The following is a 248,324-nucleotide window of genomic DNA, read 5'->3' as shown; positions in this document are numbered from 1 at the left end:
CCTAACCCTAACCCTAACCCTAAACCCTAACACAACCACCCCTAACCCTAACCCTAACCCTAACCCTAACCAACCCGAACCCTAACACCTAACCCTAACCCTAACCCTAACCCTAAACCCTAACCCTAACCCTAACCCTAACCCTAACCCTACCCTACCCTAACCCTAACCCTAACCCTAACCCTAACCCTAACCCTAACCTAACCCTAACCCTAACCCTAACCCTAACCCTAACCCTAACCCTAACCCGAACCCTACCCTAACCCTAACCAACCCTAACCCTAACCCTAACCCTAACCCTAACCCTAACCCTAAACCCTAACCTAACCCTTCCCTAACCCTAACCCTAACCCTAACCCTAACCCTAACCCTACCCTAACCCTAACCCTAACCCTACCCTAACCCTAACCCTAACCCTAACCCACCTAACCCTAACCCTAACCCTAACCTAACCCTAACCCTAACCCTAACCCTACCCTAAACCCTAACCCTAACCCTAACCCTAACCCTAACCCTAACCCTAACCCTAACCTAACCCTAACCCTAACCCTAACCCTAACCCTAACCCTAACCCTAACCCTAACCCTTACCCTAACCCTAACCCTAACCCTAACCCAACCCTAACCTACCCTAACCCTACCCTAACCCTAACCCTACAACCCTACCCTAACCCTTACCCTAACCATAACCCTAACCCTACCTAACCCTAACCCTAACCCTAACCCTTACCCTAACCCGAACCCTAACACGAACCCTTAACCCAACCCGAACCCTAACCCTACCCTAACCCTAACCCTAACCCTAACCCTAACCCGAACCCTAACCCTAACCCTGAACCCTAACCCTAACCCTAACCCTAACCCTAACCCTAACCCTAACCCTAACCCTAACCCTAACCTAACCCTAACCCTAACCCTAACCCCTAACCCTAACCCTAACCCCTTACCCTTACCCTAACCCTTACCCTAACCCTAACCCTAACCCTACCCTAAACCCTAACCCTAACCCTAACCCTAACCCTAACCCCTAACCCTAACCCTAACCCTAACCCTTACCCTATGGAGGTCGAAAATCACCACCAGGGCCTCCTGAGCCTCGAGTCCCAGGACAGTGAGGTGCTGCGGATACGGCCGCCTGCGCATGTGTCCTGCCCTGGAAGTCCGAAATTTTTATTTTATCCCAGGATGATGGGAGTGATACAGGCGTGATCAGTGCATTATTCTGTGCTTATTGATCCTGGTTTCGGGCATCTATGAACCGGGGAAACCGCATTTGCGGACCGAACCTGCACTAACCCTACTTTGGGACCCATAAGTCTTTTACTTTTTCACTTACAGAGAGTGTACCACTGACTTTTCTGGTTTTCATCCTATATCCTAGTGTAACCCTAGCCCATTTTGCAAACTCCAACAAGCATGACATATCATAGCTTTTCTGACTCGGGGGGACCGGCTGAGCACGGGAAACACACTCCCAGCTCGATACCACCTTCCTGGCCAAACCTCAAAATGAATGGGAGTCTATGGCAGCTATAGGAAGGGAAGGGCCCAGGGACACCAAACTCGGTGGAGACCTGGACGGGGTCGTGACATGTTTACACACCAACTTTGGTTAGCTTGGGACTTACACTTTGGAAGTTATGGAGCTCGGGTCGTTTTTCTTTTGAATGGGTGTCAATGGCAGCTATGTGAAGGGAAGGGGCTACGGCCACCAAACTTTAATAGAATGTGGGTCCCTCCCATGGGTACCTGTGGGCCCAATATGGTCCCCCTCACTCTTATACTTTTTCACTTACAGAGCTCGGGTCGTCCACTTTTCTGGTTTTCATCCTATATCCTAACCCAAACCCAAAATTCTTGTAACCCAAACCCAAGTTTCTTCACTTACCTTAACCTCACCCAAGGTTCTTCACTTACCCTAACCAAACCCAAGATTCTTCACTTAACCTAACCTCACCCAAGGTTCTTCCCTTAACCTAACCTCACCAAAGGTTCTTCCCTTAACCTAACCAAGCCCAAAATTCTTCCCTTAACCTAACCAAACCCAAGATTCTTCACTTAACCTAACCTCACAGGGGTCAGAACGTCGCCCAAAATCCTCTCCCAGGACCACTCTCCAGGCACTCAGGACACTCCAAAACGCACTCTGGTAAGGTTCCCACAAGTACCCAAAAACACAACACTTAGAGCAATTTTTACCCTTTTTGCAAACTCCACCAACCGTGGCAAATGACATGTCTGCGGACTCAGGGGGATCGGCTGAGCACGGAAAACACAATCCCAGCTCGATCCGACGCTCCTAGCAAAAATTCAAAATCAATGGGAGTCTATGGCAGCTATGTCATAGGAAGGGGCCACAGCCACCAAACTCGGTGGAGACCTGGAGGGGGTCGACACATGTATACACACCACGTTTGGTCACATGTCATCCTATGGTTCGGAAGTTATGGAGCTTGATCACTTTTTTTTTTGTATGGGTGTCTATGGCAGCTATGTCAACGGAAGGACCCACAACCACCAAACTTACAGGCTACGTGGACATGTTCCCGAGGACTCTGGAGGCCAAGTATGGGCCCACTACCTCAAATACTTTTGGAGTTATTGAGCTTGATCACACTCATTTTCTGGTTTTCATCTATATCCTAAGTTTAAACCCTAAGTTTAAACCCTAAGTTTAAACCCTAAGTTTAATTTAAACCCTAAGTTTAAACCCTAAGTTTAAACCCTAAGTTTAAACCCTAAGTTTAAACCCTAAGTTTAAACCCTAAGTTTAAACCCTAAGTTTAAACCCTAAGTTTAAACCCTAAGTTTAAACCCTAAGTTTAAACCCTAAGTTTAAACCCTAAGTTTAAACCCTAAGTTTAAACCCTAAGTTTAAACCCTAAGTTTAAACCCTAAGTTTAACCCTAAGTTTAAACCCTAAGTTTAAACCCTAAGTTTAAACCCTAAGTTTAAACCCTAAGTTTAAACCCTAAGTTTAAACCCTAAGTTTAAACCCTAAGTTTAAACCCTAAGTTTAAACCCTAAGTTTAAACCCTAAGTTTAAACCCTAAGTTTAAACCCTAAGTTTAAACCCTAAGTTTAAACCCTAAGTTTAAACCCTAAGTTTAAACCCTAAGTTTAAACCCTAAGTTTAAACCCTAAGTTTAAACCCTAAGTTTAAACCCTAAGTTTAAACCCTAAGTTTAAACCCTAAGTTTAAACCCTAAGTTTAAACCTAAGTTTAAACCCTAAGTTTAAACCCTAAGTTTAAACCCTAAGTTTAAACCCTAAGTTTAAACCCTAAGTTTAAACCCTAAGTTAAACCCTAAGTTTAAACCCTAAGTTTAAACCCGAAGTTTAAACCCTAAGTTTAAACCCTAAGTTTAAACCCTAAGTTTAAAACCCTAAGTTTAAACCCTAAGTTTAAACCCTAAGTTTAAAACCCTAAGTTTAAAAACCCTAAGTTTAAACCCTAAGTTTAAACCCTAAGTTTAAACCCTAAGTTTAAACCCTAAGTTAAACCTAAGTTTAAACCCTAAGTTTAAACCCTAAGTTTAAACCTAAGTTTAAACCCTAAGTTTAAACCCTAAGTTTAAACCCTAAGTTTAAACCCTAAGTTTAAACCCTAAGTTTAAACCCTAAGTTTAAACCCTAAGTTTAAACCCTAAGTTTAAACCCTAAGTTTAAAACCCTAAGTTTAAACCCTAAGTTTAAACCCTAAGTTTAAACCCTAAGTTTAAACCCTAAGTTTAAACCCTAAGTTTAAACCCTAAGTTTAAACCCTAAGTTTAAACCCTAAGTTTAAACCCTAAGTTTAAACCCTAAGTTTAAACCCTAAGTTTAAACCCTAAGTTTAAACCCTAAGTTTAAACCCTAAGTTTAAACCCTAAGTTTAAACCCTAAGTTTAAACCCTAAGTTAAACCCTAAGTTTAAAACCTAAGTTTAAACCTAGTTTAAACCCTAAGTTTTAAACCCTAATTTTAAACCCTAAGTTTAAACCCTAAGTTTAAACCCTAAGTTTAAACCCTAGTTTAAACCCTAAGTTTAAACCCTAAGTTTAAACCCTAAGTTTAAACCCTAAGTTTAAACCCTAAGTTTAAACCCTAAGTTAAACCCTAAGTTTAAACCCTAAGTTTAAACCCTAAGTTAAACCCTAGTTTAACCTAAGTTTAAACCCTAAGTTTTAAACCCTAAGTTTAAACCCTAAGTTTAAACCCTAAGTTTAAACCCTAAGTTTAAACCCTAAGTTTAAACCCTAAGTTTAAACCCTAAGTTTAAACCCTAAGTTTAAACCCTAAGTTTTAAACCCTAAGTTTAAACCCTAAGTTTAAACCCTAGTTTAAAACCCTAAGTTTAAAACCCTAAGTTTAAACCCTAAGTTTAAACCCTAAGTTTAAACCCTAAGTTTTAAACCCTAAGTTTAAACCCTAAGTTTAAACCCTAAGTTTAAACCCTAAGTTTAAACCCTAAGTTTAAACCCTAAGTTTAAACCCTAAGTTTTAAACCCTAAGTTTAAAACCCTAAGTTTAAACCCTAAGTTTAAACCCTAAGTTTAAACCCTAAGTTTAAACCCTAAGTTTAAACCCTAAGTTTAAACCCTAAGTTTAAACCCTAAGTTTAAACCCTAAGTTTAAACCCTAAGTTTAAACCCTAAGTTTAAACCCTAAGTTAAACCCTAAGTTTAAACCCTAAGTTTAAACCCTAAGTTTAAACCCTAAGTTTAAACCCTAAGTTTAAACCCTAAGTTTAAACCCTAAGTTTAAACCCTAAGTTTAAACCCTAAGTTTAACCCTAAGTTTAAACCCTAAGTTTAAACCCTAAGTTTAAACCCTAAGTTTAAACCCTAAGTTTAAACCCTAAGTTTAAACCCTAAGTTTAAACCCTAAGTTTAAACCCTAAGTTTAAACCCTAAGTTTAAACCCTAAGTTTAAACCCTAAGTTTAAACCCTAAGTTTAAACCCTAAGTTTAAACCCTAAGTTTAAACCCTAAGTTTAAACCCTAAGTTTAAACCCTAAGTTTAAACCCTAAGTTTAAACCCTAAGTTTAAACCCTAAGTTAACCCTAATTTAAACCCTAAGTTTAAACCCTAAGTTTAAACCCTAAGTTTAAACCCTAAGTTTAAACCCTAAGTTAAACCCTAAGTTTAAACCCTAAGTTTAAACCTAAGTTTAAACCCTAAGTTTAAACCCTAAGTTTAAACCCTAAGTTTAAACCCTAAGTTTAACCCTAAGTTTAAACCCTAAGTTTAAACCCTAAGTTTAAACCCTAAGTTTAAACCCTAAGTTTAAACCCTAAGTTTAAACCCTAAGTTTAAACCCTAAGTTTAAACCCTAAGTTTAAACCCTAAGTTTAAACCCTAAGTTTTAACCAAGTAACCCTAAGTTTAAACCCTAAGTTTAAACCCTAAGTTTAAACCCTAAGTTTAAACCCTAAGTTTAAACCCTAAGTTTAAACCCTAAGTTTAAACCCTAAGTTTAAACCCTAAGTTTAAACCCTAAGTTTAAACCCTAAGTTTAAACCCTAAGTTTAAACCCTAAGTTTAAACCCTAAGTTTAAACCCTAAGTTTAAACCCTAAGTTTAAACCCTAAGTTTAAACCCTAAGTTTAAACCCTAAGTTTAAACCCTAAGTTTAAACCCTAAGTTTAAACCCTAAGTTTAAACCCTAAGTTTAAACCCTAAGTTTAAACCCTAAGTTTAAACCCTAAGTTTAAACCCTAAGTTTAAACCCTAAGTTTAAACCCTAAGTTTAAACCCTAAGTTAAACCCTAAGTTTAAACCCTAAGTTTAAACCCTAAGTTTAAACCCTAAGTTTAAACCCTAAGTTTAAACCCTAAGTTTAAACCCTAAGTTTAAACCCTAAGTTTAAACCCTAAGTTTAAACCCTAAGTTTAAACCCTAAGTTTAAACCCTAAGTTTAAACCCTAAGTTTAAACCCTAAGTTTAAACCCTAAGTTTAAACCCTAAGTTTAAACCCTAAGTTTAAACCCTAAGTTTAAACCCTAAGTTTAAACCCTAAGTTTAAACCCTAAGTTTAAACCCTAAGTTTAAACCCTAAGTTTAAACCCTAAGTTTAAACCCTAAGTTTAAACCCTAAGTTTAAACCCTAAGTTTAAACCCTAAGTTTAAACCCTAAGTTTAAACCCTAAGTTTAAACCCTAAGTTTAAAACCCTAAGTTTAACCCTAAGTTTAAACCCTAAGTTTAAACCCTAAGTTTAAAACCCTAAGTTTAAACCCTAAGTTTAAACCCTAAGTTTAACCAAGTTTAAACCCTAAGTTTTAAACCCTAAGTTTAAACCCTAGTTTAACCCTAATTTAAACCCTAAGTTTAAACCCTAAGTTTAAACCCTAAGTTTAAACCCTAAGTTTAACCTAAGTTTAAACCCTAAGTTTAAACCTAAGTTTAAACCCTAAGTTTAAACCCTAAGTTTAAACCCTAAGTTTAAACCCTAAGTTTAAACCCTAAGTTTAAACCCTAAGTTTAAACCCTAAGTTTAAACCCTAAGTTTTAAACCCTAAGTTTAAACCCTAAGTTTAAACCCTAAGTTTAAACCCTAAGTTTAAACCCTAAGTTTAAACCCTAAGTTTAAACCCTAAGTTTAAACCCTAAGTTTAAACCCTAGTAACCTAAGTTTAAACCCTAAGTTTTAAACCCTAAGTTTAAACCCTAAGTTTAAACCCTAAGTTTAAACCCTAAGTTTAAACCCTAAGTTTAAACCCTAAGTTTAAACCCTAAGTTTAAACCCTAAGTTTAAACCCTAAGTTTAAACCCTAAGTTTAAACCCTAAGTTTAAACCTAAGTTTAAACCCTACGTTTAACCCTAAGTTTAAACCCTAAGTTTAAACCCTAAGTTTAAACCCTAAGTTTAAACCCCTAAGTTTAAACCCTAAGTTTAAACCCTAAGTTTAAACCCTAAGTTTAAACCCTAAGTTTAAACCCTAAGTTTAAAACCCTAAGTTTAAACCCTAAGTTTAAACCCTAAGTTTAACCCTAAGTTAAACCCTAAGTTTAACCCTAAGTTAAACCCTAAGTTTAAACCCTAAGTTTAAACCTAAGTTTAAACCCTAAGTTTAAACCCTAAGTTTAAACCCTAAGTTTAAACCCTAAGTTTTAAACCCTAAGTTTAAACCCTAAGTTTAAACCCTACAGTTTAAACCCTAAGTTTAAACCTAAGTTAATAACCCTAGTTTAAAACCCTAAGTTTAAACCCTAAGTTTAAACCCTAAGTTTAAACCCTAAGTTTAAACCCTAAGTTTAAACCCTAAGTTTAAACCCTAAGTTTAAACCCTAAGTTTAACCCTAGTTTAAACCCTAAGTTTAAACCCTAAGTTTAAACCCTAAGGTTTAAACCTAAGTTTAAACCCTAAGTTTAAACCCTAAGTTTAAACCCTAAGTAAACCCTAAGTTAAACCCTAAGTTTAAACCCTAAGTTTAAACCCTAATAAGGTTTAAACCCTAAGTTTAAACCCTAAGTTTAACCTAAGTTTAAACCCTAAGTTAAACCCTAAGTTAAACCCTAAGTTTAAACCCTAAGTTTAACCCTAAGTTTAAACCTAAGTTTAAACCCTAAGTTTAAACCCTAAGTTTAAACCCTAAGTTTAAACCCTAAGTTTAAACCCTAAGTTTAAACCCTAAGTTTAAACCCTAAGTTTAAACCCTAAGTTTAAACCCTAAGTTTAAACCCTAAGTTTAAACCTAGTTTAAACCCTAAGTTTAAACCCTAAGTTTAAACCCTAAGTTTAAACCCTAAGTTTAAACCCTAAGTTTAAACCCTAAGTTTAAACCCTAAGTTTAAACCCTAAGTTTAAACCCTAAGTTTAAACCCTAAGTTTAAACCCTAAGTTTAAACCCTAAGTTTAAACCCTAAGTTTAAACCCTAAGTTTAAACCCTAAGTTTAAACCCTAAGTTTAAACCCTAAGTTTAAACCCTAAGTTTAAACCCTAAGTTTAAACCCTAAGTTTAAACCCTAAGTTTAAACCCTAAGTTTAAACCCTAAGTTTAAACCCTAAGTTTAAACCCTAAGTTTAAACCCTAAGTTTAAACCCTAAGTTTAAACCCTAAGTTTAAACCCTAAGTTTAAACCCTAAGTTTAAACCCTAAGTTTAAACCCTAAGTTTAAACCCTAAGTTTAAACCCTAAGTTTAAACCCTAAGTTTAAACCCTAAGTTTAAACCCTAAGTTTAAACCCTAAGTTTAAACCCTAAGTTTAAACCCTAAGTTTAAACCCTAAGTTTAAACCCTAAGTTTAAACCCTAAGTTTAAACCCTAAGTTTAAACCCTAAGTTTAACCCTAAGTTTAACCCTAAGTTTAAACCCTAAGTTAACCCTAAGTTTAAACCCTAAGTTTAAACCCTAAGTTTAAACCCTAAGTTTAAACCTAAGTTTAAACCCTAAGTTTAACCCTAAGTTTAAACCCTAAGTTTAAACCCTAAGTTTAAACCCTAAGTTTAACCCTAAGTTTAAACCCTAAGTTTAAACCCTAAGTTTAAACCCTAAGTTTAAACCCTAAGTTTAAACCCTAAGTTTAACCCTAAGTTTAACCCTAAGTTTAACCCTAAGTTTTAAACCCTAAGTTTAAACCCTAAGTTTAAACCCTAAGTTTAAACCCTAAGTTTAAACCTAAGTTTAAACCCTAAGTTTAAACCCTAAGTTTAAACCCTAAGTTTAAACCCTAAGTTTAAACCCTAAGTTTAAACCCTAAGTTTAAACCCTAAGTTTAAACCCTAAGTTTAAACCCTAAGTTTAAACCCTAAGTTTAAACCCTAAGTTTAAACCCTAAGTTTAAACCCTAAGTTTAAACCCTAAGTTTAAACCCTAAGTTTAAACCCTAAGTTTAAACCCTAAGTTTAAACCCTAAGTTTAAACCCTAAGTTTAAACCCTAAGTTTAAACCCTAAGTTTAAACCCTAGTTTAAACCCTAAGTTTAAACCCTAAGTTTAAACCCTAAGTTTAAACCCTAAGTTTAAACCCTAAGTTTAAACCCTAAGTTTAAACCCTAAGTTTAAACCCTAAGTTTAAACCCTAAGTTTAACCCCTAAGTTTAAACCCTAAGTTTAAACCCTAAGTTTAAACCCTAAGTTTAACCCTAAGTTTAAACCCTAAGTTTAAACCCTAAGTTTAAACCCTAAGTTTAAACCCTAAGTTTAAACCCTAAGTTTAAACCCTAAGTTTAAACCCTAAGTTTAAACCCTAAGTTTAAACCCTAAGTTTAAACCCTAAGTTTAAACCCTAAGTTAAACCCTAAGTTTAAACCCTAAGTTTAAACCCTAAGTTTAAACCCTAAGTTTAAACCCTAAGTTTAAACCCTAAGTTTAAACCCTAAGTTTAAACCCTAAGTTTAAACCCTAAGTTTAACCCTAAGTTTAAACCCTAAGTTTAAACCCTAAGTTTAAACCCTAAGTTTAAACCCTAAGTTTAAACCCTAAGTTTAACCTAACCCTAAGTTTAAACCCTAAGTTTAAACCCTAAGTTTAAACCCTAAGTTTAAACCCTAAGTTTAAACCCTAAGTTTAAACCCTAAGTTTAAACCCTAAGTTTAAACCCTAAGTTTAAACCCTAAGTTTAAACCCTAAGTTTAAACCCTAAGTTTAAACCCTAAGTTTAAACCCTAAGTTTAAACCCTAAGTTTAAACCCTAAGTTTAAACCCTAAGTTTAAACCCTAAGTTTAAACCCTAAGTTTAAACCCTAAGTTTAAACCCTAAGTTTAAACCCTAAGTTTAAACCCTAAGTTTAAACCCTAAGTTTAAACCCTAAGTTTAAACCCTAAGTTTAAACCCTAAGTTTAAACCCTAAGTTTAAACCCTAAGTTTAAACCCTAAGTTTAAACCCTAAGTTTAAACCCTAAGTTTAAACCCTAAGTTTAAACCCTAAGTTTAAACCCTAAGTTAGGTTTTGCACAGCAGTACTATTCCTTAAAAAATAGTAAATACATTCATTTTTTTCTGCATTGAAGAGTTTAAATGTGCACACGTTAAAACTACAAGATATTAACTTTAAGATAAGTTGTATGAACCATACTCCAATTGTCTTAAAACCATGAGCTCACATTTTAGAACTGTAAGTTAAGGGGCCATGTACAAATATATGTGGAACATAACCTCCTGTCACCTGGCATCCACATGAGGTCATTTTTACTGCCACGTGTTAGTTATAGACTAGAAAGCTTTAGAGGGGACAGCCAAAATGGATGATTGCAGAACCCAAAGTTCCCATGGAAGCATCTGTTCCAAACAGTATTCTGGTTAAAAAAAAAAAAAGTAGTGGCACAGGGTTAGCCTGCCACTACTTGTATAATTACCTAACCCTGCAAGAAGACACCTCACAAAGACCTGAAACTGAAATAAATGACCATCTGACAACCCAGTATTGTCCATATATACAACTCCAAGATGGGTGTAATTGACCTTATGAGTTGCTAACACACAAGTGGCAAAAAATGGAAATTGAGGGTACTAATTAAGCATCTTGCTATAGTCAATAGCTGGCTGTTTTACTGCAAAGACCAATGTGTGACACACAAAGAGCATCGTGCTTTTCTGCATGGAAGCTGCCAAAATGGTCTTGGTTTAGCTTGCCAACTGACTTTTCAGAGTGGGATTTGACCCAGACATTTTACTGCAATGGAAAAATAACCCAGACAAGGTATTGCGCCATGTCTCAGTCCATGAAAGGGCTAATAGCCATATGCCAAAGGCAGCAAACTTGAAGAATGCAATGTGGTGCTGAGTAAAAGCACCACATTGGAAGGTGCTCTGCTTACAGGCATATTGCAATTGTTACAAAGCTGTTTACACATAAGTGTAAGCATGATCCCATAAGGGGGAAAATAGTTTGAAGTAGATTAAACTAAACTAAATGTTTGAAATTAACTGTTTAGAACAGCAACAATGCAATTTACTTTGAGGGGTTTTACATTTTAGGGACATGTGTCTTCCCATACCCATTAGCAGTACATTGAATGGGCCACATGATGGAAACAGTCACAACTACTGTGTAGCATTTTGTTTTTGAACTCAGAAATAATGCTAAAGAAAGAGTTTTGGATTTCATCAATAAATTGTTCCTGTTTTTACATTTAAAATGAATGTCCTCATATGTGGACATAATTTGTTTCAGCAACTAAATCATGTAAAAAGAATTTTATATTTGGGCTGATTGGGACCTAATGATTGCAAAAATCAAAGAGGATTTAATAATACATGCCATGCAAGAGCTCAGGTCTTAGGAGGTTAAAGCTGTTTAGCAGACCTTTAGCTGAAGATTTCCTAACATTCATTCCTTTTGCAGTTAGAAGCAGTGGAGCTGTAGAATTGAAGACAGAATATGTCTTCAATTTCTGCTTCTGTCTATGTGTGTGAGAGGCTATTCCTCATAGAAGACTGGACTGCATTTAAGACTCCCGAGTCCTAGAGTCACCTTTCCCACGTGCTGTTCCTATAGGCGGAACCTGGGAAGGCTGATACGTACCGGGCCCCTGGTTTCAAAAACACGCTATCCGTTAACACCGCAAGGTGGAACTAGCATGCCCAGGAAGCAGAAGAGTTCTCCGTTGATTCTCTGGTCTGCATTGAATGCTTGCAGTCTGCAAATACACTGACTCACCTTAGCTATCCTGTGCAGAGTGAATTGCACACCAGTAGGTCTCAACCAGGTTGTTGCAGGCACCCATGCTCTAGTGTACCCCAGAAGGAAAAGCAAAATCTGCAATGCTCCCAACAAAGGAGAACCTGGACCAGCCACAGCCTTTCAGGTCTCCAGAAACTTGTTGAAATTGAAACCGTCATCCCTGAAATGAGAGCAAAGAGCAATTCTAGTGCCATCATACACCGCAAGACCTCTAGAAAGCTCAGTTTTAAGCAGGTTCATGACCACACTAATAAAGTGAGAAGACTTACCCAAAGCAGCCAGCAGGGGGTCTTCTGTGATAGAGCTTGAAGCAGGCAGCAGTTCAACAATGCACACCCCATTCTGACTCATGGTGCTAATTGTCTACATGTTTCCAAGCTCATTCTAAGCCATCTAGTTTGACAGAGGAGCTCATTCTGATGACAATTGTATAGAGTTTGTTAGGGGTTTCAGCAAAAACAGCTGCACTATGAGCTAAAATATGAAGCCCCACCATGTAATGCATTCTGGGTAATGCTGAAGGACATTTTAAAGTCTATTTCAGATGTTGAAAATGTTGTAATACAAATTTCTGGCTCCTAGAAGATGCTCAGCGATGAAATTAGAAGTTGAGCTATGATTTATGTCTTAAAAACAGAGTTCAAAGAAAAAATTAAATGAAGTAAAACATGGTTAAAATATCAGACATTGAAAACCAAATTACAGCCTTCAGAGCAGCACTAACAAATATTCTTTCATCCAACAGAGGCTCAGAGATGAGATTTTAAAGCTGAGCTGAGTTCATTCCAAAAAACTGAGTTTGAAAAGTAAAAGGAGAGAAAATCAGTTTAAAAACGGACTTTTAAAGCGAATTCCTAGTGAGCAGAGCAGCATCAAGGCAAAACTCCATCATCGAAAGAGGCTCAGAAACAAGATTTTAAAGCTGAGCTGTGATTTATTTACAAAAACAGAGCTAAAAAATAATTAAAAATTAAATAAAATCTGGTTAAGTTAAGGTAAGAGGGCACTGAGGTTAGGTTTAAGTCCCAGCTTGATAGCAAGCTCCTTGCCAGACTTAGACTAGGCTGAAAAATGAATGTATGTCTATGGCAGCTCTATGAAGGGAGTGGGCTAGGAACATGGTGGGCACCTGCAGAGGATTGGAGGGAGTATACACTGTAAGTTTGATAAAATGAGCACTTTTACTTTTTGAGTTATTTTGAGTGAGAAATTTTTCAAATGGGGGTAAATGGCAGCTATGTGAAGGGAATAGCCACACCCACCAAACTTGGAGGGTATGTGATCTGCTGGTTTCTGGGCGTTTAGATTCATCCAGACTGATCATCCTGGAGCTCTGAGCAGAACTTAAAGCAGGAGCCGAGCGGTACCGGTACTGGTGCAACCGCTTTGTGAATGTGCCTTTATGGACAGAAAGATGCATGAGTTGTAAATGTACAATTTATGCACATGATTCCTCTATTGACAAAAAATATCCATGTTCCCACTCAAAGGACTCTGTCTGTCTTTAAATCCTGTGACGTGCGGTGAGGTTCATAGCTGGTGAGGGTATGAACCAGCTACCTCATAATCATAATCATTATGATTATGATTATAATTAGGGTTAGGGTTATGATTAATCATAATCATATTTATAAATATAGACTCCCTGCATGTTTTTGTTTACATAAGGAAATTTCGCTCATGCGGACAAAGCTGGAGGGCAAAACACTACGTCATGCATAAAATCTGCCGCCGTAGAATAACTCCGTTAACTCAATGAAACTTGGAGATGTAGATATTATTAATTTTGTGCTCCGTAGCAGAGAAAAACCGTTAAAGTAAAACTCAAAACCACGTATTTCTCGCTCTCTGTATCAGCGTAGCGCAGACTCATTGGCATAGCAACTGACAACAATGACACAAAAAAAACAACACTGAAATATTTCACAAAGAGCAGAACATTCAATCTGTTGCAGTAGTATGGTTAGGCTTCATGTTTATTTTGTGATTATTAATAAGTGATTGATGTGGTACCGCTGCACTTTACTGTATGGCTAGCTCCATGGCTAGCTCGCTGTTTCTGTCTCTAACTCTGCAGTTGTAGAGTCACAATGTCTGGGATCATGAGCGCCCCCTGCCATGAGGCCAGAGAACTGCCTGCCTCACCTTGAATTTGTTCCCTGCCGTTTCTGATCGCGGCTCAGTACAGGAAACACATTACACACACCCATCACAAGACATGAAATATATTTTAGCAAGAATTTCACCTGTATTTCCTATATGCCAGATTAGAAGCCTCTCTTCTGCAGTAAACATTTCACTGGCAGGGCAAAATTATTCTTAAGATAGTTTATAGTTTATATACTGTAGTTTTTAATAGTTGATGCATTGAACACACCAATCAGACTGCCGGTGCCTCTGCATGTTGGACGCTTCGCGCGCTGTTGTGGCCTGATCTCTGAAGTTTTACCTAAGCACGAATCGCTCATATACTCTCACCTATATGAACCCCTTTTATCAAGGTAGGAGTCAAGTTTAAATCCATTGCGTTTGTTCTGCTCGCGCAGCTCAATCTGAACTGCAAATGTTCTCATTGAGCTGCACTGCGTGTTCACAGGAACACATTTAGACATGAGAGTGTGCGGTGAGAATATTTCTTTGTGAACAAAGCATTATGTGCAGTGTGTGTGTTTACGTCTCAACATGCTGACTGTCTGTGTTGTTAAAGTCTGAGTTCCTGGTTAGCCGGTGTGCTTCAGCCTATGGAGGAGCTCTTGCGCTTGCCTTATTTTTATTTTATTTAAATTTTTTGCGGCGACACAAATGCTTTGTCTACAGTCAAGTACAGTTGCTGTGAGGCCGCACGGAGATCAGAACAACTCGTCCCATGAGGTTCGGGCAACCAAAACAGTTTCTGTGGCGATTATTAAAAACTCAATAGAGACGAAATGGAAGAGCTACTAATGTGGCATAAATTAAATCTCCCGTTTGCCTCTCTGCATCCAGCAGAGATGCGCAGTGCAGCAGGTCTAGCTCATCATGCAGGGCCGGTCCAAGGTTGAACGAGGCCTTGAGCAGAATTTGAGTTAGGGGCCCCATCAGCACCACTAACAGCATTTCAACATAGATTCGGTGAAATCTGGGAGAGGGGTCCTAGTTTAATTGACCCGCATATGTAATTATAGTTTACTAAAATGCATTAATGCAACTAAAACTCAAAGATTAAACTGAGAGCATCAGATTGTTGCTATGGTAACAAATCAATCTAACTATGAAGATTGTTCTTTGAACTTTTACCAAGTAAACTTTCCAGCTTTGCAATTAAATGTTAAATAATTTAATTGATCTATGCTGAAACCATTAAATCAAATTTAACAGCTTTGATATTCTCTTAGTTCATTTATACCTTGGGCCGGCTCTAAATGTGATGAGCATTACATCATGTTTTAAGATCCACTAACTGATGATTTAATAGAAGTGCAAATAAATGATATTTATCTTAATTGTATTATTTTCATTTATTTTTAAGATTCTATAGTTGTGGGTTTACAAAACGCTGAGAAAGTTTTCTGCTGTTTAAACACTCATTTGCACTTGAATCTCTCTATTTTCTTTTTTTGATTTATCTTTTTTCCTGTAAAATTAATTATTTTTTATGGAGGGTAGGGTTACAGCTGGGGCAACCAGACCGCTTCCTTACATCATGGTTATGTTACCATGGTAACTGATGCCAGATGCCCAACCAGTCTCCATCACCATCATCACTGACCTGGGTCTGTGGTTTCTAAAGCCTGGCCCAGCTGGCACATATGGGTCCCTCTGATTTCACTCAATAAAGTCACTTTATTTACGTTGCTCATGTTTTCATCAACAGATTTATTATTGAAGAGTCAACATCACACTGAGGCTAAAACAGCTTCCACCGGTTCTGCTCGTTTCAAAGTCCAACATGAAGTCAGAACTTCCTCGGATTATTAAACCGACCAGAACCGAACAACATTTAATGATTCATTCAACAACTGCAGAGTGGACATTTTTCACCTAAAACAGATCGACACTTTCTAAAAAAAAAAAAAAACTAACAGAACCAAGACGGGAACTCCAACCATCCCTGGAGGAAACTACAGTCCGGTCCGGCAGGAGACGGACCAATCAGGCGTCAGAGTCCAGAGAATCGTTTCAGAACGAGTTTCAGCTCAAAAATAAAAAGCTGTGCATGCTAATAAAAAAACAAAAAAAACCCAGAAACTACATCATGTGACCTTTAGCCCCGCCCACCCACTTCCGCTGCCGTCTACTTGTGTCCCTTGTTGGTCTTGAAAGACACCTGCAGGACTTTGTCCCCCAGCTGGTAGCCGTTCAGGCTGTGGATGGCCATGGCGGCTTCCTCATAGTTCGCCATGGTAACGAACCCGAAGCCTTTGCACTTGTTGGTGTTGAAGTCTCGGATGACCTTGACGTTGACGACGGCGCCGAACGGCCCGAACATCTGCCACAGCATGCCCTCGTCGGCGTCCTGGCTCAGGTTGTAAATGAACAGACACCAGCCAGAGGAGGGGCTTCCCGAGGCTCCGCCCCCTGCGCCCATGTGGTCGGCCGACATCGGAGAAAACCTGGAGGCAAACAGGAAGTGGAGGAAATTTAAAACCCGACAGCCAATCAGAACACTGCATCACAGTTACTGTAATCTGATTACTCACCTGAACCTCTGCGCCTGGTGATGGACCGGGCCTCCGAAGCGTCGCGATTGGCCGTGGTAGGTCTGTGACATCACCATGGGGTTCCGGCCTTGGTTGGGGTTGGCGGCAAACTTGACTGTGATTGGCTCAGAGCCGCCAGGCGGGACGTGTCCGTTCAGGTGCTTCACCGCGTCCTCGGCCTCGCTGCGCTTATCGTAGCGGATGAAGGCCACGCCCCGAGACAGACCTGGCAGCCAATCAGAGGACAGACTGTTTAGCGAAGCGGGAAGGAGGTTCAACGACTCTGCAGTTGACACAAAGCAAGGCATTATGGGTGTTGGAGTGAAATGAAAGCACATATACAAGAGAGTGGATGAAAATACGATAAAAATGAGGTAAAATAGAGAAAGTTTTCAGGTTAAGGTCCAATGGAGACGATCGGTCCAACACGCCTAGCTCAGCTTAGCACCACCTGGTGTGAAACTTCAGAACTACACAACAGTTTGCCCTGATGTGCTTGTTTTGTTTTTCTTTTAAATGAAGTTTAAGGGCGATATTGTGACACAAACCGACTTATTCACTGGAGAAACAAAAACCGATAACAGAAGTTTTCTAAGAAGTTCTTTTTGAGCCCAGGTGAACTGTTGTTCAGGGTGACCAGAGATGGGAAAAGACTATCTTCTTTGCTATAAGGTGATGTGGTGGATATTAAAAAGCTAGGTATCTATTTGTTACTTTATTCTTGGATTTGCCGAGAATATGGTGAGTCTTTTCTTTGATCCTTGAATAATATTATGACAGAATGCATTCTGTTTCTTGATTCATTTTTGATTGGAACAGTGTCTCATATCAAAATAAGATTAATTAATAGATCTCCTTATCAGTGGATATTGATCTACATCTTCTGATGACTTAAATCCAGAAGCTTTTTCATATTAATCTATGTTAATATGAAATAATAACCAGCCAATCTGAACCGTTTCCATGACATTAACACATTTCAACAAGACAAAATGAAACATTCGGATTTAGTTGAGTGAATCAGAACTTCCCGGTTCTGCTGAGCGTTGCTCTGGGCCCGTATTTCCTCGATGGAGAGACGCTCCCATCAGGGCTAGAACCGGACCGAAGCCAGACCTTAACTGGCCTGAGTGAGTCTAGACCAGGGCTGCTCAAGTCCCGTCCTCCACAGCTGCCATCCTGCAACTTTCAGATGCATCCCTGCTCCAACACACCTCAAATGAACGGCTTGTTAGCAGGTCTGCTCAGAGCTGATCCTGGTCTGTTGCAGCAGGGATGCATCTAAAAGTAGCTCTGGAGGACGGGACTTGAGCACCCTGGTCTAGACGGAGCAGCAGCTGACAGGGTTGGTTTCTTTGTGAAAATGTTGGACCTGAATTTGAAGCCATTGGCTCCGTTTCTCTCTAGCACCGATGGAAACGGTGGGTCACATGAGCTCACCTGACGCCTGGTCCACCAGGACCCTGGAGTTGATGATGCGTCCGAAGGAGGAGAACATGTCTTCCAGGTCCTGCTGGCTCAGCGTTCTGGGCAGACCGCTGATGTACAGGTTGGCATCTTTGATGGTGTCCGAACTCGGGCGAGCAAACGACACCTGCAGGAAGGAGAGAGGAAGACGTCAGCTCCTCTTCCTCACAGGACAGAAATATTCAAATAAAATTACAGAAAAGTTTCAAAGTAAGAGTTACATTCAGTGTCCAAATAAAAAACAGGGTGTCTTAAATTTAAAACAGTAAAATAAAGTTTACATTTAACCATAATAGTTTAAAAAATAAAATAAAAGACATTAAATCATGTTGAGTTTTTCAAAATAAAAGCATCCGTTTTTAAAGTTAAGTCTTGGCACATCATCTCACTGAACTGAAGGAAGCGACAGATTCAGTGCTGACGTGTGTCAGAACAAAATACCTTCAATCTTCAGACGCTGCAGCTGAGAGCGCCCCCTACTGTCCAGAAAACATAACACATCTATCAGTGGAAAGAGGAAAATCAAAGAGCACCTGTGGCGCGTTACCTTGATAGTTTTAGACTGTAGCCTCAGGCCATTGAGGGTACTGATAGCCCTCTCTGCATCACTATGGTTAACAAAGTTAACAAAGCCGTAACCTAAACTGTGGCCTAGAGAAACACAAAGGAAAACAACAAAATAACAGCAAAACTCTCGGTTACAGCATCACATTGAGAAAGAAACACAGAGTTCAAAACGCAGCACAGAGTCTGATCAGATCCACAAAACAAACCCAAACGGTTCTGAACAAACTGAGAAAACGGGCCTCACAACAACAACAACAACAACAAGATGGCGGTTCAATAGGGAGGTCCGAACGGCTCAGTAAGGTCAACTGGACCCAGTTAGCTCCTGGTTAACTCATTTAGCATCTGGCTAGCTGCTAGCTAGTTCATTATTAGGTCCTTGCTAGCTCATGGTTAGCTTCTGGCTAGCTAGTGGTTAGCTCCTGCTAACTTACATCTAGCTTGTAGTTAACTATTGGCTAGCTACATGTTAGCTGCTTGTTAGCTAATGGTTATCAGCTTTAACTAGCATTGGTTCTGACCCAGTAGGAGGGTTCTGATTGGATGCTTCTGTCTGAGCAGGTCAGGTTCTGACAGCTGATTGGTCGGAAGGAGCTGCTTAGAACCTTTTTTATCTGATCTGAAAGTCCTCGGATCAGGAGGGTCTCAGTTACTATGCCAAAGGGAGAACCCATGGTAGCTATGGTTACGGGGACAGGCAAGCCCGTGGTTTCCATGGTGACAGAAGGGGAACCATATTCTGTATTCAAAAATCAAATAAAAACAAGAACATGCAGGAGAGCAAAGAGTTAACATCGACCTCCCAGAACTTTGAAGAAACTCTGGCTGCGTTCACACTGCAGCCTGAAGTGACACAATGCCGGGGCCGTTCACACTTCCAAAGAAATGTGACTTGTATGTATTCCAGTGTGAACAGGCCAACAACCTGAAAGTGTTGTTAGAGGGCGCAATAACATCAGCGTTCTCAGTGTTCTGCCAACTGCCATGAAAAGAAGTCTTCAGTGTTTGCTGAAGTAAACATGGATGCTAACGGTGGAGCATAGCTCACACACTTGAAGTTGTTGTCTGACCAAAGCAGAAAATTAACAACTTGATCCTCATTACAGTCAGTTATAGTTGTTGTTTTTATTCCTGCTTGTATGTGTTAGGACGCAGAATAGGGACATTTGTTGAATATCAGTGACGTTCAGGTGGAATTAATGCGACCTGGACGTTAGGTTGCATTTGAATCGGATACGTATCAGATATGGGTCGCATTCGAAAATAATCTGACCTGTGTTGTTCAGACTGTCATAAAAAGATCAATACAGGTCTCATTATGTCAAAAAAAATCAGAATTGGGTCACTTCAGGCTGCAGTGTGAAAGCAGCCTAAGAAAATATCTCAGACTAAAATCACAATAAACAGATTTTTTTAACCTGAGGGGGCGGCAGCAGTGCCTGGCAGGTAGACGGAGACTAATCAGCTGCAGGGCTGATCAGGACTGAGGTCAACCGACCCAATTGGGTAACTGGTTCCACAGAAACATTTCTCCATTGGTGGGCAGCTGTAAGGACTTTTGGTGTTTTTGCTTTGGCTATAACCGTGGCAACAAGGGTTTATTTTAAACTGGAAACACTGAACAAAGTCTGAAAATCAGAGACAATGTCTGAACAACAGAAGAACCGGTCCCAGTCCCCAGACTCTGAGGTGTGCTCGCCTCATGGAGGAGAAGCAGCGCCACCGACCCATCAGAACCCTGATGTGTGAATACTTTTTCCTGTGCCAACCAGAACCAGAACCGGGTTCAGCCATCAGAGCTTTGACCCGGTGACTATAGAAGCATCCGATCAGGTGAAGAACTTCCTGCTGGAGTTTGGACCTGAGCTGGGCTGGATTCTGACAGAACCTTTACTGCTCCGGTTTCTCAACTTGTTCAGAACAAAAACATTTTTTAAACATTTTTCTGATAATTTTACAACTCCTGAAAAAAAATAAAGACATCAAAACATTTTTACAAATATATATATATATATATATATATAAAAATAAAAAAAAAACAAAGTTCTGAATGTAAACAGAACTGGTTCCGCCCAATAGACTCCAGCAGAACCAGAAAACCGATAACCTGCCAGCGCCCCAGCAAAAACAACAAACATTACAAATTCAACAGCAAAAAAATCATCCAGGCAAAAAAAAATCCACAAAATTGTTTAGAAAAAAAAGAAAAAAAGAAACAATCACAAAGTCAATAAAAAAAACAAAACAGCTGAGAAAAATAACCGGAGACACAGAACCACTGGTTCTACTGATCAAACTGGGTTCAGAAGCAGAGCAGGATTAGCGCTTTCTATGGAGAGGCTGATGGGTCCCAGTACTGGTCCACATACTGGGAGAACTGCTGGATCAGAACATTTAACAAATCATCTGTTTTTTTTCTGAAATACTTATTATGTTATTTAGGGTTCGATCTTTACATTTCTAAGCTAATTTTGACATTTTTGTGTAAATTTGTTTAGTTCTGCAATATTTTGACTAAAACCATCACAGTGCTGCCCCCTTCAGGTGAAACAGTGCTTCTGCAGTTTGATTCTATTGGTTTAAAACGTTCAAGCTTCCATCACTCAGCCACTCCCCCTGGTGGCAAGCCAGGAGCCGACTATAGCTGATCGATAGCCCTGCTTTATCAATGTGTGATTGATCAGCAACACGCAGTGATCTGCTCTGCCTGCAGCGCTGAGGGAGGGAGGGGCCGAGGGCCTCCACATGGCAGCTGAGCATGTCGCAGTAAATTTCTCCAAACACAGAAAAACATTTCCAGATTTGTTATTTCTTGGTTTGGATAAAAAGTTAAAAATAGCGACAAACAGCAGCAACGAGCGGCTAAGGGCCTCCGCATTCTGATCTCAGCCCTCACACCTGGCCACGCCCCTCCATCTGGCCACGCCCCCTGTTTTCTTGCTGAATCCTAAATGTGTGAGGGGCGGGACTTAGTTTTCACACAGATCCAGTCCATTTAGACAGAACTGGGTCGATTTGAATCATGATCCGTAAGTTAAAATCATAAATCATGGTTCATAACCCTAGCGTTTGGCAGTGGTACTGCGGCCCTAGCCAGCGGCGCCAGCGTTACCTGCCACCTTGTCACGGATCAGCTTCGCCGACTCGACCTCGCCCACACTGCTGAACAGGCTGCGCAGCTCGTCCTGGCTCATGCTCTGCGGCAGGTAGTTAACTATGAGGTTGGTCCGCGAGTCGTCATCCTCCTCCATCATCGTCTCGGTGAAGCCGTTGTCGTATAGCTCCTGAGACACAGGTGGGGAAATGCATCAGGTGAACACATACTGGCCAATCAGAGAGCAGCCAGAGGGAGCCAATCAGAAAGCGGTGCGTACCTTCACAGCTGCTCCTTTAGAGGAAATCTGAGTGTCTCTGACTTCACCTTGAGTCGGCTGGACCTCACACACCTGAACACACACAAGTAGGGTCAAAGGTCATAATGCTAAGCTTGGTACAGCCTGGTGTCAGAACCAGGATAAAGCTAGAAGTTCTGGGACTGAATTGGTTCTGAGATTTAAATCAGCTGAAATAATGAGACTCTGAGGTAAAGGACCGGCCAATCAGGAGGCACGACTATAAAACAGTCCAAATAATAATGAGATCAGCTTAATCGGCTTAGATGGAACTGGTACAGATCGGTACCAGTCAGTTGATAAGTACCAGTACCGGTCCATTTCTCTGCAGGGCGCTAACAGAACCAGTTGATGGTGGATCAAACTCTGAATGTTCCCTAACATCCTGAAGCACCAGGTTTTAGGGAACCTGTCGCATCCTGGTTGCCATGGAAATGTTTGGCAGGTGTCATCAGTGGTGGGCTCACCTTCAGGTACCTGATGTGTCCTCGTCTCACTGCCATGGAAACAGGTCAGCTGGTTTTACTGTGTCTGGAAAAGGAAGCTAATTGGTCAGTTTCAGAACACTTTGATCACATGACTTCACCAACATGGCTGCCTCTCGACCAGTGGAGGTTCCCGCCCCTGATGTTCTACCTGATCATCCCCAACCACTTTAATCTAACCTTCAGCTGCAATCATTAAGTTCCTGACAACTGATCCGGATCCACCTGGAACCCTAACCCTTCCTCTGCCCGGGAACAATGTCACTGATCTCTGATTCTAACTAGGTTCGAACAGAGCCGCCATTTGACGGATTATGACGTCATCCATCTCTAAACATTACCAGTTTCGGTTCTAAAGACCGTAAACCCCTGCTGTACAAGGTTAACAATGACCGAACCGAGCCAAAACGGACCGAAACGGTTCTCACGTTAGCACTTGAGAGGACTCAAACTGAGCACGCGGAGCTAATAAAGTGCTAACAAGCTAACGGGAGCTAACAGGTTCACTGATACAACTCACCTGGACAGGAGGCACAGGTGAAGCAGAATAAGACCCAGTAGTATACAGGTTCGGTTCAGATTCGACCGATGGTTCGCTTAGTTTAGAAACGAAGTTTAAAGTCTGCAGCTTGACACGCTCCTCTCAACACAAAGAAACAGAGTCTCGCGAGAATACAGCTTCCTCTGTGTGTATATGGGAGCTGGCAGAAGCTGTTGCCCTCTGCTGGACAGGCCGAGAAACTACAGTTTTAAAAGATCTTATTTTAAAAGTTCTCTAAAAACGGATCTTTTCCTGGTGTTACTGTGGTCAGCGGCTGTTTATAAATGTGCTGTATAAAATAACTTGACATTAACATATAGCAGTTAATGAGCTAAAGTGACATGTTTAAACTTTTAAAACTAAAGATAGCATTTCAAACATTCAATTGAGTTGGAATTGATGTAAATCAAAGTTTATTAATCTCAGGGAGAAATTAAGTGTTATTGTAGCGCATAAATTTCATCAAAAATCTTTGTAGATTTTGATGTTTGTCGGCAGGAAGGCTCTCCTGTAGAGATCTATGTTGCAGCATACATGGAGAATTCTCTGACTGAAGACAGTCTGGTAGAGATAATGCTCAGGGCTGTTTATCCTTGACTGTACAATAATGTAAAGGGCTCCAGAAACAAACAGCTGACTTTATCAACTTGTTAAGTAACCATAAGGGCAGAGATTACAGAGAAGCAGCAAAGAGGTGGATTAGCAGAGCATGCTAATAGCTGATGGAGTTATCCGGGACGTGTTGCTGTGGATTATTGTCTCTGCTGCCCGGATGTTGAGCTGTCATGACACTGTCAGATGCCTCTTCCAATTAATTTCAACACTGACTGCTACAGGAGATCCACAACAACTGTTGGAAGATGCTGGGACGATATGAGTTACGACAACATTTAGTTTTTCTTTAGGATCAATAAAGTATTTTCTCATTTATTTGAATTATGAATTAGTTGTTGCCATGTGATCCTCAGCCTCCTGCTTTTCCATTCAGCTTGGATAAGCAACACCTGGTCTGGCATTCTGATTGGCTGTGGTCACTTCCTGGAGGCAAGCCATTGGCTGACATTATTTAGTCATTCTTCCTCTCCTAATATTAACTTTTTACTGTAACATAGAAAGTTCTCCTGGCTCAGATCTTATGTTCTGTCTGCTCTAAGCTCCAGACGACCGCTGGTACTGACCCGGTCCCTGCTCTGGTTCTGCTGGAGGTTCCGTAAGGGGTGGTTTTCTCTCCACCGTTGTCCCGTGACGGTCAGGAGGAGTAATGCTGTGGGTCAACAACTCGATGCAATCTGCAGATAGAAACTTTCTAAACTAATTTTAATAATTAACTTAGCTTGTTATTTATTTCTTACATTGTGTGTGAATTGTTAGACAGTTATTTTTTGTCTTTAAGCATATGCACTGACTGATGGCACTTTTTAAATTTCGTTGTTCTTGTGACAATGACAATAAAGATTTATCTATCTGAATTGTTTGATAGCCAGGGTCCAGTCAGAATGGATGGGTGATTGAATTGAAATTATTTTCTTGTAAAGTGCCTTGAGACGACATCACTTGTGAATTGGTGCTGAATAAATGAACTGAACTGAACGGCTTGTAGGTAGATTACTGCCCCCCTTTTGGATTGTGTGACATCACATTTTCTATTGATCTGCTATTTTCTCAAAAATCTAAGATGTTGTTTGTTCATGGATAAATCATTTTTAGGTATCTGCATCTCCTCCAGCGGAACCAGAGGGTTTGGATCAGAACCAGAGTGTCCCCTCAGTTCTGCTACTGAAACGGAAATGAATGAAACGTTTAACTTAAAATTAACTTGTTCAGGTTTTTCTTTCCTTCGCTGCCATCTCCAGTCCACCAGCAGGAGGACTTGATCAGTTCACTAGGAAGTGACGTCACTGCGTGGTTTCCGTTGCTACATGTAAACAAAGCGCAGTTAGCTGCGGCTACCCCGGTGACGAGAACTGGGCAGTAATCAGAACCAAGCCGAATCGGTGGATCCGGACCGGGACGTCTTAGGGATGGAGTGAACCAGAACCGGCACCATGTCCATGGAAGATCCGTTCTTCGTCGTTAAAGGGTCAGAACTTCCGCAGCCACAGCAGCTAGCGTCAAACCGAGCCCGAACCGATGCCGAACCCCTAGTTACCGGTTAAACTGGTCAGATTAGAACACAGACCGGCACCAGTCTGACCAGTTTAACCAGTTCCGCTGGCTGAGGAGCATCAGTTGCTAACCTGGTCACGTGATGAGACTGAATAGAAACAACAGAAATGCTGCGAGGTGTCATGGCGGCGCTCAGGTTCAGACGAAAAATCAAATATCTGAAACTGGACCTGATGTTTAGCACGCAACAGAGGGTCACGTGATGAGCACGTGACCTGAGCCCGCAGCTGGTTAGCCTGGTAATCTGCACTAACTGACCCTCCTTGACACACCTGAGCAGGTAACCCTACCTGCAAGTCCTACCGACACGCCAGAGGTCCAGTTGGACCGAATAGGTCCAGTTCACGAATACATTACTAATCCCAAAGGGAAATTAAACCCGGTTCTAGTTCTGGCTCTGACTGGGTTCTGGTTCCCTGTGTGCAGGGAAGTGGAGAAGGCGGTCCAGGCTGCCCAGAGTCTCCATCGCCGCTGGGTGGAGCTGCAGCCGGAAGTGGGCGGAGCCTCCAGGGAGGAAGCGGATTGGACGACCAATGAGCTGCGGAACGGCCTGCGGTCCATCGAGTGGGACCTGGAGGACCTGGACGAGACCATCAGTATCCTTGTCCCCCAGTCTGTCCTCCATTCTGTCCCCGAGGTCCCCGTCCCATGTCTCCGTTTTCCTTGACGTCCCTGAAGGCATCGTGGAGTCCAACCCCAGGAAGTTCCACCTGGATGCCGCCGAACTGACGAAGAGGAAGGCCTTCATCACCGGCACCCGCCGCACCGTCCAGGTAGGTCTGACCTTCCCCTACCGGGTCCTCGGAGCTGGTCCGACCTGGAACTCAGCTGGTTCTTTGTTTAACAGGACATGAAAGAACAGATGTTGGGTCCAGCAGCTGGTTCTGGTTCTGCTGACAGACATGGCAAACAGGTACAGGCCCTCAACAGCCAATCGGCTGCTGTGACTCATTTGGAGCTCTCTGATTGGTCGAGTCTCTTCCTGATCGCAATCTGAACGGGTTCTGGTTCTGGTCGGTTCTGCAGGTTCTGCTGGGAGGTGCCCGGGATCCCATCTGGCAGCCTGGTTCCGATCGGTTCGGCCCACCAGACCGCCGGCCGCAGAGCGCCAACTCTGAGTTCATCGGCGAGCAGCAGACACAGCAGCAGGTACCAGAACCTGCTGCTGTGGTTCTGGTTGCCGGTTCCAGAACCACAGCCTCTGGTTCCAGTTTTGACCCGCCACTCTGTGTTGCAGCTGATCGCGGAGCAGCAGGACGAGCAACTGGAGCGGGTTTCCGGAACCATTGGGGTTCTGAAGAACATGTCGGAGCGGATCGGCCTGGAGCTGGACGAGCAGGCCGGGTAAGAACCCAGTTCTGACTGTGGAACTACCAACTGGTCCAGTTGGGTTTACCTCTGGTTCCAGTACCATTCCGGTACCGGTCTTGGTACCAGTTTAGTGGACAACTTTGGACATGAGATGGACGGCACTCAGCCTGGTTGGGTTGGGTTGGGTTCTGGTTCTGGTTCCTCAAATGATTCGAGTTCCTGCTATTATTAAAATTCCTCGAGGAAATTTGATCTGCCTTCAGTAAACATGTTCTATTATTTAGTTCACCGTGTTCCGGCTAAGTGCCAATGCTAGCAGCATAATGTCCAGTTTTCAAGTTCGGTCTGGGAGGATTTTATTCATTTATGATAATGTCTGAGCTTTTATCATTTTGGGAGACCAATAAGTATCCTTACATTGACGGGCGTACGGCAGCTTCTCTCCTCCCGGAGCTGCTGCCTGCTGACGCTGCAGGAGTATTTATACAGGTGAGCGAATAGACTGGACACGGCCGGCGCCTGTTCTGTAGTTGATTCTTAACGTAAGTGTAGCTTTATGGATGAATTTCATATCATCCCAGTCTCAAAAAATGGGTGGCGGAGCGCATCATGGCGGCACGTAGCTGGGAGATGTTTCTGAGTGACCAATGCAGGAATCAAATCCCGCCGCTAACATGAACACAAAGCTATAAATGTCTGGGAAAGGTCAGAGTTCAACTATTAAACTTAATGAAGATGAATCAAAAACTAAAGACTGGAGTAAAAAAAAGATGCTAGCACTGTAGACATATTTTATAAGCGTATTTGTGAGCCTGCCTCTTCATTGAATTGAATCTAATTTCAGGTTTTTGTAGACAACGACCCTAGTTCTGGTCCCATTCTGGTCCAGTCTGGTTGCTAAGTCTTGTCTGTCCCTCAGGATGCTGGACGACTTTGGACATGAGATGGACAGCACTCAGTCCCGCCTGGACAACGTCATGAAGAAACTAGCTAAAGTCTCACACATGAACAGCGGTAATCTGTTCACATTACGCTTTCAGAAGCTCAGCCTGGGCTCTGATGGGCTCTTTGCACCTCAGCTTCTGCGTTCGGGGAAAAGCGGCTCGATCGTTTCCGATCTATTGAAAAAGGCTCTTTCCACTGGGTGTTTGCAGGGCTTGTCCAAGGTAACAATTCATAATGAACATCGATCCGAAGCCCCAGCAAGTAGCTGGAGAAAAGTTTTAAGATGTTCGCCTCGTTATAAATTCACAGATATGAAGGTGAGTTTTACTGTCTTTAAGCTTTGTGGCTAACATTAGCTTTAGCTTATGCTAGTAAGCAATATTCTCGGACATTTTCTTGTAAAAATGTGCTATTTAAGTATCTAAACATTTTTCATCCATTCTAACGGACAATGTTTTTAGCTTGTTTTCAAGTATATTACGTGGTTTATTGTCGTTAGTGTCAGAGACCAAGTAACGGGGATTTTACGGTTCAGGCTTTTTGCTTCTGCAGCCTGAGGAACAACAAGCCCATAGCTTAACAGTAGAGCAGCTCTGGTGTCGGAGTTCTAGTTCAGAAACAAACAAGAGATCATGCAGTTGTGACGTCAGCGCGGCAGGTGCAAAGAGCCCATTGGGTAGAATTCAGTGATTCTGAGCTCTGATTGGACAGAGCTGTGTGTGTTTTAGGGGCGTGTCCGTCTATCTGATCAGTGATTGGTTGGTTTCTCCTCAGATCGCCGCCAGTGGTGTGCGATTGGAGTGTTGCTGCTGATCCTGCTGATCGTCATCATCCTCTTCTTCATCCTCTGACTGAAGCATGACATCGACCCAAACCGCTGATCCCAGCCCTCTGGACCCGGTCCGGTCCAACATGTTCCTGCTGTGATTTTCACATGTTGAACTTTATTTCAGAGAAAAAAAAGTCTGTTCAGTTTGTTTTTGTTTTTTTATTTAATATTCTGAAAGTACCTAGCATAACTCTAAAACCAACTAGTTTAACCAGTCTAACCAGTTCTTGTCCAACACGGACTTGATGACTCAGCAGAACCTGGGTCCATTCTGTTCACTCAGAACCACTTTGACCCGTTTGAGCTTCAATCTGATTGGCTCCTGACTGCAGCAGGAGAAACATGGCCAGGTTCTGGAGGTTCTGGATAGGAGTGCGCCGATTGCAGTTTTCTGACCGATGGCCGATAATCGATCTTTAAAAAGCCTGAGCTGCCGATTCCGACTTTCTTTGTCTGAAATGTCGATAAATAAAATTAATTATTTATTTGGGTAACAGTAACTATTGTTACTGCAGAGATGCAGACAGGACTGGGTGGGCGGAGCTAGCCTGGTGGGCGGGGCTAACAGTCTAACCTCAGCAGAGGACAGTGGCTGATTTTTAGAGCTTTGTTGATGTAGATCAGATCGCCCGATCACTGATCTCCCAAAACGAAGGAAATCTGCACCAATGAATCGGCTGGCCGATAAATCAATGCACCCCTAGTTCTGGATGAGAAACCAAAACCAGAAGTCTGGTTGACCAGAACCCTGACCCAAACATCCGTTTTATTTTCTCCAGAACCGAAGCAAACCTCATTCTAAACTAGATCAGTTTAAACTGGTTCATTTTAACTGGTTTATTTGAGCTCTAACTGGTTAATTTGGTGGAATTCACTTAAAAACACTACATTTTGTTTGTGTTTGTTTTGTTTACTGAAAACCTTTAGTTTGTTAAACAGTTTTATTTAAGCGACATGTTGACGTTTGAATTCAGATTATTGAAATTGTTTACGATTTAGATTTGAGTCCTCAACCACACTTCCTGCTGCTCCTTCACAATAAAAGCCTCGCTCTATGGTAAACTGTCAGCTTAGAAGTAGCAGCAGCTTCTGACAAACTCTTATTCTGAAGTAGCAACAGGAAGTCTGATAAATGAGCTATCTTTATGAGAACAGCTGACCAAGAAGCAGTCAATCATGGCTTTACACATCATCAGGTGTGACAAGAGGCAGCAGTTTGGTCAGCTTTACCGCAATGAAACATTTCATTTCTGACTGATCAACTTTATTAAAGCATCTTGTTGGAAACTCCAGCTTTAATAAAGGAGCAGTTCGCTTTATTTCAGCTGAGTAAAGGTCCCAAAGTCACATGGTTTCGGTCAATCATTATTCACACACCTTTCATACAGCGCGTAGATCACTAGGGGTTGGGTGAGTGTGTGTGTATGTATGTCTGATGAGAATGCAGTTGCAAAAAAGTGAAAAAAGTAGAACAAATCTGCCAAAACACGTTGTTTGAGCTTTCACTGTGTCCATAGTTCCCTTGCAGCGCAAGCAAGGCGCACTAGATGAGATCGCTGAACAAGCTGCGAAAATGTTGCCACCTGGGCAGCGAGGAGACGCTGCCAACAGTATCTGATGGGGAAACGCGACTGGATGTAACTGGTTACATCATCAACCAGCTTTACCACAGTTAGCCGGCAGACTGCAGCTCTATATCTTCAGACAAGTTTCTAACATTTCTACTGTATACGTTTATATTGCACATTCCTAGAATGTAGTCTTCATAGCTTCATGTATACACTCAGTTCATGCAAAATAAGGATTCTTTAAAATTAGGCGGTGGCAAAAGTTGCGCTAACAGGGCTAGGCCTTAGTGTAGCATGCTAACAGGGCTAGGCATTAGCATAACTCTGCTAACAGGACTAGACCTTAGTGTAGCATGCTAACAGGACTAGGCGTTAGCATAACTCTACTAACAGGACTAGACCTTAGTGTTGCATGCTCACAGGGCTAGGCGTTAGCATAACTCCGCTAACAGGGCTAGGCCTTAGTGTAGCATGCTAACAGGGCTAGGTCTTAGCATAACCCTACTAACAGGACTAGACCTTAGTGTAGCATGCTAACAGGGCTAGGCATTAGCATAACTCTGCTAACAGGACTAGACCTTAGTGTAGCATGCTAACAGGGCCAGGCGTTAGCATAACTCCGCTAACAGGACTAGACCTTAGTGTAGCATGTTAACAGGGCTAGACGTTAGCATAACTCCACTAACAGGGTTAGACCTTAGTGTAGCATGTTAATAAGGCTAGGCGTTAGCATAGCATGCAAGTAGGGCTCGGTGTAAGCATGACTCCGCTAACAGGGCTAGGCGACTGAACCAGCTGGATCAGAACCTTCTTGCTGGTTTCTCTGACATCGGGACCATTGAACCGAAGCTGAAACGTGAATCTGGAAGCAGACGGAGTTTCTGCTTCCAGAAACTCCGAAACTCCGTTCCCGGAGGAACCAGGAATTAGACTCCATTCATTTCAACATTTTGAAAATTAGAAGCAGAAACTTAAGAGGTAAAAATATGTTTCATACTTTTAACTTTGTGTGAATATAGACATTTAAAACAGAGTTGTTGGTCCAACTCCAGTCCACTTCCTGTTGTATTATTCCACCAGTGAACAGCGGGGGTGACAAAATGTTTCTAAAGACTGATTAGCTTGTTTTTTGCCTGAGCTGCTCCACTGGCCTCCTTCACCGAGTTAAAGTGACACCTTCAAAGAACCGCTCTAGTTTATGGTCATGACCAGAAGACTCCAGTGTGGCAGGAAGCCGTCCTGGAACCGCCAAGCAGTCAGTTACCAGAGTACGGAGGCGGTTTTTGTCTGAGGATACGCACAGTGGTGGTCGGGTTCACCTCCAGGATCTCGTCTCCAACAGACGGAGGCCAGCGTACCGCTGCTAACTGCTGCCATCCGCGATTTCTTGCATGTACACACCTGGAACTTCAGGTTGTTGATGAAGGTTTCACTACTCAGATTATCCCAACCCTTCATCTCACTAAGGACCCATTTAACCCTAAAGCAGAATTTAAAGGGCCAGTATCATGTAAAATTGACTTTTTGATCTTTCAATCATGTTTTCATGTTTTTCTCTCATCAAAAACAAACCTGGAGTGTTGCTTTGAATCTTCCATGTCTGAGAAATCCTAAAGTCTCCATGGCACATAATTAGATGCAAAATGCCTGGGCGTACCTAGCCCCGCTTCAAGGCGCAGATCCTCCCCCACTCAGCTCCTTCAGACTATCCAGCAGCAATTAATAATAATCAATTTTATTTATAATGCCCTTTATATTGCAAAGGCGACTGACAAGCAAAGCTGCCATTTTATGCCAGCAGGTGGGTGAAGTGTCTTGTCCAAGGACACAAACAACGAGGGCCGGGAATCGATCCGGCGATCCACTGACTGCATGGCTAACTCCTGCCGCCGCCGCCGCCCCGTTAGCAGCTGGTGGATCCAATATGCATGTCAAAGGTTTGGAAGAAGCTAGGACTTTTGATAACTCAGAAAGCTGAGCTGGCTCAAAACTGTCCAAAACAAAAATCAGGGGCCAATAATTCCATTCGTTACATTCAGCGCTGCAGACTAAACTGGTTTCAGTGGTTTCCAGTTTGGACGCTCGCTCTGTCCTGTGGTTCGCCTGTTTCCAAAACTCTGATCTGATGGTGGACTAATTTCCAACAGAACCAGTCCATCAGAACAGACCTGAAGAACCCGACCGACCAATCTCCCTGAGCGGGGCTGGCCGATGACCTCTGACCTCAGACATGGATTTAGAAGCCTGTCGGAGGAAACTGAGCTCTGATTGGGTGGGACGGTGGTCAGCTAATGCAAGTGGCTGTTTTACTGCTCATCTGCAGGTCTGTAATCTACGCTGCAGTTCTTGCTCTCCTCAGAACCAAAACTCTGCACTGACGACTTCTTCATTTGGATTTCCAGCGCCCCCTGTAGGATAGACAGGAGAGCCACTCAGCAAAAGAACATGTCTAGTATTTAAAAATCAAGATCTAAAACAGAAAATCTTCCCACACAGAGAGACTGAGCAGAAGGAGATTTCTTCCACAGGCTGCAGGACTTCCTGCCGTCACTGGGAAGACGGTCAGGAACCGGGGGAACCAGTCGGTCAAGGCTGCCGGTTCGAGTTTTGCTCAGTTTGACCGAGGACAAAAGGTGATGCAGAGAGAGACGAGAGGGTCCATCTCTACTGAATCTGAAGAAAACAAAAGAGAACAGATTAGTTCATTTCTAAGAAAAACTGATCAGAGATCAGAACACTGGAATTGGATTCATCAGATAAATATATCTTTCACTACAAAAATAAATTTGGAAATTTGTTTTTACCTTTATCTGCAATATTGGCAATGATTGTTTTCTGTTTCCTTGTCGTCAGTTAATTTAATCTCAGATTTATTAAAGTTGCTCCTGATTGGTTGGCAGTTTAAAGGCCAGTTATGAAGAACAAGTTAGAACCGGCCTGAATCGGATTCCTCAACGTTAACCCTAAACCTCAGTTTCAGCTTTAGATTAAACCAATCGGAGTCCAAAACGTCAGCTGGTTTTGCAGAACCACCAGAGCAGCTGCAGGTTCTGGTGGCTCAGACTGAGTCCGGTCCCAAAACTCGCCCTGCGCCTTCTATGAGGTGTGGACTCAGTTGAAGTGCACATCAGGGTTCGAGGTTACAAGAAGTAAAAATGTGAGAATTGGGGTGTGCCGTGGTGGCGTAGCGGTTAGCGCGACCCGTATTTGGAGGCCTTGAGTCCTCGACGTGGCCGTCGTGGGTTCGACTCCCGGACCTGACGACATTTGCCGCATGTCTTCCCCCCTCTCCTTTCCTGTCAGCCCACTGTCATATAAGGGACACTAGAGCCCACAAAAGGCCCCCTGGAGGGGTAAAAAAAAATTTTTTCAGAATGTGAGAATTGGGACAATTCGCCTCCGCATCTAAAATGGCCGACCAGTCACCATTCAAGCATTTTCAAAAAAGTACAAGAAGCAATCGATTTTAGAGTAGACATTGTTTTTACAGGAGATATTTGGTCGTTCAGATGTGTTTTGTTATGAGTTGCTGAATACTGAACAAATTCAATGTAAATACTATCAGATACTATCAAATACTATGTAGAGTAAAACAACAATTATTCCAATCTTTACATTTGAATACCAATTTTTTTGTAACTATATTTCCACCTTTTAATTCAAAACAACACATGCAGCAAAGAATTGTGGGTAATATACTTCACGGAAGTCCGCCTGGATCTATGTTTAGCAGAAGTCTGGAAATAGAACCCGAAAGGGGGCGGGGCTAAAGCAGGAAGTGGAGAATTGGGAGAATTGCTGCTGCGCTCCTGGAGCTTTAGCTGGTTTCACTCTGCCTCTTGATTAGCAGAGTATCATGCTGGGTGGGAACTGATTCAGTGCCTCTTGGCCAACTGGGCAGCATGTGTGCTGCAGCGTTGTGCTGATTTGATGGTGGATTGTCTTTTGCTAGAAACCCTGGATTTTGTTGTTGCTCTCTGCTTTCTTTTCTCCTAGATTCTCACCTTCACACTTAAGATTATTTTAGATTATTTTTGAAGAATAAAACCAACTAAACCCTCCTGGTTTTGTCTCTTCATTCCCTGGTTATTTATTGTTCCAGCCCCAATACTCCTACACAGCCTTGGGGAGGCAACACTGAGTTTGATTTGATTTGATGATAATTTATTTCAGACAGACATTTCACCAACAAAACATAATAATATTAAATACTTTCATGTTTCTAAGTGAAAAAACAATACCTTTATATCAAACATACATACTCAAATACATGTAAATACACCACTTATTTGGTGACTGTGAGTCTGAAAAGGAGTATGATGAAGTTTAACTTATATAATCATATCCCTTTTCCATTCATTAATTCATAGCATAAATATATATATATATATATATTCCTTTATTTAACCAGGTAAACCCCGCTGAGATCTAGATCTCATTTTCAAGAGGGACCTGAGCAAAAATTTGCAATACATAGCAACCTGGTTACAAGATAAAAACAATGAATACATATGCACAAGTATAAAACAATAAAAACAATTTAAAAACAATGACACTGTTTCATAGAATCTTGTTGCCTATCTTTAAGAACTGATCGAAATAAGTCCAGTGAAATCTGGACTTATTTCCAAAACTAAATAAATAGTTTTCCTGTTTCCAGTATCCTTTCCAAAAAAACAATAATAATAACTATAACAATATGTCCTGAACCAGATGAAAGTAATACATACACCTATGTATATACATACGCATCTACCTGCATATATACATAAATAATATATACCTATTTACTGTACACACCCACATATATTTACACACACATAGACAAACATTTGCCCAAGTCATCCACAGTGCTGTAATTCATCACCCCTGTTCATCCTTATACTTTTGAATAGGAACCATTTTGAGTCTTTTCTTAAAATTCCTCGTGTTTGGACTTTGCTTCAGCTCTTTAGTGACTTTATTCCAGATCTTCACTCCAATGACAGAAATGCAGATTCTTTTTATTGTTGTTGGAACATTCAAAGTTCTGAAGTTGAGGTTTTCTCTGTAGTCATATCCTCCCACTCCATCAGTAAATAATTGTTGAATATTATGGGTCACATTGCAATGATGATGTCATCAGTCTGGTTTTAATGATGTCATCAGTCAGGGTTTAAACTCACCGCCCAGGAAGTGAAACAACACAGTGGAGCTCTTCTCTGATTGGATGTCTGCGGTGTCCCTCTGGGCTACCTGAGGTGGGCGGGGCTTTGTCTTCAGCTGTGGACCAGAAATGTGATGTCACCAATGAATGTTTATGTTTTTTATAAATATTGTAAAATGTGTTGAAATTTATTTTCTCTTATGAGTTTTTCAGTTTTCTCCACCTTCTGTCTCAGATTTTCAGCTCATTGTGTCCAAATAAATGCAAAGAATGGCTCATGCAGGTTTGGCCCGGTTCTGTTTTGAAACGGACCATCTGGTTCTGGTTTACCTTTCACCTGCCATCAAGTTTTCCCTGATTTTGACCCCTGGTCAGGAGAAACCTTCTGCCTTTTGACGACAGAGTTCACATTTTGTCATTAACTGAAAAGTAAAGATTTTAAGACACAAAAAGCAGCAACATTCTGTGTAAAAACAGCTTTTTACTTTAAAACTTCCTTAATAATTGATTCTTTAAGGTCAATTATGATTCTGTTCAGGTGTTGCTGATGAGGCAGAGCCAACAGATTTCAAAAAATTACCTGATTTCTTTGTTTTAAATGGAAAAAAGATTTAAAGCCCATTATAGTTCAGTTCAGTTCATTATAGTTCCTCTGATAAATCACTGTTTATAAGTGGAAACAAACACTGTTAGCCAGCAACAGTTAGCCACCAACAGTTAGCCAGCAACAGTTAGCCAGCAACTGTTAGCCACCAACAGTTAGCCAAAAACAGTTAGCCACCAACAGTTAGCCAGCAAGTTAGCCACCAAAAGTTAGCCACCAGTCAAAGAACAGCTATTCCTCCGATTACCTGCAGCTCGCTCTGCCTGACCACCTGGATGTTTGAGCAGGTGGGAAATCATCCTGGTTGAGGGTCCAGGTGATTCCACCTGGTCTACAGGTGAGCAACAGCAGCAAAAGGTCTGAGCTCATCGTGTCTACAGGTGAATCCTGTTCTCACCTGAGGATGAGCAGTCCTTCCTCTTCTTCAGTTCGGAGCCAGGTCGAGGATCAGAGGATTTCTTCTTCTCTTGCTGGTTTCCCATCATTGTGTTATGAAGCCCTCCATTCTGTGACATCGTCAGTGATGTCACAGCTACAGGGGCTAAAGGGGAAGGACGTTTATGGTCATGATGGTGGCAGGGAGGCGGCCGGGGTGACGGCGTGCCCACCGGGTAAAAGGCATAGGGGTTAGCAGGTGTTTCGGCAGTGGGCGGGGCTTGTGAAGCTGTCGCCTGGTTTGTACCTGTTTGATCAACTCTGCTGACAACCCCGCCCCCTCCCTCACCTGAGTCAGCAGGTGAGATGCAGCCGATATAAGAGTCTTTGAGCACTTCCGTCCGCACCTGGAGGAGGGATCTGTTCAGGCCCCGCCCCCTCACCTTGGCTACAGGTGGAACCAGAGTGAGGTGACGGTCCAGCTGGGCTCCAGACATCGCCACCGTCATCGCCGGTCTTCCTCTCACGTTGACCTGGTTCAGGTCCGGTTTGGACACCTGGACACCTGTCCCCTGCTGTCGCTCCAGGTAACGAGACTCCGCCTCCGTCTCCGTCTCATCCTCAAACCGTAGGCGGCGAGTTGGAGACGCCGACCGGCGCCACCTGGTGGACAGTTTGCTCGGGTGTCCTGGCAGCGAGGCCCAGCCCTCCGACCTGCAGCCAGAGGACAGGTAGAGAGTGAGAGGCCGGCGAGGGATAACCGGTTTGGTTCCAATAAGTGAAGTTTCTTTGTGTAACAAGGCAGTTCAGGTGCTTTACGTTATAAAAACACAGAAATACAGACGTAGAACGCAGTGAGTAACTAAAGCGTTACATTTTCACATATCGATTGATGGGTATCAATCGATTGATGGGTATCAATCGATACACTTCAGATTATTGATCAATGTTTCATTTATTATGTTTCAAAATCAGCTCCAACCAGCTGGTTTAGTCTTAAAGGAACTCAGTGTTTCAGCTGTTTTGCAGTTTTCTGGAAGTTTATTCCATATCTGTGGTGAATAGAAGCTGAATGCTAGTTCTGATACAGAGCAGAACCAGAACCAGAACCAGAAGGTTGATTCAGCAGCAGCAGGTCTTTAATCTTTCAGTGATTTATAAACTACCAGTAGAACTAGATGATGTAGAACTGGGTGGTGTCTAGATTATTCCTCTTCAGTAACTTCAGTTTCTGTTCAGATGGAGAACGTTTCTTCTCATCCACACATTGATCTGTTCTCAGCATCTGCTCGGTGATTGGATGGGGTCAAAGGTCACCTAGTGACATCATAATGTAGAGCCGTGTATCATCTGCGTTATCATGGTAACTGATCATCTTTCCTGTTGTAACCTGAGACAGTCGGAGCTCATAGATATTGAATAATAATCCCACATGTGACCTCTGACCTCTTCGATGGGAAGTTTTCTGTTGAAACAGAGAAATCCCAGTTCTTCATGTTGAACTGGAACCAGTTGAGTTCTGGACCGGAGAGTTCGACACATTTCTCCAGTCGGTTCAGTAACAAGAACAACACGGAGGTTTTTCAGTAACGTTGCTGATGAACCAGAGGTCAGAGGTCAGCCTGAGATTCTGCAGCAGAGGTTTGATATCTGCTGATTTAAAAACTCATGTGCAGCTTTCACCCTAAAACCTGGAGCACAAACAAATTCAGATGTTTAAAGCAATACATGCTCTCACACCCAGACACCTTTCCTTCATAAATCCCGAGGGGTGTAGGCGGTTCTGGACCAGAACCAGGCAGTTCTGATGAAGCACAGCCTTTTAGGTACTCAGAAGAGAAGTGCAAGACGTGTTTGTTCAGAATCTCAGAGAAATGAAGAAAATCTGCAGCGATTCTGACGAGCCATTTGGCTCCCAGTAGGTTTTACTGGAGGAGACTGGGACCAGCATCTCCGTCTGCAGCTGGTGTTGGGATCCAGCTGCTTATTGGTTGGTTTGGGGCCTTCAGGCCGTCCTGCCGCTGTCTTGGCGGGACGCTGGACTCATTGTCCTCATTGTCTTGTGGTTGGACAGAGAACTTCTTGTGTTGACAACGTGAAACAAGTTTGCAGGGAATATGTTTTGCCAGTTTGATTCAGGCTACAAACTCCATGTTGTTTGCAGAGATGATGATGTTCCCACATCCTGTGGACCTGGAGCAACTTCCTGTTCCAGACATTCATTAAGCACAGGCTCAACAGCTCAGCTCCACCATCACTTTAAACCCTGACCACACTGAGATGATGATTAAAGTCACATTTTTACTAATGCAGTGTGTGTGGGGGGTGTGTGCGTGTGTGTGTGTGTGCGTGTGTGTGTGTGTGTGTGTGTGTGTGTGAGACTCACCCAGAGTGTGTGTCAGGGGTCAGCAGGTTGTGGTCACCCCTCAAAGGAAAACAGAGACGCTTCATATGAGCTTCTTCCTCACACTGATGCTGCTACAAGAACAGAGCACACGCACACATACCCCCCAACCCCCCACACACAGCATGGTGGGGGAAGGGAGAGGATGACATCAGCAGCCCTGATTGGTCAGAGTGATAGGAAGCCGGATTAAACAAAGCAGCTATTCAGGATTAATTAACCTGATGAGACACAGTGTTTACCTCAGCGTCTGTGTGTGTGTGTGTGTGTGTGTTCTTGCAGAACTATTCTTCTTAGTTCTACAATTTACTGTCATATTTACTAACCTTCTGACCTTCTTGTTTTGGGTCAGAGATCAGGTTTAGAGGTCAAATACAAACCTGTGTGCTGATCATGGCACCGTTGGAACTTCCTGGTTCAACAGCTTCAGTTTCATTTAGAGCTCGGTTCCTGTAGACTAGCCGCCTCCAACCGGCTGCACACCAGGATTAGACCAACAGGCTGCGCAGGAAGTCGTGCAATCATTCGAGTCAGCCTGGCTGGAGCGGGAAATATCTGAAACCGGACCGGACCTTTCTGAGCCCATCACTGAGCTTCTGATGAGCCGAGGTTAGAGTAAAGGGTAAAGGTTGGGACTGTCCTGTCAATAGTCAGCCGGAGCAGAACCAGAACCAGCAGCAAGGCTCGGTTCTGGAGTGTTGGAGAAAGTCCAGCTGTTCAAACTGCTGCAGGTTCTGATCAGATCTCAAATTAAATCGTTTCCACATGTTGGAGCAAAACAGAGAACAAAAACTGGAGGGATAGAAATACCTCAACAAATTTTTACTCAAGCAAAAGGAAAAAAATATTCATCCACGAAATTAGTCAAGTAAGAGTAAAAAAGTATTTTGTAAAAAGTTTACTGAAGTACTGAGTAACTAATCAAATTATAAATCATTTCATATTTAAAAGTTACATAACCAGAAAGACCAAAGTATAAAATTAAGAGCAAATGTTGGTATTTTTAGGACAGAAATGGTCTGAATTCATATAACAAAAAATAACAAAATCAGATGAAAGAAAATGTTTCCAAATCAGATTTTCTTTTTCAATAAAATCTGCTGAAAGTTGAACAGAAACTGCAGGTGTGTGTCTGAATCTGCTGGGTTTTTGGTTAAAACTAGTTTGTTTTTCATTCAGTGGGTAGAAAATCCAGAAATTTCACTCAAGTACGAGTAGAACTACTTCAAAATAAAATTAATCAAGGAAAAGTCAAACGTAAATCATAATAAAAATACCTCAAAAAGTTTTGGTTTTTTACACATTTACTTAAGTAAATGTAGCTGGTTATTACCCAACTCTGGAATTAAACAGGAAGTTCTGTTGGGTCAGCGGTTCTGTCTGTGGTACATCTCGTATGCTGCTTCCTACATCTCCCAGAATGCACTGCGCCAGTGGGCAGAGCCTCCATAGACATATAAAGAACAGCCTATTGCCTATTGTCAGCAACTACTGATCAGTTATGTGGCATAATTGAATACTGTAAGCTTTTCTTTCTGCCTTAATAAAAGGTTATGTAAGATTTTTCCATGTAAGCTAATATCTCCTTGTGAAACATCTGACATTTTATATCTTTCTTTAGGTTAGAAAGGCACCACAAACCTATGATATAAACAGAAGCTTTCAGTAAGTAGGAAAGAAATAAAAATACATCCAAACTATTTGGACTCTTTCTGAGTTATTATCGCTGGTAATAAATCATCTGACAGTTTTGATTGTGTCTCTGTTGTTCTAGTCTGAATGGTTTAAAGAGCTGCTTTCAGCTCCATCTCAGCCTTAACAGACATAAACATGCAGGAAAAAATCGATTATCCATCAGTGTTTCGCACCAAACAGTTAATAATAATGAACACATTTTCACTGAGGCTCTGTAAGAGCCATATGAATTAAATAAGTAATTATTGATATGACAGGAGCAGGCGACTGGGTGGTGGGCGTGTCGATGTGGGCGTGACGTCACCAGGTATGAATGGGAAGGTCACTGACCTGCTGGCTTTGTGTGTATGAGGAAGCGGTGAGCGGGGCGGTCAGTCCTGGCAAAGTTTGGAGCCTGATCATCAAAATGGAATAAATCAATAATTGTGACGGAACAAAGAAAAGGTTTGGAATTGATTGATAAACGGACAGATGAGATTCCCCGAGTTAACCCAGTGCTGCCCTTTACCATCATTAGTTTGCCGTGTTTTATAATAATAAATTGTGTTTATTATTATTAAGTCTTTGGAGAAAAAAACTGATTGAAAATCAATTTATTCACTGCATGTTTATGTTTGTTGAGATGGAACTGAGCATAAAAATGGCCCTTTAAACCATTCAGACAACCAGAACCACAGAGACACAATCAAAACTGTCAGATGATTTATTACCCGTGATAATAACTCAGAAATAGTCCAAATTAGGATGTATTTTTATTTCTTTCCTACTTACGGGAGGTTTCTGTTTATATCATAGGTTTGTGGTGCATTTCTATCCTAAAGAAAGATATAAAACTTCAGATATTTCACAACGAGATATTAACATTCATGGAAAAATCTTACAAAACCTTTTATTAAGGCAGAAAGTATGGGAGCCACCGTAAGAAAGACTTACAGGATTCAGTTATGCCGCATGAACTGATCAGTACAGTATTGAGAGGGAACGCAAAAGAAAAAAATGTCCCATGTCCCCTGGAGGACTCCGTAAAAAATGACTAATAATGCACATCAAACATGTTTTATTCTCAGTAAGCAACCTATTGAGACATAAGACTAAAATTCAAATGTTGCTTAGTGTTAGGTTTGACACCTATTAAAACAGATTTAACAAACACAGAAAAGACAAGAGAGTTAGATTCTTTTTCTATTCGTGAGGAGAACAGACAGAGATGTGTTTTCAGTTACAATCTCCTAGCGCTCTGAAAACACATTTGTCTGCTCCTCTCTTTTTATTGCTTTTCTAACACTAGATTATTCTGATCCAGACACAGAGCTGAGCTGAGCAAGTTGGTTTTATAGCCAGCTAGCAGGTCAGGATGCAAAGGTTTCTGCTGAGCGATAACCTGTTGAAAACGGTTCTCTGCTCTTCCTCAGAGGCCTTCTGAGAAAGGAATCAAAGTAATTCAACAACACAGAAACTTTCTTTATGCCAAGATGAAACAAATAAAGGCATATAAGACAATAACATTATAAAGGTACATGAAACAGTAAATATTTGATAATAATATACACAATTTAGCTAACATTTAGGGTTAGGGTTTTGTTCAGTCTAATCTAATCTCTGCAACACCTTTACAAAAATGTAAGATTCTAAATAAAATAGCTTTAATGAGCTTTAATAAACAGCAGTTTAATACGGCTTTAAACTGCTGTTTATAAAATTCCTCATAAACTTTGATTTACTGAAATGGCTCCCAATACAAGTTATGGGCTATTTAAATTATGTTTTCTTAACTTGTTTTATTTTAAAGCATTTTTAGTTTTGCCATGTCCTGAGTGACGGAGAAAAACAGGTAGATAGAAATTAATATGGGGGTAAAATTATAACTTAAACAACATTTAAAGCACCAGTGTTTATATAGAAAAATATTCCGGTTTTATTTTGTGGTTTTAAAGGCTCTACATTGAAGACTGTGAGAAATAAAAGCATTACTTTCTGTTTTTCTATCTGTTCTGGGCCCCCACTCTGAGCTGGTCCACCTGCTCAGCCCCTCCCTCCAGTTTCAAACTCTAATTAACTAAAAGTTAAGGAGTTAAATATGAATGAGATGTTTGCTACCTTTGACAAAAAAGCTGAAGTCTATGAAAGCAAAGTATCAGTTTTGTTAATAAGGCAGCTCATCATGATTCAGCAAAAGTAATGAAATAACAAACTGCAGTCTGATTTTTATTGTTAATGTGTTTCTTCTTATTGAGCAGTGAAAGTAAATAAAAGGTGTTACATATTTTTTGCTTTAAGTATTTACTTACTGGAGGGTATTTTATTTGTGATACAGAGCTACAGCTAACAGCTAGCTCCTCACTTCAGCGGCTCTAACGAACCGGTACCGTTCAGCTGCTGTAGCTCCTCCCACACTTTGGACTGAACCATTGTTCTAAAAATGGTGGTGGGGGAGGGGGGTAAAATTTCATTCTTATTCTTTCCTGAGATAAATGACAGATTTATTTCATTCTTTGTTTCTTTTGCCTTTTCATATTGATATTATTTAAATGCAAATGTTTCCTCATTTTATTTTATTTTATTTTGGGGGGGATTCTAGACTTTTCCAAGATTGGGAGGGTCTGGACGCAGCTGACCATTTAGCTGTGTATACAGTGGAAATGTTTGCGGTAACATATATGTTCAGATTCATTATCGTCACTAATGTACATTTTAAATGTCTCATGTGAAAGTCGTATGGAGTTGATATATGAGATTTATTAAATTATATTTAGAATTACACAAGCTCAAATAAAGATACCCGCTCATAAAGATACAGAGGGGAACGATATGGCAGATCATTTAGCTAAGATGTCTTTAAAACAAGGTAGAATTATGGAAATAGTAGTGATGGTGAGATGAAGCCTCATGAGGCATTGAACCACTTGAGCCAACTGGTTCAGAAAGGGTTCATTTCTTGAAGCTTCATGTGCACACGAAACCACCTACTGGCCAGGTGTATAATCACAGCCAGCTGTATCTTAACACGTGTGATGCATTGAATTTTTGTCTATTATGGCTCTTGGGAATGACGTCACAAAAGGTGTAGGACGAAATCATTTGTCTACATAAATTATGTATACACATATGTGTATAATAAAATATTGTTTGAATGTATCCTCTGTGTGTAATTATTCCCAAAATAGTAGTGTGATGTGATATGGCATGTTGTGTAATAATGTTTTTCTGTGACTCTAGAAAAATGGCCTGGGCTTAATCAGGCAGAGGACAGTGAAAGTGCCTGTGGAACTAGGGAGGGGCAGTGAACAGGCTAATGCTTGTGTAACTTGGATGATTTCATGCATTTTTATTAAGAAACAACAATTTCTCCACAGTTTTTGGTTTCAAACGATTTCTCTTTTTGACACTACATGGATGAGGTGTTATTATTGTACCCCAACTCCTTGGAGCACAATAAACACCTCACCTTTACAGAAAATAAGAAACTGTGAAAAATACAGTTCCTCATAAGCAAACCTAATGCATCTGCAAATGTTCAGTTCACCTTACCTTGTTAGGGCTTATCAAATCGAAATGTTCCCACATAGGAGAAATCCTCCTCTTTCTCGCAGGCTCCATCCTACTCCTATCCTCGCGCTCCTAAATCTATCTGTCTGTCTGTCTGTCTGTCTGTCTGTCTGTCTGTCTCTCTCTCTCTCTTTCTCTCTCTCTCTCTCTCTCTCTTCTCTCTCTCTCTCTCTCTCTCTCTCTCTCTCTCTCTCTCTCTCTCTCTCTCTCTCTCTCTCTCTCTCTCCCCCCCTAAACTCTCCAAACACCAAACTAACTGTCTCAAACTAAATAACCATTATCCAAACTCTGCTATCCAAACTATCAAAACTCTATCCACTCTCTCAACTGACCCAACTCGCCTACAACAGCCCACATATTGAATGGAGCCTGTGGGGTTTCTAAAGCTGTCAAACCCCGCGCCAACATCTGAGCCACTTCCCGAAGCAGTCACGTGGTACAGCCGGGCAGCGAGGCTTCGGACGTCATCGTTTTCGGCTCCTCCCCTAAATGAAGCAATCCTCGATACGCGCTTTACGGAAACGCCCCCTCCATTACTCGACACACGCCTCGAAGCCTCGGCACATCACGTAACATCACTAGGAAATAGCATATTGTAAATCTGAAATAAAATCTATTATCAACAGCAAAGTTAAATATGAATGGCAATAACTGTGAGACTAAGGAACTAAACGTCGTCATTTATTTCATATACAGAAAAAGATGAAGAATGAATAAGATATTAGTTCAACATAATAAGATAAACAAAGCAGTTATAAAATTTGTGAAGGAAACAGGATTATATATGAGAATTTAGGCTGGGGGGAAATACTCTGGTCCATACTCCAGCACAGTAGATGGCGATAAGGCATCTTAACGTTAGATGTCACCCGCCATTAAAAATCAAAAAGAGGAAGAAGAAGAAGAGTCTTTCCTTCTTGTTGTCTCGCTAAAGCCAACATGGCGGCTCCTCTGGAGGTGGTAATCAGCAGTGATTCGGGCTCCCAGCTCTGGAACTGCACCGTCTTCGACCTCCACAGCGGCTCCAGCCTGCTCTCCTACCGGGGAGGCAACTCTGCGGCCCGGAGCCTCGCCGTCCTGCGGGGGGAGTTTCTGCTCAGCGCGCAGCTGGGGAAGAACTTCATCAATGTGTGGGAGATCCAGAGGAAGGTAAGGACCCGGCCGAGCAGAGCCGAACCGAGCCAAACAGTCCTGCTAAGCGTTCCCGGACCAGCACACCGAACATCGAGCCTCATGTAGCGCGAAAACTCAGAATCCCGACAGACATCGGAGAGTCCAACTCGGTACCAGATGAGCCGGATTTTAAAAATCCCGCTTGCTTCCAGAGAGGAATTCAGATAGAACCGAACCTGATGATTCTCTGATCCAGTTCAATAGGAACATATGAATCTGATCCATAAGTAACATGTGAATCTGATCTATAAGGAACATGTGAATCTGGTCCAATAGGAACATGTGAATCTGGTCCAATAGGAACATGTGAATCTTTTCCAGCAGGAACATATGAATCTGATCCAATAGGAACATGTGAATCTTTTCCAGCAGGAACATATGAATCTGATCCAATAGGAACATGTGAATCTGATCTATAGGGAACATGTGAATCTGAACCAATAGCAACACGTGAATCTGATCCATAAGGAGCATGTGAATTTGATCCAATAGGAACATGTGAATCTGGTCCAATAGGAACATGTGAATCTGAACCAATAGCAACACATGAATCTGATCCATAAGGAACATGTGAATCTGGTCCAATGGGAACACGTGAATCTGGTCCAATAGGAACATGTGAATCTGATCTATAGGGAACATGTGAATCTGAACCAATAGCAACACGTGAATCTGGTCCATAAGGAACATGTGAATTTGATCCAATAGGAACATGTGAATCTGAACCAATAGCAACACGTGAATCTGATCCATAAGGAGCATGTGAATTTGATCCAATAGGAACATGTGAATCTGGTCCAATGGGAACATGTGAATCTGATCTATAGGGAACATGTGAATCTGAACCAATAGCAACACATGAATCTGATCCATAAGGAACATGTGAATCAGGTCCAACGGGAACACGTGAATCTGCTCCAATGGGAACACGTGAATCTGCTCCAATGGGAACACGTGAATCTGCTCCAATAGGAACATGTGAATCTGATCCATAAGGAACATGTGAATTTGATCCAATAGGAACATGTGAATCTGGTCCAATAGGAACACGTGAATCTGGTCCAATAGGAACACGTGAATCTGGTCCAATAGGAACACGTGAATCTGGTCCAATAGGAACATGTGAATCTGATCCAATAGGAACATGTGAATCTGGTCCAATAGGAACATGTGAATCTGATCTATAGGGAACATGTGAATCTGAACCAATAGCAACACGTGAATCTGATCCATAAGGAGCATGTGAATTTGATCCAATAGGAACATGTGAATCTGGTCCAATAGGAACATGTGAATCTGGTCCAATAGGAACACGTGAATCTGGTCCAATGGGAACACGTGAATCTGGTCCAATGGGAACACGTGAATCTGATCCAATGGGAACATGTGAATCTTTTCCAGCAGGAACATGTGAATCTGGTCCAATAGGAACATGTGAATCTGATCTATAGGGAACATGTGAATCTGAACCAATAGCAACACGTGAATCTGATCCATAAGGAGCATGTGAATCTTTTCCAGCAGGAACATGTGAATCTGATCCAATAGGAACATGTGAATCTGGTCCAATAGGAACATGTGAATCTGGTCCAATAGGAACACGTGAATTTGATCCAATAGGAACATGTGAATCTTTTCCAGCAGGAACATGTGAATCTTTTCCAGCAGGAACATGTGAATCTGATCCAATAGGAACATGTGAATCTGGTCCAATAGGAACATGTGAATCTGATCTATAGGGAACATGTGAATCTGAACCAATAGCAACACGTGAATCTGATCCATAAGGAGCATGTGAATTTGATCCAATAGGAACATGTGAATCTGGTCCAATAGGAACATGTGAATCTGGTCCAATAGGAACACGTGAATCTGGTCCAATGGGAACACGTGAATCTGATCCAATGGGAACATGTGAATCTTTTCCAGCAGGAACATGTGAGTCTGGTCCAATAGGAACATGTGAATCTGATCCATAAGGTACATGTAAATCTGGTCCAGTAAGTCTTCCTGCTCTTGCTCCTCCCACCTGTTGGACTGAACCATTGTTCTAATAGAGGCGGGGGGAACCTTGAACTTCTTATTTTTTTTCTTAGATGAAAGGTGGGTTTATTTTGTTCTTTGTTTCTATTGCCTTTTCATATTGATATTATTTAAATGCAAACCTTTCTAGACTTTTTAAAGATTGGGGGTCCGGAACCCCCTGGGATTTCCGCCCATGTTTGACAGTGAGTTTATTTTATTTTTGATGATTGATTATTGAGATTCCAAAAGTGCACCATAAATTGATGAACTTGAAATATGACTGAGCCTTTATTTTTACTATATTTAAATTATGATTGATTTAACATGATTATTTAAATGTTTAATCATGTCAAAATGATTAGAAATCTAATAATTGCATTTGAATTTAATATGCAAAAATCAATGCCTGAATTTAATATTTATTTATACGATACAAAGACAATTGTTTGTTTTGGATATGATAGTTAATGTGTGTTTCTGAACTTTTTTTTGTTGTTGTTGGATCAGAATCGAAGATGGATGATGGACTTGATGGTTTTGGAATTTATTTATTCTGAGTCAATTATGTTTTTTCTTTTACTACAAATCATAAACATAAACCGTAACTGAAAGCACCGTCTCTTACCTGGTGCACAAGCAGAAATCTTGCAGCCTTCAGTAGATTCTGAGCAGATGTTGACCCTTGACCCCTCCTCTGCCCTGGACCTGTTTGTGGCGGACGGGTCCGCCGTGTTCCCAGGCGTTTCTGATGGCGGTGTAAAAATCACATGACCCTGCTGTGTTTGCAGGACCAGCTGCAGCAGAAGATCGTCTGCCCAGGTGTGGTCACCTGCCTCACCGCCTCACCTGACGGGGCTTTCCTCGCTGCAGGAGTCGCCGAGGCGGTCTACCTGTGGGAGGTGAGCCTACTGGTTTCCATGGCAGCAATGAGCTTCTGCTGACTGTTGAGTGTGTTTATAAACTATGTGCTCTGATTGGTCCAGGTGTGCACAGGTAAGCTGCTGGCAGTGCTCAGTCGACACTATCAGGACGTCACGTGTCTGAAGTTCACCGACGACAGCAGCCATTTTGTTTCTGCGGGCAAAGACAACCTGGCGCTGGTGTGGAACGTGTGCAGGTAACTCATCTGGTGGTTACCACCTGCCTGACAGGTCCTTTTCCTGTCTCACCTGTGTCTGTCCCTCAGTGTGGTCCAGATGGATTTAAGCCACTCCCCCGAACCACGCCACGTCCTGTCCCGCCATTCTCTGCCAATCACAGACCTGCACTGTGGTCACATGGGAGCTCAGGCCAGAGTTGCCACGTCGTCGCTCGACCAGACCGCAAAGGTGAGGCTGAGCGTAGCCCCGCCCCTAGGCAGGATTACATCTGGATTATTGGTGTTAAATTGAAATTATGTTGGTTTTGGGAGGACATGTTTTAGATTGGGATTACATTCAGATTATACACTAAAATACAGGATTATTCCAGGGAAACAGGACTGTCCTTTCTGCATCTGTCCAGGTGTGGGAGCTCTCCTCTGGTGAGCTGCTGCTGTCCGTCCTCTTTGACGTGGAGATCATGTCGGTAACCTTTGACCCCTCAGAGTACTTCCTCTTCTGTGGAGGACGTGACGGGAACATTTTTCAGGTGTCTCTCTGCAGCCAGGTGAGTGACCCTGAGGGCGGGAAGGGGACGGAGTCAGGCGGCCTGAAGGAAACCACGGCAACGCCTCTCGTTAGCCACCAGGAAGTAGCATTCACCTGTAGATGGGACTGATGGTGCAAAGGTCAGGAAGGGGTCACCTAGGGGTCAGCCAGACCCAATCAGGCAGAACCTTCCCTCGACCCGGTACCATTCTGATGGGACTTTAGCTTCCCACGCGTTCGTCACCGGGTCCGAGTGTCCGGCGTTCGGTTCTGGTGCCGGGTCCGATCGGCTAAAGTTGCTGGAAAAGCGCGTCCCGGATTATAAGGGGAACCGATTATTGCTGCAGTCGGTCCTTTGAAGCAAGAACGCGAGACGCATGGACGTTGCCATGACAACATTCAAGATGTCCGAGCCTGAATCGGGATTAACTGTCCCAGAACGATCCACTGGAACGTTCCCAGCCGGAACGTCGGCGCCCTCTGCTGGTCAGTTGGTCCATATGTGGCGACACTTTAGAACCAGTAGGTCCAGTTTGGTCTGGTCCAATAAAACTAGTTCGATCCAGTTTGGTCCGAGTGAGGCCGGGTTCTGCCTGACGGCGAGAATGGACCCGACTGGTTCTGGAAGTTCTGCTGGGTCTCACTGCGGTTTCTGTCTGCAGAGTCTGAACCGGGAGAAGTCGTTCCAGTCGGACAGCGAGGGAAACCAGGTGTTCAAGGGCCACAGGTGAGCCAGGCCAGTAACCATGGTTACAGCAGAGCCACTACCGGTTCTAGCCTGTGGGATGTTCTGACCGGGTTCTCCTCAGGAGCCTGGTCACCTGCCTCTCCGTGTCCATGGACGGAACTCTGCTGCTGTCCGGGTCGCAGGACGAGACGGCCCGCCTCTGGGACGTCCAGAGCCGGCAGAGCGTCCGCTGCCTCGCACACAAAGGTAAGCCCCGCCCACCTCTCTCATCTGGTTCTGGTTCTGACAGGATCAGGGCGGGTCGGATCTGGTCTTGGATTTTCTAATGAACTCCCATAATCCCTGGGGGCTGGACGGACCCAGCGTTGCTCCCTGGCCCAGTTCCGCTGCTGGCAGTGAGGATTCTGCTAGAGACGCTCCGATCGGGTTTTCACCTGCTGATTCCGATACCGATCACATGGCTGTTAATGTTTCTCTTTAGGTATAAATGCTACTATGTGATCTGGCAAAACAGAACCACAAATTCACCTAAATTAGACAAAAACATGCAAAATACCTGCAGGCCCAATGCAGCATCTATTCAGTCAAAAAGACAACATAAAAAATCTGCAATCAGTAAAACATTATTTCACTGGAAGGCTCTCAAAGCCTAAATTATACACAACACTTCCTGTATCAAATATTGTCAAGTAAAAAGGAAACATTCATTCAAAGTCAAATGCAGGTTGCATTAAAATAATCAACCCTTTGTTACTAGATCAACCTGCCTGATAGCGATAGCATGGCTAGCTGCTTTCTGCTGCTTCTGATTGGTTGTTTCTGGCCGTCCCCATTCACGCTGAGAGCATTATAGTTCCTCACGACTTTGCTGATTTGATGCTGCGCCGCTCTTCTGTCAGATTATACAGCGTCAGAATAGCCTACATGCAGTGAACGCCTCCCTGAGCATTAAGAAGGAGCTGTCAGTTCAGCGTACGCGACAAGTTGTGAAAATAAGTCATTAAATTGTCTTTAATAGTAACTAGATAGATATACATGCATTGTGGTGGTTTCAAAGTGTATTTAAAGCAGAGACTAGCTAAAGCTGCAGTCAACTACAACACACCCGTATAAAACTCATTAACTTACTAAACCGCTAAGTCAGGATGTCACACAGCTGTTAATAGCAAAGTGTCTGACGATCTACGTCATGATTCTATGTTGCTGATTAAATAAAATCATATGGTGATGACAGTGTATACTTGTCTGACAGATATAGCCATCAGTTTGTGCGGATGACGATCTGACAGAACACTGGCGCAGTGAGAAGGAAAGAGGAGAAACGCTGCACTGGCTGCGAAGTCTGAGATACAGGTGATCGGCGATCATACACTTTTTTACGGAAGTAGGCCGATTATGATCAGTGGACCCGCCTCTGGGACGTCCAGACTAGGGCTGAAACGATTCCTCCAATGATTCCAGGACATCGATTATTAAAATTCCTCGAGGAAAATGTACCTGCCTCGAAGCTTTGTTAATTTATGTTTTATTATTTAGCACACCGTGTTCCAGCTGGAACATTATTTGCGTTGCGCGGAGCTCTGACTTTCTCCTCTGAGTTGTTGACCAAATCTAAGTGTTAGTGGCATAAAGTCCAATTTTCAAGTTCGGCCCGTGGGGATTTTATTGATCCATAATAACGTCCGGGGTTTCGTTGTTTTCGGGGGACCAATAAGCATCTTTAAAATGACTGGCACCATGCCTGCAGTACGGCAGCCTTTCTCCTCCGGGAGCTGCTGGTTCAGAGCAAACGGCGGGAAGAGCTGCAGGTATTAATACAGGTGAGCTGATGGACTGAACACGGCGGGCGGCTGAGTAGCTGATGGTTACAGTGTAAGTGTAGCTTTATGGACGAACCGCACAATAAATTTCATATCATCCTGGTCTGAACAAACGGCTGGCGGAGCGTCGTGGCGGTTCATGGCTGTAGACGAGTTTCTGAGTGTGACGACGAAGGTGCCGTAAAAATCCCGTATTTCTCCCACCGTTCTTATGTTCGTCCCCTGGTCTATTTCCTCCCATCTTACTTCGTTCATTCGCCTGCCCCCCAAACTCCAGGCGATATTTCCCGTTTTCTCAAACCCAAAGCTCGACAGGTATGGGGCAAGGTGAGAGTTCATCTATTAAACTGACTGAAGATGAAGACATAAACTAAAAGCTGGAGAACAGTGATCCCTCGCTATAACGCAGTTCACTTTTCACTGCTTCGCGGATTTTTTTGTGCAGTTTTTTTTTCACAGTGCATTGTGTTCTGTGTCCTGATTGGCTAAACAGTCTCCGCACCTCTTCTCTGCCTGTGTGCCAATAACGTTACGGTATTTAAATATACAGCTTGGCAAATATTTTTGCCCAGCAGAAAAAAGAGCAACAACAACTATCGATAACTACAGTGCTGCTTGAAAGTTTGTGAACCACCTGAACATGGTCATTATTTTCTAAAGAAAAATTATAATAATCATGTGAAATGAACATCCAAATCTCAAATTGTAAAGCAAACCTTCCAAATAAGGGAAACAAAGAAAAAAGGATACATGTTTTCGTTATTTATTCAACAAAAGTATTTTATCTGTCAAAAAACTGAAAATCTGCCAAGTGCAAAAGTATGTGAACTCTTTCATTTAGTACCTTGTGGCTCCTCCTTTTGCAGCCATTACTTCAACTAAACGTCTTCTATAACCACAAACGAGTGTCTCACATCTGCTTTATGGGATTTTTGTCCACTCCTCCTTGCAGAACTCTGCCAGTTGAGTGAGGTTAGGGGGACATCTGGCATGTACTGCCCGTTTCAGATCTTGGCACAGCATTTCTATGGGATTGAGATCGGGACTTTGACTGGGCCAATCCAGAGTGTGAATCTCCTTTCTCTTAAGCCAATCTTTGGTACTTTTGCTTTAATGCTTTGGGTCGTTGTCTTGTTGCATAATCCATTTCCATCCCAGCATCAACTCCCTTACTGATGGCAGGAGATTCTGGTCAAGAATTTGTTGATAGTCCTGGGAATTGATGGTTCCCTGGATTATATGGAGTCGTCCAGGTCCGGAGGCAGAAAAGCAGGCCCAGACTTTCACATATCCACCACCATGTTTCACTATTGGGAGGACGTTCTTTTCTTTAAATGCAGTGTTTACTTTTCTCCAAACATGGCGCCTGTGATTGTGGCCAAATAATTCAATTTTGCACTCATCCTTCCAGAGAATGGACTTCCAGAAAGCCTCGGGTTTGTCCAAGTGCTCTCTGGCAAAGTTTAAATGGGCAGCTTTGTTCTTTCTTGAAAGCAGAGGCTTCCTTCTAGCAACTCTCCCATGAATGCCATGTCTATGGATATTTCGCCTGATTGTAGACGCATGTACATTTATCCCAGATGCTGACAGAGAGGTCTGCAACTCTCTGGAGGTGATGCGTGGGTTGGCCTTTACCTGCATTATTATTTTTCTGGTGCTTCTTTGTGTTCTGTTGTTGGACTTCTGTGCTCGTCATGGATTGTCCATATCGAACACCATGTTCAGGCATAAGGGTGTCCATATGTGCACTTGGCACCAGGACACCCTAGGCCGCAGTTCGATGATCGACTTTGTCGTCGTTTCATCGGATCTGCGGCCGTATGTCTTGGACACTCGGGTGAAGAGAGGTGCGGAGCTGTCCACTGACCACTACCTGGTGGTGAGTTGGCTCCGGTGGTGGGGGAGGAAGCCGGTCAGACCTGGCAGGCCCAAACGTGTTGTGAGGGTCTGCTGGGAACGTCTGGCGGAATCCCCTGTGAGACGGAGCTTTAACTCCCATCTCCGGCAAAACTTCGAACACGTCCCGGGGGAGGTGGGGGACATGGAGTCTGAGTGGACTGTGTTCCGTGCCTCCATTGTCGAGGCGGCCGGTCGGAGCTGTGGCCGCAAGGTTGTCGGTGCCTGTCGCGGCGGCAACCCTCGTACCCGTTGGTGGACACCTTCGGTGAGGGATGCCGTCAGGCTGAAGAAGGAGTCCTATTGGGCCTGTGGGACTCCGGAAGCAGCTGATGGGTACCGGCAGGCGAAGCGGCATGCGGCTCGGGTGGTTGCTGAGGCAAAAACTCGGGCGTGGGAGGAGTTTGGAGAGGCCATGGAGAAAGACTTCCGTACGGCTTCGAAGCGATTCTGGTCCACCATCCGGCGTCTCGGGAGGGGGGAAGCAGTACGGCACCAACACTGTTTATAGTGGGGATGGTGTGCTGCTGACCTCTACTCGGGACGTTGTGGGTCGGTGGGCAGAGTACTTCGAAGACCTCCTCAATCCCACCAACATGCCTTCTATTGAAGAAGCTGAGCCTGGGGACTCTGGGTTGGGCTCTCCAATCTCTGGGGACGAGGTCACCGAGGTGGTTGAGAAGCTCCTGGGTGGCAAGGCTCCGGGGGTGGATGAGATCCGCCCGGAGTTCCTTAAGGCTCTGGATGTTGTAGGGTTGTGTTGGCTGACGCGACTCTGCAGTATCGCATTGACATCGGGGGCAGTTCCCCTGGACTGGCAGACCGGGGTGGTGGTCCCCCTGTTCAAAAAGGGAGACCGGAGGGTGTGCTCCAATTATAGAGGGGTCACACTCTTAAGCCTCCCTGGCAAGGTCTATTCAGGGGTCCTGGAGAGGAGGGTCCGTCGGATAGTCGAACCTCGGATCCAGGAAGAGCAGTGTGGTTTTCGTCCTGGTCGTGGAACACTGGACCAGCTCTACACTCTCGGCAGGGTCCTGGAGGGTGCATGGGAGTTCGCCCAACCAGTCTACATGTGTTTTGTGGACTTGGAGAAGGCATTCGACCGTGTCCCTCGGGGAGCCCTGTGGGGGGTTCTCCGGGAGTATGGGGTACCGGGCCCTTTGATACGGGCTGTCAGGTCCCTGTATGACCGGTGTCAGAGTCTGGTCCGCATTGCCGGCAGTAAGTCGGGGTCGTTTCCGGTGAGAGTTGGACTCCGCCAGGGCTGCCCTTTGTCACCGATTCTGTTCATCACTTTCATGGACAGAATCTCTAGACCAGCCAAGGTGCTGAGGGGATCCAATTTGGTGGCCTTAGGATCTCGTCTCTGCTTTTTGCAGACGATGTGGTCCTACTGGCCTCATCAGGTCATGATCTGCAGCTCTCGCTGGAGCGGTTCGCAGCCGAGTGTGAAGCGGCCGGGATGGGGATCAGTGCCTCCAAATCCGAGGCCATGGTCTTGAGCCGGAAAAGGGTAGAGTGCCTTCTCCGGGTCAAGGGGGGTGTCCTGCCCCAGGTGGAGGAGTTCAAGTATCTCGGGATCTTGTTCACGAATGAGGGAAGAAGGGAGCGGGAGGTCGACAGGCGGATTGGCGCAGCGTCTGCTGTCAAGCGGGCGCTGTACCGGTCCGTCGTGGTGAAGAGAGAGCTGAGCCAAAAAGCGAAGCTCTCGATTTACCGGTCGATCTATGTTCCCACCCTCATCTATGGTCATGAGCTTTGGGTCATGACCGAAAGAACGAGATCGCGGATACAAGCGGCCGAAATGGGTTTTCTCCGTAGGGTGGCTGGGCTCTCCCTTAGAGATAGGGTGAGAAGCTCAGTCATCCGGGAGGGACTCAGAGTAGAGCCGCTGCTCCTTCACATCGAGAGGAGCCAGTTGAGGTGGCTCGGGCATCTGGTCAGGATGCCTCCTGGACGCCTCCCTGGTGAGGTGTTCCGGGCACGTCCCACCGGGAGGAGGCCCCGGGGAAGACCCAGGACACGCTGGAGGGACTATGTCTCTCGGCTGGCCTGGGAACGCCTCGGGATTCCCCCGGAGGAGCTAGAAGAAGTGGCTGGGGAGAGGGAAGTCTGGGCCTCCCTTCTGAAGCTGCTACCCCCGCGACCCAACCTCGGATAAGCGGAAGAAGATGGATGGATGGATGGATGGCTTCTTTGTGTGAGTTTTGACGGCCGTCCACTTCTGGGCAGAGTTGCGGTGATGCCAAGTGCCCTCCACTTGTAAATGATTTGTCTCACAGTGGATGGATGAAGCTGGAATCTTTTGGAGATGGTCTTATTGCTTTCCCCAGACTGATGGGCTGTCACCACCTTCTTTCTGATGTCCTCAGATGTCTCCTTTCCTCTCGGCATTGTTGATCTGGTCTTTATGCCTTGACACAACAGTGGTTTGGTTGGTTTCCTCTCCCATTTAACCTGTGCACCTCAAAACTTTTCCCAAGGATATCTCATTTGATTGGTCTGCTTAGTTGATTGCTTGAGCACTCACATGTGTTTCACCTGAGTCTTTTACCGGATTGTCTTTACCAGTGCAGCTGTGGTTCATTTACTTTTGCAGATGCTCTGATTCCATGTTTCATTTAGTCTGCTTGCAATTCATACATTTCCCTCAAAACAAGCAAATGGAATCGATGAACATAAACCTGACATTTCATATACAAAAACTGGTAATGAGAAAATAAGAAAATCATGGTTAAAAATAAGAAAAATCTAAACTACACAACTAGTTCACAAACTTTCAAGCAGCACTGTATGTTCTCGAAAAAACTCACCTGCACCTCAGGCTTCAGAAGAAAAGCCACCAAAGAGCGGAGTCACAGTAAGAGGATCAGAAAAATACAAGCCACAATTTGTCCTACTGTACTTCGTATTGATGATTAAATGATTATTTTAATGTAGTTATTTGTAAGAAAGCATTCTATTTGTTTAAAAAAATGCTTTGGCCTGAAAACAGGTTTTGCTCTTTGGTTTCAATGTAGAGTATTTAATTATGCTGTATAATAATTGTAAAAAATAAAGGTAACTACTTCATAGATTTCGCCTATCACTGGTTCTCTTCGGAACACAACCACGCGAAAAACGAGGGTTCACCATACAGACATTTTTTATAAGTGTATCTGTGAGCCTTCCTCTTTATTATTACATTGAATATAATTTCAGATTTTTGTATAACTTTTCTTCTTCTTAACTTAGAAAGTGAGCTGTTATTGTTACAGGTTAGTTTTCTTAACTACAGAAAAGTTATTGTTAGGGAAGCTCAAATGTGAAAAACTGTCCTGATGTTGATATCTGCTAGTATCACTGGTGTTATGGCAGATTTACCAATATCTTATTTTATAATTTTTTTTTATTATCGATTACTTGATTAATGGTAAGAATAATCGATAGATTACTCGATTACTAAAATATTTGTTTACAGCCCTAGTCCAGACGTCCTTACTCTGGACCGGCAGAGCACCATCCAGTGGTGTGATCAGCAGACCACTGGGGTCCAGCCCGGTCAGGTCCGGACCCCCAGCAGTCAGATGAACCGGATCGGAATCGAGGAGTTTCCTGCAGTCAGGCGGCAGGTCAGCCTGGTCATCTGGACCAGTACCGGAACCAGATGCGTCAGAGAGGCGGACCAGGGGTTCTGTTCCGGCCTGCTGGGACGTTCCTACTGGAGGTCGGGTTGATGGCTCTGGAGATCAAGTTGGGCGTCCCATAAGGACCAGTTTTCGTGGCATTCTGACCCAGAAACGCATGAGAACATTAGACCCTAACAGAACCAGGAGGATGGGAGACCTTTAGCCGGTTCACCTGGAATCTGCAGCCAATCAGCTGAGAGAACTCAGGAAGCTGCTTCAGGTCCAGGTGACGCTGCTGCAGCTTCGTCTCCATGGAAACGGACAATGAGATCAGCATGAAGATGAACTGGGCTCCAACCAGTCTGTCCAGTTCAGTTCACTCTGCTAATCTGACCATCAAACTGATCATTAATCTGACAATCAGCCAATCAGGATCAATCGACAGCCTGATAAATTAAACTGATCTTTAATTAAGCGATTTCATCTCCTGGCTCCTGATAGGCCAGGAGGTCTCTCTGTGACATCACTTCCTGTTATGTGTTCAGGTCCTGTGACCAACGCCGTCATCATGGCCGTCTCAGCTAACATGTTCCTGCCGGACAGTCGGCCCGCCGTCCCGCTGCCGCGCTTCAGCCGACACCTGCAGGCCCCCGAGGGCCCCGACGCCGAGGGGGGCGGGGCCTGGGTCCGCCCCGCCCTCCATGCACAGGTGAAGCTCCGCCTCCGCTGGAGTCAAATTTAATCCGTTCATCTTAATTCAGTGGATTCATTCGGACGAGAATGTTTTTCTGAGTTAAATTCAGTTTCATTTGACTTTAGCAACATTGTGTTTTTCATTATTATTATTATTATTATTATTATCATTATTACTACATGTTTGGCCCTTTTGGTGTGCTAGCTCTCTCTTAGGGAGTTTTTCAATACAGCTGAAAAACAAAATGTATCACAAACAGCAAGTGAAAAATGTAACCAAAGAGTTGGAGTGTGGGTTGATGCTACCCAGCTAGCTTAGCTTAGCTGAGCGTGAGACAATGAGCAGATAAAGTCTGTCATCTGCCTACGTCTCCCAGAATGCTGTGCGGTTCTGGCTCAGAGTTCAGTGAATATTCAGTTTGATGTACTATCTATTGAAATTGATCACGTCTCTTATCGCGATTTGTATTGTCATTGACTGATTATCCAGTCCTACTACTTCTGCATCCTTCAAGCAATTTCAACAGATTATTTATCAAAACCTTCAGCTGCTTCTGGAGAATTGCACTATGACTTGAATGATGAATTTCTCTGATACCTTTTGAAATAATTTAACTTTTACATGGATTGAAATGCATTGAAATTCTTCAGAATTCCACTAAATTTAGCAAAACCTTTGCTCTTTGACAGCTCACTACTTGTTCCTACATCAGCTTAAAACTCCATTCAACTTTTCAGCATCTGCAGATTTGAATTCTCGCAGATATTTTGCAAAGAAAAGCAATTTTTGTCATTAATATTGACATAACATTTTGAATCATATTCAGTTGAAAGGAGTTTTAGTTCAGTTTGTTGATTGAACCTGCCAGTAAATTTAGTTTTGCATCATTCATTTATTTTATTTATTGAATTTTCCACTGTGGGACAATAAAGAACACTTCTATTTATTCTAAGATTGAAATTCAAGTTTGATTTTCTGACCAACTCATTAAAACAATAAGACTGGGCGTGCCGTGGTGGCGTAGGGGATAGCGTGACTCACGTTTGGAGGCCTCGAGTCCTTGACGCAGCCGGTGCTGGTTCGATTCCCGGACCCGGCGACATTTGCCGCATGTCTTCCTCCCTCTCCTTCCCCGTTTCCTGTCAGCCTACTTTCATATCAGGGACACTAGAGGCACAAAGAATAGAATAGAATAGAATTCAAGACCCTGGAGGGGTAAAAAAAAAATAAGATTTTTGAAACAAGTTTCCTTTGTCATTTTTTTCTATTTTTTCTAAATATGATCTGAAATAAAATCAGCTACAACAAAATGAAGTTTTCATCATCATCTTCAGCCCCAGATAGAAATATGATCAACCAAAAATCGACCTTTTAGTCAGAATTTAACATTCAACTCCAGGTGACGTCTTAATTTGAAGGACATGTGGTCCTGCTGGACAAAAGTCTTTTATTCTGAGAATAAACTTGTTTCCTTTCCTTTGACATCTTATTTTGAAGTCAGGCCTGCTGCCATGGTTTTTGTGCTTTTATTTTGTCATGTTTCCTGTTTTCAGGAGGAGGAGGAGTCGTACCTGCAGAAGGCCGACAGGTTGTACTCCCTGATGCACGCCGTGAGCGACAAGGTGAGAGGCCGGGACTTCAGGTTCTGGTTCTGACCCGATGCACTTCAAGTCCCATTAATAAAACCATAGTGATGATGTTGAAGGTGACCTCTGACCCGCTCCCTTCCCAGGCGCTCTGCGGTGACGGTGAGAACTCGGCGCTGCGAGTTGCTGAGCTGGAGGAGGAAGTCCAGACGCTGAAGAAGGTCAACAAAGATTTGTTTGAGTTTTCATCTCAGCTGCTCACCAAGCCCACATGATCACTTCCCGTCCTACAAAATAAAAGCCCTGTTTTGTATCAGCTTCCTGTGTGTCTTTCCTTCAGACCAACCAGGACCAACTTCCCTTTTTGCTTTTCTTATCTGACAATATAAGAGAGGAAATGAAAGTTTCTACTAGAAGTTTGATGAAATGATCGGCTGCGTTTTTGTTTGTATCTTTCTTTCTGTGAGGGCGTCAGTCAGGAGAGCAGGTTGAGGGGGAAAGGTCACCGGGTCGGCACAGTGACGTGTGGCGTTCCGCGCCAAAGCTCCGCTCATTTTCTCTAAACAGCTTCTATGTGTCTTGATCTAGACCAGGGGTCTCAAACTCCAGACCTCCAGTCGCTGTCCTGCAGGTTTTAGATGAGCCACAGGTACAAAACGCTGGAATGAAACGGCTTCATCACCTTGTGTAGATCAGTTCTACAGAACCTTAATGACCTGATTATTCTATTCAGGTGGTGCAGCAGAGGCTCATCTAAAGGTTTCAGGACTGGAGTTTGACCCCTGCTCTAGACAGTTTGACCTCCAATAACTCAGCTTCTGTTACTTGTTCAGTTTATTTGACAAACTTGGCTTTGAATCACATTTAAGTTACTTGTTTGAACCAAACTAAACTTTTGTCTGTAATGTATTTAATATTATTTTATCTGAATAATTTCTAATTCACTGTTTAGGATGAATATCAAATCAGATATTGATTTTGCAGATGCACACAGGCTAATATCTGCGTTTATGGTTCATTTAGCATGTTTTAGTAAAATAGGTAGAGACAGAATCACCACTGATGATGATGAAGGTGATGAAGGTCAGCAGTGTTTCTAGAGGCGAGTTGGGGTCAGTGACCTCCGATGGGATTATTCTGCCTTTCTGCATGGTGCACCTGTTAAAGGGGCGGAGCTTCACCTTCCAGCAGGTCAACCACCTGAACAGGGTTATTATGGGATGCTTTGGGTCAGACAGACGCTGTCCAACATCTGGGCCTGACCTTGTCAACACACCTGCCTCAGGTGACTGACTGACCTCAGCAGTTCTGCTAACTAATAAAGGGACCCAGTTCATCTACAGCTGGTCATAAAATTACAACATCATGTGAAAATGATCTTCTAATCACTGATTTAAATCAGTGACTCCATTCAGAGTGAAACTTATAGAACATTCATTCTTGCAGACAGAATGTTCAAATGGTTTTTTCTTTTAATGTTGATAAATATAACACTAATGAAAACCCCAAATTCAGTATGTCAGAAAGTTAGAGTATCACTTAAGACCAAAACAAAAACACATTTTTAGAAATGTTGACCAACAGGAAGGTGTGATCATGTTCAGCTGTCAGGACTGAGTTATTCCCTCTGCTTGGTTTACTGCAGCGGCGCGGCGTCCGTCAGCCTCTGGCGTCCGTCAGCCTCTGGCGTCCGTCAGCCTACGGCGCGGCGTCCGTCAGCCTCTGGCGTCCGTCAGCCTGCGGCGCGGCGTCCGTCAGCCTCTGGCGTCCGTCAGCCTCTGGTGCGGTGACCACAGCAGCAGACGACATGGCACCAAACCATCACTGACTGTGGAAACTTTGACTAGACCTCAAGCAACATGGATTCTGCTGCTCTGCTCTTCCTCCAGACTCTGAGAGGAAATAAAAATTCACTTCAACCAGAGAACAGAGCAGTTTGTGTTCAGTCCAGGTGAGACGTTTGTGTCTGGTTCAGGTCTGACGTGAGGAATACCACAGCTGCAACCTGTCTGTCTGTGTGTGTTTGTGTGTGTCTGCGTGTGGGTGTGTGTGTGTGTGTGTGTGTGTGGCTCCTGACTCCAGCTGCAGGCCTCTCTCTGAATCTCCCTGATATTTTAAATGGTTTCTTTCCACCTCATGGTTTCCTTCCCTTCACCTCTATGAATGTCTCTGAACTCTGAACAGCTGTCAGGTCAGCAGTCATGTGACCTGCAGATCTGAACTGAGACAATTTAAAACTGTTTGCACTAAATTAATTATCTGATTAGTGTGGAGCATCAGGGGTCTTCAATACTAAATCTTTCCACAATATTCTAATTTTCTGAGATACGTAATTTGTAGTTTTCATTTGTTGTCAGTAATAAACACTAAAAGAAAAAAAACGTTTGAAATATATCAGTCTGTGTGTAATGAATGAATATAATATACACGTTTTATTTTATGAACCATGTAAATCAACTTTTTCATGATATTCTAATTTTATGACCAGCACCTGTAAGAGAATCGGTTCGTCTAAGTGAATCGGTTCGTCTAAGTGAATCGGTTCGTCTAAGTGAATCAGTTCGTCTAAGTGAATCGGTTCGTCTAAGTGAATCAGTTCATCTGAAGCCGTTTCCTCCTCAGAAATCGGATCCCGTCATTCTGGAACTTTCTGTTTGCTGCCAGATGTTCAAACCGTCCAGATGTGATCTATAAATAGACACTGCAACAGGAGAACGGCGACGCATTACAAATATTAAAAACAGGATTAAAACGATTCCTTTCATCTCGGAGCTGCAGCATCAGTGAGACAGGAAGCAAAGATCGCCTCACTTCCTGTGAACGCTCACAGGAGGATCTCTGCTTCGGTCAGGAGCACACGGCTTCTCGCTGCAAGTTGGAGCTGCATTGCTGATCTAAATGTCTTGCAGTTTAACATTCAGATCACAGCAGCTGGTCACATGACTCATCGGAGAGGCTGATCAATCATTGATCAGTGATCAGTTAGGATCAGGAGAACAGGAAGGATCCAGTGTTTCTGTCTCCAGGTGGGCAGGCGGTTCGGGTCCAGTTGGGTTTCTGTCCTAATGGCGGTTCTGTAGCATATTCTCCAAATTGAGGTGGAACCAGAACCAGAACCGGGTCAGAACCTGTAACCAGGTAACCAGGTGATCAGTTAGTCTCTGTCCTAGAGGAGAGCTTTGATCTCTGAGAGCAGCTTAGCCTTCCTCTTCCTCTCTCTCCTCTTCCTCCTCCTCCTCCTCCTCTTCCTCTTCCTCTCTCTCCTAGTTTCAGGATCCCCCGGTACCCCCCGCCCCTCGCCCCCTCCTCAGTCTGTTTCTGTTTTCCGCTGGAGCGGCAGCAGGAGCGGCGGGAGCGGCAGAGCGATGCTGACGGCGCGGCAGGATGTCTCTCACCTCTTCGTTGTCCTGGTTCCGGACTTTCCGAACTCTCCGAACCTTCCTGGTCGTGCAGCTTCTCCTGGGTCCGGGGTGCCAGCTCCACCCGCAGCCCTGCCACCTCCTGGCGCACATCGGACACGCAGTGCGCGTCGGTGCGCTCCTGCCTGCGCAACGGGAGGCTCGTCTCCAGGTCCAGGCGGCGCTGAGCCGCACGGCGGCCGCTCTGAGCCGGGACCGGAACCGGGACCAGGATCCGGACCCCGAGCGGGTGAACTTCCTGCCCTACAACCTGAGCGTGGAGCTGGTGTCCCGGCAGCTGGCCGCCGCGGACCCGGAGTCCCTCATCCGGTGCGCGTGCCAGCGCGTGCTGGAGCGCGGAGTTTCCGCCGCGCTCGCCTTCCCGCAGAGCCGCGAGGAGCTGCTGCAGGTGGATCTGCTGGCCGCCGCGCTGCGCGTGCCCGTCGTCAGCCTCATCGAGCACGCGGAGCCGCTGCGCACGCAGGTAAGCCGCGCATGTTTACCTGGGCGCGTGCACGCTCACTTGTTCCGTCCCTCCTCCGGTCGAGGTTCGGCTCTTCCGCTGTGACCTTGACCTGGTTCCGTCTGAGGGACGCGGGCTGCCGCGCACACGCGCGTGCTCTCTGTCTGTTGATTAAAGATTCTGAACCGAACCGAACCGAACTTTGAAGTTTCATTCTCAGCCTGAAAGAGTTTGAACACATTGATCTGTTCGGGTGGGTTCAAAGGTCACCTGGTGTCATCATAATGTAGAACTGAGTATCATCCGTGTCGTCATGGTAACCAATCTTATGGGGGAGCAGGGCCAGCCCCAGCCACCATGGGGCCCAGAACAGAGTCTGGTTTTGGGGCCCCTCTAGTTCTGACAATGTTTCCAACAGATGATCAAGAGATTCACACACCAATCAACTTCTGGAGGCCATTCAGCCAGGTTTCCATCAGATCCTTTACTCTGATTGGATAGAAGAGTAAAAACAAATCAACCTCCTCTTCACCTCCCTCTCCCTGCACTCCAGCCCTAAATGTTCGACCGAGCTGTGATGGACTAGCAGGTTGTTTGTTGTAAAACTGCAAAATAACACACTAACAAACAGTTATAAACCACATACAGTACAGACCAAAAGTTTGGACACACCTTCTAATTCAATGGGTTTTCTTTATTTTCATGACTATTTATAAGGCAATAAATCCCACTTATTAACCTGACAGGGCAGGTTGACCTATGAAGTGAAACCATTTCAGGTGACGACCTCTTGAAGCTCATCAAGAAAATGCAGAGTGTGTGCAAAGCAGTAATCACAGCAAAAGGTTGCTACTTTGAAGAAACTAGAATATAAGAGCTATTTTCAGTTGTTTTACACTTTTTTGTTTAGTGCATATTTCCACATGTTATTCATAGTTTTGATGCCTTCAGTGTGAATCTACAATGTCAATAGTCATGAAAATAAAGGAAACTTATTGAATTTAAAGGTGTGTCCGAACCTTTGGTCTGTACAGTATGTCAACATGAACAACATCCATACAGAAAAACAAACTTTCCTCTGACTTACCCACAGCTGAAAGCAGGAGGAGCTACCAGGGCTGGGATGAACTACGGAAGCCCAGGAGACACAACGAGGCAGAGTGCAGAAAGGCAAAAACAACAAATAAAAATAACGGAATAAGATAAAGTTCACAACTTCTCAATATAAAATGAATTAGAAATAATCATTTTAAAAAGCACATTTGTAACCTGCTTAACTTATTATGACATTAACACTGTTCCCTTTATGCACATGTATCAGTAGCCATCTTAACTTTGGGGGATCGGTGATCGGCCGATCTTTTCCCCTGGTCTGATCTTCCTCAGTCAGCCGCCGTTTGACCACCGGGTTAACAACATTCACTCCACTGTTACCAACTCACGGACTTTCTTTTAGCAACATTTCAGACAAAAGAAAATGGTGCCGGTCAAAATCAGAATCAGCAGGTCAGGCTTTTTAAAGATCGGTAACCAGGGATCGGTGCTTAAGATGGAACACACACATAATCATGAGATTCTTTGATTAAATTAATTTCTCTAAGGTGTAATTACAATAGTTAAAATGTAATTTATACCAGGTGAGTCTTTCTCATCTGTGGGCCGGTACCGGCCCACATTCTCAGACCGGTACCTCTGATATATTAACCCTAGCCCTATGTAGATATTGAATCAGAAGGATCCTAGGATGGAGCCTTGAGGAACCCCACATGTGACCTCTGACCTCTTCCATGAGAGGATCCCTATTGAAACAAAGAAATCCCAGTTCTTCATGTTGAACTGGAACCAGTCCAGAACTAGAACCAGTCCAGACTGGAACCAGTCCAGGCTGACCCCTGTCTTACTAGAACAGTAACTGACTGCCTCAGAACCCTTCAGTTAGCAGAACCATCAGTTATGGACCTGGAGCTTGGCCGGGTTCTGGAGGAGATGGAAACCCAGCAGCAGATCCTCCTCTGACTGGCTGGAAAAATGAAAAATCAGTTTTAAGAGTGGCCTAGTCAAAGTCTTGATTTAAATCTTACTGAGATGTTGCAGCCTGACCTTCACCAGGTTGTTCTCCCAGTTCAGAGAGGGTCAAAGGTCATCTACAGGATGATAGAGACAGGGCTTAGGGTGTGAATACTTTTTCACATGGAACCAGTTAAATGACCACTTCCTGTGGTTTTTCAAAATAAAAGCCTGAGCGTGGTGATGGGATTAACTCTGCAGGGATTTTCATTTCCACTCTGGAACAATCTCATTAAATCCCCGCAGGATTCCTCAGACGTTCCTCTGTCAGCGCACGGCAGAACCAGAACCGGGTCAGAGCCGGGTCCGGAAGACGACACACATTATTAATAATAATAATAATAATAATAATAATAGTTTACTAGAGAAGGCCGGCGGCGCAGAGACAAACATTCAGATCAAGTCAATAAATAAACAAACTCAATGAAACATCTTCAGTTCTGCGACTCGATCCAGATGGGATCTGATGGGATCTTCAGTTCTGAATTGAACCTCTGTCTGCTTCCTGTTCTGACAGGAAGTACACTTTAAAAAGTTAAACTCGGTTTGACCTCACCTGAGAGGGTCCAGTTCAATCCTTCAGTCAGTAATGGCGGAATGAGACTGTTCTCTGGTTTGGCCTCTGTCAGAGTGGAGCTCAGCGGGTCAGAACCAGAACTCTGGTACCGAACTATCCAGAGGACCAGTCGTGGCGGTTCCGACCCATTTTATTGAAACAGGCTCCAATCGGCTCTCTGCTCCCTCTCTGAGCCTCAGAACCAGAACCTCCAGTCGGCTCGGTTCTGTGGTTTCAGTGAGCAGAGCCGAGCTGAACCCGACTGAATCTGAAGTTTCTCCCCAGACTTTATTTGAGGCTTCTTGGACCTCCCTGGCTGCTGGTTTGGAAGGAAACCAGAACTCTGACCCAAACGGAACCGGGCCCAAATCTCGTTAGCAGACTTAACGAGTTCATAACGAGCCGAGGCTTCGGCTGAAAACACAGCTGATCAGACTGATCCCAGACCAGCTGGAGACAGATTAGTAAACACACACACACACACACACCCTCATTCACTCAGAGGGCTCCATGCAGTGATGATACAGTTTGTAATAAATTCAGTCCAATTCTGCGTCATTTGGAGATTATAGTTCACACAGAGTGAGCGTGCACGGTGAGCGTGCGCGGTGCTGCCTGCAGGCTCTCAGACGTCAGCAGCAGATGAAACGTATGAAAGCTTCAGAGTTCCGCCGAAGCGAAGCAGCAGAATCTGATTCCTACAGAAAGTCTGAATAACAAAGCGAATTTCATCTTCAGGTCCATTTGCTCCTGATTTCACCTGAACTCACCTGGTCCATGAAGACTGCTGTTACCATAGTTACTGTTGCTTTAACACCTTAACTGTCACCATCATGGAGCTGCAGCAGGAAAAACAACTGGTTCTCTCCGGTTGTCTGAGGAATCGTCTCTGACGCAACAAGACGAAACCGTTCCTGGAGTCTCTCACCAAAGAAAACATTCCTCAAGTACATCACATCAAGTATACTTTAGTGTACTATAGTACAGTTCCCCAAGTGTACTAGCAGTATGCTAGTAAATCTACTTTCTTGGGATTAAAATGTAACTTTAGTTGATAAAAGTATAATTTGAAGTGTATTTAAAATGTGTTTCCATGTATTCGGTACATTTACTTGCACTAAAACTTCAAGTTAACTTTTAATTTTAGAAAGTATTCAGAAGTATACTGAAGGTAACCTTTTAGGGTTGCTATAAAGTTAAGAATAATACGCTCATTAATGACATCAGACTTAAAGAACTTTTCAGGAAACTCAGAGATGATTTACAATGAAATCAGTCATTCAAATTTATTCATACTTTGACACATTGCTATGGAAACTGGATTAAAAGACATTTTTAAATATACAGAAAATCATTGTCTAAATGTCGTTCTACTCCACCTTTGATGCTAAGAAAAAAATGTTCATTATTTGTGACATATATTAAGGGCTTTCTGTGAGTAAACTGAACATTTCAAAAACATTTAAACATTAAGAGAACAGCAGGAGAGTCAGTGGGAAAATGGGACAAAAGTAAAACCCAGGAACAGAACACACACTTCATGTTAAACCAGAAACAGAACACACACTTTACGTTAAACCAGGAACAGAACACACACTTTACGTTAACCCAGGAACAGAACACACACTTCATGTTAAACCAGGAACAGAACACACACTTCATGTTAAACTAAGGACAGAACACACACTTCATGTTCCACCAGGAACAGAACACACACTTTACGTTAAACCAGGAACAGAACACACACTTTACGTTAACCCAGGAACAGAACACACACTTCATGTTAAACCAGGAACAGAACACACACTTCATGTTAAACTAAGGACAGAACACACACTTTACGTTAACCCAGGAACAGAACACACACTTCATGTTCCACCAGGAACAGAACACACACTTTACGTTAAACCAGGAACAGAACACACACTTTACGTTAAACCAGGAACAGAACACACACTTCATGTTCCACCAGGAACAGAACACACACTTTACGTTAAACCAGGAACAGAACACACACTTTACGTTAAACCAGGAACAGAACACACACTTTACGTTAAACCAGGAACAGAACACACACTTTACGTTAAACCACGAACAGAACACACACTTTACGTTAAACCAGGAACAGAACACACACTTCATGTTAAACCAGGAACAGAACACACACTTCATGTTAAACTAAGGACAGAACACACACTTTACGTTAACCCAGGAACAGAACACACACTTTACGTTAAACCAGGAACAGAACACACACTTTACGTTAAACCAGGAACAGAACACACACTTTACGTTAAACCAGGAACAGAACACACACTTTACGTTAAACCACGAACAGAACACACACTTTACGTTAAACCAGGAACAGAACACACACTTTACGTTAACCCAGGAACAGAACACACACTTTACGTTAAACCAGGAACAGAACACACACTTTACGTTAAACCAGGAACAGAACACACACTTTACGTTAAACCAGGGACAGAACACACACTTTACGTTAAACCAGGAACAGAACACACACTTTACGTTAAACCAGGAACAGAACACACACTTTACGTTAAACCAGGGACAGAACACACACTTTACGTTAAACCAGGAACAGAACACACACTTTACGTTAAACCAGGAACAGAACACACACTTCATGTTAAACCAGGAACAGAACACACACTTTACGTTAAACCAGGAACAGAACACACACTTTACGTTAAACCAGGAACAGAACACACACTTTACGTTAAACCAGGGACAGAACACACACTTCATGTTCCACCAAGGCCAGTCTCAGTTCTGTTAGAGCAAAAATACTATTGGGACGGTTAGGAGACCCTCTGACCTCAAATTACTTCATCAGAACTGGAACCGGACTATTCTACCTTTGGAGAACGCCATCTGTTCTCTATCCTGATTGGCTCATGGCTCCAGCTGTACAGAGGAAGGCGATTGGTTCTTCAGGTTGATGACGTTTCCTTTTCATCTCTGTCTGTATGGAGCTACAATGATGCCTTCAGTCACTCAGAGCTGTTAGCTGAATGTTTGTTTCTAAGAACAAACTTTTTGTTGGTTCAACGTCGATTGAAACAACAAAAGATAAAGAATGAATATATTCATCTACAGGTCCAGTCCAGCGTCTCTAGGTCCAGCATCTGTAGGTCCAGCATCTGTAGGTCCAGCGTCTGTAGGTCCAGCATCTGTAGGTCCAGCGTCTGTAGGTCCAGCATCTGTAGGTCCAGCGTCTCTAGGTCCAGCATCTGTAGGTCCAGCATCTGTAGGTCCAGCATCTGTAGGCTCAGTTTTCCTGGAGGATTTCCAGACGGGTCTGGTGTTGTAATGATTCTGAAGTGTTTGGGTTGAATGTGGGCCAGAGTCAGAACAGTTCTGTTATTAGTCATACTAAACACTGAGTTACATCTGGGATGGAATCCCAGCTGGGAATGTGTCCAGTTTCCATTACGGACCAATCGGGTTGGGTTTTAGTCAAACGAAGTCCTACAGACACAGACAGGAAGTGACATCACAAAGGAGCAACAATCAACCGAGCAACACAAAGACGGTCTGATCAGGTTCTGTGAACTCTGAGTTTATTCAGGTCAAAAGAAAAAATCTGAGATGGAGGAAGAGGAATAGGAGGTACAGTTTGACATCCATCTGTCAGAACGTTGTCACAGTGATGGAAGATCTGTCCTACGTCACCATGGCAACAGAGACAGGCAGATGTGTGATGTTTCCTATGTCAGAACCGGTCCTGCTGGAGTTCAGGTCGGGCTTGGGTAAGAATGTGCAGCTGTTGAACCCAGGTTCTGTCAGGTTGTGTCAGAACCACGAGTCTTTAAAGGTTCCTGTGATCAGAACCAGGTTCTGTCAGAACCTACTACTATTATTTGCCTGGATCCATGAAACAGAACCAAACCAAACATTGTCTTGTACAAGCCTTCATTCATTCTAAGCCGAAGTTCTGTGTTGTTCTTCTGGGTTTGGTTCTGATGAAGAGCTATGGAGTGAGTATGGTGGGTTCTGGCGCTCTGGGTCAGACATCAGGAACTTTCTGTCCAACATATGACTTAGGCTTAGACTGACTTTATTGTCATCTTGCATGCACAGGGTGAATACAGAACCAAATTTTGTTGCATACGGCTCAGGACAATGTTTAAGGTTCCAATGTTGTGAGGTTACTCCAGAATAAAATAAAATACAGTATAAAATATGAATATAAATCTAAATATAAAATATAAAGTGCAGGACTGACAGTAAAATAGAAGTTATTTAGCTCTGTACATGTGCAAGGTATGAAGTGGAGACCAGATTTTGAGTGCAGTCCAGTTAAGAGTTCAGCAGTCTGATGGCAAGTGGGAAAAAGCTGTTTCAGAACCAGGTGGACCTGCACCGGATGCTGCAGAACCTCTTTCCAGAGGGCAGCAGGGAGAACAGTCCATGGTGGGGGTGTGAGGGGTCACTGACGATGTTTCGGCCTCGGGACACGCAGCGCTGGGATGAAATGTCCTGAATGGAGGGAAGGGGGGCCCCGATGATCCTCTCTGCTGTCCGCACCACTCTCCTCACGTTCTTCCAGTCGGAGGCGCTGCAGCCTCCACACCATGATAATATGATTCCTCAACACAGGAAGGCTAATGAGTTCGTTCCTGCCATGTGGTGTCCAACAATGGGCACAAAATAATGGCTACAAGTTCAGTGAACTAATTTTAAAACCAGGCATTAATCAATGCTTTACTACAATCTACCTGCAATGCATGTGGCTAGTGTCAGCGTAAAGTCCTGACTGAATGAAATCATTATAATTATAATATTTACTTCACCTTACCGAAGAACAGCTGAAAAGTTACCGGGTTTATCAACTGCAGTAGCAATTTCGCTCCAACTCCTCCCCTTGTCATTTCTATATTATTTGCATGTTGAATAAAAATTTATGTTGTTTCCACATATCATCTCCAATCTTCGGGTTGCGCCGTGTCAGCTGTTTGAGATTCCTCTCCTAATTTCCCCTCAGAAAGCAGGGAGGGGAATCCGCGCTTTCTGATTGGCTACCTGTCACATTCAACAGGCTGCGTTAACGATCCCAGAAGGGGAAAACCCTGATTTGGATCGGAGCAAAGACGATCTACCGTAACACACCACACAATCTTAGAAAGACCAACGTTTTAAGATTGTTGTAAAGGGAAAAATAGGAGCAAAAAATCATGTAGTGTGAATTATTGCATCAGGTAGTCGATGTGCCCATTTTCTCTATTTAAATCTAATTATTACTGAAGGGCAACATAATATACAGACTTCATAATCTGCAGTCTTTTGGTTGAATGCAGTATTTATTTCCACTTTGGCTTTATGTTGTTTAGTTTTTATCAAGTACATTTTTTGTTAATGGAGACTGAGAATCCATTTTGTTTTTGGTTGTTTTGTTTATTTTGTTTATCAGTTCCAGTGTTAAATATTCTTTTGAAAATAAAGTGTATCTATCTTTGGCAGGAAATCACATGCATTATTACGTCATTTCCATTAAATCAGTGTAAAAAGGTCTTCGAACAATATTATCGTTTATCGCAATAATTTTTTGAGACAATTAATCGCTCAGCAAAATTTGCTATCGTGACAGGCCTAGGTCTCAGTGTTCGGGATTGGTCCAGATCTGAACAGAACAGCTGAAACAGTTTTGTGGATATAAACATTTTACTGACCCATTTCCAGATCCAATAAGGCCTGTCAAGTTCTAACTTTGTTCTCCTGCTGCTTCTGGTCTCCACAGAACCGGTTCCACCTGCAGATGGTGACAGGGGTTCCAGAATCTGTTCTGTCTGATCTGTTGCTGGCGGTTCTGCGGCGGTCCGGTTGGAGGGAGGGGACGGTGGTTCTGTGCCGAGGCTGGGAGGAGGCGGGTGGCCTCCTGCGGTTCCTGGACTCACAGACCTCTGGTCCTTGGGACGGATCGGGCGCAGTCACCTGGCATCTGCAGGCGCTGCTGAACCTGACCCAGTCGGCCCATGACGACACTCAGATCCACGACTTCCTGTCCCGACATTTCAGACGGAACCAGCCTCCGCCTGCGGCGGTGCTGCTGTTCGGAGCAGACCCCGAGTGCGCGGCGACAGTGCTGCGCAGCGCCCAGGACCTCGGGCTGACTCTACCCCTGGTCCACTGGGTTCTGGGCCAGCCGCTCAGTCCCGACGTGCTGCACACCTTCGGCCTGCCGCTCGGCCTGCTGGCCTACGGAGAGGTGGACCGGAAGCCGCTCGACTTCTACATCAGAGACGCCCTGCAGCTGATCACCAGAGCCATCGCCGCGGCGACCGTGGTGAGACCAGACCTGGTTCTGGTCCAGAACACGGTGAGCTGCCACGACACACCAGAGGCACCAACAGCAGGGCGGTACCTGTCCAGGTGAGACACCGTCCGTCAAGGGTCAGAGGTCAGAGGTCAGGGTTAGAGCAGAGGGACCCGGCTGGGTTTCCTAGCAGGTCCGGTTTCTCTGTAAATGCATCATCCAAACTTTTTCATTTGTTCATCTATCGATAAATGTTTGTATTTGTTTTCCTTAAAAAAAAAATCAATTTTCACAAAAAAACTTTTTTTCATCCCATAAAATGTAAACAAGGATTTTTACTCATAAAAATTTGAATCGTTTATAGAAATGCCACTTCCAGTTGACAGGGTTTGATCTTCTGGAGTCAAGGCAGAACCTTGCAGAACATCTGGAGAACGTATACTTTTTTATTATTACTGTTTCATAATAATCTAAAAAGCTGGAATCAGTACATTAGATGTTACATTTTAAAGGATCCAGGACTAGTGGAACATGTTGGCCTAAATATGTAGGAATTTTCCTATTACCAAAAACAAATTGCTGTTTGTGATTACTTAAAATACTTATTTCTTCCTTTATCTTTTTTGGTGTTCATATTTTGTTATATTTGTTACCGACGGAGGTCGACATTTTTTCACCGATGGGTTGATGACATCATCAGGTCCGTTCTGAACCGGAGTCTACAGAGGAAACACAGCAAGGCTAACTTTATCTTAGCAGTTGTTCATCATATTGAGTTTGACTGCTGTCATTTTAGATAATGCCACACTGTGTCACTATCAGCTGTAATTAAAAATATTAAATAAAATAAAACTTGAGACGAATCTGCATAATTTCCCACATGAAAGAAAGGAGAGCGCAGTGCGAGAGCCGGAGAGGAACAACAACGAAGGACCTGATCTGGACCCTGCACATTTCTATACAGCACTTTGAGCCATTCATTATACATGTATATAATGTAAACAGCACTGCCAGAGATGCAATAAGTTTATAGTAGGTGTGTGAATGACCTAATGATCAGACTGCTGACTGCAGCCGGTCCACAATGTTAGCAGAACTAGGGGGCCCCAAAACCACATTTTGCTTAGGGCCCCATGGAGGCTTGGGCCGGCCCTGATCCCCTGTTAGAGTTTTGTTGGTTCTGCTGGTAGGGTACTTTCATTGGCCAACTGATTTATCGAACAGTTGATTTCTGGGCGCCGATTTCCTTAATTTTGGGGGATCGTGATCAGCTGATTCTTACATGTTAAGCCCAGCTTATCCACTGATCTGATCTTCATCAGCAAAGGTTTAAAAATCATCTCTGTCCTCTTCTGCTCTGCAGTGAGGCGTTTGACTGACAGACCGACCCACCAGGTCTGACCGTTTACAGCTAACAATATTCACCCCACTGTTACCAACTCAGTGACTTTCTTGCTACATTTAGCAACATTTCAGAGAAAAAAAATTCATATCAGCCAAAATCAAAATCAGCAGGTCAGGCTTTTAAAGATCGGTAACCAGGGATCGGCCAGAAAACTGCAATCGGTGCAGCTCTACACATATTCATGACATTCTTTGATTAAATTAATTTCTCTTAAGCGTTACTCCAACAGCTAAAATGTAATTTACACCAGGTGAGTCTTTCTCCCCTGAGAATATGGACCGGTACTGGTACTGGTATCGGTACCAGACTGATTCTGAGCCTTCAAATGATTTTAACAGAAGTTTCTCATAACTTAGAAGTTGATGTAAAATTAATGTTTTTAGCCACTAAACGATTTTGCTCAGCAGCAAACAACATAGAGCAGCTCATCATGTAGCAGCTCGTAGCCTGACGGACAAACATTTAGCTAACAATGTCAAACACTGACAAGTTTTAATTATTCTTATTAAAGACGGTTTGAAGCCAAAATAGCTCAGAAATATCCAGAGCCACCATGAGAATCAACTCATTTAAAGTTTAAACTCTATAATAGAGACCCTAGCATAAATGCTTACTGCTGAACTGGACCGGTCCAGGTTGCTATCAAGCTAATGTTCTGTTAGCAGCTTTACTAATGTTTTACATTACATTAGCAAGACATATTAAAACAAACCTTTATCTTGGCTTTTTTCTATTCTTCCTCCCTCCATGAAGGATCAGTCCTTTTCTGAGACATAGTTTTGCTAACTTAACTTCTGACAGGAGCTTTGGACCTTAGGATGTTCTGCTCGGCAGCTCGTTACCGGCGAAGCGTGCGGTACCTACCGCGGCCACCAGGGGCCCCAAGAGAATTTATTTATTTTTTCTTTGTATCAATAAAATAATGATTTCTACATACATTATCAAATATATATTATTGTAAAAACAAATCATTCATAGTGAAATTGTGTGTTTTTGATATAATGTCATAGAAATTATTACTATATATATCAACTCCACTGAGGGGGCCCCTTAGTGGCCTTGGGGCCCTAAGCGGCTGCTTACTTTGCTTATGCCTTTGGCCGGCCCTGCAGGTGATCGTTACCTTAACGTGCTACAAATAAATGCTGTGCTGCCGCTGAGACAGGCAGAGCTGGACGTTCTTTGAGATACTAACAGGGTACTGATATCACCGATCCGGTTAGACCATGGAGGTCCGTTGTCGGTGGTAAAGTTCGGTGTGGCTGTTACCACCACACCAGACTCTACACAGAACAGCTGATGATGCCGAATCGGACACAGCAATAAAGACGCTGGGAGAAAAAGACAAGCAGCGCTAACGGAGCTATTACTACTGGAAATGCTAACGGAGTTATTACTGTTGGAAATGCTAACAGAGCTATTACTGTTGGAAATGCTAACGGAGCTATTGCTGCTGGAAATGCTAACGGAGCTATTACTGCTGGAAATGCTAACAGAGCTATTACTGCTAGAAATGCTAACAGAGCTATTACTGCTGGAAATGCTAACGGAGCTATTACTGCTGGAAATGCTAACGGAGCTATTACTGCTGGAAATGCTAACAGAGCTATTACTGCTGGACATGCTAACAGAGCTATTACTGCTAGAAATGCTAACAGAGCTATTACTGCTGGAAATGCTAACAGAGCTATTACTACTGGAAATGCTAACAGAGCTATTACTACTAGAAATGCTAACAGAGCTATTACTGCTGGAAATGCTAACAGAGCTAGCTCACCGGTACTGAATGTGAAACCACCACCAGTAACAGCTGTTGCCGAACCGGACACAGAGCTATAGTTCTTACCGGACCACACAGTGACCAGGTGAGTCTCATTCATTGATTCATTATGAACCTGAAGGCAGCAGCAGCAGCTACAGCCAACTCTTCCTCTGTTTGCTCCTCCTCTTCATCACCTCTTGTTATTTCTAGTTCTGATCGGTTTCAATTCGCTCCGGTTCAAATTAAAAAGACTTAACAATGTTACTCATCACTGTTTGGCTGGAGGAGCCAGGCAGTTGGACCGTTACACGTCATTTACCCAGAATGCATTGCAGCGTGAACAACATGGCGACATTCCTGTGAAAATATTTTATTATAATTTATAAAAACTAAATTACCTACAGTATTATATGTGTATTGTTTGTACATCTAAAATAAATATTTTTCAAATAATGTCTATCTTTATAACTAGTTGTGGATCCCTTTAACATCAGGCTTCATTAACCAAATGAAAAACAAGACTTCAGACACTGAGATGCTCCGTTGGGGCTCCACAGATTACCGTTAGGCTAACGCCGTTTGCTTAGCGTAGGCTGGAGTTTTAGCTTTAGAAGCTAACAGAAAATGGTTGGGCTGTTGATGGATTTTTTTATGTTTATTTCTTCCTTTATCTTTTTTAGTGTCGTTTTCTGTAAGTGTCCAACGTTGGAATGAACGCTGTTCTTATTAATATATGAGATTTTGGTTGGGATGTTTTATTCTGAAGTGAAAAGTTATCATCAATGGAGCCTGATTCCGATTCGCCGTGGCAACCACTGAAATAGGGATGCAACCCTTACAAAAAAATCCCATGAAAATCATATGTGACTGTCACATGTGATTTTCATGGGATTTTTTTGTAAGGGAAGGTTGGCTGCAGCACAAAGTTTTAAAGAAAACATCTGATTCAGCTGATAAAACCTCACTTGGTGTCCTAGCACAGAGCGGTGGGCTGATTCAAATGTTTTGTTCATATAAAGTTTGAAATTAGAAGTTAAGACTTGGTTTACTTCCTGTTTGCTCTGTTGGTACTGAGCCCGGTTCTGGTTCTAATGGAGGTTCCTTCCTTACAGCTGGTGCCCCCTGCTGGTCAGCAGGAAGAATCAGTTTGTTTTTAAAGTTGCTGTGAAACAATTGAAGCTCATGAAAATGTAAAGAGATTATTGTTTCTGCAGCCAGAGGTATTATTACACACTTCACTCTGGAGAGCCTCATGTCCTTGATGACTCTGTTAATGCCAACAAAATGTCAGGAAGTAGGGTTCAGAGTGTTCTGCAGAGTGTGTTACCCCGAGGTGTTCAGCAGCATTAATAATATAATTAATAACATATCCTGATAGAATAGAATAGAAGTACTTTATTCATCCCAGCAGGGAAATTACTTCGCAGTTACAGCATAGAGACAAGACACAATAACTACCACTGAGTAGTAGTTGTAGATAAAATAAAAATTAAAAATAAAATATAAATGCTATAAATTGTAAAAATATAAATGCTGTCTCTGTCGCCCCTGCAGGGGGAGGTCTTGGCTTTCTGTTCTCTCCTTGCCAGACGCTGCATTTTACTCTGCTGGAAATCTCCTATATCTCCATCTACTTCACAATGGCTTAATACTGTAAGATCATGCTTAAGGATAGAAAAGATTTTATTAACAGTGAAAGGTAGTTCAGCAAAATTTACTCACAAGTGGGCACCTTTTGTGACATACTTAAAATCTCTGCCTTTATAATGCATATCTTGATGTGACTGACCCATCATGTCATGGGACTAAAATTTACAGAACAATTGAGTAAAGTGCTGTTGCCTTTTAGGCTCTCAATGCCGTCCAACCCCCTCATCCCCCCCCCTTTTTTTATTTTATTTTTAATTTTTATGTAATTTTACTTATTTGGTCTCGTTTTTGTTATGTCAGTACGGGGATTTATGTTCGTTGTGTGTTAAAAAAAAAAAAATCGGAGAAGTCATGTAAGCTTTGCAAAATGTATGTAATATCAATGTATGTTCTCCTGATAAACAAATAAACAAAAAAATATATATATAAATGCTGTCAATATAAAAAGCAGCTTAGAGCAGTCATTGCAAAGATTCAAAAAATGCAGATATGTATATGTAAATATATGTACAGCAGTGTGCCACAGTGCAGTTGTGCAAAATCAGACTGATTAGTGCAGAACAATGATTTAGCTTTTATTGTACAGTGAGATGGCATGTGGCAGGAAGGATTTCCTGTATCTGTCCCTACGACAGCGGAGCTGGAGCAGTCTATGTGAGAAGGAGCTCCGCTGTCTGTCCACTATGTGGTGGAGAGGGGGCTGTTTATTGTCCATCATAGACAGAACCTTCTTCAGTGTCCTCCTCTCCACCACAGTTTCCAGGGACTCCAGCCTTAGTCCCAGTACAGAGCCAGCTTTCCTGATGATTTTGTCTAGTCTATTAGAGTCGCTGGCTCTGATGCTGCTTCCCCAACACACAGCAGCAAAGAAGATGGCGCCGGCAACAACACTGTGATAAAAGGTCTCCAACATCTTGCTGCACACATTGAAGGATCTCAGCTTCCTTAAAAAATAGAGTCTGCTCATCCCCTTCTTGCACACAGCGTCAGTGTTAGATGCCCAGTCCAGTCTGTTGCCGATTACAACTCCCAGGTATTTGTAATCCTCCACCTCCTCCACCACTTCCCCTTTGACCTTTAGTGGCCGTGAAGGTATCTTCTTCCTTCTGAAGTCAATCACCATCTCTCTGGTCTTACTAATGTTGAGCCTCAGGTGATTCTGGTCAGACCACTCCACAAAGCTGTCCACCAGTGTCCTGTACTCCCCCTCCCCTCCATCCCCTATACACCCGACAACCGCTGAGTCATCAGAAAACTTCTGTAGGTGACATGATTCAGAGTTGTACTGGAAATCAGTGGGTGTACAGGGTGAAGAGAAAGGGAGAAAGCACAGTTCCCTGTGGAGCTCCTACGTCACTGACCACCACATCAGACAGGACACTGCCCAGACCAGGGGTGGGCACTCCTGGTCCTCGAGGGCCGGTGTCCTGCAACTCTTAGATGTCTCCCTGGTCCAACACACCTGAATCCAACAGCTGAATCTCCTCCTAAGTGCAGTCAAGTTCTCCAGAGTCCTGTTAACGACCTCATTATTTGACTCAGGTGTGTTGAAGTAGAGATGCATCTAAAAGTTGCAGGACACCGGCCCTTGAGGACCAGGAGTGCCCACCCCTGGCCCAGACGGACAAACTGTGGCCTGCCTGTCAAGTAGTCAGTCACCCAGGAGATCACTGAGTCGTTGACACCCATCCTCCGCAGCTTCTCACCCAGCAGCAAAGGCTGGATGGTGTTGAAGGCACTGGAGAAATCAAAGAATGTGATTCTCACAGTGTCTCCTCCACCATCCAGGTGTGACAGCGCTCGTTTCAGCAGGAAGATGACGGCATCGTCAACTCCTAAGTGGGGCTGGTAGGCAAATTGCAGGGGGTCTAGAAACGTCCTCACCTGAGGCCTCAGCAGGGCCAGGACCAGTCTCTCCATGACCTTCATCACATGAGATGTGAGAGCGACTGGTCTGTAGTCCTCTGGGTCGGATGACCTTGGCTTCTTGGGAACAGGAACCACATGTGATGTCTTCCACCGCAGCGGGACTCTCTCCAGCCTCAAGCTCAGGTTGTACATGTGTGCCAGTCCAGGGGCCAGCTGGATGGAGCAGGTCTTCAGGATCCGTGGTGTAATGCCATCAGGTCCTGCAGCCTTCCCCTGGTGTAATCGCTCCAACTGTCTCTTAACCTGGCCTGTAGTCACCGTTAGCTGGGGGTAGGTGTTGTTGTCTGCAGTGGAGATGGGGGAGGAGGGGGCTGAAGGAGAGGTGGTGTGCTGGAGAATGCCGGTAGGTGGTTTGAACAACTTGGGGCAGTGTGGATGTGTGGGGGGCTGGTGGTGGTATGGGAGTAGCAGGAGGTGAGCTAAACCTGTTGAAAAACTGGTTGAACTGGTTTGCTCTATCCAGGCTCCCAGATGTCTGTATGTCCTTCCCCTTCAACCCAGTGATGTGTTCCATTCCTTTCCACACATCTTTCACACTGTTCTATGCTAACAAACTGCTTTAATCTGCTTTTTAAAGGAAGCGGTGGTGGCTGGGTCTTTCCTTGCTGCTGGTCTGAGTTTCTCAGCTGTTTTTCTCCTCCTGCAGGTTCCTGGCCAACACCTCCTTCTCTGGACTGACAGGTCTGGTTGGCGTTGACCAGAACCGCTCTCTGGTTCTGACCTCGCAGCGGTTCCACATCTGGAGCCTGCGGCGGGACGCGCTGGGCCAGCCGGCCTGGGTGACGGTGGGCAGCTGGGAGGACGGCCAGCTACAGGTGGAGGACCAGGAGGTGTGGCAGGGGCCCAAACCCCGGCGCCGGGCCGAGGGGTCGGACGGACGGAGGGGGGGCCGCTGGAGGCCCAGGATGCCCGTGGCGGGGACGCGGGTCCGGGTGGTGACCCTGGTGGAACATCCCTTTGTGTTCACGCGGGACGTGGACGATGATAGCAGCTGCCCCGCCGGCCAGTTCTGCCTGGACGCCGGCACCAACAGCTCAGAGACTCTGGAGCACTACTTCCGGGAGGTGGCGGCCGGGAACGGCAGCTCACTGCCTCTGGAGTACAGGAAGTGTTGCTATGGTTACTGCATCGACCTGTTGGAGAAGCTGGCTGAAGACCTGGGCTTCCACTTTGACCTCTACATCGTCGGAGACGGAAAGTACGGAGCGTGGAAGGGCGGCCGCTGGACGGGGCTGGTGGGCGACCTGCTGAGCGGCCTGGCCGACATGGCCGTCACCTCCTTCAGCATCAACTCCGCCCGCAGCCGTGTCATTGACTTCACCTCGCCCTTTTTCTCCACAAGCCTGGGCATCCTGGTGCGGAGCAAGGACACGGCGGCCCCTATCGGAGCCTTCATGTGGCCCCTGCACTGGTCCATGTGGGTGGGCATCTTCCTGGCGCTCCACATCACCGCGCTCTTCCTCACCCTGTACGAGTGGAAGAGTCCGTTTGGGATGACGCCTCACGGTCGCAACAGGGTCAGGGTGTTCTCCTACTCCTCGGCTCTGAATCTGTGCTACGCCATCCTGTTTGGGCGAACGGTGTCGTCCAAGACTCCAAAGTGCTGGACTGGTCGATTCCTGATGAACCTGTGGGCCATCTTCTGCCTACTGGTGCTGTCCAGCTACACCGCCAACCTGGCAGCCGTCATGGTGGGGGAGAAGACCTTTGAGGAGGTCTCTGGGATCCATGACGCCAAGGTGAGCGAGCAGCTTCATGCTGCAGTGAGTCTGGACAAGAGGAAAGGTGCAGGGCAGAATCAGAACCAGCAGAAGGACTGGACTGGGCTGATTACCACTGAGGAAGCTGATCTGATCATTTCAATCAGATCTGCAGACTTGTTATCTGTTCAGTGGAACAACAGCAGATTCAGTTTGCTCTGTGGATCACCTGCTCTGCTCTAATTACTTTTTAATTCAGCAGCTGACTGAAGCATGAAACACTCTGCTGGGTGTTTGTGCAGCCGGCGCTGCTGGGAGCTCAAAGGGCTTTAATTGGACGTCCATCTGTGTGAAATGAGCTTTTATCTTTTAATGTACAGAGGCTGAAGCTCTGCAGCTCAACATTCAAACCTTCCCATGTTTGGACAATTTCTGTCTTCATCAGACTGGTAGAAACAGACCTGAGAGAGAAACAGAAACTGGTTGTTTGACACTGACTCTTAGAGAAGTAGTGACTCAGGATGGGAACACGGCATTCCTTAGGAATAATGTCAAAATTAGAAACATCCCGTCCAGGAGTGATGATCCATGCATTTGTTACTTCAGGTCTTGACTACTGCAACTCTTCACTATCAGGAACTTCACAGTTAAACTGTTAACAGCTAAAAGCCTTCCGCTCCATTAGAGACCTGATGTTCCTAGCCTGGTACCGAAGGGGCAGTAGAATGGGAGGAAGATCCTGTAGACATCAGGCTCCTTCCTCTAAGGGAAGTTATGAATGAAACTGTATTGTAATTAAATGACCTAGAAGGGGGGACGACCTGAGAACATCTAACCTGCAGGATCGCTGCAGTCAACGACACAACGCTGGTGATTGTCTGCTGTCGCCCCCTTCTGGTCCATTAGGAGTGAATGGACCAGAAGGGATCCATTCACGACTCAGTTCTCTGCTGGGTTTACTTTGTCAAAAGTTTTTAAAGTCATTTAAATCATTAACTGAATTTGATGCATTGATTGATAACTTGGATCAACTGGAATAGCTGAAATCTGTCTGGATGACAGATCTAGAAACATCTAATCTGATGTTTCTAGATCTGATGGTTTAGGAGTAAAAGTTTCTGGGCGAGGTTGTAGATTCTCAGTCATTCTTGACATCACAATCTCAAGAGGTCAACTGGACTAGAGAAGAGGTTATTTCAGCCTCTCATCCAAAAAGTGAAATATCTTCAGGAAACAAGAGGGAAAGTCCAGCTAACTGCTTTGAAGCTAGCAGGAAGAAGGTCTTGGGTTAGAATCAGCACTTCGGTCCGTCTGCATGTTCTCCCTGTGGATGTACAGGCTCTGTCCAGGTACTCTGGTTCTGGTTATTTCTTAATGTTTTTCCTCCCCCTGGTACGTTGTGTAACTCAAAATTCCCAAAGGTTGATTCAAAGTCAGCAGACTTTAAACAGCAGATTTCTTCTCATTTCTTCTTCGTTGGTTTGTCCAGCTGCACCATCCATCGCAGGGCTTCCGCTTTGGGACGGTGAGAGAGAGCAGCGCTGAAGATTACATGAAGAAGAGCTTCCCAGAAATGCACGAGTACATGCGGCGCTTCAACGAACCGACAACGCCTGAAGGAGTCGCCACCCTAAAGTAAGAGTGCAGAGTCCAACAGGAAGTTCCACTCTGGTTCTGACAGATCTGAGGTTCTGTTGCACACGAGATGGAACCTCCTTCGTCTGCTTCTGGTGCTCAAACAAACTTCTAATGATCAGTCTCCACGGTAACCTGGACTAACCATGTCCCTCTGTCCTGAAGGACAGATCCTCCTCAGCTTGATGCCTTCATCATGGACAAGGCCCTACTGGACTACGAAGTTTCCATTGATGCCGAGTGTAAACTGGCAACGGTTGGGAAACCCTTTGCCATCGAAGGTCAGTGTCTCAGTTTCCTGGTCCTGTCTCTGTGGGAGACGATCCTGCGTCTTCTAGGCATGTCCCTTGTCCAAAATGCCTCAATCAAATGACTGAATGTCCCCCTCAGTGTCCAGGCAGGTTCTCCTGCTGATGGACAGACTTTTGGACTTGTTGTGTTGAAGCAGAGGCACAGGACAGTGGAGGACGGGAGCTGTCCACACGCGGTCCAGAACTCACGTCCAACAAGTTTCTTTTCCATTTATTTTATGGAATTTTATCTTTGCCAAGTTGCTGTCCTCAAATGAACCAATAAAACAAACTGAAGAATCTGTTTGTTCAATTCGTGTTCTAGAATCAGTTCATTCAAAGTCTCAAAATAACCACGGAAACAAACGTTTCCGTCTGTCTCCGACAGGTTATGGCATCGGACTCCCCCAGAACTCTCCGCTGAGCTCCAACCTGTCCGAGTTCATCAGCAGGTACAAGTCCGATGGCTACATGGACCTGCTGCACGACAAGTGGTACAAGGTGGTTCCCTGTGGGAACCGAGTGTTCGCCGTGACCGAGGTCAGTCTGAGCAGAACCCAGCAAAACCCAGTGTCTGGATGACATGTCTGTTTATGGTTACAACTGCTTTTGTAGTAAATTTTTATTTTAATGTGGATTTATGTATTTCTATAGAGGGACTATAGAATTGGGCTAAATGTTGTAAAAAAAATTAATTGTTTAAGTATTTGATGTATTGGTGCTGTGTGGGAGACTGAACTACAATTTCCCTGAGGATGAATCCATCTATCCGTCCGTCTATCTATCCATCTATCTTTAAGGAAGAGTAGCCGTTGTCATGGAGACAGCTAATGGGGATCCAAATGAACAAATTTTTATTTACCAGTGTAGGGATCAACATGTCTGTTCACCCTCCTGCTCAGTGCGTTCAGTGTCCTACTGCTTGGTGCGTTTGGTGTCCTACTGCGCGGTGCGTTCGGTGTCCTACTGCACGGTGCGTTTGGTGTCCTACTGCGCGGTGCGTTTGGTGTCCTACTGCGCGGTGCGTTTGATGTCCTACTGCGCGGTGCGGTCGGTGTCCTACTGCACGGTGCGTTCGGTGTCCTACTGCGCGGTGCGTTTGATGTCCTACTGCGCGGTGCGGTCGGTGTCCTACTGCGCGGTGCGTTGGGTGTCCTACTGCGCGGTGCGTTCGGTGTCCTACTGCGCGGTGCGTTCGGTGTCCTACTGCGCGGTGCGTTCGGTGTCCTACTGCGCGGTGCGTTCGGTGTCCTACTGCACGGTGCGTTCGGTGTCCTACTGCACGGTGCGTTCGGTGTCCTACTGCGCGGTGCGTTCGGTGTCCTACTGCGCGGTGCGTTCGGTGTCCTACTGCGCCGTACGTTCGGTGTCCTACTGCGCCGTACGTTCGGTGTCCTACTGCGCGGTGCGTTCGGTGTCCTACTGCGCCGTACGTTCGGTGTCCTACTGCGCGGTGCGTTCGGTGTCCTACTGCGCGGTGCATTTGATGTCCTACTGCGCCGTGCGGTCGGTGTCCTACTGCGCCGTACGTTCGGTGTCCTACTGCGCGTGCGTTCGGTGTCCTACTGCGTGGTGCGTTCGGTGTCCTACTGCGTGGTGCGTTCGGTGTCCTACTGCGCGGTGCGTTTGATGTCCTACTGCGCGGTGCGGTCGGTGTCCTACTGGCCGTGCGGTCGGTGTCCTACTGCGCCGTGCGTTCGGTGTCCTACTGCGTGGTGCGTTCGGTGTCCTACTGCACGGTGCGTTCGGTGTCCTACTGCGCGGTGCGTTCGGTGTCCTACTGCGCCGTACGTTCGGTGTCCTACTGCGCCGTACGTTCGGTGTCCTACTGCGCCGTACGTTCGGTGTCCTACTGCGCGGTGCGTTCGGTGTCCTACTGCGCGGTGCATTTGATGTCCTACTGCGCCGTGCGGTCGGTGTCCTACTGCGCCGTACGTTCGGTGTCCTACTGCGCGTGCGTTCGGTGTCCTACTGCGTGGTGCGTTCGGTGTCCTACTGCGTGGTGCGTTCGGTGTCCTACTGCGCGGTGCGTTTGATGTCCTACTGCGCGGTGCGGTCGGTGTCCTACTGGCCGTGCGGTCGGTGTCCTACTGCGCCGTGCGTTCGATGTCCTACTGCGTGGTGCGTTCGGTGTCCTACTGCGCGGTGCGTTCGGTGTCCTACTGCGCGGTGCGTTCGGTGTCCTACTGCGCGGTGCGTTTGATGTCCTACTGCGCGGTGCGGTCGGTGTCCTACTGCACGGTGCGTTCGGTGTCCTACTGCGCGGTGCGTTTGATGTCCTACTGCGCGGTGCGGTCGGTGTCCTACTGCACGGTGCGTTTGGTGTCCTACTGCGCGGTGCGTTCGGTGTCCTACTGCGCGGTGCGTTCGGTGTCCTACTGCGCGGTGCGTTCGGTGTCCTACTGCGCGGTGCGTTCGGTGTCCTACTGCACGGTGCGTTCGGTGTCCTACTGCACGGTGCGTTCGGTGTCCTACTGCGCGGTGCGTTCGGTGTCCTACTGCGCCGTACGTTCGGTGTCCTACTGCGCCGTACGTTCGGTGTCCTACTGCGCGGTGCGTTCGGTGTCCTACTGCGCCGTACGTTCGGTGTCCTACTGCGCGGTGCGTTCGGTGTCCTACTGCGCGGTGCATTTGATGTCCTACTGCGCCGTGCGGTCGGTGTCCTACTGCGCCGTACGTTCGGTGTCCTACTGCGCGTGCGTTCGGTGTCCTACTGCGTGGTGCGTTCGGTGTCCTACTGCGTGGTGCGTTCGGTGTCCTACTGCGCGGTGCGTTTGATGTCCTACTGCGCGGTGCGTTCGGTGTCCTACTGCGCGGTGCGTTCGGTGTCCTACTGCGTGGTGCGTTCGGTGTCCTACTGCGCCGTGCGTTCGGTGTCCTACTGCGTGGTGCGTTCGGTGTCCTACTGCGCGGTGCGTTCGGTGTCCTACTGCGCGGTGCGTTCGGTGTCCTACTGCGCCGTACGTTCGGTGTCCTACTGCGCCGTACGTTCGGTGTCCTACTGCGCGGTGCGTTCGGTGTCCTACTGCGCCGTACGTTCGGTGTCCTACTGCGCGGTGCGTTCGGTGTCCTACTGCGCGGTGCATTTGATTTCCTACTGCGCCGTACGTTCGGTGTCCTACTGCGCGGTGCATTTGATTTCCTACTGCGCCGTGCGGTCGGTGTCCTACTGCGCGTGCGTTCGGTGTCCTACTGCGTGGTGCGTTCGGTGTCCTACTGCGTGGTGCGTTCGGTGTCCTACTGCGCGGTGCGTTTGATGTCCTACTGCGCGGTGCGGTCGGTGTCCTACTGGCCGTGCGGTCGGTGTCCTACTGCGCCGTGTGTTCGATGTCCTACTGCGTGGTGCGTTCGGTGTCCTACTGCGCGGTGCGTTCGGTGTCCTACTGCGTGGTGCGTTCGATGTCCTACTGCGTGGTGTGTTTGATGTCCTACTGCGTGGTGCGTTCGGTGTCCTACTGCGCGGTGCGTTCGATGTCCTACTGCACGGTGCGTTCGGTGTCCTACTGCGCGGTGAGTGTTAAGGGTTACCGACTTGACGCCGCCCCCTGCAGGCTGACTGGGGAAATGCTTTCTGTGTCAGACTCTGCAGATGGGCATCAGTCATTTTTCTGGACTCTTCGTGTTGCTATGCGTCGGAGTGGGCGGAGCTCTGCTGACCCTCGCAGGTGAACATGGGTTTTACCGACTCGTCCTGCCGCACATCCGCCGCCGGCAGAACCTGAAGTACTGGCTGCACACGTCCCAGGTGAGTCATGATGTCACCTCAGAGAAGAACTTCATGTTCCTGAACAGAGAACTGAGTTCCTGATTTCTTTCCCGCAGAAGATCCACCGAGCGCTGAATCTGACGTACGACGACGTGAAGAGGCAGCGAGCCGAGAGGGAGAAAAGGTTCTGGCTCTGATGGGACAAAGAATAAAACCATAATAAACACTTTTAAATATGGAGATATCATATTTTATAATTTCTCTGCATTTTTTAAAGCCTGCTTAGGAAAAAAACACATATTAACTTATATTAATATTTTATCCTTTTATACTAATAACTGACTTTATCTTTTTGACTTTCTTATTTGGTTGAAGTTTATATTTAGTTTATTTTTAGTTTTTTCTTTTACTTTATCTCTATGTTTTTGTGTCAGTTTTAATCTGAACTGAGCAGAAAATGTTATAAATCAGTAAATGAAGAGAATAAAATCTGCCTGTTTCTGTTCAGCTGTAACCTGGAGAAGACCCAGGCAGGGCAGGGGCCCGCGGGTCCCCAGGTGCCCCCGGGGCCCTCAGTACCCGCTGCCGCTGCCAGGTGGAACAACGAGTCAAGGAAGGAAACTCCAGCTGCTGCAGATGCTCGAGACTTCAAGCGAGTTCACTTCAGTCTGGAGACCCTGAACACACGGCGCCTGCTGGCGCGTCTGGCGGTCTCAGAGGCGAAGGAGGGCGGGGCCAAGGGTGACAGGGCGGAGTCTATGAAACCAAGGGCGGGGCCAAGCAGCCGGCTGTGTGAAAATGGGGGACCTGCAGCTTCACTGGCCAGTCTGGTGCTCTCACTGCCCTCCTCTTCCTCTGTGAGGACCAATGCCCCGCACCTTCCGGGTGTGACTCCTCCCATTCCAGTAATAACTCAACCCCATCCTGATGCAACCCCGCCTGTCCCCGATACGGCCCCGCCCCTTCGGGTGGTGGTCCCGCCCCTTCCTGCAGAACTGGCGGAACTGCAGCAGCAGATCGATCAGATGCGGGAGAAGCTGAGGGCTGCGTTGGCTCGCCGGGCGGAGATCCAGACCTCACTAGCCAAGCCTGTTTCTATGGCAACCACCAGCCCACCTCCAGTTTTGGTGACTTCTACAGGGATCCCATCCCCCACCTTACCTGCCATCACCATGGCAACAACCCTTTCTCCAAACAGGAAGAGCGTAATGACCATGACAACCCCCCCTCACAGGGTGCTGTCCAAAGTCCCGCCCCTCCGCAGCAGGCTGTCCAATCAGCAGAGGTGATGACTTCGCTTGACTTCCTGTGGACAGACGTTTGGACTGAGAGACAACAGATTTTATTTTTAAAACCAGAAGAAACGTGAACGCAGCCTCCATCCTGACATTGCTCAGTGGAGCCCTCTGGTGGTCCACTGCAGCTGTTGACATTCCCATTGTGTTGAATTTAATACTTTATGAATATTTTCACTTTGTTCAGACCTGATGTGAAGCTGTTGCTGTAGGAACCTTTGTGTAAATGAGAACCAACCATTTCAGGCAGAATGAACTGGAAGAGTCGAGGCATCAGCCCTGAAGAACTCAGCATTGAAATTCTTTTTAGATTTGGTTGGTAAGTGTTTAAATATGCAAACATTTGTTACTGCAGGTCAGATTTTTATTGTTCTATCTTTTAGTTTCAATAAAATCTACATTAGATTCTGGTGGCTTTTATCTTCCACTGATTTGCCTACCTGTCTGACTTATCCTGATTACCTGGCAGGTGTTCCCAAACATCAGGAGAAGACTGCTGATAGGTTTATTTTAATTCCTAACTAGCAAAGATTCAACCGGAGACATAATTGTCTTTTCTGCAGAAAAGGAGGGAAGATCCGAGACGCGGAATACCGCAGTCAAACACTGTCTGGGATCAGCTCTGCCTGATCTTTCTCTGCATTTGGCTTTATTAGAAAAATACAAGGAAGGAGGTTGGGCTTTTATGTGGATCTGCGTTGCTACTCTGTTGAGTGCTAACAACGTTGTTAACTCGTCATTTCCCTGAAGCTAAGGCTTTCTACAGATGAAATACTGATAACACAGGAATGTGCAAAGTCTCTAGCCTCCAGGCAAACATCCTAAAAATGGTTAATAGTGTTTCACAGAAGAAAATGAGTCAAGTAAACTACACACAAAATAATAATATGAAAACATAACCTTTCAAATAAACTCACAAGTAAATGAACTTAGATAATTATTCTAACAACTGCCATCATAAACGTTGCAGGTTTTACTGAGACATTAAGTTTTCTAGTCTGGGGGAAAAAAAGAACAAAGGCAGAAACATGAAACAAACATTTAGGGAACGATTGGTCAAATAACCTGCAGAACAAACTATTGTTAGGAATCAGGCATCGCTACCATCTACTGCAGCATTTTACTCTTCCTGTATTCAGCTATGGGTCAGTCAGTTAGTTAGTAAGTTAACAGGAATCAGGGTCTGTAAATGTACACCAATCATCAGTGTCGACAAAATGCTAAGTTTTTCACCAAGATGTTTTTCACATCTAATTAAATATTAAATTGAGAAAATGTTTCATAACATACAGGAGACACAAAATATCAGGGATAGTTTCACATCCTACCCTGTTTCACCTTGGAAAACACAAATTGTAATATGAAGACTATAGCTGAAACATTTCCTGTCCAGGTGAGCTTTACTGACCTGGGAGCAGCTGGCAGTGAGGCAGCTGGAGTTTGGATAAGGTTCTAGTCAGCAGAGTGAAGCAGAAAAGGGGACCTTTACTGGAGAGGAAGTTAGGGCAACTGAGGGTGTTCACCCTGACGTCGAGACCTTCTTCAGCCCTGGAGGAAATGTCTCCCCTGTGTTTTTGGATTACGGTCAGAAGACAGAAGCAGGAACAGTTAACAATATGAACTGATTTTCCATAATTTAGCTTATGTATATAATGTACACCTCTCCATGGGCTGCCACCTTATCGTGGTGGAGGGGTTTAAGTGTCCCAGTGATCCCAGGAGCTATGCTGTCTGGGGCTTTATGCCCCTGGTAGGGTCACCCAAGGGAGACAGGTCCTACGTGAGAAACCAGACTAAGCGCAGCCTGAAGACCCCTTATGATGTGTTATACCAATGGACTTAGTGTTCCCTCGCCCGGACGCGGGTCACTGGGAAATGTTGCTAAATGTAGCAAGAAAGTCACTGAGTTGGTAACAGTGGGGTGAATATTGTTAGCTGTAAACGGTCAGACCTGGTGGGTCGGTCTGTCAGTCAAACGCCTCACTGCAGAGCAGAAGAGGACAGAGATGATTTTTAAACCTTTGCTGATGAAGATCAGATCAGTGGATAAGCTGGGCTTAACATGTAAGAATCAGCTGATCACGATCCCCCAAAATTAAGGAAATCGGCGCCCAGAAATCAACTGTTCGATAAATCAGTTGGCCAATGAAAGTATCCTATATCATACATGTATATAGGACTGAAATGATTCCTCGAGTGATTCGAGGTCCTTGATTATTAAAATTCCTCGAGGAAAATTTATCTGCCTTGAAGCAGATAAATTTCGTTAAATTATATTTTATTATTTAGCGCACTGCGTTCTGGTTGGTTTATTACTTGCGCTGCGCGCAGTGCTCTCACTTCTGCCTGAATTGTTGACAAAAGCTAACTGTTTGCAGCATAACGTCCTGTTTTCAAGTTCGGCCTGGGAAGATTTTATTCATTCGTGATAATGTCCGGGATTTTGTCATTTTCCTGGGGACCAATAAGCATCCTTAAAATGACTGGAGCAATGCCTGGAGTGCAGTAGCCTTTTCTCCTCCCGGAGCTGCTGCCTGGTGGCGGTTCAGAGCGCTGCAGGTGTATTTATAAAGGTGAGCAGATAGACTGAACGCTGCGGCCGGCTGCACATTAGATAATTAACATAAATGTAAGTTTACGACGAACCGGAAAATTTATTTTATATCATCCCAGTGGCAAATGGGTGGCGGAGAGCGTCGTGGCGGCACGTAGCTGGGAGATGTGTGTGACGATCGAAGGGGTCAAATCCCGTCGCTAACATGAACACAAAGCTAAAAATGTCTGGACAAGGTCAGAGTTCAACTATTAAAAATTGAATTCTATTCTATTCTAAATTGACTAAAGATGAATATATAAATGAAAAGCTGGAGCATAGACATTTTTTATAAGTGTATCTGTGAGCCTTCCTCTTCATTATTGAACTGAACCTAATTTCAGATTTTTGTATAACTTTTATTCAGGTTAACTTAGAAAGTGAGCTGTTATTGTTACAGGTTAGTTTTCTAAACTACAGAAAAGTTATTGTTAGGGAAGCTCAAATGTGAATAATTATCCTGATGTTGATATGCGATAGTAACTCTGCTGTTGTTTGATTTACCAATGTTTTATTTTAAATTTTGTTTATCCGATTACTAACATACTAACAGCCCTACATGTATATAATGTAAACAGCCAGAGATGCAATAAGTTTATAGCAGGTGTGTGAATGACCTAATGATCAGACTGCTGACTGCAGCCGGTAAACATTGTTAGCAGAACTAGAGGGCCCCGAAACCACATTTCGCTTAGGGCCCCATGGAGTGTTTGGGCCGGCCCTGCCCACATGTCCAAGTTTCATTGAGTTAACGAAATTATTTTACCGCGGCAGCGCAGCCATGCATGGCGTGTAAAAGAATAGTTTTTGCGTTCCGGTGTTGTCCGCATGCGTGAAATCTCGGTATGTAAACAATAACATGCAGGTTGTCTATATTTGTAAATCTGATTGCCTCACCAGCCATCAGCCACGCCGCACGTCACTGGAGCAACGGTATCTGATGGGGAAACGCGGATCACCCAGTCCAACCGGAAGTCCGTGACATTCATGGTTCCATTTATGAAGCCGAAGTTAGCAGCAGCAGCAAACACCAGCCGCTACGACCAACTCTGTCCAGCAGCGAACAACATGGTGACTTTCATGTGACAATATTTTATTAAAATGTATGAAGACAGCATTACGGTACTGTTTTTACATCCAAAATAAATATTTCTCAAATAGAGTTGATTGTTTCAACTAATCATGGATAATTTCAGCTACATTTGATGCAGCGTTTGTACAACAGGAAGCTGATTTTGCTCTACAATCACAGTGCTGGCCCTTTAAATGAACCCGAACCATTAAATTTTCCCTCACCCTCACCAACTTTCATCTCTGGGCTACCAGCAGAATCAGAAACAGACTGGCCTAGCAGGCCCGGCCCGGTCCAAACGGGTTCTGCCTCCCTCTAAGGGGTCTTAACCTGACCAAGATCTGGTTCCAGCTCGGTGAACCGGGTCATCTGTTTCTAGAGCTTTCAGCCGTTTCAAACTGGGTCACGGTTCTGACCCGGTTACCAGGTAAGATACAGACCACAGGAAGCCAGCTGGTTCCACAACTCTTTATTTTTGACCTTCAGGTGAGTCTGATCCGTCTGCAGGAGGCCTCACCTGTTCCACTGGTTCCACTGGTTCCTAACACTCCAGTCGACCAGCAGGAGCATCAAGAAGAAACCACCCAGGCCCCGCCCACCACGAGGCCCCGCCCACCACGAGGCCCCACCTTCAATGTCACAATCAGAACATGGAGGTGATGAGGTTCTGGTTCTGAACAGGTGAACTCATGCAGCCTGAATACGTAAACATAGGACACGCCCTCAAAGAGGCGGAGCTTAATCAGCAACAGCCAATCGGTGTTCTACAAAATAAAAGCAGAATTAGAGTTCCATCTGGGTTTCAGTCCAACAGAACGGGTCAGAACCAGAACCTGATGAGTCAATCATCCCTCAGCAGAACCGGATCAGAGCTGTGGGTGTCCAGAAGGGTCAGAACCTCAGTTCACCTATTGGTCACACCTCGAAGAAGGTCACCCTGCTGAGCGTCGACTGGGGGCGGGGCTACCCTCAGATCAGCTCATTCATTGGTTAATTGATGGATCAGTTAATTAATTAATTGATTAATTGGAGTAAAGTGCAGCCCAGTGATCAGCTGACGGTCCATAGCCTTCAGGTGGTGCCGTGATGTCATCAGCTCACCTGGACGCTCACGACGTGCCGAGGGGGGCGGAGCTCTGTTGCCCAGGTGACTCGCTGTCTGTACCTGAGCTCTGAGGAGCGGGGCAGTCTGTGTGAAGGGCAAGGCTTTCACAAGGCTCCGCCCCCTGGCGCCTACTATCACCAGGTGAGGCTTCAGCTCCGCCCCCTTGAGCTTTATCCTCCAATGAGCCATCAGGAGCTTCACCTGCTGCCCCACCCATCCAGAACTCAACATTGATCTCCGCCGATCCCTGACTTCCTCCCGAGTCAACGGAAGAGCCCAGCGCCTCTGTGATGACAGCGGCGGTCTGAGCGACCCAGTTAAGCTCCGCTCTGACCTCGCCGGTTCCGCCAACCGCCACATTGGATGATGGGAGCGGCTCGGCCGGCGGCGACTCAACGGTGCTGTCTGCTGACTGACCGGTCCCAGCGGGTTCCGGCCCGCCGGCGGCGGCGGCGTTGTTGTTGTTGAGGTTGTCCTGCAGAGCCGTCTGGTTCTGACCCGCCTGCTGGTTCTGGAGCAGCATCTCCTGGATCCGGATCTGCTGCAGGATTGCAGGAAGCTCGTAGTGGTGGAAGAAGTAGATCATCGAGTGCTGCGGGAAGACAGAGAACCGGCCAATCAGAGGCAACCTGGGCAGGAAGGGGCGGAGCCTCACGGCTGACAGGAAGAGGAGGGACCTCACCTGGATGAAGAGCCAGGAAGTGACTAGAGCCAGGCTGCTGTACTGACCGTTGAAGCGGTAGTGGTAGGCGTAGAAGGCGAAGTGGTACAGGTAGAAGAACCTGGACCCAACAGAACCAACAGAACCATCAGAACCAAACGGACCATCGGAACCAAACAGAACTTTCAGAACCATCAGTACCAACAAAACCATGAGGACCATAGGAACCTACCGGAACCCAGGAAAACCAAACGGAACCATCAGGAACAATCAGAACCATGGGACCAAACGGAACCAAACAGAACTAAACAGAACCAAACAAACCATCGGAACAAAATAATAATAATAATACATTTTATTTGTAACGCACCTTACATTTCAAAGAAATCTCAAGGTGCTAAAAGACAGGTCCATCAGTACCAAACAGAACCAACAAAACCATCAGGACCATAGGAACCAAACAAAATCATGGAAACCAAATGGAACCATCAGCAACAATCGGAACCGAACGGAACCATGGGAACCAAACGAACAAAAAAACCAACCATCAGAACCAAACAGAACTTTCAGAACCATCAGTACCAACAAAACCATCAGGACCATAGGAACCTACCGGAACCAAACAAACCATCGGAACCATGGGGAAAAATCGGAACTAAATAAAACCAAATGAACCATCAGAACCAAACAGAACTAAACGAAACCAAACGGAACCATCAGGAACAATCCGGACCATGGGACCAAACGGAACCAAACAGAACTAAACAGAACCAACAAAACCATCAGGACCATAGGAACCCACTGGGAACCATCGGAATCAAACAAACCATCGGAACCAAACGGAACCATTGGAACCAAATGAACCATGGGAACCAAACAGAACCATGGGAACCAAACAAACCATCGGAACCAAACAAAATCATGGAAACCAAACGGAACCATCAGGAACAATCGGAACCATGGGGAAAAAAAACAAACCATCAGAACGATGGGAACCAAACAAACAAAAAAACGAACCATCGGAACCAAACAGAACTGTGGGAACCAAACAGAACCATCGGAACCCAATGAACCAAACGGAACCAAACAGAACTTTCGGAACCATCAGAACCAAACAAACCATCAGAACCAAATGGAGCCATCAAAACTTTCTCTTTCAGGACGAAGAAATCGACAATTTTTGACATTTATCCGGACTGAATCAGAAACTTGTTTCCATGGTTACCAGCCACACCTGGAGGCATACCTAACCAACCAGAACTCTGGATCAGGACACACATATGTTTAAGGCAAGTATGCTAGGGGTGTGTCTTGACTGAGAGTTGACCAATCAGAGCAGGCTGTTCCTGTTTCCCGCTGCGTCCTGTTGCTTCCTGCCGCTTCCTGTTTTCTCCTGCTGTTTCCTGTTGCTTCCTGTCATTTCCTGTTTTCTCCTGCTGTTTCTTGTTTCCTGCTACTTCTTGTTTTCTCCTGCTGTTTCCTGTTTTCTCCTGCTGTTTCCTGTTGCTTCCTGTCATTTCCTGTTTTCTCCTGCCGTTTCCCCTTGCTTCCTGTCATTTCCTGTTTTCTCCTGCTGTTTCTTGTTTCCTGCTACTTCTTGTTTTCTCATGCTGTTTCCTGTTGTTTCCTGCTGCTTCCCGTTTCTCCTGTTTCCTGCTTGCGACTCACCGCAGCCAGTGGCGTTTGCTGGTGTTGGTGTGGCAGCAGATGGCATCGTATTGGTCGGCCAGCCAGACGATCAGGATGATGTAGAAAGCCGTGGTGGTGTCGTTGAAAAACTCGGACATTATGGCCTCCATGCCTGCCAACAAAAAGTGACATCACAGATACAAAACAACCAGAACGGTTTGTAAATCCGGACCGGATCAGAAGGAGAACCAATGCAGAACTCACCAACCAGGGCCAGGATGACGGTGAGCAGAGGGGCTGCTGGGAAAGCGATGGTCATGTTCATCTCCAGCATCTGCAGCAGATCCACTGAAACACACAGAGCAGGTTAGAACCGGACCGGGCCGTACCGGGTCGGAATGGACCAAGCAGCGTAAACGAACCGATGAAGACGAAGATCTGGTGGTGGGAGTATCTGAGCAGCATCGACACCGACAGCGTCTGAAAGGCAGAACCAAGACCCGGCTTTATTTTGTGAGCGGTTCTGAATCCAAATAGTTCTGCTGATCCGGGTTCTAAAAGAACTTTTTAAGCCGCCTGCAGCCGGTACAGTTTTTGTTGACTTAAGATGCCAGTGAATTTAGTCCAAAGTCTTTTAATCTTAAACAGAAATCTTTTCCTTCTTCTCACAGTATATTTATTTAGTGAAATCTGGGATGATAATTTCTGATCAGCTGATAAAATGAGCTTTTAGTTTTTGAATTTTTTTTCTATATCTTTTCCTAAATGAGATTTTAAAAATCAGTTAAAATCATTAAGTCCTGTCTGAACTGTAAAGGTTCTCCTTCAATCTGTAGATTTAATCTGAACATTTATCACTTCTCATCAGAAACAGGAAGTAGAAATATTTATCACTTCCTGTCAGGAACAGGAAGTGGAAACATGCCTGACGTCCTGTGCATTCTGTGGTCCAGGATGATCTGGGGTCGTGTTGCTGCTGCAGTCTCACATTAAGTTTCACATGCGGCTGAAGGATCCCAGCTGAAGCATCATGACCCACCGCTACCAAGAGGCGCCCAGTCCGGCCTACTTCCTGCTGTGTCTCTGGTACGTCGGCCTGACAGGGTGGAGCTCCAGCAGCAGATATCTACTACCATGACTCCACCTAACCCCCACCGCGCCCTGGATGCATCGTAGCCCAAGAACTGCTCAAGAGTCGAACTGGCAACCTGCGGGCCGCCTGTCGGGTCAGAGGCGTTTGACCCGACAGAACCGACCTCCACTGGACTCACATACAGTGTCTTGTGAAAGTATTCGGCCCCCTTGAACTTTTCAACCTTTTGCTGCTTTTCAGGCTTCAAACATAAAAATCTAAATTTTTATTATTTTGTGAAGAATCAACAACAATCGTGAGGTGGAACGAAATTTATTGGATATTTTAAAACTTTTTTAACAAATAAAACCTGCAAAGTGGGACGTGCCATATTATTGGGCCTTGCGTTAATACTCTATAGCGCCACCTTTTGCTGCGGTTGCAGCTGCAAGTGGCTTCGTTTCGACTCCATCAGTTTTGCTCATGGAGAGACTGAACTTCTGGCCCATTCTTCCTTAAACCAGCTGGAGCTCAGTGAGGTTGGATGGATGGAGAGCTTGTGAACAGTAGCTTTCAGCTCTTTCCACAGATTCTCCATTGGATTCAGGTCTGGACTTTGACTAGGCCATTCTAACACCTGGATACGTTTATTTGTGAACCATTCTATTGTAGGTTTTGCTTTCTGTTTGGGATCTTTGTCTTGTTGGAAGGTAAATCTCCGTCCCAGTCTCAGGTCTTTAAAGACTCCAACAGGTTTTCTTCCAGAACGGTTCTGTATTCGGTTCCATCCAGCTTCCCTGCCCTGCTGAAGAACAGCAGGCCCAGAACATGATGCTGCCACCACCATGTTTGACACTGGGGATGATGTGTTCAGGGTGATGAGTTGTGTTGCTTTTATGGAAACATGTCTGACCAGAGCAACTTCTTCCCTGTTGCTGTGTCTCCCAGGTGGATGGTGTCAAACTTTAAACCAGACTTTTATGGTTCTCTTTGAGAAATGTCTTTCTTCTTGCCACTCTTCCATAAAGGCCAGATTTGTGCAGTTTACCACTGACTGTTGTCCTATGGACAGACTCTCCCACCTCAGCTGTAGATCTCTGTAGATCCAGAGTGATCCAGAGTGATCATGGGCCTCTTGGCTGCATCTCTGATCTTCTCCTTGTTCCAGATGAACGTTTAGAGGACGGCCGGGTCTTGGTGGATTTGATCCGATACTCTTTCCGTTTCAATATGATCGCCTGCTCACTGCTGCTTGAGGTGTTTAAAGCTTGGGAAATCTTTTTCTTTCCAAATCCAGCTTTAAACTTCCCCAACAGTATCGGAGCTGCTGGTGTTCCTTGGTCTTCATGATGTGAGACCATCACAGAGCAGCTGCATTTATACTTTATTATAAAGAGGTGATTCTACTGACCATCATCAGTCACTTAGGACAACGTTGGATCATTCAGAGATCCAAACTGAACTTCTGCAGTGAGTTTGCTGACAGTAAAGGGGCCAATAAAATGGCACGTCCCACTTTGCAGTTTTTATTTGTTAAAAAAGTTTAAAATATCCAATAAATTTTGTTCCACATCACGATTGTGTCCCACTTGTTGATTCTTCACAACATAATAAAAGTTTTAGATTTTTATGTTTGAAGCCTGAAAAGCAGCAAAAGGTTGAAAAGTTCAAGGAGGCCAAATACTTTCACAAGACACTGTAGGAATGGACAAATAGTTTGATTTCTTTTTGATTAACAGGCCAAATGTTTCTAGTCATTTTAATTTTAGTAGTTTGTTTAATTTTTATTCAGTTGCAGTTTTAATTCAGCTTTACTTTTTATGGAGTTTTTATTTTCTCCTCTTCCAGGTTCTTGTTGGTAAAAAAAAAGTCAAAGACGAAATATTTCCAGCAGCATTTTAGCGAAAGAGAGTCAACTTACAAATATGACCATGATGACAAAGGCAGCCAGGTACGACGTTCTGGCCATCCACATGCTGACAAAGCGGTAATGTTCTCCAGACACCACGTTCCTCAGGAAGCCTGCGGAGGACAGCAGAGCTACTGACAGCTGCCTCTACCTGCTGCAGGTAGATTACACATGGGTGGTCAGAGTGGGCGGAGCCTGAGTACCTTTGTTCTCTTCGTTCTCAGCAAGCGCCTTGACGCTAGACATCAGGATGTCGTCGTAGCCCAGGAACTCATCCAGCAGGAAGCGACTGAAACCGTCTCCGAAGCACTCGTCCTTGGTGGGATCTGCACAGAACGCAGAGAGGTCAGTGGGGTCAGCAGGATCAGCGGGGTCACGTGACGTGGCAGCTGACCCAGAGTGACGACCATGACGGGGATGTTGAGCCTCTGCCTGGTGCTCTGCGACAGCCGCAGGAAGCCATACTCCAGGGAATACTCCACGATATACTCGTCCTGTGGCCACACTGTAACCATGACAACGAGAGCAGCAGGGTGTAAACAACAACCTGAAGTTCACAATCAGCCATAGAAAGAAGATCTCTCCATCAACTGAGGGGAAGGAGTCTAAGAGAAGGGGAGGACTGACAGAAGGTGAAGGTGGGTTTACCTGCTCTGGTCATCATCTCCAGCTCAGACACTGAGTCCTGCAGCGGCTGCATACCTTTAGAGGCGGGGCTAAACGACACGTCCTGGCTGTCATTGGCTCCTCCTCTAGAGCCTCCTCCAATCACAGACGGCTGGAGACGGGGCTCAATGTCCAGTTCAAACTGCAGACAGGCAGGTGAGGAGACAGACAGGTGAGGAGACAGACAAGTGAGGAGACAGACAAGTGAGGAGACAGACAGTAACTTACCTGCACTGAGCTGTTTTCAAACACCGTCATCTCGTCGTCCTCTTCCTCCTCCTCTCCCAGGCTGATCCCGGCCACTGCTGCGCCTCCTCCTGGTTCGGCCTGCAGCTCCTCGGCCTGCAGCTCCCCCTGGAGGCCGGCGGAGTCGTAGTGCTGCAGGAAGACGGCGGCGCGACTGGAGTTCCTCTGGATCTCCACCCTCAGGATGCCATCGCGCGGCCAGCGATCCCGTACCGCCTCCAGGCAGTTGATGGGGGAGCGGGAGAAAGCGATGTGGATGTAGGCGAGGATGAAGAGGACGAAGAGCGCCTGATGCAGAGGGAGGGACAAGAGGTTAGCCAATCAGGAGCTGCCTCCGGGTAAACCTCCAGCTGTTCTAACAAACAGATCCTCGTCATTGGTGAAGGGCTGTAAGGACTCTTCCGCCCACAATGCACTGCAGACCAACTTTCAGCTTCAACAGGAAGAGGAGGAGGAAGTCCAGGATCTGGTGAAGAAAATGAGCTGTGGCAGGAAGCAGCAGGACGCTCTGGACCCAAACACCCACGGTTCACCGTTCCTCCAGCCCCGTCAGGACGTCGGACACGGCTGGCGGACGTCAGGAAGACGTCAGGGATTCAAGAGTTAGGGTTCAGACATTCTTTTTTTTAACCCTTTATCTTGAATCCTTATTTTGTTCAGCTGCTTTTAACTCTTGCAGAAGAAAAAGACAAATTTAGGTACCCTCAATTCCCGTGTCCAAACCGAAACCCCAAAGTATGAACAGAAGGGCGGAGCGGATGAGCCGATCAAACAGAAAAAGTTCAGCAGCGGGCCGACCCGTTACCAGGCCCACAAAGCCCCTGCCAATACCAGACTAAAGCAAAAAGTCAAAAAAGAACCTACTGCCAAAGAAAGAAGCGAAAACAGGACAACCGGTCTCACCAGGCCAAAATCACAACACAAAACAAAGGCTAACAAAAGCTGCCACTTGGCCTGCACACGCTGGCTATGCGCGCGTCAGCAGGACGCCCCCCAGTGGTGGGAGGGGCGATCCACACGCTCCCGAAGGCCAGCCTCTTTACAGGTGGGCGAAGAACAGCGCCGTGCTCAAAGCCATCAGATGTTGATCAGAAAACACAGGAGATTATCTAAACTCCAGATTATATTAAAGGAACAGAGAAAATCATTTTACTAAAGTCTATAAAGGAAACGGCAGAAAAAATAAGCAAAAATAATTAGAATTTGTCCGAAGCTCATAACAGCTACAGAGACAAACGAACAGTTTCAGCTCAGACCAGCTCCTGTCTGACACCTACAAGTCAAACTGTGTAACTGCAGGATGCAGCTTTGGACAGCTGTCCTTCCTGACCAGAACCAGATCAGAACCAGGTGAGCAGCTGCAGGCAGCGGGAACCACCCAACCCGGTCCAGTTGGGACGTCTCACCTTCAGCAGGACGAAGAACTCAAAGACTCTCCTGAAGGAGGGCGGGAAGAGCCGGGCGTAGGTGACGGCCATCTTGAAGAAGAGGGCGTGGAAGAGGCGGTCGCGCACATTGATGAGCGGGTTCTGGTTGATGTTGGGGTTCCGGATCCGGTTGGGCCCCATGTTGTTGTTCAGAGGAACGTTGTTGTTGTTGGCCTGGTTCTCCGACATGGCGGCGGCCGCTGCAAGACTCTGGTGCTCCCAAACCCGTTCCTAGGTCAGCATGGTTCTGGTCCACTTCGTGAAGGTGACTCAGATTCAGTTCCAGCAAGACCGAGCCGGAACCTGGATCCACCTGGAAGGTTCAAACACAGCACAGTTATTTACTGACTGGCCCTCAGTGCCAGAACCAAATCAGGGTTCTGGTTCTGGTTAGCTTTGATGCTTTTATCACATTTTATATTTTCAGCTGCTGCAAAAAATGAACCGGAAACCCAAATCCTGAACAGACTGACCCAGACTGGTTCTGGAAGAATGACCTCTGACCCAGACTGGTTCATCTTACCGTGGCGACTCTCCACCACACATTAATGCGTGCTTTGGTGAAATTTTCTGGCTGCTATGATGATCATGAAACAAGTGATGGGCTCTTTGCACGTCAGCTTCCGCATTCGAGGAAAAGCGGCTCGATCGTTTCCGGTTTATTGAAAATGGCATTTCACATTATTTTTTTATTTTTACACCCCTCCAGGGGTCTTTTTGTGGGCTCTAGAGTCCCTTTTTATGAAGTAGGCTGACAGGAAAGGGGGAAGGAGAGGAGGGAAGACATGAGGTAAACATCGCCGGGTCCGGGAGTCGAACCCACAACAGCCGCGTTGAGAACTTGAGGCCTCCAAATGTGGGTCGCGCTAACCCCTACGCCACCAAGGCACGCCCGGCATTTTACATTATTAATTGTTGCAAGATAACAATTAATAATGAACATCGATCCAAAGCCCCAGCAAGTAGCTGGAGAAAAGTTTTAAGATGTTCGCCTCGTTATAAATTCACAGATATGAAGGTGAGTTTTACTGTCTTTAGCTTTAGCTTATGCTAGTAAGCAATATTCTCGGACATTTTCTTGTAAAAATGTGCTATTTAAGTATCTAAACATTTTTCATCCATTCTAACAGACAATGTTTTTACCTTGTGTTCAAGTATATTACGTGGTTTATTGTCGTTAGTGTCAGAGACCAAGTAACGGGGATTTTACGGTTCAGGCTTTTTGCTTCTGCAGCCTGAGGAACAACAAGCCCATAGCTTAACAGTAGAGCAGCTCTTATGTCAGAGTTCTAGTTCAGCTGACGGTTCAGGTTCAGTTGTTGCTTTTAGAAAAATATGGCCGTGTTCCTTAAAGTCTCCGTGTTATTTCGCTTTATTAGTTTAGCATGTTTCTAGTGAAGCAGGACGGTGTTTCCAGCAGTGTGTACAGGCGGATCAGTAGCTCGGCTGTCTGGCTCTGGTCTGCTCTCTGGTTCCCATAAACTCTTTCAGGCTGAATACAGAAGTGAGTCCATGGAAATAACACAGGAGGCTCCTTTACCTTCTGCTTTAGGCTGAACAAGTTGATCCGGAGTGAAGTGAAGGCTGTAAAGCCCCGCGTTTTTTTCTACGATGGCGGCGCCCAAAATGGCTGCGGCTGCATGGGCTCTCGACAACTTGCGAGTATTTGAGCAAAATACGCCGCCTAAAACGCTACAAACTTTGCATCCACTCAGTAAGTTAGCATATGATCGCCAGCATCTGCTGGAATTACGGTCATCAAGTGATTTTGGACTCATAAATACGACTACTCTGGAGTGTTTACGTGATCTCGGAGTGCTACGGAGGCAAGACCCAGCGGCCCACGGCGCAGCGGACTCGCCTAGCAGCACTAGTCGGAGGAGGAGCAAGCGAAGGCGGTGCGACCGGCAGCGGAAGCGCGGCTGTCGAAGTGGACTAACAGCTAAGCTAAACGCTAACCCCCACAGATCGCCGCTTCCGTCCATCTTCCTCTCCAACGTCCGCTCTCTGGACAACAAAATAGACCATCTGCAACTAGAACTGTCTTCAAAGAGAGAGTTGAGGAACTGCTGCGCTCTCATTCTGACGGAGACATGGCTCAACTCGACCATACCGGACAACGTTGTTAGCCTGGAGGGGCTCGCTACATTCCGCGCAGACAGGAGCAGCGCTCTCAGCGGTAAAACCCGAGGAGGGGGGCTGTGTATTTACATCAACAACAACTGGTGTAAAAATGACATGACTGTCGCCAGTTACTGCTCCCCGGACATCGAGCTTCTGACTGTTAACTGCAGACCATTCTACCTGCCCAGGGAGTTTACTGTTGTTAGCATCACTGCTGTGTATGTGCCCCCCAGTGCTAACACTAAAGAGGCTATGAGTGTTCTCTACCGGACCATCAGTGAGTTGCAATCTTCACACACAGAGGGCGTTTTCATCATTGCTGGGGATTTTAACCAGGCCAACATGAAGACTGTTCTCCCTCACTTCAACCAGTATGTGGATTTTCCAACCAGGGGAGTGAATACTCTAGACTTGGCCTACACCAACATCAAAGAAGCATTCAGAGCAGCCCCCCGCCCCCACCTTGGCTCTTCAGACCACCTATCTGTTATGCTAATTCCTGCATACAAGCCCCTGCTGATCAGAACAAAACCTACAGTGAAGCAGGTGAGAATGTGGACTGAGGGGCCATGGAGGCACTTCAGGACTGTTTTGAGTGCTCTGACTGGGAGATGTTCAAGGCAGCAGCCACTTACAACGACCAGATCAACATCGATGAGTACGCCATGACTGTGTCAGCCTACATCAACAAGTGCACAGAGGACGTCAGCATCACTAAGAACATTATCACCCGGGCCAACCAAAAACCCTGGATGACTAAGGAGGTACGGGAAATGCTAAAAGTACGGAACTCAGCCTTCAAGTCTGGCGACAAGGAGGCACTGAGGACAGCGAGAGCCAACTTGAACCGTGCTATCAGGTTAGCAAAGCGAACCCACAGTCGAAAAATACAGGAGTTCTTCCACGACACCAGCAACACCAGGAGTATGTGGCAAGGCATAAAGGCGATCACAGATTACAATCCATCCTCCCCTCCAGTGGGTGAAGTTGATGCTGACTTTCTAAATGGACTCAATAACTTCTTTGGGAGGTTCGAGGCACTGAACAGTACTCCGGCAAAGAAAACTGTTCCCCACCAGGAAGAGGAGGCACTCTGCCTGGACACAGCCGATGTGTTGAAGACTCTGAAAAGAGTCAACCCACGGAAGGCCCCAGGCCCCGACAACATACCTGGACGGGTGTTCAGGGAATGCGCAGGTCAGCTGGCTGGTGTCCTAACAGACATTTTTAACACCTCACTGGACCAAGCCACAGTGCCAGCCTGTCTCAAAACTGCCTCCATCATTCCGGTGCCAAAGAAACCTCAAGTCACCTCTTTCAACGATTACCGGCCTGTGGCACTGACTCCCATCATGATGAAGTGCTTTGAAAGGCTGGTAAAAGAACACATCGTCTCCAGACTCCCCTCCACATTCGACCCGTTCCAGTTTGCCTACCGCCGAAACCGCTCCACTGAGGACGCCATCTCCTCCGCCCTACACCTGAGCCTGGCTCACCTGGAGGAGAAGAACACTCATGTGCGGATGTTGCTCCTGGACTTCAGCTCAGCGTTCAACACAATCATCCCACAGCATCTGGCAGGAAAACTGGGACACCTGGGCTTCAGCACCCCCCTGTGCAACTGGCTGCTAGACTTCCTCACCGACAGACCTCAGTCAGTCCGGATCGGACAACACACCTCCGATGTCATCACCCTCAGCACAGGCTCCCCTCAGGGCTGCGTCCTGAGCCCTCTGCTGTTCACTCTGATGACACACGACTGCGTCCCCAGGTTCGCCACCAACCACATCGTGAAGTTCGCGGACGACACAACGGTGGTGGGCCTCATCAGAGACGACAACGACCTGGACTACAGAGAGGAGGTGGAGCAGCTGGTGGACTGGTGCAGAGACAACAGCCTGATCCTGAACGTTGACAAGACGAAGGAGATGATCGTCGACTTCAGGAAGAACCGGCCCAGCCACGCTCCACTGCTCATCAACAGCTCGGCTGTGGAGGTGGTCAGCAGCACCAAATTCCTGGGGGTGCACATCACTAACGACCTCACCTGGACTGGGAACACCACGTCTCTGGTCAAGAGGGCACAGAAACGCTTGTATTTCCTGCAGAGGATGAGAAGAGCACACCTGCCCCCGCCCATCCTCAAGACGTTCTACAGAAGCACCATAGAGAGCATTCTGACCAGCTGCCTCTCTGTGTGGTGTGGAGGCTGCAGCGCCTCCGACTGGAAGAACGTGAGGAGAGTGGTGCGGACAGCAGAGAGGATCATCGGGGCCCCCCTTCCCTCCATTCAGGACATTTCATCCCAGCGCTGCGTGTCCCGAGGCCGAAACATCGTCAGTGACCCCTCACACCCCCACCATGGACTGTTCTCCCTGCTGCCCTCTGGAAAGAGGTTCTGCAGCATCCGGTGCAGGTCCACCTGGTTCTGAAACAGCTTTTTCCCACTTGCCATCAGACTGCTGAACTCTTAACTGGACTGCACTCAAAAACTGGTCTCCACTTCATACCTTGCACATGTACAGAGCTAAATAACTTCTATTTTACTGTCAGTCCTGCACTTTATATTTTATATTTAGATTTATATTCATATTTTATACTGTATTTTATTTTATTCTGGAGTAACCTCACAACATTGGAACCTCAAAACATTGTCCTGAGCCGTATGCAACAAAATTTCGTTCTGTATTCACCCTGTGCATGCAAGATGACAATAAAGTCAGTCTAAGTCTAAGTCTAAACTTTGCTGTGCAGCGTTAGCTTTAACTGGTAGCAACGAATATTTACAAGCCACCGTCTTCTTAATTCAGGACCGCTTGAAAATCCATGAAAACTTAAAATCCCTTTATATTAGGAAGACAGCAATGTTCATAGTATTGTTATATTTCCATCTGAAATAGGACTTTGTCTTTTCTAGCTGTCATGGTAACTCAAAGCGGAAACAAGAGAGCCGCATTTGCGCATGTGGATGTGACGTCATCGCGGCAGGCGCAAAGAACCCTTTGCTGGTGAGGTGCTTTGGCAGAATGTGGGCGTGGCCTCGAAGCTGATGGTTTGTAGATCTTTAGATGCTACCAATGTTTTAGTTCTGGACAGGTTCGGATCGGTTAACGTCTGACGGGTTTGTTCCAGGGACACCCAGAACCCGGACCAGAATCAGTCGATAAACGCACCTGGATCAGAACCGCTACTGGTTCTGGTGGGTTCGCCGTGGTTCTGCTTACCTGGCCAGGTGTTAGAGGGTCTCTACAGGTGTTTAGAGTCGGGATGTTGTTCCATCAGGTAAGGAATTCAGGTGTTCCACAGGATCTTCTGATAAGGTGTGGGAGGAGCAGTAGGTGTGGGAGGGGCAGGGGTCAGGGGTCACTCCTGTTAGGGGTTGTAAGCCCTCTGACAGGTCAGAAAGGGAACTTGTAGGTGCGTCAAACTCACCTGTCAGCGAAGTTTTCCTCGCGATGTTTTCATCGGCAGGAAGCTAGCTGATGGCTCGATGCTAACTGGAAGGACCGGACCTGAATCCGGACAAAGCCCCGCGTTAGCGCTCGGCTGGCGGCTCGGAACCGACAGAGGAGCGGCTTTAGGCGGATCCAGAGGGCAGTGGGGACCGGGGAGCCGCTCAGAGAATCCGGGAGATGAGATCCGCTCCGAGCAGCAGCTACAGCTAACGGCCGCTGCTATTGCCGAACCACAGCCGGAAGTACGGGTCCTAGCAGCGGAAAGAGCGTAGTGTGCCCTGAGCGCTGCCTGACAGGCGGCGGGGAACGTTATTCCTGAATTCGGACTGATCGGAGGTTTTTAACGCAGTTATTGGGAGTAGTGACCTATAAATGACAGAGAGCGGCTTGATTAACCTTGAGCGCTGTCTGACAGGCGGCTTACAGAATGAGCTCTGAGCAGGTTACCATGGGTTACTGTTCAAAGGAGGTCTGTTGTTGTAGATCAGCTGTTCTAGATCTACTGCCCTAGATCACCTGCTCTAGATCTTCTGATCTAGACCAGCTGCTGTAACGCTGCGTGTTACGGTGAATGAGACGCCGTCAGGTTGGAAGAACGTTTTTATTGTGACTCTTCATCATGGAGAGAAGAAAGCATGCAGCAGCATCATCCTCACACACGGCTTTACAGATGGAAACAGGATGAGATCACATGCAGCAGCAGGGACACCCTGTCCACCTGTCCTCAGGTAGGTGCAGACGGACAGGTGGACGGTCTGAGCCCCGCTGAGAAAAGCAGCTTCACAATAAATCACTAGAAAACGAAAGTCACGTGACTCAAGCCGTCAGCCAATCGACATCCGGCACCGAGCGCATTACAACCAGACGTTACCGTAGCGACCGAGCCGTCGCCCTGGCAACAAAGCTGTTACCATGGTGACATCATGATTTTTATGAATGTGCTTGAGTTTATGTGTGGAGTTGAAGGGAAATTTCTCCTCGGCGTTTGTCGCCATGGCAACAGACACATCCAGGCAGGTGACTGATCACAGCAGGAGCTTTAAAGCTGCAGAAAAACTTTTCCACACAGTAACACCGATGAGCTCCTCTCTGTGGTCCCACTGCCATCTGCAGAAATGCACCGCTTCCGCTCAAACAACAAATGAGAGTCAGAGGGAGGGTGTTAGTGCTGCCAATCAAGCTCATGAACACGCTGCTCACACCCTCCCTTGTGCAAACAGCCTAATGTCAAATAAACCTAACTTAAATTAATGTTATCATGGTGACTATGCTATCTGCTCCGCTGCAGTGCATACACAAGTTGATTGACAGCACTAACACCCACCTCCTGGCTCTGATCTGATTGGTAGTTTCTAACTGAGTTGTGTATTCTGTAGCTGGCACTGGGAGCAGCAGAGATTATCTGATGACAGTTTGAACAAAAACAGAAAAAAAACATTTTATTAAAGTTGCAAACTGCAGCTTTAAGCTACTCATCCTTTGGATCCAGAGTTCTGGTTCTGGGTTTCTGCGCTTCCAGAGGAAATCGTTTAAATTTCTGGATGTGACCTTTGACCTCAGACACTGTTGATGGGCATTCCTGTGGGTGAAAAGTCCAATACCGTGTCCAGATGTCGTACCATCACCAAGGCGACCAGGCCAATAACGCCACCAATTTGCCACTTTAAATGCAATAAAGCTAACAGATAAAACCTCACTGACATCACTTCCTGTTAGCACACTGAAACAAAGCTTTTGCTGGTAGCAGGGAGGCTAAGTCGACCACGCTGACCGTGAAGTTCAGTTGCGTTGGTTCCAGTAACCCAAAATCCCTTTCCAATATTGCAAAGACGTTTCTGATTCAATAACATTGAAACATTTTGCTGATAACATAAATAATTTCTTCCCTTGCTGGCAAAACAAACGTTCCTCAGTAAAGCTGCTAACGTAGCAACCCATGCTAACATTCAAATGGGTGGTCAGTTTCATGCCAGGAATCATCGCAGGGAACGTTTCACTCGGAACCAAGCAGCCACCCAAGAGCAGCTGGTTGCCAGTAGCTCATGTCCTCATGATTCCTTTATGGTCTCATTATTGGACAAATATGTTTTTATTAGCTAAAAACTTTGCTGCATTTCTGTCAGGTTATAAAGCTGTTAGCTTTGTTGCTGCTAAAATGGCCAAAACCAAGGTGTCTCCGTCCCTCCAGATGTCTCTGTCAAAGTGTCTCCGTCCCGTCCAGGTGTCTCTGTCCCTCCAGATGTCTCCGTCCCCTCCAGGTGTCTCTATCCAGGTGTCTCCGTCCCGTCCAGATGTCTCCGTCCTGTCCAGGTGTCTCTGTCCCCTCCAGGTCTGATCCAGGTGTCTCGGGGTTACTGTTGGTCCTTGAACCTCCGTCCCTGTAAACTCTTGTAGTAGTTTTCCTGCTCAGTCTGGTTGCGGATTTCTCGATCCAGCAGAACTAGCGCCGTTTTGCGTCTCATGGCCATTTCCCTACGCTGAGCGTCCGCCGCCATCTCCGCCTGCTGGGCGGGGTCGGCGGCAGGCGAGGCGGAGCGGCGCGGGCAGAAGCTGCTCGCGCGGGCCGTCGGGTCCGACCTGGTCAGCCTGTTGAGGCCGTAGGATTCTCGTGGGTCGTCTCCATTGGACACCGCGGCCCACTCCCAAGGGTTTCCGTTCCCGGCCAGGGGCGGGGCTTGTGGAAGGGGTGGAGTTTGCACAACAGGATGGTAGGGGGCGTGGGCGTCCACGGTGACGATGCCCGGTCCATCTCGCTGGCGACACAGCGGGGAGTCCGTGTTGGAGGAGGTGGCGGAGCCAGTGGAGGTGCTCTCGGAGGAGGAGGAGGGAAGCAGACCCTGCTGCTTGGACAAGGCAATGACCTGCATGAGGCGCGGCTGGCTGGCAGTGCCGCGGCTAGAGGCCTCCCCGCTGGTCTTCTCCCGGATGGCGAGCCACTTGGCCCTGGTCAAGGCGCTCTTTGGGGACACTGCTGGGGGTCCGGCTTCAGGGATCTGAGGCGGTCTGGGTGTCGCCACAGCTTTGGCACCACCTGGAGGAGGGGTGGGGTTGCGACTTGAGCCCACCCTCATGCAGTGCACCGAAGGTTGGTAGATGGGCGCCTGAGAACCGGCATCATCCGTCCCCATAGAGCTCACCTCAGAGCCGTCCTCACTGGGCTCGCGGTCCCCGTCCTCACAAGACCCCGGGCCGCGCATCTCCATGGACTTCTGCTTCCACTCCGAGACCAGCTGCTGGGATCTCATGGGGTCCACCGGGATCTGCACCGCCTTCAGTCGTCGCTGCACCGCTGCTGCCGGGGCCCCTGGCGCCTCGCCGGCACCCAGAGGGCCGTTGATGTTCACACTTGTTCTGGGCAGGGTGTTGCTGAAGGTCAGCATGGTCTCCTTCCCCATGGGGCTCCGAGGGGCCAGCAGCTCCACATCCACACTGGCCCTCTTCAGGCCCTCTACAGAGCCCTGCTCCCTCTGCAATGGCCCCAGGCCCTCCATGCGCTCTAGGGGCGCCGGCGCGATCTCGTCGTTGCTCTCCGAGGCCGAGGCGGGCCCCTTGTTGTACACCGAATCGTGTCCGCGCTCTGTCAGCGCCCGCAGCGGGTCCTCCACCGGCAGGGGAGGGGACGGAGCCTGAGCGCGTTCATCAGAAGACCTGAAGTTGGCGACGGCGTGAAGCGCCTGGAGAACGAGATCAGGAGCAGCGCATCAGAACAGGAAGCAGTCCCAGGCAGACAGGTGTCTAACTTTGAGACACCTGAAGACCTGCCGCCTCTGCACCGAGCTTCCTGGTGAAGTCGCCATGACAGCTGCAGCTTATCTCACATATGTGGGGTCTTACCAGGTATGCGGCGATGAAGGCGCCGATCAGGAAGCCCACGTAGACGTCGACGGGATGGCTGCGATGCTGCGTGATCTGAGTGAGGCCCGTCAGCGCCGCCGCCATGGCGAATGCAAAGACCAGGACCGGCTTCAGCAGCTTGGTGGAGTCGGAGATGGTGGAGTTAAAGTACATCTGGGAGGTAAAGGGGGAGACAGCAGGGACAGGACCAGTCAACCTTTGGAGATGGAACTGGGAGGACAAGTATAGATTTTTTGTCGCTCACCGAGACGTAAACGGCGGCGAAGGCCGACAGAGTTGCATGCTGGGAAGGAAACGTCCTCCTGCCAGAGAGACATCAACAATCAGCCTCTACCTGGAGAACGCGACACGGACAAGAGGACACGCCGCACCTGGCCGCCATGATGGCATGCAGGTCATGACCGGAGCAGATGTCTCTGGTGATGTAAACGTTCTGGTCACATGACCCGCCGGCCAGCGTGTAGTTGGGCTTGCAGACGGTGAGGAAGAATGGGGCGTGGTAACCCGTCGCCAGCTGGATGATGTCAGTGAGCAGCGCTGTCGCACAGAGCCCGAACACATGCACACCTGGGACAGGTAGACAGGTAGAGAGACAGACAGGTAGACATGTAGAGAGGTGAGGCAGTCAGGTGAGTGTCCTACCTACGAAGCGGACGGTTCTCCTCAGGAAGGAGTTGAAGCTGCAGCCACCGGCGTTGATGCTTCCTTCGGCTCGGTGGACCTTCAGGCGAGGCTGCAGGCAGTAAACCGCCGCCTCCACCAACATGATCTGACACACAAAACAAACGCACCTTAGCTGACCGGGATCAGGTTCTTGGTCTGTGAGGTCACTGGGTGGGCGTGGCCTCTTACCGAGGCCGCCGGGCCGGCGAAGGCGAGGCTCAGCAGCATCAGCAGTGGGATCAGCTCGTCTCCTCCGTCTACATACGGCATGCTGAGGGCCCGGTCGCCGCAGCGGAACCCCGCCTGGGCCGGCTGCACCGCGTCCGTCAGCTCCAGGAAGTACAGCGACACCATAGAAGAAGCCACGATGGGCAGCTGCAACCACAACACACCCTGTCAGGTTTTCTTCCGGTCCAGAGAGGTTCTGCTTCCTGGCCCGGATGCAGAACCTCTCTGCAACTTCTGGACCAGAACTGCCGTCATCCGTGAAAGACTGAGCTAAAAAGAGCAAATCAGGAAAATCTCATGAAGATAATTATGAAATAAATGTTTATTGAACATCAGATGGTTAAACACAATCTGTGATCCGTAGATCGATCCGTTGTGTCTCTGATCGATTGGTTCCGTCTGCACAGGTCATGTTAGTATAGATATTTAAGTTTCTCTAACTGATGTTCACAGTTTTCAATAATTTAGCTCTGTCTTTATCCCTGGGTGACCTCTGACCTCAACAAAGTAGAAACATGGCAGGAGAGTCAGACTGTCCTTGGGAGCCTTCTTCTTCATCTTCTCTGTGGACGAGGAGCTCATCATCATCATCATCCTCATGAACCTGGAACACACACACCCACCCCCACCCCCACACACACACACACACACACAGAGTGAGATGTTTCGGCTCTAAAACTTTCTTTGGGGTCGTGCTGAGCGATTTCTGTGGTCATACTGCTACCAGCTGCTCTCTCTCCTGCTGTGCTTCACACACACCTGGAGTCCAGAACCAGAACTCAGCCAGGAACCGGATCACATGAACAGAACCTGTAGCTCATCTACCTCTCTGTCTGCAGAACTTCCTCCAGAACCGGGTCACCGCCTGCAGTCCAACATGGACCTGCTGGGCCCGATTGCATCTGGACAAATCAGCACCAAACACAGGAAGGGTTCTGGTTCTGGGTTCAGTGTTGTTTGGGTCCAGTTCTTTTAAAATTATTTGTGTGTTTAGACCCGGCCCAACTGGACCCCGTCGGTCCCACCTTCAACTGGTTGATCCGGTGAGATCGGCCGGAACCGGGCTGGTTCTGGATCAGCGGCGTGCTGTGGGCCGGGTCAGAGATTCTGCAGGACAGATCCAGTCAGTAATCGCTGTGCTAGACACTCTGAATTAGTGGACGGGGGAGCTTCCTCTTCCTCTTCCTCATCCTCATCCTCCCCCGCGCTACGACACTCCGACCAATCAGAACCCAGAACCCGAACGGACAGGCAGACAGGCAGGTGAGACAGGTGTTCCTGGAGACCGGAACATCTGGACCGGGAACGTTCTGATTCCGACTTGCAGCGCGTGCACATGCACGGATAAACACACGTGCACGCAGCAGAACGGTTCGGTCTCACCTCAGATCCCGGACCGGTTCTGGTTGTCCCTCTCCCGATACCGACCGTTCCCGCAGAGCTGCTGGCTGGCTGCGGTCCAGTTAGTTCGGCTGCTGCTGGCTCCGGTTCCGACCCAAACCCATCCGGTGCTGGTTCGGACAACGTTCCTCCGCAGATCCGTGAACGTCTTTCTGTCTGCGGGCGATGCGGCGGCGCGGCGGGGGCGAGCTGCGCGTGCGAGAGAGAGAGAGAGAGAGAGAGCGCCCCCTGTCTGTTCGGTGAAATACTGAAGCTGATCAACGGAACATGACGGTTCTGGTGGTTCTGCCCAAAACCCCCAGTTGAGTTCTTTCAGTGTGGACCAGCCCGGTTCTGTTGGTGCTCTGAACAGACCTGTGTTGGTTCCGTCTGTGGTTCTAAAATGGTGGTCCAGGTTTCCCCCACCCCCACCTGTTGGCTGGGTTAGGCTTTCTATGGAAGTCTATGGAACACCAGTCTGAAGCCTCATCTGGACCAGAACCAGCTGACCTGTTTACAGCAGAACTCTTGAGTGGGAGTAGTAGATTCTGGTAATTGACCCCGTTGCTAGGTGTTGTAAAAGTCGTTGTTAGGTGTGGTAGACCCAGTTGCTAGGTGGCTAACCCCATTGATAAGTTTGGTTGACCCCGTTCCTGGGTGGCTGACCAGTTGCTAGGTGCATAACCCTGTTGTTGGACCCTGCTGCTAGCATGACGCCTGCTGCTAGCGTGACGCCTGCTGCTAGCGTAGGGCCTGCTGCTAGCTAGCATGGAGCCTGCTGCTAGCGTGGGGCCCTCTCCTAGCGTGACGCCTGCTGCTAGTGTAGGGCCTGCTGCTAGCGTGGAGCCTGCTGCTAGCGCGGGGCCTGCTGCTAGCGTGTCGCCTGCTGCTAGAGTAGGGCCTGCTGCTAGCGTGACGCCTGCTGCTAGCGTAGGGCCTGCTGCTACCATGACGCCTGCTGCTAGCGTAGGGCCTGCTGCTGGCGTGGCGCATGCTGCTAGCATAGGGCCTGCTGCTAGCGTGGAGCCTGCTGCTAGCGTGGCGCATGCTGCTAGCGTAGGGCCTGCTGCTAGTGTGACACCTGCTGCTAGTGTAGGGCCTGCTGCTAGCGTAGGGCCTGCTGCTAGCGTGACGCTTGCTGCTAGTGTAGGGCCTGCTGCTAGCGTGACACCTGCTGCTAGCGTAGGGCCTGCTGCTAGCGTAGGGCCTGTTGCTAGCGTGACACCTGCTGCTAGCGTAGGGCCTGCTGCTAGCGTGACGCCTGCTGCTAGCGTGACGCCTGCTGCTAGCGTAGGGCCTGCTGCTAGCGTAGGGCATGCTGCTAGCGTGACGCCTGCTGCTAGCGTGACGCCTGCTGCTAGCGTGACGCCTGCTGCTAGCGTGACGCCTGCTGCATTCCTAACCTTCACTGAGACGACAGCTGAAGAAGTTTGATGCTTTTATTGGAAAACAGGTTTTATTTACAGAACACAGGGGGCGCTGCAGCCTCTCTGCAGCAAACAGAGGAAGCAGGAGCTTCCTTCAGATATCATCTCCATGGCTACCTGGCCACACCTGGCCAGGTGCGTTCAGGTGAAGATGGGCGGCATTCTCCTCCACAGACCTCCACACAGGCAGTTCTTGATCCAGCGCTGCTCCCACTGCTTCATGGCGTTCGTCTTGTTAGGGGAGCGAAGCATCGTCACGCAGCCACACCTGTAGGGGGCGGTGTGTCACAGGTTACGGGGCTCCGAGTGATCGGGTACTGCAATGACATCACATCCTGTGGACTCACCTGGTGCACGCCTTGCTCTCCTCGGTGGGGCTGACACCCATGTGAATGCAGCGCAGGTTGTCCATCTTCTGAGCTCCAGGACTCCTGAACACAAACACAGGTGAGCTCACCTGCAGCCAGAGCCCTGCGCTGCAACCGGCCAGATGAGGTTTACCTGGTGAACACATCCAGAGGGGCGGAGCCTCCAGCGCCCTGCAGCGACGAGGCTTTCCCAAACTGCAGCCGCAGAGGCAGCTTCCCTTGCAGCTTCACGATGATGCCGTCGTTCACTGGGAGCCAGTCCATACTGGGAACCAGCAGCTGACTGGGCAGCAGGCAGCACTCATCTATCAGGCTCTCGTCGGGTTCCTGGGGGGGGCCGTCATCCCGCGCTGCCAATCAGGGGACAGGAGGTGGGGCTTAGCGTCACGTGCCCATCAATGAAACCATAACATCTGATTTATGTAAAACAACTCATAACACCACTGAAGCTTTGCTTTCCCCAACGGCCCTGAACACACCACCTGCCCTCCATGTGACAGTCATACATATCAGAGTGACATGCTGCCCCAGGTGTGGCGCTAGGTGTGGTGTTGCGGCGGCGCGTCTTACAGCACAGCCACAGCTTGGTGAGCAGCCGGAACAGCAGCTGCATGCTGTCCTGGTTGTCCGACATGGCGGTGAAGGTGGGCAGGCACCCGGGCTTCAGCAGGCCCCAGATCCGGATCATCACCAGCATCTCCCGCAGCATTCCCAGCGATGCCCCGTCTCTCATGAAGCCGAACCCGGGCCGCACCGCCGAGCCCTGCGGAGGACAGGTCAGGGGTCAACGGCTCTCACCTTGGCTGGATGAGGCGGCTGCAGGATAAGCCGCCGTGAGGTCACCCACCTGGCTCACCTGGTTGGGCAGGTTGGCCAGCAGGTAGAGGACGAAGTCTCCCACCCACTGGATGAGCTGCTGTAGGGACTGCAGGGGGGGCCCGTCCAGGACGAACTCCTCCGTCTTCAGGTTGATCATCACCTTATCGATGTCTGAGGACACACGCCGTTCAGGTCAGACGCCGCTCGCCCGGCCCGGCGGCCGCTCGCCAGGTGCTTACCTGTGTCGGTGTTCTTGGCACAGATCTCAGTCAGTCGGTCGCCCGGACTCTTGTCCGGCGTGTTGAGGACGTGCGGACGTAACAGAGACTTCAGGGTGGAGCTGATAGCTATGAGCAGCAACTTGGCGTGGAAGTCGCACGCCCGCGCTGCCGTCGCCGTGGAGAGTTTGCAGAGAGATGCTTTGACGGCTACGATGCGCGTGGCCAGAACCTGCAGAGATCAGAGATCAGCTGAGAGAGAGGTGGCGGTGGCTGTGGCGGTGGCGGCGCTGACCTGCTGCAGCGCCTGGTTCTGCCGCATGTACTCCTCATGCAGCTTCTCCACCAGGTTGTGCACCATGCTGGGCTGCACGTGCAGCAGCACGTCCCACCAGTCGTAGCCCGTCACCATGCAGTACTCCAGCAGGAACAGCAGGTGACGCAGCGTGGTGTTCATGTCCAGCACCTGACCCATAGACGGCGACACGCGCAGCATGTGGAGCTGAGGACAGACAGCAGGACAAAAGGTTTCCTCTGAAGAGATTCACCCTCACGTGCCAACAGACGGAGACGGGCCTCACCTTGCCATGGCCGTCCACCCCGGCCAGCGCCAGCGAGGTCCAGGAGAACTGCAGCGCCTTGAAGTGGAGGGCGGGGCCGGCGGTACGCGGGCGCTTGATGGCGGCGTCGTCCCCGGGCCTCTGAGCGGCGCCGTAGAACACGCACATGGTGTGGAGGGACAGGCGGTGCAGGACCTGGATGCTGCCGTCGTGGAATGCCAGGGCCAGACCTGCAACCAGAACCAGATCGGGTCACAGAGGGCCGGGCCGAGGACGGGACCTGGGTCCGATGGTTCCTCACCCAAGCCGGGGCAGAACTTGGTGTCCGACGCCACCTTCAGGTCGGTGTTGGAGATGGAGATGGGCAGCTTGGGCAGCGCCACAGCGGAGACGCGCTCCAGGTCGCCGGTGGTCGTCAGGATGCGCCACTTCAAGATGGTCGGCTGCTTCTCTCCCACTGCGCAGAGGTCAGGAGGTCAGAGGTCGGGCCGTCAGGGGTTGGGACGGGGAGGTGGGTCTTACCGACTGGAGAGCGGTGCTGGAAGATGTTGTTGACAGGAAGTCCCTCCTTCCTGAGGGACCAGCACTCCACGATGCTGCCGCTCTGATTGGACGCACACAGCAGCACCTGCAACCGGAGGAGCCGTCAGAGAGGGGCCGGTTCCGACCTGGCCGGCCCCGACCCGCCCCACCCGGTGGCGCTCACCTGCTCAGAGTTCTCCCGGGTTAGGAACTTGAGGTGTGTGACGGCCGGATATTTGTCCCTCCGCAGCGGGTCAGTGGTGCAGCGCAGGAAGAGCGACGGCAGCAGCTCCGTGTCGATGCGGCACTTCTCACTCACCACGCTCACCACCACCTGCACACACACAGGTTACCATAGCAACCGCCATCTGCGCACACACACACACACACCTGGTTATTGTGTGCCTCGCCTGTGCATCATGTTACCGTAGCAACAGCATTGCCTTCGGCCCTCACCTTGTAGAACTGGACCGGCGAGGAGCTGCTGCCGTCTGTCGCCGCCACCACGATGTTCCCGCCACCGGTGAAGGCGATGTCGGCCAGCGCCACGCGGCCCCGCAGGCGGCACAGGCTCTCGCTGGCCGTCAGCAGAGCGCCACCCGGCTTCAGCAACGAAACCGTCACCAGGCCGCTCACCGTCACCGCCAGCCAGCCTTCCATCGGCTTCCCGCCGAACAGCGTCAGCGACGGCGAGAACTTGACCCGCGAGAACTTTTCTCCAAAGTTGGTGGAGCCAGACTGGCAGAGAGGACAGGTAAGGCAGAGAGGACAGGTAAGGCCCGGCCGTGCCCTGCGCGGCCCGGGCCTCTGGGAAGTGACCTCACCATCTCTACATGCAGCGCCAGCTTGACGCCGTTGTGCAGCCAGCTCAGAGCCACGATGGGGTCTCCGTCCACCGAGCTGCTCAGGGTGCTCTCCCAGCTGTTCACCAGGTGCTCTGACATCGACCAGCACCGGATCCTGCCGTCACCGTCCGCCGACAGCAGGCGGGAGCCTTCAGAACCGGGTCGGGACCGGGTTAAAACACATCGAGACACAATAGAGAACCAGGAAACATCATTTAAAACCCTGAAGAACTGGGTCAGAACCTCCAGGAGTTACAGAACCTGGACAACAGGTGACTTGGGTAAAGCTCACCTGATTGGTCCCACTCCAGACAGGAAATTACTTCTCTGTGGCCAGAGTTGATGGAGAAAACGTCCCACGGATGCTCTGTGTCGATGATGTGGATCATGTGACTAACATCTGGAAGATGAACGGGTTCTGATTGGGTCAGAGTGGGTTCTGATTGGGTCAAAGTGGGTTTTTCCGGGTCTCTGGTCCCTGCCTACCTTTGATGTCGTCATCGTCGTTCTTCAGGTCGGTGGTGAAGGCCACCAGGTTCCTGCAGGACCAGGAACTCACCAGTGGGACGGACGGACAGTGGGTGCTCTTTGGACGCTTCTCCCAGTCGCATACATAGGCCAGCTCCATGACTGAACCACAGAAGAAGAACAAGGACAGGTGGGCGCCTCACTTGAGAGAAAACAAACATCTGGTGAGGCTTTGTGTTCCAGGTAAAGTCCGTTTACTGGTTCTGATTCTCGTAGGTCAAGCATTCAGTTCTGGTGTAAACTGGGAAAGGCTCAGTAGCATTTGTCAGCAGGGGTCGCACTGCTTATGGAAACTGGGAAAAATAATAAATACATTTTCAGATTTAAATCATATTATCCTGTTTAATAGGCTCGGTTCTGATCAATTCAGAATTCCCTTTAAAAGCTGCTCATTTAAGCCAGGTTGGGTCCGTTGGTTTGATTGGATTTTAGCAGAAATCTATACTTATCCTTTATAAGAACAGCCTTTTTAAAGTAAAACTGCAGCCGAATTGGACCCGTTCTCAGACGGAACCAGGTCCAGAAGCTGGAGGTGTTTAAAGTTCGCTGGTTGACCAGTTTAATTCAGTTTTTCAGTAGATGCTAGCATCTGCTTGCTGTTTTTAGCTTACCTGACTGATTAAGCGGCGAGAAAATAAAGAATCTTTTTCAGTCTCAGGAAAAAACAAAACTGTAGAGTGAAACTTTAATATGAATTACAAGGCCGAACCAAGCCGGGTTTAGTAGAACTGAGGTCTATTCAAGAAATGGAGCTAAAGACTGTGTGGTAAAACAGCGAGACTCGGTCCCACCCCCAATCAGACTAAGGCTGTACAAACAGCTGCCTGAATGTAAAACTGGATTATTAAAGCATCTCATCAACAAGTTTCACATAAACAGTGTTCCGTTTTCTTTTTGGCGTTAAGTTCAATTTCTTTATAGATAATCTCCATTACGCTCTGTTAAACCTGTCTGCTGATTACTGAGAAGGCGCCGCGGGCAGCCCGAACTACACGGAGGACCCATAGACCCATATGGGAGGACCATTTTACCCTCTGCGCGTTCTGACAGGCTCTTTCAGAACGCGTTTAAAGCGCTCTTGTTTACCACCGTCCACCTGCTGGTGTTTTTTATTTAAACTTCTAGGAGATATTTGAGCAGAATGATATTTAAAGACTTAATATTAATATACGTGTTTTCAATCTGCTGACAAAACGGGCAATATCCATCAAACACCACAAAATCACATCTGAAACTCAGACCACAGTGATTCTTGAAAAGAGGGACAAAACAGGTCCTATGGATAAAGCACACAATTTGAATAAAATACACACAAAATATAATTTTTTCAAATATTTGACTAAATTAACCTGGGCCATATCAGCACAACAATGTTTTTTTTTATATTTTTTTATTAAACATTTTGAACAAGTGTACAATATCACATGGCATGTACATACATGAAGAAAACAAGTCTAACAGGCTTAAGGCACACATATACTTACAAGACAATAAAAAATAAATAAATAATAAAAAAAGAATAATAGAAATATAAATAAATAAAATTTATCAGACATCAAACAGAGGGATAGCAGAACGACAAAAACAAACAGAAAAAGACAAAGGGGCTTTAGTTTTCAAATAAATTCAGATCATTCTAGTCGTCCAAGAGCTGTATTCATTTCTGCTTGTTTTTCATCAGTTTTAAGGTTCTGAAGTGATTTTTGTCCATTAAAAGGTTTTTAAAGGCTGAAAAGTCAGGATTTCTATTTCCCATTTACAGGAGTGGATGAAGAATTTGGTGAGGATCAGCAGGTTGTGAAGAATGAGGTTCTTCTGTCTCTGTGGGTTTTTCCAAATATTGGATCCTCTCTTTTTAAGGGATGATGGAGGAAAGTTTTGATGAGATCCAGTCCTGAAAGTTCCTCCAAAATGTTCCAGTTTGCACACAATAGAAAAAGAGACGATCTGTTGTTTCAGTCGTTGTCACAAAAGGTCCAGCTGTTGGTATCAAAGTTGAATCTTTGTCTTAATAATTCCCTGGATGGAAAAAAGTTATTGAGAATTTTAAAATGAACTTCTTTAGCTTTAGGACTTAGAGGAGATTTAAGGTCAGCGGTTCTCCACTTATTAACCTCTGAATCAGAAAACAAATTTAAAATGGAGTTTTTATTTGGTCGGACAGGAAATATAAAGTTAGTTAGATGCTGACGCATCGGTTTGTTAGGATTACTTTTATCCAAAAGGTTAAATCCAAACAGTTGAAGTAACTGAAGATTAGCTGATTGAATGTTTATATTTTAACCAGATATTTGACTGCAGAGGGGTCAGAGGTCATTACTGTGTTAAACTGAGTATCTGAGCAGTCCAAATTATACAATTAGCAAAATTCATCATAAGACAACCAATCTCTACTGTCATTAAGAAAATGTCTTCTGGACCAAATACCTTTTTCCATCCAGTGATCCAAACACAGAGATGATTCCTGTGTAACACAGATCTGTTGTTCCAGATGGAGTTTGGTGAGGAGTGAAGTTGTGTGTGTACATTAGTTTCCAACACAACAAAACCTGCTTGTAAAGGCAGATATCTTAACAGGAAGTCTGTTGACACCAAAGTCACATCTAAGAACAAAATCTATGCATCCAATTTTTTTAAACAAACCTTTGGTAAGACAAAACCAGAAACTATTTCTATTCATTAGAAAAGATTTCAACCAGTTTACCTTTAAGACCGCATTTAAACAGTCAAAGTCAACAGCTTGTAAACCTCCATCTTTAACGTCTTTAACCAGATTTGCTTTCTTTAAGTAGTGGACTCGATTTTTCCCGATGAAATTAAAGTTCAGCTGATTTATAGCTTTAATGTATTTGTTAGGTTTGGTTCAACAGGTTCTCCCAAACAGGCTCAGATCTCTTTGGAGCTTCTATTTAACTGAGATTTGCAATTCTGTATTTTATTCTCTATGTTAACAGTTTCACTGCGTTTAGCATCTTTAGTCATTAAAATTCCCAGATATTTAACTGAGGATTTAATGGGATACTATAAGCTTCCATCAGATCAGAGCCATGAATCGCCATCAGTTCACATTTCTGCAGGTTAAAGGTCAATCCTGATGCTTTGGAGAAAGTATTAATTAACTCAAGTACTTTAGGGGTTTGGTCTAGACTCTTCAAAAAACTGTGGTGTCATCAGCTAGTTGACTGATTATAATTGGTCATCTAAAACTTTCAATTTGGGTCTGTTTGAGTTTTTTATGAAAATACTCATCATTTCAACAGCTAAGATGAAGAGAAACAGGGAAATATTGCAGCCCTGTTTTACTCCCCTATTAATGGAGAACCGTGGAGACGCACCGTGTGGCAGAGCAGCTGAACTTGTTATAAAAGCTTTTTATTATTCTGCAGAAGTTTGGTCCAAATCCAAACATGTGTAAAACTTTGAAAAGAAAATGATGTTCCAACATATCAAAGGCTTTGTAGAAATCTAGGAAAAGGATGAAGCCTTTATCCTCAGTCAGGTCACTGTACTGGAGTAAATCCTGCACCAGCCTGATGTTATCATGTATAGATCTTCTGGACATAAAACCTGTCTGTGTTTCAGAAATAACGTCTTTAAGGCCAGTCTTTAATCTATTTGTATAGATATACGTCAGTAGTTTATAATCACAGTGTAGAAGGTGGTTGTCTAGAACCTTGTTGTCTCTTCCTGTTTGGGTTTCAGGGTGATGACTTCCTGTTTCACGGTGTGTGGAAGTGAATTATCACACAAGATCTCTTTAAAAACCTGGAATATAAATTCTCTGAGAACATCCCAGAAGTTTCTGTAGAAACTGGCAGTAAGGCCATCAGAGCCAGGAGATTTATCCAGCTTCAAGCACATGATGGCGCTGTCTAGTTCTTCCATATTATATAACCCTAACCCTAACCCTTCCATATTAATATCTTTGTCACAGTTTTCCTTGAAATCATCAGAGATTTGAGGGACAAAGTCTTTGACTTGGTCTAGCAGAAGGTCGGAGTCTGGGGTTGAAAAAGAAGAGCAATAAAGGTTTTGGTAAAAGTTGCTCATTTCTTTTGCAATTAGAATTTGGTCCGTATCAGCAACAACAATGTATGTTTTCCTGGTGTTTGCTGAATATTTTTTATTTTAAACTTTGTAGTAAGTGGATGGTGTCTTTAAAATCCCTTGTCCTGGAGCAGAACTCAATACATTATAATAGTTTAAAATAATTAAAAGAATACTAAGATCATATATTATGACAATTAAGTATAAGTATTCAAATAAATAATTATAAAAGTATCAATAAATTGAATTAAAAATAATTTTTATTTATTTTCCAACTCAATTGAAATTTGTCCCAAGTTTTTGTCAACACCACCAAACATAAAAAGAATGTAAAAAAAAATCAGGCGATATTGGGGGCATCAGAACCTCTGAGGACCCCATGACGTCTTCCTTTCTCTTCCTTTGCTAACAGGGCTAGACTAAGCTAGTTAGCTTATGTTATTCTTTAGTTTTTTTCTTCTGTTTTATTCCTAAGTTGTTTGTCACAACCATGATGTGTCAACACCATAACTGACAATTTACAAAACTTTGATGACTTTTTGTGAAATAAATGTTTAAACTGTAAAGATTTGATGGACCTGATGAGCTACAATATGGCCTCCTTCAGAATAACATCGTATTGAGGTAGTTTGGCATTTTGTCGACTCCATCAGTTTTTAACTGACATTGTGACTCTTTCAGTGATAATGTTGACAAATCTCACTTAAATGTGCAGTTAGTTCATTTTCATTCATTTTACATAAATGTCATTACTTCACATGTATCACGTTTTTCTTTTTACTCACTAGTTTGTCAAAACCTTCAGTTCTGTGTTAACTCCGTCAGATGGACTTTATGTTGTTTTTTGTTTTATTTCTTTTGTTTCTTGAGAAACATTTGTCTGTAAAACTGAGTAAAAATATCACTAACAGAGTCATTAAAAAAACATTTTAAATTTGTTTTGGTCAGATGGTGATGACAAAGTTTTGGGTCAGGTCCATTAAAAAAGTAATTTAAAAAAAAATTGCAACTGGGAGCCTGCACCTTATCATCTTTACATTTCTAAAACATTATTTGTCATATTTGTGTACATAAGCTTGAGGAATCATTTTTTTTAAAATTGGGAAAATTTAAACCCAATTTGTTCCCCTTCTCAAGAATCACTGACCAGATATGTTGTTAATAGTTACACTCTGCAATATAAAAACAAGGAAACCACCAGTCAGTATTGCAGATGTACTTATTCTTTATTTAATGAAGGAAAAAACTCAGAGATTAAAATCAGTTTTTTTCAACATTACTGCGGGAGCATTAGCAGAATGCCTGTCAGTGAACAGCTTCTCCACCGGCCAATCAGAGCACACCCTGCTGGTTGGGAAGGACTACAGGTTACTTGGGATCACCTGCAAATATGGTTGCTTCCGGTCTGGTGGAGAAACCTGAGGTTCTTAACATGGCTCCACCACCTGTGGGTTGGGTCAGTGATGTCACAGCAGGCTCTGACCTCAGCGTGCAAGAAGTTCTGCTCTCTGCAAAGTGGGTCCATTCTCAAGTCCAGAACCCATCCAGGCAAACAGCAGAACTCCAACAATCAACGGATTTTAGGGTTTCATTTATTTTGCTGCATCAGTTTCAATCATGAACAGTTACTGACTTCCTGTTTAGTTTTGTCAAATTAAAAGTGTCAAAATCAAACTCCTGCTTTGCTCTCTGAGGTTAGACTGAAAGCGACTAATTGTCTCCACTGGACGTTTACTCAGCAGCTGATTGGATCAGGTGAGAACATCCTGTCTATAAGGGTGCATCAGTTGATGCTGCTGACCCATGACCCTGCTCAGGATTGGTCCACACTTGGTTCTGGATCTGGTCCTGCATCTGGTCCTGGTGGTCTCACTGGTTGTCCTGGTTGGCGAACTGCCCAGCCTCCCACAGCAGCGCTCTCTGGTTCTTATGACGAACGACTCGAGTGGACTCCACCACCTGAGACAAGACACGGAGGGGACATCATGGTGATGGAATAGATGCATGTGGAACCAGTCAGTGAAGTCTTTCAAAGTAAAAGTCTTTAGTGACAGGGTCCAAATAACTCAAACTCCCGAAGATCTGACAGTTGATCCAGAAATCTAGACATGCTAACTAGCCACTTGCTAAACACATGTCATGTCTTCAGCCTACGAGTTGAGAACCAACTGGGCCAGCGATCGCTGGTCCAGCAGAACCATCATTCAAAGTCTAACTGGGTTACAGAAAGCTTAGAGTGCTGATGGTTGAGACCCGGTGAGATGTTCAAAACCTTTTGGATTTAAACTCCTTTTCTGACCACAGTTTCATCTCCACGTCTCCCTCTGCTGTAGGATCAGTTGGTCCGGAGAACTGGACCAACTGACGGTTCTGTTTGACCCGGATCTACGGAATTATTGCAGGAATCTTCAGAATGTTGCTGAAGAGATGTTAAGGCGGGAATCACCATAGCAACCAATGACTCAACTTCTTCTTTGCATCATGGCTGCCTCCATAGACCCAGTAAACCAGAACCATCGGGTCAGAACCTCTTAGACAGACATCAATTGAGGACTAAACATTCTGGGTTCTACAGAAACTCTCAAATAGCTTTTCAGAATAAAGCTCACAGATTCCCTTCAAGGTAAAAGTACTGCTCTATAATGGATTGGGCCAGGTTCTCCAGAGGTTCTGTGGACACTTTGAGTCTGTTGATTATCTTGTGTTCTAGCTGGGGTTGGTTCTGTAACTTTTGTAACTGGTTTCCATGCTGCACCATTTCAGGGTCTCCAGTGCTCACCTCATTGTTGATGTCATCAACTGGCTGGATTCCTGCGTACTGAAAGACACAAACATCTTCAGACAGGAAGTCCCACCTCTCAGGCTGAGACTACCAAAATAAAAGCAGGAGACTCACAGCGCTCTCTTCCAACTTCAGCTTGGCTCGGTGTTCCTCAAAGTCCTGCAGCAGCATCTCCGTCAAACCTCGAGGAACCGTCCGGACCGCCAATGGGGAGGAAGAGGCTGGGGACGCCGAGGAGGTCCAGGGCTTAGCGGTGACGAGGGAGCCGGAGGGCAGCAGGACGCTGAGATGAGGAGAGGACGAAGACAGACTGGCGGGTTTCTCTGAGACACAGGAAGGAAGCACAACGTGTATATTAACAGGCATGCTAACACACAACCCTGAGGGATACCTGAGACATTAACCACAAGCAAATAGGACCTCCATGTTCTGGTTCTAGAGGAGTTCTAACGCCTCTTTAGAAGCTGCTTCATGTCCATCAACAGTTAACCTGAATGGATCTCCAACACTCTACTGCTTGGAGACACTGCCCCCCACAGGCCACCCCAGGAAGGACAGCCCTGTTCTCCTTGAAGGAGGTGTGGTGTTCCTGAGGAGGCCTTCTGACAGAGACTGGACTCTGAGTCAGAAACTGTTACTAATTGACTCAGTCCGCTGGACTCTGGCCTCATTAGGTTACTCATTGTGTCGGCAGCGGGTTTGACCTGGAGCAGGCCCGGTTCTGGCCTAGTCTGGACCTCCTGGGAAACACCAACCCAGTATCAGAACCTTGAAAAACTATGAAGCTGAGGCTTCCCATAAACATGGCTCAGGGTTCTTTAGAAATGACAGATCTTAGCAGCAGCCCAAAGAAACCAGCAGTGAGAATCTTGATCCCAGAGGGTTCCTTTATCTGAACACCGAGGTAATGTTCCTCCACTAACTGACAGCAGAATACTGATCCGGCGAAGGGAGCTGCAGTCAACCCGCCTCTGTCCGTAATCCGAGCGAGATCAGCTGGCTTCACGGCCAGGCACGTGCAGGGCGGGGCGGAGTGAACAATACCGCCTGCTGTGTCACCCCACCGACCCGTTTCCTCTACACGGTTGTGTGGGACGAGCTGGATGAGGATGGAACAGTTTGGTGAAAATGGCCAAAGAGAATTTGACAGGAACTGCAGTGAACATGAGCATCCTTTTCCAAAACCACCTGGGGTTCAAATTCATCTCAGTGACAATAGATCCAACATCACGCCTCAATGTAAATATTTTTTATCTCTCATTAAAACTGATACTAAAAAGCCGGTGCCATTAAACTTAGGACAGGAACCTGGTACCTGTTTTAAGTGGCGGGTAGAACTGCCTCATGGCCGTTCTGGATGCCTGCTCCACCAGAGGAGCAGGAGAGAAGATGGGTCGGCTGGTTTCCTTCATGGACTTCCTCAGCTCTCTCAGCTCCTGTTCTCTTTTTAGAGCTTCTTCAATCTCCTTCTCAATGAAGTCAGGAGCTCCTTGCCCTCTGGACTGCAGGCCTGTGGACTCCAGGTTCTTCCTCCAGCTCTGAGGAAGCTCTAGTTCATGCATGGTTGTTGGTGTGAGAGAAGCAGGAGGGGAGGAACCCATTTGTTTTCTGACCTCAGAGTCCCTTGGTGTGAATAAGGAGGTGGTTGAGTTTGTCTGGGAGAACCAGGACTCATCAGGATGTCGGTGAGGACAGCATGGAGAGAGGAACACTTCATCTGTTCCAGAATCGGACTCAGGCTTGTCTCCTGAGTGTGAGTCAGGCTCTTCTCTCTTGTACCCCAGCTGTGGAAGATTAGCTCTGCCATCTGGTTCCTGGATCTCTGGTTGCTGAGGGCTCTCCTCCCTTTGGTTTTTTCTGTGGAGGATGAAGCTCAGTGGATTCTTTTCGAAGGTTCTGTCAGGTGTCAGGGACAGCAGTGAACGTCTGGTTTCGATTCTGACCATCTCCGCTTGACCACTGCTGTGCTTCAGGCCTCGAGATTTCCGTAGCTCTGCCTCACGTTCCTGAGTTAATCGGATCTCCCTCTCAATGGGGGTTTCAGGGAACACCTTGGATTTCCTGTGGTGATCAAGCAGGCCATCATCACTGGTGTAGCCTCCAGCCACTTCTACTGACAGTTCCTCATGGCCAGAGTCTTCAAAGATGCTACTCTCTCTACTCAGACTGCCATCAGATCGGAGCACTGTCACTCTCCTCTGAAGATCCATCTCATCTCCGCCTGCTGGTCTAAATGGAGTCATGTTATCGCCTGCCTCCATGGCACCATAGACCTTCACCTTCCTTGACACATAAGCATTAGAATCCAATTCTGGAGTCAAGTCCGACAGGATTCTGGGTGACCGGACAGGACTGAGCATCTGTGTCAGTTGGTCTTGCTCTATCTGTAGAAACTTCTGTCGGGCTGCACCAAAGTTGATCTGCTCCTTCACCACGGCTCCTGGCGCAGCGGTTTGAGGAGGTTCTGGTCTGGAGAGAACAGGACTGAAGCTCAAACTGAACCCCTCTATCAGTCTATCTGTGGACAGGATGGGATCCAGAACCTCCTCTTGGTTCTGTGGTTCTGGTTGGCTCCTCCTAACAGCCTGGCTGTGGATGATCATCTTACGAAGCTGCTTCTCCTCATCCTCATCTATGATTTTCATCCCATTGTTGGGATCCACCATGTACTGATAGTCTCCATTGCTCTCTGAGAACAGACTCTCTGGCTTCTTGTTGCTGCTGTAGGTCTGTAGTTTGAATCCTTTCTCTTTTTTCAGAACGGCCAATTGAGCCTGGCGCTGTGGTGACACCATCCAAGCTTCGTTCAGCTCCGCCTCCGGACTCCTGGGATCCTCCACAAAGGAGTAGAAGCCGCTCTGAGAGCCAGAGCTGCTACCAGGACTGCTGGGCTGCCACTCATCACCACTAGAGTCCCCATCCTGAACCGTGACATGCCGGACTTCGACTAGGCCGTTCCAGGTTCCATCGTTCTCCCAGGAGCCAGAGTCCCGGTCCCCCAGGCCAGGAGCAGGCCCAACAATGGTTCTCAGGTCTGAGGGCTGCAGCAGGGGGGACAGAGGCTTCAGCACCCACCTCCTGGGGGAGCTGTCCATGCCTGTAGGGGGCGTTGTGGAGCCACAGGGGGGAGAACCGTCTATGGATGTCTGAGAATTTTGTGGGGACCAAGCAGGCAAACAGTCTTCGGTGCAGAGTCTCTGAAACAACAGCAAAGACAATTACTGAAGCCAAGGAGCAATAAACTGATCAGCAACACCCAGGCAGTCCTGGGGGGCGTTTGCAAAGCATTGTGGGATCTGTAGTCCCCATAGAGTCTGAGCTGGGCTGGGAGAAATGAAACTGAAGTCACAGAGCAAAGGAATGTCTGACTGATCAGAGATGAGTTTAAAACCCCAGAGAGGAGCGGCTCGGGTCACCTGATGCAACAACCCGCCTCTTATCAGGTCCAGAGATAAACCTGCTCATACCGGCGGTTCTGATGGACCCGGTCCGGGTGTTGACGGCATCTGTTCTTACAGGAGCTTTTAAACTGTGCGGATCTACACTGGTTTCCAGTTCAACAGTCCCAGTAAGTCAGTCTTAAACTGGATCTCATGCTGGTTCTGTTGGTGGTTGACCCACAGAACCGCCCTTACTGGGCTCGGCACAGGTGTGTTTAAAACCAGAACCCGACTCAGGTCACTGACATCTAAACTGGTTCAACTGATCCAGTTTGAAACTGGTTTCATACTGAATTCTACAGGGTTCTGGACTGGTTCTGTTTACTCTGGTTTCAAACTGGGTTAGATCCATCTGCACTGGTTTCATGCTGCTTTTAAACTGGTTCTGGACCGTTTCCATTTAAACTGCCTCTATACTGGTTTAAACTGGTTTGATTTTTCATTATTTTGTACAGGAGTTGGTTCTTTGGAATAAATTGGGATTAAAGTTGGTTCTGGACACCAGTCCAGAAGCAATCAATCTGGATCAGAACCATCTGATGAGACAGTGAGAACCCGGACCACCAGAACATTCAGAGCTGCAGCTCCGCCTGCGACCGGCTGATAAGACGCCGCTCCCGCAGCTGGCAGCCGATAGCCAACCGCCCGCTGAGCCGGGCCAGAACCAGTGTGTGTGTTCCTGTCTTGAGAATTTTTGCGTGTGTTCCTCTGTATGTGTGTGTGTGTGTGTGTGTGTGTTCTTGTGTGTGTGTGTGTGTGTGTGTTGTTTCTGGACCGAGCTGACCCACAGCCCCGCCCCCTAACGGACCCAAACATCTGGTCAGCCTCTGGCCTCAAATCACCTGAACAACAGAATCTCTCTTACCTTGATCAGCGTCCAGCAGCAGCCGCAGGTCTGAAGAGCAGCTGCCTGAGGGGACGAAGGTCGCTGTGAGGCCCCGCCCACTCACAGGCCCCGCCCACGCACAGGCCCCGCCCACCTGCTCTCCCTCAGCAGGTGGACTCTGGATTATCACCATGGAGACAGTCGGGCTTTCTGGGTTCTGAGAGCAGGGTTTCCCAGCCCTGGTCCTCCTGACTGCAGCCAGGTGATTTTAGTTGACAGGTGTTTGTTTTCAGCTGAATCAGGCGTAATGAAGCAGGGAAACAGCTAAAACATGCAGGGCAGTGTTGAGAGTAAATAATTTGGTGTTTTTCCTTCCATCTCTTTTAGCTAGTTGTAAAGCTAAAGCTAAAGGAAATGACATGTTAGGAAACGCCCTCAAAGCTAGGGTTAAAGAATATGACACACAAGGGAATGCTCTTTTTAGGATATAGCTTTGATAGAGGCTATCAAAATGAATGGAAAACTTTTGTTTGATGCCATTTTGTCCTGCTAACTCCTAAAGGTAGTATGAGAAATGGACCAGCTGTATTTTGGTATTAATAAATGGAAATTATGAATTCCACTCACTGACTCCTTTTCAACCTCATACATCAAGAACTTCGCATGGAGGACGGATAATTCTCCACAGCAGTGAGCCTGGAGGCCCAGAGAACCAGGGGAACCCTGCCCCCTGCTGGACCAGCAGCAGTACTGCAGCTCTGCTGCCCCCTGCTGGACCAGCAGCAGTACTGCATCAGGTTGTTGGCAGCCTCACCTTGTTCTCCGAGTCCAGACTGAAAACCAGAACCTTCCACGGCGGAGTGTACTGGAACATTCTGCTGCTCCAACTGGACCTGGCCTGTTCTTGCTGGTGCTGGTTAAAGACAGAAAGAGTCAACAGAGTGGAATGTGGACATTTATTAAATAGAGGTATTATGTATATACAGTAAGTTGCAGTGTTGTATAAAGTACTGAAATCTCAGAGTCAAGTAAAAGTACAAGTACCTCTCCAAAATATGACTTTGGTAAAAGTCCAAGTCACTGACTGAAATGTTACTTGAGTTAAAGTCTTAAAGTATCTGAAACTTCTTGTACTTAAGTATGGAAATTACTGTAAAAATGGATGTACTCAAGTAATGTAATGAAAAGTACAAGTAAAAAGTAAAACAAAGCAAATGCAGTTTGAATGACATTTTTTATATTTTGGTAAACTTGTCAATTACACTTAAAATAATGTACACAACCAAGTGCAGGCAAAATGAAACCTGCTAATAGATAAACCTGCAGGCATCATTTAGTTAAGAAAATTAGGTGCTTTACCTATAGCACAATGTTAACTTAACCTGCTTTACAACTGAACCAGCTTCTTAGTAAACCCTCCAGGACAGAAAATACAAAGTTTTTGTAAGCCTTAAGTTTTCCCTTCAAGTAAGGTCAGTGCTGAAAATGAGAAAAATAAATAGTACAGAAAATGCGGCCAACATGAAGAAAAAGATCTGTTACGATTACTCTACTTCACAAATCAGTGAATCAGTCAATGCTACAGTCAGTAGGTGGTGCACACAACTGGTCATTATGCAAAAGAAAAAAAGAATTGGGAGGGAAATGCAGCTTATTGGCATCTGAAGAGGGAGACCTTTTTTGTAAACCTGGTTTTGAACTTGCATGCCTTTCCTATATTCGTTAAATTCAGTCTAAATTGCTATCGCTATGGCTTCTGTCCCCCTTGAACAGAGGAGTCTAGGTAGCCTGCTACAGTCAACATTAGGCCTAAGCTAAATACACCACGTATGGAACTGAAACAATGCCAAACAAAGTTCATTTATGGTCAACGTTTCACAATACAGTAGTGTCTAGTGACCAAGCTATAGTTACTGAAACAGGAGGATTATAACCATTTCATAAGACGTTACCTCGATGTGTTTCTTCAAGTTGGACGGGGAGTTTTTGTAAGATAGAATTTCCACATCTTCTGGCAGGAATAACATAAACTGCATGTTTATTGGTGGTGATGAACAAGCCCAGGCAAGTAGGCTACGGAGTTTGTTCGGTAGCCTACTTGCTACTTGCTAATCAGTAGGTGGGATCAAAACACTTGCGTTTCTCTCTCTCGCTTTTTTGTAACGAGTAACTAAACCACACATTGAAAATGTATCGGAGTAAAAGTACGCAATTAAGTTCGGAAATATAGTGAAGTAAAAGTGAAAGTTATCAAAAATTTTAATACTCGAGGAAAGTATGAAGTACTCCAAAATATACTTAAGTAAAGTAGTGAAGTATTTTTACTTCGTTACTATACAACACTGGTAAGTTGCACATGTACCAGTACCGGTACCACTCGGCTCCTGCTTTAAGTTCTGCTCAGAGCTCCAGGATGATCAGTCTGGATGAATCTAAACGCTCAGAAACCAGCAGATCAATCTGATCTCTGATCAATGGCTCCATGTTCTCCATCAGAGCCAAAGCTCCTCAGGTAGCGGCTCACCTTGATGCAGCTACTGATATACCTGGGATTGTCTCCACACCTGATCACCTTCAATAATCAAACTGTTTGATCAGCCCTGGTTTCTCTCTAGTGAGAATAAATAGATGCATTCAGACGATGAGTTTCATCTTTATGAAACACAAACTGAGCAACATGATTATTTACATTGAGGTTTTCACATCCTTTATTTCTATTTTCTTTATTCTGTGTGTGTGTGCGTGTTAGGTTATTGTCTGAGGATAAATTGGTTCAGTTTCATCATTTATGTTTAAATAATAAAAGATTCATGATAACCATCGAGTTTGATGCTTCTTGGACTAAATAACTGAATCAATTCAGGTTTCAGTGTATTTAGGTGAGTTTTGATGCCTTCTAGTTTGTTATTGTCCGTATTAAAAGTGGCTGCTGCACATTTTCACTGCAGGTAAAAAGTTTGCATATTTTTATGCAAACTTTCACACCACGTTCATTTTATACATGTTGCCTTTGTGTAAAATATGGCGCATACACTGCCTGGCCAAAAAAGAAGTCGCCACCAAAAACTGGTCAGACTCTCTAATATTTTGTTGGACCGCCTTTAGCTTTGATTCCAGCCCGCATTCGCTGTGGCATTGTTTCAATAAGCTTCTGCAGTGTCACAAGATTTATTTCCATCCAGTGTTGCATTAATCTTTCACCAAGATCTTGTATTGATGATGGGAGACTCTGACCACTGCGCAAAGCCTTCTCCAGCACATCCCAAAGATTCTCAATGGGGTTAAGGTCTGGACTCTGTGGTGGCCAATCCATGTGTGAAAAAGATGTCTCATGCTCCCTGAACCACTCTTTCACAATGTGAGCCCCATGAATCCTGGCATTGTCATCTTGGAATATGCCCGTTCCATTTGGGAAGACAAAATCCATTGATGGAATAACCTGGTCATTCAGTATATTCAGGTAGTCAGCTGACCTCATTCTTTGGGCCACAATGTTGCTGAACCTTGACCTGACCAACTGCAGCAACCCCAGATCATAGCACTGCCCCCACAGGCTTGTACAGTAGGCACTAGGCATGATGGGTGCATCACTTCACCTGCCTCTCTTCTTACCCTGATGCGCCCATCACTCTGAAACAGGGTAAATCTGGACTCATCAGACCACATGACCCTCTTCCATTCCTCCAGAGTCCAATCTTTATGCTCCCTAGCAAACTGAAGCCTTTTTTTCTGGGTAGCCTTACTGATTAGAGGTTTTCTTACGGCTACACAGCTGTTCAATCCCAACCCCTTGAGTTCCCTTCGCATTGTGCGTGTGGAAATGCTTTTGCGTTCACAATTAAACATACTCCTGAGTTCTGCTGTTGTTTTTCTTCGATTTGATTTGACCAAACGTTTAAGTAATCGCCGATCACCATCATTCAGGATTTTTTTCCGACCACATTTCTTCCTGGAAGACGATGGTTCCCCACCATCCTTCCAGTTTTTAATGATGCGTTGGACAGTTCTTAACCCAGTTCTAGTAGTTTCTGCAATCTCCTTAGATGTTTTCTCTGCTTGATGCATGCCAATGATTTGACCCTTCTTAAACAGACTAACGTCTTTTCCACGACCACAGGATGTGTCTTTTGCCATGGTTGTTTAAGAAATGAGGAGTTACTCATTGCATCAGCTGGGGTTAAATAACTTGTTGCCAGCTGAAAGATAATCGCCTATGCAGAACTTATCCAATAGGAGGCTTGTACCTATTTGCTTAGTTAAATCCAGGTGGCGACTTTTTTTTGGCCAGGCAGTGTATTTTGTGTGTATACACACACTTTATGAGGCCCTGAGGGGTTTTTTGCGCCACACTTTTCTGTTTTTGTTTTTGAGTGTGAAAGCTGCGCAGAGTTTAAAACAGAGTTCAGTTCTGGTTCTGAAGCTGAAGGACTTAACGACAGGTTCCGATGGTTCTCCCGGTTCTGGTTTATGTTTGGTCTGCTCTTCATGAAGGTTTTGGTTTCTTTACTGTCGGAACCAGAACCAAACCCAGCAGTCGGACAGATGGAGTACCAATAAAATTTAAACCGTCAGCTCTGATTGGCTGAGGCAGAAAATAAACAGCAAAGGAACCGCAGCTGTAGGGGCGGGGCTAAAATTCTACTCTCAATAACATCATCGATTAGCAACACAGGTAGCTGTCATCATCATGATGTCACACAAGTAAGAACACGGAAAGACAAGCAGGACTCACCAAAGACCCACCAGACGAATCAGAGCGACCGGGAGAGTGTGTGTGTCTGTGTGTGTGTGTTGCTGAGTAGGGGAATTAGACAGGAATTCTGCTGATCGACAGAAACACAGACACAATATTTGCCCCCCCCAAACCCCGCGTTACCCCTCCCCCACCTTGCCCGTATGTCAACACACAAACACACACAGGTTTGTATTTTTATCCATGTCGGGACTTGGTTCTGACTTCACTTCCTGTCAGGACCGCCATGTTTACTGAACCAGCTGGCAATGCGACCTGGACTTCCTGCTGACCTGTTTCAGCAGAATGTGTGGGCCATGTGAACTATGACCTCAGTCAACCAAAGCAACTGGGATGTACCACACTAAACCAAGCCTTCAACACACTCAACTGAATCCTCAGCGGGTCCAGATGTTCCGATTCTGACCCTGATGGGTCTTAAGGATTTTATCATCATGATTCCTCAGATTTTTATCATCAGAAACTATGAAGTCAGAATCCGAACTGTAACACACACAGCTGCCTGCAGGTGGCAGCAGCTGGACTTGTGACAGGTGAGATTTAGAATAGAAAAATATCCTATTGCGCTGCCAGCAGCAGCCTGAACCATTGATACCAGGCAGGATGGATCCACGCTTTCATGTTGTTGACACCAAATTGTGACCTGACCCTCCGAATATTGCAGGAGAAATCCAGACTCATCAGACCAGGCAACGTTTTTCAAATTCTCTATTGTCCAGTTTTGGTTACATTTGTGTGAATTGTAGCCTCAGTTTCCTGTTCTTAGCTGACAGACGGTGTGGTCATCTGCTGCTGTAGCTCATCCGCCTCAAGGCTCAACGTGTTGTGCGTTCAGAGATGCTCTTCTGCAGACCTCGATTGTAACAAGTGGTTACTTGAGTGATGGTCGGTTTGAACTGCAGCAGATCGTGTTGGCCATGTCTACATGCGTAATTGCATTGAGATGCTACCATGTGATTCCACATTTGCATTAATGAGAAGTTGGACCGGTGTACCTAATAAAGTGGCCAGTGAGTGTAGGTTTAGGTCACTTAATTAGCTCTACATCCTTAAGAAAATGAAAACATTATGTTGTTTTATTACAGAATGTATCTTCTATGGTGCCAGTAATGCCAGAATTAATAATAAATAAAGACTTTGTTGTATTCTGACTTAGTGATGTAAATATATCAGTTGTGTTACCACCCCCATGCCACTAGAGGCAGTAGTAGACCCAGAAAGATGCAACTGTCAGGAGCAGATTTAGAAGTACACAGAATTTAAAAACTGTGAGCTGCGCTGAAGTAATTAAAAGAGAGAAGTTCAAATTTATGCTGAGAGTGAAAATCCTTCTTAAAGATGAAGATATATCACAGATTTCAAAAGAAAATAAAAACGGAGACCATGGATAATATAGGAAATAGCGCCCCCTTCACTTCTGGAGTGCAATGGTTCCATTTCCAAATATGATACTGGTCTGCCATGTGGTCTGGCCCCACCCCTTCCTGTTTGTTGCAGGAAGGTGGACTTGCTTCCCCAGGAATCCAAGCTGTTATCAGCTGCACAGGCCACAATGGGTCCCATCAGGGGAACCATGGCTCTTCTTTGACCAGTCTGATCAGAATGAACTGGACCCATTACATTCAGAAAGCAACTGACAAGATCCATGACTTACAGTTCAGAGGATAAGAGAGAATCCAGAAAAGACAGCAGAGGTCAGAGGTCAGAGAAAACAACCAATGGCTTTCACCGAGAGCAGGAAGAGAAGAAGAAGGTGAAGAGGACGCAGCAGGGAGACCTTCATCCTGACAGATGACCTCCTGGGTGGCCTCTGCCTGGTGGTTACCATGGTGACAGCAGGTCCCAGGCGTGGTGCCCACCTACAGGTTCTGTAGAAGAAGAGAAACAGGAAGAGCTGATGGTGCTGCCGGCCGGTCTGCATAGAGCCACGGGTTCTGATGGAGTCACAGTCTGGGTCCGCTAACTGAGGCAATTCAGTACCAGGTTCTGTTTCTGCTTCTGCTGTGAGGTCCGGAATCAGGGCCCGGCCAGAACACCCAGCCGGGCCGTCAGAGAGAAGAAACCCAGAAACTGAGAAACAATCTGAGAGCCACCAAGGCTGGGAGTAGCTGGAACGCCAGCATCACCAGTCAACAATACACACACACACACACACACACGCACACACACACACACACACACACACACACACACAGCTTCACGGTAACTTCATTTTATTTCCTCTTTTAGAAAACAGACAGGCATACAGGCGAACACACCTGGAGAGTGGAATACTAACATGCTAATGCTAATGTACTTAAGTGTTCTCAGTACTTGTTGAAGTGACAGCAGAAAACAGGAAGTGATGTCATGTTGCTAAAGGGAAAGGTGGAGTGGGCGGAGTTAGTTCAGTCTCAGTCACATGATGATCACATGATGCTGCAGCATTTACACGGCTGCTTCTTCTTCCCTGCTGCCGCCCTTCCCTCCGCCGCCGCCTCCCCGTTGCTCGCCCTCACCGTTTCTGGAGCTTTGGTCGGCGTGGGCGGGGCAGCAGAAGGCGGGGCAGCACAGGCAGGTGGATCTACCTTTCCATCTCCATCATCGATGAGCACCAGCTCCGCCTTCACCGTGCCCTGCAGCCCCAGAACCTTCCTGGTCTCGTCCTCGTCCTCCACATCCTGGTATCCCATGAACACCATGGTAACCGGGTTCTCAGCGCTGGCCTCCGCCACGTCCAGCTCCTCGCCGGCCGCCGCCTCCAGCCCTGTGATCTCTGCGGCGACGGCCGGGGCGTGACTGGGGGTCCGTGTGGACCCTGGTTCTGGTTCTGGCGGAAGGTCCGACTCCCTCAGGACTTCTCCTGTTGGCAGGGAGGCTGCCGTGGTGATGGGATGTGACATCACCGAGGCCTCGTCAGCTTTGTGGATGAGCTCCTCCACCTCAACGGAGCTGAGCAGGTGAGCGTCGTCCCCGTTCATCTCATGGACCACTGGGGACGGGGATGAGGACAGGGACGAGACGTTAGAGGGACACTAGACACACCTGCTGCTGAAGGACCAATAGCAACGCAGCACTGGATGACATCACACCGTGCACCACTGCAGCCCTGCCCTCAGCTGCAGAACAGATTGTTGCTTCTCTTGCATCATCCTGATGCCAGCAGTAACTTTAGGAGAAGGACACAGAGTCATAGCAACCAGAAGTTTTCATGTTAAATCTGAAGCCATCTTCCTCCTCCTCCTCTTCATCAGGCTCCTTGTCTCTTCTCCTAAAGCGCGCTCAGCTTTCTGTTAAATCTCACCTTTCTGTTCATCTTCATAAACTTTGACCCCTTGATCGGAGAGGTCAACAGGAAGTTTGGTGTTAGTGGAAAGAACTCTGGTTTCCCCCGTCACTCTGTCTCGCTCCACTTTAATCTCCACTGAGTACATGGCTGGAGGACAGGAAGTGGAGGACAGGAAGTAGTCAGAGAGGATGCACATGGTAAACAGTGTAAACCAGGCACAGAAATAAAGAGCTGTTAGACACAGATGCTAACCAGGAACTCATGATGTCAGCACCAGCCTGACCTCTGACCTGCTCAACCAGCAGTCTGGATCACCTGGTAAGTATTTCTAAACTGGAATTGAATTACAACACATTGACAGAAAGCTAATGGTGACTGTGGCTACAAACTGGTTAGCAGGCCCATAAAGCTGTAGGTAATATGTTATAATACAACTATTTATTTTCATAGCACAACACTAGTAATAACCCTGTAATTATCATGTTATAATGCCTTTAACACATTGTAAACCTGTCACCATGTTATAAACATGTAGTTAACACACTGTAGAGCTGTAGTGAGCACATTTTAAACCTGAAAAGCCATGCTAATATGAGGTCACCTGTTGCGTTGCCATTGTAAAACCTGTAACATCTTAACCGGTAGTTAACATGTTATAAATGTGTAATTGACATGTAATAAACTTGTAGTTAACATGTTATGAGGCTGTAGATCACCTACTGGCCTGTTCAGGTGTAGTTTACCTGGATTACATGCTGGACATCTGACTCACCTTTCTTCATCTCACCCCGGGCTTCTCTTGATTTACTGACTTTAAGACTTTTGTGAACTTTGACCTCTGCAGGGTCTCATGGGACAAATGAGGAAGACAGAGACAGAATGTGATGTCATCACTCTTTACTGCAATCTGATTATTGTATCCTGATTGGTGTAACTGCTCCCACCTTGGATCACCTGACCTGACGGCTTAGCTCCGCCCAGCTCCATTCTGCTGTGACCTTTGACCTCAACAGCTGATCAGAGACATGAGTTAAATGTAGAAGCAACACAATAAGAAGCAGAGAATAAGTAGTTACCTGGATCAGGTGTTGACATCACCTGGAGGCACAGAGACAGGACGTAAACCTCCACAATCACACTAGAAACAGCTGAGACATTTCAAAATAAAACAATCCCAGTGAGATTGAGTGAGCGTATTTACTCACAACAGAGTGTGTTATGGTCTGAGAGACAGGTCCAGTTTCCAGACTGGAGACTTCCTGCTCCAACCTGCAGACAAAAAGCAAAAATAAACAGAAATAAAGAAAAATAAACAGAAAAAAAACAGAAATTAACGAAAATGAACAAACCAATCAATAAACTCACAAATTAACGTAGTACAATGAAGGACTAGTAAAGCCGCTGTGAAACCAGATCAGACCTCCTGATGGACTCTTCCAAGGTTCTGCTTCTGGCCTCGTCCTCCTCCAGCTGACTCCGGACCTGGTCCGGGTCCCGGTTCTGGTTCTGGTCCGGACCAGCGGGTCCTTCCAGCAGCCAGCGCTCCCTCAGAACTTTCGACTGAAGAAACAGACACAGCGACACCTTCAGGTGACAACATGGCTCTATGTTGGTACCGTCTGTTGGTACTCCTACCCGGACTGACTTGGCAGCCATGTTTGTTTTGGCATCAACAGAATAAACACAGCCCCATTTAGGCCACGCCCCCTCAGCCACACTCTGACGTTTGAAAGAAGGGTTAAGACTCGCAGCATTCAAATGGACTTTTTTTTTTAAAACTTAAAATCAATTTGACCTTTGATCTTGGCCAATCAAAGCCTGCAGACATCTGGTGAGTTGCCATGGTTACCAGTAGAACCAACCTTCAGGTGCTGCAGAGCTCTGCGTTCATCCTCCAGCTGGCGCCGCTTGTTCTCCATCTCCGTCTGCCACTTCCTCTTTTCCTGAGGTATGATGGGAAACTGAGTCAGTTTGGCCTCAGTGAACCAGAACCAGAACCAGAACCTCTCACGACTCGTCAGTGCCCTGATGTCAGAGGTTGTGTGTGTCTGATGCTGTTATTTTGAAAGGGTTGAGGAGGTGTTTCCTGCTGGCAGACTGCCAGTGTGTTTGTCTCTGAGTGGTTCTGAATAAAGCTGGCCCGGTTTGAATGCAGAATTTTCCTGGACTCGATCCATACCGGATCAATACCAGCATCGATCGGACCCAGCCGCTGGAGGCAGAGAACCCGTCTGTTTCTCCTGAGAGCCTGGCTAAACCCGGTCTGGTTCTATAGAACCTTCCAGGAGCCTGACCTCCGACCCGGTCTGAACCCACACAGAACGGGTCGGGTTCTGTCTCTGCAGGAACCCGACCCGTTCTGTCTGCTGGTATCAGTTCTGATCGAAGTCTGTTTGTTTTATCAATCAATCAGTTTAATTGATGGGAAGACCGGTTCGCAGTGAGGACAGGTTCTGGTTCTTTTGGGTCGGTTCTGTTCAGAACTCACCGCAAGCTGCTGCAGACGGTTCTGATGAGCCTCCATGGCGCTGAAACACAGAAAGAGTCGGGTCACACTTGGTTCTGATGGTAAACCCAAAATTCTGGTTCAGGTTCTGAGTCCTCACAGTAATCAGAACCGACCCGGTTCTGATTGTGTGGATCAAGAGAAACTAACAGCTTCTCTATGTGGATGTTCAGAACCAGAACCACAGCGGGTGGGTCAAATTGGCCTGCTCTGGTTCTGACCGGAAGCTCCACCCCACCCACAAGGAAACAGGAAGACCCTTTCAAAACAAGAGTCAGAACATCACCAGAGAGGTTCTGCTGGACTCCAGAACCTCATCGGACCGTCTGAGGCTGCAGGAAGTCAGATCAGAACCTCTGCTGATGTTCCTGCAGCTTACCTCACCACGAACTTTGACCTCCAGGTGAGATGACCTCAGAGAGCCGCTGGGCCTGTGGAACACCAGCAGGCAGCGCTGACCTCTGACCCTGAGGCTCCACCCCTTTCGCTTCTGTTTTGAAAACCTCACCGGAAGTCGTGCTGCCTGCGGGCGTCCACCTTGATGCGTCACATTAATATCAGTAAACTGATCAATAACTGATACCAGCTGCAGCTCATTGATCCATGATTGGATCATTTTGCACGAAAAGTAGATCCTGGCCCGGAGTGACGGTCGGTTCCGACCCGCCTCGAACCGGACCGGGGTCGGTTCTGCTGCAGAGCAAAGTCCGGTGCCGCACAATGACGTCACAGCGCATGCACATATAGACGCACTGGCGCATTTAAAGCGAAATAAGTAAAAAATAAAATTATTTAAAAAGCGAAGAAAAAGAAGAGGAAGAGGAGAGATAAAGGTTGACTCACCGCTGCAGCGGAACCAGCTCAGACAAATCAGGCCCCGCCCACCGGAAGGGGGTGGGGGTACGGGGCGGAGCTTCAGGGTTCCACTATGACGGAGCGGTTACGACTGGACCCAGAACCGGAGATTATCCTGATCCAGAACCTCCACCAGGTTCTGTTCACCTTCCTGAAGGAACATCTCTGACTGTGGGGTCAAAGTTCAGAGAACCAGAACCAGGATCTGGAGGTCAGAGGTTACCGGTGGTTTTCAAAGTGTGGTCCGCGGCCCCCTGCTGGTCCGCTGGGAGCCACTAGGGGGCCTTAAAGAGACAAAGAAAGAATGAATCTAATAATTCTTTAGAGCTGGAGGTTTTCAAATAATTATAAAATATAAAAGTAACTGAAGCAGTTTGTCATGCTCTGATTGGCTGCCCGTTTAACTGGGTTTGGACCAGAACCGACCAGAAGCTGAAGAACCTGCTGCAGAAAGCCCAAACCATAATGAACTGATTATTGATTATTGACTGAAAGAGAGAAACATTCTGAACAGATCAGAACCAGTTCTGCTCCAGGTCTCAGAGACCCGACCAGAACCCGTCACAGACCAGAACCAGAACCGCTCTGGACCCCATCAGACAATACTGGAGCGGTTCTGGTTCTACTCACCTGGCCAGGTACCCGGCGCTCCGTCTGGTTCTGCTGGGCATCAGACAATCCGACGGAAATCTTTCTGAAACACCACTCTTTCAAAATAAAGTCCACACAGATTCTGTTCAACAGCTACTTTTATTCTGAAAGGCCATCCTTAGTGTTCCAGGAAGCAGACAGGTGAGGGGGCGGAGCTAAAGGACCCAACGGCACTCCAGAACCACATTAGCAGGTTCTGGTTCCATCAGGAGCATAAAAACATTCTGTGGCTTTAAGAGGCGGCAAGCGGCTCGGACGGACGGCGCCGCCCTAAAGGACACTTTGTGACATCACAGTTAAATTAAATAAATAGGTGAATTCAGTCAGGATTCATTTAAACAGGCAGAAACACTGACTACAGCTCCCAGGATGCACTGCTGCTGCAGCCGGCGGCAGCGTGGACGGAACCTGGGGAGGCATCAGAACCGACCAGAAAACAGTTCATCCGCCTACCGGGTCAGAACCTTCAGGAGGAACAGAACCGCCAACAGAACCTGAGACTTTCAGAACCGCAGCACAACCATGATTACTGGGTTCTGTTCAGAAGTTGACAGGTCAGAACCAGAGTCCCAGTTCATCAGCAGATGAAGACCCAGGATCGACTGGGTCGGCCGGAACCAGAACCGTAGCAGAACCAGCATGGCCGTGAATATTAATGTTGGCATTGGAACAAGCAGAACTAGCAGAGCTGGATCAGCGCAGCAGCTTATTGGCTTAAACTTCTAAACTAAAGTTCTGCTCTTCACGATGACGAATGGTCGCTAGCTTAGCACTAGCTTTAGCATTAGCATGGCTATTCAGTTGGGTTTTCCTTCCGTCTGCATCTTCCTGTGTTTCCTTCCTACATTTCTTTACAGTGTTTAATTTTAATGTGTCAACGGTTTTTTACAATGTTTCGTTACGATTTGGTCCGATGATTCTTTACGATGTTTTTTATGTTTCTTTACGACCTTTCACCTCTGCTCCTGTGGTGAAAGTGGTGCGTGTGATATACGTAGCATTTTGTGGCGTCAGCGGCGTTGCCGTGGAAACGGTGCGGCTACCTGGTGATTATGTCGATGACTGAGGAACAAGATTTTAACATAATGCTGACACTGAGCGGCGGGCTAATCGTAGCGTTTAATGCTAATTTTAATCCGAACCGTTTTAGTCAAAACGTCTCAACCATCCAGGTTCCGATCCACAGGATGGGTTCTAGCTGCTGGTTCTGTTCCAGTGGGTCCTGGGGGAGACCACAATGATGTCACACTGGTGAGGAAAGTAGCGAGCAAACGTTTCTAACTGGTACAGCGGCTGCGTCCTGCCGGGAGGTGGGCGGAGCCCGGCTCAGAACTCCACCTTGCAGGCGGGGAAGGTCTCGTCCTGCATGGCGACGGTGCTGTTGCTGCCCAGCACCGTCACCGCCAGCTGCTGCTGCCGCTCGTGCGTCTCCTGGTACCACTCGTGCATGGCCAGCGAGTCAAAGGTGGGGATGAGGGTCACCTGTAAGTCAGGGGGAGAGACGGATCAGAGGGCAGGTCCAATCTGGAGGAGAGGAAGTTCGGGAAGGCGCCACCCACCGGATCGTCGGGCCAGGTGCTCTTCCCCGCCAGCAGGCCGTCTAGGATCCTCCTCATCGCCGCCTCCTTCGCCGGGTCGTCGCCGCTGATGATGTAATACGAAGCACGCAGGCGTTTGAACAGGCCGTGGTCGACGGTGGAGGAGGCGGAGCCAGACGGCAGGTAAGCCAGGTCCACGTAAACCACAGGACCTTCAGGACCAGCAGAACCTGGCATGAAGGAAGCAGCATTTTGGTCAACAGGTGAGATAGAGCAGGTGAGGATGTGTCAGTCAGAGACCAGCAGAGGGAGCCAAAGGGATTTTCTAAACCAGTGGTCCCCAACCACCGGTCCGCGGACCAATTGGTACCGGGCCGCGCAAGAAATGATGAACTACTTTTATTTTGAAAATCTTAAACCGGATTTTACCAGTTACGTCTTGCGCGTCAAAATTGAGCCAACTTGCAGCAGAATGAGTAACAAAACAACATCAGAGTACAGTGAACCCTCGCTATTTCCCGGTTCACCTTTCACGGTCTCGCTGCTTCGCGGATTTGCATCGTGCATTGTGTTCTGCATTCTGATTGGCTAAACAGTCTCTCTGCTTCTTCTCTACCGGTGTGTCAACAACGTTGCGGTTTAATATGTACACCTACGTAAAACAGCTTGCCAGATTTAACGTAATCGATGGTGGCATGTCGGTTTATAAGAATCTTTTTGCCCAGAAGAACAAAGAGCGACAGCAGCTACCGATAACTATGTTCTTCTCTCGAAGAAACCCACCTGCACCGCGGGCTTTAGAAGAAAAACCGCTACAGAGCGAAGTCAGGCTGCAGCGGCTCAGTCAGAGAGCAGTGAAATACATGATAGTCACTATTTGTCCTACTGTACTTTGTTTTGTTTTTTTTCATAATAATTTTTTATTTTCTCCCGTTCTAATCCAATAACTCGGGTCGCGGTGGGGCGGCGCTGATCTCCGCAATTCGGGCAGGGAATCCGCCTTCAGTTCATATTAAAATGATTATTTCACAGTACAGTAGTTATTTGTAAAAAAAAAAAAAAGATGTTTACACAGTACTATTTATTTGTTAAACAAATGTTTGGGCCTGTAAAAAGGTTTTGTTCTTTGGTTTCAATGCATTATGGAGTATTTTATTGTATAATAATTGTAAAAAAAAAAAAAGGGTTCACTGTACTGCCCCCCGGTCCGCAGCAAAATTGCGAAGGGCCGACCGGTCCGTGCGACTAGAAAGGTTGAGGACCGCTGTTCTAAACCATCAGATTGCCGAGTGGGAATCAGATTCTACTTTATTGATCCTAAAGGAGAAATTAGTCGACATCCAGAGAGTTAAACATTAAGATAACCAAACATTACCAGAAGTCATATAACATTCATCATGTGCGATTTAAATATGACCTAAATATGATCTAAAGTAAACTGAAAAATAGCTGAGGATAAACGCCTGTTTCCTGCAGGAACATAACCGAAAGAAGAAACAGACTTTCTGATTGGAGGCTAAAGGCTCCAATCAGAAACTGACTCCTTGTCTGGTTCTGGTTTGTCCAGAGATCAGGCTGAAACCATCTAAAGACTCCCAGGACTTCGTCTACCTGACGGTCTTGAAGGCATGACCTTGGATCCACCAGGCAAACTCCGTGACGAAGGTCTGGAGTTGAGGCCGGTCCTCAGGGAGCCGGGGGAACCGGCTTTGGACCGGCTGCTTCCTGACGTGGTTCTCTGCAGAGGCTTCTTTCTGGCGCTGGACGCCTTAAGGGCGTGGTCAGCCTCGGGGTCGGCCATGCAGGCGCCACGCTGCAGCGGCAGAGGGGGCAGGTCTTTAACCGGTGCAGGTGGCGGGTCGAGTCCCGTACGCCGCAGGAAGTGCTGACTGGGAAGATCACTGGCCTGACGGAGGAAGCCGGAGTCTTCATCAGAGTCCAGGTCAGCGGTGATGGAGGGACACTCCTCGGTGCTGGGGGGCAAGTCGGAGTCCGTGGCGGTAGGCAGGGAGTCGCTGACCGATGTGGGTGGGGTCTCCTGGCTGCAGGCCGAGGTGGGAGGGGAGGGGTCATTGTCGGATAGGTCTGGTGAGGCACCGGAAGTCGGGTGGTGCTGGAACTCACAAGGAGACACCAGGCAGAGGTCAACATTGTGGGGAACCTCAGAGGGGAGTCCCGACACCCCGCGGACATTCTCCCCGGAACCACAGCGTCCGTTCAGGGTGGGCCCACCGGGAAGAATCGTGTTGGCGCATTCTGAGGCACCGGCAGAGGGGACCGGCTCTGAGGAGACCGAGAGGGAACAATCAACCTCGGTGGAGTGGGGGGAGCCGACCTCCGCCGGCATGGACGTCATGGTGGGGGAGGAGTCCCTGGCCGGACTCAGGAGGCTGGAGCATTTATCCTGAGACGATGTGGAGTTCTCCACACCTTCCCGCAGAGAGCTGACCTCCGAGGTTCTGCATGATCCGGTCTGGTTGTAGTCTTCAAAGCCCAGACTGGATCCCCGGGCGCCCGGGCTGCTGAGACCCAGCGTGTCTTCAGGGGACGGGTGGAAGGGAGTGTGTCCGGCACTGGTTGGAGCAGAGTCTGCAGGAGAAAACAGCTCCAGGGTCTTCTCTACCCGGACTCTGGGGGAACCCTCTGCAACCCGGAACATTGCTGGACTAAGGTCAAAGTTCACGCTGAGGTCACCTTTTGGTGTTCTGGTGATACGTGAGGTGGCGCTAACCGGATCCGTCTCAACAGAGTGGAACTTCTCTGGACTCTCTGTGGTGGAGATCTGGTTCCCATTGAGGGAAGTCTCCTTGGACACCCCAGCAATTTTTGGGCATCTGTTCCCGTTGGCATCCTCCAGTTTGTTAAACTCCACCGTAGTGTCCTCGGCCGTTAAAGTCTTCTGGTTTTCCTGGGATCTCGACTTCCTACTCGTCTCCTTGTTGAAGGCATCTTTCTTTGGAAGCATCCCACCCTTTTTCACACTCCCGGTTTTACCCGTAGCTTTCCTTTGTTCAGTAGCTCCGGTTAAGGAAGTGGTTCCATCGGTTCTCTTTATTTCTTTAACCAGTAACTTTGCAGGTTTCTTCTCCTCGGTTCTACCTTCCTTCTTGTTGTCTTTCTTTGGTTCTGGTTTCGCTTCCTTCTTGGTCTTCAGACTTGTGGCGTCCTTCTTTGCAGCTTCCTTCTTCTTTTCCGAGGCCTCTTCTTTCTTGCCAGAAGCAGCAGACACCTTCTCGTCCTTCTTTTTCACATCCTTCTTATCCTCCTTTGATCCATCCCTCTTTGAATTTGGTTTCTCAGCAGCTTTTGTGGTCTTTGGTTTCAGATCTGCATCCTTTATCTGGGTCTTTTCTTCTGCATCCTTGGACGTGGCGTCCCCTCCTGCTTTGGTCTTGGTCTTCAGCTCAGGTTTTCGGACTTCGATCCGTCTGTCTTTCTGTAAGGCACCGTTGGGTCTTGGGTCTTTGGACTGGGACTTGAGACTTTCGCGACTTTCTTGGCGGATCAATGGCTTCTGGGTTTTGGACACTTCCAGTGCCTCCAGACTGACAGTCGGCTGCTTCAGGAAATCCAGATGAGCGAGTTTGTCCAGAGCGTCCAGGATCTTGGCCTGTGGTGTGCAGCCAGGGAAGAGAACTCGGACAATCCGGTCCTGGGTTCTGGATGGGTGCCAGACCAGCAAGGCGCAGATGGACACCCGGCAGGTCAGAGGTAGCTCTGCAGCTCCTGAGTCGGCTTCGTTGGGCCACAGCTGCTTCAGAGCCTCCAGGTCCTTGCACCCGCGGACCGGGTTCAAAACATACAACTCCAGCCGGCCCACTCCCATCTTCTGGAACAGGATCAGCGGCTCTACGGCGGGCCCGCTGGGCCTGCTCAAAGGTTCTGGAGTCACTCCCAGCTTCTGGAGGGTCAGCAGGGCGAGAGCCGCCTGGTCACAGCCGCGCAGCTGGCCTGGTACTGGACGGACGGACTTTAGTCTGCCGGGGGCGTTGAAGAACACCACGCCGAGCTCCGGGGACACCAGGTTCCTGACCCGGTTATCCCCGTCCTCCTGGTTCCGCTCAGCCACCTTCCTGAGCAGTAACGTGTTCAGGCCCGGCAGGTTGTCATCGCCCATGTGGGTCAGCAGCACCGAGTCGACTCGGTCCAGGTGCCGGACCAGCTTCCAGAAGCAGGCGCGCGGGTCTGAGCCGCCGTTCACCAGAACGTTGAAGCCGTTGACAGCAAAGAAGGCGGAGTCACCGCGGCCCCCGGGGAACACGTAGCAGCAGGGCCGCGACAGCTTGAGGAAGCCGGCGGTGCCAGGCGGCTCCAGGAGGTCAAAGGGCGAGCCGGGCTCCAGCGACTCCGACAGGTACTCCGTGAACTCCTGCAGGCCCTCCATCTCCGGCAGAACCAGGCCCGGGTTGATCCGCATGCAGACCGGGACGTGCAGGTTCTGCAGCTCCGAGTCGGTCCAGAAGCAATGGGCCGGGCAGCTGAGGGTGAGACGGGCCTTCAGAACCGGGTCAGCAGAACCCAGCAGCTCCACCACCTGCAGCACCAGAGACACAACTCTTACCAAATGGACCGGAACCAGCTGGCTCTAACCATCAGAACCAGCTGGTTCTAATTATCAGTACCGCTCACCTCGTCACCGGCCAGGATCTGGGCCAGATCCCGGCTGGAGAATCCGCCCTGCTGCAGAACCAGCTCTCCGCTGCTCTCCACGCACTGACCCGCCAGAACCAGCAGCTTGTGGCGCGACGGGTCGCAGAGGAGCCGCTGGACCTGAACAGAACCGACGGGTCCGTTAGAGTCCGTCAGAGGTGACAGAGATACAATGAGAGTCTCACCTCTGAGCAGACCAAGCTCTGGGTCGGGTTCAGAACCACTTGGGTGTCCAGAACCTCTCCCTGGTGCTGCAGGGTCCGCTGACCTGCAGGACCAACAGAACATCCGTTACACAGCAGGAAGAGTTGGACGGACCGTGCCCTGGGTCAGAACCAGAACCTGGTTACAGAACAGCGGCACCCAGTTCTGCTCATTAGTCTTGTGGTTCAGAAACTGGGTCAGAACCAGAACTGTGGTGGAGACGCTCCTGATGTTCCTGCAGGCGGCTCAGCAGAGACTCAGCTGACCCGGTTCATGAGCTCACACACACACACACACACACACACACACACACACACACACACACACACACACACACACACACACACACACACACACACACACACACACAGCAGGAGGGCCAGTAAAGTTCTGGTTCTCGTCGGTCTGGTCACACTGAGGCAGCAGCTGATCTACACTCACCTGCAGGAAGCGCCACCTCATCACAAAGCTCCACCCACTTTAGTTCCTGGTCCATTCATGGCGGTGGGCGGAGCTACTACACCCGCTGTGGCCCCACCCACTATAGTTCAACCCCTGTATCGAGAGGAGCACCTCGTGTGCATAGAGGATCTTTGTTCCTCACCTCGGACGTCTTCAGACAGAAAAGCCGAATGTCTCGACACGAAGAGCTTTAGCTGCTGATCCAGAACCGCAACATCTAGATCCGCCTGCCAGCAGCGCAAACCTGGAACAGAGACACCACCTGGTCACCATCATCACCAAGTCCTAACAGACCTAGCTGTTGATGAGCTGAACTAGTAAATAAAATGGTGACTATGATGAGCAGAAATGTTGCTTTGGAATCATTGGCTTCAATATCAATATCTATCACCATAGACTTGTGATCAATATCAATTCAAAATACGTCTGACTGTTAATAATGTCACTGAATTCTGATCCAGGAATGCACGGCATTCTGGGGGATGTAGGCAGAGGAAAGCCTGTGGGTGGAAATCAGAAATTAAACTGGAGTCGCTAATCACTTTGGGTCTGCATGGGCTGCAGTTTATCAATGACTAGAACATTTCTGATGAAATCATGCGCGTCGGTGGAAACCCGGCATTGTGATCTGAAGCTGAAAATTAGCAAAAGTAGTCAATAGCATGTGGAGTACCATTATTATGTTGACTAATATGGACTGGCTCTATTCAGTATAAAAACATTAATGTATAAGCTAAAATTACCCCAAATGCTAAGGTTAGCTTAAGTGCTACATTTCACTTTCACCAGCATGTGTTTCAAGCTAATTACAGTTGTTAGCTCTTGGATGGCGGCGTGTCAGACCAGCCTTCAGCCTCTTAGCCTCCATCGTTATTGTAATCTGAGTTAATCCAGAACTTGTCAAGTGAACGCATGTTGATGGAGCCATTTCTCATCACAGCAATGGAACTTTAAAATGATCCAGAATGTGAAACTATGAAACTGAAAGGATGAGCAGATAATCTGGAGGTTACAATTTGCCGGCTGCTTATCGGCATCTGCTTTCTGGTTCTGTTTGAGGGTTTTCTGTCCTGTTTTTCTGTAATACTATTATTTATAGATATTAGAGGAAAGAGAGTCTCTACTGCGGCAGGGACTACCAAGAAAAACAGAACCTGAACAGAACCTGAACAAAAGGCCCCGCTAAGCATCAGTTTCCTCACAGAGTGACCCATCGCTTTTTCTTCCTATCTTTGACCAACAAGGTTTCCTGAACAAACAGGAAGTTGGTGTGTAGAAACAGAACTTCCTCTTTCTGTCCAGCAGCGACAGAACCACAGCAGGTTCTCCAGAACCTGGGCTCAGAACCAGTTCTTTTTCAGGTCCAATCAGAACAGCAGTGATCAGAACCAGATGGGTCCAAACTGAGAGCTGCTGCTCCTCGGGAGGTTCTACATGGAACTGGGTTCAGTGAATGGACCAGAGGTTCCTTGGGTTCCTCCTGGATGTAATGGTTCTTGATCCTGGACCCAACCTAGGATCACCCGACCACAAACAGAAGTGTTGCTCCTCCAGCTGCAGACGTTCAGAGAAGCTGATCTAGTGTTCTGATCATTCAGAAGAAACCCGTCTTGAAGCGGGTCAGAACCGAGCCACAGCCAGCCGGAACCAGGCTGAACCCGGCCATCTCTGGTTACTGAATCAGATTTGGTCCAGACTCCAGTTTATGTTTCCGGATCAGAATCAGTAAGACTGGTTCTGGTTCGGTTCAGTCCTGTAGTTCATAGACACTTTACTCTGAAAAGTCAGCTTCCGATAGAGGAAGCCAGCATGCTAACCCCGATAGCATGGCTCTGTCCGACCACAGAACGTTCTGTTAAGAGTTCAAACCTGCCTCATATTCAACACACTGTGCAGCTCTTCACACCGAACCTAAACCCATGAAAAACCGAACCGGGTCCTGAATTTATCCAGGTCTCCGCGCTGGTCCGATCTGCAGTAGTCGAATGCTTTTATTTTGAAAAGCTCACAGACCTCCCGCCCTACGGTTCGGTTCTTCAGTCCTCCAGAATCCGCTCACCTGCTTCTATCTGTCGCAGTACGAAATCCAGCGGTCCGCTGGGCTGGAGCGCTCCCACTACGACCAGAACCGAGTGATCCGCAGCCGCTGCGGGCCGAGAAGAACTGGGACCGCCGCCCCGCTGCGCCGCCATCACTGACTGCTTGCAGCCAACGTCATTCCGCACGTTGACGCTCAGCACCGCCCTGGTAGGAGGAGTCAGAAACATGAATACGGGAAGAGTCCTGTGGAGGCGGGTGGACGGCTTCATTGCAGCCAATCAGAGACCACAATGATTTCGGCCCAGTTGGAATTGAATCCAGAATGAAGGTTGCATTCTGAGTGGACTTAAGCAAACTCAAGCAGAATAACAAGAAAGGCCTCCAATGTAGCCAGCAAAGCGAAACTATGAACATATTCCTGCTTTCTTTCACGTAACTTGGAAACTGTTTCCACTTCAATCAGTCTGCCGGCATGTACTGACTTTTCCCACACTCCCCTGGTCACCTGAATGCCTCGTGTTTCTTGCTGAGAAACCTCTGGCCTCAAACGGCTTCGGTGTCCGGTTCTGGATCTGTCGGAGCTCCGCAGGAAGACAAAGTAATACTTTGGTATTAACTTGAACTGGTCCGGCTCCAGAGTTTGAGACAGAAACAAATATTAATGTGTTTTCATTGATACAGCTCCGCTCGTTAGGGGTCAGATTAAACATGATGAGAAATCTGTTTTAGCCTCATTGTGATGAGACAGGATGACATTAGGAAGACTTTTAAAAAGGGACTACACTAAAGGGTGAGCTGCGCGTACTACAAAACGTGTTGATGACGTGTTTCCGCCACCAGAGGAGCTACGATAGACGTCAGCAGTAATTTTCCCCACTCCGCTGTGAAGCCGTTCTTGTTTTCAGTGACTGCCTGTTTTTTCTTACAGCTCTCGGAGCCCCTGAACGCCTCACCGGGGTCAATATGGCGACACCTCTGCCTAGCAGATGCAGCTTCTTCGTCCAGAAGAAAAACCGCTTCTGTAAGATGGTCCCCGGAAAGGGGCGGAGCTTCTGCGGAGAGCACGCGACCATGGTGAGCCACGTGATTCAGTAGCTACTTCCTAAAAAGATCTTATCTGGATCGGTGCCGCTGATCAGCAGTGATGTCATTAAAGCTGTGACGTGTTTCCTGTTTCAGGAGGAGGGGGTCGGTGGCAGCAGGAGGATCACGTGTCCACTGGACCCCAAGCAGTGAGTCCTGGTTCTGATCTGTCTGAGTCAGACTGGAACCGGGTCGGTAATCAGAATCTGTTCTGTCAACAGCACCGTGGACCAACAGAACTTGGAGAAGCACCTGAAGAAATGCAACTCTAGAGAGAAACCCCGACCTGTGAGAACATCCAACCTTCATCCATCCATTCAACCATCCAACCACCCAACCCTCTTTCTCTCTCTCCAGGTCTACTATGTGAAGAACATCAATGCAGGACGAGTTGATAGAGATCAGGAGTTTCCAGAGGTAACAGAGCTGATGATGATGATGGTGATGATGATGATGATGATGATGATGATGATGATGATGATGATGATGATGATGATGATGAAGGTGTGTATCAGGTGTCTCTGGCTGAGCGCAGCAGAGCAGATCTGGAGTCTCTGGTGGAGAAACTGAAGGCAGCTGCTGAAGGTGAGTTTCTGTTGCCAGGTAACCAGGTAACCAGGAAGTGACCTGGTTACTCCATGTCCCCTGCAGGTCTTCAGCAGGACATGGAGGACAGGACGCTGTCCCATCCCGTCCTCCAGGAAGAACTGTCTGACCCAAAGAACGGAGGCTCCGCCCACAAACACCTGAAGCAACAGGTGAGGACAGACACCACTGGAGACGAACCAATCCACGAGCCGGTCATCTCTGGGGGGGCGGAGCCTGTCTGACGGACAGGTGTGTTCAGGCCTCCCTCCTAGGTCACCTGCAGGAGCTGGGTCTGCTCAGCAGGGGGCGCTGCTTTGTGGAGTTCGGCGCCGGCCGGGGCAAGCTGTCCCACTGGATCCACCGGGCCCTGCAGAACCCTGAGGGTCAGGGGGTCGCCATGGAAACCAGCCAGGACCTCCAGCTGCTGCTGGTGGAGCGCTGCAGCACCCGCTTTAAGGTAGAAGAACCAGGGAACCAGAACCGGTCCGGATCAGATAAATATTTATGTAAATCCATGAAACTGACTAGAACTAGAACCGGACCCACCCCTCTGACTTTTTCCCTTCTTCAGGTGGACGGGAAGCACCAGGGTTCTGCTGACCCGTTTGAGCGGCTACAGGTGGACATTCAGCACCTGGACCTAAGTAAGAACCAGCATCTTCTGGGGTTCTACATTACTGGTTCTGACCCGGTTCTGACCAGGTTCTATGCAGGTAAAGTTCCGGTGCTGAGGGAGAAAGCGCTGCCGTTGGTGGGAGTCGGGAAGCATCTCTGCGGAGCGGCGACAGGTGAGACCTGCAGGTCCAATTCAGCTGCTAGATCCCAGTTCTGCTTCTGGTTCTGCCCCCAGATCTGGCCCTGCGCTGCCTACTGGACACGGCCGGAGCCCAATCAGACACCCAGCCGCTTCCCAAGAGCGTCAGAGGGCCAGAATCCGGCACTGGTACCGGTCCGGTTCTGGGCCTGACCGTGGCGTTATGCTGCCACCACCGCTGTGAATGGCGTCACTACGTGGGTCAGCAGTTCTTCCTCCAGAGAGGACTCGGACCCGCCGAGTTCTCCGCTTTCTGCCGCATGTCCAGCTGGGCCACCTGTGGCCCGCCAGCCAATCACAACGGAACAACCAGTCAGAGCGGAGCGGCCAATCAGAGCGGAGCGGCTGAGGATCATGAAGAAGCGGAGCGGCTGGTGGTGCTAAGCAGGTAAAGCTTTCAGTTCTGCTGGAGGCTCTGGAGCAGTAGTACCTCCTGGTACTGATCTATCCTCCTGTGGTTCTGCAGGTTCTGGTCGGCGGCGGAGCGGGAGCATCTGGGTCGGCTCTGTAAGCTGCTGATCGACAGCGGTAGGCGGGACTTCCTGCGGACCAGAGGCTTCAGCAGCCGTCTGATTGGCTACGCACACGCAGAGGTGACCTTGGAGAATGTCCTGCTGACCGCCCTGCCCTCGTCCTGATGGACTTGTTCGGTTCTGGCCTGGTTCACGCCCTGCTGGACCGGACCTGTTAGGGTCTGGTTCCTGTCCGGAACCAGCAGCTGTAATAAAACGTCAGTCTGTGGATCAGAATCCATTTATTAAAGTCAAACTTGATCAGCTCCAGTTTCTGGTTTCAATTTTGTCTCTTGATCCAAACCGGGTTCTGGTTCTGATCCGGTTCGCCGGAATCAGGAAGTAGAGGGACCGAGCTGTACCGGGTCATGTCTGGGCTGGTCTTCATCTGTCTCTGAAAGGTCCAGAACAGAAAGACGTCAAAACCTTGTTATGAACCCGCCGGCCCGGTTAGTGGTACCGTTAGACCGTGATCAACATGGAGGTTAATGTTTGGGTCTGATGGTTCCGTTAATCCAGTTAGTGGGTCAGGTTCTGCCGTGGCAACCTGGTTTCAGTTGCAGACCAGTTTACTAGATAGAGTTAGAGTCCAGAACCGGCGATGCCATCAGAACCGGCAGTACTAACGGTGGAGTCGGTGCGCATTCAGCACGGCGTAGTTTCTCTTCCGGGCCTCCTGGATGTAGGTGAGCATGAAGTCCCGTCCAAACATCTCCCGGTCATCTTCGCCGTCCTCCATCCTCAGAGGCAGAGACACGTCTACAATCAGAGGGTTGTCCCGGAAATTCACAAACCTGTCCACAAGAGACAGCGCAGAATCAACCTGAGACTGAGACATGAGAGACCAACCTGAGACTGACGCACTGAAGATTGCCCAACTAGGACAATCTGTCCTGCGGTTCGACTACCCTGTCTAATCCTGAGTTACCATCTACATTCTCAGACACTTTGACAATTTTTAGAAAGTCTTTTATTTTGCCAAACTGTTTGATGGCTTTTTGTCAGTTCTGGTTCTGGAGCAGCTCAGAACCATACTTGTTGTCTCATAGGGACCTGTAGGTCTTGGACATGTTCGTCTCCAACAGCTGAACCAAATGGGTGGCTCGTCTAGAGGCTTCAGCTGAAGACAATTTTCATTTGTTGATCAGGCTGTTGGAGCGCTTCAGAGACAAACAGTCAATGGAGACAGATGAACAGGTGTACCTGAGGTTGGTCATGTCCTCCATCAGGGACGGGATGTCCCTCAGCCTATTGCTGCTGAGGACCAGCGTGTCCAATCTGGACATCCTGCTGATGTTCTCTGGCAGGGTCTGCAGCTCATTCCTCTGCAGCCACAGCGTCTGCAGCGTCTGCATCCTGACGACAGACACGTCCCATTGGTCCACTAGGCCACATGGGGGCGGAGCTCAGTGCCACGGGAGGCGTAGCCCAGGTGTTCCTACCTGTGGATGTCGTCAGGTAACCGCTGCAGGCGGTTGCCCCCCATGTCGAGCCACTCCAGTGCCGGCAGGGCGACTACACAATCTGGCAGGGAGACGAAGTCGTTCATGGACAGGTCCAGGTGCTGCAGCCGCACCAAGTTCCTGAGCTGGAGACCGACAGAGCTGGATCAACTGGACCGAACCTAGACTGGTCTGGTACCTGGACTGGTACCTGGAATGGGACCTGGTCTGGTACCTGGAATGGTACCTGGAAGGGGACCTGGTCTGGTACCTGGAATGGGACCTGGAAGGGGACCTGGTCTGGTACCTGGAATGGGACCTGGTCTGGTACCTGGAATGGTACCTGGAATGGGACCTGGTCTGGGATCTGGAATGGTACCTGGTCTGGGACCTGCAATGGTACCTGGAATGGAACCTGGAATGGGACCTGGAATGGTACCTGGTCTGGGACCTGGAACGATACCTGGAATGAGACCTGGAATGAGACCTGGAATGGTACCTGGAATGAGACCTGGCTTGGGACCTGGTCTGGGACCTGCAATGGTTCCTGGAAAGGGACCTAGTCTGGGATCTGGGCTGGGACCTGGAATGGGACCTGGAATGAGATCTGGAATGGGACCTGGTCCTGTACCTGGAATGGGACCTGGTCCAGAACCTGGTCTGGCACCTAGCCCGGTACCTGGTACGATACCTGGAATGATACCTGGTCTGGGAGCTCCTTCAGGTCCCGGTTCATGGCAAGATCCAGCCTCTCTAGACTCTCACAGCCACCGAGTTCTTCAGGAACGACTTGGATCTGGTTGTAGCTCAGCAGCAGCTCTCTGATCTGGGTCAGCTTCCCTGAGACGAGAACCGGGTCACGACAGGTGTTCAGAGGCCGGGTCTGGATAGACCCATTATGGGTCAATTGGGCCCAGGCGGTGCTCACCGATCTGCTGCGGGATCTCTGTGACGGCGTTCCGGGACAGGTCCAGAACCAAGAGGTTCTGGAAGCTGCAGATGAATGGCGGAACCTTCAGCAGGCCGGTTCTGTGGATCTGCCACTCCTGGACCTGGACGAACCGGACTAGACATGCCGGCAGGTTCTGAGGCAAACACAGATGGGTCAACGGGATGTTCTGGACCAGCGAACCGAGGCGGTCCCTGGGCTGTACCTTCCACTCCTCTTGTTCTATCCGGAGAACCAGCCGTCCATCTTCCGTCTGCAGCTTTTCCCTGAGGCGGGCCAGAACCGCCCGGTCCTCCCAGACCCGGACACTCAGCCTGGCCCAGAATGGGTCACAGCAGTTAGGAACTGGGCCCACCAGAACCCAACCACCGCTCCTGGTTCTGAAGAACCTCTGATCCCACTTTGATTCTGAACACCATTCACCTGGTCCAGCCTGGTCTAGTTCTTATGCAGAGGAGCTTGTGAACTGGGACCAGTATGTGGACCCATACTGGTCCCAGTTCAGACAGATTCAAGGTGTCCAAACACAAACAGGACTCAGGGCTGAAGACGTCATAACTCTGTTACCATGACGCTGACACCTGACGCTGCTCGCTGGGTGTGAATGACCGGGAATAAACCAATGATAATATCAACCTATAGGAGTGAGTGGGCGGGGTCTAACCTGCTTGTGGCCCCGTCCCTGGACGGTCTCCTCCTCTGCTCCTCCTCCTCCTTCCGTCTCTGGATCCGCGTCTCCCACAGAGCTTTGATGGAGCTCACAGAGCCGCACGCCGCCACGCCCACCATGATGTCACGGCGCACAGGACGACCTCTGACCTCTGGACGTCTGCCTCAACCTCTGCTGAGGACGCAGGAGGACAGCAATGGACCCAGAGTGGCGTTCAGGGACGAGGTGGCGGTTTGGGAGTTTAAACTGGCTGTTGGTGCTTCAGGTTATGTGGCGTTTAAACGCTGGGATGAATCAACCTGCAACGGAAAATCAGCGAGAATCTCTGAACGGGCTGAGCACAGATGTGAATTCGTCGATGCCTCATTGGACTCCAACGTTACGTCGCCGCCATTTTGAATGTGGCAGTAGAGCGATGGGAGCTCCATACTTAATGTTCTTGTTGTTTCAATCGTTTTCCAGTAAAAACTGGATAAACTTGACCCATTAGCATTTCATTTCACAGGTAAGAATGAGAGAAAATAATGTAATTTTATGAGCAGAATTTCTTGGCTTTGCGGCTAGAATCTAGCTTCTAAACAGCCAAGAAATATTTCCCAGGTACATAACTGGGCCAAAGAAACCACTCTGGTTATAATTTTGTTAGCTTAGCTAACTTTCATACTGTGTAGTTTTATTAACAAGACAAAGCTGATGACCAGAGGGTTTTAGAGGTCAGTCAGGATCAGCACCGACTGGTTTTCTCCAGTCTTCTGTTTCAAAATGTCGATGTTTAACTATGTTGTAAAGATGCTCAAGTCAATGCCCCTATTTGTTAAAAATTTATGTTTTTTCAAAATGTGAAGGACTCACGATTTAATTTTCTATTAAGATGTTAGATTATTTGTCTTTTATCTTTGGCTTTAGCCACCAGGACGTCACTGGACTGATCCCAGTTTGACCAGCAGACTGAACCCGGTGTTGGCAGTACAGATAAATCTGTATTTAATGTACAACTTTTCTCTTTTACTTTTTGTGTGTTTTTATGTTCATGAATACACTCCAGTGTGTGTCTTCATTAATGTCGATATAAAAAGGATTGATGAGAATCAGCTGTACCAAATATAACAGTGTGCTCTTTAAACAATTAATCACATCACAAAGTTAGAAATATTGTCTTTAGTGCTTTTCTTTAATTCCCAAATATATTAAGGTGTGACAGAATGTGTTAATGACGAGCATTAACTTAAAATACTTTGTACAACCATGCTTTATAAAGTTAAGTCCATTTACACTGAACAAAAATATAAAGCCCCGTGTCAAATATAAGAGTTTTATGAACATGTGGGTTACGCAATATATAGAGAAATTCAAAATACACTTTCAGTAATTACTGATCTTCATAATGACATCGTGGTTCGGCCGTTTGTAGCGGATCGACAGTCCTGATCGGGGTCAGGCTGAGGAATCCGATTCTGACCCAGTTGGCTTCCCGTAGGCGGTTACAGACAGTCTGAGGTTTGATGCGTCTGTTGTTCAGACCAATAGTCTCATCAGCTGAGTGTCGCTGGTCTGAGCCGATCCTCAGACGGACGAGCCGACGTGGCCGTCTGGTGCTGAGCGGTCAGACGAGGATGAGGAGGATCTGCAGTCTGTTGGAAACCAACTCTTAAAGGGCCGACGGTCCGATAACGGGCCATTATCGGACCGTCGGTACGGCGTCCTGCATCCAACATGCCAACGGCTCCGACATAACATCTGAGGCTTTATGACTTCTGACATAATGTGACATTTTGGGGCCTTTTATTGTCCAGGCCAAGGATTGTCCAGCTGTTGCTCATTTTGTCTGACCAGCCAGTGGACATGTCCCACAATGCACCGAGTAAAACAACAACTCACTGAGTAACGCTCACTGACAGGAAGTTGGATTACATATTATACACAGTTCAAAAGAAATATTACTTTGGTACAATAAAATGTCAGCAATGCTCATTTACAGTTAACTCCACATGGCAACAACATCTGACATGAGGCCTTTAGATTTTTGTTCGGTACAATTATGTTAGCTTAATGGCACATACTGTAGATCATATTCAATATGGTGGACGCTGTGACATATAGCAGCAATGAGCGGACTGGCTCATTCATGTCTATGGGACTGAGAACCAGGCTGCAGGATTCTCCCATTTCTCCCACAGCTCCCAGTCCAGTCCTAAATCAGAGATTGACCTGCTGATAGTGACTGAGAGGAAACAGACCCCGTTGCTAGGGCTGACACAGTGATTGGTTGCAAGGCCGATCCTGTCCCAGCAATCAGCTGATCATTGAATCTGGATTCAGAAAGTGAGTCTTGATGATGAAACTAAAATTAAACACGTTTGATCGGCTCATTTGCAACCTCATCATATAGACACGTTAATGACATTGCATCGCACTAGCAGTCACTGCTAATTGCTGCTGGCTAGTCTGAAGGAACTGAGTGGGGAGGAGCTGCGTCTGGAAGGCGGGGCTAAGTCCACCTAGGTGTTTAACAGCTGGGAGGTTGAATCAAAGCAACTCTAAAAACATGAAGGAAAGATTTTACGTGATTCTGGCCCTTTAACCCTTTCATGCATAGTGGTCACTACAGTGGACAGCTATCTAAAAGCCATTTTCTTGTGCTTCCTGTAGATTTTTATGTTATAAATGCACACAGACCACTGAAGTGGACAATAATGCATCATAAAATATAACATCAACTACTGGCCATCAGCTGCAAATGCAAGAAATTATTTTTGTTAAATACAATATGGCCGACAGACAAAAAAGCATGAGAACCGACCCGGTCCCTCCTTCTACTGTAGACGACTCTTGCAAGTAAAAAAAATATTGTGACATCAGATAAAGGAACAATACTACTGATGTATTTTTCAAATAACAACTTTGTATTTGGACAAAATTACAATTGATCACATAAAAATAAAAAAATTATTTTTACAAAAAAAATTTCCTACCTTTTTTATGCCTTAAGAAAAGAATTTTAAAAAATGGAAAAAAAAATTCTGACACAAAGGATCATAATTCATGCATGAGAGGGTTAAAAACCACAAACTGCTGGAAATGTGAGCAGCTCGGCTTCTGTGATCCAGTTTTAAACTGGACCTCCGGTACCAGCAGGCTGTTTTATCTGGGTCTCTGAAGAACCAGAGTCCAGTTGGCCGGTTCTGGAACCCAGACTGTTAGTAAAAGTTCTGATTCTCACCTTGGAGCTCTGCCGCCGTCCTTCATGCTGCAACCCAACCCTCCGATCTGCTGGCCAAGAATAGACTGGGTCACGTGACCCGAAAGGATCTGACTGCAACTGCTTCCTGTAGGAATGTGTTCAAGGGTTAGTCTGTGTAAAACTAGAGTCTCCTTGTTGTTGGACCAGAACCAGAACCAGAGAGGAAGTGTTTTCAGCAGCTTTATTGATATCTTCCCACTAAACATAGAAAAGCTTTAATGAATGTGACCGGAGCAGGACCCTGGAGCTGCCAGCAGGGCGGCGACACCGACCACCCCATCATCAGGAGATGCTCTGGTTCTGAACCGGCCCGGCTCCCGACCCGTTGAGGCAAACCGGGTCCTACTGCGCCCTCCAGGTCCCAGAGCCACCGGGCCAGACTTTGCAGCTGACCTTTGACCCGGGGAAGCACCAAAGACACGCGGGACATGAAGGACCAACATGTGACGCCAGCCGTAACCACGGTTATGCGGCCCCCACTAGTTCCAGTGCAACAGAAAGAGGGGGCGGAGCCTGAAAGGTCAGCTGGTCAGGTCATGTGAATTGCACCTGTGGGTGTGGGGAACCGGTCCGGTTCTCCTGCCGAATGAGTCTGGATCTCCCGGTGTCTGCTTGGTCGTCATGGTAACCGCCCCCCAGGGTCCTGCTCAAAGGCAACAAGGAAGCTACGGAGCGACAGGAAGGACTCAGACACAAACAGGAAGTGAAGGAGTGGAATGGGCGGGGCCGTGGGCTCGAGGGGCCGGCCTCCCCGGGGCTGATGGGTAAAAGTGTCTATTTCAGGTCCAGAATCATGCTGGCCGGGTTCTCCAGGTACTCCCGCCACAGGTTGGAGAAGCGACACATGGTGGCGCCGTCGATGAGGCGGTGATCTGCTGACCAGCTCACCTTCATGATGTGGGCTGCCTTCACTTGACCGTCTGGGCCGAACCGCGGCAGAACCTGGAAGGAAACACCAATCAAACCTGGAGAACCAATCAGAATCCCCCTGGACGGATCCTCGCTCTGACTGGCGGATCAGGAACACCTGGTTTCACCTGGCTGCTAGGGTCAGATCATTCACACGTTTCATGATGAAAACTGAGGATGGTTTGCTGAGCGATTATTAAATCAGATCAGGTTTTCATCTTCAGGAGGATTTGTCGCCCGCAGCTGGAATAGTTTTACTGCCTCCAGTTGAGGGCGCTCATGGCCTCCTTGTGACCCTGCCTGAAGGGTTGACCCCGGTCTGGACCAACACTTCAGCCGGTTCTGGAACCAACCTGGATTTTCCCCAGCGCTCCGATGGCGACCTCTGGAGGAAGAATGACCGGCTTGGCATACGTCCCTCCGATCTGAGATAGAAACACAGAGCGGTCGGACCGGGTCGGACCTGGTTGGAGTCGGGAAGCCCGGCGGACTCACCGATCCGATGTTGGACAGAGTGAAGGTTCCCCCGCTCAGCTCGGCCGTCCCCAGCTGGCCGGCGGCGCCCAGCGCCTGCAGCCGGGTCAACTCCTGGGCCACCTGGAAAACACTGAGCAGCTGGACGCTCTTCACGCTGGGGACCAGCAGGCCCTGGCTGGTGTCCATGGCAACGCCGATGTTATGGGACGCCTGCCGAGACGCAGCGTCAGCGACATGTAGCCGTGTCAGTAATGCGTTGCCACACGGGCCCTGCTGACCGCCTCACCTTGAAGGTGATGTTCTGGCAGCCTTCGTCCAGCGTGGAGTTCAGGATGGGGAAGTGAAGCAGGCTGAGGGAGGCGGCCTGAGAGAGAGTTCAGCCAATCACAACATCGCTGAACCAACCAGCAGCTCCACTCGTTAGCCAACCAGCTGCGGTCTGAGCTATGCGCTCACCTTGATGAAGAAGGGCAGGTAGCTGAGTTTGATGCCGCGTCTCTCGGCGACCGGCTTCAGTTCGGACCGCAGCAGAACCAATCGGCTCAGGTCGACCTCGTCACAGTAACCAAAGTGAGGGATCTTCAGCGCCGCCGTCATCGTCTTCACCATGGCTTTGTGGAAACCTGCAGACAAACAAGGAAGCCGCATGACCCAGCTGATGTCACATGACCCGGTACCGAGTTCTGGTCCAACGGGTCTGACCTTTGAGCGGCTCTGTCACGTCCTTCCCGGTGAAGACGGGTCTTGGGGCCGCAGGTGGAGGTCTGACTGCAGCTGGGGCGCTGAGGGGCGGTGCGGCGGCGGGGCCTGGCGTCTGGACCTCCTGGAAGAGCGGAGCTGGAGGCAAGATGGCGCCGGTCTGCTTGGCCAGGAAGTTCAGGATGTCCTCCTTGAGGATGCGTCCATCCTTCCCCGTCCCCACCACTTCACTGAGCTTGATCTGAGGGGACGCAGCAGAGACATCACATACCTGCTCTGGACCTCCTGTCCACCGCGGACAGACTCCTCAGGTCCATCTCTGGATCATCTGGCGGTCAGAGCCGCCACAGCCATATCGGCTCAGGAATGACGGGACGGACACGGTGGACAGGGACCTGGGGACGGACTCACGTTGTTCTCCATGGCGAGGCGGCGGACGGCGGGCGTGGCCTGGGTCTTGTGACCTTTGATCTCTTGGTGGGTGTGCTCCTCACGGGCCATGGCGGGCGTCTCCACCACATCCTCCTGGCTCAGCTCTGGGGGATGGACGTCAGAGACTAGTGGTCCCGATGGGACGGACGGGACAGGGCGGAACGGACGGCGGCACCTCACCTGATGCAGACTCCGTCTCAATGTCCACCAGCGGCTTGCCCACCAGGGCGGTGGCGTCGGCTTCATAGTACAGCCTCCTGATGACGCCGTCGTAGCGGCTGGTGATGGTGACGGACGCTTTGTCGCTCTGGACCTCGCAGATGCTGTCAAACTGAGACACCCTGTCCCCCTCCTTCACGTACCTGAGACAGGTAAGACCAGGTGGACAGGAGGTCACATGACTTCAAAGATTTCATGTGATTAGCAAACCTGAGCTAAAGGAAGGCAACAGGAGCTAGTGCGAGCTAATGGGAGATGATGGAAGCTAATGGCTGCTAACAGAAGCTAACAGGAGCTAATGGAAGCTGCTGCGGCCCAGCAGAACCGGGCCTGGTTCCTACCACTCCTTGACCGTGACCTCCATGATGCCCTCTCCGATGTCGGACAGCTTGAACTGGACCACGGGTCGGCGCCGCTCTGCGGGACAGAGGCGCTGTCAGCCGTCGCTGTTGTGGCTGCAGGTCGCCATAGCAACTGCATCCTCCAGGACGGGGGATGACCCAGACCGGAACCGGTTTGGACTTACCCACGGTGGTCTGCAGCGTCCTGTTGCAGGACGTCTGCAGCGAAGCGGCCCATCTGGACGGCGCCGATTCGGTTCTGCTCAGCCTCAGGTTCTGGGGTCCAAAACTCCTCCGGCGGTACTGCTGGGTCAGCTGGCAGAGAGAACCAGAACCACAATCACCGGGTCAGAACCAGAACTGGCGTTCAGTGGGATGTGATTAACGGTTCAGTTAGAAACAACAATCTGCTCCTGATCTCAAATGGACCTCAGGAAAACGTCTTGGAGAGAAAACCTCCAGGAACTACCCTGACCCCAAAACCAGCTTATACATATTAACATGATTTTAATTTGAGGTTTTAAATTCCTCCGTCGGGCGGATCGAACGTCAACACGTCTCCTAGTTGCTCTCTGAATCTTGCAGCTTCATTTATTCATTTATTGCCCCGATGTGAAAACTTTCTGGACTTCCAACGTTTGAGTGGAAGTCCAGATGCCAGATGCCCTCAAGGCCTGGGAGGGCATCTGGCATCACCATGGCAACACCATGGCATCACCATAGCAGCATTTACTGCCGTGCCTGCAATGGGTCAACTCCCTCCTGATCGTTATGATCAGATTGCTGTTTGTTGCTGTTGTCATAGTTTCATCTCAGGGTTTCCCTCGTTGCTGTTGTTTTAAGATCCGGGCCTCAGCGGTCCGGTACCGGCTCCGGGTCCAGTCCCAACCTTCTTCCGGTTCTGGTTCTATGAAGTGATTCCCAAAACCCGATTGAATATCAGGGACTTATCCTGAAATCTAAACAAAGTGGGAGAATCCGAGCAGAACCTGGAAAAGTTCTGGAAAAACTGACTGGACTGAAAGCTCGGAACCACATCAATCCGGAGTTGGGTTCGGGTTCTAACGGAACCCTCTCCACGTCCCAGAGCAGGCAGAACATTATGACCAACAGCTGCTGCTTTCTTCAGGCTGGGATCCAACTGGACCGAGCCGTCAGCAGCAGAACCTCTGACAGAACATGAATGCACCATCAACCACTGGACTCTACCGGAACCAGCAGCTCAGGGGAGCCCACCGGTTCGGTTTGGGACAGACAGAACCCGCTGTCCGTTGCTCCAGAACGGAACCGACCCGGACCCAGACCATCACAACCCAGTTAGCCTCAGTTAGCACCGCAGTGACGTAATGCCTGCGTCACCAGCAGCTTTTAGCGTCAGCCGCGCAGGCGCTAAAAAGCAGAGCGGCCTGGTTGGGTTCCAGTGTGGTTCGGGTTCGTTTCGGCGTGGTTCCGGCTCGGTTTGCTCCTCACCAGAACTCTGAGAGCGCTGAAGGATCTTCTGGTCACCGCCGCCATCTGTGCTCTCCGCTGCACGCCCCCGACTGCAGCCAATCAGCGCGCTCTGCGTTCTTCTTCTGCGTCAGGAGGCGGAAACAGCGCCACCCGGCGACAGGAAGCGGCTCAGACTGTGGCTCATTAAAGTTCAGGGAACCGGTCTTGTCTGCCCCCCTGTGTCGTGAGCGCGTACTGCAACCAGAGAGGCAGGTCCGATCTTTGACTTCTGTTCCTCAGGGTAGGGTTAGGGTCATTCATTCATTCATTCATTCAGTCATTCATTCGTTCGTTCGTGGCATTTTTCTCCTCAGTGTGTGGTTAATAATCCAGATATTGATCAGGAACATTTTCCTTTAAGTCCGGACTGAACACGTCCAGAACATCTGATCGTTTCTGTCTCGGTTTGAACTTTTCGGTTCGTTTTCTGTTTATTTCTAAACATGTTTTACTTTATTTTTCTCAGGTTTTTCTTTCTTCCATTTTCTGCTTCTATTTCTCTTTTTTTTTCATCTTCAGTCTCACCCTGCGCGGCGCGTGAGCGCGTGCGCGTGCCGCAGATGGACTCCGGAGCAGCCATGAGTCACCGCGCGCGGCACGGAGCCGCTCTCTGATTGGCTGCCGCCTCTCACCATTCAGCAGGTCCGCGTGAAGCCGCGCGCGCGCGGAGAGCGACTCGGTTCGGCTGAAGCGGAGCTGCTGGTTCTGATTGTGTTCCGGTCCGGAACCGCTCTGAGTTTTATTCTGCTGCAGGGAGCGCGCATCGGACCCGCCCAGCTGAGGTGAGCCCCCCGCACATCTACACCGAACCAGAACCGAACCAGAACCCAGGGTGGAGTCTGATCTTCTCTGATCCAAACAATCTGGATCAGAACCTGATTCTGTCTGGTCGCGGTTCTGTTGGTTCTGTTGGTGCTTTTTGCAGGGTTCTGGTCTCTGCAGCCCCAGAACCAGTACAGAACAGAACCTTCTAACCAAGCTGACCCATCAGAACTTCTGCAGACGTTTCTGTCTCTAGGTTTAGAGAACCAGAACCAGTTGATGGTGGACAGGTGACCTCGTGCTCTGATGGGTCCAGCTGCTCCAGCTGCAGAACCCAACCAGAACCGCAGTGACCCAGCGGGTTCGGACTCGGTTCTGAAACAGCTTCCTGTTTTCACTAGGAAACTGCTGAGCTGCTGCTGAGCTTGTCTCCATGGTGACGGTGCTCAGGGGGACCGAGCGTCCGGAACCTCCTGAGAGTCCTGCATCAGAACCAGGTCATGGTTCTGATGGGATGGATCCAGCTGGTGTCCATGACAACAAGGCACTGCTCAGTCGCATGACCGGAGTTTCACCTAAAGAATGCATGATGGCGGTACAGTTCTGGTCTGGGTCAAAACCTCCAGAACCATCAGAACCTCTGGACTCCATGACGGTTAGAAACCACCAGACAAATGTTCATCTGACGCTTCAGCAGGAACATCTGCACATCTCCTGCTGGTGTCCTGGTTGCCTGGTTGCCCAGTTGCCTGGTTGCCTGGTTGCAAGCATGTAAGCTTCAGGTTCATCTGTGGAGTTCTGAGCTCAGGGTCCAATCCGACGACACAATGTTCCTCAGGTGTTCATGGTTCTGGTGTTCTGACAATCTGTGCTACCTCGTCAGATTTTCCTACAGTAGCACGGATAGATGGCTAAGTCTATCTGTCTGTGCTACCCGTCCAAAGCTGCTACCGTCATGTTTACAGTCAGAAAACTATAGCAGGTTGTTAATGTTAAATATATTGGATAACAATATTAGAGTGACTGAAGTGGAAGCTTAGCAGTTATGGTTAGCTTAGCATCGGAACAATTTCTATCCATGACGAAACCACAAGAAGATCACTTCCTTCATCTGAATATCTACCTGTTTAAAATGAAAAGCTGTAGATGTTTGCACTAATCCTTTACTAGAATATCCTACCTGTTAAAATATTTTAAATGCAGAGGTTAGTAAGAATAAAACCGTAAACAGGTTTTTATTGGAATTAAATTAAAGACTAATACAGATCAGTGTGACTCTTTTTTGTGCATAAATCTGCTGTATGACAGACTTTATTAAATATCAGCCACAATATGTCACTGAACTGATAGGATATGATTAATAAACACTAATATTACACAGCTATTACAATCAATCCCACATCTATTTAGCAAAGTTTAATAATAATAAAAAGAGTGTAATTAAACTAAAATATTTTAAAATATAGGAACAAAATAGCTACAAAACAACATATTTTATCCTGATTAACAGCCAAACAATAACTTGTTTACAGGAACGACATTTCAGACGGCAAACTAAAACCATTTATAAATAAATTTACAAGCTGCTGTCATGTAAAGTAAAACCATGAAGTAATTCAGCAGCTTAATGAAAGCAGGAATAAAAGGGTTCGTCTCTAGAACCAAACACAGCACAACTTTCCTGACATGAGGTCCAACTGGATCTTCCTCCTCAGGAACCAGCTCAACCCACACAGTAGGAACCCTCAGATACCAGTCTGACCATTTCCTGTTGCAGACCGACCACTTCCTGTCCCGGCATCAGAATCATCAGCAGTTCTAACCAGCTTTCCTTCATTAATCAGGGAAACAGGAAGTTCTTCTGCAGGCAGGTAATGGGTGGTTGTAATGTTATGCCTGGTAGAAGTGGCCGTCACTACCGCGATCATATGACTTGTCCTCTTGCGCCCCCAGATGGCGAAGGCAGACCAGCGCTACGGCCAACGGGACGGATCCGACCAGAACTTTGACTACATGTTCAAGCTGCTGATCATCGGGAACAGCAGCGTCGGGAAGACGTCGTTCCTGTTCCGCTACGCCGACGACTCCTTCAGCAACTCCTTCGTCAGCACCGTCGGCATCGACTTCAAGGTCAAGACTGTTTACCGCAACGACAAAAGGATCAAGCTGCAGATCTGGGTGAGGAGGGGGCGGAGCTTAATCGTGAACACGAAGGAGCTTCTGACTGGTGGGGCGGGTTGCAGGTTGGAGGGCGGAGCTTCGGTTTGGAGTGCAGCCATAGGCTGAATGACACTTACTTCAGAATGAATAGGGAAAGGAGGACTAGGAACCTTCAGTGGGAACCTTCAGTAGGAACCCTCAGTAGGAACTCTCAGTAGGAACCTTCAGTAGGAACTCTCAGTAGGAACCTTCAGTAGGAACTCTCAGTAGGAACCCTGAGTAGGAACCATCAGTAGGAACCTTCAGTGGGAAACTTCAGTAGGAACCCTCAGTAGGAATTCTCAGTAGGAACCTTCAGTAGGAACTCTCAGTAGGAACCCTGAGTAGGAACCATCAGTAGGAACCTTCAGTGGGAAACTTCAGTAGGAACCCTCAGTAGGAATTCTCAGTAGGAACCTTCAGTAGGAACTCTCAGTAGGAACCTTCAGTAGGAACTCTCAGTAGGAACCCTGAGTAGGAACCATCAGTAGGAACCTTCAGTAGGAACCCTCAGTAGGAACCTTCAGTAGGAACCCTGAGTAGGAACCTTCAGTAGGAACCCGCAGTAGGAACCTACAGTAGGAACCTTCAGTGGGAACCTACAGTAGGAACCCTCAGTAGGAACTCTCAGTAGGAACCTTCAGTAGGAACCCTCAGTGGGAACCTTCAGTAGGAACCTTCAGTAGGAACCTTCAGTAGGAACCCTCAGTAGGAACCTTCAGTAGGAACCCTCAGTAGGAACTCTCAGTAGGAACCTTCAGTAGGAACCCTCAGTGGGAACCTTCAGTAGGAACCTTCAGTAGGAACCCTCAGTAGGAACCTTCAGTAGGAACCTTCAGTAGGAACCCTGAGTAGGAACCTTCAGTAGGAACCCTCAGTGGGAACCTTCAGTAGAAACCTTCAGTAGGAACCTTCAGTAGGAACCTTCAGTAGGAACCCTCAGTAGGAACCTTCAGTAGGAACCCTGAGTAGGAACCTTCAGTAGGAACCCTCAGTGGGAACCTTCAGTAGGAACCTTCAGTAGGAACCTCCAGCTGTGTGGATTGAGACATGTTGTTCTGCTGTGACAGAGTTTCTCGCTGCTGTGCTGGTCTTTCGGTAGGTATGTTGTTGCCATGGCAACAAGTCTTCATGCTCACTTCCCTACTGCTTCAGTCACACAGAGATAAAGACAAAAACAGACTTAAACGTCTTTGGAGATAATTAAAGGGACACGTGTCAGGCTGAACGCATGGAGATCCAGCAGATATGCAGGGATGTAGGCATGTGTTTGTGTGTGTTTGTGTGTGTGTATGTGTGTGTGTAAGTGTTTGTGTCGGTGTGCTTGCGTGTGTGTAACAGCCGTGTGAGGAGTAAAAATAGACTGAATCCTCAGATGTGTGGAGCAGCTGCAGTCGTTCCTGGAAGAGAGCATCATGGGAGCTTTAGTCATCGCCATGACGCTGCAGCAGGTGTTTTACTCTCAGGCCATTCTAGCTCTGGGCTCCATTAGTTTGGTTTGGGAGCGGGGCCCCTGGTTCAGGCGCCGCGTCTTGATGCTTCTTGAAAGCTCGTCTCTGGAGGTCTTTATGTCCACCAGGAATTAGACCAGAACCAGAACCCGAATGGTCCTTTCATTCCCTGTTTGTGTTCAGGACACTGCGGGGCAGGAGCGCTATCGCACCATCACCACGGCTTACTACCGAGGAGCCATGGGCTTCATCCTCATGTATGACATCACCAACGAGGAGTCGTTCAATGCGGTCCAGGACTGGTAGGGGATTGGTCAGATGCTGGCTTGCATCGTGATGTCAGTAGGTGTGAATCGCTTCCAGCTAGCTGTCGCTCTGTGTCCACAGGGCCACCCAGATCAAGACGTACTCGTGGGACAACGCCCAGGTCATCATGGTGGGCAACAAGTGTGACATGGATGAGGAGAGAGTGGTACCACCTGAGAAAGGAAAACACCTGGCAGACCAGCTAGGTGTGCATTAGTTAGTTTTAGAAGGAAATAATAACTCACAGTAGTCAGGATAATTTGTTATCAGGGCATTCCTGAATACTTTATTGTCTCAATAGTGGTCTACAGTGTTTTCAGTTTGATGTCAGTCAACCAGGGGACCAGGTCCTAAGATACTATCCTGCAGCTTTTAGAGACATCCCTGAACCAAATGGCTGAAAATCCAGTTCTCTTTCTCTCTGCTCTGAGTCAAACCAGCCTGTTCCCCTCCTGGCCTGTGGGGGCGCTGCACCAAGAACCACTGAAGGAAACGACACAAAAATCTCTGAAGACACTGAGAGCAACTTCCTTCTTCACCAGATGGAAACAAGATGGAGGCGTCAGATTTTAGTGTTGGAGGATTTCTCTTTAGTCTTTGGGTAAAGACCAGGAGCCATTTCTTCTGCTAGCGCTAGGCTAGCATGCTAGCTTTGGCTATATTTACCCAGAATACACTGTGCTGTAGTCCACTTCCTGTTTTTGGAGCGGTCTCCACTCTGCTTGGCGTTCACATTCAAGCCAAACCAGAGTTCACTTCAACCGAACCCAGACCGAGGTTTGAAGGACCAGAGGTCAGAGGTTGGTTAGCATTCACACCTCACAAACCAAACTGAACTTTGACTAGGCAGACGGACTGGAGTTGGGTTAAAGCGGACTGAACGGGACTGGTGGGAATGAACCCTGAAAGCTGCAGGATGGTACCTCTGGAGGACTGGAGGTACGCCAAGTGGTACTTTTAGAGATTTTGAGCAATTACTGACCCAGTAAGACCTTTTCAGAGACCTTCCACTAAACATTTCTAGAAATATTCTCAGCAGAAACATCACAGGTCAAAGTTTGGTAAACCAGGCTTTCCAACCACAGACTGGAGACTTCTGGTGTGACCTTTGCCTGTCTCCTGCAGGGTTTGAGTACTATGAGGCGAGTGCCAAGGAGAACATCAATGTGCGTCAGGTTTTTGAGCGCCTGGTAGACATCATCTGTGTAAAGATGTCTGAACGCGTGGACGTGGAGGCACCAGTAGCTCCTGGATCTAAGACCACCAGACTGACCGACAAGCCTGCCCAGCTACCTCAGAAATGCTGCTGATCATCGGTCCACCTCCCCCAACCCTGAGCTGTAGGTGACATAAAAAGATCCGATATTCCGACTGTTGAGACATTCCTCCACACCCGCTCTGCTTCAGTCCACGTTTGTGAGCCGTCAGTTATCACTCCTGCTGACATCCAGGAAACCGCTTCGTCCGTGTACCTGAGGCCGGCTGACCGCTGGAGGTCCCGTCCCGCCTTAACCTGTCCGGTCCATTGGTTCTGCATTCAAATGACAGTAGCGAATCAGTTTAGGACAGCCCACAATGCCCCCTGCAGACCGTACAGATGAGTAGCACTTAGTGGCTGCTGTCCTTTCTGTGTCCGCACCTCCAAGGTTTTTGTATTTCCACTGAACCGCTGGAACGTCCTGAACCCCGAAGCGACCAGAACGTCCAGCTGCAGTTAAAGCCATGATGAGGCTGACAGCAGAAAACCTTCTAACACCTGATGGGCCCAATGAGCTCCACTCTGCTCAGGAAAACAACGAAGTAGGCCAAACACCGAGAGGTACAACTACAGGTCAATATGAGTCACCTGCATACCTGTCAAGTCTCCTGTTCTGGCTAGCGTTTTTTTACCCACTTTTCCTGTGCCCCCACCCCCGCTCTGACCTCTGACCTCTGACAGTAGCACCGGACAGAGACATTTCCCATATTCTCAACTTATAAACTTGACATTAATGGTCACCAGCTGAACATTGACTCATCGTTCAACAAGTCACCTGCCAAGCCACGAATCCTCGTTAACTCGAGTCGCCTGCTGAACATTAAACTCAGCACTGATTAGTCTCCATCTGACCTCCAGCATCCAGACTCGTCATGTGAAGAGATATAAAAGTCGATCCAGACCCGAGTCAGTCCACCGCAGTTTTGCCTGAAGTGGGTCAGATCATTCCAGACTGTTCAGCTCAGGAAAGAACAGTTCTGGCCAGTTCATCCAGTTCGTGGTCCATCCCGGTCCGGTCCGGTCCGGACGGTTCCTCTCAGCCTGCAGCCGAGCCTCATGATGGCGTCACTCTGAAGCTGTTTTTAGTCACTCATTGGAGCGTGAGGAGGCTCCGCCCCTTTAGCAGGTGTTGTCTTGTAGCCGCCATGTTTGCAGTGTGTTTCACATGATCAGGTGTGTGTGAGTGTTAAATATAATTACCATGATATTAATAACCTGTCCAGCTGTAAGGGTTCCTCCATCTCCCCCGTTGAGAATAAACGATAATATTGTATTATTTTATTTTGAGGTGAAACTGTAAATGATAGAGTTAGCGCTAAATATACTGTTGTTGAGTATGAACTTATTTTTATGACTTATTCTGTGAACTTGTTGTCTTACGGTTTGCTCCGTCCGGAGAAGCACAAAGTGATTGTACAAAATATTGTGAATGTTTGTATATTGTAGATGATTCTTAGTATAATAAAAACCACAGTCTTTCATCAAAACACGTCTTCTTTCGGTTCTGTTCGGACCGGGATCCAGGTTCTGACTTTGTCGTGAATCCAAACAGGTCTTTTTCACATGTAGCTTCATCCAATAGGAAAGCAACTGATGGAGTGAGCACTGATGATGTCATAAATATGGGCCCAACCTGACCGGGTTCTTTTTTTTATTAAACGTTTTGAACAATTGTACAAGATCACGTAACATGTACATACATGAGGAAATCAAGTCTGACAGGCTTAAGGCACATATAATTATAAGAGAACAATAAAAAAAAGTAAAATAAAAGTATAAATAAATAAAATTTCAAACATCAAACAGAGGGATAGCAGAAGGATAAAACCAAACAAACAGAAATAAATGCAGGTCATTATAGAGCTGTATTTACTCCCTGCTTGTTTTTCATCAGTTTTAAGGTTCTGAAATGTTTGTCCATTAAAAGTCAGGCTTTCTATTTTCCACTTTTACAAGAGTGGATGAAGAATTTGGTGAGGATCAGCAGGTTGTTTGGAATGAGGTCGGTTCTTCTGTCGCTGTGGGTCCAAATATTAGATCCTCTGTTTTTAAGGGATGATGTAGGGAAAGTTTTGTTGAGATCCAGTTTCTCCAAAATGTACTAGTGTGTGATCGGGGTTCTGACAGGTGACCTGTTGCTGCACCGGTTCTTTTCAAAATAAAATAACTGGTCATGTAGCACGGTAGCCATGGTGACAGCTACGTTGCCAAGGAGGAGGAGCCACCGAACCTGGACCCAGACTGATTTGATTACAGTTGTAATAAATTACTCTGTCTGATTATTAGAGCGTAAAGGAAACATTTATTCAGTCCCTCCAGGCACAGCCGAGCTAATTAAACTAAACTAACTTTCAAACCTGGCCTGCAGATGCTTTCTCAAAAATGACTGTGGCCACGAAATGCTCCAATCAGCACATAAAGGAAGTACTAAGCAGCTCAGATATGATGTCACCCAAATTTATGGATGAGCCACTTTCAGTGTTGTATTTTAAATAAAATAAGGGAACTTAATTTCACACTGCGCACTATTTGCCCTTGTAGCTAAATTCTAATGTATAATGAGGAAGGGTGGGTATAAGAAGGTCACTTTTGAGCAGGGGGAAACGTTATGACAGTTCTAAGGGCCCCTAACCAACAGAGGGCCCTCCACAATTTATTTATGTATTTTCATAGAAATAACAAAAAATTGGGCCCCTGTCAATAACAAAATTAGTCATATTGTGTTTTCTAAGATTGTTTTTAGCAGTAAAAATCAAATGTTCTCCCTCCCAGACCAAAATGCACATATCCACCCTGAACCTCCTGGATCTGCAGGAAATGGTTTCTTCCTGCTTGGAGCTTCAGGTGTTCAGCAGCAGACAGTGGAAAACAGGAACGGCTGTGGCTGTTACTATGCTGCTAAGAAATATAACAAAGTTAGGTTTTCAAAAAATAGAGACAGAGAGAGAGAAAAAACAAGAGTGTCAATTTATAACCCAGTTTTTCTCTGAGACGTGGGTAGACTGTGATTATCAACCATTTAGCATAGTTAGCTTAGCTACAGACTGTTTGCCTCCATTTCACTAACATTTAATGAATTAAGGAAAGAAATTGGCAACATATTCATATATTGAACTATAACAACAGGTGAGTCAGTCAGCAGCAGCTCTAGTCCCTCCTGACCCGTCCTCTCTCCTCTCCTAGTGAAATTAAAGCTGCAGTTTGTCACTTTTATAAAAAATATATTTTTACATATTTGTTAAAACTCATTATGTTGTGACAGTATAGCATGAGAGATAATCTGAAAAATCTATTTCCTCTGCTTTCTCCCAGTTCTTTCTAGAAACAACCAATCAGAGACAGGAGAGTTTTAGTGCTGTCAATCACAATCTCATGTGGTGCTGCTCATCCCTATGCTGCAGCTGGTGCAGCCTGTTGTGAATGCTCAGACTAGTTAGCATAGCTATCAATTACAGCAGATAAACATTTTTCCTGTAATGATAAGTTGTTTCTCCACCATTAGCACATTTAGCAGTGAGTGAATGAGGTTGATTGACAGCACTAAGACCCTCCTCCTGGTTCTGATTGGTTGTTTTGGTCGGAACGTTGCTTTACTTTAGCTAGCAATAGCAGTTCAGGTGGAGGAGATTGATTGTTTTCACAGATTACCTGTCTTATAACAAACTGTCATGACATGGTGACAATTTTAACAAATATGGAGAAAACATATTTTTTATTAAAGTTATGTATTACAGCTTTAATAAAATGCAACTACATAGCATTTTATGAGAAGTGTGGATTGTTTTATGTGTATTTTGCATGTTGCCTCTGACTGTTGCTGGTGGGGAGAAACATTTCAGTATCTAAAACTAATAGAACAAATTGAAGCAACATACTTGCAAACTGAATGTGGACTGTTGGATGTAAAATTCATAATCAGTAAATATTGTGCTAGTTATCAGTATTGGACCAAAGAAAGCAAAGCCTTTAAAATTGTGAAGCTTTTGATGAGTCAGATAAACTCAAGAAATTGTAACAGCAGCTGCTTGGGGGGCCAATTTAACTTTTTGTCATGGGGCCCCAAGATTCCTGGCTGCGCCCCTGTTTTGAGACATGGAGAAATTTCTCTATGAAAAATTTAAACACACTGTCAGCATCAGCCCTAAAACTGTTATAGTCAGTCTGAATGTTGTGATAAAATTGTGTGCTTCATAATGAATTATGCAAATTTTAGAAAAAAATCATAATAACGTCCTCCAGTCCTCCATATGTCAATATTCAACAACAATTTTATTTTCTCTCTAGAATATTGTTTATGTTTGTGTCGATGTCAGTTTGGTTTTTATTTGTTTTTGGAACAACTTAATAGAGCTCTATCAACTGTAACAGCGACAAAATGCACCTCGAGCTTTTTAAAATATTAGAATAACTATTTGCTTTGTGTTCAATGTGTTGTCTTCTTCACTTCATTGTGTATTTTATTTCTTATTTTTAAATGATACGGACGACTTCATGGTCTGGAGACAAAGGAAATAGGTACCTAAAAATGAATAAAACTGTAAACAAGAGACGCAGCCGCTTGAGCTCTCGACCAATCAGAGCGCTTCTTTGACGCAGCCGCAGCTTCGCTTAAACTACCAACTTGAAACTTCAGCAGCAGCTGTCAAGCATTCATCCAGGTAAGTCTTCCTCCTGCCGGTACCACAGGTCCAAACTGAATTTCAGAACCAACACGGGGCTGCCGACATGCTGACAAAGCCAAACTAGGACCGGGCTGAAGCGCCGGCTCAAACAGTTAGCGGTTAGCAGGATTAGTTAGCAGACTGAGTCGCTAAGGCGGGTTAGTTAACAGCTTGATTCAATTCCAGTTCTTGTTAATTCGTCCTTTTAGAGCTGCAGTTTTCCAAGATGTTTAAGGTTCGGCTCCGACTGCTAGTCCGTTGCTGTCTTTCTGTTTTCTGGAAGCTAAGCTAGCAGCTCCGCTCTTAAATCGGCTTATATTAACGTGAAATTTTGCTTTCTATCTCGAGCTCTCGTTCAACTACAACGTCATATTTTGCGACGCGCCAAACTGCTGCAGGAAAATCCAACATTTTTCATTTGTTTTTATTTTCCAGCACCGGGAGACATGTTGGAATATTCTTTACATTTCCGTTTAAAACAACAAGTTAATGTGAATAATTCGGCTGAAAGTTTTAATATGTTTTAAAGTACTCTGGGGAAGATATTCCCATACTGTATCTGCTGGTGATCAAATTCAACTTTATTCATTGACCTGCATTGACCAGCAGGGGCGGGGCTAATTCACAATCTAAACTTCACTATTCACACTTGTTCCATGCAGTTTTTTTCAAATTCAATACTGATTCAAAACCACTTTATTAATCCCAAAGGGACATTAAATATTGGTGTAACTCATTAATTCTTCAGAGTTATTGTAGATGGTTATGGCTGTTGGAAGGAAAGATCTTCTGCAGTGGTCTGTTAAGTGAAGTTTCACAAATCATAAAAAGGTTTCACAAATCCCAAACATGGATTAAATTATTCTGCTATTAGAGCAGAATAATCCAGTCCAGATTTGAAGAGTCCAGGTGTTGTAGTTTTTAAACTAGAGTCGATTAAAGATGAGGAAGGTAGTGAAAAATTAGGTGGAATTTTTTCCACCTAATTTTGTGGGAAAAATTAGATTTTAGCCGATTTTAGGCTAAAATCACCCTTTTGCCATCTCCAGAATCGGAAACCAACTTCAGCTCCGTCCTTCTTTGTTCACATAACCAACCTGCATCCAGAAGGAGGGCGGCAGACGTAACCTCTGTTCGTTTCAGGGAAGCGAAACCACGCAAAAAAAGCACAAACCAGACCGCACAGGGTAAAAACGTCACAGAGTTCAGTGATCGCTTTGGATCAGACAGATCAACTGACTGGTGAACCAGATTTCTCTGCAGATGCGACCAGGAGGAATTAGTGAGGCTGAGCCTTCAGACCGCAGCAGGTCAAGTGCTGCTAATTAAAGTGGAGCCGTTTAATTTCATTTATTATAAGTTATTGGGGCCACAGTCACTGGTTTTGTTACTACGGAGAAAAAGTCAGATGCGTTCATCTGCTTAATGTGTGATGATCTGGATTCGGTTCAACAGGGTGAATATGAACTGAACTGCAGCTAAATGGCCTATGACAATATGATTATAATTTGACGGGTAAAAATTGTACATAACAGTTTTTTGTTTTTTTTTTTAATACTGTCGGTCAAGATGAGATGACAGAGAACAAAAATGTCTAGCGCGAGTCTGAGATAAATATATATAAAATGTGTGTGTGTATGTATCAGGGTTTCCCCCAGTGTATTATAAGCCTGGCGGCTCATCGTGCTTTATTTACCCCCGCCAGGCTAAATGCTGCTTGTTTTTGTTTTTAGGAAAATAATAATTAAAAAAATATCGCTTAATTTTTTTTTTAGCCGGATTGAAAGTGTCTGTGTTGCTCTGAGCTTTTCACTAGCCGAGCAGATTGATTCCTTAAAGATCAGTTTATAGAAAATAGGTTTATAGATTGTGCATTTAAAGCCGGACCAATCACACCGTTGGCGCCTCTGTGCTGCTGCTGCTTTATCTCTGAAGTTTACCTCAGCTCAGATCTCAGGCCTCCTTTCACTCAAACTGGACTCAGGCTGACCTGTATGGATATTTACATCAACTTCCTGTGAGGAATCAAGTTTCTTTCCAGAGGTTTTGATCAAGGTCAGAGTTTAAACCGCCGTGTTAGCTCTGGTTGTGCAGCTCAATGAACCGCAGGAATAACTTGTAGTGGCTTTCTGAGGAGCTTTGAGGAGCGAAGAGAATGATTTATCTTTGTGAACAAAGAATTATGCAGCATTTCCATCTCTACACGCTGCCCATACTAAAGAGTTAATGTGGAAAATATCTGAAACTCTCGTCCCATAAACTCCAGCAACCAAAACAGTTTCTGTGTTTTAAAAACTCAACCGACAGAAATGTTAGAGCTGCTAAAGAAACATTAGAAACATTCAATTAAATCTCCGTTTGTTGCTCATCTCTGCATCAGTGCAGCAGATTGAACTCATCCTGCAGGGCCGGTCCAAGGCTGCATGAGGCCTGGGGCAGAATCTGACTTGATGTTGATCTACATACTGTAGTTAAACAGAGGTGTAGCATCCTCAACAGTCAGATAACTGTTGAGGAAGGAAAGAATTAAAGTTCAGATCCGTCAGACAGAAACGATCCAGCAGAGGACAAACGCCAGACATACAACATGTAGATATGCTGCTCACGCTGTCGGTGGTCTGAAAACAAAACCAGTAAAAACTGAACTGAAATAACGTCAGTCTGCTGGTTTCTGTCCAGACTGTGATGATGTGCAGCTGACCACTGGAGTGACTCGAGTCACATGACTTGGACTCAAATCATTAAAATTAAGACTTTAGACTGGACTTGAAAAAATCTCTGACTTTTACACCACTGACTTGGTCTCACCTCTGCTGTGTAGGAATGGCCTGTTGTTACATGTCAGTCATCGGGGGCCGGGGCCCCCAGACCCCCTCTGGCTCCGGCCCTGATGTAAACCTGCAGCTTTTCCTCAACATTAAACTAAAAACATAAACCTCAAACGTCTGCAGGTGCAGCTTCCGCCTCACAACTCAGAAATGCCTCAGACCAAAAAGTCGGTGAGCGGCGCCGGCGGTCCGAGTCAGCCGGGCGACCCGGAGCCGGGCGAGCCGCCGCCTCCGTCTGCACAGGAAGTGATGCTGGCCGGAGGAGGAAGAGGAGGAGTGGAGCCGGAGCAAGGAGATCCGGACATCGTCAAGTCCCCCAGTGACCCCAAGAAGTACAGGTGGGTCCTGGTCCTGGTTCCGGTCCCGGTTCTGGTCTCGGTCTCCAGCTGCTCTCGGTCTCTGCAGGTTCGTTGAACTCAGTAACGGACTCCGGGTTCTGCTGATCTCGGACTTCAGCGGGGTGGACGAGAACGAAGAGGGTCGGCAGGAGGAGAGCGGGGGAGGTGAGGAAGAGGAGGACGACGAGGAAGAGGATGATGATGAGGAAGGGGAATCCAGTACCAGCTCTGATGAAGAGGAGGAGGAGAGCGATGAGGAAGAGGAGCCGGAGCCGATGGAGGTGGACGAAGAAGATCGAATGAAGAAGAAGAAGAGTTCAGAGAAACAGGTGGGTCAGACGATGAAGATGGAGGAAGAAGAAGAGTTACCAGCTTCCTTCTGTCTCTCTCTCTTTTCCTCTCTCTCTCTCCCTCTCTTTCTTTTTCTCTAGTTTTCTTTCGTTCTTTTATGCATTTGTTTTCTAATATTCTTTACTTGCATTGTTTCTAAATCTTGAGGTTTATTTTTCAGTTTTATCGTTTTTACGGTTCTGTTAGTTTGTGTCTTCAGGTCCGCCTCTCCTCTCTTTAAGGATTGGGATTCGGGTCCAACCTGACCCGACAATCCCAGTTGAAACGGTTCTGTTGGCAGAACTAGTTGGTCACATCAATTTAATTTATGCTTCCAGAATGAATAAGGGAGCAGCGATATTTTGAAAACAGAAACTGCAGACTTTCTGAACATGTCGTCCCCCCACTATGACGCAAACTTGTACAACTCATTTTTAATTAAAGTATCAATAATAATAAATGTACATATATGTGAATAAATTGCTGCCTACAGGGCAATTAAAAAAGAATGAAACAAAAAACTGCAATATTGCATCATTGAATATATTTGAGCCAAAGAGCCTCGTCTGTTATCCTGTCTAGAACCTCCTGTGTCTGCAGGTCTGAGGCTCTTTGTTAGCATGTTTTCTATCATTCTTATAACTTGAAACCTGATCCAAACTGGCAACCCACATTAATAAAATGGTGAAATAATATTGACCACAAAACACTGAATTATAAAAGATATCAACATTTTTCCTACACAATCCTAACTAATGATCTCTTCACAATATTTATTGATTTACTATTAATCTATTTGTATGATTTGTTCTATAAATTGCCATCTATATTATTTTTGGGTCTCAGGAAATGACTGAGGGATGAAGAGACTGATGTTCTGGTTCTTTAGGTTCTGACGGGTCTGCGGTTCCTCTCCTGATCCATTCTGTCTGATATCAAACAACCCACTGAATATCGACACACATTTATTTTAATGCTCCTATTAAACGTCACTGTGGTTGTTTAGCCTGTTTCTTCCCACCACCGTCTGTGTTTGACTTTAAGGACGGTGTTTTCTCGGTGGACATTTTGAAAAGACGCAGGTTTTGAAATGTTGGATGAAAAGAAACGGTTCCGGTTGAAAAAGCACATGACAAACGTCCAGAGACAGTCATAGCGTAAAAGGTTCAAAACGGCTGAAAATTCAGAAATAAGATCCTGATTAAAGTAACTGGCTGATCTTCTCTCTACTGTCTCTGTCTGTCTTCCCTCTTTTTCACCTGTATGAAAAATATCAGGACATTAAATATCTGTGGTGGGAGGGATCCACATAAACACATTGTTGGTTTAGAGATGATTAGGCAAAAGAAACTTGATGTTGTGTTTTTAGCAGAGACACAGACCAGGGAGAGAAGCTTTGAGCTGTTTGGACTCATGGACCAGGTCATCTGCTGCTGTAGCAGTTTTACTTACACCAGGTTTGGACCTGGATATAGTTTCTTGTACTGAGTTAGTCCCAGGAAGGGTCCTGGTGATCAGAAACATCTTTTTTTGTTTTATTAATGTTTATGCACCAAATCAGGGAGATCAAAGGATTACATTTTCAGGATGCGTAATTTTTTGCAGCAGTCTAATCAAAATGAGTGTGTTGGAGCTGCACTACTGGCTTTCTAACAGAACCGGAGCAGAACCTCGTCCTCCATCACCTTCTGAACTGACTCGGCGAAGCGGAGCTGGGCTTGGTGGATGCTGAGGATCCAACAGGAAACCCGGCTGGACACACTTTATATCTCCAATCATTCTAGAAATACATTATCCAACCGTTTCATTTCTGATCATCACTAGTTTACCTGGATTTTCCTTTTTCAAGCAATACTAGATGCGGATTGTATTTGCATTTTAATATGAAACTACTTAAAGACATTTTCTTTTGCCAAAGCTTTAGTAGCTTTTGGCAACTGGAAACCAAATAATCAGAGTCTTGAAGTGATCGGTGGGAGGTTGGAAAGGCTCAGATAAGAGTTTTTGTCAACAATATACGAGTTATTCTACAGCTAAAATTAAAAATGTGGTTCAGAATTTAGAAAATAAGATAAAAGAGTTAGAAAATAATTTATTAACAGATGTTAGCATTTTCCTGTTAGAATGAAACATTGTCTCCTTTATTTATTGAATGTTGAAGACTGAATCCTCTTTTTGTTCGGTCAACAGTTTTCTAACTAGTTTTATTTATGGTTCATGGAACAGGAAGGAAATCGATTCACGTTCTTTAGATTTTATTTCTGGGACTGAAGCCGTCAGCATGGTTATGGAGAAGAACCAAAAGAATCAAACGATGTTTTATTTCTGTGGCGTTTGGGTTTTTCAAGCTGCTGGAGGTTCTGGATGTTTTGTGTTTGTTGGATTTGATTTTATTAACGTTTGTTTCCGGTCGTCTTCCTCTCCAGGCGGCCGCCGCTCTCTGCGTCGGCGTCGGCAGCTTCAGTGACCCCGATGACCTCCCAGGCCTCGCCCACTTCCTGGAGCACAGTGAGTTAAACAAGGCAGAACATTATGACCAGCGGCTGATCGTGCAGGGAGCCGGACTCCTTCTGAAGGTCTGGTTCTGTTCAGGTTCTGGTTCTGTCTCCAGTGGTCTTCATGGGAAGTGAGAAGTTCCCGGCGGAGAACGATTTCGACTCGTTCCTGAAGCGTCACGGCGGCAGCGACAATGCGTCCACCGACTGCGAGCGGACCGTCTTCCAGTTCGACGTTCAGAGGAAGTTCTTTAGGGAGGCCCTGGACAGGTGAGCGCGGCCTCGGAACCGACCCGACCCGGTCGGACCTGGTCCTGATGGGTCTCCTGTGCTCAGGTGGGCCCAGTTCTTCATCTGCCCTCTGATGGTCCAGGATGCCGTGGATCGAGAGGTGGAGGCCGTGGACAGCGGTGAGTCCCTGTTCTGACCCAGTTCTGACCTGGGTCGGCATCTCTACCAGGTGTGCTCAGCTTCCTCTCTGGTTCTGGTTCTGTCCTCAGAGTACGAGTTGGCCCGGCCGTCTGATTCCCATCGTAAGGAGATGCTGTTTGGCAGTCTGGCCCGACCCGGACATCCCATGGCCAAGTTCTGCTGGGGTGAGCTGCTGTTCTGATCCGGTCCGGCTGTTTAGTTCTGTTGAGGAGCGGTCGGACCTGTTGCACCGGCTGCAGCCGACCACTGGGGGGAGCCTCAGAACCAGGGGCGGAGCTCCAGGGGGGCTGGGTGGGCAGTGGGCCCCCAGCACGGGCCTTCAGGGAGCCCAGATGGGGCCCAGATCCTTCTTCTTTTTGTGTTCTTTTTCTTTTCTCTCTCTTAAAAAAACAAAACAAAAAACAGTTATTTAACAATATTCTGTAGTACATCCGGCACTTTCCATACCAAAACATCATTGGGGCCCAGATGGGAGACAGAATAGGATTTGAGTTGGGGCCCGCTCCTGATGAGGCGGTGTGTGTCGGGTTGCATGAGTCGCCCAGTCATTATTGACTCATGGTTGCTAAAAACTTTACCAGACTGACTGATTTTAGTGACATTGTGTAAAATATTGAATAAAATGTTGGGCTACATGACCGGCTTTATTTACATTTAACTTTATGACACACAAAATTACAAGTGGATCATCCATATTGTCTCCAAGTGTATTCTGGGTAAAGCTTGTCACCAGCCCTCCGTCATCATCAGTCACTTGGCAACAGATGGCAAACTAGCTAGAGCATTTCTACAGACCAAGTTAACATGAGTGGAGCTCATGGAGCGGCAAAGTGAAAAGGATGGAAACAGAGAACAAGGAAAAGCCAAAAACTGGACGCATATTTTGTTCCTGGTCTTGGAGATGAACCGGAGTTTTTTGTTGGCAGCGATTCAGACCCGCCAAAACTGGCAGCCCAGCGAAGGAGCCGGACTGGTTACAGGTAGCAGCTCTGACATTATTCACAGAGCGAGTTAACTGTAGACTGACTGTAAACTGGATCAGCCCAGCCGCCTAGTTTACATCCCCTTTTCTCTCTGTCGGTGGTCCAGCAGTGACGTCAGGGACTGAAGGCTGAGTTCTGGTCGGGTTGAGCGCTGTGAGCCAAGACAGCAGCATGGCGTTTATGGTTAGGTTTACATCTTCCAGATCGTCCAGTTTGTGTGAACGGCGGCGCGTAACAAAGGTCCAGAGGTGCAGGAGCTGCTGCGATACGCTGCGTGCCACGTGGCCGGAGCGTTCCCGCTTCAACGCGCTGCTGCTGCTGCTGCTGCTGCTGCTGCTGCTGCTGCTGCTGCTGCTGTTGCTGCTGTTGCTGCTGCTGCTGCTGCAGCATACCGGTTTTAACTCGTCAACAATAAACCTAGTTTTTAGCTTCAGCAGTTGCTAACTGCTTCAGGCTCTGAGTTGAAGTTGATAAAGTGTTAAAGTGATCCACGGTTCTGAACTGCTTTGAATTTGTGTTGTTTCATCATTAGTGACCAGCAGCCGGATGTTTCTGGTCTCTTGGTTTGTTGAACTTCATGTCAGATGGATTTCAGAATGACGAGTTTCTCTCTGTGTTGGAGAAACTTGTAAGATCTGCTGTTGCGGGCCGTAAAGTGAAATTACCATGAGCTTTATTATTTGGGTACAAAGGGCCCGGTCATTAGCCCGGCCCTACTGCTCAGTGCCACAGCCTGGAGCAACAGCAGGAAGGTAGCAACCTTCACATGACTGTCATGTGACCCGTCATGTGACCCGTCACGGCGTCTCTCCTCAGGTAACGCTCAGACGTTGAAGCACGGGCCACGGGAGAGGAGGATCAACACCTACAAGAGGCTGCGCGAGTTCTGGAGGAGAAATTACTCTGCTCACTACATGACCCTGGCGGTGCAGTCCAGAGGTACCGTCAGAACCGTCAGAACCATCTGAATGTTTCTGTTGCTGACCTGGAGCACCCCGACCGAATCAAACAGAGCAGGGCTCAGTCGGTTGGGACCCGCTGGAGGTTCTGGTGGCTCCGTCGTTCGGATCAGCTCCAAGAAAAGCAGCAGAATAAACCTGGAAGTACTGATCCAATCTGTGATGTCATCACATGACATAACTCTGATGTCTGTGTTTCCATGACAACCATCTGGTTGCTGCAGAGTCGCTGGAAACCCTGGAGGAGTGGGTGAGCGAGATCTTCATCCAGATACCCAACAAGTGAGGCTGCACACACACACACTCACACACACACACACACACACAAGTCCATTGACTTCCATTACATCAAACCCTAACCAACCAAAACTCAATTCACACCTTAGTCCTAAATCTGACCACTGACCCAAAAACAGCATTTCCCCTTGTGGGGCCCAAGCTTCGGTCCCACAACGTAGCATGTATCAGGAAAATGGTCCCCACAAGGTATTACAAACAAACATGCACACACACACACACACACACACACATATGCATACACCCTATGTAGCCGATGCTGCTGTGATTGGCTCACCATTTAACCAATCAGGTTACAGACACCGCCACTTTAAATGAAACCAACCAATCAAATGAGGTTCTGATGTTTCCCCAGCGGGAAACCCCGACCCGACTTCTCGCACCTGCAGCAGCCATTCGATACCCCGGCCTTCCACAAGCTCTACCGAGGTCGGTTCTGATTCATCTGACTGGTTCTGGATGGTTCTGATCTGTCTGACTGGTTTTCATCCATCTGACTGGTTCTGGATGGTTCTGATCTTGTGAACATGCTGCAGTGGTTCCGGTCCGGAAGGTCCACGCTCTGACCATCAGCTGGGCTTTGCCCCCGCAGGTGAAACACTACAGGTGAGTCGGACCCAGCGGCGCCATTGAAATAGGAAGTCCCGCCTTCCTGTTTCTGTTTCAGCGAGAAGAACCTCGCTGCAGCAAACAGGAAGGGGTGGGACGGACCACTGTCAGTCTCAGACCTTATTTGGAAATGGGATTTTCTATATTATTTTTCTATTATATTATTATTATTTCCTATATTATCCATTTCTCCCTTTTTTATTTTCTTTTGAAATCTGTGATATATCTTAACCTTTAGGAAGGAGTTTCTATCTTTCTTCTCTTTTATTTACTTCAGTGCAGCTCACAGTTTTTAACAGATTCCGTAGTTTTCTGTGAACTTCTGCTCCTTAGTCGCATCTTTTCTGGCCTGATACTGCCTCTAGTGGCGTGGTGATGGTAACACAACTAATATAATTACATTACTAAATCAGAATACCACAAAGGCTTTATTATTTATTTATTTATTTTTAAAAATGAAGTAGAGCTAATTAAATGACACAAACAAGACCTCAAATTGGTTCCAGTTTCTCTGGTGGTGGCTCTCTGGACACAGCCACCACCAGAGACCACCAGCGTTTCTAGTCTCTGGTGGACCCTGGTGGTCTCTGGTCACTACCAGAGACCACCAGGGTCCTTAGTTTCTCTGGAACCAATTTGAGGTCTTTTTTATGTCATTTAATGCTTTAGCATTAGCGCAGCTAGCTTTTTAGTTAGCGGTGCCTGCCACTGCGTTCCAAATTTGTCCATCGGAACCAGAACCTCCTCTGCACCCCTCAGGGTGAAGCCTCTTCATTACATCTCCTGGTTGATGGGACACGAGGGAACTGGCAGCATCCTGTCTCTGCTGCGGAAGAGGTGAGTTCTGGACGACCTGGGTCAGTCATCCTGGTTCTGGGTGCTGCGTTCTGACCCGGATCAGTCACTGACCAGCTGTCTGGTTCCAGGTGCTGGGCTCTGGCTCTGTACGGGGGAAACAGCGAGTCGGGCTTTGACCAGAACTCCACCTACTCCATCTTCTCCATCTCCATCACGCTGACTGACCTGGGCTACCAGAACTTCTTCCAGGTCCGGACCCGGACATGCCTGGCCCAGAACACCTCGATGAACACCTGGTGATGACGGTGTGGTTCTGTTTGCAGGTGGTCCATTTGGTGTTCCAGTACCTGAAGATGCTGCAGAACCTGGGACCCCAGCAGAGGTCCGACTCACAGTCAGCCGGGAGGTTCTGGTCTAAACTAATGAACAGAACCGCTCAGACAGTCCATTTGGTACCACGAGGAGGGAACTGTTCCTAACTAGAACCTGTCTCGTTTCAGGATCTATGAGGAAATTCAGAAGATCGAAGACAACGAGTTCCGGTACCAGGAGCAGGTACAGACCCTCCACAGAACCAGGTTCTGGTGACCCAGGTACCGGCAGCAGGTTCTAGAACTCGTAATCGAGCCAGAACCTTCCTCTGTTCTGCTCTGCAGACGGATCCGATCGAGTTTGTGGAGAACATCTGTGAGAACATGCAGCTGTTCCCCAAACCGGACCTCCTGACCGGAGACCAGCTCATGTTCCACTATGACCCCGAGGTGAGCCAGTCGGCCCGGTTCTAGTCAGGGTTCTGACCTGGTTCTGACCCAGGGTCTTTGTGCTCAGGTGATCAGAACTGCCCTATCTCTGCTGACGCCGCTCAGAGCCAACCTGCTGCTGCTGGCTCCAGAGAACGAAGGCAGCTGCCCGCTCCAGGAGAAGTGGTTCGGTACCAGCTACAGCTGTGACGGTACGGCCCGGTTAGGACCGGGTCCAGGCCCTTCAGGACCAGACTGTGCCCTGAGCAGGTTTTCATGGTGTCCGTGTCCTCAGACATCCCAGAAGAGTGGGACCGGCGCTGGGAATCCGACTTCGAGCTGAACCCGGACCTTCATCTTCCTGCAGAGAACCGCTTCATCGGTCAGTCGGCCTTCAGCTGGAGAGCGGTTTCGGTTCAGTCTGAGCTCCAGCTGAAGCCCAGTTCAGGAACCTGGAGTGGCCGGATCACTGTTTGATGGTGCTGGAGACCTGGAGCTAAGGCAGCAGCTGCAGACTCCAGCAGGTCCAGCCTGAAGGTATCGCCTCCTAACGGTGTCGCCTCTCTCTGCCGCAGCCACAGATTTCAACCTGAAGAAGTCTGACTGCCCGGACACGGAGTTCCCAGTCCGGATCCTGGCCCTGGACCAAGGGGCTCTGTGGTACAAGAAGGACAGCAAGTTCAAGATCCCCAAAGGTGAGATAAGGAGAAATGTTCCTCAGAAATGATTCAGATAGATCAGGTGAGGAGAGGATTGCTGTGTTGGAAGCAGGAACCGTTCCAGATCAATCTGATGATGGAGGACGTTCCTACAGGAAGATCAGGGAAAGTTCTGGAGAGCTGACAGCATCTCCTCCTCACTGTTGCATCCTCAATCTCTTTCAGCTTACATCCGCTTCCACCTGATTTCTCCCATCATCCAGGAGAGTCCTGACAAGTAAGAACTCACCTGAACACACACACACGCACACCGCTAGACCACCTAACCGTTAGGCGGCCCATTCGACGTCAGTAGAGGACCCGTTGCCAAGCTGTAATCAGACCCACAACCTTCAGACTGCCAGTGGACTTCGCAGTCCGCCGGTGACCGACTCGTCTTCCTCCCTCAGTCTGGTCCTGTTTGACCTCTTCATCAACGTCCTGGCCCACAACCTGGCCGAGCCGGCCTACGAGGCCGACGTGGCCCAGCTGGAGTACAAGCTGATGGCCGGAGAACACGGGATGGTGATCCGTCTGAAGGGCTTCAACCACAAGCTGCCGGTGAGGACGTCTTCTCAGCCGGGTCCGGTAGAAGAACGGTTCTGCCGGAACCCGTTGTGGTTTTAAGCGGCGCTCCTCTTCCTCACAGCTGCTGCTCAAACTGATCGTGGATCAGCTGGCAGACTTCAGCACCGAGCCGAGTGTCTTCGGCATGTTCGCGGAGCAGTTGAAGAAAACCTACTTCAACATCCTCATCAAACACGACCGACTGGGAAGGTGAGTGGAGACAGCTGCCCGGCAGCCAATCAGAGCAGAGGGGAGGAGTCTTCCGTAACCAGGTGCTTCACCTGTTCAGGGATGTCCGGCTGCTGATCCTGGAGCGCCACCGCTGGTCTGTGGTCCAGAAGTACCGGGTCCTGACTGAGGGTCTGCAGGTCCAACAGCTGATGGCGTTCGCTGCGGCGCTGAAGGAGGAGCTTTACGCCGAGGGCCTGGTCCAGGGGAACTTTACCAGCGCTGTGAGACACACACACACACTGTGGTTCTGGGCGGCCCGGACCGGACCGGACCAGGCCGGCTGTCGGTAATGTGTGGCTGTCTCTCCAACAGGAGTCCATCGAGTTCCTGCAGTACTTCACTCAGTGAGTATCTGGCCACAAAGAAGATGGAGAACCTTAATGTCCGAGTCCGGTGTGCAGGTCCGATCAGAACCAATAATGCAGTAAAACCAATCTGTAGCGATCAATATCAGAGGAAAACATCCGACTCGCACGGCATTCTGGGGGATGTAGGCAGAGGAAAGGCCTCTCAACCTGCCACTGCTAGCTAAGGACGGTTTGTGGTTACCTGGTTCTGACCCGTCCTGCTGGTTCTGACCCGTTCTGACCCGTCCTTCTCTTTGTGATTGGCTGTTCAGGAAGCTGCAGTTCCGGCCTCCGCCTGCAGAGGTCCCTGTGCAGTTCCGGGTGGTGGATCTTCCTCGGAGACACCACCTCTGCAGGGTGAAGTCTCTGAATCGAGGAGACGCCAACTCTGAGGTCACCGTGTACTACCAGGTGAGCTCAGGACCACGGAGCTCCCGGTCCGGTAGCTTCTGGACTCAGGCGGTCTCAGATGTTGGTGCTGCTGATTGCTGTGTCCTTGTTAGTTACCATGGAAACACCTGTAAATGTTACTGATCCTAACGGTTCCAAACCGGGCCAGAATGTCTCATCAGATGGCTCCTCTGTCTGGCCCGGTTTGACCCGGACCTTGGTGAAGTTCTGGAGGTTCTGTTGGTCTCTGTGTGTTGCAGTCGGGCCTGAAGACGCTCAGGGAGCACGCTCTGATGGAGCTGATGGTGGTAAGTGAAATCCAGAACCACCTGGGCCGCTCCAGAACCTTCTGGGCCGCTCCAGAACCCTGCAGTTCCTCAGAGTCCCTGTCTGGTTCCAGATGCTCATGGAGGAGCCGTGCTTTGACTTCCTGAGGACCAAAGAGATGCTGGGGTGAGTGAGTCAGTACCGGACCTGGCCAGGACCGCGGTTCTGTTGAACCCGGCCTGGCCAGATCACCTCCAGAACCGCTCTGATCCAGTTCTTCCTCTCAGACCGGCTGCTACCACCTGCTGGTGCCACTTGGTACAATTCCAAACTGGATCAGTCGGTTCTGGGTCAGATGGTTTTATTCCAGAGGGATCTGGTCCAGAAGTTCTCTTTGACCTGCAGGTACCAGGTGTATCCGACCTTCAGGAATACCTCAGGCGTTTTGGGGTTCTCCGTTACCGTGGAAACGCAGGCCACCAAGTTCAGGTGAGTAGGTTGCTCTGTTCTGTTGACTTCTTTTAGTGGTGGCTAACGCTAACTCACCTGCTAGCTGCGCAAACACTAAACATTAGTTCTGCTAAGGCGCTACACCAACATTGAATTTAGTGGAAGCTAACACTAAAGTGCTAACTTGATCAATGCTACTAACCATGAAAAACCCACCAGTTCTTCAGCTGAAAGTTCAGAAAATAACCAGCTCAATTCAAACCTTTTTCCACAAAGATTCACTTATGGGAAGCTAAGTGCGCTGCGTTTTTTCAATATTAGCTAAAGCGCTAAGCTAAAAATTAGCCCTGCTAGTAGTTGATTAGCGATTTCTTGTAGCTGGTCATGGTGACCGACCCAGCCGGTTCTGTTGGTTCTCCTCGTCGTCGCCTTCTAGTGGCGCGCTGCTGTAACGCCAGCTCTACTGTGATGTCACTTCCTGTTTCAGCTCAGAACTGGTGGAGCAGAAGATCGAGGACTTCCTGGTGAGCTTCGGTGGGCGCCTGGCGTCTCTGAGCGAGGAATGCTTCGCCGCCCAGGTGACGGCGCTCATCAAGCTGAAGGAGTGTGAGGACGCTCACCTGGGCGAAGAGGTCGACCGCAACTGGTACGAGGTGGCGACGCAGCAGTACCTGTTCGACCGGCTCAGCAGGGAGGTGAGCAGGAACCACCAGGGGGTCCAGATGGGTCCCAGACCGGCTGGCAGGTTCTGATGGGTCTGAGACCCACCTGAGGTTCAGATTGGTCCGGTCTGACCCGGTTGCAGGTGGAGGTTCTGAAAGGCTTCAGCCGGGAGCAACTGGTTTCCTGGTTCCTGGATCACCGTGGCAACTGCAGCAGGAAGCTCAGCGTGCATGTGAGTGCAGCCATGATGGTTCTGGTTCTGAAAGACACTCCTGGTTCTGAGGTCCGCTGGGGCGGAAGGTTCTGCTGGACCTGAGCAGAACCAGAACCAGGGTGGAGCCTGTTTGTTGTGGTGATGCTCACAGGAAGTGATGTCATCACCCTGTGTGTTTCATCAGGTGGTGGGTTTTGGGGTGGAGGAGAACGACCCGCCCCATCAGAACCCCGGAGGCTCCGGCCCCTCCTCCTACGGCCCGGTGAGCGAGCTGACCTTCCTGCCGGCGGCGGCGCCCGCCCTGAGGAACGCCGCCCTCATCACTGACATCAGAGCGTTCACCTCCTCCCTTCCCCTTCACCCCTACTACAAGATCCTCAGCTAGGCCCCTCCCCTCTGCTCATTTCCATGACGACGGTCGTATTCACTTCCTGTGGGCCGTCTCTGTAAATGGCAGCTTCTGATTGGTCCATCAGGAGGCAAGCAGGAGGCAGCGCGACGACTCAGGGTTCTGAATAAAACGAGAATCATTTTAACTGACTTCTGTTGTTCCTCTGATCCGCTGGACATATGCAGCGCCCTCTACTGGTTAAGACAAGAACTGCAGCTGTAGCTCTATCAGAGCAGAGGAGGGTTAGGGTGGAGCAACAGAGGCTAGTTAGCAGTAACAGCTAGGGCAGACTGGTTAGCCGTTAGCTGGTTAGCTGTGACAGCTAGCACAGCGATGCCGATGCTGGACTGAAGGACAGTTTTGGAACCGATCACTCTCATCAGAAATCATGTATCAAACTGGCTCAGATCAATTATCAGTAATAATAATTAGTTTTAGAATTAACACTAAAGGTAATAGAATCCTTGTGTGTAATGGCATCAACATTAGAGATTCAACCAACTGTAAATCCATAAACAGGAACTTTGGTGAAGTTTCTGCTGCTGTAATATGTGATAGAAACCAAGATGGCGGCCAACATGTCAGCTTCCTGCTGTTAGATGTTTTGTGGCTCCAGTTGTTTTTATCCGACGGTTTCAGACAGGACAGCAGGTTGAGACAAGGAGGAACTCTGAACCTCTGGTCATGTGATCAGAGGTCAGTCTCAGGTCCTCTGGTTCTGAAGTTCGGTTCAGGCCAGGAGTTCTGGTTCTGCTGATGACCTCTGACCCTCTGAAAGAAGTTAACCAAGGAGATAAACTAAAGTTGCTATTAACTTGTGGTGGAAAGTCCCTGAACAGCTGCAACAGATGAGTTATTTATCCAGAACAAGCTGGAAGTATTCTGTGTTGAACTTTGACCTGTGGACTGTGTCCAGGGTGGATCATCTGCACTTACCAGCACAATTTCAGGGACAGACTGAAGCGGTTAGAAAGGAGCTCAACCTCTACCTGCAGACCAGTTGGGTCTTCTGTAACGGCAGACATGGCCTTGATGGCAACTTCAAACAAAGAGCTAGATTATAGGAAAGTCCTCATATTTATCAGGAGACATGCAGCTTCATCTGCAGCATGGATGTGTTTCTGCATGGAAGATGTCTGGTCATATTCCTCCTCCTCTCCCGCGAGGACAGAAAGATCCGGTCTTTCCCACCCACAAGTCTTTACTCAAACACACTGACGAGACAAACATCATTAGCATTTGTGAATCTCAGAGGAAAATTTGACTTTGACAGTGAGGATTTGTCCATCAGTGGTCTAACTCTTGGTGAGGCCAATGGGACCATAATGGGTCCAGTGACTCTGTCCTCAACCAGGCTGCTCCCGTCCTCTGGATCCTCATCCTGAAACCGAAGGTTGAGGATCTCCTGAGAGCTCTGGATGTTTTGTGAGAACATTTATGACAGGAGTCACCAACCTTTTAGAGACTGGGAGCTGCTGCCTGAGTCCAGAGCAACACGAAGGGCTGTTTGTTTGATACAGACACACCTTTTCTTGGCTCAGCCTTTATAACAATAATACATATATGATTACATGCTGCCTGATCATATTAATGTGGGGGAATAATCACAATACTTGACATCTGGACAAAGCAGCAGCACTGAGAAGATCAGGTTCTTTGATTTCTCCCATTTAACAGGATTCAGCCTGATCTGCTCTGTGAGGAACTTCAGGAGACTCGGGTGGAGCCGGAACCGTCACCTGGATCCACCACCTGATGACCCGATGACAGACCACAGGTAGAGACTGGAGGAATGAGCGTCTATCTCGGCTCTCTCTACACTTCAGACGTCCAGCACAAGACTGACTTCTGTCATCTACAGAAATACTCAGATTACAGAAATACTCAGATTACTCTGCAGTTGATGGTTTATCAGAGATGGACAAGAGGCCGAGTACAGAGAGCTGGTGGACCGCTTCAGGTCACGGAGGGAACAGTCAAATCACCTGAAATATGAAGAAAACAAAGGAGATGATTGTTGGTTTCAGGAGGAACAGGGTCAAAGGTCAAACCCTGTTTCCATCATGGGAGAAGAAGTGGAGGAAGATAAAAACCTGGATGTTCATCTGGACCACAGAGATGGAGGAAGAGAAAATCCTTCAGGGTTTGGACCTGCTGTCAGAACCACCAGACCCACCAGAACCATCAGGACCATCAGAACCATCACAACCACCAGGACCATCAGAACCCACTAAAACCATCAGAAGCAAGAGCTAAAGAGGCTCAACAGCCTGAATAAGAAGGCTGGTTCTGTTCTGGTTCTGGAACCTCTGGAAATGATGATGCAAAGAAGGATTCTTCATGAGATCAATAAAGTTCTGGCCAATCCTGAACTTTCACCTGGTCAGCATAATGAGGTCATTAAGGTTCTGGTGATCCACGCCAGGAGGTGATGAAGCCGTTTCATTCCAGGGTTTCGTACCTGAGGCTCATCTAAAACCTGCAGGACAGCGACTGGAGGCCTGGAGTTTGACTCCCTGCTCTAAAGAATCAGAGGCTTCAGTGAATCTGATGATGTTTTTATTTCATTTAATTTCTTCTCTGGCTGAAGGTTGGCTGATCTGGACCTGATGATATTTTTGTTTGACCTCCAGCTGAAGGTCGCTGCAGGTCGTGAGCGCGGCGGCTCACGGCGGCGTCTCTGAGGAACAGATGAACGAATGCTGGGCTTCGGCTGAGCAGTTGGTAGGAATCCATCTTCTGGGGTTTTCAACCAGCACACAGTCTGAGCTGAAGCCAGCTTCATCCCGGCTCGCCGGCGCCCCCCGGAGTTTGGCTGAATGACTTTCGTCCCACACCCAGAGGTCGTGACCTCCAGATTGACCTGAGGACGACAGAGAACGTCAGCAGCAGAAATGGGGCTCATTGAAGGAGGAGTGAGGGAAACGTTCCCACCGATCCAGAAGGACTTCCTCCCCGCCAGCCTCCACATCCAGGCGGCATCCTTCCTGGAGCGCACGCTGCTCAGGCTGCTGTTGAAGCTGAAACACAGGAAACATCAGACGCTTCGCTGCTGCTTCAACTAACCGCCAACGCTCTGACCTTTGATAGGGTCAGAGGTCATACAGCACAGGGAGGTCAGCTGCTGATTCCCCCCAGACAGAGCTAACATTTCCTCCTACTCTCCACCCAACGGAGGAGCTTCTGCTGCCGTCGGCGAGATGTGCTGCACTGCATTCTCATGTTTGATCAAAGTTCAGCTTTATTGAAGTTTAGTTTTGATAAAACTAAACTAAACATGGTGGGCCCATGGGTAGGGCCCACGAGAGGGGCCAAAGGGATCAGGTGCAGTGATTGATGGGTGGAGGCCGAGGGAGGGGGCCCTGGTGGTCTGATCCTCGGCTGCAGAAGCTCTTGGGACGTGGAATGTCACCTCTCTGGTGGGGAAGGAGCACGGAGCTAGTGTGGGAGGTTGAGAGGTTCCGGCTAGAAATAGTCGGTCTCACCTCGACACATGGCTCTGGTTCTGGAACCAGTCTCCTTGAGAGGGGCTGGACGTACTTCCACTCTAGAGTTGCCCAAGGTGAGAGGCGTCGGGCAGGAGTGGGCATACTTGTTGCTCCCCATCTCGGTGCCTGTACGTTGAGGTTTACCCCGGTGAACGAGAGGGTAGTATCCCTCCGCCTACGGGTGGGGGGACGGGTTCTGACTGTCGTTTGTGCTTACGGGCCGATCGACAGGTCAGACTACCCACCCTTTTTGGAGTCCTTAGAGGGGGTACTGGAGAGTGCCCCTCCTGGGGACTCCCTTGTTCTGCTGGGGGACTTCAACGCTCACGTGGGCAACGACAGTGAGACCTGGAGGGGCGTGGTTGTGAGGAACGGCCCGCCCGACCTGAACTCGAGCAGTGTTCTGTTGTTGGACTTCTGTGTTCGTCATGGATTGTCCATAACGAACACCATGTTCGTTATGGAAGGTATGGATGTGGCCGGATCATCGGATCTGCGGCCGTATGTCTTGGACACTCGGGTGAAGAGAGGTGCGGAGCTGTCCACTGACCACTATCTGGTGGTGAGCTGGCTCCGGTGGTGGGGGAGGAAGCCGGTCAGACCTGGCAGGCCCAAACGTGTTGTGAGGGTCTGCTGGGAACGTCTGGTGGAATCCCTTGTGAGGCGGAGCTTTAACTCCCATCTCCGGCAAAACTTCGAACACGTCCCGGGGGAGGTGGGGGACATGGAGTCTGAGTGGACCGTGTTCCGTGCCTCCATTGTCGAGGCGGCCGGTCGGAGCTGTGGCTGCAAGGTTGTCGGTGCCTGTCGCGGCGGCAACCCTCGAACCCGTTGGTGGACACCTTCGGTGAGGGATGCCGTCAGGCTGAAGAAGGAGTCCTATTGGGCCTGTGGGACTCCGGAAGCAGCTGATGGGTACCGGCGGGCGAAGCGGCATGCGGCTCGGGTGGTTGCTGAGGCAAAAACTCAGGCGTGGGAGGAGTTTGGAGAGGCCATGGAGAAAGACTTCCGTACGGCGTCGAGGCGATTCTGGTCCACCATCCGGCGTCTTGGAGGGGGGGGGACAGTACGGCACCAACACTGTTTGTAGTGGGGATGGTGTGCTGCTGACCTCTACTCGGGACGTTGTGGGCCGGTGGGCAGAGTACTTCGAAGACCTCCTCAATCCCACCAACATGCCTTCCATTGAGGAAGCTGAAGTTTAGTTTTAATAAAGTTTAGTTTTATTTTCTCGTGGTTCTGTTTGCCCAGAGTCGACTTTTCTGATCAGAACCCAACCTGCTGGAGCTCCAACAGTTTATGGGATGGCTGAGTGCGAGGTTACCGTGGTAACAGTCAGAACCGAGCCTCTGTATCGTCTCTGACTGGTTTCTCCTCCCAGTTGATCAGTAAAAACATTTAAATAATCTAATGATCAATAAACGTATTGACAACAGAACCAAGCTGAACTTCGACCCTCATCACCGCAGACAGTTTGGTCAGAGATCACATTTCACCTGCTGAGGTCAGAGGGCAGGAGGTCCATCAGAACCAGAGGCCGGTTCTGTTGGCCCAAACAGAACCAGATTATACTTACAGCAGAGAGCAGGTTCTGTGGGCGCTGGCCCAGCTGGCTACGGACCGGCTCACCATGTGGCAGCGTCCCCTGTAGGCGGTCCAGCCCTCAGGACACAGGCTGGGCAGGGTCAACACCTGGAAGGGAGAACAGCCGGTCTGTAGAACCGCTCCAGAACCAAAACAAAACATGGCTGGACGCCGTTGGACCTCCAGCCATGTATCGATCCCACAATGCATTGCGTTAACCTTCAGCAGCTGACTCCTGTCTCTTTCCATGGTGATGGTTCACCAGAGGACCAGGAAATGGAAACGCCACACGTTTCTGATCCAAACTGTCAAGAAAACCCGAGATGGTCCCACTTCCCCATGCTGGAGATTTTAGTTTAACAGTAACAATAAATAAAGTTACCTTTAAAATGAATCACAAGTGACGTCTAGACCCAACAGTAAATTAAAACTTCAATAAAATCAATCTGGTCTTGTGTTGTTTTTGTCTCCTGCAGACTTTGCTTTAATTCTTTTTCTTTTTTCTGTCTAATCATAAGAAATCAGTCAGACAGAGAGTCATGAGACAGGAAGTAGGTTTCCAGCCTGAAGATTTATAAAAATAGTTGAGACTATTCCTTATTTCAAAGCATGAATTGAATAAAACCCAAAGTAAAATACTTATATTAATATTGGTTTACTTGTAGGAATACTTGCATTTACACTTGTGGAAATACAAGAAAAACAAGTAACTGTAACTTTGGTATCAAATAATTACAATAATAGATTATTCTTGGTTTCTTTTCAGAAAACATCTGTAATAACACATTAAGATTATAAGAGTAAAGTTATGGTTATAAAATTATAAATGAATGCTAAATCAGAGAAGCTAAAGAAGTTATAAATGTGATTTTGACATTGAACTTGAAATGGTGTAAAAGGTGTAACTGCAATTAAACATCACTGATATGTTGGAGGTAGATGGTAGGTGAAAGGTTAAGGGAAAAAGGGGAACTAACAGGAGAGCAGAGATGATCAACGCCTTATATGGAAGCAGGGTGTTGAGCAACGTAAACGTTTCAGAGAAAAGGTTGTGCAGGCAACAAATGTAGGAGGTTGATCAACCCTGAGACATCAGCACAGACATCAGGACATAATGTCTGTAAGACAGTGATGGGTATGAGATCATCTGTCTAAGCAGTCAACCAATTAAACAAGCACAGCATCAGTGCTAGCCAATGCTAATGCACCAAAAGGTGGATAAACCCTATAAAAGGTGGGAGCAAAAGAGGAACCTTTGGTTGGATCCTCCAGGCAGCTTCAAGCCAAGATCCAGATGGACAAAGAACTCTGTAGCTGAAGAAGAGCCGGGGCCACGGAGCCAAAGACTGACCTGCGCATGGGCACCAACCGGTCAGGCCCACAACCTGTGGCTTCACATCGCACTTCTCTCATCAGCTGGGTTCAGACCCCAAAGATGAAGATGAAGAAGAAGACTTGGTTCCTTCCTTCCATGAGGTCAGCACGTCTACATCTCAACGGACCAGAAAGATCACGAGACACGGTGAAGGGAGCTTCAGAGCCACAAGACAAGAAGCTGAGGACCGCTACACTCATGAGGAAGTCATTCTGAGACCCAAGACCTGCTGCTCCAAGTCAGTACTCTTCCTGCCAGCACCAAGTCCTGTGTGACCTCATCATCCATGCAGAGACAGAAGCTCATCAGACCTGCAGAGATCCCTGCCTTCATCGATCATCTTCCTCCTCCTGCTGCAGCACCTTCTTCATCATCAGGCCAGGTCTGGGGTTCGAAACACCAAACTCCGTCCGTCTCTCTCAAAGGTTCCCTTTTTTAGTTCTCAGTGTCAGCAGTAGGGAAAGATAGACTAGATGATTGATTTTACTTATTTGATTATTTCTGCTACTGAATTAAGCTGTACTGACCCTTGCAAAAATGCCTTACTAATAAAATATTTAGCATAAAGAAAATCCGGAGTTGAGCCTTTTTTCATTCAGTGTCATCAACAGAAAGAGAAAAAGGCCGGAAGAGACGATAATGCCGATAATTAAAATGAGGTTGATAGTTTTAATTTATCGTACGATTAATTGATTTATCGTTTATCGCGACAGGCCTTTGGATGATCATTCTTAGGGTTATTGTGCGTTTTAATTGTGTTTAGATCTGCATCCAAACGGAGCAGTGCATTCTGTAGCCAAAGCTAACAAAAGAGTTCAAACTGTGTCAACTTATTCAGGGAGTGTTGGAATCTCCGATAGTCCGCTAAGGTTTAGCCGATAGTATTTTTCCTCATTTCATGCCACAAAGTAACTGAAAATACACCCATAATCTCCTGGGTTCTTAAAGCTAACGACAGAAAGCTAAATGTGGCTACCAGCTAACTAATAGCATTTAGTGTTTCTGACTCAAATGAAACAACAAAACAACAGATTCTTTGTGTTCATCAATCCAAACTACTTGGTCTCAACTGGAAAATAGATTAATAAGCCTTAAGGGTTATTAATTTCTTTTTCAGTCAAGATTTAGAAGGACATTACTTCCCTGAGATAATGTTTTGTCTTTTTTTCTTGTGAAAGGATTTTTAATACCTTCTGTCTGCAAGGTTTCCCCCAGAAAACCTGCTTAGCCCGTCGGCTGGCTGCGAGGGCCGTCGTTCATCCAGCGGCTCCTCGTGTTTTTGAGTTAAAAAATGTTTAAAGCTGACATGAAATTTAAAAATATTACTTGATAATTATGTGTTATTGAAAGATTGGAAGATTAACAGCTGAACACCATCTGTGAAGTCTTAAAAATGCAAACATTTTATAAAGAGTTAAATAAATAATCAATGCTTAGCCTGGTGGGGGCCCAAGTAAAGCCTGGTGGCCCGCCAGGCTTCTAACACACTGGGGGAGACCCAGCCATTTGTCAATGTGTCTAGACTAACTCTTGGTTCAGCTTAGCGTTGACAGTGATGGTTTAAAGCATTCATAGTTTATACTGGACTATGACATCACCGCATCATTTATTGGCTCTATTTTTATTTATTTTGAGTGTTTTTACTTCTAGTAGTTTTGGTTTCATCATTTCATCTTAATCTCAGTAGTTTTAATTTGTGTATTACTGCGACTCAATCCTGAACCGACCCAAACCAGAACTGAACCAGAGGCCCAGGAGAACCAGAACCAGAACATGACCCAAAGTAACTGTCCTCATCTTTGACCCAGTAATGCTGAAAATCTAGTCTTCTGTGTCTGAGATTCTCCTTAGAGGAACCTGTAGGTGAAAGGAACCGGAGGACAGAACCAACGTTTTCTGAAGCGGCCATCTGGATCAGAACCAGCCTTCCCCCTTCGAACCAGACGTGTCTCTGAAACCACCTGACTGTGGAGCAGATCCTGGTCCTACTGAAGGACATCTGGACTTCCTGATGAGTTCAGGCATTTCAGGCAACACCCACCTTCCGTAACCCAGTGCTCCCAGTGCGTGCTCCCTGCAGGCGGCCCTCTGAGCTGTGGGTGTCTCCAGGTAGCGCCTGGTCCTGTGGCTCCGCCTCGTCCAGGGAGGGCCGGCGGTCCGGGACGTCTCCTCTGGGAGGGTGGGGCTGTTTCTCCCAAAGAAGCTCTGCCTCGATATCGGTCACTGGGTCTTCATCCTCCTCTTCCTCAGGTTGAGGAGGAAGAGGGGGAGACAGTACCTTCAGGTCTTCCGGATCGCAGCGTCCTGGCAGACGGAGATCAGGGAACAAATTCAGAGAGGAGATGAAGCTTTCACCTGAAACTGTAGCACTTGTTTCATCATCAGTTCATCCCCAAAGGTAACTAACTGAAGACGGCGCCCCCTGCTGGCCGACGGCGCCCCCTGCAGCTCAACAGAACAGAAACGGCGTCTCTCTCACCTGAGCGGGGGTCGATGATCTCCACGGCGGCGGTGTTTCTCTGACCCATGACGGCGTTCTGAGGGTTCCTCAGAGCGACGCTGAAGGCCTCGTGGTTCTCCTCCAGGCCGTCATCCAACGGGAAGACGCTCCAGGTTTTTACGTTCACACCTGGAGCCAACAGGATGTGAGGCATCAGACTGGCAGCCGACCCCATCAGACGGAGAACTGGCAGCGGACCTGACCTGTGTCGAACTGGATCAGAGCGGCTGAGCTGTGGGTGAAATCCCGGCCGGCTTTGGCCGATCCTTCCTCCACCTGCGCAGCAAGTGAAGCTCCGCTCAGTTCGACTGACACAAACATTTCGGCATCGTTCAGTTCGTCATTCAAATTAGTTTTGATCCGATCCAGTTTCCATCAGAACTCTGCTGCGGATCAACTGGAGGATTAAACTTCCTGAAGAGCCTGAAGGAACAAACCAGCAGATCGCTGCCAGAACCAGAAGCTCCCAGTTTCTCTGCTGGATCCAGATGGCCCAGCAACTGGTTCTACTGGGATCATCTGGACCACTGGAGCCTCCGAGTTTCAAGGGCTAGTCAGAACCGGGTTCAGTCCAACACGTTGGGAAAACGTGGAACTGGACCGTGGGGTTGACCCTGTAGAACCTGGTAAGTTCTGACCTCTGTGGGTAAACCTTTGATCTGCTCAGACTGGTTCTGGTTTGATTAGTTTGATCCGATTCGGTCCAATCCGGACTCACCTGGATGGAAACGTAAGCCGGGTCGGCGCTCCGCCCACCACGTTGGATCTGGATCTGCAGAGTTCCCGAAGTCTCGCAGGTTCTGTAGCAGCTGGCTGACAGCTGGACCCGGGACCAGAACAGCTCCAGCCTGCAGGACCAGAACCAGAACCGGAGTCTGGGGCCCAAACCAACAGATGCCGAGTCACGTGACCCGAGCGGACGCCTACCTGTGAGGTGGAGCTTCGTTTCCCGCCGGGTCCACGAGTCGGAACCAGAACCCGTCGGCCGTCACATCCACGTCAACCGGGACGACGTAGAGGACGGAGCGCCGGTCCAGATCGCGCTGGGTGAAACGTCGGCTGATGGTGGACCCTGCAGGACGAGGAGGGGTTAACCCGGGGCCCAACGCCGGGGCCAGTAGGTTCTGGTGCTGACTGAGTTAAAGGCAGGCGGTGACACAGACCGAGACCAGAACAAGAAGTTCTGACCTGCTGCGGATCAGAACCGTCCACTGGTTCTACCTGTGGCTGCGTTCTCCAAGGATCCGAACTGAGGCGGCGTGATAATGGAGAACTCCAGGAGTTCTGCTGGGCTGTCCGGGTCCGAGCCCCGCAGGTGTCTGCTGGTGATGAAGATGCCGTAGCGGCCGGCACCGAGGTCCGTCACGGTACTGGGATTGTCCAGGCGGTCCAGACTGGGAGCGACCCGGTCCACCTGTTCCACCTGGGTCCAGAAGAGACATGGGTCAACCAGGAACCCAAAAGGCCGGGACCAGCACCGACTGGACTCCATGCCTCCAGTGCAGAGATCAGCTTGAGTTCTTCTGATTTCTGGATCCGTTTTTCAACAAAACTCCAGAATTAAAAAACAGAATCTGATAAAAACATCCAAACTTTATATTGATTTTATTCGACCACATGTTGAGATAAAGCAAAAGGTTCTGTGAGGGTTCTGACATGATGGAGAATCCTCACGGAGCAGCTCCACTTTTTGACCACCAGGTGTCACCATCAGCGCATGCTGCAGACTCAGCCGCTGCTCTCTGAATCAGCAGAAGCAGGACAAGCTTTTCAAGGACTCGTGATGGAAAGGTTCTGCTCAGCATCTGGAGGTTTTGGCCTGGCAGCTGAGCTTCTTAGAATCGGATATGCATTTGAAGACATTTCTACATCTGAGGTTCTAGATCGTTTCTGCTGGACCTGCAGGACGCAGAGATCCACACAGACAAGTTTCAGTCCGGTTCTGACTTCACCTGCCTGTTGGAACCGTGAGGTCCGATCCGGACGGGACCTCATGGTACAATGAGGCTGATGGGGCCCTGTGGGGAGGAGCTGGACCCAGCTGCACCGTTACAGGTTGACCTGTTGCTGCTCACCTGGATGCTGAACACTGCAGGCTCCTCCTTCAGCTGACCAAACTCCAGGTAGCCTTTGTTGGTTCCATCGCTTGGCAGGAAGCAGAACCGGTCCGGCCGCGCCGGGCTGCCCGGCACGTGCCGGTAAGCCAGGTCCAGCTGGTCGATGTCGGACTGGAGGAACCTGGGTGGCGAAGGCATCGGCGCTCCCCTCAGCAGAAGCTTTCCGTACCTGGGCAGCAGCGTGACGACGAAGGTCAGGTTGGAGGCAACGGTGTCCGGGTCGGTGAGCCGCAGAAGGTCGGGGGTCACGGCAGCGATGGAGCCGTCCTGCAGACGAAGGCCGGCGTTGCTGCTGAGGGTTGGAGGGATGCGGTCGCTGCGTTCGATGGTGAAGAGGAGCGTGCCGGCGCGGGACGAGGCGCCGTTGGTGATGACAAAGCTGCAGAGAGAAAATAAATCAGTAATGTGCAGCGCCCTCTGCTGGGTGGATGAACGCTCATTGATGGCTGGCTGCAGGTTTGATTCTCTAGTCAGGACTCGTTAGGAGAAGGCTCCCTGCTGATCTGTGCTGTGACCCAACGTCTGTGGTTCTGGTTCTGAGTGAACTCCCAGTAAGACAAGGATGATGAGGACTGGTTCAGAAGAACGGCCAAATAAAAATAGCTGTACAGGCTGGTGTGTGTTTGCCCTTACAGCGCTGTGCCAATCTGCCCCTACCCTGCAGCACACACACACACACACATACATGACATACTCATACACACACGCTGCACAGCAGCATCTGGCGGTGGCGGCCATGTTTGCCCAGGGACGGCCGTCTGGTCACTCATTCATCATCTGCTGTCACTTGAACACACCGAGGCCCCGGGGTGTTGATGGTCAGGCGACCCGAAACAATCTGCTGAGCTCAGAACCAGCTAATGACCTGACTCGGTATTCCAGAACGGCCTGGACTGGGCCCACTGCGGGGTCCGGGACTCGTTGAACTGACCTGCAGACGGGTCACTGTGTGTATTTGTCCAAGTTGTATTTCCGATCAAATTCCAGTGAAGGAAAAATGTTTGGTTAGTTTCTCTGAAAGAGAAAATGTTCTGGTTTGAAAATAAAATAACTCTTCCTGAAGGATTTGACGGCGGGAGGGCAAACCTTTTATTGTTCTTACAGGGGCCACACAAAGTCATTTCAGGGGTCACCAATGGCCCTGGGGCCACACTTTGGGCATCTCTGCTGTAAGCATGAACGTAGAAACAGTCTTGGCACAGCAGCTGATCACGAGAGGGACCAGAAGCCCGGCGTGTGGTCCGTCCCCCGCGGATCGGGTCGGATGTGTGAAGCGCTGGCCCGGTCCTGTGGATCGGGCAGAAAGCGCAAAGTTCTGGCCCGGTTCTGATGTGAGCGGCCGCAGCCAGGATTGTGACAGGAACTGGGCCGGCTGGCTGCTCGCCTGCGTTGGCTGAGATCGGCCGTCTGGGGCCAAGCAGTGGTGGCGCGGGTCTGGGCGACAAACCCGGACCTGCTCACGCCGACGGGCCCCTCCCCCACCCGCTGCTGCCAAGTTGGCCGTAGAAGCAGGCGGCCGCCTCCGGGCTCGGTCCGGCCTCGGCCAAATGCGCTGCCACCGTTTTCAGGGGACAGGAACGTGGAGACGGAGAGGTTCGGATGGGTTCTGATTGGTTCTGGATCAGCTCAGGTGTTTGTGTAAACGTGTGATCAGAACCAGAACCCGCTCCAGGTATGTGGCCTCACCTGAACGAGTCGGCGTCTGAGTCGTGGTCGTTGCTGTGGGTGTAGCACACTCGGTGCGCCGCCACGTCCAGCTGGGTGAAGCGGGTCAGCGGGTGGCCGGGCCGGCGTGCGGCGTGGATCAGGCCGTGTCGGGGCGGGCCGGACACGGCGAACACCAAGTCCTCGGGTCGGCCCGCCGAGTCCAGCGCCATCAGGACGTCGGTGTTCAGGACGAGCCGCTGCCCCTCCCGCAGGCGGACGGGCCGGGTCTGCAGGACGATCTCACCTGGAGGCGTTCAGAGGAAGACCGTCAACACGTTTCTACTGACACCGACCAGAACCAGAACTACTTTAGCAACCTTGTAAACACTAAACACAATAAGAACACCACGTCAGGAAGAAAAAGGTTCTGATAAACACCAAAACGTCTCTAACGGGTCGAAACAACCAAGAAAACTAAAAACTCCAATGACAAATAAAACATTTTCATACAACACCTTGTTGGAAAAGTGGATCAGAACCAGAATCAAGCCCAGAACTGGATCCAACTTCCTGAGCCATTCATCAGTCTAAAAAGTTCTGACCCAGATCTGAGCGCCTCTGAAGCTCCTGCCTTGCTCAGCAGCGTGCCGGCAGCCAGGTTCTGGGAGCGACCCGTGTTTGTGTTTCGGATCAGCACCCAGAGGAGACGGGTCCGCAGCTGCTGCGCCTCCTCCAGGTTAATTATTCACCGGCTAACGAGGCCCGCCGTTTCTCACCTCGGCTCCTCCAGGACCACCGGGCCCGGCGCCAGAAGGGCCGGGCCCGGCGGAACCGTGTTCACCCGACTGGTAAAAATGACAGGAAGGAGGCGCTAAATAATGCAGGACCCGACTGACCCAGGGGGCTGCAGAACCGGGTCTTTGCACATAAACTGGATCTGTTTGTTTTAAAGATGTGTTATGAATCAACTGAGTCAGTTCTGGTTCTGATTCAGTTAGGCTGACCTGAATCCACCGTGCGAATGGAGATCAGGAAGCTCTGAATTGGAGACTTATTGTCCTCGTCGCTCAAGATGAAGCGGAAGCTGTCTTGACCTCTGAACCCGACGCTGCTGGTTCTGTGATGGTACCACACCCGGTTCATCTCCACCTGTTCCTGAGTGAAGTTCTGACCTGCTTCAAGGTCCGTCCAGCTGGACTCTGTCTGCAGAAACAGAGGCAGAAGCTGAGCGGTGGGACGGCATCCAGATCTGAGTTTGACTCAACTCTTAACGCCGCGCCGTTCAGCACGGGTCCATTTGGGTCAGACGAAGCAGACAGAACCTGGAAACCATGCAGAGTAAGACTGAAACACCAGCTGTTGGACAACAGAGACACTCGTCACCTTCAGCAGAAGTTTTCCAAATCTTGGTGCCGTGTTGATGAAGAAGAACACCTGGTGAGCAGGTGTGTCCAGATCGGCAGCTTCCAGAACCGCACCGGAGATCACTCTGCGCTCCCCAGAGTCCAGGTCCAGTCCGGTGTTCCTGCAACAACAGGAACCGGTTTGGTCTAGACTGCCTGGTCCTGCAACAAAACCTCATCTGGAACCAGCTACTAACACAACCAACCTGTTGACAGTCAGACGCTCCTAAAACCATCAGTTCTATCCAGCAGAACCAGAACCAGTACTTGTTCAGCTCATTGGTCTGAGCGGTCCAGTATATCTCTCTGGGTATTTGTCTGAATACCTGGAGTGTTCCCCGTGATGAACACCACTGTGGCTGCAGTTGGGTTTAAAAGGTTTGGCTGCGACAGCCAGCCTGGGGATGTGGGGCGGCTGAGGGGTGACAGTGGAGCCGGTCGATGGCGACAGGCAGTGAGGTCAGAGTTCAGTCTGAGGAACCCAGCCTCTGCGGGAGCTGAACCTGCTTTTGCACTGGCAGGAGGAAAGCTTACGTCCCTCCCAGTATGTGGCGTTGTTCATTAAACCATTGGAAATGTCCGGAGTGCTCAGCCATCGCCCAGAAGCGTTGTTTACTGAGATAAAGATGGCCGCCGTAACGCTCTGTTTACGACTTTAAAGATGGCCGCCGCAACGCTCTGTTTACGGCGGTAAAGATGGCCGCCGCAGCGCTCCATTTACGGCTTTAAAGATGGAAGCTGATTAAAGCTAAAAGAAACTCGCCGGGCGTTCCTGGTGACTCGGCTGCGCTCTCGGCCTGTAGCTCGGCCGCAGTGAGATCCGGGCTGAGGACGCCAACCTGCCACACAATGGAGTCTCTTATTTGGACCGACCGAGCTGAACTGGTTCAAAAGGTTTTTTATTTTTCTAAATATTTCTGATTTCTGAAGGTTTCTGAAACATTTTCAGGATTTCTATGTGGCTAAAGACTTCAGATATCTGACCGTTTTGGTACTTCTGGACCAGGTACTGGATCCATTGTTGGACCTGGTTCTGGATCCAGTGTTGCTGGTAGCTGTAGCGGGACAGCAGGAAGCAGAGGTGCTGCTGATGCCAGGGGTTTGGGGGGTTCTGACATCAGGAACCATCTGTTTGCTTCTTCACTCGGAAATAAAATCCACGCAGGAGAAGCTGCAGCTCATCCTGCAGGAAACCAGGAAGCAGCAGCTGCCAAGGCGCCGTGTTCTTCTGCCTGACTGGAGTCCACTGCCCCCTCCTCACTGCTCCCTCCTCACTGCTCCCTCCTCACTGCCCCCTCCTCACTGCTCCCTCCTCACTGCTCCCTCCTCACTGCCCCCTCCTCACTGCCCCCTCCTCACTGCTCCCTCCTTACTGCCCCCTCCTCACTGCTCCCTCCTCACTGCTCCCTCCTCACTGCCCCCTCCTCACTGCTCCCTCCTTACTGCCCCCTAAAGGCTTCATCTAGACCTGCAGCAAACAAAGGTCAGGTAACGTTCCTCTCCACAGGTGATCAGGTCAGCAGGGCCCGACCCGGCTGGGAGACCTTTGACCCCAGACTTTAACCTAGATCATTCTGAGACTGAGATTCCAAAAGTCCAGCAGTCAGACATCTGGACTGTGAGCCGCTCAGGAATCAGATCTGTGTCCTCTCCGTGTCCCCGGTCTCTCAGGACGTCCGCCCTCTGTCCCCAGAGGAACGTCCTTCAGACATTTTTCCGTCCCTGACGTTCAGGTCTTCCTGCTGTTGAGGACCAGATGGTCCAAAAAAGTGTTTCCATGGTAACGTCCTTCCAGCAGGACAACAGCTTCTGGTTCGGCTCTCAGATTAAATGCGTCTCATCTTTGTTATTAAAAAGGATCATGAAAAACTGGAGGACAAACTCTGACCTCTGACCTCAGGGTCAGATTTACAGCTTTGATGTGTTTAAGCTTTAAACCACACGTGTGTGTGTGTGTGTGCATGTGGGTGCGTGTGTGTGTGTGTGCACTGATGAATTGATTTACTTTTTTTTTAAAGTAAACTTTTTGCTGACAATTCATAAAAACGGTGGAGGACAATTCTTCACTGAGGGATAATAATAGTAACAGTATTAATAGTAATGGTAGTAATAATAAGTCTTCTAACCTCCCACCTGCTGAGGCAGCGTTTGCTGAATGTAACTAATAAAGTAACTTGTAATCTAGTAATCAGTTAAGTAATTTACTTTTTTAAGTAGTAAACAGAAATGAAGCTACATTCTCCAGTCCCCTGTGCGTACCTGACCAGGTGTGGCATGTTGTCGTTGACCGGCAGCACCGTGACCCAGGCGGACCCCCCCACCGAGTGGACGCCGTCGCTCAGTTGCAGCAGGACGCCGTCCTCCAGGGTATCCGAGTCGTCGTGTACATACAGCACCGTCATGCCTGCAGGGAGGATACAGACCCAAAACAGCGGTTCTGTCTGTAGAATCGGACCCCAGGACCTGGGACCCGGCCCGTCGGCCTCCTCACCTTGACGCAGCTCCTGAAGGGTGAAGGTCATGACCCGGGCGCCCGCCCCGCCCTGCATGTTGTGGACCAGCTGGCCGTGACTCGGGGGGCGCTCCACATGGAAGGTGAGGAGGTCGGCCGGGACGTCCAGGTCACAGGCGTCCAGAGTGGGCGGAGTCAGCTCCTTAACCCCGCCTTCCTTCACCTGCGGGAGGAACCGCAGGAGTCACTCACCTGTTTCATGTTACCATGGTTACATCTTCGATCAGACGCACGGTAAAGTTGGCGAGCAGCAGGGAAGGCGGCTCGTCATTGGTCGGGTTGATGATGATGTAGAAAGGGACGGGGGCGGAGCTAAATGTGCCGTCACTCACTCTGATGGACATCTGGTCCGCCGTCGGCTCCACCCCTCTGTGCTCTGATTGGACGTACCTGATGAAGCCCAAAGTCAGGTGGGTCAGGCTGAAGGATTCTGGGAGAAGACAGTCGGGTCAGGATCCAGAACCGGAGAGTCTGGGTTGGGTCAGGAACCAGAACCAGACATACGGACCAATGGGTATTCCTACGCCGCTCTTCTCTGAGCCTGGCATCGGCAGCACGTTCTCCAGGAAGCCGTGAAGGGGCGGAGCCTCCAGGTGAAAGGTCAGGTCCTGGGGGAGGCTGTCTGGGTCTGAGGCCCCGAGAACCCCCCCACACAGACAGGCCCTGGAGCCTTCATCCACCAGCAGCAAGGACTGACCTGGAGACACGGAGACAGGATGATGTAGAACAGCCAGGTGGTCCCTGATCTGGGCTCTGATTGGTCCTTATTAACCGAGCTTAGTCCCTGAGAGACCAGACCTGGAGCAGTTCAGGGGCCGGCCCCGTCCCTGTGTAACAGAGTTACAAATGTGTTTCTTTGTTAAATTATTATTTCTTATTCATTTTATATTGAGAATTTGTGAATTTTATCTTATTCAGTTATTTTTATTTATTTTGTTGTTTTTGCCTGCGGGGGTCGCCCTTCTGCTCTCCGCCTCGTTTGTGTTTCCTGGGCTTCCGTAGTTTATTCCAGCCCTCATAGCTCCTCTGCCCCCCCTTTTTCCCTCAGGTTGTTCTGCGCTGCTGTGGGTCAGTCAGAGGAAAGTTAGCTGCTGAGATATGTTTGTTTTTCTGTATGGATGTTGTTCATGTTGATGTCTTTACCATATGTTGTTTATTATTGTTTGTTAGTGTGTTATTTTGCAGTTTTGACCGTCATTGTGGTTTTTTTATAAACAGTTTTATTATAATTTCCTTTTTTATTTTGGTGCGAACGACCGGTGCTAGTCCAGCACAGCTCGGTTGAACATTGTTTTTATTTTCACATTTTTAGAGCTGGAGTGCAGGGAGAAGGAGTTGAGGAGGTTGTTCATTTGTTTTCCCTTCTTCCCCCAGGTATGTGTTTTTATTTTTAATTTATACTTTTTATCTCTGTTTATTTAACTCTGTCCCACTGTATTGTGTTGTTGTGGCCACCAGGTGGCGTTTTTCTCCTCTTGTTTTTAGTTTACGATTTTTGTGAGAAGATTTCTGTTTTTTGTTAACTTTTGTTAAGTCTGAGAGAAAAATAAAATGTTAGCTGAGAGCGTTGTTCTGCGCTGCTGTGGAGTCAGAGTGCAGGGAGAAGGAGTTGAGGAGGTTGTTCATTTGTTTTCCCTTCTTCCCCCAGAATAAAAAAAAAAAAAAAATCTGGTTGAGACCCACCTGAACGACTTCCGAGACTCATTGATGCCACCTGTTACACCTGCGTGTTGCCTCTGAAGGGATCCGGTGTGGCCCGTGTATTTTCAGGCAGTTAATTTCTTCGTTTTTTGTTTATTAAACTAAAATCAGATGACGACTCGGTTCATTGTTTCATTTTTAATTTCAAACGATAAAACGAACTGCCTGAAAAAACACAGACCGAGAGCCTAGCGTGTCCCAATTGATTGTTAGCCCCGCCCCCTTCGCTCCCTTGATCTCCGAGGCCACATCCATGCTGACCAAGTTAGGAAAGGCAGAAATATGACCATGTTCACCAAGCAACCTGAAAAACAATCTGTTTTTGTTCCTCTCTGCTGGTCGGATGAATTCAAACGTCTCTCTGTAGCGACCTGGGAAAGCAGAACTAACGTTGCGATGCAGAGGCACAAATCTGTCATGGAGCTGGTCAGAACTCACCAGAACCTCTCTCAGGGAATCTGGACTCAGGTGTTTATCAGAACACTCTGAGCTGATCCAAGTCGGTCCGAGTTCTCTGCTCACCAGAACCGGACCCACCCTTTGGTTCCTAATGGTCTTACCCAGAGTGACTTCAGGAACCTTGTTGTTCACAGGAAGAACCGTGATGTTCAGGTCATAAACAGGAAGCGTGCCGTGCAGAGGGACAGGTGGGGGCGGGACGTCTCCATGGCAACAGTCATCCATCACTCCGGCCTCTCCGTCAGAGATGATGAGGGTGACCGTGTCAAACACCGGCCCGGGTCCGATCTCTGCACCTGAACACAGAGCGGTGTTCTCAGCCAGGTCTAAAGACCTGCGGGCCCTGAACGCAGCACGGACTCACCTGAGTGGACGTAGTAGACGTGTCCCTGCAGCAGGTCCTGCTGGGAGAACTTGTCCGTCTTTCCGCCGGCTCTCTGCAGCTCCCCCCGGCCAGGACTCCGGGCCAGCATGTAGGTCAGCCTGGAGTCGTCGCCATCCTGGTCCGTGGCCGACAAGAAGTCCGCCGTCACCTGGACCCGCCCCCCCTCCTCGCAGCTCAGGGATGTCCGCAGGCCCCCACCCAGCCGGGGGGGCTCGTCATTCATCGGTCGCACCTAAAGAAAAGGCAGGTAGACGCTTGGATGACCCAGTAGAACCCTGGACCCGCTCTGTAACCCGGTTGAACCAAGGTTTAGCTTTGTGAAACTTATGGATTCCAACAGGTGGAGGGGATGGAAGATTATCCAGAACTCTTCCAGCCTGACCCGTCTACTGGTGCTATTGGATGATGTCGCTACTTACAGACTCACCTGAACTTGTAGCACAACGACCTTGGAGTTCTGACCGTCCGTCACCTTCAGACCCACCTCGTCTCCTCTGGTCTCCGAGTCGTCGTGGATGTACCTGAGATGTAGGCAGAGAGAGCTTAGAAAACACAGAACAGAGCCACAGCTGCAGGAGTCGGAGAGAAACATGTCCTTTAGGAGAACTTTCTGGACAGAAACGTTTGGTGCTAATGTGACAGGAGGAAACCTTGAGGAGACCTCCTGCTGGGCTGAACGTACAGGACTGGACTTTGCACCACGGCACCGGGCCCTCTGCTCACCACCACCAAGCAAGCTGGGTGAAGAGTTTTCCCAAGGACACAACAGAGGTCGGTGGAGTGGGTTTTGATTCAGAAACGTCCCAACTGCGGGACAAACTCCTACAACCAGCATCATCCTCACCTTCAGGAGAGAACAGCCAGCAGAACACAAAGACCTCCTACTCTGGAGAAGACAACATCCTCATCTTCCTCAAGACTTTATCTATGGATAAACCATCTGAGCCCACAAGGTGCCTGACTTCCCACCACTTTGGGTCAGAACCAAACTAACATTTTCAAGCATTGATAAATGAACTTGAATCAAAGCTCTGCTGAGCTGGAGGCTGGGTGATAAACCAGGAAGAACCAGAGACCTGGATGAAGGCGAGTCTCACCTGAGCTGCAGACCTCTCAGGTCAGGGAGCCTGAACTCGCCTCCCTGCAGCAGAACCCCACCCTGCAGCTCCAACCAGCCGTGCCGTGCCATCTTCTGCACCTCCACCCTCAACTCCTCTTCAGGACTGTCCTGGTCCTGGACCAGGAGGTGCTCCTCCGTGACAAAGGCCGCGCCGCCCTCCTCCACTCGCAGCAGGTTGGTGAAGGCCTGAGAGACGACAGGGTGAACCAGAACATCCACAGAAACACGACCTCCATCCACTCAGAGCAGCTAGGGCGATCTCTGACCTCAGGTGGAAGGTTGTCCACGGGGGTCACTGTGATATTGAAGACTAGGCCAGAGACGGTACCGCCGTGCGGGTCACTGACGGAAAACGCAAACTGGACAAAGAGCGGGTCAGGGCCAATGTCCTCCACTGGGGGCATGAAGGCCACCTTCATGTGGTTGACAGCGTGCTGCAGGGGCAGAAGATGGAGGACAGTCACTAGAACCCAAAATCTGGTTCTGGTCCAACTCAGTCTGCTCTAGGAAGAAAATAGCTCCAAGTTTAGCAAAAGATATGGAAGAACTCAAGCTGTCATCAAATGTCATGTCAGAAGAACTGAGTAAGGTGGTGCAGCAACAGACAAGCCTGATGCACAACTGAGAGAAACTATCAAAGAAAAGGACCAGAAGATAAAAGAGTTGGAAAAAAGGGTGGAGGACCTGGAACCGTCTGCAAGAAAGGAGAACGTATCTGGACTCAAGACAACGACGCACATACGCAGGACAACGTAATGATGCAAAACCAGAAGAACTTCGTTGTCTTGAGCAGCAAGTCATCAAGTTCTTCAGCAGCAAAGGGATTTTACTGGTCAATAAGTAAAATTACTTACTGACCAGTAAGTTATACAGCATGACAAGCAGCATAACAAGCAGCATGACTTGTATAACAAGTACAGCATGACTTGTTGTACAGCATGCCGCAAAAACCAAATACAAATCCAGATAAAAGGAAGAAAAGACCAAATACCTTCGATTTGTGAGTACAAAACACAAAACTGAACTGCTAAATGTAAAAAAACTAAATCATGTGTTAGTGAATGAACACCTTTGCTTACCGAATACAGGCCACATGGACCAGGAGCTGTAAGACACTGATAAAACTTAACGGTTCTCCTGAGAAGCCAAGGCGCCAACTATTAGAAATCTTGTTGAGATGGAGAAATATAGACGAACAGAACAACATTAACTTGAACCCAACATTACAGGGTTGTTTTGTATTCCTGTCTTTTGGTTCTGAACATACTGATGGAGGCGAACAACATATCATTTAGTCAAGAGTCAAAGAATTCAATCAAAGAGTTTTGATCTTAAAGATCATAGATGTTATGATATAGAAGCTGATATAGACCCAGAGACCAGGGTCAGCCATAAACAGTGAATATTGTTGTGAAGACAGTATTAATGTCTTTTTAATTCACTTTAATAGTAGGAGCAGACACAGCAACTTTTCTAAAAAAGCCACCTTCAGAAATCTGATGAGAACTTAATGTGGTAACAATGTGAGGACGATGACGATCATGATGTTCAGTCAGAACAGCTTAACGATGCTTCACTGCTCGTTAGGCTGGACTGAGATGGACGGTTGTTACTAAAATGATATTTTCTGTTGATAACTGAGGGACATATTTTAATTAGTCATGCTTATCAAACTCCTGTCTCTTCCATAGACGAGTTTAGTAAGAAAATATTATGATAGGCTCAATGAAAATGTTACTTTTATTTGTGGAGATTTTCACATTCGTTTGCTGAAATATAACGAGAATACCAAAACGACAGAATTTATAAAACTGTGTTTGGTTTAGGTTTCTGTCCATTAATATTAATACCTACATGAATAACAGTGTCATTGACTGATAATATTTTTAGTTCAATGTGAAAACAAAAAGTGGATTGTTTATCATTTGCCATGTTTACTATGTTTGATATTAATAATCAGTTTAATTATCACAAAGCAAATTACTAATTTAGTTGGAATAAAATCACATGAAGCTGTGGAAGAAATGAAAGCAGAATTATTAAACTAATTATTAAACTATAATTGGCCAAATGTTCATGTTAATGATCTTAACCAGTCATATAATACTTTTTTGGAAATATTTATAAGAATGTATCATCATCATTGTCCCCTAAAAGCCGAAGTCACGTTAAGTATTTGACCAGTTGTTTTTTAAACGATTGGAAAATGTGAAGCCTGATTAACACCCTGACTGGAGCAACATGGGCAGACATTATAGACTTTACAAGGAGTTCATTGCAGAGGCAACTAAAATCTATCAATAAAACATCCTTTCTGAATATCACCTCATGGACTCTGAACTGAATGCGTCTCTCTGAGCAGAGCTGACGGCGTGTTGGACAGTTCTGGACCGGACGCTTTCGAGCGTCTGGTTAGGAAGCGCATTAAAAACCTTTGGTTGAAATGGAGCCTTTAATTCCAGACTCCAGTGCATACAAAACAGAAAAAAATAGTTTTCAACGTTGCGTTAATCCATTTATAGTCTGAACAGTTTATCTTGAGAAAATAAATGACGGTGCAGAAGTAAATTAGACCGTAACATGCGCAGTTCGCTGCAGAACCAATGTGGACTGCGAAGAATTAAACTGAGCTCATCCTGCGGTTTCAATAAAAGGAACTTTCTTTGACCAAACGGAAGTTGGTTTCCGATTCAGGAAATGGCTAAAGGGCGATTCCACCTAATTTTTCACTACCTTCCTCATCTTTAATTGACTCTAGTTTATAAACTACAACACCTGGACTCTTCAAATCTGGACTGGATTATTCTGCTCTAATAGCAGAATAATTTAATCCATGTTTGGGATTTGTGAAACCTTTTTCTGATTTGTGAAACTTCACTAAAGTTTAGATTACTATTCACACTTGTTCCTTGCAGTTTTTTTCAAATTCAGTCCTGATTCAAAACCACTTTATTAATCCCAAAGGGACATTTAATATTTGTGTAACTCATTAATTCTTCAGAGTTATTGTAGATGGTGATGGCTTTGGAAGGAAAGATCTTCTGCAGCTCTGTTAAATAGAATAGAATAGAAGTACTTTATTCATCCCAGCAGGGAAATTACCTCGCAGTTACAGCATAGAGACAAGACAAGAGAAAAGACACAATAACAACGTCCGGGTGTTGAGTCTGGAGTTTGGCTGCAGTAGCGCTGATGACGTCACAGGCCACCGCTGCATCAGCTGATGGGGGAATGTAAACAGTGATCAAAATGGCGGACGTAAACTCCCTCGGTAAATAATACGGCCGCATTCCCACAGCCAGAAGTTCAATGTCTGGGCTACAATCTGTTCCTTCACGTTAACATAACCGGGATTACACCACCTCTCATTCACATAAAGTGCAATCCCGCCGCCCCTCTTCTTCCGACTCTTGGAAAAGTCCCTGTCCCCGCACCAAGGAAAATCCAGGAACCTCCACGCTGTAGTCCGAATAAGCGAGTGCAGCCAGGTTTCCGTGAAGCAGAAGATACTGCACTCCCAGTACTCCTTCTGGGTCCTAACCAGTGCCATGAGTTCGTCTGTCCAATTTCCCAAAGACCTCACGTTCCCTACAATAATCGCCGGTACCGCTGGCCTGCGCCGTCTCTTCTTCTACCTCCGTTTAACTCCAGACCTGCAGCCCCGTTGTCTCCTCCGTAACTCCTCCGGGACCACAGGCCCGTCTCCGGGCAGCAGCAGAGGCCCACACAGCGCAATCAGCCGTTCACACGCGCAAACAATGCCGCTACTCCGCTCGGCGAGGTTCTCCGCAACCAAGAGTATAAAAAGTAGCAGAAGAACGCAGAGAACATCGACAGAACCACATCCAGCCATTGTGGAAAGCCCAACTGATGATCCATGGGTTCTTCAAGCACGGATCCTTAATCGGTTACAGCAAATATAAACAGACAAACACACACGACGGGAGCTGCGTCTGCAGGCAGCCAGCTGCGCCGGCGCCATCTTGAAAAAAAAAAGTGAAGTGAAGTTTCATAGTCTCTCCCTGGTTTAACGCACCTGGAGCCAATGATGGATCATTAGAGGCCTAAGAAGATCATGGACCTGCTGAAAGGTTGTTGGTACCAGGAGAGAATAAAACATGCAGGATGCCGGGCCTCCAGAACCCACTTTGGATACCCCTGATCTAGAGTTTATAGATCTAGAGTTATTAATGTAGATCTTATAGATCTAGAGCTTATAGATCAGGTACGGCATCAGGAACCTGTGACCTGTAGGGTTTCATATCAGTGGTTAAATAGTTACTAGAGTAATAGATTACAATATGTACAGATGAATAAAGTCAAACTTAAACAGTAAAATGTTTTCCTCCAGGTTCAGTAAATTATTTATATTTTATTTAAACCAGTGGTTCCCAAAGTCTGGGAACCACTGTGAGGTTTGTTAGTATTTGAAGATCCAGGTCAAATCTACACGCGTTTGAGGCGAACTGGAACTGAATGATGATTTCAAATGATGACCTTTGTTGCTTTAAAAGAGCCATAAGATGATCAAATGTTCCTCTGAATCCTGGCAGGAAGAAAAAGATTTTCCTTTTTTGGTAAATTATGGGTTTGTTTGCTATTTGTTTTATTTCCTGAGTTTAATGTTGACAATTTACCAAAATAAAGTGAGAGTTGATTAGGAACAGAGACCCGAATGCTGATTTTGGTGCTGATCTGACCGGGTCGGGCCTGAACCGCCTTAAAACCAGCAGAACTGAACCACCTCCTCAGGACCGGTTCTGATGGAGACGGATAGTACCGGATCCGAAGTAGTGAAACTCTGACCTCATTTATTCATCTGCAACATCCAACCTCCTTCTCTCAGCTACATAACGTGGTTCTGATCCGGGTTCTGTGTGTCTCCCACCTGAGTGAAGGACTTCAGACCCGGAACGGTTGGGTCCTTCTTCAAGTAGCTGCTGCTGTCTGCGTAGAACAGACGACCTGCATCCATCAGTCTGAAAGGAGAGACGGCGCCATGGTGAACAGGCCTGCATGAGTCCCAACTGGACTATGACCGGGCTCTGGTTCCGTACCCAGGCTGGAGTGGGCTGAAGCAGGACTGCGTGATGATGTAGGTCAGGTCAGAGTCTGGATTTTCCCTGTCTGTGAAGTGCAGCTGAGACTGCGAGACGTGAACCACCTCAGTCTCCCTGACGACCAGAGATCGGACGGTACCGGGAGCCTCTACCGGGAGCAGGTCCTTCACCGGAAACACGTGGACCACCACCGTCTGCAGACAGAGGACAGGACGCCTAGAGGACAGGAAACTTGAGAGGACAGGACGCCTGAGAGGACAGGAAACTTGAGAGGACAGGACGCCTAGAGGACAGGAAACTTGAGAGGACAGGACGCCTAGAGGACAGGAAACTTGAGAGGACAGGACGTCTGAGAGGACAGGAAACCTGGGAGGACAGGACGCCTAGAGGACGCCCCAAATTTCAGTCAGACTCACGTATGTCTGCGACAGATTGGGCGGCTGGTGGCTGTCGGAGAGCAAGATGTCAAAGGAGTCCTCAAAGGTCTCGTCTCCCGAGTGCTGGTAGTAGATCTGACCCTGAATCAGGTCTTTCTGCAGGAAGCCGTCCACAGAGACGCCTGCAGGACGGAAACCAGAGTCGCCTGAACAAACTGCGGGACATGAAGTTGGATGGTTTGTCTAAGCAGTGGTGTCCAGTCCTAAGGAGGTACTGCGCCACAGCTTTTAGATGCAGCCCTTCTCTAACACACCTGGACCAAATGAATGTCTTGCTACCTGGCCTTTGCCTCGCTGACTGACTGACTGACTGCTGGAGAAGGATTCATGCATTTGACTCGGATGTCCTGGAGCAGGGATGCATCTAAAAGCTACAGCATGGTGCATCGGGAGGACCGGACTTCACCACACCTGATCCAAATGGATGGAAGACTTTGAGTCTCCAGATACTCTCACCTGGTAGTGTGAGGGTCCCAGGGGCCATTCTAGGGTCTGACCTTTAGGGGGGCTGAGCCCCCAGCAGGGCTAAGACCCATGAGAAGATGTTTGTTGGTGCAGTTTTCTAAATCTAACTGCTTATTTACATACAGTACATTCATAAACAAAATTAAGAGACATGTCGTCAGTAATTCATAGAATAAAAGAACAATGTTCATTTTACTCAAACATATACTTATAAAGAGTCAAATCAGACAAACTGATCATTTTTTCTAGAGCTGCAGATTCTCAGTTTGAAACAGAATCAGACCGCATCATACCTGCTGTCAACATCTGCTAACATTAATGAGACACAAGCAGCTGTGGAGTCACACAGTCCTAGTGTGGAAATTAATGTAAAATCTACTTAAAACTATGCATTTCATTTAAAGAACATTTTACTAAATTCATAGGATTAATAAACCTAAAACCAGTTTATTATCAAGGTAGAAATTCTAGTTAATGACTAGTTCTTACTAGTCATTAACCTGAACTTTACTTGAAAATCCTACGTAGAAATTTCATGACCCTTATTTTTATCTGAACGCTATGCAGCCGTTGGCCTTTTTTCTTCAAACAAGAATGAATGTCCATCTATGGAAAAGTGGACATTATGAGTCGGGGTTTTAATATTTCAGTTCACAGTTCATGAAGTGAGACAATCAGTACCAAACACTATATAGATATATATAGATAGATAGATATAGGTCTATATACTGTATATATAGATATGTATAGATAGATGCGGGTTGATAGCAGCTCACCGCGGCTGCGTAGTGTCTGTCTCCAGGCAACCGTGACGTTCAGCGTCGGTTCGTTGCGTTCAGCCAGGACAGTTTAGCTGACCTTAATATTTCCTGTGTTTTATTTTGGTCATTATTGTTAAATTTAGCGTTGATGTGTGTATGATAGGCGTTTCTATCGGACAGTTATGTATCGGTTCAATACGGGACAAACATTAAACGGCCAAATATGGGACAACTCTGTATTTTACGGGATGGGTGGCGACCTGATTCAGGGGTTGCTGAGGTCCAGTTTTAGGGATGGTAAAGATAAAGCTCCCCTAAAACTGGACTAGTAGCGCCAATGGGTAGTCCTTCTACCTCAGTCAGGTTCACCTCAGTCTCACCTGTCTGGTGGGTGGAGCTCTTCCTGACCAGCCAGCCTGCGCGAGGGGCGCTCACCATCTGGTACAGGATGAGGTCGTCGCTGGAGTCCGTGTCGGTGGCCAGCAGCAGGTACTCCTGCAGTCGCACGGCGCCGCCCTCCGGCACCTCCACCGCCACATTGTTGATGAGGAAGGGCGGGGAGTCGTCCTTTGGCAGGATGTTTATGGGAAACTTGTGGCGGATGCTGTGGTGGCCGTCGCTGATGCGGAAGATGATGTGGTCACGGGTGGAGTCGCTGTCGGAGTGATGGTAGATGACCACGCCCTCCTTCAGGTCCCGCACCTGGAACATGAAGGCCTTCACACCTGGAGGCAGCAGAAATCACATGATCAGGGTCAGCTCTGGTTTCAGCAGAGCAGGATGGTTTCGTTCAGGAGGGTACAGGAAGAGCAGATGGGCGGGGCTTCAGATGGTGGGCGGGGCTTCAACTGATGGGCGGGGCTTCAGCAGTCACCAGCATCCTGGAGATCTACCAACTTCTGTTTCAAAATTCAATATTTAGTCACTCTTCCCAGTGACCCGGCTCACCTGGTTCATCCTGGTTTACTCAGGTACCACTACTACTATCTTATTATTGCCACTGATAGTGTTTGTGTTTTTCTTTATTATTATCCAATGTTCCGTACATTTTACTGCGTTCAACTAATTGTGCTAATTCATATTTCAAAACGTTCTGCTTCTTCTGGAGATTTCTGCTATATCTTTTGCTAAACTTCACTATTTTACTTTTTGAAATATTTATGCTTCTGTGCAAATTTTTTGCCCCATTGAAATACATTGAAATTTTTACAAATTCCACAAAAATGTTCTACTTTTTCACAGCTAACTACTTCTGCCTACTTCAACCTAGAAACTTCACTCAACTTTTAAACAAGTCACCAGACTTTAAACTATATTCAAATGTCTCGGCTCTCAGATATCTCTTACAGTTTTCCCACAGTTGCAATTTAAGTTTTATGCAGATTTTTGATGGTTTTCAGGTTGACAGTGTAATCCTATGGTGGATTTCTCTAACTGCTGTCAGTTGTTAGAGTCGACACCAGGGGGGCCCAAAGTGGGCCCTGGAGGCCCGGCATCCTGCATGATTTATTCTCTCCCTGGTACCAACAACCTTCTCAGCAGGTCAATGTTCCTCTTAAGCCTCTAACGAGCCATCGTTGGATCCGGGTGCGTTAAACCAGGCAGAGACTAAAACATGCAGGATGCCGGCCCTCAGGGACCACTTTGGGCCCCCCTGGTCTAAACTCTAGTTGTTGTGTTCCGGGGTTCTTTGTTTTCCTTGTGGGAGTCTGTTTGCTGCTTCTCACCATCTAGCCACCAGATAGCGCCAGACTCACCTCTCTCCGGAGTGGTGTGTCATCCTCCTGCGCACCTGAGATCAATCTGCTCGTCAGGCAAGGTGTACAAGAGGAGCTGACTGCCAGTACTTCGATGCCTGAGTGTTAGCCAGTAACGGTCCTCCTGGATTTCCTGGTTGGCAGTCACGCCGTCCCTCCGTCACCACTGCATGAGCCTACCTGTCCGTCCTCTGTTCCACTTCCTCGTTGCCTTCTGGACTTCTGTGGCTGAGCTCTGGACTATCTGGATCCACAAAGTGACCAAGTCCCCGGACACTTCAGCAAACCCCTCCTAAACTCCGAACCTCCGTCTAACAATGAGCCGAGCGTTTCTGTGAGCCCGCTTCTCCCCTGGACGAGACCCGTCGCTTCACTATTTTTTCCAGTTTGTGTTCGCAATAAACTCACTTAATTATATACGTGTCTCCTGTGTTGTGTTCTGCATGTGGGCTAGATATATTGAACCCATCATGACAGAACACTCAGGCCAGCAAACAAGCCCAGCAGATGCAATCAGGAGAACATTAACTGAACAACACACCCTGCTACAGTCGCACGAAACCGCCTTAAGAGAACTTGGCACACGACAAGCCGAGACCAACCGACAGCTAATAGAAATTGCTAATTTTCTAAAATGCTCTGTTCCTCCGACTCCTTCCCCAGATCCTGCTCCTGTTCCAGACCGGCCAGGCCAACCCACGTTTTCCCAGATCCATCCTCCAACCCCAGAAAGATTCACAGGTGATCTGAGCAAGTGTCAGGGTTTTTTGTTGCAATTGTAACCCACATTGCGTTCAAGGATTAACAAGATTTTAAATAATCCGAATTAAAATTTATCCAAACAGTTCTTAAAGTCTAGCTAGGTTCGGCTACTGGAGGAGATGGCAATTTGTAAAGCACAGAGACAGTAAGATGGTGCAAATTGGTGAGTTGTATTTAGTATTTACAATATATATACAATATATATACACATTAGTCCATAGTGTAAAGGAAAAACAAGTTAAAGTTCCTTATACCAAGGACGTCCACCAGTCTTTGTTGATGATGAAAAAAAACCAAAATAATCCACTTCCTTCAATGGGGACTTGAGCTGATCCTCCAATTGGGTCGGAAGAATGTTCCCAGATGATAAGTCTTGTGTTTCGGTATCCTGCTTATTTTAGCTCGCCAGTCTGGTCGGTGAAACCAGACAATCCTTGCTATTGTCAAGATCCCTCCAGCCACTCCTTGCGCGAGGGATCTGCAACGCACCTGGCCTGTATAAACAGACCTAATTAATCAGTTACATGTGCAGACGTTTCATAAGTAAATATAACTTATGCAACCAATATTGTTACGCAACAAATCAATATACAATCACAACAGGCTGGAAGACTAGTGCTAGCATACTAGCTCCCTACCAAACACTCACCAGTTCCCTCTTGACTAACCGTGATTCTTGCAACGTTTGGTTGAGTAATCACCCGGCTGCAAGTTAACAGACACACACGATTGAAAAACAGACAATAGAGATCTGAAAACCTCGTCGGGAACAGACCAGAAGCCTACCTGCACATCAGAGTCCCGCAGCGTTTCCTGCCTAAGCTGCGATTTGCAGCCATATAAACTGTGCTGCCAATTTAGGACGCTGATGTGCAGCTGTCACATGACGTCAGAGCCACGCGAGAACACTATTGTTCTCGCCTGGTTGGTGTTAAATAAATTAAGGGGAAGAGGAAAAAATGTTTAAGTAACCCTTTAAAAAATAAATCTAACAAAATGGAAAATAAAATAAATAAACTAAATCTAATATAGAAAATGATCCTGGTTACATCCTCCCCTCTTTAATTCCTGCACGTCCCGTTGCAGGGTTATTTAAATTAATTTTTTTTTCTGGATATTCACATTAGAAACTTGACTAAGAGCCTCAGCGTACACATTTGCCAAACCATGCAATAGAGCCTGAACTACTGAAATGAGTGGCTTACCCAACACAGGATATGTTAGACGACTAGGAGGTTGACGCTGTCGATCTGATCGCCTGGGCAATGTTTCAGACTCAATTGAGTTATAGGGTGAGCTGACACTTGCAGGACCTATAGATGACTCAGATTGAACGACCAGATGACCCTCAGCGTCAGGTTCTTGAACTTCAGGTAAGTGTTCGTCAGGTACTTCTCCCTCCATGTGTACTTTCACAGGCTCAGCTACATGTGGTTCAGAAAGTTCCTCTGCCTCAATCTGTTCCACAGGTAGCTTGTCTTCATAGTGAGACAGTGATGAATCAGTTGTTAAACAGGATTTTTCATTTTCAGATGGACTAGCAGTCTCAAGGTCTGTACTCTGAATTAGAGGTACAGGATGCTCTGGTGCTTCAGCATCACTTTGAGCCAAAGGTGAAATAGGCTGCAAAGTAATGGATTCGGGTGATGACTCGAATTTTCTCACCTTCACACTGAATCTGGTTGGGGATGGGATGGAAACTTCTGGCACATATGGCTCAGCATCCTCATCCTCCTGCATCGCATCAGGAACATCTGGATGGCAACCATCCTGGCTGCGAGTCTTTCGTTGTGAGGCAGGCATGGAGATGGAAGGGTCTTCTGTGGAGCAAACTGGCAGGAAACCACAAGGAAGCAACAGGTCTCTATGTAAAGTACGAGTTGGTCCCTCTTTGTGTTCAGGTTGTACAGTGTAAACTGGTACATTTTCAGCTCTGTTAACAACTTTGTACACCCCTGGTTCCCATCTATCTGCCAGCTTGTGCTTACCCCTCAGACGGATGTTGCGAACCAGTACTCGATCTCCTATCTCCAAACTGCATGGTGTAATTTTCTGATCAAAACGGGTCTTGTTCTTTGCAGCTGATTTGAGGGCATTCTCAGAAGCTAGTTTGTAGCTTTCTTTCAGGCTGGATTGCAGATTCTTAACATACTCTGAATGAGAGATGGATGATTGTTCTCTGACGGGTAAACCAAAAGCCAAATCCACAGGAAGACGAGGACAACGACCAAACATGAGTTCATAAGGTGTGAACCCTGTTACCACATTTCTTGTACAGTTATATGCATGTACTAAAGGTTTGACATACTCTCGCCATTTTGACTTTTGTTTCATTTCCAGGGTTCCAAGCATATTGAGCAGAGTGCGGTTGAAGCGCTCGACTGGATTCCCTCGTGGGTGGTACGGGGTAGTACGGCTTTTCTTCATGCCTACAACTTCACAGAGCTCTTTAATGAGCTTGGACTCGAAATCTGTACCCTGGTCTGAATGTATACGCTCTGGAATTCCATAATAAACCATAAATTCATTCCAGAGGTACTTTGCAACCGTCTTTGCCTTCTGGTTGGGGGTAGGAATGGCAACTGCAAATTTGGTGAAGTGATCAGTAAGAACAAGAATGTCTTTAGTATTACTACTGTCAGGTTCAATGGTTAAAAAGTCCATACATAGCAGTTCAAGTGGTCGGCTTGTTTGAATATTTATTAATGGAGCTGCTCTTTCTATTTGAGCTTTACGCCTTATGCAACGACCACAGGTTCTGACAAAAGTCTCCACCTCTAATGTCATTTTGGGCCAAAAGAAGCGTTGGCGCACCAGATCAATTGTTCTTTCGATGCCCATATGCCCCATATCATGGTGCAAGCTCTTTAAAACAGTTGGTCGTAACTTGGGCGGTAGGATTAACTGGTAGATAAGTTTATCTCCATCATGTCTTCTCCGATATAGGATTCCATCCACCAACTCTAACCTGTTCCACTCTCTCAGGAGCAAAGGAAGGTCAGATAGCTCCTCTCGAACCGATGGAAGGACCTTCTCCCCAGTCTCCAGCTGATGAATGACCTCACGAATAGCAGGGTCAGCTTGTTGTTGTTCTTGGAGATCGACCTGAGATAGAGAGGGGATTAGAGGCAAGCCATGCAACTCTTCATTGCTGAACCCATCAGGGATGGAGTTAACAGAGACAGATAGAGACTCAACCAGTGCGACAGATCGACTTAGTTCAGTTTGGTTCTGTGTTCGGATTATACAACTCTGACAGATGGCGTCCACAATTTCAGGGGAAATGTCATGGGTGTTTTTACCATTACCCAACTGACTGGTCAGATGTTGAATGAGCTCCCTCTCTCGGCAGTGCTGGTCACTAGAAATATCTTCATGTGAGCGTCGGGACAGAGCATCAGCATCCAAATTCTGTTTTCCAGCACGGTACTGCAATTGGAATGAGTAGGTAGACAGTGCTGCTAACCACCGGTGACCTGTAGCATCCAGCTTGGCTGAAGAAAGAACATAAGTGAGAGGGTTGCTATCTGTGACAACTGTAAAGTTAGTCCCATAGAGGTAATCATGAAACTTCTCAGTAACACTCCACTTCAGGGCCAAAAACTCCAGTTTATGCGCAGGATATTTTGACTCACTGACAGACAGGCCTCGACTAGCATAAGCAATAACACGCAGCTTGCCCTCCTGCTCTTGGTACAATACTGCTCCCAACCCATTTGTACTGGCATCAGTATGTAAAATGTATGGCAGCTGTGGATTTGCAAACCCAAGAACAGGTGCTGTAGTCAATTTGGAAATGACTGTTTCAAAAGCAATCTGCTGATGGCTAGTCCATTTATCTCCAAAGGATTGCTTTGGATCCGAGTACTTTCCTTCTGGTTTCTTCAGTTTTGCAGGGCTGCGGGCAGGAGGATAACCACGGGTTAACTCATTAAGTGGTTTGACAATAGCAGCATAGTCTTTAATAAATCTTCGGTAATATCCAGCAAAACCCAGAAAAGATCGCAACTCTTTAAGGTTGCGGGGGACTGGCCAGGATTTTAAAGAATCAATCTTTTCTGGATCAGTTTCAACTCCTTTGTCAGAGACAATGTGTCCCAAATAACGTACAGATGACTGAAAAAACTTACATTTCTCTGGAGAGAGCTTTAGTCCAAACTGCTTCAACCGGGAGAGCACACGCAGCAACCGTTCCTCATGTTCTTCCAAAGTGGCAGAGAAGATGATGATGTCATCGAGGAAGACAAGGACCTCTTTAAGATGCAGATCTCCCATGCATCTCTCCATTAGCCGCTGAAACGTGCTAGGTGCATTTGTAATTCCTTGCGGCATCCTGTTCCACTCCCAAAATCCAAGGGGAGTTACAAAAGCTGTTTTAGCCTTATCTTCTTCTGCCATCTCTATTTGATAATAGCCAGATTTTAAATCCAACACAGTGAACCATTTGGACCCTGTCAAAGCACAAAAAGATTCTTCCAAATTAGGAAGGGCATATGCGTCTTTGATAGTTTGAAGATTCAGTTTCCTGTAATCTATGCATAGCCGGACGGAACCATTACGTTTCCGAACCACAACTATTGGAGAGGAAAATGGTGATTTAGACTCTCTTATAATGCCAGCTCCAAACAGGTCTCTAAGATGTTCACGGACTGCCTCCAGATCTTGGGGATGGATTGGCCTTGCTCTGTGTTTAAAAGGCGTTTCATCATTAAGTTTAATGGTATGTTTAACTGCATCTGTACAGCCAAAATCCATATCATGATGAGAAAATACTTCAGGCATGCTGTTCATTTTGTTGATAATATGTTCCTTCCACTCAGGTGGAATAGGAGAGTCTCCAAAATTAAACTCCAAAATGGTTCGTTGTGAGGTTTGAGATGTGATTTGTTGTGACAAAACAGTAGGTGCTGACCCAATGTCTGCAATAATGGTTAATGGTGATATGAACACCTCTTGCTCTGATTCATTCTTCATGATCACTGGGACTTTATATGGTGGATGCTGTGGCAGTGTAATTAGACAACTCTGAACACATAAACCCCCTGGTAAAGGCGAGCTAGGGTGTTCAACAATGGCCCACTTATTGGCAGATGGAGAGGCGTTTTTAACAGAACCCTCCAAGACAATGGTTTGTCCAGGTGAAATAAGGACTGGAGTGGTGCTTAACAGCCTGACAGTCCCTGCATTTCCTAATTGATTTTGCTGGTGCCTTAACTGTAGCAGTTTCAGGACCGCTCGATATCCTTGGGCCATGGATTGAAATTGTACATGGTTACTGCTAAGATGTTGTTCATACAGTGGCTCCAGTGTGTTCATGCCAATAAGTACATTAGATGGCCTGTCAGGACTAGTATCTGGGACCACAAGAGCGAGAGTTGGTACCTCTGTGTTTACTCCTATGAAGTCTTCAGGGAATGTGATGACCAGCTCCACGTACCCCAGATACGGAACAGACTGTCCAGCAGCACCTTCAACCTGTAACAAATTATCCAGAGGCAGTACAGGTTGGTTGCTTAACTTATCATTATAGAAAGAAACTGGGATCGTTGTCACCTGTGAACCAGTGTCTAAAAGGCAGTTACACACATGACCAGAAATGTCAACAACAGCAGCACACTTTGATCCAATCAAACCTTTGGGTAGCTGAGTGGGTAGTTTATTAGCTTGGGCTTGCAGTTTTGTACATTTAACAGTCTTTTCTTTAATAAGGGGACCGGTTTGGCTGGGACTGGTTCCGGTTTGTCCCGCAACAGGAACCATGCCTAGTTTAACTTCTTCTGAAAGATGTTCTGCTGTCGCTGAGCAAACTGTTTCCTTTTTCTGGCAACAAGAGCAGGGTTTGGTTCATTATTACATTGTGGCTTAATATGACCATTTTCACCACACCTGAAACAATAACCAGGTTTAACATGGACTGGTGGGAACTGTTTGGATGTCACTGTATTGCCCCCTTTTTCACCCGGCTTACTGTGTGTTACTTTAGGTTGTGATGTAGTCCTGGGCTGGGTGGTTGTGGATGTTAGCTTAGCCAGCTGCCGCTGTATATCTGCCAGTTGTTCTGCCAACTGCTGAGTCAATTTGGTTAAAGCAGCAACTGCTCCACCATCACCTGCATCAACAGAAACCAATTGTGCATGATTGACTACTTTTTGTTTGTTGGACCCCAAATATTGTCTCATCCGGGAAGTTTTAGCTGCCTCCCTGTCCTCTTCAGTACGTAGAAGTAGTAGCAATTCAGAGAAACTAGGTGGGACCAATTTCTTTTGTTTTAATTGGAGTTCAGCAATCAAAGTATTGTCCCAACAACCCCTACAAAACTGGCTTATGAGATGCCGGTTTACATCCTTGGCTAACACACCACCTCGTTTCAGGGCTAAGTTTAATGCTACCTGCAGCCGCTGGAGGTATGAAGATGGCTTCTCCCCTGCATCTTGGAAAGTGTCCATGAATTTTGCAAAGAGTTCTTCTCCATCTTGCACTGTGCCATATGCCGAATCCAATATGTTCAGATATACAGTAGGTGGAGTATCTGAACTTAGATGCTTCAGCATATCAGCGGCTGGGGGAAGTAAACTCTCCACGATCCTCCTTGATCGCTGCAGCTCAGAAACTGATGGGTCTTTTAGTAGCAGATCCACTCCTGAATGCCAGGTCTCGTAGTCTGCTTCATGTGCTGGTCTAGGCAGCCGTCCAGAAAACACTCGGAGCCTTTGTAGATGGTAAGCACTTTCCTCAGTTTTCATAATGTGTTCCACCACGTAGCGCTGGACTTCGGGTGGTTGGATGTCATCATCATGAAGAGAAGGTCTCTGTCGTGAGGTAGGTTGCTGCTCAAGTCTCTGTCTGGAAACTGTAGGATCAGTGGCGGTTGACAACGTTGGCTCTTCCTTCATTGTTGGATCTGCAGCTGCTGCCATAACCTCAGACTTCTCATCAGGATCCTCCATCTTAGCAGCTGAGTGAAGTTCAGCAACTGATTGTCCAATCTGAGTCATCGTGGATTTTAACACCTCTGCAAAATCCATGCCAGAAAGCTTTGCAAGTTTCTGTAACTCAAATAAATAAGAATGAGTTTTACTCTGTGAAACATGTTCTGCATATACAACAGCTAATTCAGAGATGAAAAATGTGTCTGACTTTTCAGATGATTTGAATGAATATGGTAAAATGGAACGCAATTCAGCTACTGCTGTACCACTGCTAAATTCAACCACAAACTGGCCCTCAAACTCAGAGTCAGCTTCAGAAATGATTTCAGTCTTTGTTATCTTCCCATATTGTTTCAAAAAGTCAAATACTTCCTCTTTACCATCTTCATCTGAAATGCCTTCAACCAAAACAGAGTTGGGAATTTTTACGTCGAGTTTTTGAAATTCATCCATATTGTTGATGACAAAAAAAACAATGATTTGTGTTTACAAAATGCCAACAACCTCCTGGCTAGCTCGCCAAGTTATGTAACCCACATTGCGTTCAAGGATTAACAAGATTTTAAATAATCCGAATTAAAATTTATCCAAACAGTTCTTAAAGTCTAGCTAGGTTCGGCTACTGGAGGAGATGGCAATTTGTAAAGCACAGAGACAGTAAGATGGTGCAAATTGGTGAGTTGTATTTAGTATTTACAATATATATACAATATATATACACATTAGTCCATAGTGTAAAGGAAAAACAAGTTAAAGTTCCTTATACCAAGGACGTCCACCAGTCTTTGTTGATGATGAAAAAAAACCAAAATAATCCACTTCCTTCAATGGGGACTTGAGCTGATCCTCCAATTGGGTCGGAAGAATGTTCCCAGATGATAAGTCTTGTGTTTCGGTATCCTGCTTATTTTAGCTCGCCAGTCTGGTCGGTGAAACCAGACAATCCTTGCTATTGTCAAGATCCCTCCAGCCACTCCTTGCGCGAGGGATCTGCAACGCACCTGGCCTGTATAAACAGACCTAATTAATCAGTTACATGTGCAGACGTTTCATAAGTAAATATAACTTATGCAACCAATATTGTTACGCAACAAATCAATATACAATCACAACAGGCTGGAAGACTAGTGCTAGCATACTAGCTCCCTACCAAACACTCACCAGTTCCCTCTTGACTAACCGTGATTCTTGCAACGTTTGGTTGAGTAATCACCCGGCTGCAAGTTAACAGACACACACGATTGAAAAACAGACAATAGAGATCTGAAAACCTCGTCGGGAACAGACCAGAAGCCTACCTGCACATCAGAGTCCCGCAGCGTTTCCTGCCTAAGCTGCGATTTGCAGCCATATAAACTGTGCTGCCAATTTAGGACGCTGATGTGCAGCTGTCACATGACGTCAGAGCCACGCGAGAACACTATTGTTCTCGCCTGGTTGGTGTTAAATAAATTAAGGGGAAGAGGAAAAAATGTTTAAGTAACCCTTTAAAAAATAAATCTAACAAAATGGAAAATAAAATAAATAAACTAAATCTAATATAGAAAATGATCCTGGTTACACAATGCTCTATCATATTCAATCATTCACCTCAGAGTTTTGCTCACGACAGCGCGAAAATTGCTTACGTTCTGTCCCTGTTGTCCGGGCAGGCCTTAGCTTGGGCCCAGGCCCGGTTTCCATCACCAGCCAGTTTTAACTGCTCGTTTGATGCATTCTTGAAAGAGTTTCGACAGATATTTAGTCATAACTCAGACAAATCATTTAACTCACGTGAATTAATGAAAATCAAACAGGGCCAGCGTTCTATAGCAGACTTTGCCATAGATTTTAGAATTAGAGCTGCAGGTACCGATTGGAATGCAGCCGCATTAAAGAGTGTGTATTTTAACGCTCTAAATGAAAGTATTAAGGATGAACTTGCCACCCTAGACGAACCGGAGACGTTAGAAGACCTAATAAGCCTAACACTGCGGCTCGATAATAGAATCAGGTCTCGTGTCAGGGAAAAGAGTCGGAGAGAACCGCCGGCTAGGCATCCAGGTGGCATTAACACCACTCTAGCGATCTCTCCTTCCCAGACTTTTCAGGACCCCAAACCCATGCAAGTGGGCCGGACTCGCCTCACACCAGAGGAACGACAAAGACGTATTTCCGCTCGTCTATGTCTGTATTGTGGGTCCCCAGGTCACTTCCTTGCCCAATGCCCGGTCCGTTTAAACCTCCAGGTCCGCCAGTAGGGGCGAGGAGGTTGGCGGACCACCTCCTATGCAAAGACTCTCCTCGCTTATCATTACCAGCCACCGTAATCCACCAGAACCAGTCATTCCCCTTGTCCGCCTTGGTTGATTCGGGATGTGAACAGAATCTCATTGACAGTTCCCTGGTCCAACAGATGTCAATTGAGACTGAACCCTTAACAGCTCCACTACGCGTTTCTGCTCTCGATGGAAAGGCCCTTCCCCAAGTAACTCACTGCACCAAACCACTACATCTAATAATCTCCGGAAACCACAGTGAACAAGCTTCATTTTTGGTTTTCCCCACACCCTGTTCTCCCATCATCCTTGGTTTCAAATGGCTCCAACAACACAACCCCCGTATAAACTGGTCCGACAGGCATATTGAATCCTGGTCCTCTTTTTGTCACTCCTCTTGTCTTCGCTCAGCTGTCCCCCCAGGTCCTCTACCGGCAGACCTGCAGGAAGCCGATCCGCCTGACCTGTCAACCATTCCTCCTGATTACCATGACCTCGCTCCAGTTTTCAGTAAGTCCAAGGCTCTATCATTACCACCTCATCGGCCATATGATTGTGCCATCGACCTCCTACCTGGTGCTCCGTTACCCACAAGCCGCCTATACAATATCTCTCGGCCAGAGAGGGAGACCATGGAGAGATACATCAAGGAGTCTCTGGCTGCCGGCATTATCCGCCCATCCTCTTCTCCCTTGGGGGCAGGATTCTTTTTTGTGGGTAAAAAAGATGGATCACTTAGACCCTGCATTGATTATAGAGGGTTAAATAACATTACCGTCAAGAACAAGTATCCCCTGCCTCTGTTGTCCTCTGCCTTCGAGCCTGTTTTTATAGTGCAACCATTTTTTCGAAACTTGATTTAAGAAATGCCTACCATCTTCTCCGAATTCGCAAAGGAGATGAGTGGAAAACAGCTTTCAAGACACCAATAGGTCATTTTGAATACCTAGTAATGCCATTTGGGTTGTCAAACGCCCCTGCCTTCTTCCAAGCCCTGGTAAATGATGTTTTGAGAGACTTCTTAAATGTTTTTGTATTTGTTTATCTTGATGACATTCTGATTTACTCCAAGTCTCTAGAGGAACACAAACACCATGTCCGCCTGGTTCTGCAACGACTCCTGGAAAACAAGCTATACGTCAAAGCCGAGAAATGTGAGTTCCACCAGTCATCTGTGTCCTTCCTTGGATTTATATTAGGAGGCGGACAGGTAAGGCCAACAGAGGAGAAGATCCGAGCTGTGCTGGAGTGGCCGACCCCAGAGACCCGAAAACAACTACAGCGCTTTCTGGGGTTCGCAAATTTCTACCGCCGCTTTATTCGGAATTACAGTCAGACCGCCTTACCACTAACCTCTCTCACCTCGACCAAGGTCCCATTCAGCTGGACCCCGGAGGCGGAAACCGCCTTCACACGTCTAAAGAACCTGTTTGCCAACACTCCCATACTCATCCAACCAGACCCGTCCAAGCAGTTCATTGTAGAAGTTGACGCCTCAGACACTGGAGTAGGAGCCGTGCTCTCCCAGGTCTCCTTCCACGACAATAAGACTCACCCGTGTGCCTTCTTTTCCCGCAGATTATCCCCTCCCGAACGAAACTATGACGTAGGAGATCGAGAACTGTTGGCTATAAAACTGGCCTTGGAGGAGTGGCGGCACTGGTTGGAGGGAGCTGAACACCCGGTGCTAGTCTGGACCGATCATAAAAACTTGTCATACCTGCAATCTGCGAAAAGACTTAATCCCCGTCAGTCACGTTGGTCATTGTTTTTCTCCAGATTTAACCTGTCTATTTCATACCGTCCAGGGTCTCGAAATATCAAGCCAGATGCACTCTCCCGTCTCCACTCGCCTTATGACTCTGAGAAGGTCCCTGCCACAATCCTCCCTCCCAGCTGCACCGTGGCAACTGTCACCTGGGAGATAGAAGATCTTATTAAACAAGCTCAACTCTCCGAACCAGCCCCCAACTCGTGCCCACCTAATAGGATCTACATTCCCACATCGATCCGAGCCCGTGTTCTCCAGTGGGTTCATGCTTCTAAATTCTCAGGTCATCCAGGAATCAGTCGAACCATTGCTCTCATCAACCGTAAGTTTTGGTGGTCCTCCATTCATAAGGACGTCAAAGAATATGTCTCAGCCTGCACAGTCTGCTCTAGAAATAAGTCTTCCCATCAGCCTCCATCCGGTCTCCTTCTGCCACTACCCATACCCAGACGCCCCTGGTCCTACATCGCTGTCGACTTTGTTACCGGCTTACCACCCTCTAAAGGTATGACCACTATTCTGACCATTGTTGACCGTTTTTCTAAAGCCTGCCATTTCATCCCACTCCGTAAGTTACCCACGGCCTTTCAAACTGCTCAACTATTAATCAAACACGTGTTTCGCCTGCATGGCATCCCGCAGGAGATCTTATCAGACCGAGGTCCTCAGTTCATTTCCCAAGTTTGGAAGAATTTTTGTTCTGCATTACATGCTAAGGTTTCTCTCACCTCTGGTTTTCACCCCCAGACTAATGGCCAAACTGAAAGACGCAACCAAGACCTCGAGACTACACTCCGCTGTTTCACCTCCTCGAATCCTTCAGATTGGTGTCGGTTCATCCCATGGGTCGAGTACGCCCTTAATAGTCATATCTCTGCCGCAACTGGTCTGTCCCCATTTGAAGCTTCCCTAGGTTATCAACCCCCGCTACTTCCATCCGATGAAGGGAACATTTCTGTCACCTCTGTTCGTCACCACATCCGCCGGTGCCAGAACATTTGGAAAACAGTCATCCGCAATCTCAACAATACTGCTGAACAAAATAAACGCCAGGCTGATCGTAGAAGGGTTCCTGCTCCCAGCTACGCTCCCGGACAGAAGGTTTGGTTGTCGTCCCGTGATATTCCCCTGAAGTCCATGTCCAAGAAGCTGTCTCCCCGTTTTATTGGTCCATTCAAAATTGAATCTGTTATTAATCCCTCCGCTGTTCGCCTCCGTCTGCCAGCCTCCCTCCGAGTTCATCCTACTTTCCACGTTTCTCAGATAAAGCCCGTCCAGACCTGCATGCTCTGCCCTCCTTCCGAGCCCCCTCCTCCCCCCCGAGACGTTGATGGCCATCCTGCCTACTCTGTCCGCCGGATCGTGGACTCCCGTCGACGAGGTCGTGGTTGGCAATACCTTGTCGATTGGGAGGGCTACGGTCCGGAGGATCGCTCCTGGGTCCCTGGCTCTTTTATTTTAGATCCTTCCCTCATCACGGACTACCGCTCGTCGCTTCCCTCCTCTTCGTCTCGGCCGCCAGGTGGCGACCGTTGAGGGGGGGGTACTGTTGTGTTCCGGGGTTCTTTGTTTTCCTTGTGGGAGTCTGTTTGCTGCTTCTCACCATCTAGCCACCAGATAGCGCCAGACTCACCTCTCTCCGGAGTGGTGTGTCATCCTCCTGCGCACCTGAGATCAATCTGCTCGTCAGGCAAGGTGTACAAGAGGAGCTGACTGCCAGTACTTCGATGCCTGAGTGTTAGCCAGTAACGGTCCTCCTGGATTTCCTGGTTGGCAGTCACGCCGTCCCTCCGTCACCACTGCATGAGCCTACCTGTCCGTCCTCTGTTCCACTTCCTCGTTGCCTTCTGGACTTCTGTGGCTGAGCTCTGGACTATCTGGATCCACAAAGTGACCAAGTCCCCGGACACTTCAGCAAACCCCTCCTAAACTCCGAACCTCCGTCTAACAATGAGCCGAGCGTTTCTGTGAGCCCGCTTCTCCCCTGGACGAGACCCGTCGCTTCACTATTTTTTCCAGTTTGTGTTCGCAATAAACTCACTTAATTATATACGTGTCTCCTGTGTTGTGTTCTGCATGTGGGCTAGATATATTGAACCCATCATGACACTAGTAACTGACCATTTTTGAACTTTTCATGTTTTTGACAAACAAAATGATGCTGTTCATACATATTAAAATGTACAGGAATAACTTATGCATTAAAACGTAGCATGTCTACTTTAAGGAACTATTACTGTCATTGCTACAGGTCTTACTGTTTTCTGTCAAACTCCTCTGGAGTAAAGACACGTCACACCTTCTCCTAGTCCTTCAGTGTATTTCTCTGTTGTGCTCTGTTTCTGTTTGTCTGTCAGCATTCTGCTTGTCTACCTTTCTCTATATGTTTTACTGGTTTTACTGTCTTCAAAGGTCTTCTGTAAACCTTAATTTTAGCAAATCATATCTCAACATTTTCTGCTTTTGTGCTAATTTTTCCCCCTATGTTCCACTTTTCAACTTTTTCAACCATTTCAGGTTTTATACTCATTTCTGCCTCTGCTAATCTGTGCAGAGGCACACTATCCCTATCATGGCTAAATTGGCTAAATTTCACTCTTTTGCAAAAGATTTCTACCATGTATGACTGCAGCTTTCTTCTGCTTTTTTATCTAATTCTTATGTTTTGTTCTGCTTTTTCTTGCATTTCTGTAGCAATCATTCTGCAGATATGCATTCTCACGGCTGTTTCGCTAGGAACAGCAATTATTCTAGTTATTATTACTATCACTACCAATACAAATGCTACTATAAATACCATTATTATTACTTAGAGTAATAGTACTATTACTACTATCATTTTTATTATTATTGCTTCCAGAAACTGCATCTGCAGTTTCTGGTTTTCATTTGATTTCTGCTTTTCTTGTAACTGCTCTATAAAAGCTTGAAGCTGATTGGTCAGTTTTTATCACAGTTAGAGTCCAGTGTGAATGTTCTGAAGAATCCGACATTGGGTTCACCTCTTTGAGGAACAATGTTTGACCCTCCTGGCCCCTAGCTGACCTCCGGAGTCAGCTAGCCTCCTGCGGTGGCAATAAAAAGTATTCAGCCCCTTGGATGTTTTTACCCAGAATGCCCTGCGCTGTAGTCCACTTCCTGCTTTTGGAGCGGTCTCTGGTCCACTTGCCGTTCACACATGCATTCAAAGCAAACCAGGGATCACTTCAACTGAACCCAGACCGAGGTTTGGAGGACCAGAGGTCAGAGGTCGACTAGCGTTCACACCTCACCAACCGAACCGGAGTTTCTAGGCAACAGACTGGAGTCGGATCGAAGCGGACCGAACAGGAGTGAACGATCCTGCCACAGCAGCCAGGAATCCTGATGAACCAGTGATTGGACCTTCCAGAACCAGAACCAGGCAACTACAACACTCAGCTGATCTCTGTCCAGTCGTGGGACGACCAGCGCCAGTTGGCTGGACCTCTGCTGAGTTAGGTCAGTCCCTGTTAAGGGCGTGAATATTTATGCAACCACTTTTTTAATGTTAAATATTTTTTTCATTATTTGGTAGAAATTAGTTTCCATTTCGACATTAAACTGAGCCGTTGTCATTTTTAAAAATGAAAAGCCAAATTTTGTTGATCCTGATTAGTTTATGAAATAAGGCAGTCAGAGGGGTGAACCCGTTTTACAGACACATCTGCAGCAGTTGATAAGTTCTGCTGAGGTGCTGCTGCAGTGAAACCCGTTTGGGTCGGCTCTCCGTCTCCTGCTGCTCTCAACATGAGAAACTTGTTTGTCCTACATGAAGGAAGCGTCTCCATCTGTCAGACGCCACCGGCCAACATGGACCGCTTCCAGTCACAACTCCACACTTTGATTCAATTACTGTCCCGGCGCCGCCCAACTGGACCGCGCCTTTCAGTTGGCGCCTGAAGGCACGCGAGTGCAGAGCCGGGCCAACGCGTGGCGTCCTTCCCGAGGACGGGGACTTCCTGCCGAGGTCGGGGACTTCCTGCCGTCCTCTGCCAGGCGGACAGAAGGCCAAGGTCAGCAGACAGCTTGGGGGACGCGCCGGCCCGGACCTCGTTAGCGAGAGGACCGGGGGGAACCGGGCCGCCGTCCGGGACCGGGTCCACCAGACACAGACTGCTCAGTAATTGGGCCCAAAGGTGGTTCTGGGCAGCCGGCCCAATCCTGCAGAGACGGGCCGCAGAGACCGCGAGGCGGGCAGCCGGCCATTTGACTGGAGGCGCCGACTGGACCGCCTGGCAGCCGGGCCGGACCGGTGATCTGTGGGTTGGTCTGCTCCTCAGAGACCCAACATCTCCTGCTGCTTTCTTCTGCAGCTCCAGCAGAACCGTCCGGGTTCTACATCCCAATCTGGCCAGACTTTGTTTCATCTCCGGCCTCCAGCAGAACGACGACCCACACCGACTGGACCAGAACCAGAACCGGTTCTGTGTATGTGGGCTGACAGCTCTCCTCCTCCTCTCCCTCAGCAGCATACGTCTCGTCTCCGTGCATGTGTTTCCTAATCAGGTGTAAAATCCGCCAAGGCCACTTTGCCCACGGCGACCTCTGACCCCACCCCCCGCCGCCGTTCGGATGGAGCGGCAGATTGGAGGCACTGATGGCTTTCATGGCGCCATGAACATGGAGCAGATGCACCTCATGCACACACACACACACACACACACACACACACACACACACACACACACACACACACACACACACACACACACACACACACACACACACACACACACGTTTGCGTGTCTTTGTGGGGACTCCCATTGACTTCCATTCATTTCTAACCAAAACCCATTTCACACTGTAGTCCTGAATCTGACCCCGGCTGGTTAAAACGAACATCAGTTCACTTCACTGCATCAGTTTTCAAACCTGTGACCCAGCGTGACCTTTGACCTCTCCTGACACAGAGACCCCAATTTAAGCCCGTCAGATTCTGATGGAGCTTAATCTGACCAGAATATCCGGGTTGGTGCGTTTTCCAGTTATGTCCATGTAAATGTGCCTGCTGAGACGTTAAAGGAGTTCTGGTTCTGATGTCTGGAGGTGTAAATGGACCCGCTGGATTGAGATCAGACTATGATTCTGGGTCGGAACGTTTTACATTCAAACTTCACATCTAGAAGGAAAAGCATAATAATAATGGGGGAGGAGCTCTTCCCAGGTATCTGTCTAATTGACCTCTGACCCCTCACCTCTGACGCTGAGGCGCCCGTGCGCCGGTCCATCCACAGCCACCAGGTGAACGGCGTTGATGTTGTCCTTGTCCACGACCTGCAGCTCCTCCCAGGTGATTGGTCGGGACTGACCCTCCAGCAGGTCCAGACCTGAGGCGTTCAATGGCCGTCAGAAATCTTAGCCTGTGTTTATCGATGCTGGCAGTAAAAAGCAAATGTACCCATGTTCCAGGAGACTCTAGGTGCGTTTGTTTCTGACATCCTGATGGACAGGTGGACCAGGATGGACGAGCTGCTCGTAAAGAAACAGTCTATTGCCTGGAACTCCACCTGAAGAGGACGCAGAGGTGTGAACCGGTTCTACTGGGTCAGAACCAGAGCCCTGTTAACTGACCAGTGCTGTCTGGATCTGGACGGTACCTGCAGGCTCCGGCGGAGGCTCTGGCTGCTGTTGGGGGGCTGGTAGGCCACCTTCATGTCATGCAGGTCCAACCAGGTGAAGGACCCGACCGGCCTGGTGTGGTCCTCCAGGTGTGTGATGAAGCCCTCTGCAGGGGGCGCCGTGACGTTAAACACCAGCCGGTCCTGCGGTGTGTCGGGGTCGGTGGCGTCCAGCGTGGCGGTGCTGAGCGGGGTGAGGATAAACTGGTCCACCTCCAAGACGGAAGAGGCCACGAAGCCGGGCTTGGGGGGCTGGTTCTGCACTGCGCCTTGGATCAGAACCGGCAGCCACAGCGCCTGTGACTGAGAGAAGCAGAAGAAGATGCCATGTTAAAATGAACATGACATCCAGAAGCATGTGGATGGAAATCGGCATGATGCATAGATGGGATTGTGATGGGAACACACGTGGTGCTGTGTCAGGTATTGGTGAGAGTGATGGAAGAATGTTTAGATCCATTAGCTGGGTAGGCAGTGCCAATAAACGCGCCATCACCATCCGACCAGGAACACACCACACCACCGCCATGTTTCCCTCCGAACCGCTTCTTTCTGCCGTACCTCCAGCAGCTTCCGAGTTGCCTTCTCCCTCAGCTCCACCCGGATTGGGATGTAGTCTGTGTCAGGGGACGGAGGACTGAGGTGTTGGTACCTCAGACCGGAGCTCAGGAAGTTCTGGCAGCTGGTTTTAAGGAACTGGACCTCAGTGGTGTGGTGGAGACACAGTTTGTTTCCAGGACAAACTTCCTCCACCTGCCGGCCTGGAGGAGAGGAGATGGTTCTGTTGGGCTCAGATGAAAACCAGATGAAGGTCATAGCTCAGGTCTGATCAGGTGTTCTGAACCTCTCCGGAGACCTGAGTTGTCCCGGTTGACCAGCCGGCCGATTGTTGGGAACTTGGTTTCTGCGGTCATCAGCCTGACGGTGCAGACCAGGTCCTCTTGGGTCCTGATGTTCAGCACGGTGCTGTTGAGGGCGTTGGACAATCCAAAGAACCGAGGAACCACCAGAGGACTGCCGCCCAACTCCACCACACTGGACCCTCCATCCACCACCTTGACCCTGAGCACCACTGTCTCCACCTGCATGTGCGAAGCTGTGAACCTGAGGAAGAAAACCTTACAGTCTGGGTTCTGGTACCACAAACAGAGAAAAAGCAAGGTGGTCCAATAAGACCAGAGCAAGTTCTGGTTCCAGAAACATTGGGAAATTCTGGTTCTGTTGGGTGTGGCCCGTCTCAGTGTGTGTTCCTACCGATACACTCGGAGCAGCACTGAGTCCTCGTCCAGCAAAGGACTCCCATTGTGAACGTATCTGACCTCATCCTTCAGGAAACTGCAGTCAAACATCTGTGGAGCAAAAACCCAGTAAGTTCACAGGCCCAGTCCCAGTCACCTGACCTGCTACAGTCACTCTCACCTGTGGAGTCAACTTCCCCACCCATTGGGTCACTGGCTCGTTCAGTACCACCTCAACCTTGCAGTCGGAGCTTGGATCCACTTGGATCTCCAGGTCCAACTCAGTGATGGACACCGAGCGACCTCGGAGGACCTGCACACCAGGGTTCACCTTCACCATGAAGAGGGAGCTGCTAGCCGACACCAGGAGGAGCAACAGGACTGGAACCGCTCCGACGGAGGCCATGATGGGTCCCTGAACGTCTTATTTACCGGTTTAGCTAAGGAACTTCAGAGCTTCATGGCCGCCACTGTCAGCGAGTCTGTCTGCAGCCTGGAGGAAAACAGGAGGAAACATCTCAGTTCTGACTCATTCACAAACTCCATGACTCGGAGGAAACACCAGTCAAGGAATGGGACAAGAGGAACAACTGAGGGAAAGCAAGTCACGGCTACAGCTGTTGGACAGAAGTCTGACCTGGATGTTCAACACAGTTGCATGTTTTAGCTAAATCCAGCCTGACCTTTGACCTGTGAGTCACATGGATCCTAAGTTGGTTCTCTATAACAGGCAGATCCCCGAGGCTCTGATAGGAATGTCTGACCCAGCAGGCAAGTTAATTCAGATCAGCTTTACAGAAATATTCCCAAGAACATCTGATACCAACCCTTGTCATCAATCAATCAATCAATCAAATGTTATTTGTATAGCACATTTCAGCAGCAAGACATTTCAAAGTGCTTTACATCATTACAAACACAGAATCACAAAGCAACATAGAATCAATCATTAAGTCAAGTTCCACCAATAAATTTGTAATTGATTACATTTCAAATACAATCCTAAACAGGTGGGTTTTTAGTTTAGATTTAAAAGAAGTCAGTGTTTCAGCTGTTTTACAGTTTTCTGGAAGTTTGTTCCACATTTGTGGTGCATAGATGCTGAAAGCTGCTTCTCCTCGTTTGGTTCTGGTTCTGGGGATGCAGAGCAGAACCAGAACCAGAACCTGAGAGGTCTGGAAGGTTGATACAACAACAGCAGATCTTTAATGTATTGTGGTGCTAAGCCGTTCAGTGATTTATAAACTAACAACAGTATTTTAAAGTCTATTCTTTGAGCTACAGGGAGCCAGTGGAGGGACTTTAAAACTGGTGTTATGTGCTCTATCTTCCTGGTTTTAGTGAGAACGCCAGCAGCAGCATCTGGATCAGCTGCAGCTGTTTGATTGATTTGTTGGACAGACCTGTGAAGACGCTGTTGCAATAATCAATACGACTGAAGATGAACGCATGGATGAGTTTCTCTAGATCTGGCTGAGACATTAGTCCTTTAATCCTGGAAATGTTCTTCAGGTGATAGAAGGCCGACTTTGTAACTGTCTTTATGTGGCTCTGGAGGTTCAGGTCAGAGTCCATCACTACTCCCAGGTTTCGGGCTGATCGCTGGTTTTTAGTTGTAATAACTGAAGCTGTATGACAGCCATAAATCAGAGATGATCCCAGCCCCATCATGGTACCATGATCCCATCATGGTACCATGATGGGATCATGGTACCATGATGGGATCATGGTACCATGACCCCATCATGGTACCATGATCCCATCATGGTACCATGATCCCATCATGGTACCACCTCTGACCAACAGCCTGGCTGCAGGGACTGTAGAACTGATCTCAGCTGGAGTCCTTCTAGATCTTCTGAACATCTTGGCTCCTTGGGCTGAAGAACTGAACCGGGATCAGGTGTTGGTCCCTGTGCAGGTTTACGTCTGCTTTAATCACGGATGTTCTGCTGCCGTTAAATCAGACTGTCTTTTTGTTCTTCTCTTCACAGTAATGCTGCGTTCAGTCATCTGTGCTCAGGGAGTTAACCTTTTACCTCCTGAGAGCATGTTTAGATAATCTAGCTGTTCTGAGGTCAGTTTGCAGCTGAATCCTGCAGTGAAACGTTCCTTGGTGATTTCCAGATCAACTAGCGAAGCTGACAGACTCAGTCTGACGGTTTCAGATTCAAAGAACCAGGAGAAGATCAAGTTTGAGAAAAAAGCTAAACAAACCTGAAGCTGCTGCTATTGTTCACCTCCGTCTCTTCAGAATGAAGCACAGATCTTCAGCAGCTCCACGGCTCGCGGCGACCTCCACACATCTGGTTTCAGCACACCGAGGCAGAGAAAGGAGAGCCGTGGCTGAGAGAGAGAGGAAGGGGGGGCAGGAAGTTCAGGGTTTCACAGCCTCGTCTCTCCGTCCGCCTGGGAGGCGAACTAATGACTCGGGTCCCTCAGAGGGACGAGTCCTGACTTGCACTGAGACATTCGCCCTCATCTGGCAGCTGAACTACTACCAGAAAACTGCTGCAGCAAATACACTGGCAGGGGCAGATCTAGAAAAATATCTATGTGGTGGCAAGAGGGGGGGCAAGGATTTTTTTAGAGGTGACAGCATATGCCTATATATATATATAGGTATATTTTTATATATATATATATATATATATATATATATATATATATATATATATATATATATATATATATATATATATATATATATATATATATATACAGCAAAAACACCAAACAGAACATCCAGTCTGTTACATTATGCTGTCAGGCTTGATGTCTATATTGTGATTATTAATATATTTTGGCCTGAACACAGCGGCGGTTGATTAGCTGATTTAAACTCCTGCTCTACTGAGCAGGTTGTCAATCAATCAATCAAATGTTATTTGTATAGCACATTTCAGCAGCAAGGCATTTCAAAGTGCTTTACATCATATCAAACACAGAAACACAAAGCAATATAGAATCAATAATCAAAACACGACATTAAGTCAAGTTCCATCAATAAATTTGTAATTGATTACATTTCCAATACAATCCTAAACAGGTGGGTTTTTAGTCTAGATTTAAAAGAAGTCAGTGTTTCAGCTGTTTTACAGTTTTCTGGAAGTTTGTTCCAAATTTGTCCTGTTTTGGTGCCAAAGAAACCAAAACACAGCGAACTGCGCAGCATGTTAAGGTTATCAGAGTCAGTAGCAGCTAGCAAGTTAGCCTAGCATAACTAGCTTACTGCTCACTTTTTCAATAAATCAAAACTTTTTCCTCACCTGTTATATGTGAAACCCTTGAACCTTGTTATCTATGGCTGTCATACGGTTGAATTAGCCGCTAAATATTGCGTCCTTTTTTTAGATTCTTTGCGTGATTGTGGTATTTTCCTGACCACCGATATTTCTGACCCAATGAACAGCGATGGCGCAGGATGAGTCACTAATATCCAGTCCAGGAATATTTCCATCCATCCATATATATCAATGCTGCTGCCTCGCGCTTCCCGCTACTCAGCAGTAGGTCACATTGTGTTGCATTCAATGTTGTCGGAAAAAAGCGATTCATGTGCTTAATGTCTGATTTACCATAACTATTTATTGAATTCATTGTCACCAGCTGGGGTGGCAACAGGGGTAGCAAGGCCCTCAGTCACCCCTGTAGATCCGCCCCTGTACACTGGACCAGAAAAGTACTGCAGCAAATATAGAAAATGAAAAAATAGACTCTAGGAAATATCCAGACTCCAGAGGAAATAAAAACAGAATAAGAAATAAAAATGTCTGAAACTAGAGTTCAGTTCCAGGAAATACCCCATCCCAGAATCAGTAATCGAACCGTGTTCAGAAAATGAGTGGACTCCAGAGAATAGACAGCACCAGCTGATCTGGGTGCCTAATCTCCATGCCACCAGCTTTAGGTTCCATTTCAACTGCCAGGGTTCTGAAAGGACCAAGAACCGGACCTCTCCTTGTTCAAGGTCCGGTTTTTCTCCAGTCCAGTACTGGAATGTGAAACCAAACATGGAGACGTTTGGATTTCCCCTTCGACCGTCTTTTCTGGTCTGTTGTTCTCATCAGGAGACAGAATGCTCTCCCAGCGCGCTGCGGCCCGGTTTCTGACCCAGTTAATGGAAGAACCAGCAGCAGGAAGCTGTAAATCCATCCGGATCGTGTTCTGACTCCATTTAATGATGCGTTCCTGTTCAGTCAGAAGAAGCTGCTTCAGAGCAGCTGAACAGAACCAGAACCGCCTCTTAACAGCGGACTGAGCCAGGTTACCGGGCCTGGTCTCCTACAGAACCCCAGCTGGCTCTGGTCCAGAGGTCAGCCGGTTCATCACCTCCCAGTTTGACCAGTTCAGTCTGAAACTCTGAGGCTGCAGACCAGTCAACTGGGCTTTCACTGAAGCGGGTTTGAAAACTTTAATATTTCACCAATCTTTATTTAGTATTAAATAAATCGCAGCATGGTGCGTGTTTGGTACCGTTTGGGCCCCCAGAACCCCGGCCCCCGTTCTCTCTGCGGTCCTGGATGGAACCTGGAGCCCGGTTGTCTGTCAGACGGATTTACGCTGATCGGATCTTGGCTGCCAGGAACAGCGCCGCTGCCTGATCCGTTCTGACTGCTACCCTTTTGCCGTGGTGACTTCAGAGCTCGCCACGGCGTTTGGCCCCCTGCCCACCGCTCTGGGGCCCCGGGGCCCCTGTCAGCCTGACGTTGTGACTCCTCTGCTGTTTGAAATTAATTTTCTTCCTCACTGACCCAGAATGAAGTCCTGGAAGCGGCGGCGGGATGTTCTGCTACTTTGTTGATGCTCAGTTTGGGAAGTTCTGGCTGCCGAATCTGCAGGATCCCAACAGAACCGTCCGCCCCAGCTGGAGGGCCCGTCCCCCCCCCCCAGAGGGCCCGTTTCCAGGTGAGCAGCCTCCAGTCGGACCGCAGGGGTTCCGTGTTGGCAGCGGAACCCGCACAGCGGGTTGCTGCCAACTTCATGGCTCGGATTCAGCCGGATGGCACCGGCCCACGGAGCGCTGCCGATCCGGAGAGTCCAGCTCTTCATCACTGGGGAAACATCATCATCATTTGGCTGTGAGGAAACAATCAGAACCAGAACCAATAATTCAGTCCAGGTGGAAATGATCCGAAAGGTCCGGATCAGTCATGGTTCTGATCCGGACCCTCTGCTGTTTGGTTCTGGGGAAATTTCATCCCATTTCCTGCATTCATATTCTGACCCAAACTAGTTCCCAGGTGGTTCTGTTGGAGCCCAATCTGCCTGATTCCAGGTAAATCAGAAGGTCAGTACCAGACTAAGGGTCGGAACCCGTCCAATGAAGTTCTGGGCTGTAATCTGACCCGGTTCTGTTGGAACCAGTAGCTCTGTGAACTGATGTCCTCTCAGGCCATTACACCCATTCAGCTCCCATACTGGTGACCTGTGGAGGTTCCCATTGGGAAGCTGTCGGTTCTGATCCGTCACCTCCACTGACTGACGGACTGACTGCCCAACACCGCCGCCCCCCAGGAATGATGGGAGAACTGGGCGGCCTGCAGGACAGCCAGCAGTCTGAGGCTGGACTAAAGCAGTGGGGGATCAGCTCCTGAGGAGGAGGACTGGTGTGTGTGTGTGGGGGGCGGTCTGGGTCTGCTCCCCCCCCAGCCCCCCACCGCCAGCAATGAGGAAAGAGGAGCTCATCCTCAGATTATGCAAATGAAGTTTTGTTTTGATGCAGAATGAGCCGGACTGGCTGCTAATGTCTCTGGAGTCGTGAAAGGGCGAGACTTCCTGGGAGAAATACCAGGAGGGGGTGGGGGGTCCGGTTAGAGGGGGGGTCCGGTTAGAGGGGGGGTCCGGTTAGAGGGGGGGTCCGGGTAATGAGCGGGGCTGGGGAGGGGAGCTGCTCCCCCAGCGTTATACATTATCATATTTCCACGTAATTAGTTGGGTTTTCCACATGAAATGAGGAAGCGGCTTGACGGTGCGTTCACTGCCGCGGGAAAAGCCCACTCCGCCTTTTCTGCTGCTCAACCACGGAGACGACCTTTGACCTTTGCATTCACTTCATCAACCACAGCCATCAGGCTGGAGACTGCATGGATCTGATCAGTGGACAGGTCAGATCGACAGGAACCTCCAGGGATCCTGAGGGATTTGGAAGGTCATGAAAGGTCACAAGGAGTTTTGAGGAATTCTGAAGAGTTGTGAGGGATCCCTGGTTTTTTTTAGAGATCCTAAAAGATCCTGAAGGGGTCATGACAAGTTGTGAGCGATCCTCAAGAGTCTTAGGGATGTGAAGGGTCCTAATTGGTCTTGAGGGGTTCTGAGGGCCTCCAGCAGTGTCTGATCACAGGAAGGGAAGAGCAGAAGAATCAAATATAAACATGAAGCCTCCTGCAGCAGAGTTCAGATCTCCAGACGGGTAAACTACTCAGAACCTTTCCCAAACTTTCTGGGCTCATCAGAACCAGATGAACGTTCATTTCTGCTGCGTCCAAGGGAAACAGAGACTATGTTGACAGGAAGAAAGGAAATAACTCCAGATGAGTGAAACCCAGGAGTCTTGGTTCTGGAGGGTCCAGATTATTTCATCTATCCTGATCTGCTTTCCGGACTCCGATCCAGTTTGCCGTCCGTCTGCGAGCTGCTCTGCGACTACGGAGATCCAAGCAAAACCTGAACCAGGAAGAATTTCTTTTCCAGAACCAGAACAGTCAGCTGGTTTCTGCAGTACCAAGCAGGGATTGGTGGAAACTTCTGCATTTAATGATCTGTACAGGACTACTACCTGGGTAAACTGGTCCAGAACCTTTAACGTCTGGCTTATGAAGATTAAAACCAGAGGCAATAAAACCTAAGACCTAATGTGAGTCCTAGAACCGACCCGTCTTATTCCATCCAGCTGTCCTCTAACTCCTCTTCAAAACTTCTCTGAAGTCCTTTGAGCCATGACCCTGATCTCCATCCGTCCCCGGGGGTCCTGCTGTAGAAAGTCACCTGTCACCATGGGAACCGGAGGCCGTGTGGGCTCAGGCGAACCCAGGACCGGAGGCCAGCGTGGCGTGCGTCCCACGGAGCGTACTCAGTGAAGCAGCAGCGAGCAGTAGCTTCAGATTAGTCTGCAGAGAGCGGAGAGGAGCTGGCGCCGATCCGAACGTCATGCTTCATCAGCCAGTTTCTGTCTCTGCTGCTGGCTGCAGATTCATTCTGAGGCCGCTGCTGACCAAGCCACTGCTGCGGTCTGATGCCGCCGCATCGGACCGAACAGAACTGGATCAGATCGGGCCACTGCTGCATAGCGGTTTCACTCTGAAGTAGCGACTGACGCATCAGTGGTTTGGTCCGATCCGGTTCAGTCCGATGTGGCGGTTCGGTATGATGCGGTTCGGTCCGATGTGGCGGTTCGGTATGATGCGGTTCGGTCCGATGTGACGGTTCCGCCCCGTTGAGAAACGCTACTTTAAAGGCTTCGTCGGCTCTCGAAGCCTTTGGACCCGCTCTTGCTCTGCAATAGCAATAAAAGCATTTTGTTTCTGATTCTGACGTGAAGCCATGAGCTAAAGGTCATCAGGCCGGGACTCGAACCGGCGAACCGCGTCGAGGACTGAGGCCTCTGTGGATCACGCCCCCTGCTGGTTGGGTTCCTAAGGAAGCTCCATAAAACCAGGAGCTGCTGCAGGTGCAAACCTCTGAGCTGCAATCACTTGTTGCAGCAGCAGAGATGAGGATTCCTCGTCTTCAGCCAGAGTCAAAAGAGGAGGAAGAGGAGGGTGTCGGCTGCAACAGCATGCAGCGGCGTGGCGGAGCTCCAGTCTGCTGGCCAAAGCCCAGTTGGTGCTGGATCACAGCGAGCGGTCAGCCACCGCCTTTCACAGCCAGCTGACATCAGGCCTGGGAGAGAGAGAGGGTGTGTGTGTGTGAGGGAGTGTGTGCTGGGACACCCCATCAGCTCCAGCACAGCGCACAGCTTGTAGGTGTGTAACCTGCATCCAGGAGGATTAAACTGGCTACTGCTGCGAGTGGGTGTGTGTTTGGGGTGGGAGGGGGGGCAGTGGGTGTGTGTGGGGGGAGAGGGGGGGTTTGGGTGTGTGTGTATGTGTGTGTGTGACCTGCCAACAACATGACTCTGTGCAAACGGTGCTGATGAAGCCAAAGCCAGAGCTGAGCTGCCAGCTGACCCGGCCGCTGGCTCCCCTGTGTGTGTGTGTGTGTGTGTGTGTGTGTGTGTGTGTGTGTGTGTGTTGGGGGGTCACATGATGACTGCTCACATCTGTTGGGAATCAGAATTTGCATCCATGTTTGGTTTATGTAATTATTTATAACTATGATTAATAATTTAGGAGTGTTTAGACGATTACAGTTCAGGTGTTTTGTCAGTTAAATTTCTTTATTTTGAATCAAGTCTGAATTTATCAACCAAACCGACTTTCAGCTGAATCACCCTGTAAAAAAACATCAAAGTAATTCAACAGGAAAACTGGATCAGGTGATCTTTATTTTCTTTTTCTTCTTTAATTGCTTTGAAATTATTTTCAGTTTTCAGTTTTGTTTTGTCTCAGTTCATTAATCAGATTTATTATTGTTATTATTACTGTTATTAATATGATATCTGCTAACCTTCCTCTGATCACAGCTACTCGTTTCATTGAGCTCAGAATAAAATAGAAACAATGAGAGAAATAAGAATCCTGGCAGGAAACTAATAACTTATATCATAATGTATTATATTAAATTATATCATATCATATTATGAAAGCATATTAGAACATCTTATAATTAAGTTCTATTTGTAACCAGGGTAATTTTTTCAATTTCTGTTAGATTCACTTATATTTATTTTATTGATTTAAAGATTTTTTTTTTAAAGTCCTCCTTTCCTTAATTTGTTTTAAGCACAAAAATAAACCAAATAGGAGCAAATCCCGTTCAGTGTGTCTGGTCTCGCGTGATTTTAGCGTCACATGACCAGCCGTACGTCAGCGTCTTAACGGACAGCTGCAGCGGCTCACCGGTCCAGGTTGGAGCCGCTGTCGGATTCACGGACAGATGCTCATGTTGCTGCCTCTCAACCTTTGGATGTGATTGTGGATCAAAACCTTCTGCTGATCTCGCGGTTTCACTCCTGGGAACCGGTGAGTGTTTGTTTGGGAGCTAGCATGCTAGCACTAGCCTTCTGGTTGTTTGGGCAGTTTTCAGTGGAAACTAACTTTGAGTGTGTTTAGTTAGTTTGAAGCATTTAACCTGAAAAGTACTATGAATGGTGAATGACACTGCAGTCCACAACTCTGAAGGGAACTGGTGACCTCTGTCAGAGGTCAAGTCCAATGACACACCAAACCGGGACACCCAAGAGGAGATAAAAGCCCGAGGCACATGAACCAAATGGTTGACAGTGGAACTGCCTCCGGCCACCAAGTAGTTCTGTCCATCATCGTCAGATAGTGGACAGGTAAAACCTCTGGAAGGTGGAAGCGGCCCCACTAAGTCCACATTCACATGTTCAAACTTCGTTGCAGAACAGGAGCCTTAGTGTCCAGTGGAGCCTTAGTGTGCCGTTGCACCTTGGCAAACTGGCAAGCCAAGCAGGAAGCCGCCCATAGCTTTACATCTTTACGGAGTCCTGGCCACACAAACGTTGCCCCTAGCAGTTTAACAGAAGCTTTAACGCCCGGGTGTGAAAGGGAATGAACTGCATCAAAAACCCGCCGACGCCAACTAGTAGGGACCAAAGGTTGAGGGTTGCCTGTCGAGACATCGGAAAGAAGGGTTGCTCCATACTCATGAAAGGAGACCTTCTCTAAATGTAAACTGGATTCAGCCGCTTTAAAGGCCAGAGCATCCTGGTTGGTCAGTTGGTCTGTGGCCATGGTGAGGTAGTCCACACCTAAATGCACAGAAACAACCTTTGCTCTGGACAGACAGCCACCAGATTATTTTTGCCAGCCACATGCTGAATGTCAGTGGTGAACTCTGAAATGGCAGACAAATGCCGTTGTTGCCGAGCCGACCACGGTTCAGAAACTTGTGGTCAGCAAAAGCAGTAAAGTCTCTGACCTCCAACATGAAGTGGAAATATCATGTTGCCAGATAATGGGCAAGCAGTTCCCTATCAAAGTTGCTATATTTTTTTTGGCATCCCGGAGTTTCCTGCTAAAAAAAGCGATGGGTTGCCAGGCACCATCCACCCATTGCTCACAAACTTCCCCAACTGCATAATCAGAGGCATCAGTTGTTCGAGCCACTGGAGATACGTGGGCCAAAAGCGCAGCATTAGCCAAGGCCTGTTTGGCATCATTGAATGCCTGCACCCTCTCGGGGGTTCACTCTAAGTGCTTCATATAGGGGGTGCATGAGGTGAGCTGCCCGTGGGATGAAACTTGTCTGAGCTGCTGCCACACACAGCTGCTAGCGAGCGCCGGCTCTGTCGTTTTCATGACTCACCAACGAACACGGAGGAATGCAGCGCTTCGCCTTCACTCCGAACCAGCGATGGTAGAAACAGAGAACATTGTCCTTCCGTCGCTCCGTCACCGCAGCCACGGCATCAACAGGCTCCGACTCTCCTTGAATCACACCTGATAGAAATGCATTCAGACTATAGAGCCTGGAAGCCAACAAAATCTAGTCCGCTTCTTGGGCCAGGGAGCAATAATCTTTTGTCCGGATCAGTGGGGAGCTGGCCAGCGCGGTGCAAACAGGTGGAGGGAGCTGGCGCAGAAACAGGTGTGTAAAGAGGAAGGAAACATCTCCTGAGCCAAGTAATGCCAGGATGTTCTCCATCAGCTTGGAGGGCTGATGGAGAACATCAGAGAGAGCAAGCGATCGGCCCGCTCAGCGTCTGACAGTCGGTAGAGCCGATGCAGATTCTCTTTGAGAGGCTGAACTTGTTAGCGGTTGGTGGGTTCCTCAGCAGACCATCAGACGGCGGGTGGAAACTACAGCAACTACATGGAAGTACTTGGTCTCATCTGTGGTTATCCCATGGAGACAGAACTGGGCTTCCACATGCTGGAACCATGGTTCTGGATCGTGCTGCCAGAACTCTGGAAGCTTGATAACTGCAGCAAAAACAGAAGCCGTGGTTGGAGTAACGGCCGCCTGGCAAGAAACTGGGTCCAAACCACAGCTGGCGGAGAAGCGGCAGCAGCATCTGGTGGGTTCTGGTTAAAAAACATGTTCAGATGTTCGGGGTCACCAGTGTGGAAGTCAGCAGAAAAAGACGAAAATATAATTTGAGTCTTGTTTTATTCTCAATGTCTTCCAATCCAAACCAAAAACAGAATGAAGTAAAACCGTTGGTGTCTTCTCACCTCACCTTCTCCCCTTCACAATAAAAGCATCCATTCGGGTGTGAAGTGTATACATTTGTCACACCACAATATAAACTTGTTTACTATAGTGATGATAAAGACATGCATTGATTATATTTATAGAATGATTTTTGATATTGATAAAACCCAGGCTTATTGATTATCAGGTCTGTTTTACACAGGCCAGGTTCCCGGTCCAGATCCTGGGTTCTGTTCTGGTTCTGTCTGTTGCCAACTGGACCAGACTGGCGAACTAACCACATGGAACCAGGAGAACATCTCCTCCTTCAGCTCCTCCCAGTCCAGTTGGAGGCATTCAGGCCACAGCCAGGCTTTCATTCTCCCTCTGGACAGAACCGGACTGATCCGGACTGAACCGGACTGAACCGGATCCTTTCCCATCATCCCTCTCTCTTCCATCAAGGAGCTGAACTGTTAAATTAAATGTTGCCTTGGATAAAGAAGAAAACAATTCTGGGATTTCATGGACTATACCTGAAGAACTTGACTGGATATATTATTGTAAATATTTAATACATTTCACTAATTTTGCTCTATTTTGTTCTGTTTTCACTCCAGCAGTCGAACCATTTTCGACTGCTGGAGTTTTTCTGATTTTTCTGATCTCATTATTAATTCACTCATAGTTAGTCAGTTCAATATCCATATATTGAATATATGTTGCATATTCTTATTTTTAAATGAATTTTTATGTTGCATTATAATATATATTTCTATATTTCTGCAGCTGTTTCCTGCTGCTGCTGCTGCTGCTGGGATCCAACCCTCTGCTGGTAGTGATGAAGATGAGGAGGAGGAGGACAGATTACAGGGCAGGAGGAGCTTTGATGTGAACATATGCAGATGAGTTTGGAAATGTCAGATTAGCATAAAGTGGGTCGGCTTCCCTCGCAGCTACAGGCTGACAGCTCGGCCCGGCTCCAGACGCTGCTTTACATATCGGAGCCCGTCACCATGGAGACGGATGGGGACTGACAGGTGGGGGCCCTGGGGGGCCTGCGGCTTGTTCACCAGCTGCAGGTAGAGTCCTGACTACCTGACTCCTGCTGTCCAGGTGCTCAGGCTCCCCCTGCTGGTGGAGAATCACATCACAGCTGCTGGATCTGGTCTTGGTTCTAGTTGGTTCTGTTGGTTCTGATGGTTCTGGTTGAATAGAGTCCAGCTGAAGTTTATCAGAAAACATGAAGGAATGTGTCATCAGAACCGTCTGTCAGCAGGTTCAGCTCCTCTGTTCCGGGTCGGACCGGGTCTCCCTGCAGGACATCCTTCTCTGCGGCCGTTGGAACTGGGTTCTGTGGTTCTGGTAACTGTGAATGAGTTTCCTGTTTACAGCGGCTGATTGGACCTAATGACCCGACCCACCACAGAACCAGGACCGGCTCGGGTCCAGCTGCCTCCGGGCTTCTGGCTCCAGCTTGGCTGCACATGTTGAGGCTGCAGCTTCTGTACCGCCGGATCGGATCAGAACCAGCTGGGTGATGAGCCAGGTCCTCTGACTGATCCCAGCCGGGTTCTGTTGGACTCTGGGTTCATCTTAGTGGTTCTGGTCTCGTCAGGTTTGGTTTATTCATCCTACTAGTCAGAATGTAAACAGATGTTTGAAATTATCGTCCAGGAAGCTGACTTTATGGTAAAACTGCTTGCCATACCAGCAGGAACTCCTCAGGCTGGTCAGACCGGTCTCTCTGTAGGCTCTGGTTCAGCCAATCAGGAAGCTCCATTCCCTGAGCTCTGATTGGTCGGCCTGTTCCTGACCCTGAGGAACGCCTCCAGCTGCTTCCTCACCTCGTTTTCTTCCGGTTGATTTAAACCATTTTCATGTGTTCAGACTACAGACAAATTTAAAATCTGTATCAGTTTGATATCGGAAAATATTCTAGATGAACCCGATCCTTAAGGGCGCATCTATTCAGTGTAATTCTATGCTTTGTGCTCTGAGTAAATGTAATTGATGGTGGCGCACCGCCACAATAAAAGCTCTACATCTTCAAGAAAAAGTTTTCTTGTTTTTAATGTTTATGTTAAAACAATGTAAAGTGTGTGAGTTTAGATAAATATATTCTACATTTTCACACTCACCATAATCACCATAACGCCGTTTCCTGCCGTCCAGCGGCGTGGAGCGA

At 47.4% G+C, this 248,324-nt stretch overlaps 17 protein-coding genes across 34 annotated transcripts; 6 read left to right on the top strand and 11 right to left on the bottom strand.

Moving 5' to 3' along the window:
- Positions 1 to 15,445: 15,445 nt before the first annotated feature.
- Positions 15,446 to 22,894, bottom strand: LOC102222574 (ELAV-like protein 1). The gene is made up of 8 exons (XM_023339157.1): positions 22,721 to 22,894; positions 22,183 to 22,246; positions 21,698 to 21,769; positions 21,436 to 21,607; positions 18,304 to 18,407; positions 17,730 to 17,883; positions 16,290 to 16,515; positions 15,446 to 16,202 (listed from the first exon to the last, which is right to left on the bottom strand). Exons 2-8 carry the CDS (start codon positions 22,216 to 22,218, stop codon positions 15,884 to 15,886), a joined length of 1,083 nt encoding a protein of 360 aa, XP_023194925.1. The 5' UTR covers positions 22,219 to 22,246; positions 22,721 to 22,894; the 3' UTR covers positions 15,446 to 15,883.
- Positions 22,895 to 24,627: 1,733 nt separating this feature from the next.
- stx6 (syntaxin 6) lies at positions 24,628 to 29,339 on the top strand. Its single transcript, XM_005816435.2, has 8 exons — positions 24,628 to 24,821; positions 25,334 to 25,503; positions 25,586 to 25,680; positions 25,755 to 25,820; positions 25,934 to 26,056; positions 26,145 to 26,251; positions 27,138 to 27,232; positions 27,938 to 29,339. Exons 1-8 carry the CDS (start codon positions 24,787 to 24,789, stop codon positions 28,012 to 28,014), a joined length of 768 nt encoding a protein of 255 aa, XP_005816492.1. The 5' UTR covers positions 24,628 to 24,786; the 3' UTR covers positions 28,015 to 29,339.
- Positions 29,340 to 31,120: 1,781 nt separating this feature from the next.
- LOC111609661 lies at positions 31,121 to 57,934 on the bottom strand. Its single transcript, XM_023339156.1, has 6 exons — positions 57,904 to 57,934; positions 38,072 to 38,163; positions 35,708 to 36,399; positions 34,726 to 34,822; positions 32,053 to 32,233; positions 31,121 to 31,968 (listed from the first exon to the last, which is right to left on the bottom strand). The coding sequence occupies exons 2-6, from the start codon at positions 38,134 to 38,136 to the stop codon at positions 31,867 to 31,869; spliced, it is 1,137 nt and encodes a 378-aa protein (XP_023194924.1). The 5' UTR covers positions 38,137 to 38,163; positions 57,904 to 57,934; the 3' UTR covers positions 31,121 to 31,866.
- On the top strand, positions 44,219 to 58,766 carry wdr18 (WD repeat domain 18). Of its 2 annotated transcripts, XM_023339154.1 has the most exons (10): positions 44,223 to 44,479; positions 47,317 to 47,427; positions 47,512 to 47,645; positions 47,715 to 47,856; positions 48,032 to 48,175; positions 48,819 to 48,883; positions 48,966 to 49,090; positions 56,714 to 56,877; positions 58,416 to 58,484; positions 58,595 to 58,766. In XM_023339154.1, the coding sequence occupies exons 1-10, from the start codon at positions 44,270 to 44,272 to the stop codon at positions 58,721 to 58,723; spliced, it is 1,293 nt and encodes a 430-aa protein (XP_023194922.1). In that variant the 5' UTR covers positions 44,223 to 44,269; the 3' UTR covers positions 58,724 to 58,766. The 2 variants fall into 2 exon arrangements, with proteins under 2 accessions (XP_023194923.1, XP_023194922.1); XM_023339155.1 differs by lacking the exons at positions 56,714 to 56,877; positions 58,416 to 58,484; positions 58,595 to 58,766 and adding an exon at positions 56,021 to 56,454 and having other exon boundaries at positions 44,219 to 44,479.
- Positions 58,767 to 61,742: 2,976 nt separating this feature from the next.
- On the top strand, positions 61,743 to 87,420 carry grin3b (glutamate ionotropic receptor NMDA type subunit 3B). The gene is made up of 9 exons (XM_023339153.1): positions 61,743 to 62,330; positions 70,697 to 71,328; positions 78,605 to 79,697; positions 81,148 to 81,293; positions 81,459 to 81,574; positions 81,972 to 82,123; positions 85,164 to 85,328; positions 85,406 to 85,473; positions 85,798 to 87,420. Exons 1-9 carry the CDS (start codon positions 61,833 to 61,835, stop codon positions 86,576 to 86,578), a joined length of 3,651 nt encoding a protein of 1,216 aa, XP_023194921.1. The 5' UTR covers positions 61,743 to 61,832; the 3' UTR covers positions 86,579 to 87,420.
- A 2,829-nt stretch (positions 87,421 to 90,249) lies between these two features.
- tmem259 (transmembrane protein 259) lies at positions 90,250 to 104,804 on the bottom strand. 4 transcript variants are annotated; one of them, XM_023339843.1, is made up of 13 exons: positions 104,521 to 104,804; positions 104,313 to 104,400; positions 98,944 to 99,277; positions 97,520 to 97,825; positions 97,274 to 97,433; positions 97,020 to 97,130; positions 96,829 to 96,951; positions 96,638 to 96,738; positions 94,067 to 94,124; positions 93,909 to 93,992; positions 93,684 to 93,816; positions 92,037 to 92,136; positions 90,250 to 91,946 (listed from the first exon to the last, which is right to left on the bottom strand). In XM_023339843.1, the coding sequence occupies exons 3-13, from the start codon at positions 99,151 to 99,153 to the stop codon at positions 91,359 to 91,361; spliced, it is 1,974 nt and encodes a 657-aa protein (XP_023195611.1). In that variant the 5' UTR covers positions 99,154 to 99,277; positions 104,313 to 104,400; positions 104,521 to 104,804; the 3' UTR covers positions 90,250 to 91,358. The 4 variants fall into 4 exon arrangements, with proteins under 4 accessions (XP_023195611.1, XP_023195612.1, XP_023195609.1 ...); XM_023339844.1 differs by having other exon boundaries at positions 104,313 to 104,397; XM_023339841.1 differs by lacking the exon at positions 104,313 to 104,400.
- A 324-nt stretch (positions 104,805 to 105,128) lies between these two features.
- plppr3 (phospholipid phosphatase related 3) lies at positions 105,129 to 110,877 on the bottom strand. Its single transcript, XM_023339497.1, has 8 exons — positions 110,673 to 110,877; positions 109,788 to 109,893; positions 109,251 to 109,436; positions 109,041 to 109,167; positions 108,770 to 108,965; positions 108,643 to 108,700; positions 108,378 to 108,551; positions 105,129 to 108,217 (listed from the first exon to the last, which is right to left on the bottom strand). Exons 2-8 carry the CDS (start codon positions 109,887 to 109,889, stop codon positions 106,895 to 106,897), a joined length of 2,166 nt encoding a protein of 721 aa, XP_023195265.1. The 5' UTR covers positions 109,890 to 109,893; positions 110,673 to 110,877; the 3' UTR covers positions 105,129 to 106,894.
- A 1,217-nt stretch (positions 110,878 to 112,094) lies between these two features.
- Positions 112,095 to 116,809, bottom strand: med16 (mediator complex subunit 16). 3 transcript variants are annotated; one of them, XM_014474227.2, is made up of 16 exons: positions 116,568 to 116,809; positions 115,915 to 116,058; positions 115,721 to 115,828; positions 115,408 to 115,577; positions 115,040 to 115,321; positions 114,768 to 114,917; positions 114,584 to 114,689; positions 114,363 to 114,518; positions 114,083 to 114,291; positions 113,797 to 114,003; positions 113,523 to 113,733; positions 113,312 to 113,454; positions 113,035 to 113,227; positions 112,598 to 112,814; positions 112,444 to 112,527; positions 112,095 to 112,364 (listed from the first exon to the last, which is right to left on the bottom strand). In XM_014474227.2, exons 2-16 carry the CDS (start codon positions 116,054 to 116,056, stop codon positions 112,238 to 112,240), a joined length of 2,505 nt encoding a protein of 834 aa, XP_014329713.1. In that variant the 5' UTR covers positions 116,057 to 116,058; positions 116,568 to 116,809; the 3' UTR covers positions 112,095 to 112,237. The 3 variants fall into 3 exon arrangements, with proteins under 3 accessions (XP_014329713.1, XP_023195263.1, XP_023195264.1); XM_023339495.1 differs by having other exon boundaries at positions 115,915 to 116,098; positions 116,568 to 116,804; XM_023339496.1 differs by having other exon boundaries at positions 113,321 to 113,454; positions 115,915 to 116,098; positions 116,568 to 116,787.
- A 4,395-nt stretch (positions 116,810 to 121,204) lies between these two features.
- On the bottom strand, positions 121,205 to 129,039 carry LOC102234222 (mitotic interactor and substrate of PLK1). Its single transcript, XM_023339080.1, has 6 exons — positions 129,004 to 129,039; positions 127,866 to 127,964; positions 124,101 to 125,982; positions 122,900 to 123,108; positions 122,783 to 122,821; positions 121,205 to 121,962 (listed from the first exon to the last, which is right to left on the bottom strand). The coding sequence occupies exons 2-6, from the start codon at positions 127,923 to 127,925 to the stop codon at positions 121,873 to 121,875; spliced, it is 2,280 nt and encodes a 759-aa protein (XP_023194848.1). The 5' UTR covers positions 127,926 to 127,964; positions 129,004 to 129,039; the 3' UTR covers positions 121,205 to 121,872.
- A 4,112-nt stretch (positions 129,040 to 133,151) lies between these two features.
- Positions 133,152 to 139,074, bottom strand: palm (paralemmin). 4 transcript variants are annotated; one of them, XM_023339083.1, is made up of 10 exons: positions 138,422 to 139,074; positions 137,561 to 137,600; positions 136,935 to 137,015; positions 136,493 to 136,632; positions 136,278 to 136,341; positions 136,149 to 136,170; positions 136,017 to 136,085; positions 135,845 to 135,919; positions 135,088 to 135,219; positions 133,459 to 134,775 (listed from the first exon to the last, which is right to left on the bottom strand). In XM_023339083.1, the coding sequence occupies exons 2-10, from the start codon at positions 137,594 to 137,596 to the stop codon at positions 134,213 to 134,215; spliced, it is 1,182 nt and encodes a 393-aa protein (XP_023194851.1). In that variant the 5' UTR covers positions 137,597 to 137,600; positions 138,422 to 139,074; the 3' UTR covers positions 133,459 to 134,212. The 4 variants fall into 4 exon arrangements, with proteins under 4 accessions (XP_023194849.1, XP_023194851.1, XP_023194852.1 ...); XM_023339084.1 differs by lacking the exon at positions 138,422 to 139,074 and adding an exon at positions 137,958 to 138,050; XM_023339081.1 differs by lacking the exons at positions 137,561 to 137,600; positions 138,422 to 139,074 and adding an exon at positions 137,958 to 138,415 and having other exon boundaries at positions 133,152 to 134,775.
- Positions 139,075 to 139,167: 93 nt separating this feature from the next.
- On the bottom strand, positions 139,168 to 148,347 carry LOC102234473 (microtubule-associated protein 1S-like). Its single transcript, XM_023339078.1, has 7 exons — positions 147,998 to 148,347; positions 146,081 to 146,182; positions 145,458 to 145,540; positions 145,252 to 145,392; positions 142,234 to 145,156; positions 140,644 to 140,852; positions 139,168 to 140,566 (listed from the first exon to the last, which is right to left on the bottom strand). Exons 1-7 carry the CDS (start codon positions 148,245 to 148,247, stop codon positions 140,411 to 140,413), a joined length of 3,864 nt encoding a protein of 1,287 aa, XP_023194846.1. The 5' UTR covers positions 148,248 to 148,347; the 3' UTR covers positions 139,168 to 140,410.
- A 136-nt stretch (positions 148,348 to 148,483) lies between these two features.
- On the top strand, positions 148,484 to 151,241 carry trmt13 (tRNA methyltransferase 13 homolog). Its single transcript, XM_023339085.1, has 12 exons — positions 148,484 to 148,576; positions 148,907 to 149,052; positions 149,158 to 149,210; positions 149,283 to 149,349; positions 149,419 to 149,478; positions 149,577 to 149,646; positions 149,713 to 149,819; positions 149,909 to 150,106; positions 150,221 to 150,293; positions 150,363 to 150,437; positions 150,500 to 150,851; positions 150,930 to 151,241. Exons 2-12 carry the CDS (start codon positions 148,942 to 148,944, stop codon positions 151,099 to 151,101), a joined length of 1,338 nt encoding a protein of 445 aa, XP_023194853.1. The 5' UTR covers positions 148,484 to 148,576; positions 148,907 to 148,941; the 3' UTR covers positions 151,102 to 151,241.
- lrrc39 (leucine rich repeat containing 39) lies at positions 151,201 to 157,345 on the bottom strand. Of its 3 annotated transcripts, none has more exons than XM_023339089.1 (9): positions 157,257 to 157,345; positions 154,031 to 154,335; positions 153,572 to 153,680; positions 153,346 to 153,502; positions 153,109 to 153,257; positions 152,418 to 152,563; positions 152,179 to 152,331; positions 151,603 to 151,769; positions 151,201 to 151,369 (listed from the first exon to the last, which is right to left on the bottom strand). In XM_023339089.1, the coding sequence occupies exons 2-9, from the start codon at positions 154,153 to 154,155 to the stop codon at positions 151,311 to 151,313; spliced, it is 1,065 nt and encodes a 354-aa protein (XP_023194857.1). In that variant the 5' UTR covers positions 154,156 to 154,335; positions 157,257 to 157,345; the 3' UTR covers positions 151,201 to 151,310. The 3 variants fall into 3 exon arrangements, with proteins under 3 accessions (XP_023194857.1, XP_005813405.2, XP_023194858.1); XM_005813348.2 differs by having other exon boundaries at positions 153,121 to 153,257; XM_023339090.1 differs by lacking the exons at positions 151,201 to 151,369; positions 151,603 to 151,769 and adding an exon at positions 151,778 to 152,095.
- Positions 157,346 to 157,444: 99 nt separating this feature from the next.
- Positions 157,445 to 161,930, bottom strand: dbt (dihydrolipoamide branched chain transacylase E2). Its single transcript, XM_005813336.3, has 11 exons — positions 161,825 to 161,930; positions 160,540 to 160,669; positions 160,355 to 160,430; positions 159,975 to 160,156; positions 159,774 to 159,898; positions 159,366 to 159,603; positions 159,120 to 159,286; positions 158,950 to 159,027; positions 158,682 to 158,873; positions 158,540 to 158,611; positions 157,445 to 158,219 (listed from the first exon to the last, which is right to left on the bottom strand). The coding sequence occupies exons 1-11, from the start codon at positions 161,867 to 161,869 to the stop codon at positions 158,052 to 158,054; spliced, it is 1,473 nt and encodes a 490-aa protein (XP_005813393.1). The 5' UTR covers positions 161,870 to 161,930; the 3' UTR covers positions 157,445 to 158,051.
- Positions 161,931 to 162,448: 518 nt separating this feature from the next.
- On the top strand, positions 162,449 to 169,302 carry LOC102231982 (ras-related protein Rab-3B-like). Of its 4 annotated transcripts, none has more exons than XM_023339087.1 (6): positions 162,449 to 162,627; positions 164,385 to 164,478; positions 164,561 to 164,785; positions 166,441 to 166,559; positions 166,645 to 166,769; positions 167,689 to 169,302. In XM_023339087.1, exons 3-6 carry the CDS (start codon positions 164,561 to 164,563, stop codon positions 167,871 to 167,873), a joined length of 654 nt encoding a protein of 217 aa, XP_023194855.1. In that variant the 5' UTR covers positions 162,449 to 162,627; positions 164,385 to 164,478; the 3' UTR covers positions 167,874 to 169,302. The 4 variants fall into 4 exon arrangements, with proteins under 4 accessions (XP_023194855.1, XP_023194856.1, XP_005813394.1 ...); XM_023339088.1 differs by having other exon boundaries at positions 164,323 to 164,478; XM_023339086.1 differs by lacking the exon at positions 162,449 to 162,627 and adding an exon at positions 163,026 to 163,378.
- Positions 169,303 to 172,437: 3,135 nt separating this feature from the next.
- On the top strand, positions 172,438 to 189,654 carry LOC102233104 (nardilysin-like). Of its 2 annotated transcripts, XM_023338961.1 has the most exons (31): positions 172,438 to 172,479; positions 175,434 to 175,648; positions 175,716 to 175,977; positions 178,405 to 178,486; positions 178,590 to 178,743; positions 178,810 to 178,883; positions 178,974 to 179,069; positions 180,705 to 180,827; positions 181,072 to 181,129; positions 181,500 to 181,573; positions 181,681 to 181,750; positions 182,513 to 182,590; positions 182,680 to 182,800; positions 182,875 to 182,933; positions 183,052 to 183,106; positions 183,208 to 183,312; positions 183,380 to 183,503; positions 183,587 to 183,673; positions 183,867 to 183,986; positions 184,176 to 184,227; positions 184,400 to 184,550; positions 184,639 to 184,766; positions 184,846 to 185,008; positions 185,100 to 185,131; positions 185,407 to 185,545; positions 185,785 to 185,832; positions 185,925 to 185,977; positions 186,197 to 186,280; positions 186,729 to 186,936; positions 187,047 to 187,136; positions 187,303 to 189,654. In XM_023338961.1, exons 2-31 carry the CDS (start codon positions 175,461 to 175,463, stop codon positions 187,501 to 187,503), a joined length of 3,279 nt encoding a protein of 1,092 aa, XP_023194729.1. In that variant the 5' UTR covers positions 172,438 to 172,479; positions 175,434 to 175,460; the 3' UTR covers positions 187,504 to 189,654. The 2 variants fall into 2 exon arrangements, with proteins under 2 accessions (XP_023194729.1, XP_023194730.1); XM_023338962.1 differs by lacking the exons at positions 172,438 to 172,479; positions 175,434 to 175,648 and having other exon boundaries at positions 175,891 to 175,977; positions 178,571 to 178,743.
- A 397-nt stretch (positions 189,655 to 190,051) lies between these two features.
- Positions 190,052 to 237,275, bottom strand: LOC102233367 (FRAS1-related extracellular matrix protein 1-like). 3 transcript variants are annotated; one of them, XM_023338930.1, is made up of 34 exons: positions 237,095 to 237,275; positions 235,059 to 235,370; positions 234,894 to 234,988; positions 234,484 to 234,743; positions 234,201 to 234,400; positions 233,619 to 233,942; positions 233,420 to 233,528; positions 233,217 to 233,348; positions 214,904 to 215,248; positions 213,277 to 213,419; positions 212,858 to 213,054; positions 212,689 to 212,779; positions 208,067 to 208,234; positions 207,778 to 207,986; positions 207,108 to 207,201; positions 206,660 to 206,912; positions 206,397 to 206,591; positions 204,644 to 204,832; positions 204,369 to 204,565; positions 204,115 to 204,298; positions 203,883 to 204,027; positions 201,604 to 201,745; positions 201,225 to 201,423; positions 200,260 to 200,524; positions 198,532 to 198,952; positions 197,678 to 197,879; positions 197,384 to 197,528; positions 197,175 to 197,304; positions 196,660 to 196,732; positions 196,436 to 196,585; positions 195,998 to 196,260; positions 192,574 to 192,689; positions 190,444 to 190,529; positions 190,052 to 190,372 (listed from the first exon to the last, which is right to left on the bottom strand). In XM_023338930.1, the coding sequence occupies exons 2-34, from the start codon at positions 235,281 to 235,283 to the stop codon at positions 190,176 to 190,178; spliced, it is 6,144 nt and encodes a 2,047-aa protein (XP_023194698.1). In that variant the 5' UTR covers positions 235,284 to 235,370; positions 237,095 to 237,275; the 3' UTR covers positions 190,052 to 190,175. The 3 variants fall into 3 exon arrangements, with proteins under 3 accessions (XP_023194698.1, XP_023194699.1, XP_023194700.1); XM_023338931.1 differs by having other exon boundaries at positions 234,496 to 234,743; XM_023338932.1 differs by lacking the exons at positions 212,689 to 212,779; positions 212,858 to 213,054.
- Positions 237,276 to 248,324: the final 11,049 nt, after the last annotated feature.

This window comes from Xiphophorus maculatus, chromosome 9, assembly GCF_002775205.1.
Source record: "Xiphophorus maculatus strain JP 163 A chromosome 9, X_maculatus-5.0-male, whole genome shotgun sequence".
Taxonomy (NCBI): domain Eukaryota; kingdom Metazoa; phylum Chordata; class Actinopteri; order Cyprinodontiformes; family Poeciliidae; genus Xiphophorus; species Xiphophorus maculatus.
The sequence above is the reverse complement of the archived record's forward strand: the minus strand, read 5'-3'. Positions and strand labels throughout refer to the sequence as shown.

Bases quoted from the DNA above. Each gene is read 5' to 3' on its own strand.
- LOC102234222 (XM_023339080.1), bottom strand. From the start codon at position 127,925: ATGTTCCAGTACACTCCGCCGTGGAAGGTTCTGGTTTTCAGTCTGGAC. The intron at 125,983-127,865 runs GTGAGGCTGCCA...CTGTTGTTTCAG, and splicing joins GTCTGGACTCGGAGAACAAG to AGACTCTGCACCGAAGACTG. The intron at 123,109-124,100 runs GTACCAGGTTCC...CCTGTGTCTCAG, and splicing joins CTACCCGCCACTTAAAACAG to AGAAACCCGCCAGTCTGTCT.
- wdr18 (XM_023339154.1), top strand. From the start codon at position 44,270: ATGGCGGCTCCTCTGGAGGTGGTAATCAGCAGTGATTCGGGCTCCCAG. The intron at 48,176-48,818 runs GTGAGTGACCCT...TTCTGTCTGCAG, and splicing joins AGGTGTCTCTCTGCAGCCAG to AGTCTGAACCGGGAGAAGTC. The intron at 58,485-58,594 runs GTGAGAGGCCGG...CTCCCTTCCCAG, and splicing joins TGCACGCCGTGAGCGACAAG to GCGCTCTGCGGTGACGGTGA.
- palm (XM_023339081.1), bottom strand. From the start codon at position 138,194: ATGATCCAATCATGGATCAATGAGCTGCAGCTGGTATCAGTTATTGAT. The intron at 136,342-136,492 runs GTCTGATCTGGT...TTTTGTCTGCAG, and splicing joins TTGGAAGAGTCCATCAGGAG to GTTGGAGCAGGAAGTCTCCA. The intron at 135,220-135,844 runs GTGAGTCAGATG...CCTGTCCTCCAG, and splicing joins CCGGGGTGAGATGAAGAAAG to CCATGTACTCAGTGGAGATT.
- LOC102233367 (XM_023338930.1), bottom strand. From the start codon at position 235,283: ATGGCCTCCGTCGGAGCGGTTCCAGTCCTGTTGCTCCTCCTGGTGTCG. The intron at 234,744-234,893 runs GTAGGAACACAC...TTTCTTCCTCAG, and splicing joins GTGCTGCTCCGAGTGTATCG to GTTCACAGCTTCGCACATGC. The intron at 196,733-197,174 runs GTGAGTCCGGAT...CTTGCTGCGCAG, and splicing joins CGGCTTACGTTTCCATCCAG to GTGGAGGAAGGATCGGCCAA.
- LOC102231982 (XM_023339086.1), top strand. From the start codon at position 163,041: ATGGTGACGGTGCTCAGGGGGACCGAGCGTCCGGAACCTCCTGAGAGT. The intron at 166,560-166,644 runs GTAGGGGATTGG...CTGTGTCCACAG, and splicing joins TTCAATGCGGTCCAGGACTG to GGCCACCCAGATCAAGACGT. The intron at 166,770-167,688 runs GTGTGCATTAGT...TGTCTCCTGCAG, and splicing joins ACACCTGGCAGACCAGCTAG to GGTTTGAGTACTATGAGGCG.
- dbt (XM_005813336.3), bottom strand. From the start codon at position 161,869: ATGGCGGCGGTGACCAGAAGATCCTTCAGCGCTCTCAGAGTTCTG. The intron at 159,899-159,974 runs GTGAGGTGCCGC...TCCATCCCCCAG, and splicing joins TGAGACGGAGTCTGCATCAG to AGCTGAGCCAGGAGGATGTG. The intron at 159,028-159,119 runs GTGAGCGCATAG...ACTCTCTCTCAG, and splicing joins ACCTGCCCTTCTTCATCAAG to GCCGCCTCCCTCAGCCTGCT.
- plppr3 (XM_023339497.1), bottom strand. From the start codon at position 109,889: ATGAGGATGATGATGATGATGAGCTCCTCGTCCACAGAGAAGATGAAG. The intron at 109,437-109,787 runs GTCAGAGGTCAC...TTGTGGTTGCAG, and splicing joins CATGTTTCTACTTTGTTGAG to CTGCCCATCGTGGCTTCTTC. The intron at 109,168-109,250 runs GTAAGAGGCCAC...TTTGTGTGTCAG, and splicing joins TCGCCGGCCCGGCGGCCTCG to ATCATGTTGGTGGAGGCGGC.
- LOC102234473 (XM_023339078.1), bottom strand. From the start codon at position 148,247: ATGAAGCCGTCCACCCGCCTCCACAGGACTCTTCCCGTATTCATGTTT. The intron at 145,541-146,080 runs GTGAGGAACAAA...TTGGTCCTGCAG, and splicing joins TCTGTCTGAAGACGTCCGAG to GTCAGCGGACCCTGCAGCAC. The intron at 145,157-145,251 runs GTGAGCGGTACT...CTGGTGCTGCAG, and splicing joins AGATCCTGGCCGGTGACGAG to GTGGTGGAGCTGCTGGGTTC.
- stx6 (XM_005816435.2), top strand. From the start codon at position 24,787: ATGTCCATGGAAGATCCGTTCTTCGTCGTTAAAGG. The intron at 24,822-25,333 runs GTCAGAACTTCC...CCCTGTGTGCAG, and splicing joins CCGTTCTTCGTCGTTAAAGG to GGAAGTGGAGAAGGCGGTCC. The intron at 25,504-25,585 runs GTATCCTTGTCC...ACGTCCCTGAAG, and splicing joins GGACCTGGACGAGACCATCA to GCATCGTGGAGTCCAACCCC.
- lrrc39 (XM_023339089.1), bottom strand. From the start codon at position 154,155: ATGGTGGGCGTGGCGGCGTGCGGCTCTGTGAGCTCCATCAAAGCTCTG. The intron at 153,681-154,030 runs GTTAGACCCCGC...ATTCTGGGCCAG, and splicing joins AGGGACGGGGCCACAAGCAG to GCTGAGTGTCCGGGTCTGGG. The intron at 153,258-153,345 runs GTGAGCACCGCC...TTCTCGTCTCAG, and splicing joins AGAGATCCCGCAGCAGATCG to GGAAGCTGACCCAGATCAGA.
- grin3b (XM_023339153.1), top strand. From the start codon at position 61,833: ATGTCTCTCACCTCTTCGTTGTCCTGGTTCCGGACTTTCCGAACTCTC. The intron at 62,331-70,696 runs GTAAGCCGCGCA...TGGTCTCCACAG, and splicing joins CGGAGCCGCTGCGCACGCAG to AACCGGTTCCACCTGCAGAT. The intron at 81,575-81,971 runs GTCAGTGTCTCA...TGTCTCCGACAG, and splicing joins GAAACCCTTTGCCATCGAAG to GTTATGGCATCGGACTCCCC.
- trmt13 (XM_023339085.1), top strand. From the start codon at position 148,942: ATGGCGACACCTCTGCCTAGCAGATGCAGCTTCTTCGTCCAGAAGAAA. The intron at 149,647-149,712 runs GTGAGTTTCTGT...TGTCCCCTGCAG, and splicing joins ACTGAAGGCAGCTGCTGAAG to GTCTTCAGCAGGACATGGAG. The intron at 150,107-150,220 runs GTAGAAGAACCA...TCCCTTCTTCAG, and splicing joins GCTGCAGCACCCGCTTTAAG to GTGGACGGGAAGCACCAGGG.
- tmem259 (XM_023339843.1), bottom strand. From the start codon at position 99,153: ATGTCGGAGAACCAGGCCAACAACAACAACGTTCCTCTGAACAACAAC. The intron at 93,993-94,066 runs GTTCGTTTACGC...TGTGTGTTTCAG, and splicing joins CCAGATCTTCGTCTTCATCG to TGGATCTGCTGCAGATGCTG. The intron at 91,947-92,036 runs GTGAGGTCCCTC...GTCTTCCCGCAG, and splicing joins CTTCCTGGCTCTTCATCCAG to CACTCGATGATCTACTTCTT.
- LOC102222574 (XM_023339157.1), bottom strand. From the start codon at position 22,218: ATGGCAGTGAGACGAGGACACATCAGGTACCTGAAG. The intron at 21,608-21,697 runs GTACGCACCGCT...CCTGTGTCTCAG, and splicing joins CTAAAGGAGCAGCTGTGAAG to GAGCTATACGACAACGGCTT. The intron at 16,516-17,729 runs GTGAGCTCATGT...ATTGGCTGCCAG, and splicing joins CCTGGTGGACCAGGCGTCAG to GTCTGTCTCGGGGCGTGGCC.
- LOC102233104 (XM_023338961.1), top strand. From the start codon at position 175,461: ATGCCTCAGACCAAAAAGTCGGTGAGCGGCGCCGGCGGTCCGAGTCAG. The intron at 182,591-182,679 runs GTGAGTTCTGGA...GTCTGGTTCCAG, and splicing joins CTGTCTCTGCTGCGGAAGAG to GTGCTGGGCTCTGGCTCTGT. The intron at 184,551-184,638 runs GTGAGGACGTCT...TCTTCCTCACAG, and splicing joins GCTTCAACCACAAGCTGCCG to CTGCTGCTCAAACTGATCGT.
- med16 (XM_014474227.2), bottom strand. From the start codon at position 116,056: ATGGAGCTGGCCTATGTATGCGACTGGGAGAAGCGTCCAAAGAGCACC. The intron at 114,004-114,082 runs GTGAGGCCCGTC...GTCTGTCCTCAG, and splicing joins GGGTGGACGGCCATGGCAAG to CTCCACATGCTGCGCGTGTC. The intron at 112,815-113,034 runs GTAAGACGCGCC...CCTGATTGGCAG, and splicing joins CACCAAGCTGTGGCTGTGCT to CGCGGGATGACGGCCCCCCC.
- LOC111609661 (XM_023339156.1), bottom strand. From the start codon at position 38,136: ATGAAGCGTCTCTGTTTTCCTTTGAGGGGTGACCACAACCTGCTGACC. The intron at 36,400-38,071 runs GTGAGTCTCACA...CTCTGGCTGCAG, and splicing joins ACCCCTGACACACACTCTGG to GTCGGAGGGCTGGGCCTCGC. The intron at 34,823-35,707 runs GTGAGAACAGGA...TCTGGTCCACAG, and splicing joins GAAGGACTGCTCATCCTCAG to CTGAAGACAAAGCCCCGCCC.